Source organism: Hemicordylus capensis, chromosome 13 (assembly GCF_027244095.1).
Source record: "Hemicordylus capensis ecotype Gifberg chromosome 13, rHemCap1.1.pri, whole genome shotgun sequence".
NCBI lineage: Eukaryota > Metazoa > Chordata > Lepidosauria > Squamata > Cordylidae > Hemicordylus > Hemicordylus capensis.
This window is the reverse complement of record NC_069669.1, coordinates 10137034-10419217: the sequence shown is the minus strand read 5'-3', so window position 1 is coordinate 10419217 and position 282184 is coordinate 10137034. Positions and strand designations below refer to the sequence as shown.

Sequence of the window (282184 nt, the reverse complement as noted above, 5' to 3'; positions counted from 1 at the left end):
TTACAGTGGGGCTTGGGGTGGCAGGGGGGAAGATGGAGACAGCAGCAATAGCCACTGAAGACATGCTATACTGGGCTGAAAAGGGACAAATACTTCCCCCTGCTTAATATCAGACTAGAGCACCACAACTTTAAAAACATGCCCCTTTGCCTGGTTTGTAGGCAGAACAGTTCCCCTTTTGCTCTCTGGGCTTTTCAAAAGATCTAACCAGACACAAAATGTGCAGTTTAAAACAAGCAAATGGAGTAGTTCTAAAAGAACATTTATATTATGTTAGATGGCGTAAAGAAGTGGCTGGCAAGAACGAGAAAAGTCAGGTTTTTGCCAGGCACCTCTCAAGCCCAGAACGAAATACAAGCTATATTTTATGTTGAAGGAAGGAAGAATGCTCAGAAGAATAATGCCAAAGAAATCCAAAACTGGAAATCAAGGAAGAAGACCACCTTCTGACTGCAAAAATGCCTTTGGCTGCCCCAGGATATGTTGCTCTATATTTCACAAAATTGCAGGGATGTGCCCTGTGCATCCCTCAGGACCATCACTGGCACTCAGCGAGGCCTGTGTTTATGAACTTTGCTCTGCAGTGAAAAGAGGGAAAGAAGCGGGGAAAGTGTGTGTGCATTTTGCAGCCACTGTTCAGGTGGATTGTGGCTGCATTTGGGGAGTGGGGGAGAGAAAGCCAGAAGAAGGATACCTTTGGGTTCAGGAATGCCCATCTTTGTTTTTCTTCTTCATCGTGGAGCTGGCCTGAGGCATCAGATGACCATGGCGATTTACTGCGTTTACCTGAATAGAAGGAGACTCTGATTGCAAGATGATGCCTTAAAAGATAGAGGCTAAATACAAATAGAGGCTAAATACAACTGTAATAAATATACAGGATTATGGATATTATATCTGTATTTACCCAAAAGGAGGAGAAATCTGAATCTAAGATATCTTTCCCCCCCTCCCCCCCCCCACACACACAACAGGAAAAAACTGGGGAAAGCACCTCATCTTAGATTTGGGTAAATACAATATGAGGCAGCTAATATTGTGTTCTGTGCTGTACAAGTTAAAAGGCAAAAGAATGCAATGGGACTCCTACAGCCAGGGCAGTTCTTAGGGCAGGGCAAGCTGGGTGACCTCCCCGCCCTTTGAACCCCCATCAAAATTAACTTGAAGGGGCTTCTGCACTGGCTGATTTACCCCAGCCCCTGCACTCTGCCAGGGCTCTCTGCAGCCCACCATTCTGTCCCTAGTGTGGTCTGGTCCCCACAGGTGGGAGAATAAAGGAATTAGAATCCTGCAGTGCTCAAGTGGAATGTACCACTTCAGGCTGCAGGTGGAAGGCCTTTTCTTGCAACATTGAAACAGTAGAAAGGAGGACCCTTCCTGCTCCTGAGGAGCACATAACTAATAAGCTCACACTGGCTGATTTACCCCAGCCCCTGCACTCTGCCAGGGCTCTCTACAGCCCACCATTCTGTCCCTAGTGTGGTCTGGTCCCCACAGGTGGGAGAATAAAGGAATTAGAATCCTGCAGTGCTCAAGTGGAATGTACCACTTCAGGCTGCAGGTGGAAGGCCTTTTCTTGCAACATTGAAACAGTAGAAAGGAGGACCCTTCCTGCTCCTGAGGAGCACATAACTAATAAGCTCACACTTACGTATGGAAGAGGGAGGCACCACAAGTATGTTCGCCCTCGATTCCATGAGCTGCGACCTTGATCAGTCAAGGCTGCAGCTCATGGAAATGCTGGTGAACACATTTACAGCACCTCCCACTTCAGACAAACAGAGCCGTAAGTGTGTGCACCCCACAGGAAGAGGTGAGTGACAGCAGCAGGGCGGGACTTCCTCTCTTCTTTCTCAACTGTAAGCATGAGTGCTGCTTGTGCTGATAACATCTGAAGAGGACTTTGAGTGTCTACAAAATAGTCTTTTGTATTGGGGTTACATAGGAAGTTGCCTTATCCTGAGTCAGACCATGGGTCCATCTAGCTCAGTGTTGTCTACACAGACTGGCAGCAGCTTCTCCAAGGCTGCAGGCAAGAATCTCTCTCAGCCCTATCATGGAGATGCTGCCAGGGAGGGAACTTGGAACCTTCTGCCTGCAAGCATTCAGATGTTCTTAACCAGAGCAGCCCCATCCCCTAAGGGGTATATCTTACAGCGTAGTCTCCCATTCAAATGCAAACCAAGGCAGGCCCTGCTTAGCCAAGGGGGCAGTTCATGCTCGCTCCCACAAGACCGGCTCTAAGCAATAAAAAGTTGAGTTATTAGGAGAGATTTGCTGTGCACTGTGCCCACATATTCAATAAAATTGACTCTGTTATTCAACGTAGCCATAAAGCTATGTCTTCCAGTCCTGAAGCGTGTGCTGCAGTTTCACTCGAGTGAAGCCAATTTGCCTGAACAGATCCTGAGAGCCCGCCGAGGGTAAACTTAAGGAGCACAGGCCAGGGCTTGATAGAGGCAGACGTCACGCTCGAATTACGTTCAAGGGAATGAAGGAAATGCAAAGCAATTGAGAGCCGACATGGAACAGAGCAGCGAAGGGACACCTTATTACTTCAGTGGCTGGCCGGAAGCCAGGCGGGCATTGAGACCAGCAACTGATGTCCCATTGTGGAATAATAAATAAATGTACACTACTAAAGCGATTGATTGAATGACAGCTTGCCTTCTTTTAGTGCAGGCCTGGGAGCATCAAGGGCTGGTGGCTGGTCTATGGCTGATGATAGGCTGGATCAGCAGGATCAGGTCTGGGAGCCCAGCAATCTCAGCAATTTCACAAATGCGTCCCGGTTGCAAAGGGGCAGGTCTGGGTCTCCGGAACGAGGAGATACTTAGAAAAACATATTCTCCATTTGAATCCCCACCTCCACCCACAATTCTCTTTCACCTAGAAGGGATGATAATTTAACTAACTAACTAACTAACTAACTAACTAACTAACTAAAATAAATAAATAAATAAATAAATAAATAAATAAAATCAATAAAATAGAATGTCAATATATAATACATTTATTATATTGATTATTTATTAATTAATATACTGCCTGACTCTGAAGGCTCCAGGCAGTTCACAACCATAAATACAATGAGAACACAATGAAACAAACTATTGAAATGAGTTAAAATAATTTAAAACATTCATTATATGTATATGTATGTATATATGTACATACACACACACACACACACACACGATTGATTAAGTGCCATCAAGCTGGTGTTGACTCTTGGCAACCACATACATAGGTTCTCTCCAGGATGATCCATCTTCAACCTGGCCTTTAAGGTCTCTCAGTGGCACATTAATTGCTGTTGTAATCGAGTCTATCCACTTTGCTGCTGGTCATCGTCTTCTTCTCTTTCCTTCCACTTTCCGCAGCATGATGGACTTCTCAAGGGAGCTGGGTCTTTGCAGAATGTGTCTGAAATATGATAGTTTGAGCCTGGCCATTTGTGCCTCGAGTGAAAATTCTGGATCGATCTGTTCTATGATCCATTTGTTGGTTTTCCTGGCTGTCCGTGGTCTCCTCAAAAGTCTCCTCCGGCACCAAATTTCAAAAATGTCAATGCTTTTTCTATCTTGCTTCTTTAAACAATACTGGGGAGAAATCACTTGTTAACTATCATGGATAGCTTCCTTACTGAATAGGAATAGATTTCTTTTGTAGGGAGGAGATCTAGTCTTTGACTACATGTGAGCGCTGTAAGTTCTTCCCCTGAGAGGATTGGGCCGTAGCTTAGGGGAAGAGCATCTGCTTTGCATGCAGAAGGTCCCAGGTTTGATTCCTGGCAGCATCTCCAGGTAGGTCTGGGAAAGACTCCTGCCTAAAACCTTGGAGATTGCTGCCAGTCTGTGTAGATAATACTGAGCTAGATGGACCAAGGGTCTGACTCAGTAGGACAGTTCCCAGGGCCATAAATTAAGAACATCAGAACAGACAATATTCTCCAATATCCAGGCTTCCCAGAGGCATCTGGTGGGCCACTGTGTGAAACAGGATGCTGAACTAGATGGGCCTTCTTGGGCCTGATCCAGCAGGGATGTTCTTATGTTCTTACTGGGGACCCGTACCCCATGAGCCATCCCCCAATGACACCCCTGGGCAACTTCCTATGTTCCTACGCTCAGAACCTGAGTGCCTTTGAGCAAAGTTATGTGGGGAACAGGCAGCCATCTGGTTGATGTTCATTGCTAGCTGTTCATTCATTCATTCATTCATCCATTCATTTTTGAAATTAACAATTAAGATTTTTTTGTTCACTCGGGCCTTTTAAATCTCTAGTTTTGATCTGCTTTTAACCGATTTTTTTTATTTTAATAAAAAGGCTTTTAAATTGTTTTGTGTTGTGTTTTGTATTTTCGTTCCCGCCCCCTCCTCACTTCTTTGGTCTGTTATGATTTAATCTGTTGTGTGTGTTTTTATCTCATGCTTTAATGTTGTGTTGTAAAGCTGCCCAGATTGTTATGGGGCAGATAATAACAACTTCTTCTTCTCCTTCTTTGGTTTTGAAAACCAAATATTTGGGGAAGTGGCAGCCGGCAGGCTGTAGGCAGGCTCCTCGGATAACACCACTATTGATTGCTGAGGACTTAATTGGAAAAACTCAGTGCATAAAAGTTAGAGTGATGGCAGTGGGTGGGTGGAATACACAAGCACAATGATCTGTGGGTGGAAGGCCTGAGAAGCCGTCTTTGCTTGACAGACATGGACCTGCTGTGTCCTTGACAGAAAGAAATCCCTTCCCATGCCTTTTCCTAAGGTCTCCTTTGGGTCTCCTCCTTCCTCATGAGGCAAGGCTACAGCATCTGGGGCTCTATGGAGGAGACATGATCTCCCCATAGAGGTGACTACGGGGAAACATGATTGAGGTGTATAAAGTTATGCATGGAGTGGAGAGGGTGGAATGAAATAGGTTTTTCTCCCTCTCTCCCAACACTAGAACCAGGGGTCATCCCACGAAACTGAAGGTCGGGAAATTTAGGACTGACAAGAGGAAATACTTTTCCACACAGCTCATAATTCATCTATGGAATTCCTTGCCATGGGATGTGGTGATGGCTACCAGCTTGGATGGCTTTAAAAGGGGCTGAGACTAATTGATGGAGGACAGGTCTATCACAGGCTGTGGCTACTAGTCTGGTGGCTGTGGGCCATCTCCAGCCTCTGAGGCAGGATGCCTCTGAATATCAGTTGCGGGAGAGTAACAGTAGGAGAGAGGACATGTCCTCAGCTCTTACCTGAGAGCTTCCCAGAGGCATCTGGTGGGCCACTGTGTGAAACAGGATGCTGGACTAGATAGGCCTTGGGCCTGATCCAGCAGGGCTGTTCTTATGTTCTTATTTTTTAAATTGCAAGCCCTTTCAGGACAGGAGACCATTTACTCCTGCCTTTTGCTATGTAAACTCTTTTGAGGACTTTGTTGTTGTTGTTGAAAAGTGGTATATAGACATTTTTAATAATAAAAGCTAGGATTCCCACTTTTCCTGACAGAGGTTCTGTTCTTTTAACAGCTGCATGGCACTCTGGAAATTCAACCAGTGGGATCTTTTCCAAGGCTGCCTTCCCCATCGCTGCTGAAGAGCCTACTGCACCTGTTGAATTTCTGCCTTTCTACAGCAGGCAAAAGTGCTCAAAGTAGAAGAGGTCCATTTTGCACATCACCCATGTTGGGGCGTGGACCTAAAACAGTACAAACTGAGCCAAGAGATGCTTGTAAATATGTACAAAATGCAAGTAAGTTTGTCTGTGGATCCTTTTTGAGTGTAGACTTCAGAGGAAGCCGGGCCAGGTTTCTCACCATATAATGTATGAAGCAGCCTTTCATTAAATGCAATCAAGAGGGCGGAGGGGGGGAAGCAAATTTACTGATCTACTTTTTTCTAGGTCGGTAAAATGAGTTGGACTTAATTGCCTGAGCAAATGTATTAGCCGTGTCTCTGGGGTTTGGGTAATTATTGTGACAAACTGCGTTCTGGATACAATGATTTGATTTATTAGAGCTTAACCAAGCATAGAAAGGAGACGGCTTCTTCGTTGTCAGTCCCGGCCTGCACAGATGTCATTTCGCTTTCACAATTGCAGCTTCTCCTATCTCTGACAGAAGCTGTGAGTGTCTCTAATATCTTTGTGATTAGCAGGAATACAAGTCCCTCCTTTCCCCTCTATGCCAGAAAGGGCATCTCCTATTGAACTTCTGCCTGTTGCACCAAGCTGGTGCATTCATATTACCCAGGACGGTGATTTTCAAACTTTCTGTCTTCAGGGAGCTTTTGCCCCATTGACTTGTCTGCTGAGGAATCTGTGTGAATCGTGGAGGATCCTGGGTAATCTTCTGGTGCATATGCTCTTACCCTTTTGATTTTTGGAAAAAAAAAATTGACATTTGAAAATAGGGAGACTCCCGTCTGTTCCTAACTCTCTTTCTCTCTCCCCACATCTTTCACAAGACGTACAAGAAGACTTTTAGGCACATAGTTTACCTCTTGTGACAAACCTGAGCACTTGACTGTGTTTGCTTGATCATTGTCACTATACTTTTTTTAAAAAATTGCTTATTCCTTTTATTTGAAACATATCTGTATGTCTTGGGCAGGATCCCTAGTATGGCACTGGTGAGGTGCGAGAAAATACATGCCTCGAAGTGGTTCATGTGATTCCATGATGCACAGCTGCTGCTAGTGCATAGTGTGATGGGAGTTGTAGCCCAACAACATCTGGGGGCCCAAAGTTAAGAAATCCTGCCCTAAGGGGAATGTGCTCATGTGTAGATGCCCATTCAAATGCAAGCCAGGGTGGACCCTGCTTAGCAAAGAGATTCACTTGCTTTCAAATTCATACTTGCTACCACAATACCAACTTTCCTTCCCTCTGTGTGTGTGTGTGTGTGTGTGTTTGTGTGTGTGGATATCTGCTACCACAATACCAACTTTCCTTCCCTGTGTGTGTGTGTGTGTGTGTGTGTGTGTGTGTTTGTGTGTGTTGATATCTGAGCTAAATGTATTTAGTTTTCTACTTGTAAACCACTTTGGGCTCCATTATTGCCTCAGGGAGCTGGGTCCTCCAAGGCTCAAGGGAGTTATCCCAGAATGCTTTGTGCTCCCAGTAGAGAGACAGCCCTCAATACATCAGCAACTCTTCTCTGACTGGCCCCTCTAGCTGCAGAACTCTTTGACAAACATGGCTGCTGGCTGCCATAAATTCCTGCTTATAACAGTAATTTCAACACACAATTGGCAGATTGATGTAGGGCAGCTGCTATTTTCACCCTACCACAGTAAAAATCAAGGTTAGAAAAAATGGGGCTACCTGCATTTGAACAGGGATGCCATTTGTTCTCATGAGAAAAATAACTGCGTTTACTGTCTCCAACATTCTGGTTCTTGGTCATGTGAAAGATCTTATTTTGTCTGTACACATGTTTGTGTGAATCAATGACACACACACATACCCACTCAAATCCAGGGTACAGATAAGAAGTGTACTACTGTATGTGCACTGAACATGTGTTAGTATCCATATGTGTGTACAGAGCTGTGTGTACAGATCTGTATGTGCAGTCACTGTACACAGATTGTACATGAATTGAAAATAATCTGTGAATAGGCCTGTAGGAAGTGTACATGGGTTTGAATGTTGTGTGTGAATAACTACATGAGTACAGATCTGTATACTTGTCATAGATCTTATGTGCAGTGAACAGTGAACATAACATGTGAATAAAGCTATATACATGCATCATTTAAAAACAAAGGGTAGCATCTCTAGTTATGACTAAGCACTATTGAACTCAATGAGACCAGTTAGGCATGACTTGTTTCATTGATTTCAACGGGATTTAGTCATTATGAACTTAGTCTTGGGTGTGATCCAAAATACTTTTGTCTTCAAAACCATTAGTCCTAGGCAGGATTCATTGATTAAAACTGATTTGTTTAATTGACGACAATTTCTTTAATTGGATGGCAGTCCATTTATAGGTAAGGAATGATGAAAGGGTTGATGTGTGAAGGCAAAGCTGTCCTGTCTATCTACCTCACAGGATTTGTCTCATACCAGATCTTCACCGACATTTCCTAACACTTCCTTATTATCAAACCAGTAGAGCAATATAGGCTTGGTGAGCAGTGTGATACCACTTGTAACTCAAGGACTCTTAAAAGCATGCACAGATAAACGTTTTCAAACAGGGAATTCAAGAAAAATTGCTGAGGATTGCGGACAGAAACACTTGGTTGACAATGCTTGGACAGATATGCTATTTTACCCTTTGTCCAAAACCCCATGACCAACCCCCCCCCTGAAAAATAACAGAGCAGAACATAGGGAGATTTTAGACTAAAGAAAATCTCCCACTTGAAGAGAAAAGTGGAGAAGGTACACTCCCCTTCAGTGCACAGCACATTGTGTGTGGAGAGTACAGAAGAAAGAAATCACCCCCTGAATGGTCTTGATAGAAGTCCCTCACACCATCCGCCTATGTTCATCTTGAACTCTACTTAAGAAATGTGGAGAGGCCGAGTGGAACCTGATGGGACCATGAAGGACCTCAGATCCCGCCCACATTCATTCAGCTGCCCGTGGTTGTCCTCGTTCATCTGGGATACTTCTGTAGAACCTGCTTCAAAGCCAGGCACTGTATGGGCAGCGTGGATGACATGGACCTTGTTCCGGGCCTTCTTTCTCAGCAGGCAGCTAAAGACCTTCTTGAACCCCTTGCGGAAGTGCTTGGAGACCAAAGCATAGACAATGGGGTTGAGGCATGAGTTGGCATAGGCCATACAGTGGGAAAGCAGTCGGAAAGCATAGGTGGTCTGGTTGAAAGGGAAGTCTCCTCCGTAGAGGTAGCGAAGGACCACCACATGGTAGGGGAGCCAACACAGGCAGAAGAGGATGGTCACGATGATGATCATCTTGGTGACCTTGCGTTTGGCCTTCTTGGACTCCGACATGTCCTCCAGGGGGTCCACAGCTGTCCACAGGTATTTAATTGTCCTGGTGTAGGAGAGGCTGACTATCAGCACCGGGATCGCATAGCCAAAGATGAAGGTACTGGTGTCCATGATCTTGCGCCTCCATTCTTCCCAGCCTGGAACGCAGATGTAGCTGGCCTCCCATTCAATCAGGTCATAGTAGCTCAGGTAGGGCCCCGAAAAGATCACGGAGAGAGCCCAGATAACCGCCATGGCCACGACCGCATTGCACGGTGTCCGTAACTCCCGGGAGCGCAGCGGGTAGCGGATAGCCAAATACCTGCCAAAAGAGGTCAACAGACTTAGGAACTGGTGAGGAACATCTGAGAAATCTGGAAAATGGGGACAGTCTTATGAACTCGTCACACTTGGGGACTTGTTTCAAGAATGTCAGCTTGAACCTCATCCCCTGCCCCATCACTGTTTGATGGCTTCAATTAGGACATTAGCTGGCAAACCAAAATTGGAAATGTTTGGCAGCATAAAAATAAGTTGGGGTGCTTCCAGATGGAGACAAACTCTGTTTCAAGTTCTTGTTGCCTGTGGATGTGGGGTCCAAATGACGTACTTCCCCATAATGCAATTTTGCAGCACTGCCTGCTGGCCATTTGCTGCCAATACATGATGAAAATCGACTCTTTTCAGATTATCCCAGTCCTGCAGGAAGTCTAAAAGAGTTGATCCTCACCATGGATTGGCAGCAAATGGCCAGCAGATGGAACTGTGAAATTGTGAGATGGGGAAATACATTGTGTGGATTGAAAGTGGGTAAGCTAAAAGAGTTTCCATTTTCAAATGAGGTTTTTCTCTATTGAAAGCACCTTTTATCATGACTAATTCCCATTAGTCATGACTAACTTCTTGTTGATTTCTCTGGTGCTTAGTCATAACTAAGTAGTCTGAATGTAGCCCCCTATTCTAAAGATGTCTGCCAGCTGCAGTTTTTCTGCCATTTGATCCGATGTCTGAATTGACAAATTCAAGCTACAGTGATCCCCTTTTCCTCTTGGGGAAAATATCACTGAAATGGGAACGGACCACTGAAATGGGAACCAACTACTGAAATGGGAACGAACTATAACACTGAAACTCACAGCCCGAGGATTCAAACTGGAATTTGGAGAGCAAAACCTTAGTTTGCTCTCCGCACGGAACTGGACTTTCCTGCATTCAGACCTGCAGGTTTGGCAACCTCTGGCCCTCTATACTCCGGTTTCACGTTATGTGCAAATGTGGCCATTGGGAAGTTCAAACCATGATTAGTGCAAACCATGGTTTGATGTGATATCTGGATTGAGCATTTTACTTAGCACTGAAGGCTTCTCTTCATCCATTGGATTCTATGGCCATTTATTCTCGAATGGTAATATCACAAATGATGCCCTTTGCTAAGCAGGGTCTACCCTGGTTTGCATCTGAATGGGAGACTACATGTGAGCACTGTACGGCATTGCCCCTTAGGGGACAGGGCTGCTCTGGGAAGCGCCCCTGCATGCTTCCAAGTTCCCTCCCCTGCAGCATCTCCAAGATAGGACTGATTCCTGCCTGCAACCTTAGAGTAGCTGCTGCCAGTCTGTGTTGACAATACTGAGCTAGATGGACCAATGGTCAGACTCAGTAGGAGGCAGCTTCTTATGCTCCTTGCCCTGCCTTTAGGAACAGCAGAGAACAAGTCCTCCTCCTACATAAGAATCCAGGTATTTGAAGACAGCTATCAGGTCTCCCCTTCCTCTTCTCCGGGCTAAGCTCCCTCACCCATCCCTCACCAGACTTCCTAAATAGGGACCACTGGAGCCCGTGGATGCCATTTGTAAGATGTTTGGCTTTGATTTCTTGGGGGGCGGTGGCTTCTTGAACGTCACAACAATGCTCTGAGCAGCCATCCCCTTCCCAGCGCTGTGTCCTGTGGCAGGAAATGCTCCAGGGAGCAGAGATTACAAGTGTTTGATGGAGACCATCTGCCTGCTTGTCTCTTTCTCCTCCCACCCACCCCCCTCCACACTCCAGAAGAAAAGGGGACCTGATGTTTGTTTTGACAGCAAGGGGCTGGCAAGGCAGCTAAGGGAAGGGTTTGCAGCTGCCTTGTGGGCCTGTGGGGATGGAGCTGGCAGGCAGATGGGAGAAGAGACAGGCGGGCATAAGCCAGGGATATTCCTGGGGAGGGAAGATATTCTTCTGGGGAGGCACTGGAGGCCAATGCAAGATGGTAAAAACCTAAATAGACACTAGACGCATTCACATGAGTCCCCTGAATACCAGGTACTAGGGATCATCAAGAGGAGGCGGGGTGGCCCTCTTTCCCCCACTGGCAGTCTCCCCAGATGAAGGAGGATGCAGAGGGATTAGGAGAGAGAGAGGGAGGAGAGCTGGTCCTGTGGTAGCAAGCATGACTTGTCCCCTTAGCTAAGCAGGGTCCACCCTGGTTGCATATGAAAGGGAGACTTGATGTGTGAGCACTGGAAGATCTTCCCCTCAGGGGATGGAGGGAAGAGTAGAGTGGCTTTTTTTAAAAAAATTGGCCGGGTTTTTTTAAAAAAGTAGTATCCAGAGATTCTTTTTTTAAAAGAATCTGAAATGTGTCTCCTTGATGAGACAGCGTCAGATGTGTTAACTTGACAGACTCAGCTGTCTGAATAGGGCTTTATCTGTTTGGCTTTGACTTTCACTGGATTGGATATATTATTGAGTCTGGCAAGTTAATGATGATGACTCTGATGACTCTGTTTGATGACTCTGTCTCATCGAAGAGACACTAAGATTTCAGATTCTTTTTTTTTTAAAGTATCTCTGGATACTACTTTTTTAAAAAAAGGAATTGGAAATCTGAGAGTGTTCCTGACTTCTGGAGTGGTGCTAAACCATTTTTTCTGCTCCACCATGACACCACCCAGCACTTCTGGAGACTATTTTGGAAGGATCTGGGCTCTTCTTTGCTGCCGTTACCTGTCCACGGAGACAGCGGCCAAAGTGAAGCTGCTGGCATACATGGTAAGGTAAATGAAGAAGTGGACGGTCTTGCACATGAACGAACCGAAGACCCAGCCCTCCAAGGAGTAGATCGTAGCCTGAAAGGGCACGCAGAAGATGATGAAGAAGAAGTCGGCCAGGCTGAGGTTGAGAATGAAGAGGTTGGTGCTGTTGTGACCCATCTGCCCGTTCCGCAGGAGCACAGCCAGGACCAGGCTGTTGCCGACTGTGCCCAGGAGGAAGATGAGCGAGAAGATGACCGGGACGAGGATGCTGGCCGGGCTGAACTGGTAGGTGTCTGAGGCATTCCAGTGTCCAGCCAAGCTGGCAAAATCTTCGTGATCGGTCATTTTGGCTCTGTGGGCAAACAGAGGGAGGGAAAGGATCTGGTAAGTAAGGATTTTGCGGTCAGGACATCATGATGTCATCTGACATCATCTGAATGGCACCAAAAGGGTGGGCCCGTAGCTGAGTTGAAAAGCATCTGCTTTTCAGGCCCAGGATCACTCCCTGGAAGCATCTCCAGGTAGGGCTGGGAGAGATCCCTGCCTAAAACCTTTGAGAGACACTACCAGTCGGTGTAGACAACACTGAGCGAGAAGGACCACGGGTCCGATTCGGTATAAGGTATTGAAAACATCAATAAAAGGACCAGCTGTTTGTTGCACAAAGCCACCAGCAGGGGGAGCAGTCTTTTCTAACTTGCGCAAACCTCCCCCAGTGGGAAAATACAGCTATTTTTTTGCAAAGCACATGCAACGTTGCTGCACTACGACGCAAAGATAAAATCCGAAAGAAGTCATCAGAAATGTGAATGAACGGCACCTTGTTGTCAGCACAGGGACGGTGGTGGCACAAGACAGGAAGTACAGGAAGCACACGTCTTCTTCTTCTTCTTCTTCTTCTTCTTCTTCTTCTTCTTCTTCTTCTTCTTCTTCTTATTATTATTATTATTATTACTACTACTACTAATTATTATTATTATTATTATTATTATTAACTTTCTATACTGCCCTTCCAAAAATGGCTCAGGGTGGTTTATACAGAGAAAAAATAAATAAATAAGATGGACCCCTGTCCCCAAAGGGCTCACAAGCTAAAAAGAAACATAAGATAGACACCAGCAACAATCACTGGAGGTCCTATGCTGGGGGTGGATAGGGCCAGTTACTCTCCCCTTGCTAAATAAAGAGAATCACCACATTAAAAGGTGCCTCTCTGCCAGGTTAGCAGGGGTGATAGCAGGGACTTAGCAGATCTGTAGTGCCACTGTGTGGTAGGGTGTAACCTGGAAAGCACCCAGATGAAGGAGGCCCTCCAAATGTTATTGAACTACAACTCCCAGCATCCTCAGCTGTGGTGGGGGATGCTGGGAGTTGTAGTTCAACAACATCTGGAGGGCTAGGTTTGCCCAACCCAGTCCTAGAGCACATAAGAGAGGGCTCTGACCCTTTTAAAGGGCCCTCCCAGCACTGAGAAAAGTATAGTCTTGTGCAGAAATCAGCACAGGGAGAAATGGCTCTCATAATGGAAGTTCTTTAGCCCAAGTAGCCCCTGCTAGGAAAGCAGCCAAGATCACTGGGCTAGGACATGCCCAGCTGGACTTTTAACTCTCACCCGTGAATAGCAGAGGGCCGCATGCCATATTGCAAAGTGCTTTTCCTCCACGATGACAGTCTGTCTGCACAGCTCCCGGGGCCCTGGCCAGAGTTGCTGACTTAATAATGATGCTGGAACTCAGAGGGTGCTGCCTTACACAAATTCCTGCCTTGCAAATGAACAGCATAAGAATTGCAGGTTTCAGCCAGAGCCCCATTAGTCAGTGCCAGTCAAAATGGCTTGAAATTCTCCTGGGACGCTCGTTTTAATCTGGAGATTTGGCAAACAGGAAACAAATTCTCAGTGCCGATTTATGCTTGGGGGCAGGGCGGAGGAGTCTGATATTTGTGGCTGCCACTCCAGCCACTGTGAATTGAAGGCCAGTTTCTCTGAACCTCCGTTTCCCGGCCTGATGATGGATTGCGGCGAGGCAGAGCTGTTTCCCACTCCAGCAAGAAGATCCGAAGGGTAAATCAACACACTTGCCAAGAAAAGCGGTTTTATTACACTCGGGAAATTCATGGCTCCAGTGTCTGTCCATCCCACACAACTGATTTCGGATTCTGTTCTGCTATATCGATGGCTATGCTGTGTGCACAGAGGAAGGAGAGTTATAGTACCCCATCTCCCTTGGCGCACGTACCTAAAATAACAGTTAAGACAACTATTCACATTTCCAAAGAGTTGTGGATGGACAGGTCCTAACCCTAACCCTGAGCCATTTTGGAAGGGTGGTCTAGAAATTGAATAAATAAATAATAAATACTATTTTGTTCTAATTACCAATTTGCAACCCCTACCTCTTCCCCTGATATATCCATTCCGGGAGGCCGGGGATCTTTGCTGGCTCCTGTGCATTGTATTTCATTTACTGGTGACGAGAGCTGGTCTTGTGGTAGCCAGCATGACTTGTCCCCTTAGCTAAGCAGGGTCTGCCCTGGTTGCATGTGAATGGGAGACTAGAAGTGTGAGCACTGGAAGAGATTCTGCCTGTCAAGGCTTGGAGTGAATGCATTTCTTTGCCGCTGAGCAATCATAACTACCTGAACACTTTTGAGGTTGGGGGGAAGAGTTTTAAAGTCAGAGGAGATGATGCCCAGAAAGAGAAACTTCTCATTTGAGAAATTACCCCTGGCGGTAGGTCTGGTACCTACTCAGGGGAGGAAGAGAGTGGCCACATTTTTAATTTGCGCTCTTCCTGTGACTTGAACAACCGCTCACACCCACTTACTCAGAGGGACATAGGAAGCTGCCATATACTGAGTCAGAACATTGGTCCATTTTTTAACGTGGCAATTCTCTTTATTTAGCAGGGAGAGAGTAACTGGCCCTCTCCACCCCAAGCACAGCATCCCTCCAGTGACTGTTGCTGGTGTCTATCTTACATTTCTTTTTAGATTGTGAGCCTTTTGGGGACAGGGATCCATCTTATGTATTTATTATTTCTCTGTGTAAACCTCCCTGAGACATTTTTGGAAGGGCAGTATAGAAATCAAATCAATAAATAAAAATAAATACAAAAATAAATAATACTGTCTCTACACTGACTGGCAGCGGCTTCTCCAAGGTTCCAGGAAAAGAATAATTTAATTTGAAAAACATTATCATTATCCTTCACCTAAAAGGGGATGAGAATAATTTCATTGTAAATAAATTCTATAATTTATAATTCATAATAGAATTTCTAATTCTATATTATTTGTAATATATTATAATTGTAACATCATTTCATATTATTTATAATATATAACATATCTATTATATACGTACATATTTTGAATGCTTTAAATTGTTTTAACTTATTGTGCCTTTCCCAGCCCTACATAGGAACATAAGAAGCTGCCGTAAACTGAGTCAGACCTTTGGTCCATCTAGCTCAGTATCGTCTACCCAGACTGGCAGCGGCTTCTCCAAGGTTGCAGTCAGGAGTCTCTCTCAGCCTTATCTTGGAGATGCTGCCAGGGAGGGAACTTGGAACCTAGATGCTCTTCCCAGAGCGGCTCCATCCCCAAAAGGGGGAATATCTTCCAGTGCTCAAACTTCTAGTCTCATATGCAACCAGGGCAGACCCTGCTTAGATAAGGGGACAAGTCATGCTTGCTACCACAAGACCAGCCCTACCTGGAGATGCTGCCGTGGATTGAACCTGGAGTCTTCTGCATGCAAAGCAGATTGTCTCCTACTGACTACAGCCCCATCCCCAAAGGCGACAAACATGGGTCTCCCATCCAAGCACTGACCACACCAAGACCAGCTTAGCTTCAGCAAGGCGGCTGTATCCCTTGCCCTTGGACCATGCACTGGCACCCAAGCAGTTGCTATAATACTTAGGAAGCTGCCTTCTACTGCCTTCCATCGAGCTCAGTATTTCCTACACTGACTGGCAGCAGCTTTCCACGGTTTCAGGCAGGGGTCTTTGCCACCCCTACCTGGAGTTGCTGCCAGCCAGGGATGGAACCTGGGGCCTTCTGCACACAAAGCAGATACAACAACAACAACTCTATAACACAGATACAGATACAACTCTATAACACAGAGAGAGAGAGAGCAGAACAAGTCTCTCCCTCCATCCCAAAGTTCACCTGGAGCTTTTTCACACCCGGCTTTTAGTTCGCATCTCCTCCAGCATGGAGAGTGTGCATCCAGATATCGGCCAGATGATAGTCCCCGCGAGCGATCGGGGAGCACTTCACACCCACAATTCGGGTTCTTCGTCACGCATTAAGAGTGTAACCCAATTTATATCCAGGGTTTTAAAAAATCCACTTTTTGCAAAGGTTTTTTTTTGGGGGGGGGGGGGGCAACTTTGAATGCACAGGCAAGCCTCACAGTAAACCCATGGTCAAGCTTGCTGTCTGGGAAAACTCCAGAGCATTTTCTTGGTGTATTGGGGTCCGGGTTGCCAACTGTCCCTCATTATGTGGGACATCCCTCATTGCAGGGATGAAATGTTGGTCCCATTAGGGGCAGCATTTGTCCCTCATTTATTCAATAGCATATAATTCAATCACATACCTATACATCAGTGATACTCAGGCTCTTGATCACCACGGCATACACCTCCTGGTCCTCGCAGCCAGCCAGCCCAAGCCAACCCCCCCCTCCAAAATTTGTGTCCCTCATTCTGGCAATGAAATGTTGGCAACCCTATTTGGGGTTCCCACTTAAAGGATTGGGGTTCATACACATGTGGCCACCCTTCTCTAACCACTCCCCTTTACTATCTCTCCTAGCAACTAAAGAAAAAGACATCCCTTTATTTACAAGCCAGGCTAAATGTGCTGGGAGAAGGCGCTTACCTTCCTGGGGGCACCCAACAGCTCCCTTCTGCCAGCAAACAGCTCCCAAGGCCCCCAGCTTCACCCCTTGGCTCTGCACAGGCAGGCAAGATGCTTCTTGGGACCGGCACATCACAGCTCCATGATCTGTCCCTCTCCGATGCCAGCTCTCTCTCTCTCTCTCTCTCTCTCTCTCTCTCTCTGTGCTGCACTCCGCGGTTGCTCCTCCTCTCTCTGTTTCTTCTCCAGCACTACCCTGGCATTTCCCTGGCTTGCTTTCCACACAGGCTGCGGATCAGTGCTTACTGCCCCCTGCCAATGACGCCAAGTTCTCAAAGCTGGCAATCCATCTTCATCAATAACCCCCATAAACCACCGTCTCCCTGGTCCCACAAACTCTGATCAGGAATGCAGATCGTTGATTCAATTCCCTCCCTCTGGAAGCAGCGCTGGTCTCGTGGCAGAGAGCATGAATGGTCCCCTTTTGCTAAGCAGGGTCCACCCCGGTTTGTATTTGGATGGGAGACTGCATGTATGAGCACTGTAAGATATTCCCTTGAGGGGATGGGGCCTCTCTGGGAAGAGCATCTGTCTGCTTGCATGCAGAAGGTCTCAAGTTCCCTCCCTGGCAGCATCTCCAAGATAGGGCTGAGAGAGACTCCTGCCTGCAGCCTTGGAGAAGCTGCTGCCAGTCTGGGTAGACAATACTGAGCTAGATGGCCCAAGGGTCTGACTCAGTATAAGGCAGCTTCCCATGTTTCCATACGTTCCTACACACACCCAGTGTGCCCTGTTGCTCAATATTAAACACACCCTCCATACATAGGGGAACATAGGATTGCAGCCGGGATTGGAACCTGGGACCTTCTGCGTGCAAAGTAGATGCTCTCCCACCGAGCGACAACCCCATCCCCTGATACACTGGGACATACTGTAGGTGAGCTGTCACAACTTTCTCTACTCACAAGGGAGCAGCATAGCGTAGTGGTTAGAGTGTTGGACTAGGACCAGGAAGACCTGAGTTCAAATCCCCATTCAACCATGAAACTCACTGGGTGACTCTGGGCCAGTCATGTATCTCTCAGCCTAACCTACCTCACAGGGTAACCATGGCTCCATTTTCACCTATGAAATGTCAGAGGGTCTAAAATGCCAAAGCCTGACCCTAGTGGGGGATGAAAAGTGTCTGGAAGCAGAAATCCATCGCAATGCATCTTAAACACTGCCTCGCTCTCCAGCACCAATCCTTTCCCACTGATGCAACAGAATCTTTGGAGGCCCTCAGTATGTATCACAAATGTGTTTGTTCTAACCATGCAGCAAGCCTCTTCAGTAATACATATGCAAACAATACATGGGTTGTTTGTTTGGTTAACAAATCTGTCTTGTGTGTTTATTTGTGCAGCTATTTTCTTGATTTTCTGAGTTGTAAACTGTTGTTCTGAGATCCTTTTCTTACAGGGAAAAGAAGCATTCTTCCGCATCTGCCACCCAACTCACCAAACTTCCGTGCAAGGGAGGGGTGCAATTACATTTGCTAGCTCTAAGGAGTTTAAGACTGAGATGGCTTGCCAAATGACTTTTCTATTGGACGTAGGCACCGCATTGTAAGTGAAGGTCTTGAAGTGACATCAAACAAACAAACAAACAAACAAATAAATGACTTGTCATCCCAACAAAAGTTTGTACTGCCTATTTGGCACAGCGGGTACCAACTGACGAAGAAAAGCTGGTGTCAGTCTCTCTGGTGTTTTTAAGCACCCTGTGATTCTCAGAAATCAGTTTGTGGAGCTTTTTGTGGTGTTGCTGGAGGTAAGCAAAATGTTATGTTACCTCCCTTTGTCGGCAAGTTCTCGGCTGCTGTTAAAGACGCAGCTGCAAAAGGTTAGCCGCCCTAGAGACCAGGACTTGGCAAATCCCATAGCTCCTAGAAATTTAACTTTGGTTTGAGACAAAGCACTTTTACTCCTGGGCTTCTGGGCAGAGGTCCAGGGCCTCTGTGTGTGTGTGTGCACGCGCACACGTCTGTGTGTGTGTGTGTGTAGGGGGATGATGCTTAACTTGCAGCCTGGGGTGGTGGGCTCCAAAGGCTTTTAGGTCCAGGCTCCAAAATTACCTAGGCGCACCTCTGACTTAGACCAGGATATTCAGGGGAAGAATTATTTAATAAAATCTTTATTTGTTTCAAGCAAATTCTGTTTCTGTGCAAAATCTGTTCCTTGTCAGCCCATTTCTCCTCTCTCTTGGCTTGACAACGGCTGCATTCACACGTCACCGGAAAGAGGTGATGAAGGAGCCCTGGGGTTGAATTCCTTGTACGTTTGAATGCGTGCAACCACGATTCCATCAGAAAAGCGGCCCGCACTTTCCTTTCCCCAACTCCAATTTGAATCCTCAGGTTGTAGCTTTGTAGTCAGTTTGGCTGCTCCTAGCTGAGGTTTGCGCTGGGCAGTGTCATGTCCAAAGGCAGAATTGGAGTTACCGTGAGCTGTAACCACAATTGAGGGAGGAAGCTCCCCCCGCCCTCCAGCCGTGATTGGCTGGGCAGGCTGTCCTTCATGCCAGAAAGAAGCCCGCACAGCCAGTTCCCCCTCCTCTCTGCAATCTCCAAGACTGCAATTGTGAAGCATGCCAGGTGTGTGTGTGTGTGTGTGACAGTGGGTCCAACTCCTGCTGCAGTTCTGTTTTACATGGGAACCAGCCCATAGTTAGCCCGAGTCAGGGTCTACAGACTCACTTCAAGTGGTGGTTTCTGATTCCGCTTTGCTAGTCAATAGGAAGCATTGGTTGTAAATTTCACACCAAATTGTAAATTTCCTTAACCATGGTCCGGCAAGCTGAATTGCACCAGTCATGGCCCAGCCACATGGAGGCCCATTGAGCACGCGTGGCGGGCTCCAAAATGGCTGCTACGACAGAGGTCGGGCCCAGGAGAGGCCGAAGACTGCTCGAACCGGGCGATTTCTGGCAATAATGGAGGCCAGAGAGCAGGGGGAACTTCCAGAGACACACAACCCCTCCCTCTATGGAAGTGCTCTCCGGAGTGTATATCTCTGTCTCATCTCTCTATCTTTAAAATATTCTTTTTTTTGCTTTGAACCCCCACCCCCTAAAAAAAAACACAGGTTGATGCTGAACCAAACCGGTGGGGGCGGGGAGTTCAGTTCGACACTGAGCCGTCCAAATGAACCGGTTTGATCTCAAACCGGTTTGATTCCGAACTGGTCTGAAAATCCCTAGGACTGGCCAAAAGCAGAGGTGCTTTGAAGAATCACATAAGGCTTGAAATAGCAGGGCGAGGGAAAGAACCAGAGAGGAAGATGCCTCCCATCCCCCTCCCAAAATGGGACCCCTGCTTTTCTGGTAATGAAAACCATCAGTTTGCCAAGAGTCCCAATTTTCTCCTCTTTGTCCAGCCTTTCATTTTTTGTGTGTGAGTGAGTCATTGGATCAGGTTCTGGAGGCAGCAGTGGTCATTTTGCAGAACAGGCTCTCTTCTATTCTTCACGCCACAGTCAAGGTGACTGTATCCTTGTGTGTGGAAATGGCGGAGTGGATTGCCATTGGCAAGTGACAGCCTTGTGAAATGAGCCCTGCAGTCATTGACATCAATGGCCAGCCACGTAACTGGTGGGAGAGGGGAGGCCTGCTCTTAGCATTTTATCAGACTCTGAGGGCCTCAGTCTGCAGCCCCACTGTTGATATTAATTAACTGATTACTTATTATTGATTTATTATTTCTCTGTGTGAACCGCCCTGAGCCATTTTTGGAAGGGCGGTATAGAAATCGAATTATTATTATTATTATTATTATTATTATTATTATTATTATTATTATTATTATTTTGTATAGCACCCCAAACTCTCTGGGCAGTTTACAGCAACATGAAACAAATTAAATCAGAAGTTGAAACCTTAACACAATTAAAGACCACAAATCTAGTTTAAAAAGCTTGGGTGAATAAATGGTTCTTTAGAGACTTTTTAAAAGTTGCCAGAGATGAGGAGGCTCTTATTTCAGCAGGAAGCACCTTCCAGAGTCTCAGGACAGCAACGGAGAAGGCCCAGATTCGCTGGTGGCATCCACAGATGGACCTCTCCCGATGATCTCAAAGGGCGAAGGGGCTCACAGTGAAGACGATGTCATAAGAATATAAGAACAGCCCTGCTGGATCAGGCCCAAGGAGGCCCATCTAGTCCAACATCCTGTTTCCCGGTGGCCCACCAGATGCCTCTGAGAAGCCCACAGGCAAGAGGGGAGGGCATGCCCTCTCTCCTGCTGTTGCTCCCCTGCATCTGGTATCCAGAGGAACCCCACCTTTGAGCCTGGACATACAGTAGCCATCAGGACCTAGCCATTGATGGACCTGTCCATAAACACCTAAGAGAACGTCATTACACACCCAGCTTCGATCCCAGCAAGAATAATTATGTCTGACTCCTTCCCAAAGGAACTTAAGAAGAGAAAAGTTCTATATTGGGAGGTAACACATCTTTTCTCCCCCCCCCCCACCTTGCTTACGCAGCACCTCTTAGGGAGGAGACAGAGATGAGAAGCAATCATTGCTGCTGGAGCGGCAGTAGAGATGATTGCTCATCTCCCACCCACACCCACCCCGTTCAAGAAGGAGGTGGCTTGTGAGATTTGGGGCTCCGAACCATTCATTGGGGGCCTGAGCCCCCGGGGCTATCCTGTAACGATGCCTCTGGTAGGCACAATGCCACTTTCCACTGCACAGGGCTACAGTGATTGGCCCAAACTCACCCTGCCAAGCTTCATCTCTAAGCAAGGATTTGAACACAGGACTCCGGCACCATAGCCCAGGGCTCCAGCCCACACTCAATGTCCCTCCTTCCTCTCCTGCCCCAGGACGTATTGATGCTGTGGTGTCTGGGGTTAATCCATTCCTTGATCCAGACCAGCTTTTGAATGGGGCTTTGGTTACTTGTATTCCAGTCCTGAAGTAGAGGTGGGGCTAACAAACAGCCAGCAGCAAGAGCCCGGAAAAGCAGCCTGCACTTGACTCTCTGTACATCTATATATATCTATATATATAATTCTCTAAGGTGGCTAATCCCGTGCTCGGCAGCTCTCATGAGAGTTCGCAAGCAGCTGCTGGGAGAGGAATGCTGGGAGAGGAATGCTGGAAAGCAGCGGCTGGCCGGCCCAGAAAAAGCAGTGGCGGTGGCAGAACTGGCTGAAGGGATGTGTGTGTGTGGTGGTGGGGGGGGGGGGACCAAGTGGCCAAAGGGATGGAGACAAAATGAAGAGCTGGATTGGTTGCTGTTGGGGGCAGGGGAGATAGGGAGAACTAAGGGCACAGATTCTCTGCGCTGGGTCAGCTAAAGGTAAAGTGTACCATTGAATCAATGTCGACTCCTGGCAACCACAGAGCCCTGTGGTTGTCTCTGGAAGAACACAAGAGGGGTTTTATTTATTTATTTATTTATTTATTCATTCATTCATTCATTCAATCAATCAATTTTTATACCGCCCTTCAATCCAGAATGGCTCAGGGCAGTTTACAATTAAAACAAAACCATTAAAATCAGTTAACAATTACAACAGAAATGATAAAACAGCATAAAACAACAACTAACAATTAAAACATCATAAAACAACCATTGTATTGTTTTACCATTGCCATCTCCCGCGCAGTATGAGATGATGCCTTTCAGCATCTTCCTATATTACTGCCGCCCAATATAGGTGTTTCCCATAGTCTGGGAAACACACCAGCGGGGATTCGAACCGGCAACCTCTTGCTCTCTAGGCAAGTCGTTTCCCCTCTGTGCCACTTGTGGTCCTGGATCAGCTAGTAATATCTATTTCATCCAACCATTAATATTCCGGATTCCCCTGCTCTGCCTAGTCCCTGCACACCACAACTCTTTCCCTTGGAGTCCACAGAGGCGGCAGCTACGACGTCAGCGCCTGCCTTTCCATTCACGCTGCTGTTGTCGCACTTCTTGGAGACACGCTGTGGCCTATTTGGCCGTAATTGCTGACTCGGCAGGATGCGGAGGGAGCACCCCGAGGGCGACTGAGTGGAAACGCTTTTTCAGGACACGACCTTTGGCCCAAGTGACACCTTACGACAAACGGGGTGTTAAGAGGTGCACTGGAGGCTGACACCTTGAACACAAAGCCATCAGAGGTGGCTAGCCAGAGCCCTGGGCTGTGATAGACTCCAGCTCCCCCTCTGTGCAGCACTTGACTGCAGAGGGAAGCTGTGAACATGGGGGACAGGGGTGGATCTGCAAGGGAGCGACCGTGTCCTCTGAACACGGGCCGCAAAAGGGGGAGGCCGCGACATGTATCCATCATTTGCCTCCTCAGCCTCCCCGCCCACCTGTCACTGGCCTTGGAAGCCTCTCTCCTGGCCTCTCCAGCACAGCTGCATAACGCAATGAGAGCTGGTCTTGTAGTAGCAAGCATGACTTGTCCCCTTAGCTAAGCAGGGTCTGCCCTGGTTTGCATTTGAATGGGAGACTAGAAGTGTGAGCATTGTAAAATATTCCCCTCAGGGGATGGATCTGCTCCGGGAAGAGCAGAAGGTCCCGATAGGGTGGCCCTATCCACCCCAGCACAGTACCTCCAGTCATTGTTATGGGAGTCGATCTTATATTTCTGTTTAGATTTCAGGGACAGGGAGTCATCTTATTTATAAATCTGTTGCACTCCCCGGGGCTGTTTCGCTGTGAGAAGGGCTGGCTGTTGCGGGAAAGTTGCATCAGTTCAAAGTGGCAGATGCAGGCAACTGATGCCCCCTTGTTAGGGCCTATTTGTATCGATGACTTGTTCTGATGCTAAGGCACATGTCCGCAGACACAGCGGGCATATTGGTCTCACGATTACAGTACTGGAGCAGGAGGAAGCGGGGAGAGACGGCTGTTTGAAGCAATGGGTTTGAAGCATGGGCTAGCCCAGGGATGCTCAACATCAGCCCTGCTGCAAATGTTGGCCTACAATTCCCACAATCCCTCGCTATTGGCCACTGTAGCTGAGGGTGATGGGAGTTGTAGTCCCCAAACAACTGGTGGGCCTAAGTTGTGTGGCCCTGGGCTAGCCCTATAGTTTGATCGCCCAGGGGTTCCTAACCAGTGGTACTCCAGCTGTTGCTGAACTACAACTCCCATCATCCCCAGACACAATGTGGCTGGGGATGATGGGAGTTGTAGTTCAGCAACAGCTGGAGGGCAGGTTTGCCCAACCCTGCTGTAGTAGTCTATCACATCTCCCCCACACACACACACTGAAAAAGATGTATGTGCAGTCATTGTGTGTGGCAAGCAATGTGCAATGTTCATCCTTCTTCTTCAGAAGTGCCTTATGCCTAAAGTTGCTATTAAGTTTGCAACACACCTGCATCCAAGCAAGTACCGTACTGATCTTGTGAGTAGCGATCCCACACTGCCACCACCTGGCTGCCCTAGGAACTGCAGGGCAACCCCAAAAGGAATTAATGCAGCGGGGAATCTCCTGGGGTGAATAAAGTTGCATCTTTTGTGCGTGAGCAATCCTCTTGCGGAGTGAATGACAAAGAAACATGCTGCTACTACCACGTAAGACTGAAAGGATTTATCTTGTGAATGTGGCAGGGAGGGAGGTCATGGCAGTAACATCAATGCAAATATTATTTACTGTGATTTATTAAGCAGTGCATTGAAAGCGGATTCAAATGCACAGAAAGAGCATGTGGTACAGTCCTTACAGGAGTGTTCCATTTCAGGATGCAAGAGGGGGAATTGCACACTCAAATGCTAGCTCAGTGGTAGAGCATCTGCTTGTGGGCTGAAAGAGGCTCCTGCCTGCAACCTTAGAGAAGCCTCTGCCAGTCAGTGTAGACAATACTGAGCAAGATCGCTCAAGGGTCTGACTCAGTATATGGCAGCTTCCTATGTTCCTATGAAACCAAAACACTCCCCTTGTGAGAAATCTGCCATGACAAGGTGAGAGATTTCATTCTCACCTCTTTCCTCCTGTGCTAACTTGCCATGCACAGAGAGTTTTTCACACAAAGGAGCATTCAGACATGCTGGCCTTTGCCCCTTGCAGTCTGAGATACCACAATCCAGGAAGGACAATATGACGCTTTGTTCCTGCATGCTTAAATTAGCCCCTAGGAGCACATATTAAATAAATATAAATTAACCCCAGGAGCGAATGAATGAATGAATACAAGCAAGACAAAATTGATTGGAGTGGATTCTAAGCCACTACCACCCCATCACAGATAACCATAGTCTTCCAAGATGCTTGAATTAGGGCTATTTATTCTCAAATAACATCCATGACTGCCTATTTGCGTTGTGAACTATATGTAGAGTAAGAACAGGCATTAGATCAAGTGTTCACTATTTACTAACACCATATTTATTCATCCCGCCTGCTCCTTTTTCAAAGTAACATCCACCTTAAAGAAGAATTCTGTGACACTTGAAAACTTGCACACTTCTTTGTGGATTTTTAGTCGAGAATAATGGCCCAGCGGGAAGCAACTTGCCTAGGCAACAAGATGCTGTCAGTTCGAATCCCTGCTGGTATGTTTCTCAGACTGTGGGAAATGCCTATATTGGGCAGTAGCGATATAGGAAGGTGCTGAAAGGCAACATCTCACACTGCGCAGGAAGAGGCAATGGCAACCCCCTCCTGTATTCTACCAAAGACAACCACAGGGCTCTGTGGGCACCAGGAGTCGACACCAACTCGACACACAATCTTTCCTTTCTTTAATAAAAGTATTGCACTAGTTCTGAAATAGCTGTTTTCTCTTCATCCACCAGAGGGTGATATGAACTAAGGAGACTTTTTAAGGAGCTTTAAAAGTCATCTAAAGGAGACAGGGTGATTCCACAGGTGGTAATGTAGTCCCATAACTGTCACCTGGCCAGGAGACAGGATTTGTCAGTGGAATTAAACCCACCCCCCCTGCAATAGTCTGTGTGTGGCTTTAACAACTGGATGATTTGGAGAAATCCAAGGGGTGCTGCTTCTCCCATTATGAGATGGGTTAATAGTGGGTGGCATTCGTTGCCAACATCCTTCTTGCAAGCTTTTCAAGGCACAAGAGGAGAGGCACCTTTTGAAAGTGGGGATTCTCTTAAATTTAGCAGGGGAGAGCAACTGGCCCTATCCAACCCCAGCACAGCATCCCTCCAGTGGCTGTTGCTGGAGTCCCATCTAGTCCAGCATCCTGTTTCGCACAGTGGCCCACCAAATGCCACTGGAAGCCACAGACCGGAGTTGAGGGCATGCCCTCTCTCCTGCTGTTACTCCCCTGCAACTGGTAGTCAGAGGCATCCTGCCTTTGAGGTGGGAGGTGGCCTGTAGCCCTCCGACTAGTAGCCGTTGATTGGCCTCTCCTCCATGAATTTATCCAAACCCCACTTAAAGCCATCCAGGTTGTTGGCTGTCACCACATCTTGTGGCAGAGAATTCCACAAGTTGATTATGCGGTGTGTGAAAAAGTACTTCCTTCCTTCTGTTGGTCCTAGATTTCCTGGCAATCAATTTCATGGGATGACTCCTGGTTCTAGTGTTACGTGAGAGGGAGAAGAACTTCCTCCACCCCATGCATGTTTTTATAGACCTCTATCATGTCTCCCCGCAGTCATCTTTTTTCTAAACTAAATAGCCCCAGGTGTTTTTGCCTTGCCTCATAAGGAAGGTGCTCTAGGCTCCTGATCATCTTGGTTGCCCTCTTCTGCACCTTCTCCAGTTCTACAATCAATGTCCTTTTTTAAGGTGTGGTGACCAGAATTGTACGCAGTACTCCAAGTGTGGCTGCACCAAAGTGGGGTATATAATGGTATATGTGGTATATAAATGCAACAATAAATACAATAAATAAAGAAGCGTAGTAGTAAATCGCTCCCAAAGAGCTGCTCTGACACTGATAACAGAGAGCATCTGACGATGAATACGGCGGATATTTATATCCCGCTTCTCAACAAAAGTCCCCAAAGAGGTTTTACATAGATCGAAATAAATAAATAGAAATTAATAAAATGGCTCCCTGTCCCCAAAGGGTTCCCAATTAAAAAAAACTAATGTAAGACAGACACCAGCAACAGCCACTGGAGGGACGCTGTCCTGGGGATGGATAGGGCCAGTTGCTCTCCCCCCTGCTAAGGGCCAGTTGCTCTCTTCGTGCATCCCTGCTACCAACTCAACAATCTGCCACCCGAGGCAATGCCTCACCTGCCCCATGAAAGGTTCGCCCTTTCCAACAGCTGGAAGGCCAACCTTGTCCGTCCCTGCTTTACAAGATAACCCTGGCCTACATCCTTCTGAAGAGCTGCTTCGGAGACACCCTGGAGTTTCCCCATCCCACTTCCATTCATCTGGATTTCCCTGTCCCCCCCCCCATCCTGCCCCTAAGCATGCACATCTGTTGGCAATCTGCAGATGTCAGCTGCAGTACTTTGCTCCCAGCTGTGGGGCTGTTTCTGCTGACGTTTCACAAGCTCTCTCTGGGCACGTATTTTTCGTCCCCTTTACCCAGAGTTCCTGCCTTCACAGGGAGCAAACCCACACGGCACTCATGTAAAGGTGAAAACCAGGCAGGAACTAACCCCACGGAATCCCAAGACAGGTATGTTGCCCACCTCCATTCTTCACTAGGTTTGCCAGATGCTTTTATTGGCCGTGCTTCTGTGCCTTTAGCAGCTCTCTGGGGTGCAGGAATTAAGCAGAAGCACCCCTTTCCCATCCCAGCAAACATTACCTGCCCTTTGGGTCTGGCTGCTCTTAAAGGCACAGCAGGAAGAAGGGGTCCAGGAAAGAAAGGTGGCAACCTTATTTCAGAAGTTCAGTGGAGGTACTTCCCCTCTGAATGTTCAGCTTGTGTTCTCTCCTTCAGGAGGGCAGATGGTCTTGTGGCAGCAAGTATGGAGTCTTCCCTTTGCTAAGTAGGGTCTGCCTTGATTTGCATTTGGATGGGAAGCTACCTGTTTGCACTGTAAGATATCCTCTTTAGGTCAGGGCTGCTCAGCTTTGCCCCTCCTGCAGATGCTGGCCTACAATTCCCATCATCCCTAGCTATTGGCCACTGTGGCTGGGGAGAGTGGGCGTTGTAGTTCAGCAAGGGACCCAGGTTGGAAACCACTGGGTTAGGGGAAGGAGAGCTGGTCTTGGGGCCACGAGCATGAATTGCCCCCTTTGCTAAGCAGGGCCTGCCCTGGTTTGAATTTGGATGGGTGATTATATGTGAGTGCTGTCTGCTATAAGATATTCCCCTTAGGGGATGGGGCTGTCGCTCAGTGGTTCATGCAAGTTCTGCTTGCATGCAGAAGTGATGCCTTCACTTCCTGGCATGACTCTTGCCTGGAACCTTGGGGTGGCTGCCAGCCAGGGACTGCAATACTGAGCTAGCTGGACCAAGGATCTGACTCAGTATAAGGCAGCACCCTAAATAATTATGAAAAGATGGGCCGTGGCTCACAGGAAGAGCACCTGCTTTGCATGCCGAAGGTCCCAGATTCAGTCCCTGACTGGCGGCAGCATCTCCGGGTCGGGCTGGGAGAGACTCCTGCCTGAAATCTTGGAGAAACCGCTGCCAGTCAGGGAATGCAATGCTGTGCAAGATGGGCAGAGGAAATGACTCCGTATAAGGCAGCTTCCTAAATTGACACGACTAGGGAACCCTGCACCTGGTGTTCCAAAGAGAGTATGTGGCAAAATGCAAGTTATGGGGAATTCTTGTTTTGTACACATTTGCAGTGCTTGCGGGGAGGGGAGGGCCAGAGGGGGCTCAGCCCAATGACCGCAGTGATGGGCTTAATAACTGTTCTTGGAATGCTACTACAGAAGACCTGATTGGGCTGGAGCTGGGATGAGTCCAGGGTGGGACTTGGGGATTGAATTCAAGTCTTTTGCCTCCAGTTGTGAACAGAGCTTAATTCACCCCCACCCCTGATGTGTTCCTCCATTGCATTGGCTCCGTTTTCTCTTTGACCTCTTGCAGCGCTGGGAAGCTGTTTTGCAAAACCAACCTGGGGGCGATAAGAAGGGAGGAAGCGTTTTCGCATGCACTTTTTTTTTGCCGTAACAAAACAGGGAAGTCTCCTGCTGTGGTCTGCTACCCTTTTCGTTTTCCATGAGCAAAGGTGCTTTTCTGTCGTTATGACTGCTGAGAAGCCTGGGTGACTGACCTCTTCCCCAGACCCCACATTCTGCCCTCTTCTGCATTCAGCAACCTGGCCTGGAAGTTAGCAACCTGAAAGGTTCACCTCTTCAAAGAGCAGGGCAGGGGGGAATTCATTTCACGAATTTATATATAAGGTTGGCAGGAATGTTGCATTTGTAGTCTAAGACTTCACATACATTTTCTCAGAGTTCCAGACAACAACCCTGCAAAGCAGGCCAGTACACATGTTTCTGGTTCCTGTGTGGCTAGGGTTGCCACGTCCCCTGGAATTTAGGGTAGTCCCTAGATTTTGACTCCTCCACCTAGCTGCTAAGTTCCACCCGGATTTACATGGATTTCAAATGTGTGGCCTGGATTGCCCGGATTTTATTCTGGATCCAATCACACGGGAGGGTAGAGAAGGAGGGGAAAGTATACAAATCTGTCAAATAAATAAAATGCAAACTAGCTGCCACATAATTTGCATAATATGCAAATTAGGCCTCTCAGATTTGGGAAGCTTGAATATGGCATCTCTATGTGGGGCGCATACACCAAGGAAACCCGAGCAACAGGGGACTATAACATGTGGGGTTTCGAACCTCTTTCTGCCACATGGACTATGTTGCTTGTGGGAATGGCCATCATTTGCTGGTTGCACACATGCTTTGTGTGGTCTTGTGGTAGCAAGCATGAATGGCCCAGTTTGCTAAGCAGGGTCCACCCTGGTTTGCATTTGGATGGGAGACTATATGTGTGAGCCTTGTAAGATCTTCCCCTTAGGGGATGGGTCTGCTCTGGGAAGAGAACCTGCCTGCTTGCATGCAGAAGGTTCCAAGTTCCCTCCCTGGCAACATCTCCAAGATAGGGCTGAGAGAGACTCCTGCCGGCAACCTTGGAGAAGCTGCTGCCAGTCTGTGTAGACAATGTTGAGCTAGACGGACCAATGGTCTGACTCAGTATATGGCAGCTTCCTATGTCCATGTGTGTGTGTATAAATATCCCAACTTTGGTTCCTGGCATTTCCAGTTATGAAAGATCTCTGATAGCTTTCAAAGATGCTGCCAGTAACCTTGGCGGACCATACCAGTAGGACAGTCTTGTCAACCTTGGGTCCCCAGATTTTGTTGGACTACAACTCCCATCATCCCCATACCAATAGGACAGGGGGGCCTCAGGCATGGACTCCCAGATGTTGGGCTACAACTCCCATCACCCCCACACTGGTGGGCCAGGAGGTCTCAAAGCCAAGCCCCCAGATGCTGTGGGACTACAACTTCCATCATTCTCCGCCATGGGGGGATGATGGGAGTTGTAGTCCAGCAATATCTGGAGACCTGATTTTGGAGATGGACTGGTTGGACCAAGAGGCATAAAGCAGCTGCAGATGTTTTCCCGCAACAGCACTTTGACCTCCCACCCCACCCTGGTCCGTTATACTGAAAGTTGGGTGATTTGCTCAGCTTAGGGTTCAAGGAGCTGCCGTGCGGTGTTTGGGAGTCAATCAAGAGGTGCAGAATTCGCACGTCTGAGGCCTGGGAGGAGGAAGGGTTCTCTCAGCTCACTTGCAGCTGCCACGCGGTCTTTTTAACTTAGAAGAATGCTGAGGTTTGATCTCCTGGCCAAATGGCCTCCTGTTTAGATTACGAGTTCTGGGAGTATCGGATCGGTGTCTCCGCAGAAACCGCTAAAAGAGGGCATCGCACAGGTCACCTTGAGAGCCAAATGTGTAATTAGGTTAAAATATACCACTGGTGCGAGTACAGACTACTCTTTGGTACGGACAGGAGAGAAGTCGTGTTCAGATGCCACATAAGCAGCACCAAACCCTTGCCCTCTGTCTGTTCCCTTGGATGAGATGCAGGAAGCTGCCTTTGACTGAGTCAGGCCGGTGGTCCATCTCACTCAGCGTTGTCTACACTGACTGGCAGCAGCTTCTTCTCCAAGGTTTCAGGCAGGCGTCTTTCCCAGCCCTACCTGGAGATGCTGCCAGGGATTGAAGCTGTGAAGCAGATACTGTGCCACTGAGCGATGGCCCCATCCAGTTCTGGGATCATAACCCCTTAGGGCTCCATAGAAATGGGGCGAAGAGCCAGCCCTGTGGTAGCTAGCATGGGCTGTCCCTTTTGATAAGCAGTATTCTCCTTGGTTTTCATTTGAATGGGTGACTACATGTGAAGAATTCCCCTGAGGAGAGCAGGCCACAGCCCAGTGGTAGAGCATCTGCTTGCAGGCAGAAGGCCCCCAGGTTCAGTCCCTGGCAGCATCTTCAGGTAGGGCTGGGAAAGACCCTTGCCTGAAACCTTGGAGAGCCGCTGCCAGTCAGTGTAGACAATACTGGGATAGATGGACCAAGGGTCTGACTCAGTCTGGCAGCTTCCGGTGTTCCTAAATCAGGACAGTCTGAGTACGTGTGAATGAAAAACACATAGTTGTTTATGCTTGCTGTATGCTACGGGAAAATAAAAAGTGGAAGTATTCAATGTAATGGCCTCCTTGAGCTCCTCAAATGTCTCTCACTTCCTTTGAAAGGCAAAATGTGTGTTAGTAGTGGTGGTGAGGGTGAGCTGGGAAGCAGAACAGAGTTCTCGATTCCTCATCCAGCAGCGAGAGAGTTAACCCTCCTCCTCGTCTGGTCTGGTCGTGGCACCCACCCATCAGGGCTGGGGTTAGCTGCAGAGGCAGGAGAGGAAAAAGAAATCCCTTCTCCAAACAAATGCTCCCCCCCCTTCCTCAAATTGACCCCCTGCCTGACGCCTTTGAACCTATCAGAGCAACTGGAGGTAAACAGCAGAGTGGGCTTTGCAGTGGGCATTCCTGGGTCCCTTTTGGCAAGGAGGATTATTAACACAGGGAAGGAGGAGCACCAGACCCCGATCCCAGATGATCACTGCAAAAGAGACAGACCATTTGCATCAAGTGGTTGGTCTTATACAGTTGCCAGACTCTGACTGAAGATATTCCTGCATGTCTCTCTCCGTGTGTAATATCTGTATCTGTATCTATATATCTATATCATCTCTCCACATTCCAGTATTTTTCTCAATACCAAGCCATTAAAATCTCCGGAATTGCTTGTAAGAGTCACTTGGAGATTGATGTGGATTCCTCAGGCCTCCAGGTCTGCTTTTCAGGAGTTGAGCAGGGCTAATTTAAAAAGGTGGCAACCACAACTACACACACACACACACACACACACACACCAGTATGGGCTAGTCCACACATGCATGGTCTTTGTTTCCCCACTTGATGGATTGAATTTCGAGCCTGCTCTTCCCACAAGGAGCTCAGAGCAGTGTACAAAATTGTGCTTATCCTCACAACAGCCCTGCAAGGTAGGTCAGGCTGAGAGAGAAATGACTGGCCGAGAGTCACCCAGTGAGTTTCATGGAAGGACAGGGATTTATTCAATGCGTACCTTAGGGTGTGTATTCTTAAGGGGTGATAATGGGTGTACGCCAGGCACAAACCCTTAACTGGGCAAGATATATCTTCTCAAATAGCAGCATAGCGTAGTGGCTAGAGTGTTGAACTAGGACCAGGAAGACCCAAATTCGAATCCCCATTCAACCAGCCAAAGGCACAGGAGCAGGAGCAGGAGGCACAGGAGCAGGCTGATTAGAAAGATTTGGCAACCTTAGTTGGAGACGAACCAGCCAGAGGCACAGGAGCAGGCTGATTAGAAAGATTTGGCAACCTTAGTTGGAGACGAACCAGCCGGAGGCACAGGAGCAGGAACAGGAGGCACAGGAGCAGGCTGATTAGAAAGATTTGGCAACCTTAGTAGGAGACGAACCAGCCGGAGGCACAGGAACAGGAGGCACAGGAGCAGGCTGATTAGAAAGATTTGGCAACTTATTCGAGGAGGTGACTGGGGATGGGGAACCAAAGGAAATTCAGCCCGAGTTCATCATTCCCGGATCATGATCACAGCTGCCTCTGGCAGCCTGTTGCTGCTTTTCTCAACTGGTAGTCGGCCCTCTCCCCCGTGACCCTCCTCCCCTTCTGCCTTCCCTGCCTGCCAAGAGACTAACTATAGGCTGAAGCCCCCCCACCCCCCCCACCCGTCCCCTCCCTCTAGTCTCCGCTTTCTTTCTCTCCTCCCCTCGTCTCCTCTTTCCTCGCAAGGAAGGGACAGGCAAGTCAGCTCAGCCAATGTGATCCCAGGAAAGGCTTGCCTCTGCTGGGGTGTGGGCTGGGGGCTTGCTTGGTGGGGGGGTGGGGGAGAGGGAAGCGGATCTCTTTCCTCTTCCACTCTCTCTCTCTCTGAGCCAGAAGCTCAGGGGCTGGAGGTGAGCCTGGGTGCCACCACCACCACCACCACCGCTGCTGACGAAAGGGAAGGTCTTCAACCTTGCTTCCCCTCTCTGGTGGTCAGAGCCCCAGCAAGCGCTCTCCTGCGGCAGAGACTCGGAAGCTGAGCAGGAGGCAACTCTGGCTGGCCAGGGCCCAGCACTCCACAAGCCACCCACCCTGGTCCCAGCAGGACCCGGCCGCCCAACCCCGAGATGTCCCAGCTGTCTGTCAAGGAACACCTGGACGGGATCCTCAATGACTTTGAAGGTAGGTGTTCCAAGGAGGGACCCCGGCATCCGGGGCGAAGGCTTGGGTTGGCTCGACCTCCGAGTCGGAGTTCTCCTCCCTCCCATGACTTAGGTCAAGGTTCAGGTGTGTGCAGTGCCTGGCCAAGCCATTGGGATGGCCCCAAGGCGGGATCTGGCCCAGGTTCAGAGAGCCGGAGGAGTAGGATGGAGATGCAGCAACGTCTTCCCAGAGCAGGAGGCGATTCGGATCCGGTTCGGCGTATCGGGGTCTGGTGATGTCAAGAGATCACCAGGCCTGGAGTCTGTGTCGCTCCGCGGTGACTCTGGTGGCTTCCCCCAGGGGTGTAGCGCCAGCGACGTCTGCTAGGCATTGGGGGCGGGGGTTGATTTTTAAACATAGACGTAGGTTTCAGGCGGTATAAAAATATGTTAAATAAATAAAATGAAGAAGCTAGATATTGGGTGTGTGGGCGGGTGGGGGGGGGAACATATGTGGCCGCAAAGTAGCACAGCCAGGGCTGTGTGCACACACAGGCATTCACTGGGTGCAGAACCAAGTTTATAGCCATGGTGGCTACAAAGATATGCTTGGAAGTGTGTGTGTGTGTGTGTGTGTGTGTGTGTGTGTGTACAAATCTCAGCAGCCAGTCAGCAGCTAGGATGAACGAGGGAGGGGCTCTTCTTCAGGGGTCAAACGCATGCTTTGCGTAGAGAAGGTTTGGTGCTCAGATTACAGGGAGAAGGGGGGGAGATAAGGGGCCCTTAATAAAACCCACAAGCCCGGTCCCTTGATTTCCCCCCCAGTTTGAGCCAAATCATGCCCCCACCACCACCTTCAGGAAAAAAAGGAGTGGGAGCAGAGTTTCCCAGTCCACCCCACCCCACTCCCACCCCATAACCTGAGCACTGAGAAGATCCTGGGTGGATGTGGCCCCAACTGCTGGGAAAGACCCCTGTCTGCAACCCTGGAGATCTGCTGGTTGACCACACTGGCCGCCTACGCCAGGGGGTTCCGAGCTTTGCACCCACATATGTAGCTGGACTACAACTCCCATCATCCCCTGCCACATTGGTTTTGGCATTGTCTCCACCATCACCACCACTTCCCTATGGTGAACACTGAGACTAGGTTCTGGAGTTTAGAGTTCCCGGGAACTGAATTTCCTAGTTGGTATTCCTCGTCACCGTTTAGGGTGGGTGTGTTAAATCTGCCGTGCCTCTGTGTCGGTTGATGTGTTTGTATAAGGAGTTTGGATATGCGAAGGGTCTTCTGAGTGTGTACTTTTAAAAGATGGAATTTGAGGTGGCGGCTGAGGTGTGAAATGCCCTGGAGGATATAGTCAAAGTTGGCTGTTGCAGGCAGGCAGCCAATACTTGTGATGAGACACTGGGTCTAAGGGTAGGCCTGCTCAACTTAGGCGCCCCTCCCAGCTGTTTTTGGACTACAGTTCCCATAATCCCCAGCTGCAGTAGCCAATAGCCAGGGATTATGGGAATTGTAGGCCAACATCTGCAGGAGGGCCAAAGTTGAGCAGCCCTGGGTCAAAAGATCGATTGGCCAGCTATGAGTGTGGTTCACACAGGATCACTTCCCAGCCTCTGGACGGAATTTTCACCCTGCAGATAATGATGCATCGGGAGTGCCTGTGCCAAATTCAATCCCTGGCAGCATCTCCAGATAGGGCTGGGAGAGACTCCTGCCTGAAACCTTGAAGAGCTGCTGCCAGCCAGTGTAGGCAATATTGAGCTAGATGGACCAAGGGTCTGCGTAGAAGGTTCCCCATGTTGGCTGACTCGCAACCCCAAAGCGGCGGGTTTTTATAAGATGATGTGGTATATGGGCAAGAGGGTCAGAATATTACTGGAGAGAGCTGGGTTCAAATTCCAATCACCCCACAGCTCGGATGCTCACTGGGTGCTGTGGGGCCAGTTGCTGTCTCTCGGCCTCATTTTACCCCACAGGGTTGTTGTGAGAGGAAAGAACCTGCATGCCATTCTGAATTCCCAGGAGAAGAAAAAGATCCGGAGGGTAGTGCACTGAACCAAGGTGCACGAACCGAGGTTCATGTACTGGGTCGGCACCGAACCGATTTGGACGAGGTCCGCACTGGTTCAGTGCCACGGGGAGGGAAACAGCGAGCGGGATTTTTTTTTTTTTTTTTTAAAAGAGGAGAGCAGGTCCTTACCAGCTCTCTGCCGACGCATGCAGCTTCCTGCTGAGAAAGCACAGCCCCCAAGAACCCGTGCATGGCACCGACACGCACATGGCATCCACCCATGCACAGGTGCCATTTGTGTGATCAGCAACACCACTGAGCACCTTGGTTCGTGCACATCCCTAGCAGAGGATGGAGCTTTAGCTCAGCACCGGACCATCTGCTTTGCGCACAGATTGTCCCAGCATCCATCTCCAGGAAGGGCTGGGAAAGACTCTTGTCTGAAACACTGGAGAGATGCTGCCAGCCAGTGTCTTCCCAAGCGCTTCCCAACCTTGGGTCCCCAGATGTCATTGGACTACAACTCCCTTCTGGGGGATGATAGGTATTGTAGTCCAGCAACACTGGGCAGGGATCCAAGTTGGGGAACTCCAGATGTAGGCAGTACTGAGCTAGATGGACCACTGGTCCGACTCGGGGAAAAGGTAACTTCCAGTATCCCTAGATGCTCGGGTGTTCTCTGGCGAGCAGACCAATGTGGAAGGGAGCAATGTGCATAGGAGGAGAGCTGGTCTTGATGGGAAGAGAGCTGGTCTGCTGGTAGCAAGCATGAATTGTTCCCTTTGCTAAGCAGGGTCCACCCTGGTTTGCATTTGAATGAGAGACTACATGTGTGAGCACTGTAAGATATTCCACTTAGGGGATAGGGCCACTCTGGGAAGAGCAGAAGGTTCCAAGTTCCCTCCCTGACAGCATCTCCAAGGCAGGGCCGAGAGAGACTCCTGCCTGCAACCTTGGGGAAGCCACTGCCAGTCTGGGTAGATCATATGAGCTAGATGGACCAATGGTCTGACTCAGTATATGGCAGCTTCCTATGTTTCTCAGGGGTTCCCTGAAGTTAGGAAGCTTGAAAGCATTGGGCTTTGGGGCAGTGTTCTTCATTGGAATGCCCAGTAACCAGTGGTGGCTGCCCACCAACCCTAACTCTTGACTTCCCTGACTTATTGTTTCTTGATTATTTGCTTTGGCCAAAGCTGAATAAATTGCACAATCCCCCTGGCACTATGCGAAGACCTCTGTTCCTATCATGCAGTGCTGTACTGCCGGGGGGCGGGGTTTTCCTTTAAGGGAAACAGAGCTTTCTTGAGCCCCTGAGCCGTCTCGGAAGGTGTGCACAGAGTGCTGGGAAATGTTGCCCGTCCCAGTGCTTGCTGGCTTATTTGCTTATTTATTTAAGAAGTGTTTACCTTGCTCTTCCTCCTGTATTGTTCAGGGTGGCATACCACATTGATAAAACAGATACAATACAGAATCATCAAATTAATAGAATTTTTAAAAACACCCAAACTAAAAGACCAGGCTAAAACCACAACTAAAATGGATTTTTTTAAAAATTGCAAAATTAAAAGTTATCAATAGAAGCCAAAGACCAAGAAGCCTACCAGATGTAAGCAGCCGATGATATGTTTTAAAAGCCTCTTTTTAAAAAATGCGCCTTCAGTTGTTCCTTAAAAACACTGAGGGAGGGAGCATGGCAAGGTTCTTCTGGAAGGGTGTGGCAAAGCCGAGGGGCCACCACCGAAAAGGCCCTGTCTCTATAGTCCCCTTCCAGATGCTTTCTTCCTAGTGGACTCCATCTCTCAGTGCTGGGCCCTCCCAGCACTGAGAAAAGCACAGTACTCTGCGTGGGTCAGCCGAGTGAGAAACGGCTCTCACATGGTCGTCGTCTTCTTTCTCTTTTGCCCAAGTGGCCCCTGCTTGAAACAGAATGGAGATCACCACTCCGACCCACACTGGGGTGAGCGGAAGATTCCAACCAACCATGGTCTGGGAGCTCTTTGCAGCAGGCCAGTTTGGCAGGGGGCAGGGAGAGCTTTAGAAAACAGCTGTTTGCACACACTGGGCTGAAATGCAGGTAATTAAGCCAACCTCACCATAGCATTAAGTTGCAATTTTATCCTGAAGATTCTGCAGGTGGGCGGGGGGAGCCTAGGAGGAGACAGCAAGGACTGGGGTGTGGTGAGGAGGCCACAATACCCAACTTGTTTCTGTTAAGACAGGGAAGGGAGAGGGGGTGGGGGAGGGAGAGGGGGAAACCGGGTGGGGCAGGGGGGCGTCCAGTTACCAGCTGTTTCTGCCGCCATGTCTCCGCATCGACGTTTCACAGATTGTAATTAAGGAAAGTTTTGGAGCAGGGCTGCAGCGCAGAGGGAGAGAGAGAAGGGGCAGAGAGTGGGGGTGCTTCCAGGCAGAGCCTCCATGGCTCTGAGTTTGCAAAGGGACATGCAGTCCCCAGCGAGGTGTGCAGTAAGGTCTCTTGAAGAGGTGACCCCCGAGGTTATGACTGGGTGGGTGGGGGGCTGGGGCTAAAGCCACCCCGAGCATTGAGAGTGGAAAGGGTTGTGAGGGGATTTCTGACCTCTCCACAGAGCTCTGAATAGCAAGGGCAGGAGGAATTGGAGCATGTTAAGATTTGGACTCGGTCACGACAATGAAGGCCCCACTGAGAGACCTTCAAGGCCAAGTTGAAGACAGATCATCTGATCTATGTGGTCGCTAAGAGTTGACACCAACTTGATGGCACCCAATCAATCAATCAATCAATCAAGAGTTGAGAAGCATCTTCTGGTCCAAGCCCCTACATCTGGTTCAGGGCCGGTTGTCTACTTGCTAGGTGAATCCTACTAACAGGGCAAAGAGGCACTCACCTTTTTAAAGTGGGGGTTCTCTTTATTGAGCAGGGCAGGGAGCAACTGGCCCTCTCCATCCCCAGCACAGCATCCCTCCAATGGCTGTTGCTGGTGTCTAGCTTATGTTCTTTTTAGATTGTGAACCCTTTGAGGACAGGGATCCATCTTCCTTCTCTCTCTCTCTCTCTCTCTCAACCGCTTTGGAAACTTTTGTTGAAAAGCGGTATGTAAATATTAGTTGTAGTTGTTGTAGAACTAGGCAGCTGCATAGGGCACCAAGCAGTGAGGGGTGCCGATGGCCTGGGTCACGTGTGCCAGCCAGCTAGGTAACAGGGATCATGAGAACATAAGGTCAGGCCCAAGGCCCATCTAGTCGAGCATCCTGTTTCCCACAGTGGCCCACCAGATGCCTCTGAGAAGCCCACAGGCAAGAGATGAAGGCATGACCTCTCTCTTGCGGTTGCTCCCCTGCAACTGGGATTCAGAGGCATCTTGGCTCTGAGGTTGGAAGTAGCCTGTAGCCCTCAGACTAGTAGCCATTGATAGACCTGTCCTCCATGAATTCATCTAAGCCCTTTCCGTCCAGTTTCTCCATCTCCACTCCCTCTGCACCATGCCTGATTTTATAGACCTCTATCTTGTCTACCCTTAGTCAGCTTTTTCCTAAGCTTTTTATGATTGCCCCCAACACCACCGCCCAGCAGTCAGCCCACTGGGTAACTCTAACAGATTCCACCACCAGCTTCGGCACTTCTTCTGTGCCCCTGAAGAACTTTAGCTGGACCACATTCCAGAACTTGTCCTAAATGTCCATGCTTGTAATGGAATGCCATGGAATGCCATGCAACTTCCATGGCAATCTGGTTGTGGCATTGGAACGGCCTTCTTTCCTACCTCTTTCCCAGCCTCTGTGGATCCCAGGGGCCATAGAAAGGAGGTGTGTAAAAGTCTGATAGGTAGGGGGAGCACCCTCAGCCAGATTTCCTTGGGCCAAGGATGAGCAAGTGAGTGGGGGAGTGTGATTATTGCCGAGCAGGAATGCGCACACACCTATAATTACCACCATTAACCTTCTGACTAGCAGTCATCTTCACGGCTAGGGAAGCACATTCCTGTGACTGGATTGCATTCATAAGACTGGCCAGGATCTGTCAAAGATCAGACTCCAGTTCTGGGTTGGGGGCAAATAGTTTTAGCGAAATCATCAGGGCCTGTCCTGACCCAATTTCTGTCATTATGGCAGCCCCTGCAAATGCAGACCTGGATTGCAAGGCGAGTCCCTAGAGCCATGGGTCATTTATTAGCTGTTCTCCATGCAATTCTCTCCCTGGGTGTGGTCAGGACTCTGCAGAGAACAATGTGGCCAGTTGGCATGTATGAATCCTCCTCCACTCTTAGGAGAAACTGCTTTGAGCTCTCTAGAAAATCGCCATAAATGAGATATTGCACTCTTTCTAGCCCAATTCAGACATTATGTTGTATGAGTGTACAGGTGTCTGTAAATGTGTCTGTGTGAATGACTGTAAAGCAATGTAAAGTGTGCCATCGAGTCGGTGTTGACTCCTGGCGACCACAGAGCCCTGTGGTAGGGGTTTACCATTGCCATGTCCTGCACAGTGTGAGATGATGCCTTTCAGCATCTTCCTGTATCACTGCTGCCCGGTATAGGTGTTTCCCATAGTCTGGGAAACATACCAGCGGAGATTCGAACTGGCAACCTCTGGCTTGCTAGTCAGGCCATTTCCCTGCTGTGCCATTAGGTGGCTTTACCTGTGTTCATTTTAAAAGTGAATGTGGATACAGGCCCTCTTCAAATGCATGGTACAGCTAGGAAGTGTACTTCTATACCTGCGTTCAGCTTAACATGTGAATGACTGTACCTGTGTCCAGATCTGCACCTGTGTACATTGCACACTCATTGTTCGGGTGTTGAACAGAATGTGTGAATGGGCCTTCTGTGTGTATACTTTGTTTTTAGTTATAAAAAATGGGAATGGGTCAGACTGAACATGATTTTCTAACATCCAAACCATTAGAATATAACGCGCACTGTTCCACGATTTTGCAAGATGTCAAGAAATGAAGTTTTGTTGATTGCGATGTGTCTCCTGCACTTCCTCCAAGGAGTTCAGGGTGAATCCACTGGAGTGGTGGCAGAGGAAGTGGGAGTGACCCTACTTCCTTTCCACACACCCTCCCGGGTCTCACGCAGGGGGAGGAGAACAGTTTCACTCCCTTTTAGCTTAAAAGTTGTTTTCCTGCTGATATGAGAGTTTGCCGTCTCAGCAGCAGAAAACATCTAGGATTGGGGCGGCCCTTTCATGAGGCGAGGGGAGGCCATCCCCTCAGAGGGCAGATTACTTGAGATTCCAGCCGGCTCGAATGATGTCTCCCACTGCAGCCATTGGAGCCCCTTAAGGGAACCAAATCTGAACTCTGCAAGCTCTGCAAGGAACATCTCTCATCACACGCCTCGAAAAAAGGGCGAGAAGCACAAGGTCAGAAGAGAAGGCTGCTGGCAACCATCCTTCCTCCTTGCCTACCGTGCCACTACCGGAGCTTGCAAGGGTCAGTTCTGAAAGGGGGATGGCCCCCTGCCAGGGTTGTGGGACAGGGCTGCAGCTGGTGCCTCACCTCAGGCACTGCAGGACTTTGGGCCAGCCCTATCTCAGATAGTATATATATTGTCCTGGCTCACACAACCTAGATTCGAATCTAGGTTTAACGTGGGTTACCGACATTAGTGTGATTGTGTGAACCCACACTAAGGTGATTAATGGCTGAAGATGAATCTGAGATCCCCACCTTGGTGCACGTTCGCACAATCACCCTAATGTCAGTAGCCCGTGTTAAACCTAGATTAAACTTTGTGGAGAGGCAGAAGTGAGTTGATCTTATTTGAGGCAAGCCACATCCCTCTTAAGAACATAAGAACAGCCCTGCTGGATCGGGCCCTAGAAGGCCCATCTAGTCCAGCATCCTGTTTCACACAGTGGCCCACCAGATGCCGCTGGAAGCCTACAGGCAGGAGTTGAGGGCATGCCCTCTCTCCTGCTGTGACTCCCCTGCAACTGGGACTCAGAGGCATCTTGCCTTGGAGGCTGGAGGTGGCCTATAGCCCTCTGACTAGTAGCCATTGAGAACCTTCCGACTCTCAAATTCTGTGACCCTATGATGTGGGGAGCTCCAATCACAGAATCACGTCCAATTACATCAGTCCGGCTGCCATACTCACAAAACGTCGAGGAGGAATGCCCAGAGAGAAGGATGGGGCAAAAATAAGGCTAACAATAATAATACAAATACTATGAAAACAATAAATATTTATATACAGCTTTTCAACAAAAGTCCCCAAAGACTTTCTCTTACACAGAGAAGTAAAAATAAATAAAGATGGCTTCCTGTCCCCAAAGAGCTCACAATCTAAAAAGATATATAAGAAAGACACAAGCAACAGCCACTGGAGGGATGCTGTGCTGGGGGTGGATAGGGCCAGCTGCTCTCCCCCTGCTCAATAAAGAGAATCGCCATGTTGAAAAGGTGCCTCTTTGCTTGGTTTGCAGGGACTATCATCATCATCATCATCATCATCATCATCATCATCATTTATTAATAGGACCTGTTGCTGATCCATAGAGAGATTTGCTTGAAGAGAAACTCAATATTTCATTCAGGATGGTCAAAATACACCTTAGTTGAGGCAGGTCATGTGCAGATAGGTTTCTAATTTAATGCGTTGCTTAGTTAAGAGCCAGACAGTTATTGGATTTTTGAAATATTCATTTGGTTAACAGCTGCCTCAAGTTGGACGCCGGACGAACGTCTGGCAGAGGGGCTGTCCAGCTGCAAGGATTCTCTCTGCCCCTTGGGCCAAGTCCTTTGATGCCAGGCTGACAGTGATGGAGTGTTTAGTATCACCCCCTCCTCTGCCTCATGGAGGGGTCAGCGCCCCGTGGCTGCTGGGGGTCAGATCTCTGAGGGCAACGAGGGGCAAAGGGCAGAAATGAATTCCTCTTTACACCCCGAGGGAGGGGGCAAGCAGGTGGCCATGAAGGCAGCCGGACGGGAGACGGATGGAAAGGTGAATTTGCTGGGTGCTCGTTATTACTTAATAGGGGTGGTGTGATACTGGCCCCATAGAGTCAGTACCTAGTGAGCAGCACACAAAGCGGCCGTCTGCTGAGTCAGACCCTTCGTCCATCTAGCTCAGTATTGTCTGCACATCAGGGGTTCCCAGGTGGTGGTACTCAAGACATTGGACTACAACTCCCATCATCCCCAGCCACAATCAGTTGTAGCAGTGGGTGATGGGAGTTGGAGTTCAGCACCAGCATTCCCTCTGACAGGGATTCCCAGATGCTGTGGACTACAACTCCCATAACCCTCAAGCAAAGGCGATTTCAGCAGGGGATGCTGGGAGTTGTAGTCACAGCATCCCTCCAGTGGCTGTTGCTGGTGTCTATCATTTTTTTTTTAGATTGTGAGCCCTTTTGGGAACAGGGAGCCATCTTTATTTATTTATAGGCATGCAAACCCCTTTGGGAACGTTTGTTGAAAAGCGGTATATAAATATTTGTTGTATTCGTATCTAGAGGGCCACAGGTAGACCTCTGGTCTACACTGACTGGCAGCAGCTCTCCTAGGTTTCAGGCAAGGGTCTTTCCCAGCCCTGCCAGGAGATGCTGCCAGGGACTGTCTGCATGCAAAGCAGATGCTCGAACCCTGAGCTACAGCCCCACCCCCTGAAGCGGATATCTTACAGCAGACAACACTCATGGGCAGTGACCCATCCAAATACACACCAAGGGGAATCCTGCTTAGCAAAGGGGACAATCGGCTTGCAACCCTAACACTTACTTTGACTGCAAAAGAAAAGAAAACCTCTCTGACGCTGGAACTGCCGGGGAAAGATGGGATAAGAACCTAGTTTTGAATAAATCACAAAAGCTGTTTGCAACACACTCTCTAGAGCAGACCTGCTCAACTTAGGCCCCCCAGCTGTTTTTGAACTACAACTCCCATAATCCCCAGTGACAGTGACCAATAGCCAGGGATTATGGGAATTGTAGGCCAACAGCTGCAGGAGGGCCGAAGTTGAGCAGCCCTGCTCTAGAGCATGTGCAGAGTGCTTTCCCTTGCCACCGAATAACAACAACCTCCACAACCTCCCAGCACCCATCGGAGCTGCTCTTGGCTTCCAGGAAAGGTGAGCCCCCCCCGCCAGCCTTTCGGTTTAGAAATTAGTCACTGCTTGAAGGTCTGAGGCTTTCAAACAACACAGTTAGATAACAGAAAGAATGCGCTAGCCGACTCTTCACCTGAGTGAATTGAGATTTACGGGAGTTTGCATTCAGGAGCAAATCCCCCAGCAAGATTTAAAGGCAAGGGAAATTTCAAGCTTATTAGGGCCATTGACTAGTAAGATAGCATAGTAACACAATAACTTCCATTTGAACAGTCAGAGATTGGGACCAACTTAAATAAATCCTTGGCGTCTCTTGTATGCAGCTACACCTTGCAACATTTGAAGTTACTCCTGGGGGTTTATCTGACAGCTAACATAGTAAATAAAAGCAATCCATGTGTCCCACAAAATGAGATAAAGCTGCCATATACTGAGTCAGACCATTGGTCTAGCTAGCTCAGTATTGTCTACACAGACTGGTAACAGCTTCTCCAAGGTTGCAGGCAAGAATCTCTCTCAGCCAACGTACTGTATGCTTTGGTAGTTTGTTGGTTCAATAAAAAAAATCTTGTCCTATCTTGGAGATGCTGCCAGAGAGGGAACTGGGAAACTAGATGCTCTTCCCAGAGCGGCCCCATCCCCTCAGGGGAATATCTTACAGTGGACACATATGAAGTCTCTCATTCAAATGTAAACCAGGGTGGGTCCTGCTTAGCAAAGGGGACACTTTGTGCTTGCTACCACAAGACCAGCTCTCCTGGTCTTGGTTATGCCAAAAGCAAGCAGGGCGTGGTCCTGCCCCCAAAAGCATATTACCAAAGAACAATAAAAATGCCCCATTTATTAGCAATATAATAGCTGCATGTACATGAATACACCAATACTATCTCCAGCTGAGCAGAGCAGCACAACTTTAGCCCTCCTGCGGTTGTTGGACTACAGTCCCCATCATCCTAGAACATTGGCCTCTGTAACTGAGGATGATGGGAGTTGTAGTCCAACAGCAACTGGTGGGTCAAAGTTGTGCCATCCTGCCGCAGGGCGTGCATTACCGTTTACAACATTATGCACAAATGTATATTTGGCCCAAATCAAATCAAAGTTTATTACGGTCATTGGCCAATGAGAAAAACACAATAGCTTCCTGTCATAGCTTGGAAACTATTTGGTCTAAAGTTAGGGCAGGCCCTTAGGAAGGGTGCTGACATAGCCTGTGGGGAGCATTTGAAAGGAAAACTATATGTGCGTAGCATTTTGCTTTGGGCTGTGCAGAATCTTAGAATCCTGGAATGTAAAGGATTGGAAGGGACCCTTGAGGTCTTCAAGACCAACCCCTACTCAGTGCCAGAATCTGGACAGCTGTGTCCGGGACAGATGGCCGCCCAGCCTCTCTTTGAAAACCTCCAGCGGAGAGGAGAGTGGTTTGTGTTTCTGTTTGAGCCGGAGAGATTCCTTTCGCCTCCTCCTTCCCTTCCGTTCCCACTTCTAGTTGTGTTTGGGACAATGCACTGTGGCCACTTGAGGTCAAAAGAGCAGTAACCGGAGCCCTCTGGAGATAACATCAGGATCATTGGCACCTAGCAGTTTGCTCAGGATGCCCTTGGGCTGGGGGGGGTGGTGGTGTGAAGATCTGCTTCTTTTGGCCTGCCCACTTCCTCCCCCCACAGCATGCCAGGGCGTAAACAGGAGGTCCCCTCGACCTGTAAGGAAGCATCTTTGAGCACCTCTGACCAGCCTCTGAAAACATCGGAGAGCCTCTTGAGATGATTAGAGACTCATTCTACACCTGCAGCACGGTGGTATCACACCAGTGATCCCTGACCATATGACGCCATTCCTGGGTTGTGCAGTATATAATCTAAGCAGAGAAACAGCTACCACAGTACCAAGTACAAATCGCCTCCAGGCCACCAGTCACAGACGTCCTCCGGGAGTCTGATTTCATCTCCCTAGACCACAGTTCGTTAAAACAAATATTACACGTTGCATTGTCCGCATTGGGGGTTGGTTTGGTTTTTGGTTGGGTTTTTTTGTTTTTGGTTTTTTTTGCAAAATCACATATCTAATTTCTTGGTAAACGTGCAGAAAACGACACAAGAAATACAGAGGAAAGGACAAGAAATGCTGGGAGAGCGAAAGGCTCTTGCCAAGAAGGCTGCTTATCCTCTGATGAAGCACTTTATCCTTATTAGGGGCTGCTTTCTAGCTGGGGTGGTGGCCCTCATTTGAGTCCGACTGAGCAGTAATTTGCCTGGGGCGGGCTTGCTGGAACAGGTTCTCCTCCCTGCGTGGTTTGGGTAGGAAGTACCTCTTGAGTTCCCCCTTCCGGGTGTAATCTCATCTCGTTTTCTAGCAACTTGGAAGATCCACTTTCACCTTCAAGAGCTACAGGCAGGCAAGGACGAATCGGGAAGGAAACCTCTGATGCCCTCTGTGACCCATGTAAACCCACCAGCCCCACAAATCCCTCCAGCATTTAACCCAGCTGGTTGTAGAAACTGGGTGTGGGGTGGGGGAAGATTCTCTGGGGCAGGTACATGGCGCGCTCCAGATGCTGGAGCATACTGTGAATGATGGGGCAGCAGATGGGTTACGAAGGAGGGTTATAGGCCACCTCCAGCCTCAGAAGCAAGATGCTTCTCAATACCAGTTGCAGGGGAGCAACCGCAGGAGAGAGGGCATGCGCATACCTCTTGCCTGTGGGCTCCCCAGAGGCGTCTGGTGGGCCACTGTGTGAATCAGCACGCTGGACTAGATGGGCCTCCTTGGGTCTGATCCAGCAACAGGGCTGTTCTTATGAGTGCTGCTTATACAGTGTAGAGAAAACGCTGGTGAACCCCCTAGGATGGTCTGTATGTCAACACAATTCTTATCCGAGACATGGTTAGGTCCTAAGCTGAACCCTGGTAAGAGAGAAAGGCAACCCCAATGAATAAGTAACTTGGGCAAAAAAGGAGATATTTTGAATATTCACTCAACAGACAGAGTCAACAACAAAGATCCTTGCGTGGAAAACTATGTGAACCCTTTGTTCAGGGACTGGGAACACCGCCTTGAGCAGCGATAACGGCAATGAAACGTTTCCTGTAATGGGTTCTCAGTGCTGCACATTGGCTTGGAGGAATCTTGGCCCATCCATTTGTTTACTAGGCCTGTTCAACTTAGCCCCCCCACAAGCTGTTTTTGGACTACAACTCCCATCATCCTCAGCCACAGTGGCCAACAGCCAGGGATTGTGGGAGCTGTAGGCCAACATCTGCAGGAGGGTCGAAGTTGAGCAGCCCTGGTTTAGGCCAATGTTTGTTGTCCGGATCCAAAAAGATAGTAAGGCAGTCCCCACAATTGAAATTAGGGAAGGAGAAGCTTCCTGCCATAATTTCGGAGCTCTGTGCACTGTAGTTCAGCAACATCTGGAGGACCATAGGTGGGGAACCCCTGGGATAAATAATGGTGTAGCTAGCCATCTAAGTATATTCTTGTCTTCTCAGAATAATAATGTCTGTTTTAGAACCTTTCCCCCTTTCTCCTTCCCTGGAGGGAAGAGAGCTGGTCTTGTGGTAGCAAGCATGACTTGTCCCCTTAGCTAAGCAGAGTCTGCCCTGGTTGCATATGAATTGCATATGACCTGATGTGTGAGCCCTGGAAGAGATTCCCCTCAGGGGATGGAGCCGCTCTGGGAAGAGCATCTAGGTTCCAAATTCCCTCCCTGGCAGCATCTCCAAGACAGGGCCGAGAGAGATTCCAGCCTGCAAGCTTGGAGAAGCCGCTGCCAGTCTGGGTAGACAATACTGAGTGAGATGGACCTACGGTCTGACTCAGTATATGGCAGCTTCCTATGTTCCTCCTTTGGTTTTCCACCAATTATGTAATACTTGAAATTTAGTCCTCTTTTTAAAAAACATGCAGTGGCCCCTCGTAATGGGAGACCCTAAGCTGCAGCGTACTTAACCTGTGCCTAAATCCCACGCGGCGGCAAAATGTTCTGGAGGGCAGCAGATGACAACAACCAGGCCCCAAATGGTGGCTATGTCGGCCCAGCAGGCTGGAGACCCGGAGCAGAATCTGCTTAGAAGAAGCAGGGAGGGGAGTTCTCCACAAATTGGCTCCATGTGGTGGAAGGCGGCTTCTTAAGCATCAAAATGTCTCCTGGCCAGATGTGTGTGAGAAGAGACGCCAGCTGTGCTGAGACAGGGAAGGGAACTCCTCCTCCTCCTCCTCCCTCCTCCTCCTCCTCCTCCTCCTCGCTGTTTATTGTTGGGAGGGGGCTCTGCCTTCAGGCTCCACCGAGAGCTGCCGTATTAAAAACTCAGTGGCTTCTTTTTCACGAGGCCCAAAGTAATCCCCCAAAGCTTCTGCAGATCCCCACAGCTAGGTCTTTGGGATTTGATTTTCTGGTTTTGATTTTTAGCATCTGTGCTAATGCTGCCTTGCTAACTGAGCAAAGAGGCTTTTTAAAATGGTGATTCTCTTTATTGAGCAGGGGGAGAGTGCCTGGCCTTCTCCATCCCCAGCACAGCATCCCTCCAGTGGCTGTTGCTGGTGACTATCTTGTGTTCCTTTTTTAGATTGTGAGCCCTTTGGGGACAGGGAGCCATCTTTAATTTTATTTCCCTATGTAAACCGCTTTGTGAACTTGTGTTGAACAGCGATATATATGTATCTGTCATATTTGTCATATTCATCTATGCAAGCAATTCTATTGTATCCCTCAAGACAGGCAGGAAATAAAGCATCATCTTCTTAAGATAAATTGTTGCTTTGACAGCACTAAAATGGTCAAAGGAATTGAGATATGCCAGGCAGATTAAAAGTGCACCGTTCTACATTGCTGCCTCTATGGTTTGGAAGACCATACAACTTTATGGTCTACATCAGGGTTTCTTAACCTTGGGCCCCCAGATGTTGTTGGACTACAACTCCCAGAATCCCAGACATGGCCTTTGTGGCTGGGGATTCTGGGAGTTGTGGTCCAAGAACATCTGGGGGCCCAAGGTTAAGAAACTCTGGTTTACATAAAACAACTTTATGGTCTACAACTTTAGGGTAGTACACATGGTCATTAGGGTAGGTGAAGCCTTCTGCCCTAATTTGGCCCTAATTTCCTGATTGTGGGTTACATAAAAGCATAGTGGGAAGCTGGGAGCCTGATCGTCTGTCAACCCTGACTACGGGGAGACATGATCGAGATCTATAAAATTATGCAAAGAGTAGAGAGAGTGGATATAGAGAAATTTTTCCTCCCTCTCTCACAACACTAAAAGCAGGGGTCATCCCATGAAACTGAAGGCCAGGAAATTTAGGACCCACAAAAGGAAGTACTTTGTCGTACGATGCATAATTAACCTATGGAACTCCCTGCCACGGGATGAGGTGATGGCCACCAGCCTGGGTGGCTTTAAAAAGGGCTTAGACAAATTCATGGAGGATAATTGTCATTGGTTAGACAATTGTAACCAATGGCTGTAGGCCACTTCTCCAGCCTCAGAGGCAAGATGCCTCCAAATACCAGTTGCAGGGGAGCAACAGCAGGTCATCCCCTCACTTCTTGCCTGTGGGCTTCTCAGAGGCATTTGGTGGGCCACTGTGGGGAACAGGATGCTGGACTAGATAGGTCTTGGGCCTGATCCAGCAGGGCTGTTCTTCTGTAGGTAGGTGGGGATGGGAAATAGGCCTACCCACTTGGTGGGTACCTACTTGATGACCAAGCTCCCTTCTTCCAACCTTGTTTCTATCTAATTGAAAATTGAGAGCGTGCCCAGCTCCCAGATTAAAGTAGGCTGCTTCGCCTGCCCTCATGACAATCATCTGAACTGCCCTTACGTATACTAGTTGTGTGAACATGACGAAGGTATTGACATTCCACTGTAACTGTCTTAAAGCTAAGAAATTGGATTCGGGATCTAGAATGTCTCTTTCCTGGGAGACTCAAAACGTAGCTGCACTTTCTCTAAACCAATGTCCAAACGGTGCGGTCACATCTCTGCAGCCCCAAATGAAACAGGCAGTCGCATTCCCGTCCCCTCCCCACAGCCAGAACTTCAAACGAGCGAGGGTCATGTTTCAGAAACGGTTGGCGCATTGCTGAATGATGGCTGGAACAGCTTTGAGCGCTCTGCAGGAGGCTGGCGATATCTTGCCTGTTGGGGCACTTCAGTGTAGAGTCGCGGTCAGAGTGTTGGACTGGGATGGGGGAGACCTGAGTTCGAATCCCCGTTACGCCATGAATCTCTCCTCCTAACTTAACTCGCAGGGTTGTTGTGGGGATAAACATAACCATGCACACCGCTCTGGGCTCCTTGGAAGAAGAGTGGGATATCAGTGCAGTAACTAAATAAATTATTATTAATAATAATAATTTGATTTCTATACCGCCCTTCCAAAAATAGCTCAGGGCAGTTTACACAGAGAAACAACAAATAAATAAGATGGATCCCTGTCCCCCGAAGGGCTCACAATCTAAAAGAAACATAATACAGACACCAGCAACAGCCACTGGAGGTACCGTGCTGGGGGTGGATAGGGCCAGTTACTCTCCCCCTGCTAAATAAAGAGAATCACCACGTTAAAAGGAGCCTCTTTGCCAAGAATGAACTCAGGGTGAGATATGATCTAAAAGTGCGTACCAAATTGCCAGTAAAATCAGACAAAAGTATACGGTATGCTAAAATCTTCAACTTTTTAAAAGCACTGCTGAAGCCAATTGCCATTTGAACGTTTATTTAATTATCACATCTGTGTGCCTCCCTTTCACTGAGGAACTGTGGCAACATAGAGATGTATCGCATTTAATCTTCATAGCAACTCTGTGACACAGGACAGGCTGACCTTCTAAGAAGCATCGTGATTGCAATGATCGTAGGAACCAAAATGTTTCAGGAGGGGGTCCGTGGAGGGAAGCAATTCTGGGGAACACCCGCAGAAAATTGAAACCTCGGGCAGTTGCCATTTGGGATGCAGTTCTTGCCAGAGTTGCCCAACCTTCTCTCAGTGTTGCCCAACCTTCACAATTCAGTCTCTCGTCTGTGGCATCGTTTTCCAAAATTTGCTGCAATGAAATGGCAAAGTCTGAGCTGAGTTTCCAATCCAGGTTTTCCTGGATTGTGCCCAGAACTATCCTACACTATGGTAGCTTGTTTGGAACACATTTGGAAGGATGCATGCAAAAACAAAAAGAAGAAGAAAAGAAATGCATTTTATTTCAGGGCCAAAGACATTTAAAGCACTAAACCCTAATAGGCTTCATTTTTCTTTAGTGAAGAGTGGCCCTATAAATTGGAACTGAAAATTTTGGCCCTATACCACCTCTGGGAATTTTTCACACCTGGCTTTTAGTTCGGATCTCCTCCAGAATGGGTGTGTGTTCACATATCCTCCAAATTTACCCCAAAGTCCCTGCAAGTGATCAGGGAGCACTTCGGGTTTTTCATCACACGTTAGAGAGTAGCCTGATTTATAAAATCCACTTTTTGTGTCATTTTTCTTGGCTAACTTTGAACTCGCAGTAAAGCCTCGCAGAAAACCCACAGTAAAGCCTGTTGTCTGGGAAAGCTCCTAGTCTTGTGCTAGTGAGCATGATTTGTCCCCTTTGCTAAGCAGGGTCTGCCCTGGTTTGCATTTGAATGGGAGACTACATGTGAGCACTGTAAAATAATCCCCTTAGGGGATGGGACCTCTCTGGGAAGAGCAACTGCATGCAGAAGGTTCCAAGTCCCCTCCCTGGCAGCATCTCCAGATAGGGCTGAGAGAGACTCCTGCCTGCAAACGTAGAGAAGCCACGGCCAGTCTGGGTAGGCGATACTGAGCTAGATGGACCGATGGTCTGACTCAGTAAACGGCAGCTTCCTATGTTCCTCAAGCAGCACAGAATAAGCGATGGGGGTTGGATGGATGACCTTCAGGCTCCTCCTTTCCCACCCACATTCCTGGCCTCTCCTCTCCCACGAACTTTCGCTTGCCCTGGATGCCCCAGTTAAACTGTAGCAGCAGCCAAAGGCTGAGGAAAGCAGTCTGAGATCTGATTACTCAGGGATGCCTCAGGCAGGATCCTTTACATGCGGTGGTCGGAGGTGAATAAAGCGGTTACTGTGCGCTGCCCCCGAGGGGAGCCATTTGAAGCAGATGACATGGATACGGTATCTCCCGGAGATAAAACACGCCAAACAATTAGATGTGAGAGATTAGAGGCCTCAGGAGCTGTTCCAAGAGCTGGCTCCGGTTTCCCCTTTGGGGACGAGCAACAAAAACCTCCGTTCTAAGGAGACAGCAAGCAGGGAGCCGGGCTGTCTCTTCCCCCCCATCTCCCCCCCCCCATATTTTTGCTTCCAGGGCCAAATGGTGGTGGCGGGGGAGGGGGGAGAGCTTCTCGCTCTTAACCCATGAGATTTTCCAAAATGAACCCCACATAGATGCACATTCCAGAAAGGTCGGCGGGTGTGTTAGTGACAAGGAAAACCCAGGCCAAGAATCTTGTGGCACTTCGAAGCCTGCCAAATGGCCTGTGGCACGTCTGCTCCTTGCAATTCTCGGTGTCAGAATTAACCAGTTAGGCTTCGTGGTGCCACAAAACTCTTTGCTGATCTTGTTTTTTAATCCCACTCACCCGTCCCCTAAGGAGTTTGTGGTCCCACGCCTCCCAACAACCTAGGTTACGCTAGGACAGGAGTCCTCAATCTTCAGACCCCAAATGTTGTTAGATTCCCATCAGCCTTTTGACCTGTCCTGCCCCCTAATCCCAGAAATACGGGGAATGGCTCTGCTTGCTTGGTGATACGGGAAAGACACTTTGCACATGCCCAGAGGCATCATTTCACAAGTATTATTAGGCCAGTAAGGCATGATTTTTCTTTAGCTCAGGGGTTCTCAACTTCGGGTCACTAGATGTTGTTGGATTACGTCCCATCATCCCCTGCCACAATGGCTTGGCATAATGGGGGTTGTAGTCTGACAATATCTGGGGACTGATGGTTGAGAATGTAGAAGTGAGAATTCTAAAACATTGCCTCATCTCAAATTGGCCCAGTTCTTCAGCTGCTAAACCTGAAAAGTTCAGTTCTGAAGTTGGTATATGGTCAGTATCCTCTGTTGTGAAGACAGACGCAAAGAACTCATTCAGCTTCTCTGCAATCTCCTTATCCTCCTTCATAACCCTTTTCACACCCTCATCATCTAAGGGTCCAACTGCCTCCCTGGCAGGCTTTCTGCTTATGATGTATTTAAATGATGATTAGAAGATGAAGGTGTGAAAGGGGTTATGAAGGAGGATAAGGAGATTGCAGAGAAGCCAAATGAGTTCTTCACATCTGTCTTCACAACAGAGGATACTGACCATATTCCCCTTGACACTTCTAACTACATGCTCCTCAAACTCTCTTTTTTGCATCCCTTATTGTCTCCTTGCATTTCTTTTGCCAGAGTTTATGTTCCTTCCTGTTCTCTTCATTTCAGCAGGACTTCCATTTTCTGAATGAAGTCTTCTTCCATTTTTCTATCTTCACTGACTCTACTTGTTAGTCCTACTGGTGTCCAACTGAGCTTCTATTATTGTGGTTTTGGAGAAGTGATTTGTCCCTCCTGACTTTCCCTTTTAGCTTCCTTTTTACCCGTCCCCGCACGTTTGAGAAATTTCCTCTTCTGAAGTCCAACGCCTCTGTGTTGGACTTCCTTGGCAATGCTGCACTTGAATATAAGCTGAAGTCAATGAATCTCATGATAGTCACTGTTCCCCAATCTCACACCAGGTCCTGGGCACCACTCAGGATGAAGTCCAAGGTCGCCTTCTCTCTGGTTGCTTCCTCCACCAGCTGTTCTAAGGCACAGTCTTTTAACATGTCTAGAAATTTGGCCTCTCTGTCAATACCCGCGTGTGAATTTGCTCAGTCTATGTGAAGGTAATAGAAGACACCCATTATTATCTCTCTTTGACACCTCTCTGATTTGCTTCTCCAACTCCAGGGTGCTTTCCAGACTGCAGGAGGAAGTGGTATAAAATCCCACGGCTTTGGCCCTCAAGTTTTGAAGCCGCTGTCAGATTTAACACCAGAGCAAGGCGATTTTAAGTTGCCGTCTGGAAAACACCCAGGTCACTCTCAGCATTTTGATCCGGAGGACGACAGCACGTCCCTAGTCACACATTTACTTTCAGTCCTTGTATGGTCACCCATTTATTTATTTATTTATTTGTTGGTTTGCTTGTTGGTTTGTTTGTTTATCAGATTTGTACACCGCCCCAAACTTTCATCTCTGGGCGGTTAACAATAGCATAAAACAAGTTAAGAACATATACAAAAAACTTTAAACAATGTAACAATTTAAAAATAAACCAGAGATTAAAAAATAAACTCTGGTCCTCCTGGATTTTCTAGTTTGTTGGATTCTCTCCCTTTAATATACAGTGCTACTCCACCCCCAATCTGCCCCTCCCTGTCCTTTTTGTAGAGTTTGTACCCAGGAATAACAGTCATAGGAACATAGGAAGCTGCCATATACTGAGCCAGACCATTGGTCTATCTAGCTCATTATTGCCTTCACAGACTGGCAGCGGCTTATCCAAGGTTGCAGGAATCTCTCTCAGCCCTCCCTGCTGCCCAGGAGGGAACTTGGAACCTTCTGCTCTTCCCAGCATGGCTCCATCCCCATAAGGGGGAATCTCTTCCAGTGCTCAAACTTCTAGTCTCCCTTTCATATGCAACCAGGGCAGACCCTGCTTAGCTAAGGGGACCAGTCATGCTGGCTACCACAAGTCCAGCTCTCCTTTCTCCTATTGGTTCTCCTCTCTCCCACTGGTTCTCACCGTTCCACCAGGTTTCCGTTATGCCCTCTATACCTATGTTTTCATTAGTAACCAAACACTCCAACTCGCCCACCTTAGGTCGGAGGCCTTTGGCATTGGCATATAAGCACCTATTTGCCGAGTCTCTTACCTGGCGTTGGCATCTGCTATCCCCCTTACCATCATTTGACCTATTTGGCAAAGCTGTCCTATGTTTCCTTCTGCTCAACTCCCGGCTCTACTCTGTCCCCTTCTGGTTTATCCGAAACATGTTCACTGTCACACCTTAGGGGATTTCGCTGGCCGAACCAGATAGCACAAGATAGCACCTAGTTCCTGTCGGCAACCCCCCAAGCGTCACTTTAAAAGCTGCTCTGCGACTTGGTTGGTTTTAAGTGCCAGCAGTTTACGCAGTTTAAGTTAAGTGCCAGACACTGATAATACCAGGAAGTTTTTCACACTGCATCTCCTCCTGGAATGGTGGTGTGTATTCACATTTTGGCCAAATTTACCCCGAAGTCCCTCAAGCTATTGGGGAGCACTTCACACACAATTTGGGTTTTTCATTGCATGTTAGAGTGTAGCCCGATTTATATCCAGGGTTAAAAATCCTCTTTTTGCGTCGTTTTGTGTGTGTGTGTGGGGGGGGCAACTTTGCAGTAAACCCACAGTAAAGCCTGCTGCTATCTGGGGAAACTCCAGGAAAGGCCTGCTGAACTTTGGCCCTCCTGCAGTTGTTGGCCTACAACTCCCATAATCCCTGGCTATTGGCCACTGTGGCTGGGGATGATGGGAGTTGTAGTCCAAAAACAGCTGGGGGGGGGCCTAAGTTGAGCAGGCCTGGCAGATGGTCAGTTTTTCACACTGGTGTGTCTGTTGCTGCTTAAACCAAAGCCAAAACAATCCCAATACAACAAAGACTACGGATATTTATATACTGGTTTTTCAACAAAAGTTCCCAAAGCGGTGTACAGAGATATAAATAAATAAATACAATGGCTACCTGGTCCCACGTTACCCAAATATTGCGCTTTGTTTGACACCCTTTCTAAACAATGCAGAGTAAGCCTTGTTTGTTTCACCACACTTGCTCTGCTTTGACTGGTCTTGGGGAGAAGCAAGGAGCCATGCAGACTGCAGAAGCAACACCCTGGGAAATCCCTGGGTGGAGAGACACTGTAACCCAGTGGCAGAACGTCTGCTTTGTAGGCAGAAGGTCCCCAGTTCAATCCTGGCCCTGGCATCATGCATCTCCAGCCCTGGCATGTTGTCACTTCTGCTCCTGGGATCTCAGCCGGGACAGAGGGATTTTGTCAGGGTCAGGGAGGAGAGTTGGTCTTGCGGTAAGGTCAAGTGTGCCATCAAGTCGATTTCGACTCCTGGTGCCCAAAGGGCCCTGTGATTGCCTCCTCCCGCGCAGTATGAGCTGATGCCTTTCAGCATCTCCCTATATTGCTGCTGCTCGATATAGTACCTGGAGGGATTCGAACCGGCAACCTTCTGCTTGATCGTCAAGCATTTCCCCACTGCGCCCACTTGTGGTCATGAGCCTGAATTGTCCCCTTGGCTAAGCAGGTCTGCTGGAGTTTGCATTTGGATGGGTGGCCACATGTAAGTGATGTCTGCTGTAAGATATTCCCCCTTAGAGGATGGGGCCTTAGATATTCCCCCTTAAAGGATTTGCCTCAGTGGTAGAGCATCTGCTTTGCATGCAGAAGGTTCCAAGTTCCCTCCCTGGCAGCATCTCCAAGACAGGGCTGAGAGAGACTCCTGCCGGCAACCTTGGAGAAGCCGCTGCCAGTCAGAGCAGACAATACTGAGCTAGGCGGACCAAGGGTATGACTCTGTATATGGCAGCTTCCTAGGTTCCTGTGCATAAATGCAGGAGGGGGGATGGGCGCTGGCAGCTCAAGATCAGCTAGATCAACGGCCAGGGGGTTCCTAACCTTTGGTACTCCAGATGTTGCTGAAATACAACTCCCACCACCCCCAGCCACAATAAATTGCAGCTGGGGATGATGGGAGTTGTAGTTTAGGAACATTTGGAATATCACTGGCTGGCAACCCCTGAGTTAGATCTATGGGGCTTTCTTCGGGGACGGGGATCTCTGCTGGGTCTGTGTAGCATCTGATTGATCTAGGGGGCATTCAGTGGAGCCTCACAGTAGAGTCTCAGCTGGGGTGGGCTTCTCCTCCTCCTCCTCCTCCTCCACTTCCTTGGAGAGGGTTTCCTCTGGCTGAGCCTGGGTGGGCCCCGACAGCCCCGCAGCGGGCGCTTTCCCCACCTGATGCATTCTCTTCCTTTCTCCTCCCGCCCTCTTCCACAGCCCTGAAGAGGTCCTTTGATATGGAAGATGCCGAAGAGGTGCCAGCTTTCCCCACTTCCTCTCCCCCCAGATCTCCCCTCACTCCCAGCCCGCCGGCAGCCGTCCTCACCGCTGGACATGCAGAGGGCAGAAGAGCTGGTGGCCCCATCCTGCCCACTTACCAGGCCCGCATCAGCCTGGGCTCCAACCCCACTCCGGCCCACAGCCCTGTCCTCAAGACCAGGATCGGTAGCAGCCTCTCCTTCAACCGGGGCACCGTCCACCCACCCCGGGCCAACGGGACCAACCTCACCAGGGTCTCCTCCTTCCAAACCCGGCTGAAGCCCAACGGCTTCTCTTCATCCCTGGGGCTGGGGGGCAGTGACAACGAGAGTCTCCACAGCTCCTCCTCCAGCTTGGAGTGCCCTACCCCCGCCCAGGGCCTTCCGAATGCAGCCCGGCAGTCCGAGTCAACCCGGGTCGGGGCCTCCCAGCTCGCCAGCCCCGCGCTGAAGAAGTTCTCCTCCCACGGCAACGTCTTCCACGCCGAGGCAGACCGGCCTGTCCGGCAAGCGGCCAAGGCCGCCTTGAATCACGGCTCCTTGCCCTCGTTGGACCTGCACATCGCCGAAGATGGCCCTCCCCCCGGCGCCGACCCCACAGCTGTGCGGCGCTCCGACCAGAACTGCCTCTTGCTGCCACTGAAGAGTCGTATCTTCGTGGGGAAGGAGGCCCCCGCTCCACCCTTGGAGATCAGCCAGTTGGTCAACCTGACCCCTCCCGCCCCGGCCTCCAGGCAGACGATGAAGCTGCAGAAATTTCCCATCAGCCTCGACGGCTTGGTGGAGAAGCCTCCAGAGGGCGCCATTTTGGCACCAGGGCCCAACTCTGGGCCCACAGCTGCCAAGCTCAACCTCAGCCCGAACCAGAAGCCCTCAGAAATAGCCAGGGAGGAGAGACCTGTCGTGGTGGGTGATGTTTCCGTACTTCCTTCTTCAGGGAGGCTTCTGGGGCTGGCGAACCGTGAGGGGTCTGCGTCTCCCCCCGAGGCTGTTGCTTTCCACCTCGTATCGCAGCCTCAGCTCACACCAGCCCCTTCCCAGCCATCCTTTCTAGGGTGCCCAGAGATGGCGCCTTCGCAGGGGACTCCAGCCGCGCCCAGCCTGAACAAACATAGCAGTGCCACAGCAGAGAAGATCAGCTCCGTTTCCAGCCCAGAGGCCTCCAAGATTCAGACTCCAGCACCTGCGTCTTGCCCACGGGAAGACCCCCTCCCGAAAGCAAGCCAGACTCCAAGGGCGTCCTGCGAGAAGATGGACCAAGTTCAAGGCAAGGGCATGATGAAGGAAGGTAGGTGGGATTCCTCTCAAGATCTCATGGACAGCAACATTTGAAGTGGGTTTGAGTGGGCTCATCCTGAGAAGAACGTTTCTGAGGGATGTTGTGGGAAGCAGAACGGGTCTTATAAGAACTGGCAGATTTTCTCAGTAGGTTTCCCAGGAGGGCTGCAGTGCTTTGAGAATTAGTCAGTTGGATGAATCTTCTAGGGACGGGGGAGAGTGGGTCTTGTGGTAGCGAGCATGAATTGTCCCCTTTGCTAAGCAGGGTCCACCCTGGTTATCATTTGAATGGGAGACTACGTGTGTGAGCCCTGTAAGATCTTCCCCTCAGAGGATGAGGTCGCTCTGGGAGGAACTCCTGTCTGCTTGCCTGCAGAAGTTTCCAAGTTCCCTCCCTGGCAGCATCTCCAAGACAGGGCTGAGAGAAAGACTCCTGGCTGCAACCTTGGAGAAGCCGCTGCCAGTCTGGGTAGACAATACTGTGCTAGTTGGACCAAGGGTCTGACTCAGTATATGGCAACTTCCTACGTTCCTATATTTTGCTCAACCAAGTTGCAAGACCTCACACTAGAAAGCCTACTCTCTGCCTCAAGCGGTTGAGTGGAAAGCACTTGGCACATGCTCAACAAGGGCATAGGGAGGTTGGCAGCAGCCCCAGGACAGCCTGTGAGGATGGGCGCCATGCTACACCACTGCGCCGGCCACACCCCTTCTGTCTGTGTCACCGCCCTGACGCCAGTGCTGGCCCTGCCCAGGGGGTGAGCTTTGGCAACGGGGGGGGGTGCACTGGGGCAGGGTGAAGGCGTGCACTGGGATCAGCATTCCCTCTAATAGGGATTCCCAGAAGTTGTTGACTAAATTTCCCATCATCCCCAGGCAACGGTCATTGCAGCGGGGGATGATGGGAGTTGTAGTCATCAGCATCCGGGGATCCCTTTTGCCGAGAACACTGCCTGGGGTCGTGGCCTCTCTGGGGTGGTGGTGGGGCGCCTGAGTCGCCTCCCTGGCAGGCCCATACCCCCATCCCTGTGGCCCAAGGTCACGTTGTCTATGCCACTGATACTCAAGAGTCTCTCTTCTTCCTGTGCTGTGTTGCCCAACCCAGAATTCGGGAAGCCCTCCCTCCTTCACGAAAAGGCCTCGTGCAGACGAGGAGAGGGAGCCCTGTTCTCCTTTGCTTCCTAACACCCACCTTTGCCCCAGGCTATACATTATCTTAATCTCACTGGCACATCCAGTGGTGTTTTCCTAAGAGGGAAAGAGGTTTGCAAAACCTCTGAAAGCTCTACCAGGAATGAGCCCCGCCCAAGCAAGGAAACGGAGCCGCACATTCGAGATCTGAATCCCGGCATCCATTTATCACCATCTGTTCTGGGCCCTGTGGCATCTGTGGCGTGCTAGCGGCACAAACCGCCCCCTCCAGAGATGGCGTCAGTCCCACGCGGTTCTGGCAGGAGCCCAGCAGAAGAACGAGGGAGCCCAGGTCTTCTCGGCTCAGACAGCAAGAAGTTTGATTTCCAGACTCCAAATCCCTAATAGAGAATGGACCTTTGATTATTATTGTTGTTGTTGTCGTCGTCTATGAGCCAGGCCCATTCTCAGGGGACGAATGTTCATAATGATTTTTCTATCACCTAGAGATAGGAAATAGGTGATAGGTTTATTGCACTTACAGCTTTCTCTCTCCCTCTCCCCCTCCCTCCCTCCCTCTCTCACTTTCTCTTTCTCTCTCTACACACACACACACACACACACCATTTGGGGTCCTCTAGGACCCCCTCCCATGAGCTGTGAATTTGGGTTGCATCAGACTGTAAACACAAAAGTTATTAGAGGAGGACACAGAGAGAGAGACATGGTGATCTCATACCTCTTCTTCCCTTCAGGAAGTAGTCTTGAAAAAAAACCCAGATTCAGGCATTGCTATTTAACTCATGAATACGAACTTGCCATCTTCTGCAGTGCAGGGAAGGATCTACAATTGAGGAACCACGGCCGGGGGTGGGGGGAACCTCAACCCCCCTCAGCCCCTGCCCCTCCCGTTAACCCCAGGAGCTCTCCACCCCACCTGCGAGTGGCCCCCTCTTAATGTCACAGCTGGCTGGCTTCTCTTTGCTGGCCTGGCGCACGATGATGATGTCACCGCCCTGGTGTGAGCCCTCTCTGGGGCAGTGACATCACTGCAGTGACATCATTGCAACGGTGATGTGTTGTGGAGGTCAGCGGGGGCCTATGGCGGCAGACCACCAAAAAACTTCACCACAGACCATAGCCAGCAAAGAGTTTAGCTTCTCTGCAATCTCCTTGTCTATCCTCCTCTGGCAATCGTTTTAGTCCTTTGTCGTCTAATGATCAAATACCCTCACTGGCTGGTTTCCTGCTTCTGATGTATTGCATGACATCTTGTTTGTTTTTTCATGTTTTTAGCCATCTGCTTTTTGCTTGCTTTAGTATCAACTTACATTTCTTTTGCCAGAATTTGGCTCCTTTTTATTTCCCACATTTGGGAAAGATTCACAGTCTTTAAAAGGGAGTCTCCTTCCCTTTTATAACTTCTTTGACTTTCCTTGTTAACCACATAGTATCATCACAGACTCTTCTATTCCAGGGTGTACATTTAATCCGAGTTTTTCTATCACAGTGGCTTTTAATAACCTCCTAGCAGCACCCTGAAAATATTCCATACATTTCAACCTCCTTTTCGTTCATTTTTTTAGGGGCTTCCTTTCTGGAAATAGACAGTGTGGCCTATTTCTGGGAACTTTCCAGCAATATATCAGCTGAATTTGATAGTAGATGGTAGAGAAGTGCACAAATAGATTCTTTTTATTCGATTTATACCCGAATCACCCCTGATTTGTTTTGGGTCCAAATCTGGCCAGCTAGCACGGGGGCAATTTGTTTTGTCCACAAATCACCCAAAACAGGTCGATTCGGTTACGAATCATTGTGTACCCGAATCGATTTGCACTGTCGCACATCCCTAGTTGATGGTCTCTGCTCCAAAGCAGTTTAACAAGGCATAGGCACAGAAGTCCTAGCTGGGGGAAAAAGTGGCAGCACTAGCTTATGTGGGTTGTATTTAATTATCTATATATTTAAGCTGCTTGGGCTTCACTTATTCACTCACTCACTCACGGATATGAAACTCTCAGACCAAACTATGAAAGATAGAAACATGCTGTTTTACCGGTATGTTCCAGATGTCACCCAGACTACCAGCATTTTTTTTTTTAAAAAACCAGAAAAATTCATTTATTCCCCCCCAAATATGGGAAAACTTCCCCATTGGAAAGGAACGGGAAAGGAACGGGGAATGTCACCTTCTAACAAATCTGGGCAATTTCGCAGATACTTTTCAAGACATGTGGGAGAAGCCTCATGTGGGGGCAAGCATAGTAGTGTGCTGTAGTGGTTAGAGTGTTGGAGCAGAACACAGGAAGATGAGCTGCCATACACTAAATCAGAGCATAGGTCCATCTAGCTCAGTATTGCTAACTCAGACTGGCAGCGGCTTCTCCAAAGTTTCAGGCAGGAGTCACTCTCAGCCCTATCTGGAGATGCTGCCAGGGAGAGACCTTGGAACCTTCTGCACGCAGGTGCTCATCTCAGACCTTCCCCGTCTCCTAAGGGGAATCTCTTACAATGCAGGTGCTCTTCCCAGAGCGGCCCCATCCCCTTTGGGGAAGATCTTCCAGCGCTCACACATGTAGTCTCCCATTCAGATGCAAACCAGGGCAGAGCTTGCTTAGCATTCATGCTTGCTACCACCAGACCAGCTCTCCTCTCACCAGACCAGAACAGGAGATCTGTCTTTGAATCCTCATTCAGCCACGAAGCCTGTGACAGTTCCCATATCTACAGCCACCAGATTATTTTATTTACTCATTGGGGCAGTGGAGCCCGGATCGGGCTCGGGTCGTCTGGGAAAGGGGTTGTCTGAGGCTCCTGCCTCTCCTCACCCCAGCCCTTCCCCAAGCCCACCCCGCTTGTGGCCAGACCATACGGTTTTATAAGTCAAGGAGAGCTGGGTGGTTATAAGTCAAGGAGAGCTGGGTGGGTGAATAGAAACCCCTGAGCCAGACACCCCGATGGACAATGGGCGTCCGCTTCAGAGGACACCAGTCCGGTTCTCAGTCCTGCAGTCACAGGTCCTCCCTGCGCTCACTTGCTGAAGGCGGTCCTCGGTTATCCGTTTCCCTCGGGGTCAGCCCCAGTTTCTCCTCATAGCTTTTGGATGAGATAGATGCTTGGTTGTCGTCTGGAAACCCAAGGAAGTTTACTTTGCAGAACTTCCTCATAGCTGAGGCATCGGGGAAGACAAAGCCATTCTCTGTTTCGGGCTCGTCCTCGTCTCGTCGTCCGCCCCGTCTCTCCGCTCGGGGGTTTGGACTGGAATGTGCTTTACCCTGTTAGAGGAGGATTCGTGCAACTGGTTTGTGGTGCTGGCAGCTGCATGATGCATCCTCAAGATAACTTAAGAACAACCGAGGGGCGGTCTGGTGTAGTGGTTAGAGGGTTGGAGTGGAACATAGGAGCGTAGGCAGCTCCCTTCTGCCAAGTCAGACCATTGGTTCAGCTAGCTCAGAATTGTCTCCACAGACTGGCAGTGGCTTCTCCAAGGTTGCAGGCAGGAGTCTCTCTCAGCCATATCTTGGAGATGCTGCCAGGGAGGGAACGTGGAACCTTTTGCATGCAAGCAGGCAGCTGCTCTTCCCAGAGCAGAAAGATCTTACAGTGCCCAAACATGTAGTCTCCCATTCGTATGCAAACCAGGGTGAACCCTGCTTAGCAAAGGGGAAAATTCATGGCTGCTACCACAAGACCAGCTCTTCTCTCAAAAGAACAGAACTTGGGAGATCTGTGTTTGAATCCTCATTCAGCCACGACGCTTGTGACGGTTCCTGTATGTGCAGCCACCATTTTTTTTATTATTTTTAATTTATTTTTACATTTTTATCCTGCTCTTCCTCCAAGGAGCCCAGAGCAGTGTAAAGGTAAAGTGTGCCGTCAAGTCGATTTCGACTCCTGGCGCCCACAGAGTCGTGTGGTTGTCTTTGGTAGAATACAGGAGGGGTTGACCATTGCCTCCTCCCACGCAGTATGAGATGATGCCTTTCAGCATCTTCCTATATCGCTGCTGCCCGATATAGTAGCAGCGAGGATTCGAACCGGCAACCTTCTGCTTGTTAGTCAAGCATTTCTCCGCTGTGCCACTTAAGGTGGTAGTGTACAAGGTTATATCTTCACAACAACCCTGTGAGGTGGGTCAGGCTGAGAAATCAGTGACTGGCCCAGAGTCACTGAGTGAGTTTCATGGCTGAAGGGGAATTTATCTTCAAGAGACCTCTCTTATAATATCTACTGCTCTTGTTAGCGAGGGTATGTCATAGGGTGTGTTACTTCAATAGCGAAAGTCCAAATATTTAAGAAAATAAAGAGGATTTATTGTTTCACAAAGTAAAACAAAAACAAACATAGCAAACGTTGATCCTTTCCAAGAAATACACAGTTCAAAAGCACAACCGGTTCGCGTTTACTATTCTTCATTCCGAGTTCCTTTTTTCTTCCTTGGCAGCTAACTTTCAGTAACTACAGCACACATTCTGATATCTATACAACAACTCCCATCAATCTAAGACCTAGGCAAGGATTCCCATGCTTAACCCACAAATTCGCGCCCCGCCCCCCACCAACCAAGCAATATCTAGAAATATAAACCTTTTTTAACTAAACCTTTTATTTCTGGGAATCAGTTCTTCATAAAGCTCACTGCGTAACCCTGAACCGAGACTTCTTTCTCAGCCTAGCCTACCTTGCAGGGGTGTTGTGAGGCTACAAAGAGGTAACCCATGTGTCCTTCTCGGAGCTCCTTAGAGGAAGGACAGGATATAAATGTGAATTGAACAACTCCTCTTGACACAGATTAATTACCTCTGTCACACTCACAGTCAGAGGATCTATTCAGGAATGGAGAAAGGACCATTTTCCTCCTCTCCCCCCACCAGAGATGTGGTGGTAGAATCCAGAAACAGGTTTACCACATCAGCCACTGTTTGTTTGCAGGCTGCCTGTGTGTCGTATAAGTGTGTGCATAAGGACTGGCCGTACTTTTCCATATGTACATTGCCATCACTGACAGATATGTGTGGTTCATCGATTTACAATATTTCTGTACCACTTTCCCCATTATGATGGTTATACCAAGCAGTTTGCAGAAATAACATCTGATTTGTAGGCAGCTATTACCCTCACAAGGGGTGTTTCTGGATGGAGACATACGCCATTCGAAAACAGAAGTTGTTCTTGCCTATCCGCGTTCATTCCAGATTACATGCTTCGTGGTCGCGCCATTTTTCAGCGCCATCTGCTGGACATTGGTTGCGAATCCATAATGAAAATTGCCTCTTTTGAGAGCACCTTATTTACTTGAATCGAAGACAACTCTGAATTTAAGACCACCCCATCCACCAAGAAGAAGGGAGAGAGGTGTTCTTGTTGCAGCAAGCATGAATTGCCCCCTTTGCTAAGCAGGGTCTGCCCTGGTTTGCATTTGAATGGGAGACTACATATGTGAGCACTGTAAGACTTGTGTTTTGGGCAGTATACAAATGTGTTAAATAAAAAAACAAACAAATAAATAAATAATAAAAAGGGACTCCCAGCTGTTGCTGACTACAATTCCCATAATCCCAAGTTGCAATGGCCTTTGGTGGGGGGTTATGGGAGTTGTAGTCAACATGTTCCCTGTAACAGGAATTCCCAGATGTTGCTGACTACAACTCCCATAATCCCCAGGTGCAAAGGCCTTTGGTTAGGGATTATGGGCATTGTAGTCAACAAGTTCCCTGTAACAGGGATTCCCAGATGTTGTTGACCACAAATCCCATCTGGGAATTCCTGTTACAGGGGACCCTGACAGAGAGTCTGCTTCCTTCAGCAGTCCCGGAGGCAGCTCTGCCATTTTCTTTGGTGTAATGCAAGGGTTGTGTCCCCTAGCCAGTTACGGTGTCTGCTTTTCCTCTGCCGTTCCTCGTCTCCTTGGCGGAGGGACAAGTTCTGAAGCTCTTTGGCACGCTTGGCCACTTTGCTTTCCACCTCCTCTGCCCCACCCAACAGCATGGGTGTGTGTGTTGGTGGCAGGGGTCCAAGTCGTGCTGAAGACATTGAACACCTACCTAAACGAGGGAAGGAACACTGTGAAATCACTCAAGGTGAGAAGGGTTGGGGCTCTGCTCCCTGAGCAATGGCCTCATCCGGCCAGTCAATGTTGACTCCTGGCGACCCCAGAGCCCTGTGCTTGTCTTTGGTAGAATCCAGGAGGGGTTGACCATTGCCTCCTCCCGCGCAGTCTGAGATGATGCCTTTCAGCACCTTCCTATATCGCTGCTGCCCGATAGAGGTGTTTCCCATGGGAAACATACCAGCGGGGATTCGAACCGGCAACCTTTGGCTTTCTAGTCAAGTCATTTCCCACTGCACCATTAGGTGGCTTCCTCTGATAATTTACAGATTATGCAAGGGAATTTCTCATGTCCTGGAATAAAGGCTTAAGTGTGTGCAGCTGAACTGAACACAGATCCTCCTCCCGACTTCTCCAGTCCCCATATTCCTCCTCTCCCTTCAGGGTGAATGTTTGATTGGAAGCGGCTCGAGGCAGGGACTTGTCTTCTGGTTACCTCTGGGGCCATAGCTTAGTGGCAGAACATTTGCTGGTCAGTGTAGACACGTCTGAGGTTGGTGGACAGCTTCCAATGTGCCTCTTTCACTTCAGAGTCTATTGATCTCAGTCTTCTCAATGAGTGCATATGAATATTTTACATCGGGGTTCCCAACAACGGGGTACTCTAGGGGTACCTCTAGGGGTACTTGAAGGGCTCAGAGCCCTCCTGCCTCCCCACTCTGCAGCCGCCGCGCTATTGGTTCCCCATCTGAGGGATCGCAGGCTTATAACCGATGCATCCTTGGCAATGTGTCGGCTTCAGAAAGGGAGGGGAGGTGGGTGAAGACTCTCCTCCACTGCTCCTGATTGGCTGGATAAGTGCTGAAGCTCAGCCTGCCCCTCCCCTCAGCCTGACTGACAGGCTTCGGGAATTTAGCACTGAGCACTCCCACTGAAATTCATGGGGCATGTTCCTTATAACTGAGTGTGGCTGTGAGCCAGTGATGGAAGTAGCCAAGACTGGCCCACCCATTGAAGGCAGCTAAGCACCCACTTCGGGTGCAAAGCAGCAAGGGCAGTGACAGCCTGGGTCATGCGGGAACCAGGGACAGGGTCGCCGCCCTCCGCCCCCTCCCGTGGCCACCAGTGGGCGGGCAGGCAATGGGGAATGCCCGTCTGCTGTGCACGTGCGCATGCATGACCGCTACTTCCGGCCACTTCCGGCTGATGAGGGCAATGGGGCAGCAGGGAGGAACACTGCGGCCCCTGGGGGCTTGAAAATAACGGAGCGCCGGTGGGGGGGAATGTGGTGGGAGGGGTGAGTACACCCTCCCCCACCCTTAAAGTAGCACCCCCGCCAGCACCGAAACACTGACACACACACACACCCCGAGCCGAAACTTTTCAGAGGCCTTTATAATGGCCTCCGAAATGTTTTGGGCTCAAGCCTAGATTTTAACTCTTACACTGATTTTAATTGTTTTTATTTGTTGTAAACCACCCTGAGCCATTTTGGAGGGGAGGCATAGAAATCAAATCAATCAGTCAATCAATCAATCATGAAGAACATAGGGAGGGGTGGTGATGGGGGCCCCCTCAGGAGCTGGGGGCCCCGGGTTCTTTGAACCCTTTCGCTCAATCATAACTACACCCCTGCCCCTGAGCGGGTTGTAGAAGCAGCTTGACTCATAACTGTAACATATAAATTTGTGCGCGCTCACACAATCTCTATGGAGTGGAGGTTTGCGAGAAAAGGGGGGGCACATTGTTAAAAGAGGTTGGGAACCCCATTCCCCATGAATGAGTCGCGTTCCGCTGGCGTGGGGCCGGGACCCCGTCTTTCCAGGAAGACATAGGAATCCCTCCTGACGTGTCAGCACTTGCATGGAGGGTGAAGCCCGATCAACGGACCGGTTATTAAGAGCCTGTCTGCGACGATGCAGAGACAGCTGCAGCGTGCCAGCGAGTGACTCCATTAAAAGACAACTCATTACGAGATAATATGGCAGGGTAATGTTCCCCTGCAGACCCAGCCAACCGGGGATTAATTGGAGGCACTTTATTTTATTTCCCAAGCAGGCGTCGAGTGATTCTGGGACTGCGTCCTTGTAACGGAGATTTAATTACTGATGCAGGTTTAATCAGAGTGTTACCTACAGAAGGCCCTAATAGGCTTACGGGGATGCTGAGAGGAGAGATCCTTATTGCTGTCTCTTCCCTCTGGGCCAGCGAGATGCAACGTTGACCCCAGGATAAATAGCGCCCAGGATGAACACTGCCTTCAGCGCCCACCTGGGTAATAGACGGAAGTTCATTTTTGTATCAGGGCGGCATATAAATGAGTTAAACAAGCAAACAAAAGGTTTCTCTTCTCTTTGGAGTGGAGCAATCGGTTTCCTTGACCATGGCTGAAAGTCAGAAATTCAGACTATAATGTGGCAAGGGGGCTATAAGGCCAGTGGTGAGGTCCAGGAAAGCAGCAAGGCATTAGCAGGCACCCATGGGCACCCGCGGCCTGGGTGCATTGCGTGCCCTCATGCAACGGTAGCTACGCCACTGCATAAAGCTTTCCCTCATCATATTTGGGTTACAGCTCTGCCTGTTGGATTCCTGCCTGCGATGCAACTGTTATAGCTGCAGGCAAGGTCTTAGCTGTAGTTTTGTCTAATGTGATCATGTGACATGGGGTGAGGAGTTTGCTGATAAACAAGTTGAGGTCGTGTTTGTTTATTTCTTTGACATTTTTGTTTACTGCCTAAAACTCATGTCTCTGGGCAGTTTACAATATAACAGTACAAACAAAACAAAAATAAAAAGGTTAAAAAACATTACAATAGTTTAATTTTCAAAACAATGTTAACCACTATTAAAACAATATCTAATTGAAAGCCTGGGTGAACAGATGTGTCTTAACTGCCTTTTAAAAAGTTGTCAGAGATGGGGAGGCTCTATTTTGGCAAAGAGTGCATTCCAAAGCAGCAACAGAGAAGGCCCATCCCCAAGCAGCCACCAGATGAGCTGGTGGCTCATCTGTCGGTAGATGAATCCCTGCGCATCTGTTGCACACCTGTTGGTAGAAGCATCACTGTGCATCTGTTGCGCATCTGTTGGTAGATGCATCCCTGCGCATCTGTTGCACATCTGTCAGTAGATGCATCCCTGCGCATCTGTTGCACACCTGTTAGTAGAAGCATCGCTGTGCATCTGTTGTGCATCTATTGGTAGATGCATCCCTGCGTATCTGTTGCGTGCCTGTTGGTAGATGGATTCCTGAGCATCTGCTGCGCCCCTGTCGGTAGATGCATCCCTGCGCAAGTTAAACCCCCGGTTCTCCCACTAGGCAAGTCTGACAGATGTCTCCCTTTCCATGCGCATGATGCTTTCACTCAACCACAGCTTGGAAAGCACCTGAAGTTTTGATGCACCTCATCAGCATGTTCACTTCGAGCCAAGCAGTGGATCAGGTGTTTGATAGATTAGGAAATTATGCCCACCATCATGTTCTCCGCATGCACAGCAGGATTTCACAGGCTGTCAGTTAATCATCACTCCACAGAACAAGAGGCCATAAATAAACTTCCATGATGTTTGGAATAATCACATGAAGGGATGTGAATCATGAATTCATATGAATCTTTATGTTCTTGAAAGGGTGATCATTTGCCCTAGGGTTGAGGAAACTTCTAGGCAGTGCTTTTTAATGTGACAGAGATTGATGCTTTCACCTAAGAGCACTGAGTGTGAGTCAGTCTGGAAATTGCAACCGTTCTGTTAACTCACCTGGTCAGGAAAGAGGGTGCTCCTGAGCAGTGTTCCCTCTAACAGGGGATCCCAGATGTTGTTGACTACAACTCCCATAATTCCCAGCCAAAGGCCATCGCAGCTGCGGATGCTGGGAGTTGGAGTCAGCAACATCTGGGATTCCCTGTTAGAGGGAATGTTGCTCCTGAGCATCTGCAGAGTACCTTTATGCCCCAACTTTTGAGGCAGTGAGACGACAGCATGAGCTAGATGAACCAGTGGTCCGCCTCAGTGTAAGGCAGCTTTGTACATCAGCTCCAATTGTCCGTACTTACCAGAACAGCCCCTATTTTCTGGAAGCTGTTCCTAGTAAGTCATTGTCCCTATAGTATGCAACTATAGCATGAATAAGTTATTTTAAAAGGCCTCCACTGTTTAAAAGAGCCTCAATCAATCACTCCTCGACTCCAGAACAAGCAGCAGCAGCCAGTACAGTAAGGTAAGTAAGAGACTCCTCCAGCCTCCCAGGAGCTGGGTCAACCCCTACACTTCCTTCCTGGACAGGAAGTGGGCTGGGTGAGACCATGTGTGGGCAGGGTCATCTCCCATGCAGACTGCAGCTGGCCCAGATCTGACCCCTCTCTTCACCACAGTTTTCCCTGCCACATGATCTTGGACAGAAAGAGAAAACTAGCTAGGAGAGTGAACTGGAAATTGAGGCCTAATCCCCCCATATAGTATTTTCTACAGGAAATTGGATCCATTTTCTAAATCCTGCATATGGAAAGTTCTGAGTTAGGTATTAACTAATTAAGTTATACAAGTTATAATTTGCTTCACTTACTATTAACACAATATTTACAAATTCTGCAGGCTGCTACGCACAGAATTTAGCAACAGGACACAAAATATCCAAATACTGGTTGGTTACGAAGGAGGAGCATTATTAGATCTACCTGGATAGTTACTTTAGATAGGGTAAAAGTAGCAAATAAAGTAAACTTGCCCTATTAATTTCTACACGATATGAGTAATTTACTGTGGATATAAGCCAGTGACTCAGTAGCCTATCTCATAACTGTAACCTTTAAAATTGTCTGTGTGTATGTATATACAAATCACACATATAGACATAAAAACACAAACTTAAATGTTGCAGTTAGGGAGACAAGCTACTCTAGTCACTGCCTCACGTGCATTCTAAGTTACTCATAAGCAGTCTTACTGTAATCAATGGGACATGTTTACTTGTCCCGTGAATTTCAGTGGGAGTACTCCATGCTAGTTTTCTGAAGCTTGTCAGTCAGACTGACGGGAGGGGAGCAGAGGGGTGTGCTGAGCTCCAGCACATTGCCAGCCAATCAGGAGCAGAGGAGGCGTGTCTTCACCCTCCCCCTCTGCTGCGGACACATCTCTCAGGATGTGTCAGTTTTAAACTGGCAATCCTGAGATAGGGAACAAATTTAACAAATGTTTAACAAAGATAGATAGATAGATAGATAGATAGATAGACAGACAGACTAGCATATCTGCAATCCAGGATCAACATACAGGATCGTGACCATACTGTGGCATGACCAGAAAGTAGAAGCACCATGGAAAGATACCATATGCACTCTAGCAAAAGAACCAACCCACATCAGTCTAGCAAGCTGATGGGCACCCTCTCGGAAATCATCCAAGCATTCAACCTTCAGGAAGCCTTTCCCCCTATGATATCTTCAAGCATTGCAGAGCTCCTGATGGTGCATTTCTGGGACGCACACTTTGTTCTGTTTGGATTGAGCTAGAGGCAGAATCCCCCCCCCCCCCCCGTCTCCGGAGATATCAAAGAAATTAACCAGGGAACAAAAGGGCGAATAGATCCTCCCCAGGATTGCTCAAGAAGGATGTTCCTAGGCCTCCGGGGCTGGGCTGTCTGTCTCCCTTTAAGAGGAACTCACCATGACATCAGAGCTTCTTAGCAACCGGGGCACCACCTGGCTTCTGATTCTATCTCAACAGCCTTCTTTGCCAGTTGCTTTCCCCTCTGGAGTTTCTTGAGCACACGGATGGGAAAGCGATTCCTATGACAGTTGGGGACAAGGACACGGTCCTTATGAAGCCCTCTGGGGAAGATGGCATAAGATAAAGAAGGTAAGAGAGACTGTGGATGGGAGAAAGTGGGGGTCAGGATAAGGCCAGACCAGCATCTGGAGGGGGGAGCCTAGAACAGATCTGCCCCTCCTTTTCTCCCCCCACCCCTGCTGCACGATGTTTTACGAACAAATCGTATTTAAGTAACAAGGCTGCTTGTGTTTAGGACACATTTGGGCCAGATAAGCTGTCTCTCCCCTACGTTTTTTTGGCATTCCCTAAAACCTTTAGGCTGGCTATGGGTTGGTAAGGGCTGGCAGGGTGAATATCTTGGGACAACTACTCAAAATGCATTAATGTGCTGGATGCTTTCGCCCTTATGGGTGTAGGTATCCATGGGACTGTCTCTGTGACGAGGGAAGGGGGAGACGTATCGACATCTCAATATATAAATGAATGAATTTGTCCCTGCCTATTAATGCAGCAGTTAGAATGAATTCCCGTGGGGCATAACAGCCCCCTTTGCACCCTGTCCCGTGGACAGACATGCTTACAGACCCTACGGAGATGGGGTACAGTTCTGTATGGTTCTTAGTGGGGTCCCTTCATGTCTGTGTGAGAGTTTAAAAAAATAAAATTGGAGTGGAGAAAATTCAAGAGTAGTGAAGGGGGCTTGGAACTCGTTCAGGCTCTGATCTGCCTGTGCGCACATGTTCAGCCGCACAGGAGTGCTAAATCTGCAAGTGGTGTTTCCCTTTATTTAGCAGGGGGAGAGCAACTGGCCCTCTCCATCCCCAGCACAGCATCCCTCCAGTGGCTGTTGCTGGTGGCCGTCTTATGTTTCTTTTTTGATTGTGAACCCTTTGGGGACAGGGAACCATCTTATTGATTTATTATTTATCTCTGTATACCACTTTGGAGACTTCTGTTGAAAAGCAGTTTATAAGTATTTGTAGTATTTGTAGTAGTTAGTAGTTCAGTGTCTGTCCATCCATTTTGCTGCAGGGATCTGCTGGGTCTCGGGGTTTGAGATGGTTGCAGGACTGAGCCACATTTCTGGGCACCAGGCTGTAACTCGATGGTAAAGGACCTGTCTTGTCCTGGGAATGATCCCAGATAGGACTAGAAAATAAATCTAATCTCAGATCAAAATGTTATTACTATAGCAGTAACATAACATACCAGACATACTGTAGATAGCTTGGAATAAGTATAAGAATTTATCTCAGACAGACAGAAACTGTGACAGAAGCTACCGAAATAAGAAAGATGGTTAACTTTATGCTATCCACTACCAGGGAAATCCCCTACAATCTGATGGTGTTTTACACACCTCCACACAGAATTAAGCTACTTTATAGGTAATAACAGGATCGCTGGTCTTGTGGTAAAGTTGTGCTGTCGAGTCGGTGTTGACTCCTCCTGGCGACCACAGAGCCCTGTGGTTTTCTTTGGTAGAATATAGGAGGGTTCACTATTGTCACCTCCCACGCAGTATGAGATGATACTTTTCAGCATCTTCCTATATCGCTGCTGCAGGATATCGGTGTTTCCCATAATCTGAGAAACATACCAGCAGGGATTCGAACCAGCGACCTCTTGCTCCCTAGGCAAGTTACTTCCCCGCTGTGCCATTAGGTGGCTAGCTGGTCTTGTGGTAGCAAGCATGAATTGTCCCCTGTGCTAAGCAGGGTGTGCCCTGGTTTGCATTTGGATGGGAGACTAAAGGTGTAAACAAGGTAAGATGTTCCCCTTAAGGGATGGGGTCCATAACTCAATGGAAGAGCATCTTCATGTTTGCATGTGAAGGTTCCAAGTTCCCTCCCTGGCATCTCCAAGATAGAGCTGAGAAAGACTCCTGCCTGTAATCTTGGAGAAGCCGCTGCCAATCTGTGTAGACGATACTGAGCTAGATGGACCGGTGGTCTGACTCCATATACAGCAGCTTCCTATGTTCCTATGTTTTTCTGATAAAAGAAGGGAGATTTAAAATTCCTCTCATTGACTCAGAAAATGTGTTAATTTTCTAACACATTTCTAACACAGGTCTAATTAACATGCTACATGGATCTCTATTAAAAAGTCGAATAAAGTAAAGCATGCCTTGTGGTTTCAGCCACTAATGCTCCACATGGACAGAAATGTTCTTTGTAGGGAATATTCCTAAACCTACCCTCTAGAGGACATTAAATCAAGCCCTAGTAAGTGCTTTCTGATGTTTTGAAACTATCAAGGTAACAGGCTGGCTGACTGGTTAAATTTCATTTCATTTTTGCCTGCATCTCACTTGTTAGCACAATTGTCAACGCGGCTTCTGAAATGCAGGTACGATTCTCAAAACCGACGTTAGCAAAGGGATCCCATTATAAATAATATTATTAAAATTGTGGAGACCCGGCCACGCTATCTAAAGCTACCTAAAGCTGCTCTTCCATGGAAGTGTGAGTCACAGTAAATATGCATTTCTTGCTGAGATGCCACAGGATGCTAAGTCAGTTCTGTCACAACAAATCCAGCACAAGTATTCCTCCGGGACCTGATGTTTGTTGCAATACTGTGAAAGAGCCAGGAAAATTCTGACGGAGAAACACAGGAAGCTGTGGTGCCTTAGCTGCTGAGTCAGACCTTTTGTCCATCTAGCTCAGTATTATCTACACTGACTGGAAGCAGCTCCTCAAAAGCTGCACTTTCCAGTGTGTGGAGGTATCAGGGGGTCAAACCAGTATCAAACTATTTACGTTCGTTATAAAAGAGTTGAGGTTTGTTTGGGGTTTTTCTTTTTCTTTTTGTGGGATCCAGCTCTACTAGGGTTACTTTGAGAAAATGCATGCCTCCCCCCCACCCATAAGCCAGGGTTCTTAAATTCGGGTCTCCTGACATTGTTGGACTACAACTCCCATCATCCCCTGCCACTGTGGCAGAAGCAGGGGGTGATGGGAGTTGCAGTCCACCACTATTTGAGGGCTCCCGCAAGGGCGTTTTCCAGATTACATGCTGCCACATGCCCCATCAATGCCCCTTCGTATCGCCAGTGTTTTGACATCGTGCTCGCTGCGCTGTCAGCCGGGTGCCGTCCATATTTCCGATGCCGCCTTTCAAATTTTAATGATGCGTCATTAGCCCTATAACATGGTAATAGCATTTCAGGAAAGTAGCTGTATTTTTCCATGGCAAGGAGGCTTGCAACAAAGTTTATGCGTTGCAGTGTGTTGCCATATGGACAGTTCTTTGCTCTGCCCCCCCCCGCCTGTTCTTGCTTCCTCTGCCCCCTCACCACGGCAGGGAGCAGGGAGAAATCTTGGCTTTCCTCTCCTTTCCTCCCCACAGATCTCCAGCCCCACACCTCCCTCCTCCTCCGCTTGCTTCCAACGTAACTTGAGCTTATCAACACAGAAGGGGAGGGGACACGGAGGGGGAGGGAGGAGATCAGAGATCAGAGGGGTCTTTGTCTTTGTTTTAATTTTTCTACTGGGGTTCTTTTGTGCATTCCCCTTTTAATTTGGCCATGCTTATTGCTTGCCCAAAACTGGAATGATGCAAGACAAAGTTAGGTTTTTGTTTTGGAACAGCGCTCCCCCCTGCTGGCAGATTTGAGCAAGGCAGCTGAGAAGTTACAAAAACAATTTTTTACGTCCCCCCACCCCTGCAACTCCATTGGCCCAAATGGAACAGGAGGAGCGGCAGATAAACGTGTTTCAAGGAGAACACAGACAGTCCTGCATTGAGAACACGTTGCCATGGACGGAAAATATGAATGGCCACCAGCCTACAACGAAGCCTTGAACAACGCTTTGCTCTCGGTTTTAAACCGTTGCACTATTCCGTCACACTTTGCAATGCGTTACCCATTGCAAATTTCGTAGTCTGGAAAATGCCCATAAGGAATTCTTTCAAGGTGCAATCTGCGTGGCATCGTAGAAATCAGAGCCCGGGGTCTCCCGACACGATAAAGCTTCCCGAGTCATCCTTGGCTGGTGGATCTGGTGCGGTCCCTGCCGTAAAGATGGCGACGATAAGTGGTTAAGAGTTGGATCTGAAGGGAGGAAATGTAGAAGGCAGGTGGTGGGTGAGGGAGTGGGTCCTTCAGATTCTGCCCAGCTGTGCCAACCCGTTCACAAGAAGCAGGTGACCTCTGGTTAGGCTTTCACTGGAGCCATTATGCCAGATGGCGGCAGCGGCTGGGGGCGGTGATGGCGTTCTCTCTGCAAGAGGCTGGAGAATGTGGCACGAAGCAGCCGAAAGTCTGTGCCACAGATCTGCAGGAACAGAACGGCATGCCACTCTGCCGGCTTTTGATCTCTGAGCCTGGAGAGCCCCTTTGATTGGACAGGGTTTCTGTCGCCTCTCTTTTGATAGAGAACCAGCATGATAGACCCAGATTCAAGCCCTGCACAGAGTCCTTTCAGTGTAGACAATCCCGAGCTAGATGGACTAATACTCTGACTCGGTATAAGAGAGCTCTTCCTTTTAGTTGGGTGTTGGATTTCTGGCATGCTGATCCAAGTAGAAGGGATGTGGCTGGCATAGGCTACCGTGCTCGGTGGTGGTGATGGTGGGGGATATGGCACATGGAACTTAGGAACATAGGAAGCTGCCTTCTACTGAGTCAGACCTTAGTCTGTCTAGCTGAGGATTGTCTACACAGACTGGCAGCTGCTTTTCCAATGTTGCAGGGAAGAGGAGAGGTGGTCTTGTGGTAGCAAGCAAGCATGACTTGTCCCCTTAGCTAAGCAGGGTCTGCCCTGGTTGCATATGAAAGGGAGACAAAGTGTGAGCCGTGTAAGATATTACACTTAGGGGATGGAGCCGCTTTGGGAAGAGGAGAAGGTTCCAAGTTCCCTCTCTGGCAGCATCTCCAAGATAGGGCTGAGAGAGACTCCTGCCTGCAACCTTGGAGAAGCCGCTGCCAGTCTGTGAAGGCAATCCTGAGCTAGATAGACCAATGGTCTGACTCAGTATAGGGCAGCTTCCTATGTTCTTATGCAGGCAAGAGTCTCTCTCAGACCTATCTTGGAGATGCTGCCAGAGAGGGAACCTTGCAGATGCTTTTCCCAGAGAGCCCCCATCCCCTAAGGGGAATATCTTTTAGTACTCACCCAGGTTGCCACATGCAAACTACAGCCAGTTCCTGACACTCTTTTGGCTCCAGAGCAAATCCACAGATAATCTCAAGATGGGGGTGGGGGTGGGGCAGATGGTTGAATGCTACTCTCCCCACATGCCCATCTGTCTCCTGTTCCTGCTGCTTCCACATTTCCCCACCACCACTTTTGAAACCGTTTCCTGCAACCCTATGGTGATGTCAGAAGCTAGTAGCATTTCCCGGGACATGGTTTCCGTCAAGACCATGGCCTTCGGCTGAAAGGGTTAAATAGTGCCACCTGCAATGGCATCTCCGTTCTGATCTCCTCTCCCTCCCACCTGCAGGAGCCACTATTTAACTTGCTAAAAATAACAACACAGAGCCATACCATGCATTTAACGTCATGTGTAAATGGACATCTTATTGCCATGTACAACTGTGTGTTTGTGCAAAGAGAGAAGTTCTGTCAAGAATGCAAGGAGTGAGGGTAGGTATGCCCATTTATGGATAAAGTCGATCTGGCCGTGGTTACATAGGTGGACTCAGGGAGCTTTAAGAACAGCCATGCTGGATCAGGCCCAAGGAAGCCTATCTAGTCCAGCAACCTGTTTCACACAGTGGCCCACCAGATGCCTCTGGGGAGCCCACAGGCAAGAGGTATGAGCATGCCCTCTCTCCTGCTGTTGCTCCCCTGAAACTGGGATTAAGAGGCATCTTACTTCTGTGTCTGGAGGTTATAGGAACATAGGAAGCTGCCATGTACTGAGTCATATCATTTGCAACCAGGGTGGACTCTGCTTAGCTAAGGGAACAAGTCATGCTTGCTACCACAAGACCAGCTCTTCTCACCTATAGTCCTGTCCTCCATGAGCCTGACAGCTCATGGCTGTCAAAACACCCCGTGGCAGAGCATTCCACAGATCAATTATTTATTTATTTATTTTTACACTTGAATCCCACTCTTCCTCCAAGGAGCAAAGAGTGGTGTACATGGTTATTTTTATCCTCACAACAACCCTGTGAGGTAGGTTAGGCTGAGAGAGACATGATTGGCCCAGAGTCACCCAGTAAGTTTCATGGTTGAATGGGGATTCGATCTTGGGCTTTCCCGGTCCTAGTCCAACACTCTAACCATTATGCTATGCTGGCTCCCTGTTGTGCACTGTGTGGAAAAGTATTTCCTTTTGTTGGTCCTAAATTTCATGGCAATCAGTATCTATCTATCTATCTATCTATCTATCTATCTATCTATCTATCTATCTATCTATCAAACAGGCCTTCTCTGTTGCTGCCCCGAGGTTTTGGAATGCGCTCCCTGTTGAAATAAGAGCCTCCCCATCTCTGACAGCTTTTAAAAAGTCTTTAAAGACGCATCTGTTCACCCAGGCTTTTAACTGAAACTGTTTTGATTGTTTTAATGTTGTTTTAGAATATTGTTTTAAAAAATTTAAATTGTTGTGTTTTAAGTTTCTTGTTTGTGTTTTTAACTAATGTTTTATTTTCTGTTTTTGTTTTGTTGTAAACTGCCCAGAGATGTGAGTTTTGGGTGGTATAAAAATATGTCAAATAAATAAATAAATAAATTAAATAAATTAAATAAATGTATACCCTGCCCCTCCTGTACACTACTGCTTGGGGCAGCTCACAACATTAAGGAAAAGATACAATGTAAAATAAGACTAATAAAGTTAATGAAATTTCAGTTAAACAATTTAAAGGACCAAGCTAAAACCACATTTAAAAATTACATTTTTTTAAAAAAAGTTCCAAGTTAAAAGTTATTTTAAAAGCTAAAAACTAAGAACTATAAAAACTAAAGAACCTACCAGATATAAACAGAAATGAAATGTTTAAAAGCCTCTATAAAAAGATGTGTTTTCAATTGTGGTTTTTTTTTTTTAAACAACACTGAGAGAGGGAGCATGGCAGAGCTCTTCAGGGAGGGCGTTCCAAAGTTGAGGGGCCACCACCAATAAGGTCCTGTCTCTAGTCTCCGCCAGCTGGATCTCTGTTAGTGGTGGGGCCATGAGCAGGGCCTGAGATGATGCATGGAGGGCCCTGGTAGGTTCGTTTGGGCAAATGCGGTCCAACAGGTACCCCGGGCTGGTCATGGGATGACCACATAGGATTGCACTGCTTCAGAATGCAACTGGTGTGGGACACCAATTCAGATGCTACCCTATGTCAAAAAATTCCTTGCCAGCAGAAATGTCAGGGAGAAAGGCTCCAGCTCAGCGAAATGCCTTTTCCTGCTGGCTTTCTGCTTGCAGGGAATTTTGGACATAGGGAGCATTGGAACAGAGGCATCCCTTTCCTGCTGATGGAGTGGGAACCATCCACTCGGTCGCCTCCTTCTGCTGCACGCAAGTGCCCGAACTCCACCCCAGTGTCGTTCCGGTCTCGTGGTTCCCTATCAACGTTCTCCATACAGCTCAGCACTCTCAGTGGGAAGAAGAAACCACAAGACAGGAAGTGTTGAGTTTCTTGGCCAAGCCCCACTGGGCGGCCTCAGGAGGCAGCGGGGCATGGAAGTGAGCTAGTTTCCTGTTCCTCTCTCCCACCCTTCTCTGGACATCTTCAGGCTCATTTGGTGGCTGGGCAGGCTGCTGTTTGTGGTACGACACGAGGTAAATACCTAGCTGTTGCAGCTTCTGCAGAGCGTCTGTTGCGGCTTCTGGCGCCGGTGGGAACAGGTTCTGCTAGCTTGGGCCCGCTCCGTGACCTGACTCGCCTGCAAGGGATGGGTGGAGAGCTGTCCTTGTAGTAGCAAACATGACTTGTCTCTTTTGCTAAGCAGAGCCCACCCTGGTTTGCATTTGGATGGGAGACTGTGTGTGTGAGCACTGCAAGATAATCCCTTTTAGGGGATGGAGCCGCTCTGGGAAGAGCACCTGCCTGCTTGCGTGCAGAAGGTTCCACATTCCCTCCCTGGCAGCATCTACAAGATAGGGCTGAAAGGGCTTCCTGCCGGCTGCCTTGGAGAAGCTGCTGCCAGCCTGTGTAGACAGTACTGAGCTAGATGGACCAAGGGTCTGACTCAGTATATGGCAGCTTCCTATGTTCCTATGATTTGGACAATGCTTTCATGCATTGCTAATATGAAATCTCTGCAAATGGCGGGTCACCAGCTAGAGGCAACTGGACCGAATTTGACTCTGGGTGAGGTTCTGGCTTATCCCACCCCCCCCCCCCAGCTGACAACACTGAGACAAAACGGTGTTTCAGGGATTCCCAACTTTGAGTCCCCAGATGCTGTTGGACTACAGCTACCATCACTCCCCGGCTTTTGTCACGGTGGCTGCGGATGATGGGCATTGTATAGAAATCGAATTAATAACCCTAACCCTAACCCTAATTTTATTAATTCGATTTCTATACCGCCCTTCCAAAAATGGCTCAGAGCTGTTTACACAGAGAAAAATAAATAAATAAGATGGATCCCTGTCCCCAAAGGGCTCACAGTCTAAAAAGCAACCTAAGATAGACACCAGCAACAGTCAGTGGAGGTCCTGTGCTGGGGGTGGAGAGGGCCAGTTACTCTCCCCCTGTTAAATAAAGAGAATCACCACATTAAAAGGTGCCTCTTTGCCGAGTTAGCAGGAGTTCCCTTTCAGCGATTCCACTAACCACTGACAGGGGGGATGAGGAAATGAAACTCTGCCAGGGCTGTGACAGCCCCGTTCTCTGTACGGGCCCCACCCCTTTGCATCTGACATCATCCATAGGGGAGGGGCCAATGCCGAGGAAATGCTAGCTGGAGAGGAGAGGGGTGTGCCTCGTGCTCCCAGCCAGTGAGCAATTTGCATTTTGTGCTCCCAGCCGGCGAGCATGAGGGAGCAAGGGGGCTCCCTGGCCAAGAGGGAGCCTTGGGGGGGGTGCACAGACTCTTGTGGCCTGGGGACAATGGTCCTCCCTTGCTCAATGATCGCTAGGTCCCGACCAGGATCGAATAAAAGCTTTGAGGCTCCGAGAGAGTAACATAAGAACATAAGAAGTTGCCTTCTACCGAGTCAGACCCTTGGTCCATCTAGCTCAGCATTGTCTACACAGACTGGCAGCGGCTTTTCCAAGGTTGCAGGCAGGAATCTCTCTCAGCCCCGTCTTGGAGATGCTGCCAGGGAGGGAACTTGGAACCTAGATGCTTTTCTCAGAGTGGAAGGGAATATCTTATAGTACTCACATGTAGTCCCCCATTCAAATGCAACCAGGGTGGACCCAGCTTAGCTAAGGGGAGAAGTCATGCTTGCTACCACCAGACCAGCTCTCCTCTCCACCAGCATCTGGTGCCCACAGAGCCCTGTGCTTGTCTTTGGTAGAATACAGAAGGGGTTGACCATTGCCTCCTCCTGCGCAGTATGATGCCTTTCAGAATCTTCCTATATCGCTGCTGCCCGATATAGTCCCAGCGGGAATTCAAAACTTTGGAGACCCGCTGCCAGTCAGTGCAAGCAATGCTGACACAAGCAGACCAAGGGCCTGACTCAGTACCAGGCAGCTTCCTATGTTCCGGAATAATTTTGGCTAGCTTTGATTGAAAAGGCAGGAGGCTAGGCGGCTTGGGGTACCCCAGCCTCTCCTATGCAATGGGGGAAACTCCTTGAATGGGCTTGTTCCAAGAGAGGGGATCCCAGGGAAGGGGAGGGGGGCTGGGGAGGGCGATTAGCATTCTGGTCATGTGCTGGAGGCAGCCGGGCTTTCTCTCTTGTTTGATCCCAATAGGGGAGCTGGCAGAGGGGAGGGGACTCTTTCTCTAGCACCGAAAGAGATGAGCTGAAGGCGGAGGCGGGGAGCAGCGGGTGCTGGCCGGGGGCCGCTCATGGCATCGGGGAGCAGAGGGCACCCCTCGCTGGCATCGTGGTGGTAGCCTCCTCCTGGGGGCAGAGAAGAGGTAGGACCTGGACAATGGGTGGGTTTGGAGGAGGAGGAGGAGGAGGGCTGGGCACCAGCAGACAAAGCGCGCAAGGAAGAGAGGACAGATCCTCACTCGGCTGCTGAATCCGGCTGGCTCGCTCTTTGTTTCCCGGCTCATGCTCTCCAGGGCAGTCCTGCAATCTGGGTCTCCGGCTGGGGCCAATGGTGTGGCCGTCAAGGGAAGGGCACAGTCTGTGGGGTTCTCGGCAGCATCTTGGGGGCCAGCAATGGGGACCCGCCCCGCCCTGTGAGGCTGAGGCCCACAACGCAGACTCCTTGGGGCAGATGGTTCCCGTGTGCAAAGAGCTGCCCTTTCCCCCGGCATCTTTGTTCCATCCGCATTTTCCGTTCACTGTAAGGCAAGCCACGCTGTCTGTGAGTGTGGGTGGGCAGGGCAGATCTGGGAGCATCGGGACATTGGGGGATTGGTGCATTTTCCTCCCATGGCTCTGCAAGTATCTGGTTGCTTCTTGTCAGGTCGATAATTAACATTAAAGTTTTTTGTAGTCTGGGAAACACACCAGCGGGGATTCAAACCGGCAACCTCTTGCTCGCTAGGCAAGTTACTTCCCCGTTGCACCATTCAGTACACCTGAATATCTGGATGGGATTCTACCTTAGAATCACAGGTGCCTTCCATTCCTTAGGGCGGCTCACACAGTCCAGGCGGGAGATACATCCTGTCCATGCTTGGGATCTGTGCGCCTGCCTGTGTTCCAGTTGCCTGTGAGTAAAAAGCAAGTTAGGGAGGAGAGGAATTAAGTGACGGTCTGCTAAGCAGCAGCTGGGAGGGGGAGGGCTTTTCGTCCAACCTCATTAAAAAGCTGGGAATGGATGCTGAGTAGGGCGGAGACTGAGGAACATAGGAAGCTGCCTTCTACTGAGTCAGACCCTTGGTCCATCGAGCTCAGTATGGTCTAGCCAGACTGGCAGCGGCTTCTCCAAGGTTGCAGGCAGGCAGGAGTCTCTCTCAGCCCTGTCTTGGAGATGCTGCCCGGGAGGGAACTTGGAACCTAGATGCTCTTCCCAGAGCGTCTCCATCCCCTGAGGAGGAGAAGATCTTCCAGCACTCACACTTCTAGTTTCCCATTCATATGCAACCAGGGTGGACCCTGCTTAGCTAAGGGGACAGGTCATGCTTGCTACCACAAGACCAGCTCTCCTCTCCTTGTTGTGGACTACAACTCCCAGCCAAAGGCATCTTGGAGATGCTGCCAGGGAGGGAACTTGGGAACTTCTGCCTGCAAGCATGCAAATACTCTTCCCAGAGCAGCCCCATCCCCTCGGGGGAATATCTTACAGGGCTCACGTATGTAGTCTCCCATTCAAATGCAAACCAGGACAGACCCTGCTTAGCAAAGGGGACAATTCAGGCTCACAACCGCAAGACCAGCTCTCCTCCAACGTCTGACCCACTTGCTGCTTAGTGGACGATCACTTCCTCCCCCTCCTATCGTGCTTTACACACACACACACACACACACACACACACACACTCACAAAACAGGACCATGCCAAGCTGCCAGACTGTAACCAGATGCATCTCTAATTAAACCTGTGTGGACCAGTCTCCCATCTTCTGAAGCTGTTCCTGACCTCTGGAAGCCAGGCGGCATCCTTTAAGGGCTAGATCTGACCCGCAGGCTGCGGGTTGCCGACCTCCTACTGTAGATCTGCACAACTTTGGCCCTTGGTTGGACTACCACTGCCATCATCCCCCGCCACTGAGGCCACTGGCCAGGGCTGATGAGTGGTTGTTGCCATAACAGCAGTTGGAAGGCCAAATGTTCTCAAGTGACGGGTTGGGCTTTTGCAGGTGACTGGCATGCCAGCAGCCAGGATGCCTGCGAGCCAGATGTAGAAACATAGGAAGCTGCCGTATACTGAGCCAGACCACTGGCCCATCATGCTCAGTATTGCCTACACAGACTGGCAGCAGCTTCTCCCAAGTTGCAGGCAGGAATCTCTCTCAGCCCTATCTTGAAGGTGCTGTGGAAGGAACTTGGAACCTAGATGCTCTTCCCAGAGTGGCTGCATCCCCTGCGAGGAATCTCTTCCAGGGCTCACTCATGTAGTCTCCCATTCATACACAACCAGGGCAGACCCTGCTTAGCTAAGGGGACAAGGCATGCTTGCTACCACCGGACCAGCTCTCCTCGCTGCTCCTCGCTTGTGGAAATGCAAGAGCAGGAGTGCTGTGCAAACACATCCGTTGCCTCTCCCGAGCCGTGTGGCCACAGGTGGCTTTCTTGTGAAAGGACTTCCCTTTTTCGCTTCTGAGCTTGCGGCTTCTGTTCCTGGGGAAGCTGGTCTCTGCATTTTGGGACCATCGCTACAACCAGGCCCCGAGGGAGCTGGCCCACCAGCTGGCTGATAGCTTAGTCCTTTCTCTCTCTCTCTCTCTCTCTCTCTCTCTCTCTCTCCCCAGCACAGCCGGTGATTTATTGTGCCTTCAGGGGAGATGAGTCCTCTCCTGGGGCAGGGTGGGAGTGTCAGGCAGCTTCCCTCCCTCCTCCTTGCCACCTGATTGGTTGGCTAGTGCTCAGGTGCCGCCCAGCCCTCCCTCAGTCTGACTGACAGGAGGGGGGGGGTTGGGGGGCCCATCTCAGCTTTGAGGGTGGGGGCCCATCTCAACTTCTTGTCCCAGGGCCCGCAGTGCTGTGCATTTCCCTAAGAAAGTGGTGGAGTCTGCTAAGCTAGTTAGAGAGCCAGCGTGGTGTAGTGGGTTAGAGTGCTGGACTAGGACCACGGAGACCCGAGTTCAAATCCCCCTTCAGCCATGAAACTAGCTGGGTGACTCTGGGCCAGTCACTTCTCTCTCAGCCTAACCTACCTCACAGGGTTGTTGTGAGGAGAAACTTAAGTATGTAGTACACCGCTCTGGGCTCCTTGGAGAAAGAGCGGGATATAAATGTAATAATAATAATAGTAGTAGTGGTAGTAGTAGTAGTTAGCCCCCAGGGCGACCCTTCCATGAGGCAAGGTGAAGGCAGTTGCCTCAGCTGGCAGGTTTTGGGGGGGCACCCATGAGGTGGCAGGATCCCCTTCCCCCAGCAAGATGTGACTGGGAATTATGGGAATTGCACCTTTCAACCCGTTTAGAGCCTCTCTCCTTTTCTGCTGGGTAACCCTAAGCAGCCACCCCACATCTCTGGATTACAGGGGTAAGAGCTTCCGCCACAGAGCATCAAGGAAGACTGAACGACACCGTCCCTTGTGCCTGATGACGTTTGGGAAAGCTCCCAGACTTCCTCCCCCCTGCCATCAGCGTTGGGGGGTGTGTGTCTTCGCCCCCGAACTTGCCTTGCCTACGGAGACGCTTCAAGGGGCTGACAGTTGAGAGGCTCCCTGCCAGGGCTGCTTGGCTACAGATTTGCACAGGGGGACACACACGATGCCCTTTGTAGAAGAGTTTTCCCTCTGGCTGCACGGAGCAGACGGGCCGGCTGGGGTTGGGGCCGTCTGCTGCTGTGGAAACCGGCCGCGAGGGCCAGAGGGACGAGTGTGTGTGTGTGTGTGTGTGTGTGTGTGTGTGTGCGTGCTGGACTTGTGCCGGAACAAGCGAAAGTTGGCAAGCTTACATTGTTGGTCCAGACTGTTTGCTTCTCCCGAGGGAGTGGACGAGGGAACTGTAAACTTTCGAGGAACTTTGTAGCCTTCGCTCCAAATTTCCCTACTGAGCAGGGACAGATCTGATTATTTTCTGAGAAATCGTTTGTCCCCGTTCTTCCTTTCTGGGGCGATCTGGGAGACGTCTTCTAAATATTGCTTGTGGGGGGGGGGGCACACGTCCAGGTCTGTCCCATCCACGCGGGCCCCAGTTTATATATTATTTATTTATTATATTTGTGCACGGCCACACCCGTTCAGCTCTGGGCTGCTAAAATAAAATCACGCAGCGGCCATCTGCGGAGTCAGACCGCTGCTCCGTCTAGCCCAATATTGCCTGCACGGTCTGGCAGCGACTCTCCGACGTCACAGGAACAGGCTGTTTTCCAGCCCTGCAAGCTGAAATCCATTTAAGCGAAGGTACCAGAGACCGAACTTGAGGACTTCTGCTCGCAAAGGGGAAGATCTCCCTCCAGCCCCTGCCCCTCCAATATGATGTTGCTACCACCCTGGGCGGTTTAGAAATTGGATTGATTGATTGATTGATTAATACCTAGGAAGCTGCCTTCTACTGAGTCAGATCATTTGTCTATCTAGCTCAGTATTGTCAACACTGACTGGCAGCAGCTCACCAAGGTTTCAGGCTCAGGGGTCTTTCCCAGCCCTACCTGTTGATGATGCCAGGGACTGAACCTTGGACCTTGGGCATGCAAGACCTGTGCTTTACCACAGAGCTATGGGTGCTCCTGGTGAATACAGGAAGCTGTCAGAGACGCTTGGTCCATCTAGCTCAGTACTGTCTACACTGATTGGCAGCAACTCTTCCAGGTTTCAGGCAGGAATCGTCCTTAGTCCTGCCCTGGGTCTGCTGCCAGGGATTGAACCTGGGACCTTCTATACGCAAAGCAGATGATCTGCCGCTGAGCCACAGTCCTTCCTGGATGATAGAATAGTTCCAACTAGGTGTGTTGCAAAATTAAACATTTTAAAAACATTTGCTAAGGGAACATAACATGCCCTCTCTCCTGCTGTTACTCCCCTGCAACTGGTATTGAGAGGCATCATGCCTCTGAGGCTGGAGGTGGTCCATAGCCACCAGACTACTAGCCTTTGATCAACCATGAATTTGCCCATGTCCCTTTTTAAAGCCATCCAAGCTAGTGGCCATCACCACATCCCGTGGCAGGGAGTTCCACAGATTAATTATACACGGTGTGAAGAATTGCTTCCTTGAGTTGGTCCTAAATTATGGGTGTTCATTTCATGGGAACAGGCTTCAGTTTCATGGGATGGCCCCCGTCATCCCTTGAAACTGCGGTAGTGGGTTTTACTTCGGACACTCTCTTCTTCACTGCAGAGAAGCCTTTTGCAGAGCAGGAGGAAAGTCTTAGCACATTGCATAATGGGGAAGGAAAAGGGGCTGAGGAAGCATATCTTGCTGTGAGCCTGGCGATTTTGCAAGCGCTCCTGCATTTGTGCAGCTGGACCCTCCCATCATCCCGTAAATAGGATGCTGCATGCCACACGCCTCCTTCAGCCAAGACCGAAAGCGGGGTTAAGCCGGCCCCTTCCTTGCAAAGCAGCTCTCGAGCTAATGCCAACCAAGCAAGGAGCATCTTCTGCCCTACCCCAATCCATCCATCTTTTAGGAACATAGGAAGCTGCCATATACTGAGTCAGACCATTGCTCCATCTAGCTCAGGATTGTCTACACAGACTGGCAGCGGCTTCTCCAAGGTTGCAGGCAGAAATCTCTCTCAGCCCTATCTTGGACATGCTGCCAGGGAGGGAACTTGGAACCTTCTGCTCTTCCCAGGGTGGCTCCATCCTCTAAGGGGAATATCTTACAGTGCTGCTCACACATCATGTCTCCCATCCATATGCAACCAGGGTGGACCCTGCTTAGCTAAGGGGACAAGTCATGCTTGCTACCACAAGACCACCTCTCCGCTCCTTGTTTTGGACTACAACTCCCATAATCCCCAGCCCAAGGCCATTGCAGCTGGGGATGCTGGGAGTTGTAGTCAGCAACATCTGGGAATCCCTGTTAGAGGGAACACTGCACCCCCGCAGCCTGCATCGTAGAAGTTCGACAGGAAAGTGGAGGCAGACTACGTCCTGTGGAGGAACTACCCTCCCACCAAGGTGGAGTATCTGTTTCATGTTTCTTCTCTGTCTCTTCCCATTTCAGAGCAGAGCCCGGAGGCTCAGAGGATCAGCATGGAGGAGCAGCCGACCCGAGGGCAGGTCCCCCAGGACGCCCCGTCTCTCAGCACTGGGGACCGAGAGCTCTTTGGCTATGTGGGGATCGAAGCGGTTCTGGACCAGATGAGGATCAAGACCATGAAAATGGGCTTTGAGTTCAACATCATGGTTGTAGGTAAGTAGGACTGTCAGTTCCGTCCGCTCAGGAAAGAGAGCTGGTCTGGTGGGAGCAAGCATGACTTGTCCCCTTAAGCTAAGCAGGATCCACCCTGGTTGCATATGAAAGGGAGACTTGATGTGTGAGCACTGGAAGATCTTCCCCTCCAGGGATGGAGCCACTCTGGGAAGAGCAGAAGGTTCCAAGTTCCCTCCCTGGTTGCATCTCCAAGACAGGGCTGAGAAAGACTCCTGCCTGCAGCCTTGGAGAAGCCACTGCCAGTCTGGGTAGACAATATTGAGCGAGATGGACCAAGGGTCTGACTCAGTATATGGCAGCTTCCTATGTTCCTATGTCCCTGGAAATATCTCCATGTAGAGCTGGGAAATACTCCTGCCTGGAACTCTGGAGAAGTGCTTCCATTCATAGTAGATGGTACCAATTTAGATGGACCAAGGGTCTGACTCTGTAGAAGGCAGCTTCCAGGGTAACTTCCTACAGGGATAAGATGGGAGGGGCAGCAAGCTGTTTAGGGCAAAATTCCTGGGGCAAACTTGACACCGGAATGGAAGGCTTGCCTATAGTTCCTTCATCGCCTCTCAGAGCCCTGCCTGCCGGGACGGTGGGTTTGGAAGACTTCGCTCCAGGAGCTGACCGCTTCTGCTGCAAAGGAAACCGTGGGCAAGGAAACGAGGCCGTGCTTCCTCTGCCCACCTCCCTGGAGTTCCAGCCAGCTTTCCCAGCAAAGTTGTTGACTCTGCAAAATCCGGCACCCTAGGAGAAGGGGCTGAGCAAAGGGCAGGTCCTGGGGGCCCACAGCTGTGGAGCTGAGCTCAGATTTTAATGTGTGGATAGAGAGGGAGGTGGTGCTCGGGGGGGGGGAAGCCCGTGGGGGGAGTCCAAGCGGGTGTGCTCTGCTGCCTAGGAGTGGAGTCTCACACTGTAACGAAGTGCAGATCTCCATCTCAGCTCAAGAACTGGCGGAGATTGCGTTGCAAACTTCAAGAATGTTGAAGTTAAAAGAAAAAAGGTGAGGGCAAATACCACTTAAAGCAGTGAAGCATTTGACGATAGGAAGCTGCCTTCTATTGAGTCAGACCCTTGGTCCGTCTAGCTCAGTATTGTCTGCACGGATTGGCAGCGGCTTCTCCAAGGCTGCAGGCAGGAAATGCTCTCAGCCCTGTCTTGGAGATGCTGCCAGGGAGGGAACTTGGGACCTTCTGTTCTTCCCAGAGCGGCCCCATTCCCTAAGGGGAATATCTTTTTCGTGCTCACCCATGCAGTCTCCCATTCTAATGCAAACCAGGGTATACCCTGCTTAACAAAGGAGACAAGTCATGCTTGCTACCACAAGACCGAAGCTCCAGATTTTTGGTTTCCCCCCTCCTCAATAGCTGGGGGGGGGAGCCTGTGAAATTCAATAGATGTGATCAGTTGAATCCCACTCGCCCGCCCCCAGTAAAAAAAAAAAAAAATCAAACAAACCAAAAAGCACCAGGGACATCCTTTTGGGGGGAAGTCTGCAAAGGTGAAGAAATGGTGTCGCACTGGAGTAGACTATAGCAGTGGTGCACTAAAGTGGGAAAAGAGAAGTTTTCTGGTCGATTTCACATCAGCTGAAATCCCCAAGCGGACCTGTCAGTTTGAACGGAGCTGGTCAATTGCACCTACAGAATCCCGCAGGCCAGAAAACGGAAAGCACAAATGTGGTCTCTGTGTCCATATCTCGGGATGTTGCTGCTTCTTAACGAATCACTGCCCCATTTGTGTCCCACCGCATTTGACGCTGGGTATCGAATGTCACCCCCTCCACCCCCTCTCCCCCCACTTTAGAAGAGGGGGCAGGAGTTGCCTTGATGGCACCCCAGGAATCTGGGTCTGAGGCCACCACTTTCTGCATGCCTTTTGCCGGCCCTCAGCCTGATCCGGCCGACCCCTGTGCCTTACTCGTGAATCAATTTTTTAAATTATTATTTTGATTGATTGATTGATTGATTGATTGATTTGTATGCCGCCTTGTCTCCAAAGGCTCTAGTGTAGGAGGCATGGCATGCTTTGTGCAATGTCACAGGCCTGTTGGATTTGCCCCTGGTCGTTTCTCTGCTGCTCTTTGGACATATAAGGCAATATATTCTCTTTAAAATGAAACCCCCTCGCAACCCAGGGTGATATGATGAGGGATAATGAAACTGAAATCCTCTCGGATGAAAGGGATCTGGTTTCCTTTGTGGCTGAAAAGGTCTTGTGTGTGCTGGCCAGCACTGCTGCAACCGGTACATAGGGAAGCTATGAAGCTGCCTTAGGTGGACTCAGAACATTGGGCCTTCTAGCTCAGTGTCTACACAGACTGGCAGCGGCACTCTGAGGATTCCGGCAGGAGGCTTTCCCCAGCCCTAGCTGGAGATATCAAGGATTGAAGCTGGGACCTTCTGCATGCAAAGCAGATATTCTTCCACTGAGCTATGATCCTTCCCCATATGTAGGAGGCTGCCTTTTACAGAGTCAGACCCTTGGTCCATCTAGCTCAGTATTGTCTACACTGACTGGCAGAGGCTTCACCCAGGTATCAGGCAGAAGTTTCTCCCAGCCCTACCTGGAGAGACTGCCAGGGATTGAACCTGGGACCTTCTGCATGCCAAGCAGATGCTCGAACACTGAGCTATGGGCCACTCCCCACAATGTGTACATAGGATGCTGCTTTCTACTGAGTCAGACCCTTGGTCCATCTAACTCAGTATTGTCTACACACTGACTGGCAGTGGCTCTCCAAGGTTTCAAGTCAGAGTCTTTCCCAGCCCTACCTAAAGATGCCACCAGGGACTGAAACTGGGTCCTTCTGCATGCAAGCAGATGCTCTACCACAAATGGGGAAATATCTTACAGCACTCACACACGGTGACAAGGAGAGCTGGTCTTGTGGTAGCAAGCATGACTTGTCCCCTTTCCTAAGCAGGGTCCACACTGGTTTGCATTTGGATGGGAGACTCTATGTATGAGCATTGTAAGAAGTTCCCCTAGGGGGATGGGGCCCCTCTGGGAAGAGAACCTGCCTACTTGCATGCTGAAGGTTCCAAATTCCCTCCCTGGCAGCATCTATCTCCAAGATAGGGCTGAAAGAGACTCCTGCCTGCAACCTTGGAGAAGCTGCTGCCAGTCTGGGAAGACAATCCTGAGCTAGATGAACCAAGGGTCTGACTCGGTATATGGCAGCTTCCTAGGCTCCTATGACCCATCCAAAGGCAAAGCACGGAGAAGGACAATTGATGCTTGATACTGCAAGACCAGCTCTCCATTCCAGCCGTCTCCCTGGAAATAGGTGTTGGATCTCCCTGAATCAGGCTAAGTTCCATGCCCACTGCCTGACCCTTCTTCGATGCCACCCCAAAGGGCATGATTTGCCGTCTTCAAATGTGAGAATTGGAGGCCAGTTTCAGCATTCTGTCTTGTAGCAACCTTGTGCCTTTTTCCCACCATCGGCCCCGCTTGAATCCCTCCTCCTCAGGCCTGAATGCCGCCAAATCCCTGCACGGAGCTCTCTGCTGAAGTCTCAGCCCTTTGACATGTTCGGCAATAAATATTCGAGTCCCTCTTCAGGAGCCAGAGGCCGATGAGGAGATGCCAGGAAGTAATCCAGAAATGAAGAAGGATGATTCTGCTTGGGGTTTAAAACATCCACAGGAGAGGAGGGTAGGGGGGGTTATGGGATAACATTTCTAAGCACTCGGCAAAGACAGGAGCACACAAGAAGTCAGATAAATCTCCATCGTATCGTGGATTTCCCAGGCCACGAGGAAGTCATGGAACAGGTGTGAGGGGACTATCTTTGGAGATCTCTCTGGGAGGACTTGAGTTACAAGATAAATGTAACTCTGAGGAGGAGAGCTGGCCTTGTGGTCACAAGCATGAATGGTCCACTTTGCTAAGCAGGGTCCACCCTGGTTTGCATTTGAATGGGAGACCTCAAGTGTGAGCACTGTAAGATCTCCCCCTGAGGGGATGGGGACGCTCTGGGAAGAGAACCTGCCTGCTTGCATGCAGAAGGTTTTGAGTTCCCTCCCTGGCAGCATCTCCAAGATAGGGCTCAGAGAGACTCCTGCCTGCAACCTGGGAGAAGCCGCTGCCAGCCTGTGCAGACAATGCTGAGCTAGATGGACCAAGGGTCTGACTCAGTAGAAGGCAGCTTCCTGTGTTCCTGGGTGAAAACATGCTCTTTGCATTCCCTTTCTCTGAAGAAGAAGGCAGAGCAGGGCACCCTTGGCGAAGTTTGACCCCTGCCCCATAGCCGAGAAGGACGGAGTCCCAGCTATAACTGCACGGGCTGCTCATTCACAGGTCGAGTGGCCAGCCTGCGTGGGTGACCAGCGAATGTCTAGCCCACACTGTTTTGAGGATATCGTGGGAGAGAATTCAAGTCTAGTATGGGGTCAGAATTCTAACCCAGGGCTGTTCCACTTTGGCCCTCCTGCAGATCTTGGCCTACAACTCCCAGAATCCTTGGCTATTGGCCACTGTGGCTGGGGATTATGGGAGTTGTAGTCCAAAAACAGCGGGGGGGGGGGCCTAAGTTGAGAAGGCCTGCTCTAACCCTTCGGAGATGAAGCGACACGGCAGTGAATCTGGAACTCCAGCCTGAGAGTTGGGGGGCTCATCTTCACTCTTTGTCCTAGGGGTCCCCTACCGCCTTGTTACACCCCTGTTGGATAAAAAGAATTGATGCTTTGCCTTTGGATGCACACCATCACTTACAATCCCATGGAGGCAGAGGAGAAGACAGAGGACATCCCCCATTTCAGTAACCACTCAGCTGTGTGTCTGGGCCATGATTCTAGTAGAGTGCAGAAAAGTTGCAGAATGCAGTGCTTCCCGCAGAATCTGCTTTCCTCAGAATCTCAGCTTTCAAAAAACAAAACAAAAACACAACCCACAAAACCACACACGCATCTCAGTCCTGGTTTTGCCCGACCGTGTCGGGTGCCTGACAGGCACATACGTAGCCAGAGTGACCCCCTTACAGCCCCCCAAGGGATCAGGCCATGATGTACTGCTGCAGACGAGGAACAGGAAAGCAAAAGGCCGTTCCAGCTGTGACTCCTCCGATCCCTTTCTGGGAGCTGCACATCTGGTTTCAATCAATCCCAGGGATTTTTTTTTCCCATGTGCAGAAGGTTGACAGTTTTGAACTTAAAAGGGGTGTGTGTGGAGGGGGCGCGGAGGGGAGGAGAGCAGAGCTGCCTGTGACAGGGAGAGGAAAGCCCTTTCAAGCCAGATAAGCCCTCTCTGGGGAAAGTTTGAGGTAAGCAAGCCAAAGGCGACTGGAGGCCCAGTCAGCCCTCGTTTCAAAAAAGAAACCGACTGTTATGTTTTATGCATGTTTGATGAAAACATATCTAAACTAAAGAGGAGATAGACCAATTTAGGTTGGTGTTGCAAGCTTCTGGGCTGCACAGCACTCTTCATCAGGCACGCTAATGAAGATTCTCCTCCCTTATGTTCTGCTAAAGAGGAGATAGAACAATTTAGGTTGGTGTTGCAAGCTTCTGGGCTGCACAGCACTCTTCATCAGGCATGCTAATGAAGATTCTCCTCCCCTTATGTTCTGGGACCATTCCAAAGCTTGCTTACTCACTTCTACACATACCTAAACTGGCCCAACATCATCATCATAAATATTAAAAGCACAGATGGTGCTAATGTGAAACATTTCTATAGCCACAATACATTGTTGCTGGGGATGATGGGAGTTGTAGTTCAGCAGCATCTGGAGTGCCACAGGTTGAGAACCCCTGCTGTCGTATATTTCAAGGGCTAGAAGCCATGCTTTTCCTTTGCCTCTTGTGTGACAACTGGGGGAAAGGGCAGGTTTTTCTCAGAATGCAAAAGCTGACCAGCAGGTGGCACTGTGAAAATCGTACAAGGTCTCTGCTTGGTGTGTGTGTACAGAGGGCAGGAGCAAGCTAGGAATGTTTGTACCAGCATGTCTATGAGGAGGAAGATTGCTCTTGGAACCTGCAAAAACACTTCGGATATACTTTATTGGCCTGTGGAAAGGCCCTCGGACTGGTTCACACATGTCAGCCCTGCACTAGATTACTGAAATGTCATGAGATGCCTTACATGTATAAATGGACCAATGCAGATAGATATAGGACCGCAGGGATTTTTCTTATACCGGGCCAGATGGTTGGTCCGTTGAGCTCAGTATGGTCTACACCAATGGTTCCCAACTTGGAGGCCTCCAGATGTTGCTGAACTACAACTCCCATCATCCCCAGTCACAATTAATGGTCTACACTAACTCACTGGGAGAGTGAAGAGCTTGTCTTGTGGTAGCAAGCGTGAATGGTTCCTTTTGCTAATTAGGGTCTGGTTTGTGCTTGGATGACCTGTGAGCATGGTCTACTGTAAGGTATTTTGAAGGGGCTGTAATTCAGTAAGATAGGAACATAGAAAACTGCCATATACCAAGTCAGATCATTGGTTCATCTAGCTCAGTATTGTCTACACAGACTGGCAACGGCCTCTCCAAGGTTGCAGGCAGGAATCTCTCTCAGCCCTATCTTGGAGATGCTGCCAGGGAGGGGACTTGGAACCTAGATGCTCTTCCCAGAGCGGCTCCAAAGGTGGCATACATGGGCCTCCCATCCAGGCACTGACCACACCCTGACCTGCTTAGCTTCAGCACATTTGAAGAGAGTCAGCATGGTGTAGTGGTTCGATTGTTCACCTAGGACCGGGAAGACTTGAGTTCAAATCCCTGTTCAATTGTGAAACTAACTGGGTGACTCTGGGCCAATCACTTCTCTCCCGGGTTAACCTATCTCACAGGGTTGTTGTTAGGGTAAACATAATGATGTACACTGCTCTGGGCTGCTTGGAGGAAATGCGGGATATCAACCGCCCTGAGCCATTTTTGGAGGGCCGGTATATAAATCTAATCAATCAATTAATTAATTAATTAAAGTAACAAATAAATAAATAAGGTTGCTGTGTCATGCACCCTAAGACCACACTTTGGGACCTTCCATTTGCCTCTGATCCTAACGTTTGTAGCAGAATTGGTCCAACTATCAGCTATCACACATAGAGTGATGAGAAATCCAGCTATCACATATGCATGCTGTTGGTTAGGGTTAGGGACACTGGATTCCTCTGAAGAAGGAAGGTTTCCGAAATGGGCTTAGTAAAATCCCGAGTCAACCTATTAGGATCTTGTCTGCAGCTCCAAGACATACGTTCCAGTTTAAGAATAGTTTTCAATACAACTTGCAATTGGTTTCTGGAACTGTTACTAGTATGCTACTGTGCATCTGAGGACTGGAATTGGTATACATTTTGGTCTAAAGGACTTGTTTTCTGCAATTCAAAGGTTTACTTTTGTTAATCTGTGCACATTGTAAATATCGTTTTAGTATATGACAGGTTGTTTGCAGAATTTGTTATTGTTCCTTGGTTTTTTGTTTTTTTCATGATGCTATATATACGTAGCTATTCATCATTTTTGTTGATTAAGTTTTGCAAAAAGCTGATTTACTCAGGCTGTTATATATTATTTTGGTTGTCACGTTTATATGGGTTTCAATATGGCAACTCTGTTAAGTAGATAGATGGTATGTGTATTTTGTCAATGGGAACAACCTCAATTTTGTTCCTATATACTGATACAGGTTTTTCAGGTTGCAGTTCTATCCATGGCATTCTAGCTTTACATCAATTTTCTTTCTTTCTTCATCAGTAGTGTGCACGTTATTTCCGGCTTTTCTGCTATTGGTTTCTTAGCATACCTTGGGGTTGATAAAGCTCCTTCTTTTCGGACATCAGCATTCTCAAGTTCTGCTTCTCCCTCTTCTGCCCACCCCAGGGCAGAGCGGCCTCGGGAAATCCACCATGGTGAACACGCTCTTCAAATCCAAGGTGAGCCGGAAGTCCGCCTGCCCAGGTTACGAGGAGTGCATCCCCAAGACGCTCCACCTGCTCTCTGTCTCCCACGGTAAGGACCCAACTGCTGTGTTCTGGGGGCCGAAAACCTCTCGCCCCATGTCTTACTCGTGAATCGCAGCTTTGGATGTGTGTTCCCAATCAGCTTTTGAAACGGGTTTTGTTTCTTTCGGCAGAAAGGTGAAGAAGGGGAATTTTCGGCAAGTCGGTCCAATTTTAATGACTTGACGTTTTGGAGAAACATTTCCTCAGAAGAAGGCATTTGTTCCCTTCCTGCCCCCTTTCCCTCTTGACTTTTGGCAAATTATGTTTTCCAAATTATGTTTTTGGCAAATTATATTATGCTTAGGGGATTTTTAATTATCGTTTTCTCCCCCCCCCCGCTCAGTTGCACACAGACATAATTACTATCTTTGATTATAAGAACAGCCCTGCTGGATCATCATCATCATCAGGGCCCATCTAGTCCAGCATCCTGTTTCGCACAGTGGCCCACCAGATGCCACTGGAAGCCACAGGCAGGAGTTGAGGGCATGCCCTCTCTCCTGCTGTTACTCCCCTGCAACTGGTACTCAGAGGCATCCTGCCTTTGAGGCTGGAAGTGGCCTATAGCCCTCCGACTAGTGGCCGTTGATAGACCTCTCCTCTATCCGAACACCTCTTAAAGACACCCAGGTTGTTGGCTGTCACCACATCTTGTGGCAGAGAATTCCACAAGTGGATTATGCGTTGTGTGAAAAAGTACTTCAGTGTGTTGGTCCTAGATTTCCCGGCAATCAATTTCATGGGATGACACATGGTTCTTGTGTTATGGGAGAGGGACACGAATTTCTCTCTATCCACTTTCTCCACACCATGCATGATTTTATAGATATCTATCATGTCTCTGCGAAGTTGTCTTTTTTCTAAACTAAATAGCCCCAGGTGTTGTAGCATTGCCTCATAAGAAAGGTGCTCTAGGCCCCTGATCATCTTGGTTGCCCTCTTCTGCACCTTTTCCAGTTCTACAATGTCCTTCTTTAGATGTGGTGACCAGAATTGTACACAGTACTCCAAGTGTGGTCGCACCATAGTTTTGTACAAGGGCATTATAGTATTAGCAGTTTTATTTTCAGTCCCCTTCCTAATGATCCCTAGCATGGAATTGGCCTTTTTCACAGCTCCCACACATTGACTTGACACTTTCAACGAGCTGTCCACCATGATCCCAAGATCCCTCTCCTGGTCAGTCACCGACAGCTCAGATCCCACCAGCATATACTTGAAGTTGGGGTTTTTCGTCCCAGTGTTATCTTATATGTAACGCTGTAAAACTTTTTTTTTTAATTTAAAAATAAAAAAACACTTGTCCTGCGTCATCCTAGCTTTGCCGTCACCTCCGCCCTCCCCAGAGTTTGACAAGAACTGAGTCTGACGGCTTGAACTCTTGAAGACAAAGACCCCCCTTATGAGCCTCTTGCTAGGCCATGGGGCATCACCATGGCGACCCACCAAGGAAGCTCAGGCCTGCTTGAGGAGGGGATGCTGTTGCTCTGGAAAGCAGAGGCTAGATTCTGCTCTGGTTCCAAGCATGGAAATCCCAAAGGCCTCCCCATCGGTGATTCCATTCACAGGGATTTCCAGATGTGTTCAACCACAACTCTCGTCATCCCCAGCCAACGGCCTTGGCAGTGGGGGATGATGGGAGTTGTAGAATACTCCAGGTCCAGGATTATCCTGGCTAACCTGAGACTGTTGGAGCATAAGCTCAAAAGCAAGAAGTGAGTGGGTGAATTGCACTTTGGATTGGGACACTTTTTCAGAGGTTGTGCACTAACTGTGTGCCCGCTCTGCCTGGCAGTTGTCGAAGAGAAAGGCGTGAAGATGAAGCTGACGGTGACGGACACGCCGGGATTTGGGGATCAGATTAACAATCAAAACTGGTAAGGAAAGGGGTTCAAAGACATCACCCAAAGGGAAGCTGGGATGAGATAGAGCATTTAAATAAACTAGTTTTGCATGGGAACTTCCTTTAAAAAGGGGGGAAATTCTTCTCTGCACCTATCAGCAGCTTCAGAGGGAGGGTGATTTCAATCAGGTCTCCAGCATGGGGGGGAGAAAAGATTTAACTCCCCTCCCCTGAGCCAGAGCCCTAATTGCTCTCTTCCCATGATTGTTTTTTGAAAAGAAAAAGACATCAGCAGTTCGTCTAGGGTGGTCCTTCACTGCAATTGATGTGATTGCTCCGGGGGGCAATCACATTTCCCCAGCAACAAAATCACTGTGAGTTAAGTTTGGGAGGAAAGGCCATTGAATTGCTCCCTTGGGGAAGGCCATCTGTTCCACCATAAAAAAACCCCAAGAGTAATTAGCTGAACAACTGCAAGGCCCAGAGTTTCCGCTCAGTCACGCCCTCTCTCTCCCCCTTTCCCGTAGCTGGGAGCCAATCATTACATATATCAATGACCAGTACGAGCGCTACCTGAGAGAGGAAATCTTAATCAACCGCAAACGGAAAATCCCTGACACCCGAGTCCACGCCTGCGTATATTTTGTGCCGCCCACAGGTCACTGGTAAGTCATGCTCTGTTGCCTTGCTGCAGAAATCAGCCCCGCTGCCTGCGATGTCCCGTCAAGGGCCTTGTCTCTCTGCGGGTCCCTAACCGGAGCATCCTGATACAACAGAACAGCTGCTGGTCCCGGTGGCAAGCCGGCAGCTCTGCAAAGCACTGTAACCCCGCCTCGCCTGACCTCTGGAAGCAATGCTGGGGCTTCTCTTTGGCTCTGGGGATTTCATCCAGCAGCATTGCTCACACCTGTCGTGGTTGCGGGTTTTGAAGGAGGCGGGAGAATACGCAGGGCAAGATATTCGGGAGTTGCAAGGCTGATCCTAACGTGAAGCTGGATGCCCCTTGTGCGAGGCGGACACCGTTGTGAAGTGGAAACTAAGTGTTTTCAAAGTGAGCTTTAATAAGGAAGCGGGTTGTTCTTTACAGAGAAATAGAGGAGAAAAAGAAATGAGGGGCCGTAACGGAAAATTTCACCCGTAGAGATGAATACTGTTTCCATTCAGTCTTCATAGCTGTATACAAAAAGTTTATCAGAGCCTCCCCTTACACCAAGGTTGCACATCTTTGGCCCTCTGTCTGTTGTTGGAATACAACTTCTATGTAAGCAGGGGCTTGACCACTGAGCTGTGGTCTCATCCTAATTCTACATAGGACGCTGCTTATACAGAGTCAGACTGTGGTCTGTCTAGCTCAGTGATATCTACACTGACTGGCAGCGGTTCTCCAAGGTTTCAGGCAGGAGTCTCTCCCAGTCCTACCTCGAGATGCTGCCAGGGATCGAACCTGGGACCTTCTGCATGCAAAGCAGGTCCTCGACCACTGAGCTACAGCCCCTTTCACTAAGGGTAGGGGTTTGCAAGCCAGCTCGGTTTGACAGGTTCAAACCAGCTTGGTTTGACAGGTTCTGGGTCGAACCGGACTGGCCCTGTCCATCTGAGTTTGAATCGAACTTGGGCCTGGTTCGAATGGTTCGGAACTCTACTGGTAAAGGGGCAGGGAGGCTTCCTGAAACCTAGGGCAGGAAGGGAGTCATTTATTACTTACAAGTAGTAATATCAGTGGTGGCAGCAGCTGCAGGGGGGCAGTGTGGATGGTGGCAGCTCCCCACCATCCCCACTGTTTCCCCCCAGAGTATCCTGGTCTGGCAGAGGCCCAGTTCGGACCTCCCTGCATGCACAGAGCCCGCTTGCATGACCAAATGGTCAGGCCACAAGTCAGAAGCAGTGGAGGAGAGCCGGCAGTAGCGAGCATGAATTGTCCCCTTTGCTAAGCAGGGTCTGCCCTGGTTTGCATTTGAATGGGAGACTACATGTGTGAGCACTGTAAGGGATTCCCCTTATCTTGGGGATGGGGCCGCTCTGGGAAGATCAACTGCAGGTAGAAGGTCCCAAGTTCCCTGCCTGGCAGCATCTCCAAGATAGGTCTGAGAGAGACTGCTGCCGGCAAACTTGGAGAAGCTGCTGCCCGTCTGGGTAGACAAGCCTGAGCTAGAAGGTCTAGGGGTCTGACTCAGTAGGTGGCAGCTTCATATGTTCCTCCTTTCCTATTCCCTCTGACTTCTTGGCCACCAACACTCTCATTCCCTTCCCTTGAGGGTCAACAGTCTTGAGGACTCTGTCCCTGGAATGGACCCCCTATTCCCACCAGGTACCGCCCTGCACCTTTTCACCCATCTGGGCCTGCAGGTACCATGGAAGGCAGCGTCGGAGCGTTCCAAGACGATTCATGCCAGGCATTCCTCCGTACCTGCCAGGAATGTCTGTCATTTTCCATTAAAACAAACTCTTCCCCTCCATCTATTTTTTTTTTTTAAAAAAATCCCCAACCAACTGCGGGGCTCCTTGTTTCCCTGCTCCCCCTCCTCGCCTCCCCCCGATACGTGTGGGTGCTGCCTGGCCCTATTTCTCCTTTTTTAACATCTGCCCTGCAGCTGCTGCCTGGCCCCACCCCGTTCTGCCTCTCAGAAGTGGGAGGCGAATGGTGCATTGAAGCCAGGAATTCCGGCTGGATGGGAGAAGCAAGGCCACTAAATCCTCAAAAGAGAGAGGTGGGCTTTCCTTCAGGGTGCAAACAGCCAGGGGAGGAGAGAGCTTTCTCCTGAGCCCTCATGGTGTGTGGGGCTAGGAGGCAGAGTGACTGTTCATCCCACCCCACTCCTTCCCATTTAATGTGGGTCCCACCTAGAGTTTATCGTCCTAATATGGGGAAACAGGGTTCACATTTGCTAGGGATTTGTGCCCTCTGGACCCATAGCCAGTCTAAATGTTTAGGGGGGCAAAACATGTGAGTGGGGCGCTTATCTGGTTCCCATCAGTCCTTAGTGCAAGCAGCATTCAGTTACTTAAAAAGTATTTGTTTATTTAAAAAGTGGGGGCAGAGAGAAAAAGGGGGGGCAGGCCTACCATAGCCCCCCATGGCCACCTGTCTGGTGCCCTCTGCCTTGGAAATCTTTCTGTCTAATCCCAGATGTGCACAGCCCAGCTGCGAGCTCCTCAGTGACCTGAAACAGGCTCTCTGTATGAACTCAGAGGCACTCTCCTGTCTGATAATGTCGATCACTTATCAAAGCACTCCTCCGGCTTTTTGCATTCTAAGACGTGCAAAGTGGTGGACAGGATTTTTATTTTATTTCTGGTGCTGCTCCTTTGTTTTATCTTGCTGTTCGGTTTAAGCCTCCCTTGAGACCGCTAGCTTCATTTTTAAATAACAGTGAGATCAAGATTGCAATATAAAAATGCAGAACATGTCAAAACCGACACCATCAGCATGAGGGATGTACACGAATCGATTCGGCACGTCTAGTAGGGAAGCACCGAATCACATATTTGCAACCCACCGAATCGTTTTGGCAGGGCAGGGAGCAGTACCTTTACGCACGAGTAAAGCTGCTCCTGTACTACCCCACCACATTTCCTGGTGTGGTACTGAGGCGCTCAGAAATCTGCGCCAGGAATTGAACCTGGGACCTTCTGCATGCAAAACAGATGCTCTTCCACTGAGCTACAACCCAGTCCCCCAAAACAGGAAGTTATCTTCTGCCCAATCAGACCCTGTAACTTGTGCCTCTACCCATCTGTGTTTACAGCAGGCCAGACATAAATGCAGGTCTTTGCTGAGCCTGGCCTTATATATAGCAAAGGCAAATTAACAGAGAGGATCAAGCATTTCTGTTGCTAGTCTTATATGACACCCACTTCTCCCTTGCTTCCAGGAGCAAAAAAGAAAGAAAGCCCCATCTGATAAGTACAGAGGCCAGAGAGCGGCCAGCTACTACTACTACTAAAGTAAAGTTGTGCTGTCGAGTCGATGTCAACTCCTGGCAACCACAGAGCCCTGGGGTTGTCTTTGGTAGAATACAGGAGGGGTTGGCCATTGCCTCCTCACGCGCCGTATGAGATGATGCTTTTCAGCATCTTCCGATATCGCTGCTGCCCGATATAGGTGTTTCCTAGACTATGGGAAACATACCACTGGGGATTCGAACCAGCCACCTCTTGCTCACTAGGCAAGTTACCTCCCCACTGCCTCATTAGGTGGCTACTACTACTTATATACGGCTTTTCAATAGAAGTTGAGCGGTTTATATAGAAAAATAAGGTAAATAAATAAGATGGCTCCCTGTCCCCAAAGGGTTCTCAGTCTAAAAAGGAACATAAGGTAGTCACCAGCAACAGGCACCGGTAGGATGCTGTGCTGGGGGTGAATTGGGCCCATTACTCTCCCCCTACTAAACATAAGGGAATCACCGCTTTAAAAGGTGCTTCTTTGCCCTGTTAGCAGGGTATTCGCCACCATTCAAATGTTCTTTATTATTTATTTATTGAGCATATGTATATATTGCCCCAAACTCTGGGTGGTTTACAATAAAACTGCACGGAATAAAACAAACATTAAAGCCTTCCCCTGCTAACTTGGCAAAGAGGCACCTTTTAACATGGTCATGCTCTTTATTTAGCAGGGGGAGAGTAACTGGCCCTATCCACCCCCAGCACAGTACCTCCAGTGACTGTTACTGGTGTCTAGCTTATGTTTCTTTTTAGATTGAGATCCCTTTGGGAACAGCGATCCATCTTATTTATTTATTTATTTATTTATTTATGTAAACCGCTTTGGAAACTGTTGTTGGAAAGCGGTATATAAATGTTGTTGTTGTTGTTGTTGTTGTTGTTGGTGGTGGTGGTGGTGGTGGTGGTGTTAAAACAATTTCAAAACAATGGTGAATTCTAGAAGTCTAATTAGAAGCCTGGATGATATCCAGTCTTTAGAAAATTTTTTAAAGCTGCCAGAGATGGGGAGGCTCTTATTTCAGTAGGGAGTGCATTCCAAGGCCTCCGGCTGGCAACTGCAGATGGACCTCCCTGGGTGATCTCAATAGGCGGCGGGGCTCATAACAGAATTGGGCTAAATTGAATTGTCTTGGCTACCCAAAACACCAGTTTTAACTGGAGCTGCCTCTGGAGCACTGAGGCGGCCTCCAGGTTAAATACAGACTGTGTTGTACAGCCTTATAAACCCACAGGAAATAGCGGCACCTAGTGGCAGAAGAGGGCATTAACACTTCAAAGCTTGAGAGCAGAGAGAGCAAAACAGACTGTTTCAAACACCCTGTTAGCTCGGGTGGGACCAGCTTTGCCAGTGTCCTGGGGACAGACCACTAGAATAACATAATGACAATAATTATAAGAGTGGCCATGCTTATAGGGCATTGTTGGGGGAAAGGACAGCTTTAAATGAGAAGTTGGTGCAAAGTAAGTCTACTCAAGTTTCTAGTCCATCTGCTCACATGCACCTGTGTTAGTTGAAGGGGTGTGTGGTGGGGGTGGAGGGTCGGGGGTGGTACAGCCTGAAAGCAGATTAAAGAAACAAATTCTTCCCTGGCGTATGAAAGGTTCCCTGCCTCGTCACTTGAGGAGGATTCTTCCTCCCCATGGGCAATTGCTATCACTTTAGGATGCTGAAAACTTATGTCATGCGGACAAGTTCTATTCTTTGTTATAATTAAGGCTGGGCTGAAAGTTCTCAACTTTCCAAGGTGAAGTTCTCAAAGAGGACTTTGCGGGAAGTTGAGGAGGGTTTCGTAGGCAAGGGGGGACAAAATTGCCCCCCTTTCACAAAATGGAAAATAGGGACAAATTTCAGGAATAGGGAAATGAAACTCACCAGTCCTCCATTTGAATGATGGCCGCCATTTTGATTTCCCCAAAATGTCCCTCAGAATGATGCAACATCTTGACACAGCCGTGTTCCGAGGGACGTTCCGAGGAAGCTAAAAAGATGGCTGTCAACCCAGAGAAGTGCTAGTGAGTTGCCCCTTGCTGAAAATTGCCAAAATAGCCCCCATTTTCTTTGTTTCCTAAAGTCATAGTAGCCAAGTAAAGTTTCCTTTATTATGACCAACTAAAATCCCTCTAGAGGACTCAGCAAGCTTTCCAACATCCCATAAGGCTTTCAGCAGGCAAGGTTAGAATCTTCTGACTTTAGGGCAAACATGGGACAGCCAGCTCAGGAGATCATGGGCCTTCTTGTATCCATTTAATATAAAGATCCAGCCATATGCTATAAAACCAGATCGGCATGCCTGTAGCTCTCGTAAGTGGAATAAGTTACATTTCACTCTTGTTGCTTTAAATACAAAGGATCAGAGCCTCCCACAAACCATGTACAAGGTTAGGAACCCACTGGGTTTGGAAGACAGGAACACAGAAAGCTGCCTTGTACCATATGTCTATCTAGTGCAGTATTGTCTACACAGACTGGCAGCGGCTTCTCCAAGGTTACAGGCAAGAGTCTTTCTCAGCCCTATCTCGGAGATGCTGCCAGGGAGGGAATTTAGAACCTTCGGCATGCAAACAGGCAGGTACTCTTCCCGGAGCGGCCCCATCCCCTAAGGAGAATATCGTACAGTGCTCACATGTAGTACCATTCGGCACCTTTTAAAACCCATTCAGGCCCCCTGATTGGTTTTTAAAAGGTGCCAAAACAGAGTTGAATCGATTCAAATTTGAATCAAATTTTTGACCAGATTCGAATTTGATTCAACTTCGAAACAAATTTTCAGAATTCGGTTCAAATTCAAAATTAATAGAAAAATTTGTTTCCTGCACATCTCTACCCGTAAGTATGCAGAGGCCCAGGCTTTGCTGCCATCCAGTGCCTTCACATCACTACTGTGAGTGAGTCTCTCTATGTTTCCTCCCACAGGCTGCGTCCCTTGGACCTGGAGTTCATGAGGAGGCTCAGCAAGATCACCAACGTAGTGCCAGTAATTGCCAAGGCGGACACCCTGACCCTAGAGGAGCGAGCCGAATTCAAACAGAGGGTAAGAGTGCTGAGGGAGCCACACAGTTCCCGTAGTGGGAGAGTGGCACGCTCTCCTATTCCAGGCCCAGGCAGGGTCACCATCAAGCCAGGGATCCATGAGTATGCCAGACCTTGGACACTTCTGAGGGCAAGAGTCAGAAGCTCAGTCAGAGCAAGGAAACAAGAGCTGGGCATAGCGACATAGAAGGAACGTTGCTCCAGCATCTTAGCAGACAACCAGATTTTATAACTGCTGCCCAGGCAGGGTGAATTGGCCCCATCCCTTTCCCAGAAAGGCGCTGTTCCTTAAAGGGGCCTTGGGACTCTTCTGAGTCAGAGGATGAAGGCAGGGTTGTATCCTCGGGTCATGATTGGAGTACTAGCTCGGGTTCCTCTGGTGTGGGGGATCCCAGTAGCACAAGGTCACTTGGGGTCTAGATTCTAGACAAAGTCAAAAGGCATTGGTGGGGAGAACCTTGTTGAATCTGCTTTGAACATAAGCCTATCTAGTCAGGTGGGTATTTGCCTACCTCATCCTACCAGTGAAGGGGCTGCACTCCCAATCCAGAAGTGGGACAGCTACTTCTTTGGTCTCTAAGCCAATCATTTTATCCCTGCAGATCCAGAAAGATTTGAAGGCCCATGGAATCCACGTTTATCCCCAGGAGGCCTTTGATGACGACCCAGATGACAGGCTCCTCAATAACAAAATCCGGGTGAGTGGTGCAAATTTGGCAGGCAAGAAATTAGGAACATAGAAAGCTGCCACTTACTGAGTCAGACCCTTGGTCCATCTCGCTCAGTATTGGCTACACAGACTGGCAATGTCTTCTCCAAGGTTACGGGCAAGAGTCTCTCTGAGCCCTATCTTGAAGATGCTGCCAGGGAGGGAACCTTCTGCATGCAAGCGGGCAGGTGCTCTTCCCAGAGCGGCCCCATCCCCTAAGGGGAATATCTTCCAGTGCTCACACATGTGGTCTCCCATTCAAATGCAAGCCAGGGCAGACCCTGCCACAGACCCTACCACAAGACCAGCTCTATCTGAGAGGGGCTGGATGGAACCATGTGTAGCATTGAACTGAACTGCCTTGGGATGTCTTATGAAAGGCAGTATAAAAAACTGAACAATAAAAATGAAGTGTGCACTCTTTTTTAGTAACATTTTTGGCAGTGTTTCACACACACATACACGTGTTATTAGTGATTACTTCGGAAGCATTTGCTTATTCATAACCTCTGCTAACTTGGCAAAGAGGCACCTTTTAATGTGACAATTCTCTTTATTTAGCAGGGGGAGAGTAGCTGGCCTTCTCCACCCCCAGCACAGTACCTCCAGTGACTGTTGCTGGCGTCTCTCTTATGGGGCTTTTTTAGATTGTGAGCCGTTTGGGAACAGGAAGCCATCTTATTTATTCATTATTTCTCTGTGTCAACTGCCCTGAGCCATTTTTGGAAGGGCGGTATAGAAATCAAATTATTATTATTATTATTATTATTATTATTATTAATGAATATTCATAAAGCATTGCCCTCACACTCAGCTGTCTACTCCTATTGCCTTCCCTGATGTCATCACACTGCCAGATCTGATGGGCTATGTAGCATTGTGACATCACACCCTCTTTCACTACGTGATCCCTGATTGGTTGAGATTCTCCGTGTGAACTAATCCAAGAAGGAGATAGTGGAGTAATTAGAATGGGGGAGCGGAGGGGAAAATGTTCCTGTAGGAGCAGCAGCAGATAGGAATAGCCCCCCAGGAGGGCCATGACCTGCTTGACCTACTCTGGATCAGCCTCTCCCCTTCCCTTAATGCAGGAGAAAATCCCTTTTGCGGTGGTGGGAGCAGACAAGGAGCACCAGGCGAACGGGAAGAAGGTCCTGGGACGCAAGACCAAGTGGGGGATCATTGAAGGTAACTTCATCTGAGACGCCAGGGGGTGCCCCGAAGGAGCCTCCCCAGCGCGGCTGTGCACCCCACAAGAGCAGCGGGTGCATAAATCAAAGGCCCCAGTGGGCCAGAACCAAATGCCAGGTGCCGGGTGCAAACCGGGAGAGCTGTTGTCCGGGTTATGGGCTTCCCGAGAACATTAGTCTGGCTGCTGATGGGAACAGAAAACTGGATCAGATGGACCTCGGGTCAGATCCAGCCAGGGGTCCTTTTCTGTTCTCACGTGTTGCTGCGGGATTTCCCGTTCTGGTTTGAAGGTTTGAAAAAGCTGCTGGTACCCCTGCCACACTCAGCCTGGCTCAGTATGTCTTTTTTGCTCCTCTGGACATTTCCCCACTTGTCCCCCCCCCCAGCTGACAGTTGCCCTAGAAGATGCTCAGCCAGTTTCCCCCTGCCAGGAGCTCAGCCGTCCCTTTTGTTCTTCTCTTCCAGTGGAGAACCCGGCCCACTGCGAGTTTCCTTTGCTGCGGGACCTCTTGATCCGGTGAGCTGCGACCTGGCCCTCCAAGCGGGGCGGGGACAGACTCCATGCCAAACCCCATGGGGCATTCTACACACAGTCTGCTTAGGGTTGCCCAACTCCTTTTCTAAACCAAATGGAGCCATGAGGAGGCGAGGGGCTCAATTTGGGTTGGGGCCTCGGGGAAGGCGGAGGGGGATCCTTTCCCTTTGTGCTGTTTTCCTGCCAATCCCCTGCCGAGCCTAATTTGGGAGCGGGGCGCCCTCCCAATCTGGTCATGTGCTAGATAAAAACGAGGTCAGAGGTGGGGAGCCTCCTCGTCAGTCAAGCCCCAACTGGGTAGGGCAATTTCCCCGCTACCCTGTTCAGAAGCTGGGGACAGACTCTGGGTCGGGCATGCTCGTCTTACCCAGGTGGGGCTTGTCTGATGCTCCAGATCCCCGCCTCCGATCTTGTTTTTATCCAGCACACAATCCGAAATCGACAGCACACCCAGCTCCCGAATCGGTCGGAAGCTTCTCCTACTGTAATGTCTATAACATCCACTGCTCTTTTCTGGGGCAGGTGGGAAGGATTGGGGCCAGGACGATGGAGAACAGGAAGGAAGCAGCCAGATATTGGGGGTGGGGGGGGTCTGTCCGAAACCTTTGCTTGCAAAGCTGATCCAACCGCTGATGTCCCTTTGCCAGGTCCCATCTCCAAGATCTCAAAGACATCACCCACAGCATCCATTATGAGCAATACCGCATGCGACGCCTCAGCGAGAGCAACCTGGGGGCGAAGGGCGGCGAGCGGCTGGCGCTGAACTCCATCAACGGAGAGCCGGAGAGTCACCTTTGAGCTGCAGGCACAGCCTGGCCTCTCCTGCCTGCCTCTCCCCAGCTTCCCCCAGCCCCCACGTAAATTTGATGGACTAATTTTTGTGTGTGCGTCTTCTGAGATCAACCGGAGCAGAGTTCCTAAGAGAGACCCCACCCCGTTGCCCTGATCTCCTCTCTCCTAAGTTGCACCTCTCACTTTGCAATCTCAGCCTCATTGCTGGACACGGTCCTTCCATTTGTCTTCCTAGCAGCATCAACCTCCCAGCATCTGAGAGGAGAGGACACCCCAGCCACCTTCGCCCCACCTGACCCTGGCCATCTTACCTGAGCAGCTACAGTACCTTGGCCTACACCTGGATTTCTGATTCTCAGCCAGGTATCAAGGTGACCTCCTTGCTGTCCAGGGGCTGGGCACCCTTCCCAGACTTAGGACATCCACTCACGACTTTATCTGACCCCCTGACTCATCCGGGCACGCCCTAGGAAGTGTCGGAGTCCTTCCCTAGATCTTACCCTTACACGTTTCATCTTTTGTTACTCACTGGACAGGTTTGGCTAGTGCTAAGACAGCCCCCGTCGTGCTTCCTTGGGGGATTGGGGGGTGGGTGATACAAAAAAGGGGTCTCCTTTGCACGAAGGGTTATGCCCAACCACTCCCAAGAGCAGAGAGGAAGCTCTGTTCCTAACTCTCTGAGGTTAGGACTGTAGCAGCTGTAACAGTCAACACCACCGTTCCAGGGACGCCTCTAGCATTCCCATGGGAGCCACTTTTAGGACTCATCTTCATTTGTTATGGGGGGAGAGAGGTACTGGCAAGAGCTTCTGGGAGAGACACAGCCGGGCAGAAGAGCCCACTTCTGCCTGTACTCCTGTCTGACTGCTGCAAAGCTCCCTCTTGCTGGCTCCCACCCCCAAAGGACTGGGATTTGAGAGAAGAAACCCAGAGGCCAACATTTCCCAGCCGGCCCATTCGTGATGGAAGAGGACGATGGGGAACTGATTAGTCCCCAGGATGAGGACCACGCTTTGAGATTTGACAGTCCCGGGCAGAGATCTGTGTGGTGGGTTCTGCATCTCCAGTTTAACACATTAAAGAGCAACTTAGAGATTTTATGGCCTGGTGTGTTCTTAATCCTGTTTTAAAGTAGAGTGCGGGGTGGGGGAAAGGACGGTGGGGTTGTGTTACTGTGGGGAAAGAGGCCAAACTTGAGTATGCATTGCAAATATCAAACCTTCACCCAGAGGCCACTGGAAACTCCTTCTCCTGCAAGATTTCAGTAATGAAATACTCCTAAATTTGATACCAAAGATTCCTGATGGAACTCTCATCCCACCCACACTGCCACACACACATACCCTGGTCTGGTTCACACAACCATTCAAGTCTAGGATTAATGTGAGTTGCCAACATCCGTGTGATTGTGTGAACCCACACCAAGGTGTCTTATGGCCTGAGAAGAACCAGAGATTCTCGCCTTGGTGTGGGGTCACACAGTCACACTAATGTCAGTAACCAACATTAAACCTAGGTTTGAATGATTGTGTGAACAGACCACAGTGTTATGCATGACTGAAGGCTCCACTCTGCCGACTGCATGATGGGCTGATTCTCACAATCTGGAGTTAGGTTTGGTTGGCTGAGCAGTTTGGCCAGGATTGCGCTGAAATTTGCCATTCACATAATCAGCTCTGCTAGGCTCACTAATCCTGATTAACATTTCATCAGGATCCGTGTGACTGTGTGAACCCAGCCACAGTACAATATGAGGTTATTCTCACGATCTACAGAAATCTGGGTAAGGGGAGCCCGGGTGGCTCCCGGTAGCAAGCTTGCTTAATTGCCCCCCCAAATGAGGTTACATGCTCCACTAACCCCGTTTACGTGATTGTATGTCGCTGTGCTGTGGCTCCGCACATGGCAACACACAAGGAGACCCCCCAATGGGGAGGCAACAACAAACCTCCCAGCAGCCTCCCGTGCATTTGCGTAGGGCATTCTGGGACATCCGGGGGCCGGGAGGGCCCCAATCCCCACCGCCCCAACCAGCTCAGTGACGGAGCGGGTAATCGTGTGGGCGGCTGATCTGGCCACCCAGGACTAGCTGCCTGATCGTCTGCGGGGAGAGCAAGTCAAGCCCACTCTATCTTTCATAGCTATGCAACCTGTTGCAGAGAAGACACAAGAACCGCATTCCATAACCTGCTTAGAACTCCCTTAAAAAAAAAAATTCCAGGTGTTTTAATCAGCCACACCAATCCCTGAAATAAACGGATTTCTTTGTTCTGCCATATCTGGGCTTGGTAGTTGCAAACACCCTTATGTGCTCTGAGAACAAAGGAGGCTTTGGGGAAACTGGGTCTGCCCAGATGCCCTGTTGTTGAAAGAATGTAAGGCAGGCTGGGCGTGGAGGTTTTCCTACCTCTCATCATACACCCTTCCAAAGTACAAATGGCCACATTCATTGCTACAAATTTGATCTATGTAGCAGAGTCTCCCCCCACCCACCGTGTGCACACACACGCACATTAAGCATTGCATGGTTGGTATTTTGGTGTTTTAAAAAATTATGATCTGTTTATTAGCACATCCTTCATCAGAAGTCAGAGCAGGACAAGCTACAGAATGAATTTTTCAATTCGTTTCACATTTGAACCGAATTCCGAAAATTCATTTTGAATCCGAATCAAATTCGAATCTGGTTTGAACATTCGATTCGATTTTGAGTTGGATTTGAATAAATTTGACCCTGTTTTGGTGCTTTTAAAAACCAATCAGTAGGCCTGAATGGGTTTTTTTTTTTTTTACGGTGCCTAATGACTCTCAAATAACTTCGAATCCAAATTCAAAAATTCCATCGGAGTTGGAACCAAATTGCCCTTTTAAGAGTGATCTGATTCAAATTTGAATCACTCAAATCATTCAGATTTGAGTCAAGTCTGTTCGAATTCAAATTGATTTGCACATACCCTACAAGCTATTACAGAGTAAGTAGATATAGGCTGCTATTCTATGTATACTTTCGGGAGAATTTTACTGGGGTGGGGGGGCATATCTCAGTGGCAGAGCACCCACTTTGCATACAGAAGGTCTCAGATTCAATCCCTGGCATCTCTAGAAACCCCAGTTTAAAATCCCGGAGAGCTACTGCCAGACAGTGTAGACCATAGGTTGCCAGCAGGTGGTACTTGTACCCCTATGGGTATTTGAAGAATACTCAGGGGGTGCTCAGTCAGAGCCCTCCTGATTCCTCAAACTGCAACCACGCTGTTTGTTTCCCATCTGAGGACTGCTGGCTTGAAGCCAATGCATCCTCAGCGATGTGTCCACTGCAGAAGGCGAGGGAGGAGGGTGAAGACCCTCCTCCTCTGCTCCGGATTGGCTGGCTATGTGCTGAAGCTCAGTATACCCCTCCTCACAGCCTGATTGACAGGCTTCAGTACGCCCATTGAAATTAATGGGGCAAATATACTTGTCCCGTTAATTTCAATAAGCCTGCTTATGTAACTTAAACTGGTTGTAAACCAGTCACTGACTGGGATAGCCGCCCATCTCACAACTATAACATATCTCTCTCTCTCTCTCTCTCTCTCTCTCTGACATATACAAAGCACCGCCCAGAGCTCTTGGATGGGGTGGTATAGAAATGTCATACATACATACATACATACTAATTAAAGAAATTCCAATTTAATTTTTGCAGTTAGGGAGATAGGCTATTCCAATCACCGGCTCACATCCACGCTTAGTTACTCATAAGCCTGATTGAGATTAATGGGACAAGTTTGCTTCTCCTATGAATTTCAGTGGGAGTACTCCTGAGTAACAGAGTCTGGATGTAAGCCAGTGCCTGGAGTAGCCTCTCATAACTGTAGCATTTACATTCATGTGTGCGTACTCACACACACATTTACAATCAAACACACTCAAAATCTCTATGAGGTCCCTGAGCTGAATGTTTGAGGCAGAAAGTATAAAGTATACTCTGGTGGGGTTTTTTAAAAGGTTGAGAAACTCTGAGCTACAAGAACCCCAACATTGTTTGTTACCTGTAGCTATGGAGATGCCACTCAGCCAGGGCAAGGTTACTTTTTAATCGCCTCTCTCATTAATCATCTACCAGCTGCCCTGCACAGGTTTCCTGAGCTGGGCGAAGAGAAGCATGAAACCCAAGGTTTCGACATCCAAACCCAGTTTCTCCCCACCCCTCCATCACACACACACACACACACACAGCTTCCTGGTGCAGTGGCAGAACACAGCCTAAAGTATTGTCTTCCAGAAACAACACACCTGTCTTAAGAGAGTTTGAACAGCAAGCACCCAGGAGGGAGGGGCCGTGTAGAACGATTCTGGTGGCTGTTGAGCTCTATAGGGTGTGTTCTCTCCTCATATTTCCTCTGAGTTCCACAAAGGCAGAAAACGTCCCGTCACCACCTGCCCCTCTGATTGGCGACTCGTGGCCCAATGTCCTCCCCTAGCCAAGGAGGGAGAGCCAATTGTATCCACCCCAGCTGGGCGTGCGTCTCAGACTGTGCCACACACACTCGGTTGCCAGCTCATTGGTCTCACTCCAGCTCCTCGCCCTGTACCAAGCGACGCTCCATCCCGGTGCCAGCACGTTGGGAGGCCGCAGCTCCTCTGCGGCAGGGGCACCATGCCAACGCTCGAGCCCAACCCCCGCTCCCTGATCTCGCCAGTGGGGATCGTGCGGTTCTTTGAGATCTTCCTTTCCTGCACCGCCTTCAGCCTGGTGGCCGTCCACCACAGCTACCAGGGCTCCAATGGCGTGTGGTGCATGTTTACATGGTGCTTCTGCTTCTCCGTCTCCGTCTTCATCATCCTTCTGGAACTCATCGGCCTGGCCCAGGCACTGCCCATCTCCTGGGCCGACTTCACCTCCGCCTTCTCCATGCTGGCTGCTCTCATGATCTTCTCCACGTCCATCATCTATCCTTCGGTCTACATACCCAATGCTTGCCGAAGCCGCGACTGCAGCTACGAGGGGGCTGCCACCGCCATGTCTTGCCTCTGCTTCATCGCCTACGCTGTCGAAGTGGGCTTGACCCGAGCCAAGTGGGGAGAGATCAGCAGCTTTCTGTCCACCATCCCAGGCCTCCTGAAGGTGTTCGAAGCCTACGTGGCTTGTCTCATCTTCTCCCTGGCGGACTATGGAAGAATCTATAGGAACTATGCTGGACTTCAGTGGTGCCTGGCGGTCTACTGCATCTGCTTCATTGTCACACTGCTGATTATCATCCTCAGCATTGGACGTTGCCTGGGGTCCCTGCCCTTCCCGCTGGAGAAGGCCATGGTGGGGTACAGCTTATTGGCAGCACTTATGTACATAACCGCCGTCGTGGTATGGCCAGTGTATTGCTTCAAGAAGTTCCCCCACATCTGTAGCACATGCCCTCAGGCGAACAATTGCTTAGGGGTGACCTTCCTCACGATCTTCAACTTCATCGCTTACCTCGTGGACCTGGTGTACTCTTCCAAGATGGTTTTCGTGACCACGTCCACTTAGGCTGCTTGGCTGGAGAGAAGTGAACTCACTTGGGATACAGGCCTTGTCCGGAATGTAAGGATAAAGGTTGCCCCAAGAGTTTGCCTGAGGGCTGGTTCTGAGGTGTGGATTGATTTGTTGGGAATTTTGTTCTTTGTATGGCTTTCCCCCCACCCTTGCCTTGAGATTGGGCTATATTACTAGAGATGGCTCTTGATTCTTGACGGACCTGCTCCCAAGTCCCCATCAATCATTAGGAGTCATTAGGAATGTCACTATGGGCCCTGGTTATGGTTGTTCCGGGTGGGGTGGGGGGAAAGATTAGGGCAAAATCCACTTTTCAGTGCCTGTATCAGGTGTTTAGAGAAATGGCAACTGTCCAGAGATAAGGAAGGGGAAAGACTGCGAGAAAGGGGAGTAGAGTGCAGGGGTGAAGCAGTGTGGTGTAGTGGTTAGAGTGTTGAACTAGGTCCAAGAAGCCCCCGAGTCCCTGTTCAGCCATGAAACCAATTGTATGACTCTGGGCCAGTCGCTTCTCTCTCAGCCTAACCTACCTTGTGAGGATAAGTATAACCATGTTCACCATTCTGGGCTCCTTGGAGGAAGAATAGGATATGAATGTAGTAATGCATACATAGAGAATGAGGGAATAGAACACCAGAAGCCTATCATGGCTAAACATGCCACCACGAAATCTTAGACCTTTTGACTTGCGTGGAGACCTAAACACATTTCCCCACTCCTCGACACTTGTTGGGTGATAAAAGTCTTACTAGCGCTTGGCAGAAATATATAGAAAGTCCAGAGAGAGAGGTCCAAAGTACTCTGAGGTAAGCACCCTCACCTCAAGATAGATTGAGGGGAAATATCTTTATTGCTCTGCCAAGGGTTCATTCCACATAGTGCCTTGAAGACCAAGCGTGGAGAAGCGGAGTGGAAATATTTTTTTCATCAATCAGTATACATTGGGTGTGGATCTGTGGTAAATGTGTGGCAAAACATGAGGCAAAATGACTTTCCCAATGGATTCAGAGGACCGTTTTACCTCACGATCGCACTGAATGTGTAGAGCGGTTTGCTTCGACGCTGGGCTGCTGCTTACTTACAAGAGCGCCAACTCTGTCATGAATTCCGCCGCCCATTGAGATCATCTGGGGAAGCCCGGGTGTGGTTGCCACTGGCTTGTTTGGTGGCTACTCAGACCCAGGCCTTCTGCGGCTGCCCCTGGGCTCTAGGATGCGTCCCCTGTCAAAACAAGAGCTCCACCATCTCGGCTCCCTTCGAAAAGACCCTTAAGGCCTGTTTTTTCTCAAGCTTTTAGTTAAAAACATTTTAACGGTTGTAACTGTTTTTACCGTTGTATTTTTAAACAATGGAAGCCAGCTAACGGTGCAGCAGGGAAATGACTTGCCTAGCGAGCAAGAGGCTGCTGGTTCGAATCCCCGCTGGTGTGTTTCCCGGAATATGAGAAACTCCTATATCGGACAGCAGTGATATAGGAAGATGCTGAAAGGTATCTCATACTGTGTGGGAGATGACAATGGTAAACCCCTCCTGTATTCTAAGACAACCACAGGGCTCTGTGGGCACCAGGAGTCGACACCGACTCGACGGCACAACTTTACTTTACTTTACACCGCATATCTCTCTCTCTCTCTCTCTCTCTCTCTCTCTCTCTCTCTCTCCAAATATGATTGATAAATAAATGAATGAACAAACTAGGCTATCCCCAGCAAGAGAGGGAGCACCATAGGATAGTTTGGTTTTATGCCTTATTATCCATAGAGGTCTTGCCATCGGTCTCTGTTTCTGCTGCCTTCAGAAACTATCAGTCATTGCCAAATGCCTTCAGCAGGAAGGGAAGAGAGAGAAGGGTCGGAATGTTCAGAGCAGCCATTCTGCTGAGAGGGAGCAATGGCAGAATTTCTACGGTTATCAGATTTCAGATGTCTGGGCAGCCGGTCTGCAGGGCCCCTCTGAAGGGCCAACGGAAGAAGAGGCAACAAGTTCTGGCTTGGATCAGGGCCTGAGGCTCTTGGACCTCCAAGAACGCCTCCTCTGCATCGGACTGGGTGAGTCCCGACAGCAGCCGAATAAGCTGGTGGTAGAGTGCGGCTGAACTAGTAGAAAGGACTGTACCACTGTGGACTGCACGTGGGTGATCACTTTTTGAATTTTGCCCTGTGTGGAAAACACCCTGCAAGTAGAAAGCCAGCAGAATGGGCACAGGTCTCAGCTTAGGTTGCCATTTGCAGGGCATTTATTGCAGGGAGCAACATTCAAAAGTGGTATTCCCCCATTGCCTCCCCCCACCATTTGAAATGGTACAGTCTGTTCTGCCATCTCAGCTTCCCACTTACCATCTCATTCTCCTGCATGCATACAGTAGGCCTTATCATGCCAGAGAAGCCACTCGGGTACTCAAGGAAGCCTATGTTCCTTGAGCACTTGCTGCTTCCCAAGTCTTTTGTGGAAAGGAGAGCAAAGCTGCCTTATCAGGAGAGCTTTCTCCCATTAATAAGTCAGCAGAGCTGCATTGTATGTGAACATCTTTGGCATCTTGGGACGACCTTAGACTGCTCTCCCCCCTAGATTAACTTTTGCACACCTATTTGCCTCTTTTTTGCTGCTCCTTTTCAGCAACTGCTTCAGTGCAAAACTATTTTAAAAAATAAAATAAAATTTCACTTTGTGTTCTAAAAACAAAATGCCACCATGTTATTATTTTGTGCTGGTTATATGCTCTCCAATTGGCTGAGCACTTGATCACAGCCAGTCAGGGGTCCTGAACCCAACATGATGGCATTGTGAGATTGCCAATCACAACCAGTCAGGGATCCTGGACTCAACAGAATCAGCATGAGATTGCTGATCACAGCCAATCAGGGATCCTAGAGTCCCAATCTGGTAGCATTATGAGATTGCCAGTCACAGCCAATCAGGGATCCTGGACCCATTGTGACGGCATAGTGAGACTGCTAAAGTGAGAGTTAAAGAATTTAGAGAGAGCAGTCCCCTCATGTCAAAGCCACATTTCCTTGTTTTGGGGCATGATTTTGATTCTGGTGAGTTGCTGCAAGAGGAACTGAAAAAGCTCATTGTGGAGATGGACTTCCCTTCCTGCAGTAAGTGGCAACTTGTGTTTATTAAATACTAACTTTCTCTTCCACTTTCTCCTGTATCTCTGATTGGCGCTTCTACCGATATGCTGCTCAGAGGCAAATCTATCTCAGCTTAATGAGTTACAATGCAGATGACTAGTCTGAAATAACCACTCTTGAATCGACAGCCAGTCCTTGTTGAATTAAAAAGGCTTTTCCAGTGCGAGCAGTGTTGCATTTAAAAGGTGCTCCTAAGTGCCTCTGCCAGCCATGTGCGTGCTGCGTTGTTAAAATGGAAGCCGCGCATCCTCCTGGGCCACAAATTGGTGGCGTTTTACCGCTGCATGCTTGGGACTGGCAAACACACTTAGAGCCTTTTAAACATGACACCAGCTGCTCGGAATATTTCTCTGGGTAAGTGCTTTCCTCTGGCCATGTCACATTAAATGGGGCCCATAACGACAATGGGGTCTACCTTTTGAGGTGCATTAGAACAAGACAGGGGCCTAGGGAGGGTGGGTAATAAACAACCCAAGATGCATTTGATTGCATACCGGTTGAATGCAAGTGGAAAGAGATCATTATCACACCTGGGTGGTGAGCCTCGATGTTCTTGTGCTGGGATGAAGAAACATCTCCATGGTTACCACTTGTCTCCCCCAAGGCTCTCCTTTTGACTCACCCGGTGATCCCAAACGGCAGATGGAAAAAGTCCAGTTCTCCGTCTTGCTCTGAACACATCCATCACTTTTTTTTTTTTTTTTGGTTTGGTACGTGGCTATTTCCTCCTCCTGTTCTTTTGGACTGAGAACAAGATTAAATGAATGTTCGACACAATCGTGTGTGCCTAATCATTTCTTCCCGGGAGACGGCTTAGAGCGTGTTTGGCAAACGGGCCCGCCGAGGGCTGATTGCCATGCATTCCTTTGCTGCTGCTTACCCGGGAGTGCGGCCATGTGGGTGAGTTTCCAGAGGGCCCAGTTGGGCAGACAGAAAGCCCCTTCTGTGATAGCAAGGTACCTGACAGATAAGATGGGTCTTCCCTGGGGCAGGCCAAGGGGTCGTCGTGCCAGGTGCCAAAATCAGCCTTGCCCCACATCCCTGGTGGGGGGGGCGGCCCTCTTTCAAAACCAACCCTTGCAAGCTTCGAAAGTGGGGGAGGGGGCGAGGAGGTTGTCAGTAGCCTGGGCCGGTTCATCCACTAACCAGATCTGGGTTGGCGCCTAAGGCACCGATTCCTGGGAGGAGCATAAACAGTGCCAAAATATAGCACTGCGAGTTATTCTTTCTCTCCCTCTCCTATTGCATAAGGACGTAAGAACAGCCCTGCTGGATCAGGCCCAAGGCCCATCTAGTCCAGCATCCTGTTTCCCACAGTGGCCCACCAGATGCCTCTGGGAAACCCCACTTCTTATCTCATTGCACCTCAGCCCCCAAGAAATGGCTGTTCTCATCAGCTGCACTCCCTCGCTTGGATATGATTTGCCTGCTTCAGCATTCATCCCCCCCTCAAAAAAAAAAATTGGTCTCAGGCCAGATTTCCAGATCAACAGCAGCGTCTTTTCACCTCTGAAGGGTTTTGACCTCATCATAGACTGGGAACTCTCTCCCACTAGTGGATTCCCAAACCATCAGGAGAGGAGAGCTGGTCTTATGGTAGCAAGCATGACTTGTCCCCTTAACTAAGCAGGGTCTGCCCTAGTTGCATTGATGTGTGAGCACTGCAAGATATTCCCCTCAGGGGATGGAGCCGCTCCGGGAAAAGCAGAAGGTTTCAAGTTCCCTCCCTGGCTTCTCTAAGGGCTGAGCGAGATTCCTGCCTGCAACCTTGGAGAAGCCGCTGCCAGTCTGTGAAGACAATCCTGAGCTAGATAGACCAATGGTCTGACTCAGTATATGGTGGCTTCCTATGTTCCTATGCATCAGGGGCTAGTCATTCCCTGGTCACCCACATGGGCTGGTCATTTGACCTTGAGCCTGGGTGGCTCAAGTTAAAGCTCCACACTTCTCAGCTGGGACAGGGGCAAAATCAAACTTGGCCTATGGTGCCAAAGCCACTAGGGCCAGCCCTGCCAGTACCCTCTCCTCATACTTCTTTCAAGCTTTGCAAGGAGTGCAAAGAGAGACTCCTGCCTGCAGCCTTGGAGAAGCCGCTGCCAATCTGGGTAGACAATGCTGAGTTAGATGGACCAAGGGTCTGACTCAGTTTTTGGCAGCTTCCTATGTTCTATGTTCCTATATTGCCTAGCAGTCTGAAAGGAAAGTTGTCTTTCCTCTCAGGCAATGGACACAGCTCCCACGGCTGCCCCTTTCACAGGCGGGAAGTGGACCTCAGGGTGGCCGGTTCTCCTAGGGCGTTTACTGTTTGCGCCTAACAACCGTTTGTTTAATTTTGCAGTGCACATTTCAGTCTTGGAATCTTGAGCTGGAGAACCAGCCGGTGTTATCTGATCAAGGGACCTGGGCAAACATATGCAAGGATTGTAAATAGTAATAAACTTCTGATGAGGCCAACAGTGCAGCCTTTGTGAATTCTGCTCTCCTGGGCCAACGTAGACCTCGGCTTGGCTGGGTCTGTTGACACAAGACTTCCGTTCTAGGGAAACTCCGCCAGACCAGAGTTTGTTATGTGAACAGAGCAAAGCGTGGCATTTCAAAGCTTGCATCTTGGTCCCTGTGGATCAAGCCCCTCGACCTGTTGGTCAGGGCCCTCCCCGCGGATACTGGGGCCTCCTCGGAAGACAAACCCTCAGATGACGAGCTTGCGGAACTGGCCACACTTGATGCAGAACCTGGCCCTGAAACACTTTATGGGTCTGACAAGGGACTCCTTGATGGGGAGCAAGAGACCCCTTTCTGATCAAGAAGCCCCTGCATCTCTAAGACTTAGATAGGTCCTTAAGTGCTTCTTAAAGACCCTGAGGGAGGGAGCACCTGGGGAGAATTCCAAAGCCGGGGGCCACAACTGAAAAGGCCCTGTCTCTAAACCCTGCCAGTGGGGTCTCAGTCCTATTTGCTTATGGACTACGCTGCACCATGGAGACTAAAATATCTTGGCCCTTAAGGATGCCAACTCTTCCGCTGATCTCTGCTCCTCCATCTACCACAGACATCTGCCAGGGGGCCTGCAGAGGTGCTCTCACCCCTGGACTTCTGGGCCAAAGACCAGGGCCTCCACAGCCCCTGCCCCCCCCCATCCTCTTTCATCTGTCCCAGGTGGTGTGGTTGCCCGGCCGAGCATGATGATGCTTAATTTGCAGCGGGTGGGGGGCGGCTCCAAAGGCCTTTAGGTCCAGGCTCCAAAATGACCTCGGTGCATCCAAGCTGTGCAGAGCTTCACGACTGACTTTGGCATATCGAGAGCAGGACAGGCCAGCTTTTGCAGGGGGCTCAGTGGACCTCAAGTGCCTCTTCCTCTTGAGGTCGCTGGAGCCCTGCGGTGAACTCAAGTCGGTCTGCAGGGAGCCCCGTTTGGCGAAAGCGACTGCTCTCTGGATTGATGCACAGCTATAAAAAGCATCTGCGTTCCTCGGGAGCCTCTATTTTGGGCTCTGTTTAGCAAGTCAAATGCTCTCCGGCAACTGCACTGCAGTGGGTGGGGATGCATGCTGCCAATCAACCGCCGGTGTGTCTCACCGCAATCATAAGATCTGTTCCAGGTGCCGTCGGTGGGCGAGCATCGACTCTGGGCAAGGCTCTGTTGTGCTTCGCCCTAGAGCTGGCCACCTGCACAACATCAGGCCTGATGGCCAGGCCGGGCCCACGGGGACCTTTTTGCTGCCCGCCATATTCTGCAGCAAAAGCACGAGCCCTGAAAAGCTCGTGGCCTGTCCCGGGGATAAGCAGAGGAGGCTCGGTGCAGATGGTTGCACAGGAGAGCTGGTCTTAAGGTAGTAAGCATGCAGTGCCCCCTTTGCTAAGCAGGGTCTGCCCTGGTTTGCTTTTGAATGGGAGACTGCGCTGTAAGATAGGGGATGGGGCCGCTCTGGGAAGAGCACCTGCCTGCTTGCATGCAGAAGGTCCCAGGTTCTCTCCCTGGCAGCATCTCCAAGATGGTGCTGAGAGAGACTCCTGCTTGAAACCTTGGAGAAGCCGCTGCCAGTCTGGGTAGACAATACTGAGCTAGATAGACCAAGGGTCTGACTCGGTATATGGCAGCTTCCTATATTACCAACTGCCCCTAGACTACTGGGCTACTGACATGATTGCTCCTCCCTCTGACCTTTTCCCCAGACTCCAACCCTCTGCTCCTCACTTTTATTAATATTTTAAATAACTTTCATGTTATAATTAATGTGCTAAAAATTGACCTAGTGCCTGTGCCAGCAAGTCATGGTTGGTTCTGGCCCATCAGGGCATTTGAGTTGTGCACCGCTGCCCTAGATCAAATGGTTACGCTTGCTAATGGGACAAAGAGAAACTCCCTTTCAAGGGGCTGCCTTATATTTAGCAGAGGGAGAGCAACTGTCCCTATTCAGCCCAACACAGCACCCTCTAGTGGCTGTTGCTGGTTTCTTTTTAGACCTGGAGCCCCTTTGGGTCAGGGAATCATCATTTTATTCTCATTTATGGAAGGAGAGCTGGTCTTGGGGTAGCAAACATGAATTGTCCCCTTTGCTAAGCAGGGTCTGCCCTGATATGCATTTGAATGGGAGACGACATGGGTGAACACTGTAAGATCTTCCCCTTAGGGGATGGGGCCACTCTGGAAAGAGCATCTGCATGCAGAAGGTTCCAAGTTCCCTCCCTGGCAGCATCTCCAAGATAGGGTTGAGTGAAACTCCTGCCTATAACCTTGGAGAAGCCGCTGCCAGTCTGGGTAGACAGTGATTTGACTTGGTATAGTCAAGACAGCTTCCTGTGGTCCTTTTGCTCTGCAAACAGAGCAAAAAAACAGAAAGGGCAGATGCTAAATCAAGAATAAATGAGCAGCCCCTTGGGGAAAAGTCAGCCTTGTTAAGCGACCCCTCCTTACTGGGCTAACATGTAGTCTCCCATCCAAATGCACACCAGGATGGACCCTGCTTAGCAAAGGGGACAATTCATGCTTGCTACCACAAGCCCAGTTTTCCTCCCATTGAGCAGGAAGAATCAATGGCCCGATTCTGTAGATAGCAGCTTCCTATGCCCGATGCGATATGTCTGGGATAGAACTGTTGCTAACTATGTTATTCAAATGAGACATTACCGAAGACAGCAGGGAGTCCATAGATTGCTTGCAGAATTCCCTGGCAAAGCCATCAAGGCCTGGGGCTTTATGGCTTTTTAAGCATCATGATGATGCGTCTGTCTTCATCTGCTGCCATTATCTCCTGGTTTAGGCATTGCTGATGTTCTCTCTGCAGAGTCTGTACCCTGAGCCCAGCCAAATTAAGTATGAACATCTCATTCCTTGGGCTTGCCTGTAGCGTGCAAATCCTGTGGTCTGAAAGGTGTAGCTCATAGGAACATGCATAGGTTCAGTCACTAATCAAACGTTCTCCAGTAGCTGGTGATGGCAAAGATCTAGGAACATAGGAACATAGGAAGCTGCCATATACGGAGTCAGACTATTGGTCCATCTGGCTCAGGATTGTCTACACAGACTGGCAGCGGCTCCTCCAAGGTTGCAGGCAGGAATCTCTCTTGGAGATGCTGGCAGAGAGAGAACAATAGCCTCTGTGCATGTGCAACCGCCAGGTGAGTGTCGGGTTAGGACCTGCAGTGGGGATAGAGATGGGCAAAGCAGTGCCCCCCAGCCCCCTTGGAACTGGCACTCTAGCAGAGCCACAATAAGCCTGTGCAGTTTCCATCCTCACCCCTCCATAAACAAAAAACCAAAAAAATAGGGACAAGAGAGACTGTCATTTTTTCTGGATGTCTTTTCTTTCTCTTTTTCTCCCCCCTGCCCCCTTTCTGTTTCAATAAGATTGCAAGAGTGCATATCTTTTTCTCGGGGTGGCCCTGGTGGCGCAGTGGTAAAACTGCCGCCCTGTAACCAGAAGGTTACAAGTTCGATCCTGACCAGGGGCTCAAGGTTGACACAGCCTTCCATCCTTCCGAGGTCGGTAAAATGAGTACCCAGAATGTTGGGGGGCAATATGCTAAATCATTGTAAACCGCTTAGAGAGCTTCCAGCTATAGAGCGGTATATAAATGTAAGTGCTATAACATGATCAAGGATAGGATATTATATATGTGAGTATAACTGAAAAAGAAAAAAAAAGAAAAGAAAAGAAAGGGGGGAGGTGATCCCTTAAGCATAACTTTAATACAAATACAACCTACCTAGGAAAAAACATAGGGGGGGGGAACAAAACAAAACTCCTTCTTCTAAAGATATATATTTTTATTTTCAAAGCATAAACAGTGTGTTACAATTCAACCAAATAGCTGAAAATTCCTCTTCTTTTACCTTTCTGTCGAAAATGGAAACCAGCTCAAACCAGTTAAAACTTAAATTTGCAGTTTTCTGCAAAAAACTGGAGACGTTGTTTTGTAGCTGAGAGGTGTAAGGTGAAACAGGGGTTCCCAACCTCCAGCACTCCAGATGTAAATTTAGCTGGGGATGATGAGAGATTTAGCTCAGCCATCTCTGGAGTACCTCAGGTTGGGAACTCCCGAAGGAGAACACTAAAATGGAAAGTAAAGCATTTGCCGGTCAATTTCACCTTGGCTGCAAAATTCCCAAGCATGCCTATCAGTTTGAACTGAGCTGGTCAATTTCAACTCAAAAGTCCCCCCAGCTTGCAAACAAAAGCATCAGGTATGATTTTGTTTTCTGTTTCTCTGGACACGGTTGCTTCTTAATTATTTGTTTCCTAAAGCCATTTCCTCTCCCAGAACCTTTCCCTTTAATGACCTGCCTGCAATCTTATGCACACCTTCCTAGAAGTAAGTCCCTGATAACTGAAATCAGAGTTCAATCATAGACATCTTGCTTTTAATCTCAAAGCAACTCAAACACACACAACACCATATATGAAAACAAATGCAACAATCAGCCAATTGAATTTTTGTTGCTGTCAGGTCTGTGGGAGGAGAAGCTGGTGTTGTGGTAAGGTAAAGTTGTGTTGTCGAGTTGGTGTCGACTCATGGAGAGCACAGAGCCATGTGGTTTTCTTCAGTAGAATGGAGGAAGGGTTTACCATTGCCATCTGCCATGCAGTACGAGATTATGCCTTTCAGCATCTTCCTATATCACTGCTGCCCGATACTGGTATTTCCCATAGTCTGGGAAAGATACTAGTGGACCCAAATTGCCTCTTGGATACAGTAGTACATAGGAACATAGGGAGCTGCCACATACTGAGTCAGACCATTGGTCTCTCTAGCTCAGTATTGTCTACACAGACTGGCAGCGGCTTCTCCAAGGTTACAGGCAGGAATCTCTCTCAGCCTTATCTTTGAAAAGCCAAGGAGGGAATTTGAAACCTTCTGCTCTTCCCAGAATGGTGGCTCCATCCCCTGAGGGGAATATCTTGCAGTGCTCACACACCAAGTCTCCCATCCATATGCAACCAGGGCAGACCCTGCTTAGCTAAGAGGACAAGTCATGCTTGCTACCACCAGACCAGCTCTCCTCTCACTGAGTGATCATGTCACTCAGTGATGCAGCATCTGCTTCGCAGGCACAAGGTCCCAGGTTCAATCCCTGGTAGCTCCACGCAGGGGTCAGGAAGACCTTTGTCTGAAACTTTAGAGAGCTGCTGCCAGTCAGTGCAGACAATACTGAGCCCAATTAACCAACGGTGAGGTCCTTCCTCGGTACTCAGTAGGCAGCTTCCTATGTACCTAAAGAGTTGAGATTGCGTTGAAAATCGGGAGTTTTGCAAGGGTTTAACTGCCACCTGCCATCACCATCTTTCCCCCACCTCTTTCCACACTGCTATAAAAATCTCAGAGGCATGAGGGTGAAGGTTTTATGTTCAAGGGTTCCACTCGCCACCAGGGGGTGCTGGTCTGCTTCTGACGTTCTCCCGAAGCGAAATGACAAATGCAACATTTTTTTTTCCTGGTCTCAGTAATGATGAGGGGGGGAAATGATGCAAGATCTTTTCTGGCTCCCATCTTTCATTCCTCCTTGCCTTTGGAAAGGAGAGCTGGTCTTGTGGCAGCAAGCATGACTTGTCCCCTTAGCTAAGCAGGGTCGGCCCTGGTTGCGTATGAATGGGAGACTCGATGTGTGAGCAGCACTGTAAGATACTCCCCTCCAGGGATGGAGCTGCTCTGGGAAGAGCAGAAGGTTCCAAGTTCCCTCTCTGGCTTCTCCAAGATAGGGCTGAGAGAGATTGCTGCCTGCAACCTTGGAGAAGCTGCTGCCAGTCAGTGTAGACAATCATGAGCTAGATAGACCAATGGTCTGACTCAGTATATGGCAGCTTCCTATGTTCTTATGTTCACAGCTTTCCATCTGGCTCTCCCTGTGTCAAAACTGACCTCTTCTACATCAGGGGTTGCAAAGCTTGGGTCACCAGATGTTGTGGGCTACAGCGCCCATAATTCCAAGCCACCATGGCCATGGATGATGGGAGCTGTAGTCCACAAAGGCAGTGGATGATGGGAGTTGTAGTCCAATGGCGTCTGGAGTCCCACGCTTGGGAACCCCTGAACTAGGCTATAGATGAACTAGCCTCCAGAGGCCCTGAAGAAAACTGAGAAACCCAAACCAACTGCTGTGGTTAACTGGAAAAGAGGTCGGCAAAGAGCATACGTTTAAAAGGCCTTGAAGTGTGCCATTAAATTGTACATGATCTTGTTTTATGGTTTTGTTGTCTCCATGTTCTTGTGAGCCGCACACACACACACACACACACACACACACACACACACACACACACTCTGCCTTTGAACTGGCCCGAGAGGTTCGGTCTGACCTCGGACCGAAACGGTTCCGGTTCGGTTTGAGGTCAAACCACTCAAACCAAGCTGGTTCAAGTGATAACTGGCTCTAATTAATCACACATCCCTAAAGCATTAAGGGTCTGTCCAAAAGGTGGTTTCTTCTAACAAGACCATTGATTCCTAGGGACAATATTGCGGGCTGTCCAGATGACGTTCTGCCCCTTGCATAAGCTGCCTGCCAGTCCAACAAATCCCCTCCATTCACTGTTTTCTCCAGCAGCACCAGCCAAAGCCTTGGACATATGTCCTTAGCTAGCCCATCTGTACATGTCCTGGATCTTTTCCTCCCCCATCCCATTCATTCTCAGAGGGGCAGGATCACCGGCCATCTGGGCCCTGTTATCCGGAGGCCAGCTGCTTCTGAACTTAACTGCAGCTCTCCTTGGGATCTGCTGGAGTGCTGACCCCCTCTAGTAAATCCCCAGGGCCTGTTCCTTGGCTCTTTCTCTTGGTGACTTCCAGATCTGGCCAGCACTCCCCTAAATTAAATAACACTTGCCCGGTCTGCCAGCACTTTTGCAGATCCTCTCTCCCTCCCTTCTCCGGGCCCCCCTCCCCTTCCCCAAGGTGACAGACTTTAACTAAACAGCCCTGCTGTGCTTCTAAATAGATGTCTACTGGTGTGTTTTTTCCACGAAAGCATGGCTTGGAACTGCCGCTTGGAAATATGTCCTGCAGGCCCATCTCCTTGGGAGCTAACCAAACAAAAACAGATGACAAAGTGTCTGACGCTGCCCAAAGCCGGCCAGTTTCCAAACTATCTCTAGCTGGAAATGCTGCCAATTAAGAAAACTGTGCAGTGGCTGAGCGTCTTGCTTTGCTATCAAGAGGATTGCTGGTCTTGTGGTAGCAAGCATGACTGGTCCCCTTAGCTAAGCAGGGTCCACCCTGGATGCATATGAATGGGAGACTAGAAGTGTGAGCACTGGAAGAGATTCCCCTTAGGGGATGGAGCCACTCTAGGAAGTTCCCTCCCTGGCTGCATCTCCAAGATAGGGCTGGGAGAGACTCCTGCTTGCAACTTTGGAGAAGCCACTGCCAGTCTGTGTAGACAATACTGAGCTAGATAGACCAAGGGTCTGACTCAGTATATGGCAGCTTCCTATGTTCCTATCTGCTTTGCATGCAGAAGGCCCTTGGTTCAGTGGGCACCTGTAGGCAGAGCTAGGAAAGACCCTTGTTTGAAACCGTAGAGAGCTGCTGCCAGTCAGTGTAGACAATACTGAGCGAGCTGCTCCAAGGGTCTGATTCAGTAGACAGCAGCTTTTTGTATGCAGTTCATTCCCCACCGGGCATCTCCAGGTAGATCTGGGGAAAGTCTCCTTTTGGTAACCTTGGAGAAGCTGCTGCCAGTGAGTGTAGACATCTATCTATCTGATATCCCAACCTTCCCAAAGTGGCTCGGGGAGGCTGACCTTAAAATCAAAAACACATAAAAATTAAAATGAAAAACCCTTCAAAGGTGATTAACATTAAAACTAAAACTAGCTATCGTTATCATTAAAAGCCAGGCTAAAAAGATGGCTCTTTAAGGCTCTCCTGAAGGCCTTCAAGAGATCTAATCCTCTCTTCCTTGGATTATCAAGGAAGGAGCTAGAATAGCACATTTGCTAGTCAAATTACTTGACTAGCAAGGCAGAGGTTGCTGGTTCATATGGGAACTGCTTATGTCAGGCAGCAGCGATATAGGAAGATGATGAAAGGCATCATCTCATACTGCATGGGAGGAGGCAATGGTCAGCCCCTCCTGGATTCTACCAAAGACAACCCCAGGGCTCTGTGGGTGCCAGGAATTGACACCGATTCGACGGCACACTTTACCTTCACCTAGAATGGACCAAGGATCTGACTCGGCAGAAGGTAACTTACTATTTGGGGGGACAGGGCTGTAGCTTGGGGCTCAGAACATCTGCTTTGCATGCAGAAGGTTCCCAGTTCCCTCCCTGGCAGCATCTCCAAGATAGGGCTGAGAGAGACTCCTGCCTGCAACCTTCGAGAAGCCGCTGCCAGTCTGTGTGGACAATGCTGAGCTAGATGGACCAAGGGTCTGACTCAGTAGGAGGCAGCTCCCTATGTCCCTATATCCCACCCCAGTTGCACTCAGCACTCAGCTTCTGAATACCAGACAGAAGTTTATACTTTATTCAACAAGCACCAACATTTCCCCAGCAGGAGGTAGAAAGGGTGGTACTAGTGGGGGGATGTACTGACTGCAGAGCTTCACCGGTTGGATTTCTGCCCTCCATCCAACTGCTATGTCCCCCAACGGCGAGAGCCGTCCCCTGGGGGCCGCAGTGGCAGAGCATCTGCTTGGCATGCAGAAAGGTCCCTCCCAGGTTCCTTCCCTGGCAGCATCTCCAGGTTGGGCTGGGAGAGGCTCCGTCCTGCCTGAAGCCTCGGAGAGCCGCTGCCAGTCCGGGTAGACAAGAGTGCGTGAGCGGGACCGGGAGCTTCCGATCTTCTCCGGGGGCGGCGATGGGCTCCTCCTGGCTGGCCAAGTTTCCGCTCCGCGTCCCTCTCCAGGCAACGGGAAGGCATTTCCGTCCCCGGGCGGCTCTCGGCTCTCCCCAGCCGCCCACCCGCTCCAGGAAGGGGGCGGCTCAGGCAGGCTGCCGCGGTTCGGCTTCTCTCCCCTAGGGGTCGTGAGCAGCCAGCCAGCAGCCACAGGCGAAGCCGCGGACCGGGCGGGCTGGACGCCGCTGCTGCTGCCGAGGGGGACGGAGGTGAAGCGGAGCGGGAGCCGCTCCGGAGCCGAGCCGCCCCTCCTCCGGCCAGGCTGTTGCAGACAGACGCGGGGGGCCGTCTGGGCCGGCCGCGGGTGCTCCATGCAGCGGGAGGCCGGCTGTTGCGCCGCCGCCCGGGAGGGTGGCGTCTGAAGAAGCCGGCTGGGAGACGCGCGCCCGGGTGAGCCGGGGAAGGCGGGCGGCGACCGGGCTGGGGGTGAGTCGGGGCGGGGGGGGTGCGGTCAAGAGCAGACGGAGAGGAGCCGGGGGAGGCGAGGGGGAGTTGCCCCCAGGGAGGCGCGATTTGGGAGAGGGCGCAATTTTGGAGAGGCGCAGCGCCGAAGAAACCGGGACGTGGGACCCCCTAGACGGGGAGGTGGGGGGCGCCATCTCGGCTGGGGCGGGGGTGAAGAGTTGGGAGGAAGGGCTGCTGTATCGGGACGCCCCCCCCCCCCCAATTGACAGCGCCAGAAAAAAAATTGAGGGGGCGCCCAGAAGGGGCAGAGTGCATCTATGGGTAGGCGAGTTGTCCCCCACAGGTTAGATTTCTGAAACAGAAATGGGGCTGGGAGCGAGCCAGTGGGGGGGGGGGGGGCACTCGCCCACCCATGCCCCCGCAAGCCGCCCATAGGGGCAAAGAGGGTTTATGGCGAGTGAACTGTGTCCCACAGGTTGGATGTACTAGCCTGCTGTGCAGCTTGCTTGTCGGAGGGGGCGCCCTTGCTTGCCCCCCTCTGGAGATGCCCCTCTCCCCCACCCCACCTACCCCACCCCTGAGGGAGCAGCAGCAGCTGGGGGATCCTAGGTGACAAAAGTCCGCCAGGCTGTCGGATGGAAAGGGGAGAAGTGGGGCGGGGTGTGCGTGGACGGGGTTCGCCGTAGGGGTCCCCTCCTCCAGGAGCCAGAAGGATGGCCGTGGACACTTGCGCGGGGGCCCGATCCCGAAGCGTGCTGTGTGGAGGATCCTGGAGGGCACGATCCTGGCCTGGAAGCCCCCTCGGGGCAGAAGATCGCTGGCGAGGAGGGAGCTGGAGGAGTCCGCGCGTCCCCTTCCCTGGGGGCGCCTATCTAAGGAGCCCCACAGGAAAGGTGGCCGAGCACGTGGCGGTGCCAGGCTAGTCCGGGGAGCCCGGCGGCTCGCGCCTCCCTGGCTCGGGATCAGAAACCTAATATGTGGGGCCCCCAGCTGGCCCCTCCATGAATGCCCTGGGCAGCCCCTGCTGTGCAGCGTGCCCCCTAGATTTTTTCCGCCACGGCCCCCTCCGTCCCCCAGCATCCCTCCCTCCCTCCCGCCCAGCCAGCCTGCCCGCCCGGATCTCCAGGCCCCATGGAAAATTTGCAGCCCGAAAGCGGCTTCTGCCTCGAAGGCGGGCAGGCGGGGCCCGCTGCTGGCTGCCTGCCTCTCTCTTCTTCCACGCCCCGTTGGAGCCTTTGTTCGCTTGCAGAGGCTGGGCAGGTGTGAACCGGCCGGCCGGAGGGGGAGGGAGAGGCGAGGCAGGCACACTGGAACACAGGAAGCTGCTGTCTACTGAGTCAGACCCTTCTTCCATCTAGTTCAGTATTGTCTGCACTGACTGGCAGCGGCTTCTCCAAGGTTGCAGGCAAGAGTCTCTCTCAGCCCTGTCTTGGAGATGCTGCCAGGGAGGGAACTTGGAACCTTCTGCATGCAAGCAGGCAGGTGCTCTTCCCAGAGTGGCCCCATCCCCTCAGGGGAATCTCTTAAAGTGCTCACACATGTAGTCTCCCATTCAAATGCAAACCAGGGCAGACCCTGTTTAGCAAAAGGGACAGTTTGTGCTCTCCTCCCTTAAATTCCTGATGGGGGACATGCAGGGGCTCAGGTCCCTGTGACCTGGAAGACTCCCTTAATTTCCAAAAAGTTCCAAGGGACTCTCTGCTTGACTCGGCACCCTCTGCCCATGCACAAAGGCACTCCTTCTCCTGCCCCTGCCAAACTAGTGTTACTTTAAGGCCACAAAACCTTGCTTTGCTTCTATGGCCCCATCATTTGCAGCGTCAGTCTCTGACCTGGGAGATCTGGGTTCAAATGCTCCTTTTGCCAGCGCTTCCATGGCATGAATTGTCCCCTTTGCTAAGCTGGGTCTGGCCTGGTTTGCCTTTGGATGGGCCAGCACATGTGAGTGCTGTAAGCGATTCCCCTTTAGGGGATGGGGCTCAGTGGAAGATCATCTGGGTCCCAAGTTCAGTCCCTGGCAGCATCTCCAGGTAGTGCTGGGAAAGACTCCTGCCTGAAACCTTGGAGAGCCGCTGCCAGTCAGTGTAGACAATACTGAGCTAGATGGACCAATGGCCTGACTCAGTAGACGGCAGCTTCCTCTATCCCTAGCTAAGTGAGCTTCTCAGGACTGGTTCACATAGTCATGCCGGGTGATCGGCATCAAGAGGTGACTTGTGCATCTGGATGAGTCACAGCAGACCTGTCAGTGTCACTACAGAAACAGCCCCTTTGTTGCCTGATGCCCTCTCAAATGTCGGACTTCTCAGTGGTGCTGATTAGCCTAGTATTGGAGTCTTTCCTAGCCCTCCCTGGAGAAGCCAGGGATTGAACCCGGGACCTTCTGCAGGCAGAGCAGTGCTCACACCCTGGAGTCACCCATCCAAATGCAAGCCAGGGTGAACCCCACTTAGCAAAGGAAACCAGTCTTGCTTTCTACTGCCAGACCAGGGATCGAACCTGGGACCTTCCACATGCAGAGCGGACGCTGTGCCACTGAACTACGGCCCCGTCCCATTTTTGGCCCTGCCAGTATACCTCACGATACCAAGGTACACTGCCTTTGAACATGGAGGCTCTACCTAGCGGTCACAGCTAAGTAGATCTCCGTGAATTTGTCTGGCCTTTCTGGTGAGGGGAGCCATCTCTCCCAATGGCCCCGTTTGACGAGTCCCGAATTCCACATCAGTGCTCCATGTTTCCCCGTCTTTTAATGTTTCCCGAACAGCGTCGTTGGGGGAGGGAGGCCCAGCTGGCTTCTGAGACTCCGCCAAATCCCTGTTTGCCTTAGACTTCCCGAGGGCAGCTGGTCCTTAAACACTGAGAACAGATGTATTATCACAACCATATTGACCGTGGATTAGCGGCCATGTTGTAAATGCGCTGCCCTTTGGGCCGAAGACCGAGCTTTGCTGTCTGCTCATTAGCCTCAAGGGATGGCTCAAGGGATGGCGGGGCGATATCTTTCCTCCCCCGGGGAGGGAAAGGGCTTGGATTATTTGCATGCCAAGGGAAGCTGGTGGCTCACAAATTGGACCGGAGTCGCCGATGCCACAAGCTCGCCGCTGAGCCCATCTGGGAGAGCTTTGCAATATTGCTAGCAAAGGAAGTGGGTGGAGATCTCCGAGCTGAGCCTGGCTAATTTGGGGGTCCAGATTTCCATTGTAGCATTCCCCAAGGGGAGGCCTTCAATCTCTTCAAGTCCTGCCCTGCTCAACCTTGTCTGATCCGTGGGATCTGGGATGCTGCTGCAGCAGGCGGACGCCCTGCTCTGTCAGCTCAGCAGGCTGCTCCTGAGAAGGGAACTCTGTGCATGGTCAGAGACACTTTCGCCTTTATAGGCACATTGCACAAATAATCTGAGCCCCAGAGCCCTCCATCTTATTTGTTTGTTAGTTCTCTGTGTAAACTGCCCAGAGCCATTTTTGGAAGGGCGGTATAGAAATCGAAATTGAAATAATAGTGTTAAGGTGAGAGAATGGGGTATGAATTCTCCCTGGCATGAACCAGGCTGAGTCAGAGTAACATCTAGGACCTCAAGCTGCTCCTGAGAAAGGAACTCTGCACATGATCAGAGACACTCTCACCTTTATCGGTGCATTGCACAAATAATCTGAGCCCTAGTGTTAAAGTGAGAGAATGGGGTGTGAATTCTCCAGAGTTACTGCGAGAACCTTGGGTGTTTTTCACTGGTTGCAATCAAACAATCTCGGGGATTCTTGTTTAAATGTTTATCAAGATGTGCAGGGCTTATTGTTTTGATTGGAGGGGTTAATAATCCAGTGTTTGTTTTGCCATTGATCTTTGTAATTGATGGGATTTAGCTGGATTTTCTGTGTGTGTGTTTTTAAGGAAAGGAACACAAATTCTTTTCTAAAACGTTTATCAAGATCAGCGAGTCCCATGGAGCTGATTGTGTGGATGCAGAATTTCAGGGCCCTCCTAGTCAAACCGCCCTGGTTAACCAGGACAGATCACCAGGGTTGAATCCTGGTGAAAGAGAGCATCCTGGTTAACCAGAACGGTTTTGACCAGGGTTGCCTTGATTTTCGGCTCACCGGACTCTCTAACCCTGACGAACATTTTAACAAGGAGCCTTGTGATTGTGTGAACGACGCAGCCACAGTTGGGTCCCTGCTTCCTCCCCCCCCCGCCTCCGCCCGCCCTCTCCCAAGCATTACTCCTCGACTAACTCAGGTCACTTTTGTTCGTTGGATGAGTCGACCATGATTCCGAGATGACATCGGAAGCAGCTGAAGGGGGGTGTGTGTGTGTGTGTGTGTGTGTGTGTGTGTGTGTGTGTTACGGAGGGGGGGTGTACCAGACAGGCACACTCGCTCACCCACTTCTCCCGTCGTGTGGCCTTTCCCAGCAACTTGGGCCGACACGTGAGCCGATGGGTGACCTCACAACGGCTGCCATGGCAACCGGTGATGAAGTCACCGGCAGAGCCGTGCCAGCAGCGAGGCAGCGAGAACGAGGCGAGCCCACGAGGCGAGCTCTCTGATGGCCTCGCCAGCATGCTGCTCCCGGAGTTTGCCGCGGCTGCACCCTAACGCCTCTCTTCCCCCGGCAGGATGTATTCTCCCTTGAAGAGACCTCGGGGGCCGCTGGGCTGGTGAAAGGCTCCTCTTGCTGTCGGGCAGCGCCGTTCCAGGAGGGGCCCGCGGGGCGCCCACATCCCAGGGAGCGCCATGCTGGTGAAGGAATACCGCATCTGCATGCCCCTCACCACCGAAGAGGTAAACGCCGCGCAGTTCCTGGCCTGGTCCGGTCCATGAGTGTCTCCTCTTTCGGGAAGTCGTCTCCAGACCTCGGCCAGGGCAAGAGACTCTCTCTGTCCTGGGGAAGCAACAGGCTCGCCCGCCGTTGCCGGACTACAACTCCCATCACCCCCAGCGAGTGCTCGCTGCAGCAGGGGGTGATGGAGTTCGTAGTCCGGCCGCATCTGGGGAGCCCCCCCCCGCTCTTTGCAGTCTTGTCACGGGCCTGCAGCAGATGTGCTTGAACCCGGTAATGAGGCCTGCCAGCTGTTCTCGACTCCAGCTCCCATGAACCCCCCCTCTGCTGCACTGGCCTTTGGCTTGGGATGATGGGCGTTGGAGTCCACACCATCTGGGAAGCCCTGCTGCAGGGGAAACGGGCTGGTTTTTGGAGATCTGCGGCTGTGGTTGGAGGGGGAGATAGCAAGTGACGATGATATTACTGCCGGGTTATGGGTATTACCCAGCTATGGGGCTAGGGGCGGATAGGAGAGGCAGCTGGCCTGATGGGTAACTCCAACCCCCTCCTTTCTGTGGCATTGTGGGGGGAAATGCAGGAGGGAGTGAAGTGGCCGGGAGGCGGCCCCCTCCGCTTGAGGGTCAGGAGACAGCTTCAAGAGAGCTGCTTCTCTGAAGATTCGGGGCACTGAAAGCCGTCAAGGAAAGATGCCCATTAAGGCAGCTCCACAGGCTGATTAATGTCAAGTCCTCCGACCAATTTAAACCAAACCCAGAAACGACGGCTTTCAAGGGGGTTTCTGGGGGGGACGGACCGTCAGCCCCTCCAAGAGGAATGACACCCCCTCCCTAATGGCACTGCCATGCCAGTTGCCCCTCCCTGCAAAAAACTTCCACTCCTGAGAAATCATCTATCTATCTATCTATCTATCTATCTATCTATCTATCTATCTATCTATCTATCTCACCTGATATAGAAATCTCCAGGCGGTGTACAAGTTAAAACATAACAGCAAAACAATCTAAAGCAGTTAAAAATTAATCAAACAGTTAAAAACAGTCTCAACCAATAAGAACAGCTGGAAGGGGCTAAAAATGAGAAAAAATAGTTTAAGCTTTTAAAGTCCAGCCCTCCTTGGCGAGAGACTTTTTAAAAAGCCTGGACAGCTGTCCACCATGGATGCGGTAGCCATTTCTTGCTCTGAACGGGGTGTGTGTGTGTGTGGACTAGATGACCTCCAAAGGACCCCAAAGGAAGGAGTCTCTCTCTCAGCCCTACCTTGGAGATGCTGCCAGGGAGGGAACTGGGAACCTTCTGCTCTTCCCAGAGCGGCTCCATCCCCGGAGGGGGAATCTCTTCCAGGGCTCACACTTCTAGTCTCCCTTTCGTATGCAACCAGGGTGGACCCTGCTTAGCTAAGGGGACAAGTCATGTGTCCCTGGGAGGGGCTTTCCTAGCCTCGTGGTAGTTTGGAGATTTTAAAGTGGAGATGTTTGGCTGCTTCTGAATGTTTGAATCTGGGCTCCACTGGAATCTGGATGTTGTGGAAGAAGTGATCCGAAAGGGTGATGTTCACACTGTGGCACGGCGCGAGAGCTTTCCCAGAGCTGTGCTAATTATCCCGCTCTGGAGGGAGGGGTGGGGTTGCCGGGATTCCCCCTGCTTGCCGGATCGGGTCCAGCCCAGTCGCACAGTGGTCATAATTTTCCCGGATGCACCATGCTGGAGGGTTCTCCTCCTCCCCAGCTTCAAGCAGAACTGCATGGGGAAAGGCAGCAAGCTGCAAATTCGGTCCTCTTTTCCACGTTCTCTCTCCCTATCGTGATGGCCAGAGGCTGGGTTAGACTAGGAGGTGGTAGAGCGCCATGGTGACGCTGCCAACAGGTTTGTGCTAACTGGGATTAAGCAGCCGCTGGTGAGCTTTGGGTCTGATTCGGAGGCGTGCTCAGAGTGCCAATTTAATCGGCTCGGGCACCCTTACTTAGCAAATCTTACTTAGCAGCTCTTCCGCTTTTTAGATTTTTGCCAGGCGTTACCCACGCACCGTCCAGCGGTATCTTCAGAACGATGAGGACTAGAACCCTGCATCTTGGGGTTGTCTATTTTTTGTTTAAAAATATATGACAAGTATAAGGCCGTTTTCTCTGTTCCTCAGTTAATTGGGGAGAGGGCCATCGTGATAGAGCATCTGCTTTGCCTGCAGAAGGCCCCAGGTTCAATCCCTGGCAGCACCTCCAGGAAGCGCGGGGAAAGACTCTGGCCTGAGACCTTGGAGAGCTGCTGCCAGTCAGTGTCGACAATCATGAGCTGAATGGACCAATAGTCAGTAAACTGCAGCTTCCTATATTCCAATGGTGAGGGGGAGAGAGAGCTGCTGAGCTCCTTGAAGCAAGGCTGAAATAAACATGAGAATGCCTGCATTTGCCGGCGCATGGAACTGCTCGGGTGCAGTTGGAAGCCTGGCGCCAGACCCACCGCAGGGGAGGCCACAGACCCGGCTCCCCCTGCTCAGGCCTTCTGCAGCCGGGGAGCCCAGAGGGTCCGCTTCGCTTCTGGCCTCCCCGGCGGTGAGGCACGAGGCGGTGTGTTGGCCAGGCCGCTTCCTGTCTCCTCACGTGAAAGGCCTCCTCCGTTGCTGTGGCAGCGTGCGTCATGGAAACTTCCTCGCAGACAGGTCTGTGGAGGAGCGGAAACTAAAGGTATGTGCTGGCGGCTCTGGCTCCTCCGGCGGCCGCCCCACGAGACGGGCTGGGGCTCGGGATGGATTCCGGCTCGCCGGTCCCCTTTGTGTTCAGCGTCTGGGTGACAGAGAGGAAGAGCAGCCCTGCGGCTCGGCAGAGAGAGCTGGATGAAGAACTGGGCCGGCCCGCCAACATCTCTCTTCCTTTCCTCCAAAGGTAGAGCAGGACGGGAGCGTTCGGAGGCCTGAAAATGCTGGACCCTTCGAAGCGGTGCCCGGAGGCACATCCGGTCCAACTATGGGGTGTGCTGGCTGCCACCCCAAAGTGCCAAACTTCTGCCCGGCGGTGTGCAGATGAGTGCTCTGTCCATCCAGGGAGGGTTTTTGCAGCAGGAACATGCACGGGAAGCTGCCTTCTACCGAGTCAGGCCATTGGTCCATCTAGCTCAGTATTGTCTACCCGGGCTGGCAGCAGCTTCTCCAACGTTGCAGGCAGGAGTCTCTCTCCACCGATCTTGGCGATGCCAGGGAAGGAACGGTGGAACCTTCTTCAGGCAAGCGTGCAGATGCTCTTCCCATCCCCTAAGGGGAATCTCTTGCAGTGCTCACATGTAGTCTCCCATCCAAATGCAAACCAGAGTGGATCCTGCTTAGCAAATGGGATAACTCACGCTTGCTACCACAAGACCAGCTTTCCTCCAATACATCAGCTCTCCTAACGTAGCTCAAGGGTGCACATGATTCTCATTATATCATGGGTGGTATAAAGTTCAAGTATGAAATAGGAACATAGGAAGCTGCCATATACTGAGTCAGACCCTTGGCCCATCCAGCTCAATATTGTCTACTCAGACTGGCAGCAGCTTCTCCAATGTTGCAGGCAGGAGTCTCTCTCTCCACCCTATCTTGAGATGCCAGGGAGGGGACTCGGAATCTTCTGCCTGCAAGCATGCAGGTGCTCTTCCCAGAACGGCCCCATCCCCTAAGGGGAATATCTTCCAGCGCTCACACTTGCGGTCTCCCATTCCAATGCAAACCAGGGCAGACGCTGCTTTGCAAAGGGGACAGCTCATGCTTGCTACCAGCAGACCGGCTCTCCTCCCTTATCTGAACTTGATTTGGCTCTCTCGCTCAACCACTACACCTGGGGAGACTAGGAGATTTGGCAGTTTTCTAGCTCCTGGGGTTGGGTGAAATGTACCATTAAAGCCCCAATGAGTCTGCATCTGACCTGGACAGAACTCCAGATAAGGATTTATGGTCTCCCGCCACCCAGAGAAGGAGAACGGGAGCTCTGTGTCTCCCCTGTGTCAGAAGGCATTCCAGGCAGGCATATTCAGGGTGGCTGGAATGCAGATCTCCTGGGTGCCCTGGAGGGACGGAGTCCTGGCAACCGTGTAGATCATTATCCAAACTTCAGTGGCATTCCCAGCAGATGGAAAATGCAGAGAGTGGAGGCAGAGCTTTGCAAGTTTAGGCAGCAATACCTGTGCCAAAGGAGCCAAAATAAGCAGCAGGAGTGAAATCTGCAAATTAAGCATGTTTGCAGAGCTTGTGCATAATTCTGCTGTTACTATTGAAGAAAGCAGCTTTGCAGAGTATTGAAGCGACTCACTTTTAGCCCCTGGAAGTTTCCCTCTGACTTCTGGGATTTCCATCAGCCATTACGTACATGTGTTAAAGTTTTTTTGGGTAGGAATTGGGGTTTTTGTGTGTGTGTGTGTGTCACTCTTAAGGGCTAGAAACTTGACTTATTTTAAAATGAAAGTTGTTATCTGCACAATGCTGAATCGAACCTTATTGGGGGTGCAGTGAGGATTTTAAAAATGGGTTAGTCCCTTGGGTGCCAATCCATAGGAAGAAAGGCAGTATACAAATGGAACAAAATAATAAAGTCTGTACTTGAAGCTCAACCCCCTTAAGATGCGCAGCAGGGAAATGCTTGACTAACAAGCAGAAAGTTGCCGGTTCGAATCCCCACTGCTACTATGTCGGGCAGCCGCGATATAGGAAGATGCTGAAAGGCATCATCTCAAACTGTGCGGGAGGAGGCCATGGTCAACCCCTCCTGTATTCTACCAAAGACAGCCACAGGGCTCTGTGGTCGCCAGGAGTCGAAATCAACTTGATGGCACAACTTTACTTTACCTTACTTGAAGCTCAGCAGAAGGGCCAAGGTTCCCTTCTTGTCCAGCAGAGGTCAGTGTTACAAGCATCCCACTCCTCCAATGGGAGCAATGCAGAAGAGACAAAATATTGTCCTGAGTCACTGAAAGGAAATTCAGTTGAAGGCGCATTTCAAGCTGTTGATGGATTAGTTTATTTTACAGTGAGTCCTGCCTTTTAAAATAAATGTTTCACAAGGTGGATAACAAAAGTGCAAGCACAAGGGAGACATCAGAAAATATAAGCTTGCAATGAAATAAGAAAAGGAAAGCAGTCATGATCTTTAAAAAAAAAAAAAAAAAAGAGTGAGTCAGCCCTGATCAAATTGGCCAACTCTTGCTTTGCAGGGCGAAAAATGACTTCAGATACTTTTTTCCCCAGAAGACAAGCAGTGGGCTAGACAGCTGATTCCAGGGTAGCAAGGCGAAGCATGATGCCTTAGGTGGCAAATTTGGGGCAGTGGCAAATCTGGAACTCCTGTCCTGCCTGCTTATCTCTACTGAGACTGACAGCACTACATAACAAAGAAAGCCAGCGTGGTGTAGTGGCTAGAGTGCTGGACTAGGACCGGGGAGACCCGAGTTCAAATCCCCATTCAGCCATAAAAAAACTAGCTGGGTGACTCTGGGCCAGTCACTCTGGGCCAGTCACTTCTCTCTCAGCCTAACCTACTTCACAGGGTTGTTGTGAGGAGAAACCTAAGTATGTAGTGCACCGCTCTGGGCTCCTTGGAGGAAGAGCTGGATATAAATGTAAAAAAAATAACCTCTGACGCCACTCTAGCCAGTCCAACTCTATTGGCAATGCCACTCTAGAACACCACCCTGGAACCCAAATAGCTTGGGCTGCTATCGGCACCGAGGAGAGAATTCTGCAAATGTGACCTCCCCGCTGAGAAGACTGGTCCTCTCTAACCAAGTTTGCTTTAGTGGTGGGTCACAGGCACGATGCATTTTCCCTCACTGGGTCTGCCTGCAAGACAGTTTGACCCCAAAGGCAGCTGTGAAAACAAACCGGTCTTTATGACGGAGGATGTCTCTATCCTTGCAACAGTGTGCTGAGGGACGGGACCAGACAGATGTGGCAAAGCCTGTGCTCAGTGGCAGCCACAGGTTCAGAAGAAATTGAAGTCGGGGCCAGTCCTTGGCTCAGCACAGACCTTCCTCACAGCCTCTGTTCCCCTGTCAGGTCTTTTCCTGTATTGACCCCCAAGTGACGTATGAGTAGCAGCCTCCCTTCCCTGCAAGGTGGCCTCCCTTTCCCCTGTTATAAACAGCGGCCCTGAGATTTTCCCCGTGTCTGACTCAGTAGTACCCCTCGCCTGATGCAGGATCTAAACGGCTGTATGTGGGAAGGGGGCTTGCGTTTGGGAAGGAAGAAACAGCAACATGACCAAGGCTTCAGAGGAAGTCTGTGGCGGAGACACGACGTGACCTGAATATTCCAAGGGGCCAAGCCTGGTGTCTTTACCCAAGTGGGCTTATAAAATGGCTCCCCCGTCTCCTCTCATGTTCCCAGTTTTCTCTTTACCACCACGAGGGCCAGGAAACTTGGGGGGGGGGGATTAAAAAAGCAAATTGTACGCCGTGAGTTGTCCAGCCTGTAGCAGAAAGCGGGATGGGTGGATTTACCATTGCGTAACTTTTCTGCAGTGTTACTAGCAGAAACGGGCATTCCATCACATCCGTGCTGCAGAGACGGGCCCTATGCATTTCGGTGCAAGAGAGAGAATATCCCATTTCCTGCTCCTGCCGCCCCTCAAGCACTGCGGGTAGCTTATTAATGAATCGCCCTTTATAATTTGAACTTCATATTGATTTTTGTACACTTTTATAGCTTGCCGTTCCATTATCGTTCCCAAGGGGGCTTTTACAGTTTAAAGCCATACACACAGTACAGATTCATTAGAAACCCTTTTAGGAAAAAAAAAAATCAATAAAATAGCAGGACGAAACGGCACTGTGAAAACCAAAGAGAAGCCACAAGAGAGAACTGCTTGAAATGCTACCGGTTTCTGTTTAACATCCGGTTAAAGAGGAAAGGCTTCATCTGGCACCTGAACCCCAATACGCAAGGCTCTTGGTGCACAGCTTGGGGGCCAACACTGAAAAGTCCCATCTCTGTCCTCTGGTGTGAGGGGGCACATCTTAGGGCCTCGAATGGATCATCTCAGATAATTGACAGCTTTCTGGATGGGGTGTGTGTGTAGATATAGCAGCTTCTTCAGAAGAGGGCAACCAAGATGATCAAGGGCCTAGAGCACCTTTCTTATGAGGCAAGGCTACAATACCTGGGGCTATTTAGTTTAGAAAAAAGACAACTGTGGGGAGACATGATGGAGGTCTATAAAATCATGCATGGTGTGGAGAAAGTGGATAGAGATAAACTCTTCTCTCTCACACATCACACTAGAAACAGAGGTCATCCCATGAAATTGATTGCCAGGAAATTTAGGACCAACAAACGGAAGTACTTTTTCACTCAACGCAAAATCAACTTGTGGAATTCTCTGCCACAAGATGTGGTGACGGCCAACAACCTGGATGGCTTTAAGAGAAGCTTGGATAACTTCATGGTGGAGAGGTCTATCAACGGCTACTAGTTAGAGGGCTATAGGCCACTTACAGAGGCAGGATGTCTCTGAGTACCAGTTGCAGGGGAGTAACAGCAGGAGAGAGGGCATGCCCTCAACTCCTGCCTGTGGCTTCCGGTGGCATCTGGTGGGCCACTGCGCGAAACAGGATGCTGGACTAGATGGACCATGGGCCTGATCCCGCCTGATCCGATCCCGTTCTTATGATTGTAGCTGACTGCATATTTCAGGTTTCAGGCTGGCCTCAGGCAGTGAACATTATTTTTCAAGTGGAGGCGAAAAATGGGGGGGGAGGTGTTTGAAAAATGGGGGCTGCTTTTCTTGTGGCACAGCCCTCCTCCCAGCATGCTCTGGGGGGAGTGTGGAGGATGCTGATTAGTCATGTGCAGTGCGAGGAAAGATTCCAGGTGAACATGTCAGGAGCATTTCACATTTCAGTGAAGTGAAGATAATATCCCACCGGCAATTAGCGTGATGACAAGAGACTCCTCTAGAACAATATAGTAATGGCAATGCCAAAGCTTTGTCAAGTCATTCTCTTTCCCTGTCTCCACTCCCACGTTATTTGTTGAGTGAAATACATTTACTCATCTCAGGCAAGGGGAGAGAGAGCATCATGTCAAAACCTCAGTTTCTCCATGCATAACCTGGAGCTGATGCAAATACTGTTTTTTTAATGAGTTTTCTACAGAATGCATCTATGTCCTCAGAAAAATTGTATTGTATGAGGCAGTCATATGTCAGAGTTAGAGCTCTGCTTCCATTTTCCTTTGCCAGGTTGAAATCGACAATTTTGGTCCAGTAGGAATATTTCCCAAAGTCCTCTGGGCATCATTGTTTATCCTGGCTGCTTCTGCTTTGATTCGTCCCCCAACAATTTCATTTCCCTTTTTCTCCTTAGATTTGTCAGATGGGTGATCCAAGCCTATCAGGGATCACATTAATGGAATATCATCAGTATGTTAGATAAGCAATCCGTGTTCAGTAGAGAATCTAGTAGCTGGTGATGGGGGAGGGAGGATGGAATTGGGCTGGTCTCGATTTATTTGCAGTACTTCATATGATGCTAGTCCCTGTGATCACCTTGGGTACTTTGAACTGCCGCCTTCGTATTTCTAATGCCGCTCAAATTTACTCTGAATGGGTGGACGTCGTCGGAGACAGTATTAATTGTGCTACTGTATTATGCGTAATCACTTTGTCTTTTATGGCTTGTATTGAGTATATGCTGGTCTGTGACCATGTCAATAAAGATTGATTGATTGATTGATTGATTGATTACTTCTAATGCCAGAGCTGAGAGCATCAAGGGCCTAGATGGGGCACCATTTTCTGTCCTGCCCTGTCTCTCTAAGGACAGTCCTGCTGGATCAGGTCCAAGGTCTATCTAGTCCAGTGTCCTGTTTCCCACAGTGGCCCACCAGATGCCTCTGGGGAGCCCACAGGGCAAGAGGGCATGCCTTCTCTCCTCTCCTCTAGGAGAGGAGAGCTGGTCTGGTGGTAGCAAGCATGACTTGTCCCATTAGCTAAGCAGGGTCTGCCCTGGTTGCATTTGAATGGGAGACAGTAATCGTATGCTTTATTACAGTCATTGACCCAACAACACAAAAACAATATAGAACACAGTAAAAAGAACACAATCGTGCAAAAGGCCTAATGTCAAGGTCTTCATAATCCCAATAACACAAACCATCTCACAGACCTGATCTTGCAATCTGCCGCACAAAATTTGGCCGCACAGCCATCAGCTAGTAAAAAGGAGGTGTGTATCCATCATCCATTCTAACAGGGAGGTTTGATAAGAGAGGGGAGATAAGAGAAATATGAATATCTCTATCAAATGAACAGTATAAAAGAACATGAGTCACCGAGTCTCAACACCCTGGCCGCAGGGACAGATCCGGCCAATATTAGGTATTTTATAGTACCTGCCCTTCAGAACGGCAGATGGAAGTGCATTAAATCAAGGGAGGGCGAAGGCTTTTCTCTGGGACAGACTAGTAAAACCCATTAAATAGTAGGCTGGTTTAGGGTAATTTGTAAAACTACCGAGAAAGTTTCTTACAGAGATTTGTGCCAGATCGCTCAGCTTTTCAATGTCTGCTATACATCTGAATAACTAGTATTCAGAAGCACCCTGCCTCTGAGCCTGGAGGTATTCTGTAGCCATAGCTATATGCTAGTAGCCATTGGTAGCCCTATCCTCCATGAATTTGTCTCACCCCTTTTAAAGCCATCCAATCTGGTGACTATCACCACATCCCATGAGAGAATCCATAGGAACAGAGGAAGCTGCCATATACTGAGTCAGACCATTGGTCTATCTAGCTCAGTATTGTCTACACAGACTGGCAGCGGCTTCTCCAAGGCTGCAGGCAGGAGTCCCTCTCAGCCCTATCTTGGAGATGCTGCCAGGGAGCGAACTTGGAACCTTCTGCCTGCAAGCGGGCAGGTGATCTTCCCAGAGCGGCCCCATCCCCTTTGGGGAAGATCTCACATGTAGTCTCCCATCATGCTTAGCAGAGGGGACAATTCATGCTTGCTACCACAAGATTCTTGTGATTCAGTGGCTACTGGATACAATGGATACCCCTGCTCACGTGGCAAAGAGGCCCCTTTTAACGTGGCGATTCTCTTTATTTAGCAGGGGGAGAGCAAACGGCCCTATCCACCCCCAGCACAGCATCCCTCCAGTGACTGTTGCTGGTGTCTATCTTGTGTTTCTTTTTAGATTGTGAGCCCTTTGGGGACACAAATAAGGGATCCAGCTTATTTGTTTATTATTTCTCTGTGTAAACCTCCCTGAGCCATTTTTGGAAGGGTGGTATAGAAATCAAACAAACAAACAAATACATATTCTGTGTTCTAGCCCCAGGTATGTTGGTGCAGGCTGAGTTCAGAAAGGAAGGCACTCTGTACATGCTCAGAGGCGTCCTCCTTCTTTCAGATCCATCCAGGTTTGAGCCCTTGGCATGCACACGGGTTCTGGGGCCGGTCCTTGGCTCCGATGGAGCCTCACCTAACGGTTGGGAAACGCACATGGGTTTGTCAGCTGTGCGGCAGCGTGTCGGTGATTCAGCCCCTCTCTGCTGTGTGCCAGGCTAAAAGTAGCTCCTTTCAACACCGCTGATGTTTTGCGGCAGGGCTGAGCAAACAGTCCTGGCCAGAGTATTCAGGATTTGCAGGAAACCATCTCCCTGCCTGTAAGCATTTTTGGGCAGTCAGTTCCAGGGGTGTAGCTATAACTGAGTGTAGGGGTTCAAAGAACCCAGGCCCCCGAGCTCCTGAGGCCCCCCCCCCCCAGCTCCACCACCTCCCTATTTTCTTCATCATCTCCCTCACTCCAAGGGTCCGCAGGAGAGAGGGATGAACACAAGCCCCTTCTCCCCTAGCGATGTCCCTGGTCACTTCCTTCCCACAATAGCCCAAATGCCCCCCCTTTCTGTTATGGCAGGGTTTCCTGTTCCCAGATGCTGTTGGACCACAACTCCCACCATCCACAGCAGATTGGGATGATGGGAGTTGTAGTCCAACACCATTCTTTGAAAAGAAACAAGCAACTAGCTCCAAGTAGATACCAAATGGCTTAAACTTGCACGGCATTTTCTAGTATACACAGTCATGACTTGGCCCGGTGGACCTGGTTCAAGCACAGCCTTTCTTAATTTGCGTACTTGAGACAGAAATTAACTTTCCCCCCCCTTCTCCTCCCAATGCACTGATTGTTACTTTTTATCCGAGCGATGCAAGGGGGAAAGCGAAAATAACCCCCACTAAAAATAATTCTAAAATGCAGATGGCCATGTGTCTCTCATACACAAGTGAATCACAACGTGAGGAACATGAGGAGAAGGCAGGATGTCAAAAGAACCAACTCTTTTAAGCGGAGAAATTAAAACGTGCCTTTCATGGGAGGCTTGCATAATGAGGGATTCGTCGTCGTGATTCGTGCAGAGCTCCAAGTAGCAGCAGTCCCTTGGCGAGCTAAATTTGATGGGTGCATTTCCCCCCCCCCATAGTTACCAGTTCTCGCACACGCCAGTACCAGCTACGGCTGGGTGCCTTTCCCTTTTCCAGGGTTGCACTAGGAACGGAACGTGCTCCACTCGCTGGAGGCAAAACGAAATCTTTATGCAATTGTCGGAGCTGTCGGCAACTGCTGTGAGGAAACCAGCCATCAATCGAGGGGGCCCACAGTTCCGCACACGGCTGCCCTATATACACAAAGCTCTATAGGGTGTATTGTTGCCCAGAGCAAATCTCAGCCTGAACATGAAGCCGTTGTTATACAGGCATAGTAGTGACTGCATCGCTCAGGTGAGGAGTAAAAACAGCTTTCTACCATTATAAGACATATTCTATTGCTCATACAATTACTAGTATCCATCCAATCCCCCTGATATTTTGCACATATCAGCCGGGTGGCAGGTGCCACCAGCCCTACAAATTTGGTGCCGATCTGTTGAAAAATCGCTGAGGCACAGCCCTTTAAAATTAACTAAAAAGTGGGGGACTGAGTGTTGGTGACTTTCTGTAACCACAGATAACGTGCCTTTTCAAAATGGCAATGCCTCTTTAATTTTATCCCAGCATTCTGATCCATGCTGGGTTTGTGCCTCTTCCTTTCTTTGAAAAACTTCGTTGCATCGTTCCAGTTTTAGTATATGTGCTCCCGAAGTCCACATAAAGCGGGGGAAAGGAAAGACTGTGCTGTCGAGTCGGTGTCGACCCCTGTCGACCACAGCGCCATGTGGTTTTCTTAGCAAAATACAGGAGTGGTTTACCATTGCCTTTCCCCCACGCAGTATGAGATGGTGCCTTTGCCGTTGTCACTGAAGTGAGCCTTCCTATATCGCTGCTGCCCAGTCTAAAGACTGTGCCATCGGGTGGGTGTCGGCTCCGAGTGATCACATTCCATGTGATTTTCTCGGTAGAATACAGGAGAAGTTTGCCCGTGCCTCCTCCCGCACAGTATGAGATGATGCCTTTCAGCATCCTCCTATATCGCTGCTGCCCGATATAGGTGACTACCGATGTATTTACTAGGCACAGTCTGGGGAAAATAACAGCAGGGATTCGAACTAACAGCCTCTTGCTTCCTAGGCAAGCTGCCTCCCCACTGTACCACTACGTCCACATACTTAGAGTAAAATAAGCTAAGGGTGTAGATCAACAGTTTTGCACATTGCCGGGAGCAAGACCTAAAGAGTGACTTCCTTGTTCTGAACATGGCTGCCTGATAGCCCCTCCTGGTCAGGACAGCCAATGGCCAGCATAGGTGGGACGAGCCACTCCAGTACCTGGGAACCCTTCTCTACCCAAGGAGATCCCCCCACTGTGACCTTGGTGAACCGGATCCCTGTGAACCGGATTCCCGGTTCGAGTCCCAACAGCTCTGACAGTCATCAGGGCTATATTTCTGTGTTGCTTTTAGTTTCATTTCTTGTGTATTAGTCAAACGTGTTTTATTGACTGGATTTTAAGTTGATGTCTGGTTGTTAACTGTCTCAAGCTGAGTCATTTCAGGATGTCAATTGATCAGTCAATAAGAAAGATACTCAGAAGAAGTGCTATCTAGGGTCAAGTAGACTTACTGGTGATTATTTCCTGTCTTCTGGGAAATAACCAAAGTCCTCAGATACTGAAGCCACAGTAAACTTCGCTTTTCTAGAGAAGACAGAATACGGAACTGTTTATTTAAAAAAAAAAACTGGAGCAAAGGACGGAAGCATGCATTCCACGTTTGAAAATTTCAAATTATTCCTTTGCTCAAGTATTGATTTCATTTAAATTGCTATCCCATTGCATCGACAATAGTTCTGTGTAAACTAACATCTTGTCCTGATGGATAATAGCTTGCAGTCCTCATTTCTGAGTTGTATTTTGCTTTCCTACATCAGGATTTCCTCAAACTCAAGGTTCCCAGATCTTGTTGGACTACAACTCCTATCTTCCCCATCCACAATGGCCTTTGGGATGATGGACGTTGTAATCCGACAACATCTGAGGATCCAAATTTGAGAAACCCTGACCTAAATGATTATGAGAAATTGCTGTGATTTCACTCATTAAGATATACTAATGAACACATCTTCAGAGTTCAGTCTCGTAGCAAAGATCTTTTCTGGACTTTCTTTTTTAATTGCAGGGTGACCCAGGTTCAAATCTCCATTCAGCCATGAAGGTCCCTTAGGTAACCTTGGGCCAGTAACTATCCCGCAGCTAAACCTACCTCACAGGGTGGTTGTGTGGTTACATGGGGGGGGAACCTTTGTGTACTACCCTGAACTCTTTAGAGCAGGGATACTCAACTGTGAGCCCCAAATGATGTTGGACTATGAATCCCATCATCCCCAGCCACAATGGCTGTGGATTATGGGAGATGTGGTCCAACATCATCTAGAAACTTAAATTTGGAAACCCCTGTCTTAGAGGCAGGCCAGGAAAAGCAATGTAATCAATAATAATTTATTAAAAACAACTCACATTTTAATCATTGTACAAGTATACTACTATTATTGCAACAATTAAAGATCCATTCGAGCCAACTTTGCACATATTTCTCTAAGAAGTCCTTGATAGATTTTAGCAGGGTTTATCCCCACCCCCGTACTTACATAACCTATTGGGTAATATGTAGGGATGCGCTGAACGGTTTGTGGTTGGAACGATCCGACCACGAATCAGGCCATTCTGAGTGTTCTGAGTTTAGAAATAATCTCAAGTAAATCAAGCGGTAAAGGCCTGCCTGGACTGAACCATTTCAGGGAGTGGGGAGGATGGTTCAATGCTCCTGTGCATGTGCATTATGCATACACACCCCCTAGCATGTAGAAAACTAAGTGTCTGGGAGAAGAACTCGGTCTGACGTCCCATGATGCTCTATTTCTTTGCGCAGGGTGGGTTAAATAACAATTCTGTCTCTCCCCACCCTGTTCTCGTATTCTCTGTGTATGCTTTGGGGCGAAGAGAGGCCCTCCGAGAAGCAGTACTGGCAGATGAGTGAGGGGGTGGGTGTGAACTACTTAGTCGCATTTCTTCCTGCATGTTTTGTTCTTGTGGTAAAACTCCAGATTTTTCTTTTCAGTTGGCTGGAAGGCGCGGGTGGTGGTGGAGTGCAGAACTGCCTCCATGAGTTGTAAAAATAGAACAGAGTGTTTTTCTTGGGTTTTTTTTGGGGGGGTGTCTTCTCTAGATTTAATGGAATTTTGGAGCGTTGGAACATCATGTAATTTTAGGGAACAGAGCAAATGTGTTGTGTTTTGTTTTGTATTTTTGCAAAAAGGCTACTGAAGTGTAGCCAGACGTGCTTTTTGCACAGTGCTTCTGAATAGGGGTTCTCGGCCTTAGGTCCCCAACAACTCCCATTATCCATTGTGACTGAGGATGATGGGAGTTGTAGTCCAACACCATCTGGGGACCCAAGGTTGAGATCCTCCGGCCACTGGAATTCAGCATCAGAAGATGTGGCATCAGGTCACTAGCTTAAGTCCTGTCCAGACATTATGTTAGGAACATAGGAAGCTGCCATATATTGAGTCAGACCATTGGTCCATCTAGGGGTGTGCACGAATTGATTTTTTCATTTTGATTTGTACCCAAATCGAAACACCTCCAATTTGTTTTGGGTCCGAATCTGACCCACCCACCCCCGAATCACCATAGATTTGATTTGTACCTGAATTTTCTGAATCTGAATCAATTCAGATTTTTTTAAAAGGGTCCTGGGGCCAAAAGAATGGGGTGGTGGTAGTGCCCAAGGGGTGGAAGCTACCACCCAAATTTCAAAGGAATTGGGCAAAGGGGTGATTATTAAAGAATTTTTGAAGTTGGCATGTCTTTGGGGCAGATTCAGGGCAGAAAAGGGGTTTCGCGGGCAGAAGAGTGGGTCAAGTGGTAGTGCCCCAATGGGTGTCTGCTACCATCCAGATTTCAAAGAAATTGGTGAAAGGGGTGATTTTTAAAGAATTTCTTAAGTTTGCACATCTTTGAGCTTTTCCCCCATAGGGAATAATGGGGATTTCAGCAGCCCCAAAACTTTACTTGGGGGGCGCCAGGGTGGCCGAGAGCGAGTGGTGGTGTAGTGCACATAGAGTACCAACCACCTCCAAACCCGCAAGCCCATGGAGCACTGGGTTTTGTTGTTTCTGAAGTGTTCTGAGAGTAGATTCTCTGGTAGCAAATGAGAGTGGATTCACGTTTCCCTTTCATATGCATCCAGGGCAGACCCTGCTTAGCCACAAGACCAGCTCTCCTCTCCTGCTTACATAGAGGTGTCTGTGAACATATTATTGTGCGAATGACGGCTTGTGTGTTCATGTTAAAAGCAAATCTGGGTACAGGCCCCATCAAATGCTGGATGCAGACAGGAAATCTGCAGAGAGAGCTGGTCTTCTGGCAGCAAGCATGAACTGTCCCCTTTGCTAAGCAGGGTCTGCCCTGGTTTGCATTTGAATGGGAGACTACATGTGTGAGCACTGTAAGAGATTCCAATTAGGAGATGGGGCCACTCTGGGAAGAGCAGAAGGTTCCAAGTTCCCTCCCTGGCATCTCCAGACAGGCTGAGAGAGACTCCTGCCTGCAACCTTGGAGAAGCCACTGCTGCCAGTCTGGGTAGACAATACTGAGGTAGATGGAGCAATGGTCTGACTCGGTAGAAGGTAGCTTCCTAGAAGGTAGCTTCCTATGTTCCTGTGTTCCTGAATCTACTGCTGTATGTGTGTTGAAGACAATGTGTGTCTGGAACTATCTATAGCTTTAAAATGGGATTAGGCAAATTTGGTGGACTATTGGTGAAAGCTGAATAGACCCTCCATGTTTAGAGGCACTGTACCTCTGAATACTAGATGTTGGGGACAAACCATAGGGGGGCTGTTGCCCTGTTTGTGGGTTTCCCAGAGGCATGTGGCTTGCCATTTTGGAGAATGGGATGCTGGGCTAGATAGACGTTTTGGTCTGATCCAACAGGATCAGATTCATAGCTCAGTGGTGGAATGCACATTTTGTGTTCAAAAGATCCCATATTTGATCCCGGCATCTCCAGTTTGGGGGTGGGGGTGGGTAGCTTGAGGGAACAAAAGTCGGACTCTGCATTAGGCAGCTTCATGTCTTCTTTTGGATGGTGGTCTTTTGGAAAGAATGAAGGTGGAGTTCAGTGGTGTGTTTGCTGCACATGGTGTGGGACATCACAGAGAATTTTGGACCACAGTGGACAAGGCTATATGGACTGCCCAGTTGGACAGAATCTGCGTGGCAGAGAAATGATCCGGTGGGTAGACCCACACACATCCTCCCCTTGCTCAGCTTTGGGTTCCGGGCGTTTCCAGCTGTGCAGATTTATCATAGAGTTGGAAGGGACCTTGGAGGTCTTCTAATCTGACCCACTCCTCAGTGGAGTAATCTGCTCCAGCATCCTTGACAGATGGTCATACAGCCGGTGCTTGAAAACCCCCAGCGAAGGAGAGCTTACAACATCATGAGGCAGACTGTTCTGCTGTCAAACAGCTCTTACAGGTCAGAAACTCTTCTTAATGGCTGTCCTAAATGGAGGCAATGTTTTCATGTTTCCTTACAGTACCGGGTTGGGCAGCTATACACCATCAGCAAGCACAGCCACCAGGAGAGCGACAAAGGTGAAGGAGTGGAAGTCGTGAAAAATGAACCGCACGAGGACCCTGTCCATGGCTGTGGCCAGTTCACAGAGAAACGGGTGCACCTGTCCAGGTGAGAGGTGGGAAGGTGGGCTGTAAGCTTTGCCAACACCCAGGTAAAATGCTGGGTGGAGAGGAATTAAGACTTGGATTCTTCTGCCTTTGGCAATCGTGTGTGTGTGTGTGTGTGTGTGTGTGTGTGTGTGTGTGTGTGTGTGTGTGTGTTTGAAGATATTGTGGGGGGCGCCTGATAGGATAGGGACCAAAAATAGGACAAATACAAATACAGCAAAAATTTATATACCACTTTTCAACAGAAGTTTCCGAATGAATGAATGAATGAATAGGTTTTGTGTAGTCAAGACTGAGCTAGATGGACCAAGGGTCTGACTCGATATGGCAGAAGAGACAAAGAAAGGCAGAGACAAGAGAAAGGATCTTGTTCTTCAAGATCAGGTTTCCTACTACTACGAATACTTATATATACCACCTTTCAACAAAAGTTTCCCAAAGCGGTTTACACAGTGACATAAAGATAAATACATAAAAATGGCTCCCTGTCCCCAAAAGATTCACAATCTTAAAAAGAATCCAAATCTGAATGTTGATCTATACTTTTCAACAAAAGTTGCCAAAGCAGTTTACATAGATATAAATACATACATACAACTCCCTGTCCCCAAAGGGCTCACAGTCTAAAAAGGAAACACAAGGTAGACGTCACCAACCGCCAGTGGATGGATGCTTCTCCAAGGCTGCAGGCAGGAGTCTCTCTCAGCCCGATCTTGGAGATGCTGCCAGGGAGGGAACTTGGAACCTTCTGCATGCAAGCCAAATGCTCTTTCCAGAGTGGTTACATCCCCTAAGAGGAATCTCTTACAGTGCTCACATGTAGTCTCCCATTCAAATGCAAACCAGGTTAGACCCTGCTTAGCAAAGGTGGAAATTCATGCTTGCCACCAGAAGACCAACTCACCGCATGCTTTCATAGGAAACTATCCTGTTCTAGGCCAAGCTAGGATCTCTGCCAAGTCAGGGGATTTGAGAGGGATACATACCTTGGACAGCTCCGAGGAGAAAAGAGGCAGGACTCTGGACAGCTCTGAGCAGGAGTAATCAAGCGTTGGCTCCAGCAACGTAGGAGAGACGTTGCTCCAGCAGCTACTTGGAGGGGCTGCCAGTCTTTGTGTCTCCTGTCCAGGCAAAGTGAACGGGCCCTGCCCCTTCCCTAGAGGAAGGCTCCGTTGCCCCATTTCCTAGCTGCTTGCTTTGGTGATGCTGAAGAACCTGTACACTATAGTCCAGGGACAGGCAACAGGCAGCTTTCCGGTTGTTGCTGAACTACAATACCCATCACCCCTAGCTACAACTTATTACTTCTGGGGGTGATGGAAGTTGTAGTTCCGCAACATCTGGAGAACCACCAGTTACCACTACTAAAGTTTACCACTGCTAAAGCCCAGGAGCCAGGCCCTCACATTTTGGCCATCACATCCCTCTCAGTATGAATGCTCATGGTGATGTTTGACATCTGCCCTACCAGAGATGGAAAATAGGGGATATAGTTAGGGCTGTGCACGAATCAAAAACCACGGTTCGGCTCGAATCCGAATAAAATTTGAGCCGAACTGCATGCTGCTGAACCAGTTTGATCAAACCGACCCACCGGTCTGTTCCATTTCAAACTTTCTAAACTTTTAAAAGCTTTCAAAACACCAATGTGCCTCTGGCTGCCACAAGCCGGATGGTCGGGACAATCAAAGTGGGAGAACACACTGAGAGTTTGAAGTCTTGCCATGCTATCACCTCTTTCCCATTTGTGAGGGTGTAAAGCTAAAAGTAAAGTGTGCCGTTGAGTCGGTGTCAATTGCTCCTGGTGACAGCAGAGCCGTGTGGTTTTCTTTGGTAGAATACAGGAGGTGTTTACCAATGCCATCACCCGCACAGTATGAGATAATGCCTTTCATCATCTTCCTATATTGCTGCTGCCCAATATAGATGTTTCCAGTGGGGATTCAAACCAGCAGCCAAGATTATCAGGGGCCTGGAGCACCTCACTTATGAGGCAAGACTACAACATCTGGGGTTTTTTAGTTTAGAAAAAAGACGACTGCGTGGAGACATGATAGAGGTCTATAAAATCATGCATGGTGTGGAGAAAGTGGATAGAGAGAAATTCTTGTCCCTCTCCCATAACACAAGAACCATGTGTCATCCCATGAAATTGATTGCCGGGAAATCTAGGACCAACAAACTGAAGTACTTTTTCACACAACGCATAATCCACTTGTGGAATTCTCTGCCACAAGATGTGGTGACAGCCAACAACCTGGATGGCTTGAAGAGGGGTTTGGATGACCTCATGGAGGAGAGGTCTATCAATGGCTACTAGTCGGAGGGCTATAGGCCACCTCCAGCCTCAGAGGCACAATGCCTCTGAGTACCAGTTGCAGGGGAGGAACAGCAAGAGAGAGGGCATGCCCTCAACTCCTGCCTGTGGGCTTCCAGCAGCATCTGGTGGGCCACTGTGTGAAACAGGATGCTGGACTAGATGGGCCTCCTTGGGCCTGATCCAGAAGGGCTGTTCTTATGTTCTTAACCTCTGGCTTGCTAATCAAGTCATTTCCCTGCTGCGCCACTAGGTGGCCCTTGTCAAAAATTACCATGGGCATTTGTCCCCCCAAATGGTACCAAACCCCCCCTCCCCAGCTCATGGACTGCTAGGGCTTCAGGGATTCATCCAAGTCAGAGGATGAAGACAGGGCTGTTCCCTCCAGCCGTGGCAGAGGTGCGGGCTCAAAACCTGGGTCCTTCTGCATGCCAGGCAGGTGCTCTACCCCTGAGCCAAGGCGCCTTCCCCCCTCCTTGTCCCTTGCTGACTCAGTGTTTTGCAGCTTTACCTCACCCCTTTGTTCTCTGCTTTCCAATTAACTTGTCACCCATTCTGACAGTTGCTCAGCAGAAGACAAAGAGGTGAGCCCCCTTCACTGCAGCCACCTACAGAAATGTCATCGCTCAACTCAGCCCCCTTTCCGTTGGCCCTGCTTCACATGTGAAGCATTCCCAACACAGACATCATTCTCTGTAGCCGGGAAAGCATGTCTGCCGTATGTATGTGTTGCAAAACCGTTTGCCAGTGGGTTCCAGCTATGTGTGATGGAAGAGAAGGGTGTGGGTTCATCCTTTGTGATGGTGGACATGTAAGAAGCTAAATACCAAGTCAAATTCTTGGTTCATCTAGCTCAGTATTGTCTACACTGACTGGCAGCAGCTCTTCAAGGCTGCAGACAGGAGTCTTTCCCAGGCCTAGCTGCAGATGCTGCCTGGGCCTGAAACTGGGACCTTCTGCACGCAAAGCAGATGCTCTAATTTTTCAATTTGTTTCAAATTCAAATCAAATTCCAAAAATTCATTTTGAATTCAAATGAAATGCAAATCTTGTCCGAAAATTCAATTCGAATTCGAATTGAACTTGAATCAATGCGACCCTGTCTTGGCACCTTTTTTAACCAATCAGAGGGCCTGAATGTTATTGTTAAAAGGATGGATTGGTGATTAACCTGCAGAAAACCAAAATTATGGCCTTCGCTAGGAGGCCTAAGACTCATGTTTGGAGAATTGAGGGACACCCAATTGAACAAGTGACATTCTTTAAGTATTTGGGAGTAATCTTTCAGGCTAGTGGCACCAGAAAAGCGCACGGGAACTACATTCCCTCTAATGCTCAGAAAAGTTCGTTGGCCATCTTACAATATCTTAGGACAAAAGGAGGCCACTACTTACCTGCGGCCCTTAAACCGTTTAAAGCTAAGCCGTTAGGCCAACTTCTCTATGGATTACAGCTGGGCCTTTTTACAAACATGGAAACTTTAGAACGAGTGCAGTCTAAATTTTTAAGAACTGCACTTGGCCTTCCAAGATTTTCATCTAATGCTGCTATCCTCCTGGAGACAGGTATGATTAAGGTTGAGGCCAATGTTTGGTTGACTATTTTCGGTTATTGGCTTAGACTAGTTTATCATCCAGCTGGATTAGCCCCTTTAGTTTTACAAGACAACCATCGATTTAGATGGATTCAGACTATTGAGGCTAAAATAGCTACATTGGGCCTTTCCTCCTTATTCCTATGTAATGTGGGATATGATCAAGCAAAATCATTAATTAAACAGCGAATTTTAGATTGTGAGAGACAAACTGATCTTGGTAAGGTCTCAAGATTCTATATCACAGAAGAACGTAGATATTTAGTTTCCCCAATGAATTATTTGACACGGCTCGAAATCCCTAAGTACAGAGCAGCTTTTACCTTAGCTCGTTGTCATAGTCTACCCTCAGCGGTTCTTGATTGAAACCATCGAACATGTTTTATTATTTTGTTTATTTTATAAGGATATCCGGGAAGCATTTATTACACCATTATTAGGTACATTTCCAGGTCATCAGAGCCATTTTTATTGTTCTTTGTTACTGTTGGACTCTGAGCTTACAGTTACAAATATTGTTGCTAGAAACTGTGCTATTAGTACTCGTCGGCGATTGGTTAATAAGGAATTACTGTTGTCTTAACTTTTTCAATTTTAGATATAAATGTATTTGAAGCTCCTTTAATCTTTTACTTAATGTACTGTTTATATTGTACTGGTCTGTGACTGTAACAGTAGAATGAGATGAGATGAGGTGAGGTGCCAAACAGATCTCAAATCAAATTTGAACCGAATTTCTAAAACCTAATTCATATTTGATTCCAGTTGCCCTTTTCAGGGGTGATTCAATTCTAATTTGGATCACTCGAATCGATTCAAATTCGAATCGACTTGCACATCCCTAGTCCTCAGTGACAGCCCCTTTACCAGATCACTCGTCCATCTAGCTCACTGTTGTCTGGACTTCCTGGTAGTACCAGGAAGGTAGTACCAGGACCAGTGAACTGGTAAAGGGGCTGTCACTCCAGGGTTTCAGTTTGAGATCTTTCACAGTCCTACCTGGAGAGGTCAAAATTTGCATATGGCCCTTCTGTATGCAAAGCTATCCCTCTGAGTTATGGATGCTCCTGATGAAGCTGTCTTCCACTGAATCAGAGCCCGGATCCTTTTCGCTCAGGATTGCCTTTCAGGCAGGAGTCTTTCCTAGTGCTATCTGGGGATCCTGCCAGAGACTGAACGAAGGACTCTGGCCTATCCATATAGGCTAAGGCTGCACAGCCCCTCCAGCTGTTTGGGGGCAACAGTTCCCATCATGCTATAATGGTCTCTGGCTGGGGATTATGGGAGCTGTAGTCAGCAACATCTTGGAATGCCTGTCACAGGGACTACTGCCCTGCCTTTGACCCAGAGTAACGGTGACTTGTCACACCCACCAGGAAGAGCTTTAGAAAATGAAGGGCTTTCGAAAACGAAAGGACTCTACAAAAGCAAACAAGTACCTATTTATGAAGAGTTACGAATCTGCTGTTTGTATTAGTATTCTTCTTTGAGGACACTTTGGCTACCCTAGATGATTTTATTTTATTTTATTTTAGCACATTTATATACCACACACACACAGGAGTCCCTGAGCGGTTCACAATATAAAACCAATTAAAATATGAACATAATTAAAACAATTTAAAACCGCCCTGAGCCATTTTTGGAAGGGCGGTATATAAATCAAATAAATCAAATAAATAAAGTACAATAAGGACTCTAAAACCGAGGCTTTAAAACTATACACTAAAAGCCGGACTTAACAGGTATGTCTATAGGTCCTTCTTAAAAACATCCAGACACGAGGAAACTGTAACTCTCGATATGCATATAAAGATATTATATTGGCGCATACGGATATAGAAGCCATCCTTCACGCTTCCTCCACCTTTGATGCCCACCTTTGAATAGGCCTCCTTTGAAGGAGCAGAGCATGACAGAGGCGTGCAGCCCCTTGGCGTAAGTTCCAGGGATTTATTCGTAGCGGGCGTTCATCCAGTTTCCTGCTCAACTGGTTCTCTGTTCCCATCAGCCCTGGCCTCCTGGTCTCACCAAATGCCAAGAATGAGCTATTTTTATGTCCTGGCACAACTTTCCGCTGGCCTATCCTGTTCTTGTAGATGAGCCACCTGCCAAAATATAAATAAGGGGAAACAAACGCCAGCTATGTCTGATCGGCCAAAAGCTTAGCCATTGGCTCTAGCTAGCTTGATATGAAGAAGCAGGCTATTCTGAATAGTCGTCTTGATTAGGGAGATGGGATTATGAAAACTTCTTGATTAAGACGGCCAGAGTTCCAAAATTAATATGGGGATGGAGCCGTAGCTCAGCAGTAGATTCTGTCCCTAGCAATATCTCCAGGTAAGGCAGGAAAAGACTCCTGCCTGAAACCTTTGAGAGCTGCTGCCAGTCAGGGTAGACAGAACTGGGCTAGATGGACCAAGGGTCTGACTCAGTATATGGCAGCTTCCTATGTTCCTATGAGTCGGTGTTGACTCCTAGCAACCACAGAGCCCCTTGGCTTTCTTGGGTAGAATACAGGAAGGGTTGACCATTGCCATCTCCCGCGCAGTGTGAGATGATGCCTTTCAGCATCTTCCTATATCGCTGCTGCCTGATATAGGTGATTCCCATAGTCTGGGGAACATACCAGCGGGGATTCGAACCAGCAACCTCTTGCTCACTGGGCAAGTTACTTCCCCACTGCGCCATTAGGTGGCTTCTCCTTGTTCTGCTCTGGACCAAATCCCTTAATCCATCGAAAGTTTGTGATCATTACCTTCTGTGGTGCTGTTTGGTTCATTATTATCTTGTCACAGCTCAACCTGTCTTGAGAAGGCAGAAAACCGTCTCCTGCAGCACAAAGCTTTCCCTGCGGAAGGAGAACCATCTCCCTCTCGCCTCAACATGGTCACCACTCATCCTTCATTCTTCTTTCAACCCCTGGAGCCACCGAGGGGACCAGAGCAATGCCCTTTCACATCCGAGGAAAAGGCCACTTTATTTAACGGACTCAATGAGGCCACGGTCTCCAGCCAGGCTGAGATCTGCTTTGCTGATCTGTCCGGAGGCCTCTGGGTCTTCCATTTGACAACTTGCCTTTCAGTCAAGGAGCCAGCCTCAGAATTGAGCAGGCTGGCAGTGGACCCTTGACAGAATGAATGAGCTTATCGCAGATGAGCCATAGGGACTCATATACGTTGTTAGCTGCCTCCTAACAAGTCAGAATATTGGCCCATCAATCTCAGTATTGTTCGTAGATACTGCAAAATATTCCCCTTAGGGGATGGGGCCGCTCAGGGAAATGCACCTGCTTGCTTGCATGCAGAAGGCTCCAAGTTTCCTCCCCGGCATCTCCGAGATAGAGCTGAGGGAGACTCCTGCCTGCAACCTGGGAGAAGCCGCTACCAGTCTGTGAAGACAATACTGAGCAAGATGGACCAGTGGTCTGACTCGGTAGAAGGCAGCTTCCTATGTTCCTGCCCAGCATCCTTTGGAATTCTTTCTAGGATCTGGCTACTTGGCATTCAGTCTGACGATGCATCTGGCTTTAGCCCTGATTTTGACTTTGCAGATCACTTCAAGCTCTCCCCACCCACCCTGCCTCAGCTCAGAATTTTCTGGGGCTATAAGCTTCAGTGGGGTTAAATGGATTCAAATCCAAGCTGAATAGAACTGTCAGTCAGTCTGTCAGGCTCTCCAGTGCTTTGGATAACAGGAATTCCATTCCCTCCACCCACCGGCCTCTCAGCATTAGGGGAAGATTGCTGGTTCTTGTCGTTGCAAGCCTGAATTGCCCACTCTGCTAAGCAGGGTCCACCGTGGTTTGCCTTTGGATGGGAGACCACACGCCAGGGCTGTACGCTATTCCTTTTAGGGGATGGGCCATCATTCAGCAGACAGGCACCTTTTTTGCACGCCGAAGGTGCCGAGTCCAATCCCCGGCAGCATCTCCAGGTAGTCCTGGGAAAGACTCCTGCCTCAAACCTCGGAGAGACTCTGCCAGTCAGTGTAGACGTAGGAACCTAGGAAGCTGCCTTCTACCGAGTCAGCCCCTGCTGCCAGTCAGTGTAGACAATACTGAGCTAGATGGACCAAGGGCCTGACTCAGTAGGAAGCTGCTTCCTCTGTTCCTTTCCGCTCTGCAGCTGCTGGCTTAGAGCTGTAGTGGCAAGCATCTCTCCTAGCCTGATGACCTGGTCCCCTTCTCTTTGAGCCTTTGCTGGAACGCCTGGCAGCCCGGGGCAGGGAAGGCCTCGTTGGTCTCTCTGACAGCTCTGTCTGTGCGGATCCAACGCCTTGCAGGGCATCAGCAAACCGCTGGGAGATCCAGCTAGGCCGTATTTTTAGCTGCAGTTCTCACGACTCTGCTCTCGGAGGATGCTATTTATAGAGGGCGCCATTGAATCGGAACGATACGGGGAGGGCCTCGCCTCGCTCACCCCGCAGCCCTCCGTTCAGGTGAAGAGGCGTCTTTCAGTTGCATGAAAGCCTGGGGGGTTCCTGGAGGTGGTCTAAAGTGGGGGAAGAGAGAGGGAGCAGTTCATCAAGGGTGGTAGTCAAGTGAAAGAGGCAAACATCCCTCAATTTCTTTTCTTCCGCATGCAAAGCGATGCTGATTCCTGCTTGTTTATCCTCTGAGGGTGGGAGTTCATGACCAGGCAGGGAACTAGGAAGCAGCCTTTTACCAAGTCAGACCATCAGTCCATTGAGCTCAGTATTGCCTACACTGACTGGCAGCAATTCTCCAAGGTTACAGGCAGGGGATTTTCTCAGTCCTACCTGGAGATGCTGCGAGGGATTAAATTTGGGACCTTCTGCGTGCAGAGCTGGTGCTCTCTCACTGAACTACGGCCCCATCCCTGCGGAAGCTGTTGTCTACTGAGTCAGACCCTTGGTCCATCTAGCTCAGGATTGTCTACCCTGACTGGCAGCGGCTCTCCAAGGTTTTAGGTAGGAGACTTTCCCAGCTCTATCTGGAAATGCTGCCAGGGAGTGAAACTGGGACCTTCTGCATGCAAAGCAGATGCTCTTCCACTGAGCTATGCCCCCCTACCCTAAAGAGTTCTGCACTTACAATTAGGAACACAGGAAGCTGCCCGATACTGAGTCAGCTCAATTTCGGTCCGTCTAGCTCAATTTTGTCTACACTGACTGGCAGCAGCACTCCAAACTCTCAGGTAGGAATCTCTCCCAGCCCGACCTGGAGATGCTGCCAGGGACTAAACCATCGACCTTCTACATGCAAAGCAGATGCTCTACCACTGAGCTATGCCCCCCTCCCCTAAGGGAATATCTCCTAAAGGGAATATCTTACAGCAGACAGCGCTCGCATGCAGTCGCCCATCTAAATGCAAACCAAGGTGGGCCCTGCTTAGCAAAGGAGGCCATTCATGCTCACTACCACCGAACCAGTTCTTCTCCCTCTCCGAATCTGGTAGATCCGGAAGGGGAGAGAGAAAATTGCTAGGTAGTGGGTCAGTTCAGACATCACACACAAGAGCATGGATTGACCCCACAGACAATAGCCAGATTTTGGCTCGTTTTGCCATATTGCAATTTGTTTGGATTCTGCTCCTGCTCTTTGCTTTTCATGATCTGGACTTGCCTCTCGCTATAGACCATGAGTGCAGGTTCAGGCACCACGAGAGACCATGGTTAGGACATGGTTGGGTCTCTTGCTTGGAGCTGTCCAAGGTCCTGACCTCCTTTCCCTTGGAGCGGCCTGAATTCCAGGACCCTCCCGGATCTCTGCCTGGGCGATTCCCTGACTCAGCCTGGTACAGGGTAGCTGTTTGTCAAGATATTGTCGCTGCTGGGGGTGACAATTTGAAGCTAGTTTGAAAAGAGGGAGGGACAGCCTATAGTCTGAGAGTGCGGTCTGTGTCATGCTGTTCAGACTTGGAGGACAAGGCCAAAGACAGGACCAAGTGGAATGCTATTAAGCCTTTAGGTTTCCTTACCCCTGCTGAAGTGTAGCCACAAAACTGGTATTGAGGTGCAGGGAATAAGGATTCTTGAAGTGGCCCAGCGGGGAAATGCTTGACTAACAAGCAGAAGGTTGCCGGTTAGAATCCCCGCTGGCACTATATTGGACAGCAGCGATAGAGGAAGATGCTGAAAGGCATCATCTCATACTGTGCGGGAGGAGGCAATGGTCAACCCCTCCTGTATTCTACCGAAGACAACCACAGGGCTCAAAGAAAGGAATTTTAAAGGATTCACAACTGGTTGGAAAACCAGACTCAGAAATGGTAATCAGTGACCATTCATCAAACATGGAGGGAGGATTTGAGCGGGAGGAGATCTGGTCTTGTTTTAGCGAGCATGAATTGTCCCCTTTGCTAAGTAGGGTATGCCCTGGTTTACACTTGAATGGGAGACTGCATGTGAGCACTGTAGGACATGGGGCCACTTTTCATGTTTGTGGGCAGAAGTGCACTTATTCCCTGCACTTCCAAGTTCCCTCCCTGGCAGCATCTCCAAGATAGGGCTGAGAGAGATTCCTGCCTGCAACCTTGGAGAAGCCGCTGCCAGTCTGTGCAGACAATACTGAGCTAGATGGGCCAATGGTCTGACTCAGCATATGGCAGCTTCCTTTCTTCCTATGTTGTTATGGGGTGCTGTAGGCCTGGTGCTCTTCAACATTTTGACTAACAACCAAGATGTAGGCAAGGAGGGAACTTGGAATATTCAAATCTGCAGATGATCCAAAACTAGGTGGAAGAGTAATAAAATTCCAAATGCCCTTGACAGAATGGAAAACCTGGTTGGCACCAACAAAATGAAATTCAACCAAGACAAAGCAATTATGAAAAAAAGCCCAAAAAACTGCAGAAGGTTGCCTTGATGGAACCATCATTTCCAAGTCAGGAGAAATCATACTTTCAGTTCTGTGATTCTCTGAATACCATTGTGTCAGCTAAAAGAGGGATACCTGGCTGGGGCAGTATCCCATGTGAAAAGGATCTCAGGACTGCAGTTGATCACAAATGGAACATGAGACAGCGGTATGATGCAGCTGCAAAAAAGGCCAATGTGATTTTGGGTTGCATTGATGGAAGCATCGCTCCAACATTATGAGAAGCAATCGTTCCAGTTTTTTCATTCTATGAATATAAGGTGTCAGTGAAGCATTAATGAATGAATTCATGTTTTAAAATACAGTGGTTACCTTGAATTTACAGAATTATGTTCTGTTCTCCCACTGCAGCAAACTGCCTAGCTGGGCTCGAGCAGTCACACCACGGATCTTTTACATCACAGAGAAGGCTTGGAACTATTACCCCTACACGATCACAGGTAAGCTTCTGTGCCCGTGACCTAGCCCACCTCAGCCCTGCCCTTGGCTACTGGGAGAGATGAAGAAGAAAGTAGAACCCACCTGGCAAAATTAGACCAAATCTCACCCTCTTTGCAGCAGTGTCCTGCCTGATTTGTAATTGCCCTCTCCTTGGTGAAGTTTTAGTTTGTTCTAATAAAGGTCATAATATGATCTTCTGCCCCTTTGGGGCTGTTCCCCCCACGTCTGATGGGCTACCACAGCTATCTGCAGTTTTTGTCTGCTTTGGGGAAGACCAGAACTCAGAGACAGAAAACTGAGCTCAACCTTGCCCTGGCTGCTTTTGGTCTGAAACCCCTGCCGAATCCAATGATTAAAGATCAGATAAAACAAAAGATTAGATTAAAGGTGAGCCTTCTCTCACAGCTGGGCTTCCCAAATTTTTTAAAGTATGCCTCTTCTGGCATAAGGCATACTTACCTGTCCCGGCTTTGCCTCTGCTCTATGACCCCTGTCTTGACTCCTCAGGTATTTCCTGTAGTGAGTTAGTTCTACTTCCTTTCTCCTTGGGGAGCAGATGGAAGCATCTCTCTCTCTCCCCCCTCCTATTCACTATGTAGGCCAACCAAGGCTTCACGGCGCTGCAGCATCGTTACATTTAGGGGGGATTCTGGCTTAAAGGCATTCAGTGAGGAGAGCTGGTCTTGTGGTAGCAAGCATGCCTTGTCCCCTTAGCTAAGCAGGGTCCACCCTGGTTGCATATGAACGGGAGACTAGAAGTGTGAGCACTGTAAGAGATTCCCCTCGGGGATGGAGAGCATCTAGGGTCTGGGGAGAGCATCTAGGCTCCAAGTTCCCTCCCTGGCAGCATCTCCAAGAGAGGGCTGAGAGAGACTCCTGCCTGCAACCTTGGAGAAGCTGCTGCCAGTCTGTGTAGACAATACTGAGCTAGATGGAACAAGGGTCTGACTCGGTGGAAGGCAGCTTCCTATGTTCCTAGACTGGCTACTTCAGTCACTGGCTTACATCCAGACTAAGTTACTCATGAGAACTCCCACTGAAATTAATAGAACAAGTAAACTTGTCCCATTAATATCAATGCCAATTTTCTGTAGCTTGTCAGCCAAGCTGAGGAGAGGGGTACGCTGAGCTTCAGCACATAGCCAGCCAATCAGCAGCAGAGGAGGAGTGTCTTTTTCCTCCTCCCTCCCCTTCTGCATCGGACACATCGCTGAGGATGCATCTTTTATAAGCCTCACGATCCCTCCGATGGGGAACAAATAGCGCAGCTGCAGAGTGGGGAGGCAGAAGGGCTCTGAGCACCCCCTGGAAACCCTTCAAGTCCCCCTATGGATCCTATAACCCCCCTCCTGTTGTGAACCCCTGCCTTACAGAGCAACGTATCCAGTTTGTTTCTGTACCCCTCAATTTTGTGCTAACGCTCCCACCATCGCAGCTTAAAGCCTGCCTGTAGCTCCTTCCCTTTCAGAACATTCAAATCATGCACGCCAAGCCTGTGATTGGTGTGGTTTAGGGACTTTTGCAAATGTTTTTCTTTCTGGTTGCAAACGTTCTCCTTCCAAGCCTGTGGGATCCCAAGGCGTTGCCCAAGGCAGTGTGCACTGAGATGCCAATTAGCTGCTATGCTGGACTGCACAGAGGGTCCCCGAGTTTCACTTTGCACTCCGCAAGTCAGAATGTCGTTAACTCCAGGGACCAACCGCCCATGTGTCCTGCACCTGATCTTTCCTCCCCGCTTTCTGCCTGGGTTGCTGGAGCAGATCTGAGCGGGTTGGATGGTCAGGAGACATTCAGTTCCGCCAGCAGGGTTGATTGTTCTCCCATCTCATCGCTGGCTCTCTCTCTCTCTCTCTCTCTCTCTCTCTCCCTCCCCCTCTCCTCTGATGTCCTGTGGATTCCTGGAATCACCTGGCTGCCGGCTCAGAATACACAGTAAGTAACAAGATGTGCTGGTTTGTTCAGCGTGCCTCTTTTCTCTCCAGCGGATCACAGCAAGTACACCCAGAGGGGCCTTGGGGCTATACCTCCACGCAGCAGCCTTCCGTGTGAACCAGAGGACAGAAGGGGGAGCAGGAAAGTCCCTCTTGGGGGATGCTGCAGCTGTGTTCCAGGAGAGAGCTATGGAAAGCTTGGGGAGGGGGGGGGTGAAATGCCAAGGGTAAAACCCTGCCTACTTATATGCAGTCTTGTTAGGATTTCGCTAACCCTGGTTGGGAGAACCGAGGTTTGCTGCAGGCTCGTGCTGTTCCTCCTTCTTTCCACAGTTAGTGGGGAGATTCTCATGACTGCCCTGGGTAGGCGGGGAAGGCGGAGGGCTCTGGGGCCAGAACTTGGGAAAATCCGGTTCAAGTGTGTCGTGCCGACATGCTCGTATCGGATCGCCTGCTGCTGCCGGAGCCAGTCTCCAGCCCCATCTTGGGCACAGGTCTGGAAGGAGAGGCATTGAATCCAAAGGGAGGGGTTGGCATGGCAGAAAAGGGGTAGGGGGTGCTGTACTTGGCTTCAGGGGAGAATACAGGAGCAGGAAAACAGCAAAACAGGAAAGAAACACCAAAAAACGGAACCATACATACAAAAAGCGGGAGTCCAGGGTGGGGCTGGCCAGGTGGGGAAGAGCTAGGGTTCCTGGCTGCTGAAGTTTGTGTTGGTGGCCACGTGCATCTCAGAGGGGAGGGGAGGGATCTGTGAGGATCCTGCCGCTGCTCACGACCAGCCTAACCCTTTCTGGGCTGCCTCAAGCAGGGTTAAGCTGGCCGTGGGGAAAGCCTCAGTCAGGCTATCCTCCCGGCCAGCCGAAACTGGGTGGAAGGAGCCCAGCCCCGGTTTCGGCTGGTCGCGAGACCCAACAGGAGTTGTACGGCTCCTGGCAGCAGCATGGCGCTGAGTCCTCTTAAGTGGCCCGCTGCTTAATCTGGGTTTGGGGCTCAGGAGCGCCTGAAAAGCGGGTTAAATGACCGCGTGTTGGTGCTGTGCCGTACTGACTCACGAGTAGCCTCCCAAGCCTCCCGGCATCGGGAGGCTCCGCAAAAGGCACTGTGCACTCACGGTGTGCCTGCTGATGCCACACGGGGCTTCTTGGGATGTGCTCCGCCCCAGCCGGAAGTTGCATGGGGCAGCAGAGAGGAGGCAAGGCCCTGCTCTCCTCGTTCGTAAAGCTCCCGGGCCCTGCTCCCGAAATGTGCTCATTGGAACCGTGGTCCGTGCACATCCCTAACCAGGTGTGCATGTACAGATGTGTGCGCACGTGCCGTGACTCATTCTGTGCAAGGCACACGTACAGTCCGTTGCACACGTCCTATCTGCATGCTGCATTTGAGGGGGCCTGTGACCCCGGTGCACTTTTCAAATGAACCGTGGTCCACCCCAAAACATGGGGCGGGGTGCCTATCCCTGTGTGTGCGTGCACGCAACATAATATCATCACAGGGCCAGAGCTGCCTCCTTTCCCAGCAGCATTTCTCGACTTACTCATCTTCTGTGTCTCTCTTTCGTGTTCCCCGCAGTGTTCCTTCCTGCCCAAGTTTTCCATCTACATAGAGACCAAGTACGAGGATAACTGTGGAGATAGTGCAAACGTAAGTGGTCCCAGCCCAGTAATGATGGGGCAATGCTCCTGTCCCCAGAGCCAGCCTAAGGGTCCCACTGCTGGACCAAACCGGTGGGCCTTCTAATCCATCCTCCTGCTTCTCAGAGTGGCCCACCAGATGCCTCTGGGAAGTCCACACATGGGACAGGAAGCCAATACCCCGCTCCCATGGTTGTTGCCCAGCAACTGGCATTCAGTGGCATTCAGTGCTCCTGAATGTGGAGGCTCCATTTAACTATCAGGACTGAACGGCCCTGGATATTAGGCTTCACCTCCTCCAAAACTTTGTCTGGTACCTTATATCGTCATCCAAGCTTACCTCCCTGCAGACAATCACAACCAGGGCTCTGGGTGGGCAGATCAGTGGCACAGACAAACGGCAGTTCTCCTGCTGTCCACCCATGCCTCGCCCAGCAGCTCTGGGGGTTGGGTGAAGGGAAGCGCCCCCTCTGATCCTGATCCTGATGGCCGTCTGGTAGCCATTTAGAGCTCTCACCTCCATGAATCTGCCTGATCTCCTTCTAAAGCCGTCTAGGCTGGTGGCCATCGCCACATCGGGTGACAGCAATTTCCATCATGTAACTGCATGTAGTGTAAAGAATATTACACTATATTACACATCCCCTCAGAGGATGGAGCCACTCTGGGAAGAGCAGAAGGTTCCAAGTTCCCTCCCTGGCAGCATCTCCAAGATAAGGCTGAGAGAGATTCCTGTCTGCAACCTTGAAGAAAGCTGCTGCCAGTCTGTGCAGACAGTACTGAGCTAGATGGACCAATGGTCTGACTCGGTATATGGCAGCTTCCTATGTTCCTGTGTTCTATGTTCCTAAGCATTTAGTTTCAACAGATGACCCCAGGTTCTCATATGATGAGAGAGGGAGAAAAATTATCTCTCCCAACTTTATCGCAAACACTGTGCATAATTTTATACTCCTCTATCATTTTATACTCACTCTATCGTTTTCCTCCCAGATCTTCCACAGTGAAAAAATCTTGGGGGACCATGACGTGACATTCCTGGACATTGCCTTTGATGAAATCCCAGAGCGCTATTACCGGAGCCTGGAGGTAAACAGCCTAATGCAGGCAGGCAGTGTGCCTCCTCCTCCTCCTCCTCCTCCTCCTCCTCCTCCTCCTCCTCCTCCTCCTCCTCCTCCTCCTCCTCCTATTATTATAGTAGTAGTAGTATAATGTGCATTTTTGCACAGAAGAAAGGGTCAGGGTAACAATGAACAAACATTTGTGCTCTTTCCATGGAGAAATCTTTGGAGGACCTCCCTGCCCATTTTCATCTCCATCCCTCTGACAACATCGATCGAATTTTATAGGCATTTTTGTGTTTTTAAAACTTTTTAAAAGACCATCAAAGCCTGAGAACAACCTGGAAGGTGAAAGTCTTGCTCTGCTCTCATCTGTTTTCCATCTCTAGGGGTGTAGGCCTTGTCAAAAATCACCCTGAGCATTCGTCTCCCCCGCCCCCAACCCCACCCCCAAGATGGTACCAGCCACCCCAGACAGCTCATGGGCTAAAATTAGAAGAATGAGATATTTAAAAGAAGGCTCTGTGGCACCCGTGAGCCCAAAGCGTCCACCACCCAAGGAGGAGGCTGTTGCCCCTCTGAATGATTGGCTCTGACTAGGGGTGTGCACAAAACCGGCTGGTCCAGTCCGGTTCGGGTCCGGCACTCCCTCAACCCCCCCACCCTGGTATGGTTCGGTCCAGGAGAGGTTCACAAACATTTGTCTTTTACTTACCCCCTCCGGGGGAGTTGTTGTTGGAGGGAGCAGGGAGGTCCGCAGAGCCAAACAGTCTGGTTGCCAAAGAGAGGCCAATTGCACAGTTGCAGCAGCCTCCAAAATGGCCTCAGCGCCGGAGGGTGAAAGCCCAAACGGGCCGAAGAGCTGGCCGGCTGGTATGGACATCAAGGGAGGCCAGGGGGAAAACTCCATGGACCCCCCATGCCGCCTCCAACAACTGCCCTGGAAGGGATAAGTTAAAAAAAAAATATTAAGTCAGCGAACCCCCGAACAGTTGGCAGGTGTTCAGTCTGGGGTCGGACCGAACAGGGGATGGTTCGGTTCGACCCCGAACAGTCGAACCGAACCAGTCCGACATCGAACCTCTTTGCACATTCCTAGCCCTGACCTGGCCTTTTTGCAGTCAGCCCTTGCTGCAGGCAGGGAATAGTCTCTGTTTTCAGTCTCCATACAGAGAGACTTACTCTCGGAGGCTGACTGTTGATCTCTCCATGAGTCACCCCTCTGGCCTTACCTCCTTCCCACCAACCCTGCAAGGTAGATTCGGCTGAGAGACAGCTGACTGGCCTACTCAAGGAGTATAGGCCTCCTTGGTCCTAGGCTAACACTCACTACGCCAGCTAGGAGGAGTATCTTTGGGGAATGTGTGTTGGCTTGTTTGTGCCTGGGTCTATTTGTGGGTTATCAGTGGTCTATACTTCACGTCCTCCTTGTGTCCGATGGCAGGATCTCCGGTACTTCAGCTCAGCGAAGACTGGCCGCGGCCCCCTCCGGGAGGGATGGCGGGAACATACCACGCCGATCATGTGCTCCTACAAGCTGGTGACAGTCAAGTTTGAAGTGTGGGGGCTGCAGACGCGGGTGGAACAGTTTGTCCACAAGGTGAGCTGCAGGGAGGTTCCATTCCCGCCCCCTGGGCACTGATATTTAAGGCCTGGGGTGTCTGGGCAGCAGCAAGGAAGATCCCACTGTTGGAGGGGGAGATGACTGAAAGCTATAGGCAGCCTTCAGGCTCAGAAAGATGGATGCCCCTGAATCCTGGTTGCAGGGGAGCAACAGCAGGAGAACGGGTACGCAGGGGCCGAGCCACCATTGGGCGAGGGGGTTCAGAGAACCCAGGCCGCCGTGTTCAGGGGCCGCACCTGGTGCCCAAGCCACACCCCCTGTGTTTGACATCAGATGCAGGGGGCGTGGCCACGATAGCAAAGGTTAGCCATGCGGCTCTGTTCTTCTTATTGTTATTTTATTTTATTTAGTGCACTTATGTAAGCCACCTAATGGCACAGCGGGGAAGTAACCTGCCTAGGGAGCAAGAGGTTGCCGGTTCGAATCCCCCGCTGGTGTGTTTCCCAGACTATGGGAAACACCTATATCTATAGGTGATAAACACCTATATGGGAAACACCTATAGTGTTTCCCAGACTATGGGAAACACCTATATCGGGCAGCAGTGATGCCAGCCCCTGATGCCAGCCTTGCAGGGGTAAGTCAGGCTGATCGGAAGGCACTAGACCACGAGTAAACAGTCCATGCCTCACCGCTGCCTCCTGCTGGCTGGGATCAGAATGGCACTGTCGAAGTTTCAGCCTTTGGTGATTCTGGAGGGCGGTGTGTGTGTGTGTGTGTGTGTGTGTGTGTGTGTGTGTGTGTTTGGGGGGGGGGGGTTCCTCTACACTAAGTTTGCTCAGTTCAGTGCTTTGAAACGACCCCCTTAAATAATGGAGTTCTTGGTTGCAGGTCATCCGGGACATCCTGCTGATAGGCCACCGACAAGCCTTTGCCTGGGTGGACGAGTGGTGTGGTAAGTGAGTCTCGGGGCATGATCCTGGCTGCGGTGGGTGGGAGAGGGCGAGGGAACCCACCAGGCCCCCGGGAGGGCAGTGGGAGAGTGTCCACCAGCTCCGCTTTCCCAAAACAGCCCTCTTTAATCCCTCCCTTTGTTTTGTGTTATGTGTCTCCCACCTATAAAATATTTCACAAATATAATTTGCCTTGGGTCCCTGCCGCTCTCCAGTTCCTTCCCCGTAAGCTTGTTTGATTTGGATCCAGACATTGCGAAACATTTGCACTGTGTACCGAAGATGCACTTCTGCATTCCTTTACTGATATCATCTACCCCCCTCTGGTTTGGGACTCAGTTTCCAAGGGCTCTCAAACTTGGCTCCCTAGACGTTGTTGGACTACAACTCCCGTCGCCCCCTGCTGCAGCATCTGGGGATTATGGGAATTGTAGTCTAACAACATCTGAGGACTAGTGTCGCCTTGTCGTTCCCCTAGAGGAAAAATGAGTGCCTAGAGCAGGCCTGCTCAACTTACATAGGAACCTAGGAAGCTGCCATATACTGAGTCAGACCATTGGTGCATCTAGCACAGTACTGTCTTCACAGACTGGCAGCGGCTCCTCCAAGGTTGCAGGCAGGAGCCTCTCTCAGCCCTATCTTGGAGATGTTGCCAGGGAGGGAACTGGGAACCTTCTGCTCTTCCCAGAGCAGCTCCATCCCCTTAGCCCGCCCCCCCAGCTGTTTTTGGACTACAACTCCCATCCCATAATCCCTAGCCACAGTGGCCAGTAGCCAGGGATTATGGGAGTTGTAGGTCAACATCTGCAGGAGGGCCAAAGCTGAGCAGCCCTGCCCTAGAGGTGTGTGTAGAGCGGGAAAGAGATGTCTAGCTGTGTCCCACCCAGGAACAAAACTCATAAAATTCCTTATCTAGTATTTTGAGAAGTCAGTTTCTTATTCTTTTAAAAGAGTTGATCCAACCACCAAGGTAAGTGGTAGGAACGACGGAAAGTTCCTCTCCTTTATTTTGGGAGAAAGTTGTTTTTAATTCTCAGTTTGCTAAAAACCACTAACCTCCACGCTCAAATTTCGCCTGCTGCACCGGCTAACTCTGGCTCTTTCCATGTTCTCTGCTCCTTTTGATTTTGCTCCGTTTAAAAAACGAAACAAAACTGTGAGCCCTTTGGGGCAGAGACCTGCTTTCTCCTTCTTTGTCAAGCAAGTGCCATGTATTCAGAGGGTATCACATAAATTAAACTAAGGAATTGGCTGCCACCGGACATGGCAATGGCCACCAATCCAGACGGTTTTAAAACGGGGATTAGTCACATTCATGGAGGAGAGGGCTATCAACAGCTACCAGGGAGCTGCTGTAGGAGAGAGGGCGTGCCCTCAGCTCTTGCCTGTGGGCTTCCCAGAGGCATCTGGTGGGCCACTGTGGGAAACAGGAGGCTGGACTAGATGGGCTTCCTTGGGCCTGATCCAGCAGCAAGACTGTTCTTATGTTCTTCTGACTTGGTAGCTGTGCATTTCCATCAGGCGTCCCAGATGCACCTTCAATAAATAAATGTTTGCTTGTTTCTGTATGTAAGCAAGTGGATCTCCCCCTTTCCACAGACATTCGAGGCTGTTAACAAAAACAAACCGAAAGCCATTGTTAGATTTTTTAAAACAAAAACATATACTCAGGAAGATGACAGAAAGGACTAAAGATAGATAGCAAGACTCCTAAAAAGCAGAGAGAGCAAAACAGCCACCGGCTGAGATCTGTTTGCAGGAGATATAAAAAAAAAATGATAGAGATTAGACGCTAAGTGGATTTCCCAGGGCAGGGAGTTAGAGATCCTAGGCTGCTACCACCGAGAAGGCAAGCATTAGGACCACTCGTAAGAGAGGGAAGTGACTGCTTAGGTATTCTAATCTAGGCCAACACCTAGAGAATAATAGAATGTTTGAGCTGGAGGGCACCTCAGAGGTCTTCTAGTCCACCCTCTTGCTCAGTGGAGGAATCTGCTGCAGCATCCCTGACAAATGGCCACCCAGCCTCTTGAAAGAGAGCTCACCCCCTCACGAGGCAGGCTGTTCCACTGTCTAAGTGCTCTTACACTTCAGAAATCTAATGTCTTGTCTGGCCTGAATTTGCTTCCTTGTCATTCGATCTTTGAAAGCTACTTTCATATCCCTCCCTAGTCGTCTTTTCTCCGGGGTAAGCACACCCAACTCAGCTGTTTCTCGTAGGCCGTGGTTTCCAGATCTGAACCTCTTCCGCTTTATCAGTCTTCTTCCCAGAACTGGACACCGTATTCCAAGTGAGGTCTAACAAGCACAGAATAGATTGGGACTATCACTTTTCATGATCGGGACATTCGGCCCCTGTTAATGCCGTCTAAGATTGCATTCGCCGTTTTAGCAACTGCGTCACACCGCTGGCTCACGTTCAACGTGTGGTTCACTCAGGCACTTGGGTCCTTTTCACACGTTCTGCTGCCAAGCCAGGTCTCCCTAGTCTCGTACTTGTGCGTGGCATTTTTCATATCTAAATACAGGACTTTACAACATGCTTGTATGCAGAAGGTACCAGGTTCAGGTTTCAGCACCTCTGTTAACACAATCCTGGGTAGCAGTTGGGAATGATCCATTCCTGAGACTTTGGAGAGCCTGCATTTGTTGCAGTAGACCAGGGCTGCACAACTTGGACCCTCCAGCTAATGTTGGACTGCAGCTGCCATCATCCTCAGCCCCAGCAGCCAATAGCCAGGGATGATGGGAGTTGTAGTCCAGCATCTGCAGGAGTGCTGAAGTTGAGCAGCCCTGCAGTAGAGGGTACTGAGCTCAACGGGTCAAAGACCTGACTGTATTTGATGACCAGAAGAACATAGGGAGCTGCCATCTACTGAGTCAGATCCTTGGGCCATCTAGCTCAGTACTGTCTACTCTGGCTGGCAGCAGCTCTTCAAGGTTTCAGGCAGGAGTCTTTCCCAGCGTTACCTGGAGCTATGGCCAGTGAGTGAACCTGGAACCTCCTGCAGGAAAAGCAGATGTTTGTAGGATGGCTTCTCGGTCCGTTCCAGCTTAGATTCTGTGCAGCTTCTGGTAACTGTAAAGCGGCCCTTGAAGTAAGCCTCACTCACTCAGATGTGTCCACTCTGCTGCCTATTGTGCAAGCCGAGCCTTGGGAGAGGCTGCCGGTCAGAGCGGACAAGGGCCAAGGGTCTGACTTGCTTTAAGGCCGCATTGTGCGTTCACCGGTTTGGCTGGTTTTCTCTTTCCCTCCCAGGTATCTTCCCACCTTGAGGATGGGATTCCCCCTTCCCCGCCACCAAAGGAGCTACCCTTCAAAGCCGAATATATTAAATTCTGACAAGTGTTTTTATACCAGCGAATGGAATCTAATGTTCTTGGAAGCTGGGGCCTGTTAGCTCTTAACGGACCTTGGGGCCCGATTGTGCCAGGGGCCGGGCCAACCGGGGGTAGCTTATCCTCCTTCATCCACATACTTTCCGCACAAAGGTGCCAGTCCACAAGGCCAGTAATCTGCTTGCTTTTGCTGCCCCCTGGTGGCAGCAGATAGGAGAAAAAGAGTCAGCAGAGCATCCAATTTTTAGCTCAAGGTTGCCTCCGAAGAAGCTTTTTTACAAGAGGACCTTAGTGTTGAGGATGGGCCTGTGGAAGCCACCGTGAGCGAGGGGTGTGCAAACAGGCTCAGAACCGAACCAATTTGATGTCGAACCAGTTCGGTTCAAAGGTTCTGAACCTCCCCAATTCGGGGGTTCGACAAGCCTTAAAAAAAATTTAAAGGCTCGTCGAACAACACCCACCCCACTGGACTGGACCAGACCGGTGGTACAAGAAGGGGCCGAAGCCAAACTGGCCTGGTGCGATTCGAGTTCGGTTTGAACCAAACTGAACTCAAACTGAACTGGGCCAGGTGGTTTTGTGCACATCCCTACCGTGAGCTGCTTCTAACCCAAAGTCGGCAGGACATCACATCTGGCCTTTGCCCTGTTTGCTGTTGGTCACATCTTCTCTCCAGGGCTGGGGTCCTTTGCCCGCTGACCCAAGTGATGACCTGTAACAAGAGAGGCTACAGGGTCTCAGGCAGGTGTCCGTCCTTTGCGGGGAAGCCCTCCCCCCAAGGGAAAAAGAGAAAAGGGCATTTCTGCAGGACCTGAATCCCCCTTTGTGGGGTTCCTGTTGGCTGACGGGAGAGCGCTAGGATCGGAACGTTGCATGCTGGTGGCAATCAAACGGTCATTCTAAAGTTCAGAGAAGGTTCTCTTTCTCAGTGGTTTCCCACCACATTAGCTTTTTCCTCCCCATGCCTGTCTCCTGCGTTACTAACCATTTCCGCCCTCGACTGCCGCTCTCGGCTTTCTCTGATCCTTTATATGGGGCCAACTGTAATACCAGGGTTCCTTTCTGCGGGTAGGAACCTTTAGGCCCATGGCAGGTTGCCAAGCTGCCGTCGGACTACAAATCCCATTGTCCCCTGCCGCAAGGAATGGCTAGGCGGGCCGATGGTCTGGCTTGGTCTGAGGCAGCTTCCTTTGTTCCTAAGTGAGTTGGAGATGGGGGCCAGAGCTCATTCTTAGAGCATCTGCTTGGCATGCAGAAGGTCCCACGTTCAAATCCCTGGCGGCATCTCCAGGTAGGCCTAGGAAAGTCTCCTGCCTGAAATCTTGGGAGAGCTGCTGCCAGTCAGTGTAGAACAGGGGTCTACCTTGGGTCCCCAGATGTTGCTGGACTACAACTCCCATCATCCCTAGCTGCAGTGGCAGGGGGTGATGGGAGTTGTAGTCCAGCATCTGTGGACCCAAGGCTGGGGAAACCTCTGAGGGCAGGCCTAACTGAGCTAGCTGAAGCCGGGCTCAGTATAAAGGCCACGTCCTATGTTCCTTGTTGCCCTCCGTCCCTTTTGCACGTCAAGGGGTGCAAAAGGAATCCAGCCCGCTCTATGATCAAGTGGCCCAGATTCCACGCGAGGATCGTGTGGCGTGAGGACAGCCGCCGGTGGACAACCGCGACAACTGGACAACCGCGAGCTCGGCCCTCTCTGCTTGCTGCATTGCCCTTTTGCCCTGTTCCCCTGGTGTGACCGGGCATTGAGAGGTTCTCTGCATGTTACAGGCATGTCCCTGGAGGAGGTTCGTGCCTTCGAAACTCAGATGCACGTGGCCACCAACAAAAACTTCAGCAGCCAGGAACCCTAGCTCTTCCCCACCTGGCCAGCCCCGCCCTGGACTCCCGCTTTTTGTATGTATGGTTCCGTTTTTTTGTGTTTCTTTTCTGTTTTGCTGTTTTCCTGCACCTGTATTCTCCCCTGAAGCCAAGTACAGTGCCCCCTACCCCTTTTCTGCCATGCCAACCCCTCCCTTTGGATTCAATACATCTCCTTCCAGACCTGGGATCCTGGGAATGATTGAGGGGAAACTTGAGAACCGCCATGTTTGTGCCAAGAATTCTCTCCATGTTTGCTTATTCATTTTTAATTTATTTATTCAAAATATTTATATCCCGCCTCTCCAGTACAATGCTGTTCCATAGTAACCCTCAGCTTCTTCCCGGGGCTTTTTAGAGTTACTTGAAGCATTTATTTGCTATTTGTTATTTATTTATCATGTTGATATACCTCCTGGTATGTGTATCACTAGGCAGTCTACACAATTTAAAACACAACAAATATAAGACAGAGGAAAAACAGAAGAAAATTCACAGAATAGAAACTTAAAATAATCTCATGAGATTAAAAACAATTAAACCGTTAAAATTAATTTCATTTAAAAGACTGAGCAAACAGGTGCATCTTGAGGGACTTCCTAAAAGCAAACAGAGAAGGAGATGCTCTTATTTCAGAAGGGAGCATATTCCAAAGCCCTGGGGCAGGCTGGTCCGATTCGCCACCAAACGAGCCGGCGACAACCATAACCAAATCTCTCCAGATAATTTTAATCTGGCAAAATGAGATGATAAGGAGAGCCAGTCTTGTGGTAGCGAGCATAAATTATCCCCTTTGCTAAGCAGGGTCCATCTTGGTTTGCCTTCGGATGGGAGACTACATCTGAGCACTGTAAGATCCCTTAGGGGATGGGGATGTAGCTCAGTGGAAGAGCATCTTTAGATTTGCATGCAGAAGGCCCCAGATCGAATCTCTAGCATCTCCAAGATAGGGCTGAGAGAGATTCCTGCCTGCAAGCTTGGAGAAGCCGCTGCCAGTCAGTGTAAACAATACTGAGCTAGGTGGACCAAGGGTCTGACTCAGTAGAGAGCTGCGTCCTATGTTCCTAAACTGAGGTGTTCATAGATTTTTTAGAAAAATTCACAGATGAGTAGGAAGTCTGGATTTGCCAGCCAGGCTGGATGGAAGGGAAAGACCTTTCCCTGATCATTTTTCAGCTCAGCGGTTTCCAGACCTGAGGGAACCTTCTCCATCATCAGCCGGGGCACTCCAGCATACCTGCCGCAATGCACTGGCACGCTGAGAGGATTCTGGGTGATATTTTAGAGTGCACACTTGGTTCTGAGGCCTGCTCAGCCTTGCTGTCTCCCTAAGCCAGCGTGGTGTAGTGGTTAGAGTGTTGGACTAGGACCGGGGAGACCCGAGTTCAAATCCCCATTCAGCCATGAGACTTGCTGGGTGACTCCGGGCCAGTCACTTCTCTCTCAGCCTAACCTACTTCACAGGGTTGTTGTGAAAGAGAAACTTAAAAGTATGTCGTACACCGCTCTGGGCTCCTTGGGGGAAGAACGGGATATGAAATGTAAAAATAAATAAATAAAATAAATGGAGAGGGCACCACCGAATGCCTACAACACTCCCCCGTGGCTGTGTACTGCATGACAAGATGGGTAGTGATGGATACGCGAGGATGCTTGGCCGCCATTTTGGATGATCCTTAGGGTTCCCCTAAGCAGCTTTTGAAAAGCACTGCCTCAGTCAGTCAGCCAGTCAACTTTATTAAGCGGTCACAGACCCATTATAAAAGAGAGCCAGTGTGGTGTAGTGGTTAGAGTGCTGGACTAGGACCGGGGAGACCCGAGTTCAAATCCCCATTCAGCCATGAGACTCTCTGGGTGGCTCTGGGCCAGCCACTCCTCTCTCAGCCTAACCTACTTCACAGGGTTGTTGTGAAGATAAACTTAAGTATGTAGTACACCGCTCTGGGCTCCTTGGAAGAAGAGCGGGATATAAAATGTAAAATAATAAGAATAAAACACAACTAAGCAGCAAAAGTGCCAAAGCACAGATGACAGGGAGCATACCGGAAGCTTTAATATGTATATATAAATGCATATATTTATATGTGTAACTATGTATGTGGTATATTTATTTATATATGTATATAAATATAAAATAGCCATACATAAATAAAACAAAAAAACACAAATTTTCGGCCATTAAAATATTGGTTGGAGTAATCGTATCGTGCTGAATGAGTCACCGATCTGCTCGGCTTATAATTGCCGGAACAAAGAAGCCCTCAGGAGGATAGAGTCCAATAACACAAAGTCACAGCTAAGCCATTCAAAGTGAAAATGGGATTCTTGTTCCGGAGGAAAAGGTTCTCCTGGACACTTTTTCAGGGCTCCCTGTAAGGGTTCCAGATGAAATAATAGACGGGCCGATGTTTCTGAGGGAAACTTTATTGCATTCTCAGCTAAGGAGTGGCCCAGAATTGGTGGCACACCAGGCCTTCAATGCACTCAGGAGAAAAGAGGGAAGGTGCCTAGAGCACCTTCCTTATGAGGCAAGGCTACAACACCTGGGGCTTTTTCGTTTAGAAAAAAGAAGACTGCGGGGAGACATGATAGAAGTGGATAGAGGGAAATTCTTCTCCCTCTCACATCACACTAGAACCAGGGATCATCCCATGAAATTGATTGCTGGGAAATTTAGGACCAGCAGAAGGAAGTACTTTTTCACACAATGCACGTGTGAAAACTTGGAATCAACTTGTGGAATTCTCTGCCACAAGATGTGGTGACAGCCAACAACCTGGATGGCTTTAAGAGGGGTTTGGATAACTTCATGGGGGAGAGGTCTATCAACGGCTACTAGTCGGAGGGCTATAGGCCACCTTCAGCCTCAGGGGCAGGATGCCTCTGAGTACCAGTTGCAGGGGAGTAACGGCAGGAGAGAGGGCATGCCCTCAATTCCTGCCTGTAGGCTTCCAGCGACATCTGGTGGGCCACTGTGTGAAACAGGATGCTGGACTAGATGGGCCTTCTTGGGCCTGATCCAGCAGGGCTGTTCTTATGTTCTTATGAGAACAGAAACTTGATGCAAATGGGACAGAGGGATATTGGCATCATGGGAAACGGGATCCTTGGGCACTGAATAGTGCTGATTAGCCACTCAGATTTTCCTCCGGCCATGGGTATTGTTCACCGTTCAGTAAAATCCTTTGCCACTCTTCCCCGATTTGTCCTTGGAGCAAGGCTCGTGAGGTAACTGAAGCAGAGAGAAAGCAATCTGCCCAGCATAATGAGCCATGCAGCTGAGTGGGGCAGGATTAGAACCCGGGTCCCTCACTTCTGAGCCCAGGTTGTGTCTCCACCGTACCACACCGGCTCCAGTCTTGAGACTGACACAACTTATGAGAGCGGCTTGAGGGGCCCACACTGTGCGCTCCCCACGTTGTTAATGCTTGAGAGAGAGGAAAAGTTGCCTCACGAGGGAAGGCAGAAGTTTGGGCCTGCCCCCAAGAGAGCAGGAAAGCATAAGCCAAAAGCCTGCAGAAATGGCTCTCCTCCTCCTCCTCCTTCTCCTCACGGTCTCTCTCTCTCTCTCTCTGTGCTTGCTTTCCACAGGGATGACGATGGACGAGGTGCGTCGGTACGAGAAGGAAACTCAGGAGGCAACCAACGAGATTGTTGGCACGGTGGCATCTGCCATCTCCATCAGCAAAGTGTGCCTGCCCCCCAATACCCAGAGCGCCCCCTCCAGCGCCCCCTCCACGCCTCTCAGTAGCGAAGCGCCCGACTTCCTCAGCGTGCCCAAGGACAGGCCCCGCAAGAAATCGGCGCCGGAAATGCTGTCGCTGCCTGTGCTGAGGGAGCGAGCCAATTTGGAGTGACAGCTGGCACTCCGTCAGTTGGGAGTGACGGCTGGCCCAGAGGCCTGAATCGCGGGTCCCTTCCCTCGTGAAAGGGGCTCCCCCCAGTTAATTCCACAAAAGCCCTTTGCTGAACGAAAACGAGGGTGTGTATATATCTTGAGGTTCTCTCCACCTTTTATGTAGATTTTTTTAAAAAACATGTACCTTTGACTTCTATCTAGTCCCGCGTCAGGCCGCGAGCATCTGCTACCGTCCACGGCACCAAGGAAAGGCCGGCTGCGGAAATGCCACTTCCTTTCCCAGGGTTTTGGGGAGTGTAAACCTTTCCGGGCAAGCCTGGAAACTGAGACTTTTGTTTCCCGGTTTAGATCTCTGCTGGGGAACGCTGGGGGATTTGTGACTGTGACGTCTCCGATCCCCACCCAGCTGAATGTTGAGCTCATTTCTTTCTCCATCTTGGCGGCCTTGGGTGACACCTGGGGGCCGGGTCTGGATTCCCTTCCAACCACTAGCTAAGAAATTTCGGGCCGGGATAGAAGTCTCGTGCCCTTGTCTGCGAAAGAGAACCTGGACAGAGCCACACGACAGACTGAAAAGTTTCGGGAGCCATACCCTTTCCCCCGAAGAATCCTGGGAACTGTAATGCTGTGAGGAGGGTGGGCTAAGGCAGGGGGTTCCCAAGCTCGGGTCCTAAGGGCTGTTAGACTACAACTCCCATCATCCCCATGCCACCGTGGCAGGGGATGATAGGTGTTGTAGTCCAACCTGGGGACTCAAAAGCGTGGCAACTCCTGGGCTAAGACTTTAAACGCCCCACCAGGTGAGAACTGTCAAGAGGTTTCGGGCGAAGCCAAGACAGGGGTTGTGGGATGAAACCAATATAGCGTAGTAAAAGCTGAGGTCTTCTCCTGGGCTACCTGCTTGGCAAGCCTCGTTTTGGTTGGGAAGGCCAGTTAGGGCCTCTAGATGGAACTGGGGTAGGATCTGGGAGGTCCCGTGCACAGATGAAGAGGTAAGGGAAGAGCTAGCAACATGTTGGGTTTCCTTGCTTCTTTCTCATTGATGCCTCTGCCGGGACAACAGAAGCGAGTGAATACAGCGGATTGACACAGGTGCGAACGTGGAGTTACAAGAATGCCGTCTGTGCTATACGGGTATCATGAAACCCACATACACCTGCAGCGCTGTATATTCCATGTTTCTGTGATTACACTGAGTGTGTGTGTGTGTGTGTGTGTGTGTGTTTGTGTGTGATTTGGTAGCAAGGCACAGCATTCAGCATTGTCAGAATGGCAGTTCTTGCTCACATTCAGCACTGTCAGAATGGCAGTTTTTGCTTTGAGCAAGCTTCTAGCCCTCATGGCTGCAAAGAGAGCAACTGAAAAGTAGAGGCAATGTCTGGCGAGACTTCAGAATCCAGGATTCAGGAGGATATCAGGTCCAGCTCTGATGCTTCGGGGCACTGACGGGCCCCTCCCCTCTCTCCCCCACGTCTAGCAAAAGCAGGAGGAGGTATGCAGAAACCTCACTCTGTGCTTTCTTAGCAGAATCTAGTCGCGGAATTGGATGCTGAATGCGAGGCAAGTTGAATTTCACACATCCCTTCCTTACTGGTCATCCAACGACAGCAGGCTAGGCCAGCGGTTCCCACTCTTGGGTCCCCAGGTGGTGTTGGACTACAACTCCCATCACCCCCTGCCACAATGGCTTTGCGGCAGGGGATGATAGGAGTTGTAGTCCGGGAACATCTGGTGGGGGGGCCCCCAAGGTTAGGATCTTATAGTTGCTTTGTTGGTTGGAGTCAGCATTGAGGCAGACCTGAAGCCATTGTGGGGCTAGGGTGCCCCCCTAAATATCCCCCCCCTTTTTACAAATAGTTTTTAAATAATGGAAAGTTGCTTGAATGTTGTCTTTAGAAGGCCAGATAAGCTGCCCCCACCACCACTTTTTTGGCACCCCCCTCAAATTTTTAGTATGGCTACAGGCCAAAGGTCTGTCCTTTACCCCCATTCCCCCTCTCCGTCCGACATCCAACCTTTCAGCTGCCCCCCATGTGGAAGCCAGCAGACGTCCTTCTCCTCGGTGCCTTTGGGGCCATCTCACTGCTGCAGCGCTGGCCCATGGAGGCATCTCCTTGCAGGGGAGGGCTGGAAAACACCAGTGCCCTCTGGGTCCATCGCCAGGGGGCCGGCACACAGGCCTGCCTAGGGGCCCACTCCTGCCATCACCAGCGTCCAATTTGCCTTGCGGAAAAGCTGAAACGCAGCCCCAGCGGGGTGCTGCAGATTCCTCTGATGGACACCTCCTTCGTCTTAAGGCGGCCTCTGGCCCTCTTTGTACAAGCACAGCTCTGATTTGCACTGCTCCTGCCCTCTCTGTCGGGCTTGGCACCTCGCTTGCTGTGGTCCCCCCCTGGCTGTTCCAATATGTGTCTTCATGTTTAGAAGATGCCTGACTCCCTTCGAGGGAGGCCGGAGAGGCGGAAAGACTTTGCCGGGACTTTGAGGAGAAGAGACTTGGAAAATAGACCACAAACTGCTGCTAGGAGCCGACTGAATGTTCCGGTCCCGGGGCTGTCCCGGGCTTTTGTAGGGCCTAGATATACTTTGTGGGTTTCCCTGCGATGAATCAATAACATCTCTGCCCCCTTCGGTGTGGGGCCCTGGGCGACTGCTCTCCGAGCCTCCCCTTTCAGACAACCCTATCAGGGTCAAAGCACTCTTCAGTGGAGGGCTTCCCAAGATACATCGATGCCCTGAAGTGGAGGGAAGAGAGAGAAAGAGAAAGAGAGAAAGACAGTCTCCAGCAATATGTGTGTCCACTGGCCATCTCTCGATTATCCAGATCCTTCGAGGATGGAGAAACTACAGGGAGATTCTAAGCCTACAATCTCCATCTCCCAGGGGCGGGGGCAGAGGACATGTTGCAGAAACGGATTGGAGCCCGTTTTCACCTGGGAGCTTTCCAGATTGCATGCTACAACAGGGGTAAAATGCTTTGGCTTGATCGGATCGTAGTGAAACCGATCCCCAGAATGTAGAACACCTACAGCGGGAAAATACAGCTACTTTTTTGCAACGCACATGCAATGTTGTAGCACTATCATGCAAAGATACAACCCGAAAGCAGGCATCGAAAATGTTAATGCCCCCTTGTCAGCGCAGGGACTGCGGTGTCACAACACAGGAAGTACAGAAGGACACTTAGCAGATCCGTAGTGACACTGTTGTCGGGTTTAATCTGGAAAGCGACCTAGAGTGCAAGCATTTTGCCTGCACACAGGCTCAGCAGAGGGCAAAATGGAGGGTGCGTGAGGGAAATCGCCTGTAGATAATTTGTGATTTGTGTAGCAGCAGTGCTGTATGGTTGTTGTTTTCTTTTTTAACATGGAGCGATAAAGGCAAGATGACCTGGAAAGAGTGTCTGTGCTTGTGGGCATGGCTTCATGCGGGCGGAGTAGCCATGTGGGCCAGGCAACCATCTTTGACTTGTTCGTTCCTTCTGCCAGGGTAGCCTCTGCCAGAGAAAGGGGTTCACAAACATGGGTCCCCAGATGTTGTTAGACTACAACTCCCATCATCCCCAGCCACGATGGTCAATAGAGACGATGGGAGTTGTTGTTGTTGTTGTTGTTATTATTATTATTATTATTATTATTATTAATTCAATTTCTATACCGCCCTTCCAAAAATGGCTCAGGGCGGTTTACATAGAGAAATAATACATAAATAAATGAGATGGTCCCCTGTCCCTGAAGAGCTCACAATCTAAAAAGAAACATAAGTCAGACACCAGCAACAGTCACTGGAGGTCCTGTGCTGGGGATGGATAGGGCCAGTTACTCTCCCCCTGCTAAATAAAGAGAATCGCCACGTTAAAAGGGGCCTCTTTGCCCTGTCCAGCATCTGCAGGAGATCCAAAGCTGGGCGTCTCTGCAGTAGTTATAGGCCAGTCGTTTCATGGTTAAACGTCAAAACTAATTGTAATAAAAATGAAATTGGTTTGGGATTTTAAAAAAAACAACAGGAAGGTATCCCAAGAAACATATCCAAAGTCTACCAAAATCTGAGAGAAATTTTTCTCCCTCTCTCACAGCACTAGAACCAGGGGTCATCCCATGAAACTGGTGACCAGGAGGTTTAGGGCCCAGACCAGGAAGCACTTTTTCACACATTGCATCATTGATCTATGGAACTCGCTACCACAGGCTGAATAAGGACCAGGTCAGCGATGACAAACAGAACGGGTGAAAATAAGAAGTCTATACAGAGGCGTAACTATAGGGGGGGCAGGGGGGGCACGTGCCCTGGGCGCCATCTTTTCTGGTCACGTGGGGGGTGCCACCATGACCAAATTTTTTTAAATTTTTTTTACATTTTTTGTTAATACAAATGTTTCCTGCTCAGTGCAGCAGCGCTGCAGCAGTCAAGGGAGCGCGTCGGTGCCCCCTTCCCCACGAGCGGTCCCTTCCGCGCCGCCTGTGCCCCCCCCCCATTGCTTTGCTGGCGCCTGGTGGCCAGTCAGTGGCCTGGCTTGGCGGCGGGCGCTTGTGAGGAAAAACCTAAGTATAATGTAGTATGTTGGGGGGGCGGCGGGGGGGGCGCCATTTCAGTGCTTGCCCCGGGCGCCGTTTTCCCTAGTTACGCCTCTGAGTCTATACATACGTTCTGCCCTTCTAACAGATGGGTTGTGGTCATCTTTGGACCCCTTGCTGGTTAATGCATTGAATGTTTTATCAGGTTTTAATTCCCCCCCCCCCAAAAAAAAGACATTGTGCATGAACAAGGGGAAACATTTTCCCACCCTGGAACGGGATCCCAGAAGCCACCAGGTTTGAGAGATGACAGGCACGTACTAATTGCAGTGAGATGTTCAACTGATCTGGACCATCACCCTGCCCCCTGGAAATATGGTCCTGAGAGTTGGAAGACCTTCAAGGACATATTTGGAGAGGGGGCATTCGAGGCAGTAGAAGGACGGGGAGGGGATTGGTGAACACCATCCTTCCTCTCCATACACAAGTGAACCAACCTTCTGCGTGTGTCTGTCAGCAGGCGACCCACTCTACCCCATGAACTCAAGTACCATAAGGGCATGGATTGCAACCTATAGCTTCTCCCACAGCATAACGTCCCATTGGGCTGTATAGCAGTCAACTGGGCTGGTGTCTGCCAGATTCCAGGATTGGCCAGTTGGGCTGGCTCTGGGCTGGCACGCCCGCCACTCGGCCACAGGAAGGACAGAGGCCGCTTTTAGAAAGAGCACACACAGGACTTTAGAGGCTTTCAGACAAAGGCTGGACAGACATCTGTCAGGCGAGCTGCAGCAGATTCCTGCACTGAGCAGGGGGGGTGGACTAGATGGCCTCTGATGTTCCTTCGAATGCTAACATTTTATGGGCCACTAGACATAACTGGAAACAGTCATTGAATGTGAGACGACAAAGCCTGTGCCTCGGGTGCCGAAGGCACAACTCTCTGCTAGGCTCCCCTACTAAGGATCCCTTTCCTCTTCTTCTTCCAGCTCTCCTATGCCCGGCTCCTCTGGTGGGCCGGACAACCCGCAGAACATCAGGTAGTGGGAGTTGCAGTAGACGGGGGGCTTGTTGGGGTTGGAATAGGCCTGCTCCGGCTTGAGGGAGGCAAAGGGGTTGGCCCCACAGCCAGTGATCTGCGTCTCCAACTCCATCAAGATCTTCAGGGAGTGCTTCATTTCCTGTTCGCTGGGAAGAGGAAACGAGGATCCTGGTTATTAGGGTCCTGATAGACAGAAGGGATGTTAGTCTGTACCCGCGAGCAGTGGGGTGAGAGGGGAAGAAGTCCTGCCCCACGGCAACACAGATCCCCACGCCCAGTCGCTCACAGTGCAGTGGGGCGCTGGTCTGAAGAGAGAAAAGCCCCCTCCGTGGTGGGAAGCAGACCTGTGAGGGCGGGAAATCCTCTCTCCTGCTATAACTGCCCAGCCATTAAAACTCCAAAAGTTCTGTTTGCTGCAACTTTTTTTGTTGAGCCATAGATTATAATTTTAAAAAGAAAAAAACTACATCAATAACTTATCACAGCTTTGCACCTATAATTCAGGAGCCCACCTATAAAGATTTGATCGAAAGATTTGAAATATATAAGCCAACAGCCATGCTGAATGTATTATTTATTTATGTATTATTATTATTATTTATTTAGGTCAAATATTTATATCCCTCTCCCTCCAGCGCAATACTGCACACACACAAAAATGGAAGAATAAAATGGAAGAGCGGCAGGTTTATTAATTATTATTATTACTTTATTTTATTATTATTATTTATTATTATTATTAACATTTACCTGTACATAGTGAAAAGTGAGGGGATCTTATAGTCTCGGAGGAGTAGCAGGGTGGGCAGCCAGCTTTCCATCAGGTCGTGACAGGCGTGGAACCCTACAACAGGTAGAGACAAGGAAGGGCTGATCTAGACACCATGCTTGGGTGCCCCAACCACCCAGCCGTCTTCCCCTGGGTTGACACAGCCAACGGCTTTTGGTTGTGCTCAGGGTGATTGCCGGCAGCCCTATTTGAAGCCAAGAAGGTGTCCGTTCAGGCTAGACATTCGGAGGAATGGTTTTGGCCAGGGCAACTGTCAGACAGAGGAACTGCCTGCCTCATGTAGTGGCAGGCTCTTCTTCACTGGAGGTTTGGAAACTGAGGCAGGCATGGGCGTGCGCAGGACTTCTTCTGGGGGAGTGGCAAAGTCTGCAACCCTAAACCCACTTACCTGGGAGCAAGCCCAGCTAGATGGACCCAGGGTTGAATCAGTAAGGAACATAGGAAGCTGTCATATACTGAGTCAGACAAGGTTGGTCTATCTCGCTCAGTATTGTCTACACAGACTGGCAGCGGCTTCTCCAAGGCTGCAGGCAGGAATCTCTCTCAGCCCTATTTTGAAGATGCCAGGGAGGGAACTTGGAACCTTCTGCTCTTCACAGAGTAGAAGCAAGCTTCACTAGCAACATCCATAACTCACTGGCAAAGTATCTGCTTTGTATGCAGAAGGTCCCAGGTTCACTCCCTGGCAGCATCTCCAGGTAGGGCTGGGAAAGACCCCTGCCCGAAACCTTGGAGAAGCTGCTGCCAGTCAGTGTAGAGACAATCCTGAGCTAGACGGAGCAAAGGCCTGACTCAGTCGAAGGCAGTTTCCTATGTACTTTACTCCTGCAGCCACAACATATTGAGACCTTTGGCTGATTCCAGTCACCATCAATCACGCTTCCGCCAGGGAAAGAATGGAGTTTGGAAGACACCCAGGAGAGAGACGGAGAATAGTTGAGGGGCTTTTTGTTTGTGCAGCTGTCGGAAGGAGGGTGCCAAAATCCCTCGGATGTCATCGCAGGGAAAACATGGCTGGCATGGGACTGTCCTGAGCTCCAAGCATCTTGAGGCTGGGGAGTCGGACACCGGGGAAATGTCAAGCCTCGTCTGCAAAGACCTTTGGCATCCAGCAGGCCTGTTAGGCCAAGGGGGCTATAAGTTTACAAGGGCGCTTTGCTGTCCTGGTCTTCATAACTTCATGGCGGCAGAATGCTTCGGCGAGGGCCAGCGGATCGAGGCCTTGTTCCTGGACAGAAGCAGCACTTTCCATCGCCATCGAATGCAATCAGATTCCCGCACAGCAGGAGGCTATTTAAAAAGTTTCCTCCTGGCCAGGCTTACCCTTCTCGAAGCATGCACACTCTGTCCCATCATAAAGAGCAGGAGGGGTGTGTGTGTGTGTGTGTTTTGGGGAGGAGAGCTGGCCTTGCAGAAGTGAGCATGAATTGTCACCTTTGCTAAGTAGGGTGCATCTTGGTTTGCTTCTGAATGGGTGACCACACATCAGCATTGCCTGCTGTCAGGTATTCCCCTGAGGGGATGGGGACATAGCTCAGTGGGAGAACATCTGCTTTGTGTGCAGAAGGTCCCAGGTTCAATCCCTGGCTGGCAGCATCTCCAGGAGGCTTTACAGACAGGGTTGTTACCCCGAATCTCCTCTAGGACAGAGTGTGTGTGTTCGCACCCCAGCCAAACTTACCCCGAAGTCCACTCGAGATCCTTGGACCCACTTCACACACAAGTCAGGTTTTGTCTTGCGAATTCTAGCTTATCGCGAGGTATTTTCTGAGTTTTTAAAATGCTGGTTTGAAGCATTTTACGCTGGAGCAAATAGGGAGAGGCACTGACTAGAATCATTAGCATGATCAGAAGGATACTCTCTTTAGAAATGCAGATAGAGCTCTTTAGAAAGCTCCCCCCTCCCCCCAATTGGCTAGAAGGAAAACACGGAGGCATGCCACGTGAACTTGCATCAAAACAAAACCCGAGAGCAGAGGGGAGGGGCTGCTTCCCTCAGTGTAAACATTTACCCCTCGGCATGAAGCCATGTGCGAATAACTGCCAGGTAGAGCTGGGAAAGAGTCCTGCCTGAAACCTTGGAGAGCTGCTGCCAGTCAGTGTAGACAATATTAAGCTCAATGTGCCAATGGACTGACACGGTATAAAGCTGCTTTCTGTGTTTCTGATGAGACTGGCTGCTGAGAAGTGGGGCTTTAAGCAATTCGGTGAGGGCCCGTGTGCCATAGGTCGCCCCCTCATGATGGCCAGGGTGCCTTGTTCCCAAAGCAAAAGGGGTGAGTGGGTGAACGGAGGTACCCACTGCTAACTTCTCTGTAGCCTGTCCTCTGACTTCAATGGATTTGGCATTTCCCCTGCAACCTAGGTAAAGTCAAGTTGTGCCCTCGAGTCGGTGTCGACTTGTCATCCCTGTGACATATGAATTGTCACACACTGTCACACATTGCCATATACATGCAGGTTTCCAAGAAGTTTTTCACCAAGGATGTTGAAAGTCCTTTAACTCACATCTCCTCCAAAATGGAGGGGGGTGCATTCACATCTCAGCCAGATTTACCCCGAAGTCCCTGTGAGTTATTGGGGAGCAGTTCACACACAATTCGGGTTTTTCACTGCGTTTTTAGACTGTAGCCTGATTTCTATCCAGAGTTAAAAATAAATAAACCCACTATTTGCAGCGTTTTGGGGGGACAACTTCGAGTTTGCAGTAAAGCCTTCCTGTAAAACCTGCTGTGCATACAAGTCCCAGCACATTTTTATAATGTGGAGAGAGAGAGAGAGAGAGAGAGAGAGAGAGAGAGAGAGAAGAAAGAAAGAAAGAAAGAAAGAAAGAAAGAAAGAAAGAAAGAAAGAAAGAAAGAAAGAGAACGAACGAACCATGGGAAACGCATGAACTCTGGCTGAGTGTTTAATGGTTCTTCACAGCTCGTCCCCAGTTAAACAGCTAGTTAGCAACATGTATGCCGAAAAGCTGATTAGTCCTGCTGTCAGTCTATCCCCTCGTCCATGTTCTGCCTAATTGCTGCCGTGATCCATGCTGTCAGCACTGGACAGCTGTTAAGGAGACAGCAGAGCCTCCACTGAGGCCACTGGGCAAAATCTGGGACACGATGGCAAACTCAGGATCTGTAGGGTGTGACTCTGACTGCAGAGTCTGAAAATCCACCCTGCTGGTGTTGGGCTGCGTTGTACAATGGCTGACCAAAAGAGGGGCAGTATCCATTTAGGCTGAAACTATGTATAATCCGAAACAGTCCTCCGCGCTCACCTCTGTGCAGCTGCTCCGAACAGCATTCAGGTGTGGCGAGAGCAGAGGTAAGCTCTGATTGATTGACTCTTAAAGGTGCCTCTTGCTGCCCCCCGCCCAGCAATGCCCGCACTGGATGCTATTGCCAGCTAGGGACCTAGGAAGCTGCCATATACTGAGTCAGACCCTTGGTCCATCTAGTTCAGTATTGCCTACCCAGACTGGCAGCAGCTTCTCCAAAACTACAGGCAGGAATCTCTTGCATCCCTGTCTTGGAGATGCTGCCAGGGATGGAACTTGGGGCCTTCTGCCTGCAAATGCTCTTCCCAGAGCAGCCCCATCCCCTAAGGGGAAATATCTTGTGGTGCTCACACATTCAAATGCAAACCAGTAGTCTCCCATCCAAATGCAAACCAGGGCAGAGCCTGCTTAGCAAAGGGGGGAATTGCAGCCACAAGATGGCACAGCGGGGAAGTAACTTGTCTAGGGAGCAAGAGGTTGCCAGTTCGAATCCCCGCTGGTATGTTTCCCAGACTAGCTTAATTATTAGTTTAAAGAAGCCTCATTGATTCACTCCTCCACCCCAGAAGCAGCAGCAAAAGCCAATAGACTCCTCCTCCAGCCTCCCAGCAGTCAGGCCAATCCCTTCGCTTCCTTCCTGGCCAAGAAGTGGGCCAGAGGGGTATAGGATCATCTCCCCGCAGATTTCAGCTGGCTGGGTCCTCGCCTCTCTCCCCATCCCAGCATTTCCTGCCACATCGTCTTGGACAGGAAGACAAAACGAACCTAGAAAGTAGGGACATGCAGAACGTCTCGAGCTTGAAACACGTTGACTCGATACGGGTGATTTCGAGTGTTCCAAGCCAAAACGGAATGCCCTTCAAATGAAGGGCTCCGGCCATCAGACCAACCGGCTTGACCCGTTGTCCCAGTGGAATGTTCCAGGCATTTGTGTTCCGTTCTGCGCCTCGGAACGGAATGCAAATCCTGTTCTGTGCACATCCCTACTGGAAAGCGGACTGGAAGCGAAATGGCCCTAATCCCCAAAGGCAGCATTTTCTAAGAGGAATCTGGCCTGTTTTCTGAATCAGTTTGAAAAAGTCAAGCAAGCTTCATTAATAAAGTAAATAAACAAGCAGCTTTAATTAGCTTGCCTCCAGTTTCCCCTGTAACAGGGATTCCAGATGTTGTTGAGTGCGACTCCCATAATCCCCAGCCAAAGGGCACTGCAGCTAGGGATGGTGGGAGTTGTAGTCAACAACATCTGGGAATTCCTGTTACAGGGCTGACCTCTAAGTATTTACGGTACAACATAATGCTCGCTCCTGTAATAACGTTCTTTGCTTTTCCTTTGCTCCACCAAAAAACTAGTTATTCTAAAGTCACCCATTTTAGAAATGTCACCTCACCCAGATGAATAACTCCTGCAAACAGGAAGAAACCCACTAATCTATAAAGAGAGGGGGAAAGTTCCATACTAGCTGGGCTGGAGACAGACCATCATTTTTGGAAGAGTAAACACCACGAGTTTAAATCCTGCAATTTCTTGGCATCGTTCTGCTACAGATAAAATACCATAGCTTGCTCTCTCTGTAGTTATTTACTGCATTCCATTTCTAGTAGCTCAGAGAGAGAATTAGGGATGAGCGCAAGAGAACATTTCCATAATCAGAATTTCTCCCACTCTTACCCGGGCCCACAAGAATCTGGAAAAGGCTAAGGTGAGAGAGTGCCAGAGGACTCCAATCATTTTTTATACTAGTGGTCAGACCAAATTTCATCCCACAGGTAAACCAGGGGAATTTCTCCTTGCTTTTGGCAAATTTCTACTGTGCACTCTGTTTATGCTTTGGAGCTAGGTTACTCCAAACGCTCAGATTTACCTTGGTGACAGCATTTCAGCCAGAAACAGAATTCAGGGACACCCACAGACACCTAAATCGCTCCAGTGGCCACTGTGAACAATCCCAGCTTTGGGGGAAAGGAACTAATGTAAGGAACCATCACAAACTAAATAAGAAGCAGACCTGTAAATGGCCCCAGCTTTACTGGAAATTATGGTTTAAAAATGCTTATTTGCGTTTTGAGCTGCTCTGTCTGCTCTGTCGTCATAAGTTATGATACTTCCTTCCACACTAAAGCTCGCAGTCTGGAAGGGATCCTCAAAGCAGGGGGAAATATTAGGCTTTCAGGATGGATAAGAGAGGTGGAAAGAAAATTAAACAGAAGGATGAACATTGTTAAGAACATAGGAAGATAGGAAGCTACCATATACTGAGTCAGACCATTGCTCTATCTAGCTCAGCATTGTCTTCACAGACTGGCAGTGGCTTCTCCAAGGTTGAAGGCAGGAATCTCTCTCAGCCCTATCTTGGAGATGCTGCCAGGGAGGGAACTTGGAACCTTCTGCTCTCCCCAGAGTGGCTCCATCCCCCTAAGGGGAATATCTTGCAATGCTCACACATCAAGTCTCCTGTTGTGTATTGTTGGGGAACATACACCCTCTGGGCCAAAATGACACACGATGCTGAAAGTATTACTAGCACAAACTGAGCCTCCCATCCCGCAAGAGAAAGAGCTGATTCCCACCCACTCCCCAGAATTGGCACCATGTCAGGGGTGAGAGTTAAAGCAATGCCCATGCCTTGCAGGTGCACTTAAACCTCGGAACCTCTTTGAGGAAATTTAGCATGGAGGAGTTCTACAAACTGGGCACATTTCCACCTTTGTCAAGAAAAGGAGAGAAGTGGGCCCGGATCGAGCCTTGAGCCAGAAGACAGTTCTCCCTGAAGGTAAGTTCATGCCAGTGCTTTCCTGGCTATCGCTGCTCTGATCCTCCAGGATTGAGTTACACGGGCCAAGGATTTCTTGCAGGAAAGGTCAGGTTGCTGCCGGAATGCTGCTCCCTCCTGTCGGCTTCTCTGTCTAAAGCCCCCAAAGCCTTGGCAGCTCCTCCTGTAACAAGCTGCAAAAAGTCAGAGTCTAAGCAAGTTTCTTCTACCCGAACCAGCCTCGCCCTCAGGGAAGGAGGACACTTTGCTGGTCCCAATGCAGGTGATGGAGCTTCATGGTCATCAAATCTGTTGCAAAGCAGAAGGAAATGGGAATACAGGAAGCTGTCTTCTACTGAGTCAAACTTTGGTCCAGACATTGGTCTATCTAGCTCAGTATTGTCTTCACAGACTGGCAGCGGTTTCTCTAAGGTTGCAGGCAGGAGTCTCTCTCCGCCCTATCTTGAAGATGCCAGGGAGGGAACTTGAAACCTTCTGCTCTTCCCAAAGCGGCTCCATCCCCTGAGGGGAAGATCTTCCAGTGCTCATGCATCAAGTCAGGGGAAGATCTTACAGGTCTCACACATCAAGTCTCCCTTTCATATGCAACTAGGACAGACCCTGCTTAGCTAAGGGGACAAGTCATGCTTGCTCCCACCAGGCCAGCTATCCTCTCCATCACAGTTTTTAGAAAGCGTTTGAAACCTTGGCTTTTCACCCAGGCTTTTAGATGACTGTTTCTACTGCTGCTTCCTTGTATTTTGTGTGGTTATTTTGTGCTTGTATTCTACATCTTTTTAATCAGGTCTATGTTTTTATATTTTAGCTTCTATTCTAATTGTGTGTTTTTCAATAGCCGCCTTTTAATTTTTTGTGTGAACCGCCTTGGGATTGTTTTCATGGAAGGCGGTATATACATTTAACGATAAATAAATAAAAATAAATCAACAATCGGGGATTCAGAGGCCTCTTGCCTCTGAGGCGGGAGGTGGGCTGCAGCCACCAGACTAGCAGCCACGGATAGGCCTTTCCCCCGTCAATTTGTCTAAGTCCCTCTGAGTTTGTCGAAGCCGCTGACTGCAGGCTGCGGCCAGCCGAAGAGGGCAGGGGAGACGGGGACCGAGCCACGTACCTGGATGGAATCCCACCACGAGGTCCGGCCGGGCAGCCTCCAGCGTCTCCACTTGCGACTCCCAGAAGTCATGATAGAGGCCCTTGTAGCTGCTGAGGTAGACCCTTTCCCGGGGCCCAAAGGCTGCCAGCGGAGGCCTCATGATGGGCCCACCAACCACATCGACCCCCACCATCACCACCTCAATGCCCTGGTGCTTGGGGGTCATGCGGTTCAGCTCGTCATAATCCGTCACCCGAGCGTTGAGGGTCTCCACGTGGGACGCCCCAACCACGTGGACGGTGATGGGCTTGGCGTAGGGGTCGACCCCAAAGGCATGCAGCCCCAGGCCGATCGTGGCTGGCCGGGAGAGGAAGTCCGTGGCCACCCGCCTGACGGACTCCAGCAGCTCCGGCTCCTCCGGTTTGGGCTTCCCTGCATTGGCCCAGAGGATAGTCATGTAGCGGCCCGTCATGATGGAGCTCAGCTTGGCATCCAGGTCCTCTTGCATCGAGAACCACTCTTCCCAGCCTCGCACCTCCGGGATGCGTTTCGTCCAGGGCCCTGTGGGGAAAGGGATGTCCCCTACGGGAGGAACCGCAGCAGTCAGAAAGGTGCAGGATCTGTTCCCTTTAGAACAGGGCTGGTGCGCAACTTTGCCCCTCCAGGGGTACGTTGGACTACAACTCCCATCATCCCCATCTGCAATAGGCAATAGTCAGGGGCGATGGGATTTGTAGTCCAACAACAGCTGGAGGGCCAATGTTGTGCAGCTTTACGAGTAGTAGTAAGGTAGTACTACTAGTAGTACACTGTTGTTTTCCCAAAAGTCTGCAAAAATCAGAGAAAGACAGGTGTTTCTAGCATTAAAGAAATATAATGCTAGAACCCTGAAATGACTTTTTTTAAAAAAGTCTGCTGTCAATTTCATCTTGGCTGCAAAGTCCCCCAAGCAAGCCTGTCTGAACTGAGCAGGTCAATTTCACCTCTGCTAGCAAATGTTCCAGCAAAAACTAGTAAACAAAAACAACAAATGTTTGGAAATTGTATGCATTTCTCTGGCCATTGCTCCTTCTTAGTTAATCACTTCCTGAATCCATTTCCTCTAAGGGACCATTCCCTTTCATGACTTGGCTGCAAGCTTATGCATGCTTTTGTGGGAGTAGGTCCCTTTAGAAGATAAGAACATAAGACAACTGCCCTGCTGCTGGATCAGGCCCAAGGCCCATCTAGTCCAGCATGGTGTTTCACACAGTGGCTCACCAGATGCCTCTCAAAAGCCCACAGGCAAGAGGTATGTGCATGCCCTTTCTCCTGCTGTTGCTCCCCTGCAACTGGTATTGAGAGGCATCATGCCTCTGAGGCTGGAGGTGGCCTATAGCCACCAGACTAGTAGCCATTGATAGACCTGTCCTGCATGAATTTGTCCAAGCCCTTTGTAAAGCCATCCAAGCTACTGCCCATCACCACATCCCGTGGCAGAGAATTCCATAGATTAATTATGTGCTGTGTGAAAATGTACGTCCTTTTGCTGGTCCTAAATTTCCTGATCATCAGTTTCATGGGATGACCCTTAGTCCTAGTGCTGTGAGAGAGGGAGAAAAATTGATCTCTGTCCATTCTTCTAAAGTAAAGGTCAAGTGTGCCTTCGAGTTGGTGTCGACTCCTGGCGCCCACAGAGCCCTGTGATTGTCTTTGATAGAATACAGGAGGGGTTGACCATTGCCTCCTCCCTCACAGTATGAGACGGTGCCTTTCAGCATCTTCCTATATCCCTTCTGCCTGATACAGGGGATTCGAACCGGCAACCTCTGGCTTGCTAGTCAAGTCATTTCCCCACTGCGCCATTAGGTGGCTCCAGCCCATTTTCCTACTCCATGCATAATTTTATATACTTCTAGTATGTCTCAGTCGCCTTTTTTCTAAACACTAAAAAGCCCCAGATGCTGTAACCCCAGATGCTGTAAAAATAAGGAGCAGCTCCAGGCCCTTCCGGTTCGAATCCCTGCTGGTGTGTTTCCCAGACCATGGGAAACACCTATATCGGGCAGCAGTGAGATAGGAAGATGCTGGAAGGCATCATCTCATACTGCGTGGGAGGAGGCAATGGTCAGCCCCTCCTGTATTCTACCCAAGACAACCACAGGGCTCTGTGGGCGCCAGGAGTCAACACCGACTTGAGGGCACACTTTACCTTTACTGGGCCCCTGATCCTCTAGGTTGCCCTCTTCTGCACCTTTCCCACTTCTACAAATGTCCTGCTTAAGAGACAGTGACCGAACTGTACTCAGTACTCCAAATGTGGCTGCACCATTGAACTTAGTGGGAGTTTCTTCTGGGTAAATGTGCACCTCTTCTCCTGTTGAGCCCACAATGTCCTCCTTTTAAATTTTCCTTTTGCACACGTTTCAGCCGTTGCCTATCACGGATCATCGCTAAATGCCTAAAACTGGGCAGTTCCTGGTCAAAACGGGTGAAATACCAGATGCGTGGTGGGCTTTTGTGAGGCCATTACACCATCCAGATTTCCACTAGTAGCTCCGAGAGTTTCTTTGGGGCCACACTCCGCAGTTTCCAGGCACCTCTGCAGCCTGCGCTCAGGCCTACCTGTGAAGACAAGCCATTCCACCAGTCGGTCAAGGGCCGCCAACTTCAGCTTCTTGCAGAACTTTTTGTGGTTGGGCCAGTTGGCCCGCTGGCACTCAGAGCCGCAGTAGTAGATGTTCTGGCACCTGGGGGTGTGAGGACGGATGAAAGGACCGTGTTACCTTCCTCTTGTCAGTCCTAAATTTCCCGAGCTTCAGTTTCATGGGATGACCCCTGGTCCTAGTGTTGTGATGGGAGCGGGGGGGATTTCTCTCTCTCCACTCCATGCATAATTTCATACACCTCGATCATGTCTCCTCGTAGCAGAGGAGTCGCTTTCTTCCCTTAGAAAGCGAGCCAGGTCGGTTTTGAGCAGGGAGAAGCAGTTGCTTAGCAACGGGTTGATGCACCCAGGAGTCGGCCATGGCCGGCTTTTAGGCCGTGGTCACAGCCAGGTAGAGAGCGAGGGGAGAGAGCAGGGAGAGGCAGAAGCTGGCAGGACATTTCGGAGAGGGAAACTGAGGCAGCTGTGGCAGTGAGGGGAGAGAAAAGTGTTGGGGTTGGATGAAGGTGCTTCATCACGCTGCTGCTAGCTGAGTGACACCCTCACTAGGGTTGCCATATTCTGGCTTTCCAAATCAGAGGTGCCGAATTTGCACATTATGTAAATGGGCTTGCGAATAATTTCTGAGCAGAACAGTGGCGGCATGTTTTGTTCCGTAACACCGCTTCTACAAGGGCTAGAGCGTAGCTTTTTTGCTTTCCCCCTTTTTTCTTCTTAATTAAAGCTGAAATCCGGGTGAATCCAGGTGAGCTAAGCAATCTGGGAAGATGCTTAAATTCAGAATTCAGAACCCAGAATTCCAGGGGGCATGGCAACCAATCATGCACCCAGGTATCAAACCAGTTTACATCATGGCTTTCCCCAAAGAATGGTGGGAAGTGCCGTTTCGTGCCACTGAGGTGGGCAGAAGGCTTGTCTCCTCTGACTGAAGCTATTCCTGAAGGGTTAGGGTTAGGACAACTCCATGAACCCCAGCCAAAGGCCATTGCAGCCGGGGATGCTGAGAGTTGCAGTGAACAACATCTGGGAATCCTTGTTAGAGGGAACAGGGGCGTGCTCCCAATTTTCAGTTGTGTGGAAGCAAGGGAGGAGGAAAACCTGGGTAGCTTTTCCTCGCTTCCACACAACCACTTCTACCCAGGTTTTCCTCTTACCTTGCTTCCGCGCAACCAAAAACTGTGAGCACAAGCAGCTCCCAAACCTGGGGAGAACCCAGTTTGTGATTGTGTAAATGACCTCACTAAATCAGACCAATGGCCCACGTAGCCCAGCCTTTATACTGAATCAGACCCTTGGTCCATCCAGCTCAGTATTGTCTACACTGACTGGCATGGCTCTCCAAGGTTGCAGGGCTCTCCCAGCCCAACCTGGGACCTTCTTCAGGAAAGTAGACCTTCTGCCATCAAGCTATGGCTGCTTTAGATTGGCAACGTGGACCCACCCTCAAAGGACCCCTAGTTGCACCGGGCGATACTTCCTTATGGGTCCGTTTCAGGGCCCGCCCAATGACGACAGTTTGCATGGGCTTCCCTTGACCACAAGAATCATGTGTTGATTTACTGGGTTTTTACCTTTTGCACCGCCGTAGGCTCTTAGGATCAGGCAGGGATTCCGGAAGTTTCTTACATTCCACACAGAATTTGAATGTGTCCTCCATTTTCTGAAACATCTCGAAGTATGACCGGATGCCGAAATCTGCACCCACTTTGGTGCCCTCCATGGCAGACCTGTAAGGAAGCAACCCAAACAAAATCGGAATAGCATGATTTAGGATCTGCGTAGCACTCTTGAGCATCCAACGTAGTTCATGCATTCATTTATTTATTTTCTACATGTATATCCCGCTCTTCGTCCCGGGAGCCCAGAGCGGTGTACAGGGTTATGTTTCTCCTCACAATCCTGTGAGGTAGGTTAGGCTGAGAGATCAATGACTGGCCCAGACTCACTCAGTGAGTTTCATGGCTGAACGGAGATTTGAACTCAGGTCTTCCCAGTCCTAGTCCAACCACTACACCACAGTGGAAGCTCTTGCTTTTTGGCCTGGATCCAACAGTATAGGAACATAGGAAGCTGCTATATACTGAGTCAGACCATTGGTCCATCTAGCTCAGTATTGTCTTCACAGACTGACAGCAGCTTCTCCAAGGTTGCAGGCAGGAGTTTCTCCCAGCCCTATCTTGGAGATGCCAGGAAGGGAACATGGAACCTTCTGCTCTTCCCAGAGTGGCTCCATCCCCTGAGGGGAATCTCTTCCAGTGCTCACACTTCTAGTCTCCCATTCATATGCAGCCAGGGCGGACCCTGCTTAGCTAAGGGGACAAGTCATGCTGGCTACCACCAGACCAGCTCTCATCTCCTTTATGGGGCTTATTATGAGCAAATGTGACGTCAGGAATTTCAGCACCCCCTAAACAGTGTGTCCCTTTGCATTTCCCGGCATGCCTCACCTGTATTCATCATAGCTTGTCATGTTGAGTTTTTGAAGGATAACCTGTGACAGGCCTGGGACGTTGCTGTCCATAGCCAGGAAACCCAGAGAGTCCATATTGGGTCCTGTAACAATGGGCTTCTCCTTGGGATCCCTTCTGGAGCGGTTGGCTTTAGCAGCTGTAGCTTTGTTCCTGTGAGCCATCTCTTGGTGGAATGATCTAGAATCAGAAATAAGCAGATCCCCGTAAACAGAGCGTGTGCCATCACTTTTGATAAGAGCTATTTGCAAAAAATGAAGAATGGATTCTATATGTCATTGTGTCTGTAGCAGTCCAGCTTCAGATACTGATTCAGCTGGTGTGATGTTATGGAATGTCCACAAACACCCCAACTGCCCATCTTGCTTCTTTTTCTGTGCAAACCTCTTGAATAACTTCTTGTTCACATTTGTATAAAAATATCTGTAGTTGTTTCTCAGGGACAAAAGGTTTACATTTCAGCTTCAGAGAGAAGCAAAAACAATCTGGGATTAAAATCTCAAACGGGACCCTGTGGTAGAAGAATCTGTGCAATGCAGATGGAACATAGGAAGCTGCCTTATACCAAGTCAGACTATTGGTCCATCTAGCTCAGGAGTGTCTTGCAGGGGAAGAATGGCAGTTCAGTCCCCAAATAGCAGAGCAAAACCACTTTGGTGAGAAAGCAGCAAAGCAAGAGGTCTTGAGAGACAGTTCATGAGTATTGAAGAACTACAAGGATTTGTTTAAAGAAAAGGTTACAAACAAATACGAAAAAGCCTGCAGCTTAATTTCAGCTGCAGCTCATGGCTGAAGAGAGAGACCAAAACAAACAGCCATCTCTGGAGAGACAAAATGGAGAATGACACTGTAAGAACAAAGAGGGGAGGGGCCCAGCACTTTCATCCATGACCCTAACAACCACCACCACCACCGCCCCGCCAGTGGTCACCATGAGACATTACAGCTGAGAGCTGATGCTGCCAGGGTCCTAGCTCCAACATGTCTACCCAGCTGGTCTCGTGGTAGCAGGCATGAACAGTCCCCTGCTAAGCAGGATCTGTCCTGGTTGCATTTGAACGGGAAACTACATGTGTGAGCATTGTAAGAAATTCATCTTAAGGGATGGAGCCGCTCTGGGAAGAACAACTGCAGGCTTCATGCAGAAGGTTCCAAGTTCCCTCCCTGGCAGCGTCTCCAAGATAGGGCTGAGAGAGACTCCTGCCTGCAACCTTGGAGGAGAAGCCGCTGCCAGTCTGTGTAGACAATACTGAGCTAGATGGACCAAGGGTCTGACTCAGTATATGGCAGCTTCCTAGGTTCCTATGTAATGCAGCCCCCCCCGCCCGCAACATTTCTTTATTACTCTCACCCAGCACAGAATGTTCATGAGGCAAGATGAGCCTCCCCAAGGATAGCTGAGAAGACATTCCCCACCGGCTAATAGGTTTGCCCGCTCCCTCCTGACGCTGCAGCTGCTGCAGTAAACCATCCCATCATACGATACCCTGGGACAGAAATTGGGCGGAGGGCCAGCTAAGCCCGTCCCCAGTCACAGCTGACATCCATTTGATCGCCTGCTTTTCATCTGATGCTTTGTCAGTTCTTTTTACGAGAGGCTCATTGCTGACACGCACACCTCGAATGGACACCCTTGCGGGGCTAATCTGCATCAAGGCTGAGGCCTGGAGTGTGTTCTCAGACGCAGGGTTCCATGCCACTGGACATAGGAACATAGGAAGCTGCTATATACTGAGTCAGAGGTCCATCTAGCTCAAGATTGTCTACACAGACTGGCAGCGGCTTCTCCAAGGTTTCAGGCAGGAGTCTCTCTCTCAGCCCTGTCTTGGAGATGCTGCCAGGGAGGGGCACTTGGAGCCTTCTGCATGCAAGCCTGCAGGTGCTCTTCCCCGATCGGCCCCATCCCCTATGGGGAATATCTTACAGTGCCCACACACATAGTCTCCCATTCAAATGCACACTAAGTTGGATCCTGCTTAGCAAAGGAGACAAATCATGCTTGCTACATGCGCAGGTGCTTGTGCTCATGCACACAGGGGCGTAGCAACATGGGTGGAGTCTCATGTTCGCTCAGCTCTGCTTTCCTTCTCCTTTGTGGTTGCCCCACTAAGCATAAGTGGGGAATATGAAACAGTGTGTGTGTGAGTGAGTGAAGAATGAATTAATGTTTTATTTCGGTCTATGACCAGTAATCACCATACACTACAAGAGGGTCTGGTGGGCCACTGTGTGCAACAGGATGCTGGACTAGATGGGCCTTGGGCCTGATCCAGCAGGGCTGTTCTTGTGTTCTTAAGTTTCGCACAGGCCCAATAAACAATCAGGGAAATTGCAGGAGGAAAGCTGGTCTTGAAGTAAAGTAAAAGTAAAGTTGTGCCATCGAGTCGGTGTCAACTCTGGCAACCACAGAACCCTGTGGTTGTCTTGGGTAGAATACAGGAGGGGTTGACCATTGCCATCTCCTGCTCAGTATGAGATGATGCCTTTCAGCCTCTTTCTATATTGCTGCTGCCCAATATAGGTGTTTCCCATAGTCTGGGGAACAGACCAGCGGGGATTCGAACCGGCAACCTCTGGCTTGATAATCAAGTCATTTCCCCGCTGCGCCATAGTGGGCATGAATTGTCCCCTTTATTAAGCAAGGTCTGCCTTGGTTTGCTTTTGAGGAGGAGACTACTTGTGAGTGTTTTAAGACATTCCTCTTAGGGGGTTTGGGCCACCGCTCTGTTTAGAGTACCAACCTGCTTGCATGCAGAAAATCCCAAGTTCCCTCCCTGGCAGCATCTCCAAGATAGGGCTGAGAGAGGCTCCTGCCTGCAACCTTGGAGAAGCTGCTGCCAGTCTGTGTAGACAATCTTGAGCTAGGTGGACCAATGGTCTGCATCTATACGTCCGTGCAGTGTACACAGATTTCACATGCATTGAACGCAAAAACTCCCATTTTTATTTTTATTTTTATTTTTTTTGCTGGCTACATACAAAATAGCCACACTGGTTCCCTTGAGCCTCCTCTCAAATCAGAAGCGGAGGGTGTGCAACAAAGCCGAGAAAAGGCCGTCTTCACGCTAGGCAGGCCCGTGACGACCCGCCGCAGTGTGCATTATAAACAGGCAGTGATGACAGGAGCTTTATCCAAGTTTTTCGAGGGGAAGCCCTTTGCTTAATTAAAGCGTTGACGGGATTTCGACGGGAATGTAATGAGCTGGGTCAGCGTTCTGAGCACTAACTCTGTGATACCCTCCAAGAGTATCCAGTGTGGAGAATACCGCTTTCTGCCAGCTAAGAGATGGACAATGTCTATGGTTGCCTAATAGGCAGGTGCGTGAGGGTTTGTCAGCGGGGAGCAATGCCACACCAGCTGTCTGAAATTAAATGGATCTGTTCATTGCAAGGAGAAAGTGAAATCTCTCTATTAATGTCTGCTTAGAGCTGGCAGAGAGACGGGCGGGGAAAATCATCCCGGAGAGTAAAGCCACCCGGATGGTTTTGCCAGCATCCTTCAAACTGTAACCATGCAGGCACCCATAATAACTGACTCAGAAATGTCTCTGAGCAGATATATTTTTGGCATCAAGAGGATGACCGCTGAAATGGATCAGGGGAGGGAGGGAGGATTTAGCAGGCCCCCTGTTAATTGAGCAAAGTGACACTTTTTAAGGAGGTGATTCTCAAGCCGTATATTCCGGTAAAATATACGGAACTCTCTTTATATATAACGGCGGCAAGAATCCTTTATGCTTGCTGCTGGAAAACAAATCTGATTCCGACTTTAGATGACTGGCAACTCAAACTTGGAATATGCATCAACGGCGAAAATTACGCATATAAGAAGAATAAATCTGAAGGCACTTTCTTTCAGAGATAGGATCGATTTATTCAATATAATATGTTGCAGGGTTTGGTGCCTCATCCGAGATTTGGTTTTTCCTTATAGAAGAATTTTATGTAGACTGCATTTTATAGTATAGTAGGAATGTCAATTTTGTTACTTCTTAGTTTTGCTGCTACCTGTTTCCAGCGATTAGAGGAGAGGAGGGGAGGTATGTTGGTTGGAAGAATCCAAGTCGATGGATACTTATTGAAATGAGAATCAATGCATGTGCTGTGCTTGATTACTGTTTTTCTTTCTTTATATCTTTGTTAAAACAAGAAAAATAATAATTAAAAACATTAAGATGGGAGAGGTCATCCGGGGATTTGGACTGAGTTGTCAGCAAGATGACACTCAGCTCTATCTCTCCTTGTCATCTGATCCTAGGGAGGCGGTGGATGTCCTGAATCAGGGGCTGGAGGCTGTGATGGGTTGGATGTGGGCTAACAAACTGAAATTGAATCTGGATAAGACGGAGGTACTGTTGGTCAGTAGGAGAGCCAATCGGGATGAGGAGATTTTACCGGTTCTAGATGGGGTTGCACTCCCCTTGAAGGAGCAAGTACGCAGCTTGGGGGTACTACTGGACCCGGCTCTGCTTTTGGAAGCTCAGGTGGAGGCGGTGGCCAGGGGTGCCTTTGCACGGCTTTGGCTAGTGCGCCAGCTGCGTCCCTTTCTCGAGAAGGCAGATCTGGCCACGGTTACCCACGCCTTAGTCACGTCACGGCTGGATTACTGTAACGCGCTCTACGTGGGGCTGCCCTTGAAGAATATCCGGAAACTGCAGCTAGTGCAAAACGTGGCAGCAAGGGTTTTATCTGGAGCTGTCCGTCGGGAACATATCACCCCCATTTTGAAAGAGTTGCACTGGCTGCCGGTTCGTTTCCAGGTCCAATTCAAGGTGCTGGTTTTGACCTTTAAAGCCCTTAACTGTTTGGGCCCTGGGGTATTTGAGGGACCGCCTGCTCCCAAGGGTTGCTGCCCGCTTGACAAGGACATCTGAGGGGGCCCTGCTCCGGGTGCTGACAATGAGAGAGGCCCGGCTGTCGTGCACTCGGGACAGGGCCTTCTCTGTCCCGAAGCTGGTTAGGAACATAGCAACATAGGAAGCTGCCATATACTGAGTCAGACCCTTGGTCCATCTAGCTCAATATTGTCTTCACAGACTGGCAGCGGCTTCTCCAAGGTTGCAGGCAGGAATCTCTCTCAGCCCTCTCTTGGTGATGCTGCCAGGGAGGGAACTTGGAACCTTCTGCATTGCTTTTCCCAGAGCAGCCCCATCCCCTGAGGGGAAATATCTTACAGTCCTCACACATGTAGTCTCCCATTCAAATGTAAGCAGGACGGACCCTGCTTAGCAAAAGGGGAAATTCATGCTTACTACTGCAAGACCAGCTCTTGGATATGAGGGATGGGGGGCACACACTCTCAAATGTCAGGAACCAAGAAGATCCATCAGCCTTTGCCAACAGGGATGAGATAGCAATGCTATTCTAGTCCTGTATCTCTCATGGAGGCAAGCCGTTCGTTGACTGGGACAACTCAGCAGAACCTGGGGGACAGAGCCAGAGGGAAAGAGGCTGATCCGAGGGAGATCCCATTTACTCTGGCTGCACTGTGAACACAGAGACCTACACGGCTATTCTTTTAACACCATCGCCCACCCTCAGATCATCCTCCCAACCACAGAGAACAATTCACAGCATAGGTAAAGGTCAAGTGTGCCGTCAAGTCGATTTTCGACTCCTGGCGCCCACAGAGCCCTGTGGTTTTCTCTGGTAGGATACAGGAGGGGCTTACTGTTCCCTCCTCCCGCGCAGTATGAAATGATGCTTTTCAGCATCTTCCTATATTGCTGCAGCTGTCCGATATGAGTGGGGATTCGAACCGGCAACCTTCTGCTTGTTAGTCAAGCCTTTCCCCGCTGCTCCACTTACAGCGACCACCGCATAGGTACATCTGACTTCTACTGAGTCAGATCTTTGGTCCATCCAGCTCACAATGGGTGGTTGGGGGTTACAACTGCTGTCAATCCCAGTTTGAGATCATTTGGTATCTAGTAATGTATCCCGAAAGCTGGTTATTTTGTTGTTGTGTGATCAGCATGTATCAGGATTAGCTCTGACAGAGAGACGGTTTATCTTCCAGGGGTCCCAGTACTTTGGAAGGGCAGTATAGAAATTGAATGAAATTGAAATTGAATGAACGAATAACGCAGGCTCTGGGGCACAGTCGCTGCTACCAGCAATAATTGTCTTTGCTAACCAAACAAATGCCCTGAGTCAAAACAAAGCGAGACAAAACGAAAGTCTAAAAGAAAAAGCCTTGTTTGGAAATGTATAATTATTCAGTATAAAAAGAGGCAGCAAGTTCAGCCATTGCGATTAAACCGTGTAAGCGAAGGACACCAATTTATGAGAATGGGAACAATTCATATTTGGATTTATTTTTACCCTGTCATGAGTTCACATCTGAAAGAGCCTTATATGGAGTCAGTCCTTTAGTGCCCCCCCCCACCAGTTTCAATTCAGGTGCATGCATTTATATACATCTGATCTGCATTTATATGCATCTGTTCTTGGATCAAGATCTCTCCCTCAGATAAAATTATTTTGGGAATGCATATGGCAATGCATAAATACCATCCTTGCATGCAGAAAGTTCCAAGTTCCCTCCCTGGCAGCATCTCCAAGATAGAGCTGAGAGACTCTCTTCTGCCTACAACCTTGGAGAAGCCGCTGCCAGTCTGTGTAGACAATTCTGAGCTAAATGGACCAATGGTCTGTCTGACTTGGGATATGGCAGCTTCCTATGTTCCTAGGCTGAGGGATAGTCACTGCCCAGGGCCTTCAGGCAGAAAGGCAGTATAAAAATGCTACAAACAAATGCTAACTTGGTTACCCCTGCTAACTTGGCAAAGAGGCACCTTTTAACATGGTAATTCTCTTTATTTAGCAGGGGGAGAGCAACTGGCCCTATCCACCCCCAGCACAGGACCTCCAGTGACTGTTGCTAGTGTCTGTCTTATGTTTCTTTTAGATTGTGAACCCCTTGGGGACAGGGATCCATCTTATTTATTTATGATTTCTCTGTGTAAACTGTCCTGAGCCATTATAGCAGTATAGACATTGAATCAATCAATCATCATCATCATCATCATCGGTCTTTTTCCCATACCATTAGATCCAATTGTTTGTATACTTGGGGGCCCCATCATATATTTCTTTTTCAACAAATTGCAATGAATTCACAGCAGTCTTTCTGGTTGCAGCTAAATTTGTAGTCACCAAAGGATGGGAAAAGGGAAGGGATACTCCATTGATCCAAATTTTATCCAAGGACTGGTTGGATAAAATTTGAGATGAGCTAAATACGGATAAAATCTCTTCGCAAATCAAAACACATATCAATCCCCAATCTAAAGATAACTTGTTACCATGTTGTTGGATGCCATTCTTGAAGTGTATTGACAAGTCTAAAATAACACACAAATAAACCAGAATGCTTGAAATCCATCCTCCTTTATTAAAAAGCCAAAGAAAAAGGCTCACTGATATACAAAGATAGCACACATCTCTTGACATAATGAATCATGACGACTGTTCTTGTTCTTTTGTATTGTGAAAATACCAAAATTAAGTGTGTTTTTAAAAACCCCAAACCTCTCTTTCCTCTGCTCAGAGCCCAAAGCTGTAGAGGTTTGGAAGAAGAGACGTAACTTGCATACATTTTAAAAAGCAGTCTCCCAATCTCTCCAAACAGCAAAACGGGGGGCTGTTATTGACCAGGGGCAGGTACTGGATAACAGGGGATTGTCCTTAATAAGTTGGGACGGCCGGAGCAGATGTAATAGATTGCTAAAAGTAGACTGGGGTCAACTATTGGGCTATGGAAGTTGCCGTTTGGATAGGGTTACCATATTTTGGCTTTCCAAATCTGGGCACCTAATTTGCATATTATGTAAATTGGCTTGAAAATAATTTTTGAGCAGAATAGTGACTGCACATTTTGCTCCATAAGTCCACTTCTACAAGGGCTAGAACTTAGCTTTAAAAAATTATTTTAATGAAAGCTGAAATCCAGGTGAATCTGGGAAGGCTAAGCAATCGGAGTGAGATGATTAAAATCTGGGTGAAACCCAGAATTTTTGTGGGGATGGCAAGGCAACTCTAGATTTAGATGGTGCAAAGAGACCAGGGAAAGAAATTCTGGCATTTCTAGTACAACCAGGGTGGGGAAATTCTGGGTGACAGGCTGTTTTTTGAAAAAGCTGGAGTAAGTCAAGACATTTATGTGATGAAATGGTACAGGAATACTTAAAGTTTTATGTGAATTGATTTGAACGCTTGGGAGCTGTCAGTCATAAGAGGCATTCAGAGAGTGGCAATTCAGTGAGAGTGGGGATTTGGATCTGGGTAGGAAGATCTCAAAGAGGAGTTGTTCTGAGACTCAAAGGATAAGGCAGTCTAAAAATAAAATAAAGGCCTGGGTTATGAGCACAGTCTGTAATAAAGGCTGGGTTGCGAAGTACAGTTTTGGGAAGGAAAGGGGTTCAAAGGGAAGAGCAGCATGGTGTAGTGGTTAGAGTGCTGGACTAGGACCAGGGAGACCCGAGTTCAAATCCCCATTCAGCCATGAAACTAGTTGGGTGACTCTGGGCCACTCACTTCTCTCTCAGCCTAACCTACTTCACAGGGTTGTTGTGAAAGAGAAACTCAAGAATGTAGTACACCGCTCTGGGCTCCTTGGAGGAAGAGCGGGATATAAATGTAATAATAATAATAATAGTGTGTGTAAAGTAAGTTAAGTGGCACAGCGGGGAAAGGCTTGACTAACAAGCAGAAGGTTGCCAGTTCGAATCCCTGCTAGTATGGGAAAACACCTATATTGGGCAGCAGCTATATAGGAAGATGCTGAAAGGCATCATCTCATACTGGGCGGAAGATGGCAATGGGAAAGCCCTTTTGTATTCTACCATAAAAACCAAACCCACAGGGCTCTGTGGGCGCCAGGAGTCGAAATCGACTTGACGGCACACTTTACCTTTACCTTTAAAGTAACTCCATGCTGTGAGAAGTTCAAGTCACCAAGCAAGATTTCAGCCCTACTCATCAGCAGCTAAACAAACACTCCGCAGATAACACCTTCACCTAAATATTCTCCCTGTCTTGTTTTAAAGTACATCTGGCTGAATGAATTCTGTAACAAACCCGCCTGTCTGCAAAGCCAAGTTATCTGGATAAAGAAACCCACAGAGTTACGGAGGCTTCATCGTATAGTTGGTGGCTGCGGGAATATAAATACACTTGTACAAGCCAAGCCAAAGTAACATCTAAGGGGGGAAAACTACTGAAAATAAACTTGACACACATCCCTGGCTGTGCTTAGTTCAAATCGCAGGGAGAGAAACTCACCTGCCCGGCACCCTTTCTTCTTCTGCTCCCCTGGACAACAACTGCCTCTTGAATGCTTCTGGGTTGCTCTCTGCTCCCAACTGGACTGTGTGTGAGACCTTGGAACAAGCCTCCCAGGAGTGCCCGGAAAAGTGGCTAGCGGCCCAATTGAAATGGGTCACCTGCCCCCAGCTGGGAAATACAGGACACTGCAAGAGCATCCCAGCTCTTCCCTACATGCTACATTTGGGGTTGTATCTGCAGAAGGGGAATAAGAATTGTGACCTACATTGCAGGGTTGTTGGGAGAAAGAGGAACACTTTGGGAAGGGGAATGGCTGGGTGAGCCTGTAACCATGGGGTAAAGGAGGTTTTGTGGCTATTCAGTAAGGCTCTCCACAGTAGGGGGTTTGCCGGGAGAAAGGGTTTGACCCACTCTCCCCGCACACAAGCACGCAGCTCGCCCTGGGCGGCTGGATCGGCCACCCACATGATTACCGGCTCCGTCATGGAGCTGGTAGGGGTGGCAGGGCTCGGGGGCTTCCTGGCCCCTGGAACTCCCAGCATGCCCCAATCACTCCTCACAGGGTTGTTGTGCGGGGAGAGAATTGGGCATGCTATTCTGAATTCCTTGGAGAAGAAAAGGGTGCAGAGGATGGGCTTGTAGCTCAATGGCATTTATTTATTAATAAATTAATTAAATAATAAACATCTGGGAACCCAAGGTTGGGTTCTACACTGCCTTGTATCAGAGCTCTAGGATTTCAGACCAGAGTCTCGCCTCTCCTGCGTGTCAACGGATGCTCTAATGCAGAGCATCTAGCCCATGCAGAGGATTGGGTTGTAACTCAGTGGTATTATAATTAGACTTAGAGCATCTGTTTGACACACAGGAGGAGAGGAGAGACTCTTGTCTGAAATCCTGGAGATCTGATACAAGGCAGTGCAGAACCCAACCTTGGGTTCCCAGACGTTTATTATTTAATTTATTTAGCTGTCAAATTTGTCCACTGCCCCAAACTTCCATCTCTGGGAGGTTAACAATAACATAAAACAATTTAAAACATAGCACAGAAAATCTTAAAACAATTTAGGCAAACAAGTTAAAACATAGCACAGAAATCTTTTTTTTTTTTTTGCATTTTAAATTTTATTGGCTTTTACAATAGCTTACAATTAAGTAAATATTGACTTCCCGCTTAGCTATCTGCGTGGTTCACATTAACTATACATATAAACCATTGCTATAATAATTCAAAACATACATACTCCACATTGCTACTCGATTTTACCCAACCCAACCTGCTGTTATTACTATATTTCAAACCCTGCTGAAAAGTCCATATTAGAAAATAGTTCTTTAAGTAAAAATGGTTCCCAATCTTCTTTGAAACGTTCCAAATTTTCATCCCTTATAAGTGCTGAAAGCTTTGCCATCTCAGCATATTCCAACATTTTTATCAACCAGTCTTCTTTTGAGGGCATTTTATTGTCCTTCCATTTCTGTGCATACACTATCCTAGCCGCCGTGGCTCCATACATAAAAAATGTTAAATTTCTTCTGCAAAACTCTCCTTGGGTTATTCCCAGCAGGAAGGATTCTGGCCTCTTAGGAAATGTCATTTTAAAATTTGTCTTCAACTCATTCTATATCATCATATCCCAAAAAGCCTTTGCCTTTCCGCATGACCACCACATATGGAAAAAAGTTCCTTCACACTGACCACATTTCCAACATTTGTTTGAAACATTTTTATACATTAATGCTAATTTTTTCAGTGTCAGATACCACCTATAAAAAACATAGCACAGAAATCTTAAAACAATGCAGGCAATTTAAAAATCAAAAACAGATTAGAACTCAAAAGTAGTAGTAGTCGGACTACAACGCCTATCATCCCCTGCCACCGTGATCAAAGGCTGTGGTGACGGCTGGGGGTGATGGGAGTTGCAGTGGTCTAAGTACGCAGGTTTGCGATGAAGCCCGGCCCCTAACTCCGGGGCGGGGCAGGTGGCCACGCCTCCCCCGCGCGGCCTAGTCTCTGCGAGCTCATGAGGCACCAGGGCTAAATTCACAGAAAGGGCACGAGGCCCGTCAGCCGGCATACGCTCTCCGAGCCGGGGAAGTGTGACGAAGCTCTCACCTGGAAGGCCTCGCATGCCGGGGCCGGCAACAACAACGCCTCCATGGTTATCAGAATATAACAGCGGCAATCCCCTTCCTCCTCCCCCGCTTCAAGCGCTGTCTCTGACGCCCAGCAGAGGGCCCCCTTGCCCTCAACTATAATGGCGGTGGGAGATCGACGTCTCGCGAGAATTGCATGGCGTAGAGGCGTCGCTATGGTAACGCGAAGCGCGCTGGCAAAGGCCGCTCAGGCTGCTCGTTCGTCCGCCTCTCGCTCGCGGCCAGGTAGGCGGCGGCTCGCCGTTTAGCTCCGTCACCCATTTCGCCCCATTTTTTTGCGGGGGGTGGAGAGGGGGCTGCCCCCCCTCGCCCCAGGGCCCCTGTGGCCCCGCCACCTCCGCTAGGAAACTTCTCCCTGGCTGCCTTTCTGCTTAGCCTACCTCGCGGGGTTGTTGTTGCAAAGCTGGTTTGGTGGTTTTTCTTTCTTTTCTCTTTTTAAAAGTAAGGCTTAGAGTGTAAACCCTTTGCAGCGCTGGCTTTCTTTATTGCCTTTCTTAACGTTTATATACTGCTTTTCAGCAACAACTAGAATAGACCAATGGGCTGACTTGGCATATGGCAGATTCTCATGATCCCATAGCCTTCTGCGTGTCGGCCATCAAGAGGCGCCTTTTCAAGCGGGGCGGTTCTCTGATGTTTAGCAGGAGGGGAGCAACTGGCCCGGTCCATCCCCAGCACAGCATCCCTCCAGTGGCTGCTACTGGTGTCCTCCTTAGTACTGTGAGCTCTTTGGGGGCAGGGAGCCTTCTCATTTGTTAGTTTTCTATGTAAACCCCTTTGAGAACTTCTGTTGAAAAGTGGTATATACATATCCCTAGCAGTATGTATTTATGTATTTATGTATTATGATTTTCTTATATACGTACCACCTCCTCCAAAGACTCTAGGTGGTGAACAACAACAATACCAATAACAATTAATTTGAAAATAATAAGTATAATTAATTAGAGGGGAAACACTTGGTGGAACAGGTGGATCTTAAGAAGAGCCTTAAAAGCAGCCAGGGAGGGGAGCTGAACGAATCTAGGGGAGAAGAGTGTTCCAAAGAAGAGGGTCAGCCACAGAAAAGGCCCTCCTACAGTCCCAGGCACCAGGCACTACTCCAGGGCCTGGGACACTAGGGAGGGCCAGCTGAGAAGACCTCACAGGCCAGGATATAACTGGCCAAGAGAGGCAAGCCCAGAGATATACAGGTGCTTAGCCTATAAGGGTTTGGTAGGTGAGAACCAGCGCTTTGATTTGGACCTGGAATTAACAGTAGTGATATGCTCCATCTCATCCCTTAAGAAATGCAAGGTTCAGAGGCCACGGACCGCTGAATGCCAGGTACTGGGAGCGAATGACGTGGCAGTGTCGTTGCTTTCCTGCCCTGAAACATCACACTGAACATTGCTAGTAACTTTGGGATGCTGGCTTAGATAGGCCCTTGGTCTGGTCCAACAGGACTCTTTCATCAGCAAAACTCTTAAGTCCTATTTAGACAGTACATTGTACCTGAATTCAGATTCCCATGCACATGTTTTTTGTGTGAAAGACAACCTACATTCATTTTAAAAGTGAACCTAGGCACGAGCCCACTGGAATGTTGGATAGAGATAGGAAGTGTACTGATGTACTTGTGTTCAACTCAAAGTTGCAAATAGCTGGGCCTGTGTACAGATAACATACATGTGTGAATGCAGATGTTCTCTAGAGTTCAGATGAAATTGAATAGCATTTTTTGGTAGCTTAAAGTGGAGCTCACTTTCAGAGGAACCTACACGTCTTCAGGTTCAGCACTGGTGTAGTTGTTTGGAAGTATATTGTCAGACAGGTGTGTGTTTTACTTTAGCCCACTTCCTCTATCTTACAGATCTATCACTGTCTCTGTTCACCAACGGAGTAAAGAAACTTGCTTCTCCATGGCTGCTTCACCTTCCTTTTTCCATTCGGAGCCCCTAGCAACCTTAGCCAAGCCTGTGAGCGTCACAGTGCTGGAAGGACGTGACTTGGTAAATGGTCTATTTATGTAAATGGTAAATGTTGGTAAATGTTGATAGTGGTAAATGTTCTATCTGAGAAAGTCTCCATTCAGCTTGCATTCAGTACATTAGTTTGTAGAATACGGTCATGAGTAGTAATCATTATTATCTGCATATATCTATTTCTGCAAGAGCGGAAAATGTTATGATGGAAACATTAGTGGAACACCTGCAAATGAGAGGGAATTACTGGCAGACTCCGGGTACTCTGCAGATATGTTGGTGTAACATATTTGAAGAACAAAATCTAAGGGGGCAAAAAACAACAACAACCCACCCTCAGATTGCTCAAATGTAACACAATGGAATGGAATGTCCATGGACTTGGGGCAGTTAACAGAAAACCAGATGGGTGGAGCTAATAGAACTCAGTAGCAAGGAGGGGAGGAAGGAGGGCTTGAACAAAAAGATCGGGAAACGTCTCAGCTTGTAGAATATCCCTCAAGACAGTCACAACCCCTTCTGCTTCTGAGAGGGGGAAGTGCCTAAAACATTCACCATGGTCAGGCACAAGCTCCAGTGAATGCACAGCAGGGATATACAGTAAAATGTTGTTGTAGGTCCAATCTTGTCATTCTTTCTAATGCTGAACTTGGTGATCCCTGTACCCATCACCCAGCCAGTGAAATGGGAGCCACCTACCGAAAAGGTAGTGGTTTCTGTGTATTTGGGAGACTCGTCAGATATGCAAAGGAAAAAGAAAAGATCCCCCTCCCCAAAATGACCTGTTGAGGACTGAGCATGCTCAATGGCTTCTAGGAGCTATGTTGAGGGCAGCTGAGCATCAGCCCGGGGCAGGGAGCGGGGGAGGAATTAAAAAAGGGGGAAAGGGGGGTGGAGGCTTCTCTGCTCCATCCCTGAACTGAGTCCCCCGATGATGCTGGAATGAATGAATACAGAGAAAGAGAGTGTGATCTTGTGTGGCTGGCGTAGCATTTGAATCTGCTCTGTCCAGACTAAGCAACTTGAATGCCCATCTTTTTGCCTCTTGGATAGAGAGGGGTCAAAGGAGATGGGCCAGTGACATATGTGCGGGCCGAATACAATGGCGTCGTCCTTGGCGACTCCCCGAAAGTGGATTCTGCTCCAGATGGAATTGCGAAGTACAATTTCACCGCCACCTTTGATTGCCTACCTGACGGGCCACACTATTTGGATGACATTGCACATAAACCATTGCTATGTGAGTCAAAGTGCCTCTCCCTTCCAGATTTCTGTTTGAGGTTTCGAGCTGAGATTCTTAGAACAACCCACGCAATGACAAGTTTAAGTTTCTGATTTCCAGGGAACCTCTGGCTCCTTGTGTGTGCCAGAGAGAGTTAAATACACACAAAGTGATGTAGATAGACTTAGACTCAAGGGCGGCCCTTTCATTAGGCCAGGTGTGGCAGTCACCTCGGGTGGCAGATTCCTGAGGCATCAGCAGGGTGGCAAAATGCCCCTCTGCTCTCACCATTGGTGCAGATCCTTGGGACTGATCTGACCCCTGCAAAGTTTGTAAGGAGCACCTCACACTCCTTGACAAGCTTCCAAGAAGGAAGAGGAGGCTTCTGGCAACCTTCCCTCCTCCCCACCCTCTGTGCCACTTTCAAAGCTTGCAAGGGTTGGTATTTGGAGGGGGCCGGCCCCCGCTAGGGGTGTGGGGCAAGGCAGCATTTTGTGACCTCAGGCACCACAATACCATGGGCTGTGCTCCTACTTGGGCTCTGACGTCCTGAGGAATCCTAGGATTCATGCTTATAGTGATTTTTGGCAGTGTCTACCCCTCGTCCCCCCAGAGATGGAAAAGAGGTGATAGCATTGTTGCACTACAGCTTTTTTTGTGTTATCGCCCTTTCTTTATCCCGAGCCCCAAACAATTCGGGTCAAATCGTAGCCATTTCTGCTCGGAGGAAAGGGTTAGGGTGACTAGGGCAGCAATAAACAAATTGTCTTCCTCTCTACATGGAATCATCTTTGGAGGACATTCCTGCCAATTACCATTTCCAGTCCTCTGACAATGCTGATAAAATATTATAGTAGATTTTGTGTTTTTAAACACTTTTGAAACCTATAAGACCCCCATTGCAAATTTGTCCCCTGCAGGCCTGACGGTCAGGACAATCAAAGCATGAGAACACTCTGAAAGCTGTACGTCTTGCAATGCTTTTACCTGTTTTCCCTCTCTAGGGGTGTAGACCTTGTCAAAAATCATAATACCGACCTCTCCAGCTGGCTCATGCACCATCAGAAGTTTGTCAGAGGTTCCCAGGGAATGGTAGGGCTTGTATGCCTTAGAAAATATCAAATATTCGCACTGTTAAGTGCTTCTAGCATCAGACATTTCATCCACCTTTACCTTTTGTCATTTCTAGTCACTGTGATTGAAGTCTTACCAAAAGAGAAGAAGCAGAAAGACGAGAAAACGGTGACCCTTGGTCAAACCGTGATGGACCTTCTACCTCTACTGGAAGGTGGGCATTCTCTTCGTCTCTTTCCTTGCTCCGGCTCCTCCTGAGGATCCAGAGAAGCTTTCTCCTGGTTTCTTTCGCATTCACTATTGGTGAAATATACTTGCAGCCTGGCCCAGTGCAGCTCTCCTTGGAATGAAGCCCCACTCAGCTCAGTATGATTTACTCTCCAGGAAGGAGACATACACCACTTGTCATAATGGTAGACCTTTCACTGTAGGTTTAGAGAAGATGCATAGCACTTCCTCTGCTTGCAACCAGCGGGTTATTTTTTCCTTGTGAAGTCTTCTGATTATTCCCAATCCTCCCCCCCCCCTTTTTTTTGTTTTTTGCAGGATCGTGTGCATTTAATGCAACGCTTCCAGTGTACCCTGTGCCTGGCTCTCCCCTGGAGAGCCTCCGACCAGACGCCAAGGTATTAAAATATGTCCAGATGCGTCGGCTCAGATGAATGTCCAAACTGGATGTAGCAATGTATCGCAGCCGCCTTGGTTTCCCAAGTATTGCTGGCTGGCACTCCGATCTTAGACACCTTAACTTGGAAATGGGAATTGGTTCATTTGTGCACTCTTGTCACTTGTTGATGACTACAACATCACAGAAAATTCCATGCTGACAGTACTTATCCTCTCTGTAGGGAGGCCTATTTTGCCTTTCTCTCCCTGTTCCAGTGATCTCCACTGTTTTCCAAGCAGGGGCCACTTTGGCAAAAAAACACCCTTCCATTTGAAAGCCATTTCCCACTGTGCAGGTTTACATGGTACTACATGGTACTGTGCTTTTCTCAGTGCTGGGAGGGCCCTTTGGAGAGAGATGTAGCCTTCTCTTAAGAGCTCTTTTGGGAGGGCTACAATTCCCAGCATCCTGTGCATGCCTTCCAAGCTGGTGCAGGAGCTGTTTTCCTTATAGGAGCCTCCTGGTACAGCTCTGTAAGGAGGAATGGTGGCTTCATGGTGCCAGGGGACTGTGTTCAGCTTTGGTTGAAGTTTCGCTCAGGCCCAATAAACAATTGAGGGAGAGGTGCAGGAGGAGAGCTGGTCTTGCAGTAGTAGTGGGCATGAATTGTCCCCTTTGCTAAGCAGGGTCTGTCCTGGTTTGCATTTGGATGGGTGACTACATGTGAGCACTGTAAGCTATTCCCCTTAGGTGATGGGGCCGCTCTGGGAAGAGCATCTGCATGCTTGCTTGCAGACGGTCCCAGGTTTCTTCCCTGACATCTCCAAGCTAGGGCAGAGAGAGACTCCTGCCTGAAACCTTGGAGAGCTGTTGCCAGTCAGTGTAGATGTTACCTAGCTAGATGGACCAATGCTCTCACTTGGTGTAAGGCAGCTTCCTGTGTTCCTCTGTTGAGGCCATGCTTGGGGTTGATGGGGACCACCATTGGCTCCCAGGCCTTACAATGAAGAACACTGCTCTATTCGTTCCTCTCAGCTGGCTGGCTGGGAGGGGAGATGGCAGACAGTTTGGTGGAGTAGAAATGCCCTAAAGCTTGTATCCGTATGGAGTTGCCTTATACCGAGTCAGGCCATTGGTCCTTCTAGCTCAATATTGACTGCTTTTACTTGCCGTGGCTCTCCAGGGTCCCAGGCAAGGTCTTTCCCAGCCCTTCTACCTGAGGTGCCTGAGACTGTACATATCCTAGACCTTCTGAATGCAAAACGTGATCTCCCTCTGACCCCAGAGACCTGCAGCTGCTGGATCATACTGGTCTTAAGGTGCAGCAGTGTGGCTGTTTCTTATGGGCTGTTTTCTAAGGACATCTTTACATAGCCGATTTAGCCTGGTTTTTAAATGACCAGAATTACCTGGTCATTCCCGCCTGGGAATTGTAGTTCTGTGAGTGGCTGCGCTAGAGATCCGTAACTAATTGAAAAGTCCCAGGAATCCTTTGAGGGCCGCCACAGCCATGAAACTGATATAAGACAGATCTGCGCTGGCACCGCAGTCGGGTCTTGAGTCTGCTCTTGTCTTTCAGTGTGGCATCGATGTGCTCGTTTCCGTCCAGGAAAGTCTGCTCTCTCCTTCTCAGCTGTCTGGCGGCAATCTCCTGAGAGTGACGGTGGAAGCTGCTTACTCAGTGCCAGAAGCCTTTCTTCCCACAGGACCCCAGTACAACTACATGGTTGGCTTTCAAGTGCCAGCAGTCGGAGAGGTGGGTCAGCTGCCGAGGCAGATCCTCCTATGACTGTGGCATAGAACTTGTAGGGGTGTGTCCCATTCCTCCCACCCCTCAGACAGGTGGTTAGACTCCGGCTTTGTCCTGGTGAAGCCAGGGAGCTGTCCGGCAGGGCAAGGAGCAACGTCTGCTGATTCAGCAAGGGAGCTGTCCAGCATGGACTTCTCGGCTGGACTTGAGACGCTAGAAGTGGGTGTCACGCCAGTAACAACCAGCCAGCAAGTGAGAGGTTTTTGTAGCTGATCCTGCTTTATGGCCCTTCTAGAAAGAATGCCCCTTCATGTTCAAGAATGGGATCCTGAAGCTTGGTGGTGAGAAAGAGCCAGTGCCCCGTCCGAAAAAGTGGCCGTTTGGCAACATCTTAGCACCTGGGGCACAGAACATTCCAGAGTCCTTTGTCGTTGGTGGTGGATACGAGGAGGAGGATGGAGACCTGAATACACCTGAGGTGATCTTGACAAGGCTGGGGAAGGGTATCGGTGAAGTCATTGCACAGAGCCAGCGTGGAGTAGGACCAGGGGGAGCTAGGACCTGAGTTCAAATCCCACTCAGCCATGAAACTTAGTGGGTTCTGAGCCAGTCACTTATCCCTCAGCCTAACCTACTTCACAGGGTTGTTGGGAGAAAAACATAACCACATACACTTCTCTGGGCTCCTCAGAAGGATATAAATTTAAGTAAATAAATTGTAAGTGAGTCAGAATGGCCTTGCTGAGAAGGCCAATGGCTCATTTCCTCCATAATCCTGTCTCCTGGTATTGGTTAGCCAAGAGAGGAGTATAAAAATTCAAAATGAGCCTGATATCCATTTCCAGCTGTGAGTCTGGTGTGTAAAAGCACATTTGACTGCTTGATTTAGTGATGGATTTGCTACAAAATTAGTCTGTTTTTAAAAATGTATTTTTAGGAAAGAGATGCCAGGATTCAGGGAGAAACTCTCAAGAAAAGGATTGTGTGGGACTTGGAAAGACGCTGTTACCTAGATCCTCAAGCTGTGCTCTGGTGAGAAAAGACAGGCAATTTCCCCGGGATTCATAACCCCGGGTTTAAAAAATGGCCCAATGGAAAGAGATGTGAGCAGCAGGCTGGGAAACTTGATACAGCCACTCATGGGGGCTCTGAAACAAGATCCTCCCCTCAAGATGATAGTGACCTGCCCTACAAGGTTGTTGTAGAGCTGGGCTGCATGACTTTAGTCCTCCAGCTGTTGTAGGACTATAGCTCCCATCATCCCCAGCCACAGTAGCCAATAGGAACAGTGGTGGTGTGCTACAAGAATGCAGTCCCAGTACTTTTCTTCCTCCAGGCTCTCAGCAGGGACACAAAGCCTTGCTCACACGCACGCGCACAGACACACACTTTGCAAGCCCATGAACATCTGTGCGAGGTCTGGAACCTACCTGCAAAAACAGCATGTTTCTATCTTTTATGGTTTGATTTGGGCATTTCATGTCAGTCAGTGAGGGCTTGCAGTTTGCAAACATATTAACTTCTTATCTCTCTGTGACTTTAGGCTTTTCTTTGCTTTATGAGATCTCATTTCCTAGGCTTCCCAAAGGGAGAGTTTTTCTAGATTTTCTGGGGAAGTAAAGGATTTTTCCAGGAATTTGGGATTTCTGCTTTGTTTTATTGTTGGTAGTTGGGGTGAGGTCTGGAACCCACCTGAGAAAATAGCCCTGTTTCTATCTTTTCTGGTTTGATCTAGAAGTGTGTCAGTCTGTCGGTGAGCCCCATGCAGCTTTATATTATAGCGACAAACGGTAATCTGTCCTTAAAAGCAACTTCCTGACTGTTTTCCTCTGTGCCGCAGTTTTCGAAAGCGGATTGCAGATTGCCGGCAGTGGCCCGTGGAATTCACCAGAGTCCCTGTCGCCACTTCTACCAAAGCCAAAGGGAAAGCAGACAAGGTAAAGCCCTAGTTGTGTTCAGGCAAAGGACGTGTATGTGTTTCGTTCTTTATAATTGTTTGGTCTAGGGCCGTAAATAAAATTTGACTTGACTTGACTTGACTTTCGTTCTTTATGCATGGCTGCACAACTTTGGCCCTCCTGCAGATGTGGGGCTACAACTCCCTTTGGGCCACGGAGGCTGGGGATGATGGGAGTTGTAGTGCAAAAAAAAGAAGGGGAAAAAGATGGAGGGCCAAAGTTCTGCAGCCCTAATTTAAAGCACTTTTGCCCCATGTTTCAGTCCACAAGGCTTCCCGAGCAGCTTATGCACAATCAATAAAAATAGCAAAACATGAAAACAATACAAAGTGTGGGAGGGTTCCCCCAAGCGTGGAGGGTTCCCCCTCCTCTTATCCCCGGGACTGTCTCTCCCTGCTCCTCCACCTGGTTCCTTGTGGTCATTCTGCCACTTCTGGGTGCTCCCACGGCTGCCCATTGCCCAGGTGTGATGTCACTTCCGGGTGGCTTGAGCCAATAAAAGCAGGAGCCTTGTCTGCGTGGAAGCTGAGGAAAGCTATGCTGCTTGTGGCGCAGGAACCACAAGCTACTACGGGGAAATGAATCTAAATACATTGGTCCATTTCCAGGGAGGAGGAGGAGGAGGTGCAGGAGGAGACGAAGAGCCGATTTCCTTCCACGGCGTGGCTTTCGTCAACTTAGTGCCTTTGCTGTATCCTGGGGTGAAGCGCGTACGGGGAGCATTCTGGGTTGTACCCTACCATGACAGCGAGGTGTATGAAAAGGTAAGCATCTGCATTTGGAGACAGACGACAGTTTCCTGGTCTTTTTTTGCTGACCTTGCCAAGGATGGCAAGTTGAGAGATGGTCAGGGTTGCGTTTCTCCCCAGATACGTTGACGGGGCTGGGAATGTGGAACTAAGGGCGGATGCAATAGGCCTGGGCTCACATTCAGTTGAAAGGGTCGAAGCGGAATCCTGTGCACATTGGCCGCTGGCCCAGTGTGGAGGTGGCTGCTCCCACCGCTGACCTCTGCACAGAGCAGTCCTGTGTTGGGCAGGGCCCTTAGAAGGAAGCAGAGCCTCAGGGATGTCTTGGAAGGCATGCAGGGGGCACTGGGAAATGTAGTCTTTCCCAGGGATGTCTTGGAAGGCGTGCAGGGGGCACTGGGAAATGTAGTCCTTCCCAGTGCTTTCCCACTAGAGCTCTATGGGGAAAGCTCATACCTTACCCCCTGCTCATTCTCTTGTGCAGCCATACAAGCAGAGCCAATTGCATGGATCTTTTCCATTGGTCAGGGGTCCCCAACCTTTTTTTAACAGGGGTACCCCTTTTGTTGCAAACCTTCAGCTCAGGTACCCCATAGAGAGTGTGTGTGTGTGGCAATAGATGGGTTGCTATGGTATTTGTACCCCCTGTTGGGAACCCCTGCCAGAGATTGAGCACTCCTGCCAATTCCATGGGAAAGACCACTCAGCTCACCCCACCCCCACCCCCCAGCATGGCTGCTGGCCCTTAGTGTAAACATCACACTATCGCCTTGGGATGAACTTGCATAAAGCCCCCCTTACCCAGCTGTAGTGCAGGGCAGCCTTTCAAGAGCACCCGTTTGCTGTGGGTCATTTGGTTACAAATTGCCCCTCCGTCTTGCGGTTGTCCTTGGCCCTCTCTTGTTTCAGACCAAGTGTCTCTTCAGCCTCTTCCGTGACGTCGGCCATCTGGCCATCCTCAATAGGTCTGGGCCAGTTGGCATGTACACCCCGCATACCAAAGGTGTCCTTGGGAAGAACGTGAAGGAGGACAAGCCTTCCAGAGACCCAACACTGAGAAAGGTGAGTGTAGGGTGGGGGCAGGAGGGCCGGGCCCAGTGCAAAAGAGATGGAAGCCTGGTGAGTTTGTAGAAGAAGAGATATTTGGGGAGGGCGGCAAGACCTGGACGAAGTCATCCAGGAGAGGAGAGCTTCATCCAGGGAGGAGAGCCGGTCTCCCAGTAGGAAGCATGAATTTTCCGCTTTGCTAAGCAGGGTCTGCCCTGGTTTGCATTTGGATGGGAGACTACATGTGTGAGCACTGCAAGGTATTCCCCTTAGGGGATGGTGCTGCTCTGGGAAGAGCACCTGCCTGCTTGCTTGCATGCAGAAGGTTCCAAGTTCCCTCCCTGGCAGCACCTCCAAGATAGGGCTGAGAGAGATTCCTGCCTGAAACTTTGGAGAAGCTGCTGCTAGTCAGAGTAGACAACACTGAGCTAGATGAACCAATGCTTTGACAGGGTATAAGGCAGATTCTTATGTTCCACAATCCGGAGTGACAAGTCTTTACCTTCTAAGGACCACCTCTTGTGTTTTCTTTCTACGCTAGGCATCCACTATTGTGAAACCCCAGGTGTCCGAAATTCTAATAGAAGCCGCTGTATCTGTATGCCAGAACCTGGAAGGACAGGTAAATAGATGCCTGAAATGGGTGGCAGGGTAATCGTAGACTCCAGACTGAATCTAAATATGGGACCCGTTTTAAATGCGTTTTAATTGGGTCACGTGAACTTTGCGAATGAATACAAGGGTCTCTGAGTACCTACAGGATCCATTCCTTTCACGGTGGTATTTCCCCATTACATCATAAGAACAGCCCTGCTGGATCAGGCCCAACCATCCAGTCCAGCATCCAGTTTCATATAGTGGCCACCATGAGCCTCTGAGAAGCCCACAAGCAAGAGGTGAGGGCATGCTCTCCAGTGTTCCCTCTAACAGGGATTCCCAGATGATGTTGACTACAACTCCCAGAATCCCCAGCTGCAGTGGCTTTTGCTTGGGGTTTATGGGAGTTGATGTCAACAACATCTAGGAGTAAAGTGGGGGCACACTTATATTTTCACGATGTCGTAATGCAAATGCCTGCTTCCTTTTTTTTTTTAGTAAAGCCTGCCTTGGCCAGAATGCACACTGAGTGCCTTTCCTTGGCTTCCTCTGTTGCAGTGACAACAGGCAGGCGCTCACCCCGATAGTATGATTGAGATCTGCGCCACAATGTTGAAAAGCACCTTCTTGTTTGTCTTTTGTAGCAATATGTGGAGGCTGGGACGTTTCTGGTGATGGAGTTTGTGCTGGACAAAGCTTTAGTGCCCAAGCGTTTGCCGGAAGAACTCGCCAGCCGGTGCGCAGGGGCTGGGGTCGTGGGACTCTTTCCGTAAAAGTTCTCCCCCCACCCCAAGGTGCTTGTCGAGCCCTCCCCATGGATGTAAGCCAGAAGCCAGTGTAACTGGAACAGGCTTGAGATCAGGCCCAGGAAGGGAAGAAAAGCAGCACAGCCTTCGAGTTCCTTCGGCCACGGTGCACACATTCCGAGGCTGCTAAGGCTGAACATCTGTGCTTCTCTGTTAAGACTCTTGGGTGTTATGGAGGTATATGACTGTTTTGCAATCATCCAGAAGCAACATATGCCCTCACCTGTTTGCTCCCCTGTGCAAGTCACCTTTTAAGGAACAACTCAAGGTTCTGTTTAGTTTAGTTTAATTTAAATTAAACAGGAGTGAGCAACTGAAAGGCACCGGGAGATACCCTGTCCATCATCCTCATCTTCATAGGAAGCTGCCTTATATCGAGGCGGACCATTGGTCCATCTCTCTCAGTACTGCCTGCACTGTTCGGCAGCGGCCCTCCAAGGCTTCGGGCAGGAGTCTCTCCCAGCCCTTCCTCAAGACGCAGCCAGAGAGTGAACTTGGGACCTGCGTATGCTCTTCCATTGAGCAATGGCCCCATCAGTCATCTGTTTATTTAGATCTATTTGTTAATCCCTGTCCTAAAAGGGCTCACAATCTAAAAAGAATCCCAAAGTAGACACCGGCAGCAATCTTTGGAGGATGCCGTGTTGGGGCTGGAGAGGGGCAGTTGCTCTCCCCCTGCTAAATCTTCTGTTTGTTTAATGTTGGAGAAGAAGGGGTTAAAGAGCCCTTTGCCCGTGTCTGGGAATGAGCAGCTTGAACTGCATGATAACTGGAGGGCTCTGCCCGATTATCGTGCCCTTTGGAGTTTTTTTGGGGGAAAAGGTGGCTGAATCCCTAATAGCGAGTGAGGCTGTGTGTGTCAGGGGGGCAGTCTTGGGGTCAGGGTCTTTCTTGGGGACCACACATGGCATGGGAAACCTTCCGGAGCTGGCTTGGGCCCTCCATCTGGGCCTCCAGTGGCGTATCCTGCATAACCAGAAATGGCTCGGCGGTGATGCCGTGTTTCGTTTCGCCTCCCACCTCAGAGCGGGTGAGAAACCGAAAACCAGCTGGGAGCCAACATGCAGAAGGTAATGATGGGGCTGCCCCTCGGTAGTCTCATGGTCCATCCTCAAGGCCTGTTGCCAATATCCTAGCCACGCTTTTCAGCAGACGGACAGGCTTAAAGAATTTTGAGGATTGGCAGCATGTATGTCTCCTGCCCCCTGGCTTATTCCCAGCAACTGGGGTCATAGCTTGACTTGTGGTCTTTTCTCCTCCACCCTATCCTCCCTCCTGACAAATTTTCTACATTTTCAAAAATGTAGTCTGCTCTTAAAGAGCAACTTCCTGCCCATTACAACCTCATTTTTTCCCTTCATTCAGGGTGAAGGAGATGATTCCTCCGCGTCCTCAGCTGCCTCGAAGGACTGCAGGAGCAAAGAAGGTGCGGAGTATTCTTGCTTACTTACTACACTGATATCCTGCTCTTTCTCTGTGGAGCCCAGAGCGATGTACATGGTTATGTTAATCCTCACAACACCCCTGCGAGGGAGTTCAGGCTGTGGGGCTGGTATGAGTTTCATGGCTGAACGGGGATTTGAACTCGGGTCTCCCCCAGTCCTAGTCCAGCGCTCTCACCACAACACCACACTGCCACATTCACTCAGAACGGTTCAGACAAGTCGCCCTGTTGGTCACAAGCCCTTTCTCATCCCTTATTTCTCTGCTGTCTCTTTCAGGCAGTGGAAGATTACCACAATCAGATCACCAGCATTGCGGGAGCCATTCTGGAGGAGTACCACGAGCTGTTTGGCAGGCACTTGACCGAAGGTTATACGGTTGACAGCCAGACACTGGAGGACCAGAAATGCCAACTCAACTATGAGCTGAACAATTCAGGGAAATATTTTGCTTTTAAGGAACAACTCAAGGTTCTGATTAGTTTAATTTAATTTAATTGGATCTCCTTAATTGGAGCCAAAACTTGCCATAGCTTTTAACAAGCCATAGAGGGATTTCTTGCATGGTTTAAACCGGGGGTTCCCAACCTTTGGTCTTCTAGATGTTGCTGCACTACAGCTCCCATCATCCCCAGCCACAATAAACTCTAGCTGGAGGTGATGGGAGTGGTAGTTCAGCAACATCTGGAGGACCCCAGGTTGGGAAACTCTGGTTTAAATAATCTGAAGAGTTTATATTTAAATTTGAAAGACTAATCTATGGAAAATTTAGTTAGACATCCAACCGATGCATCTAATTTCTGTTCTCCTCCTTGCCTCTGCCACCTCCCTCCCCTGCAATGGCAATTTCTGGGCACTTGGATTCTTCTTGTTGAGTGGTAGCTGTGTGTTCCCTGCAGCATGCCGTGGTGAAAATTGTGAGGGAGAAGTACCTGAAGACAAATGCGTTTGAAAACCTTGACCAACTCCAGACTTTTCTCAGCGAGCTGTACGTTTACCTGGTGGATCAGATGCATGTTGCTTTGAATCAGGTAGGCAAGGTCAGGAGACCAGCTGTATTGTATCCCTGCAAGAGTCTGCAAGAACATAAAGAAAGCGCTGCTGGATCAGGCCCCAGGCCCATCTAGTCCAGCCTCCTGTTTCACACAGTGGCCCACCAGATGCCTCTGAGAAGCCCACAGGCAAGAGATAAAGGCATGCCCTCTCTCTTGCGCTTGCTCCCTTGCAACTGGGATTCAGAGGCATCTTGCCTCTGAAGCTGGAGGTGGCCTATAGCCACCAAGACTAGGAGCCATTGATAAGAACATTCCTGGCCCTACCTATGCCGATGGCATTATTCAGCTTTGCTCCTGATGATTCGTGGTTAACTGCACGTACTATGTGTCCTAAAAAAGTAGCATTTTGATGCAGTGCTTAAAGTGGCTTAACTGTGTAGGCACTTCCTGCTGCAGTCGAGCCGCCTGTCCTGGTGATGCCAGGGATTACACCTGGGACCTTCTGCCTGCAAAACTGGTTCTGTGCTGTTTTTCAAGCTTCTTGGGAGATGCAGGATATATACGTGTGTGTCTACATACTGGAAATCAGATGCATAGGGATAATGGAGCAGGGAGGGGGAAATGTCCCTGAGCTGGAGGGCTTGGGGTGAGGGGCAACAAGATTCCCCATTGCCTCACCCCAGGGCACCCCCTAATCGCCCCTGCTCCACTCCCTCTCCCCTCTGCCCTGCTTCCCACCCACCTCCACTGCTGAGGCGGTAGTATGACGACCCCACATTGGCCACGCCCTCTGTGTCAGCATGCCGATGCAGGGGGCGTGGCCAGAACTGGGAACCAACACATGGTGGCCCTTTGCTCTCTCCAGCCAGCACTTCCTTCGCTGGCTGGATGCTCCCTTTTTCTCCCTCATGAGCATGATGACTGAGTCCTTCTACTGAGTCCTTCTACTGAGTCCCTTGGTCCATCTAGCTCAGTATTGTCTACACTGGCCTTTAACTCGCATCTCCTCCAGAAACAAGGGGGTGAGTTCACATATCGGCCAGATTTACCCGGAAGTCCCTGCGAGCGATCGGGGAGCACTTCGCACACCATTCAGGTTTTTCATCCCGTGTTGCCGTGTAGCCTGATCTATATCCAGAGTAAAAAAAAAAAAAAAATCAACTGTTTGCGTCTCATTTTGGAGCAACTTCGAACTGGCAGTAAAGCCTGCTGTCTGGCAAAGCCGCTGCACGTCCCTTCCAAACGAGGCTCTCTCTGCCTAGTTCGAGTGGTTTGGGGAGGAAACGTCAGGCTGAGGGGGAACTGGGAAAGATGTCTATAAAATATATCATGTGCAAAAAATCATTATATATATATATATATATTTAAAAACCCGCTCCTTTTCTTCTTGCCCTGGGGCAGGTGGTGAGCCACCAGAGCCGCAGCCCTCCTCCGCCCACCTTCACCACCAGCGAGCAGCTTCTGCTCTTTGCCCACGAAGCCGAAACGATTGGAGACTACACCTTGGCGTCGACTTACTACCAGGAGGTGACAAAACTCCCTTCCTCTCCTCAAGCTGAGGGAGCAAAGAGTCCTCTGCAGGTTTTGAGGCACAGTTGGAGACACGTAGAAGGGTTTTTTTTTGTTTAGCCTGCTTCCCGTGGCAAGTACCCCGCCTCCCACCCCAGCCAACATGGCAATGCCTGCACCGGTTGGCACCAGATTTGGTACAGATATTGTGCCCCGGAGGGACCCCTGAGCAGCATGATCTGCGATGACATCATGCCCCCCTCCGATCCAAGATGGCGGCCGCACAGAACGTAGGCGGATTTGTTCTCACCTGAACTGCTTGGGGGTTTTGCACCTTGGTGCTTCCGTCGCAGCCGAAATGGGGAAGAGGGGCATTTTTGCGGGGGCATCGGAAACTTCCACAGCTAGAGAGGTGAGGGCTGTTCACACGGCCATGAGCAAGGTCAGAGGAGCGCCCAGCCAAGGTAGGAGAGCTGGGCGTGCTCCCGATTGGCGGTCATGGGTTTGCAAAGATCAAGGAGGAAGGGAGAGGGATTGGGTGGGAGCCAGGAGCTGAGTGGGATGGCTTTTCACCCAGCCTCGATAAAATGCTGGGCACAGACTGTGGCTTGGACGTGCCTGTCCTACCCAGCTCCCACACGACCACTCTCCCTCCAGCTTTGATCTTTGCAAACACCCGGCCGCCAATTGGGAGTGTGCACAGCTCCGATTGGGCACGGTCCCCAATGGCGTGCCATGCCTACTGTGGAGTAGCGCCGACCGTGTCTGGGCTAAATTCACGGAGAGATCTCTCACTTGCAATGGTGCTTCTGTCCCCAGAGACTGTCTCGCGACCGCCAGGATATCCAATCCTGGCTGGATTACGGGGCCTTCTGCCTGCTGATTGAGGACAACCTCAAAGCCCAGGAGTGCTTCCGTGAGGCTGTTGCTCTGAGTTCCAAGCACCTGCACAGGTACGACTTGATCCGGGAAGTCAGCTGGGATGGAAAGATCCCTGGCCAGTTCCAGATGTTTGCAGTGCCATGCCGGGGTTCACATGACAGAAGAGTGGTGTGGGCACCAGAGGCATCATTAGTGGGTGACCCATGGGGCAGAGACCCCAGTGAATGGCTCAGAGCCCTGGATTTAATCTACCCCCTCCCTCCTCCATGACGTCTCCCAGAAAGGAAGTGCAGCAGTGGAGGCGCCTGTTCAGATAGATAGTGGATAGCAGTGGAGAGATAGCAGTGGAGAGAGCTCTGTGTTCTTTGCCGCTTCCACCTTCATAGGTGCTTGATTCTTATCTATCTATCTATCTATCTATCTATCTATAATGTGCTAAGGATGTATGTGGCAAGCCCCGCCCAAACAGTGGGAGGTAACAGAAGTTACCAATCTAGTAAACTTGCTGGTAGCCTCCGTTGGTAACAGAGGTTATCAATCAGAGGTAACAGAGCAGAAGCAACGTGTTGATTGGGCAGTGGGGATTCCATATGCAGATAGGGAAGAGGAGAGGCAGGAAGGGGGCGTGCGAGTGGCAGGGAGGGGCGAATGAGCGAGCGGTGGGGAGGGGGCGAGCGGGGGGCTACCGTGTGAGTGAGCAGGGAGGGGGCGAGCGAGTGGTGGGGACGGGTGAGGGCGTGAGCGGGCAGCGGGCGGCAGGGATGGGGCGAGTGAGTGGGCAGCAGCGGGGAGGGGAGAGCTGAGAGTGGGTGGTTGACACTGAGCAATTAATCAGGGGCTGGGGCGGGGGGCAAGGAGAGCAACAAAGTCCTAGCGCACAGATGCTCTGTGCAGGTTCAGCTAGGATTCTAATATTTCTAATGTTGGAGACTTTAAATTAGAGACTTAATTCTAATATTAGAGACTTTAAAAAACCATATGTAATCATGCTTGGGGGGGTGAGGTGTATGATTAATAATGATCAAAAGAGGAACGTTTTTTACATGATTGGGGCAGATCCAGGTTTAAATGGTTTGCTACCATCCTCTCTCGGCCCATAACGTGGGCCAAACCCATTTTGGACATGGTAAGAACATAACCTAAGAACAGCCCTGCTGGATCAGGCCCAGGGCTCATCTAGTCCCGCTTTCCCACAGTGGCCCACCAGATGCCTCTGAGAAGCCCACAGGCAAAGGCGTGCCCTCTCTCCTGCAGCTGGTTTTGAGAGGCACCTTTCCCCCACCACCCCCGTTCATAGCTGCTGGACTGTATTAGAGACTTTTAAGAACAGATGGTGACTATTCTTGGGAGGGAATGACTGAGTTTCATTATCAAAAGGGGGGCTGTGGGTCTGGGCCCCGGGATCTTTTCAGTTGCGACCGACTCATCCAGATGTTGCCCCATTAAGAACGTCCTTGTGACGGGAGCTTTTGTCGGCTACGTCATCGTCGGGGTTGGGTTGGCCAAGCGGTCCTAGCTCAAAGCTTGGCTTGTGTCTGCGCAGCCTCCTGCTCTGCGGGATCATGGCGGTGATGCTGGAGCACTACGAAGAGGCCGAGGTCTTCTTTGAGGATGCCACCTGCGTGGAGCCATCCAGCGTCCTGGCCTGGACGATCTTGGGTATGATGGGGCCAGCTGGACCCAGCTTGGGTGGCTTTGCTCACACTTCTGTCCCCGCGACGTGGCCTCTGCTGGTGCTGAAGGTAGACTGGCAATCAGGACACAGCAGGCTTTCTAGCGTTGGCACTTTGAAGCCAGAACAGCCCTCAAACACCAACACCACCACTGGGATCTAGCTATTGGATCAGGGTAAGGCGGGGGTGCTCCAACCTGGGTCCCCAGATGTTGTTGGACTACAGCTCCCATTATCCATTGGGGCTGGTTGCGGCAGTCCAATGCCCTGTGTCAAGCTGGAGTCCAACTTGGGTCCCCAGTGGTGTTCATTCTAAAAGGGATTCCCAGATGATGCTGAATACAACTCCCACAATCCCCAGCCAAAGGCCATGGCAGCTGGCGATTCTGGGAGTTGAAGTCAACAACATCTGGGAATCCCTCTTACAGGGAGCACTGGTCCCCAGATGACTTAACTTGGGTCCCTTGTCATCCAGTAGGGTGGGTTGCTGGAGTCCGAATCCCCTACCTCAGAGGTTCTCCAACTTGAGTCCCCAGATGATGTTGGATTACAATTCCTATCATCCCCCGTTTCCTTGAAACCTCACTTTCCTGACCACGCTGCCACACTGATGCATCCCATCTGCTCTACCGAATGCCCAGCAGTTTATTCCATCCCTTTGCCTTTTCCCTCAGGCCTGTTCTATGATATCCAGGAGGATGACATCAGGGTGGAGATGGCTTTCCACGAGGCCACCAAACTCCAGAAGGCTCGTCTCGCCAAGGAGAAACCACCACTGGACAGCACAGAAGGGCGGAAGCGCTTATCCTCCTCTGCTTCGGGGATGCCAACTGTAACTGTTGGTGGGGAAGAGCAAAGTAAGCAGGGGCCCCGCCTTAAGGAAGCTGGCAATTAGTGAACTCTGAAAAAACATTCTCATTTGTCCATCTCTAGAATTGGGGGGCATTGTTGTGGATGCTCCAATAGCTTACTCCCAGGCACGTGAGAAATGGGTTTAGGATTGCATCCTTTGCCCGCACCCCGGGAAAAACAGTCCTGCAGATGCCCATGCCACAGGCGCATGGGAGAGCTGGTCTTGTGTAGCCAGCATGAATTGTCCCCTTTGCTAAGCAGGGCCCACCCTGGTTTTCATTTGGATGGGAGACTACATGTGTGAGGACTGGATGGTTCCAAGTTCTCTCCCTGGCAGCATCTCCAGATAGGGCTGGGAGAGATTCCTGCCTGTAACTTTGAAGAATCCGCTTCCGGTCTGTGTAAACGATACCTAACTAAACGGACCAATGGTTAGACTCGGTACCAGGCAGCTTCCTATGTTCCTGTGTTCACATGACATTCTTTCACTGTGTTTCATAACCCCTCTCCTCCTTTCTTGTTCCTTTGTGGTCCCTGGGTTGTTCTCTCTCCGGCCGTTTTGTTGCCCAAACCCCTGGTTTCAGGCTCCCCACCCAGTGCCTTACCCATAACCTACTCTTACACATCGGAGGTGATCGAACAGCATTTCCAGTATAGCGTTGAGGTTAACCTGAGACCCTGAAGCCTCAGAAATGCTCCCCGGGTGAAACAGTTGCACATGAACAGGAAGCTGGGGATCGGTTGCCAGGAAAGGAAGCGGTGGCAGAAGGAAGCAAAGCAGTGAGATGCAGGGCCCCACAGGCACCTGTTCCCTACCAGCTGAAAGAGCATCCCTGTCCCCTCTGGGAAAAACTGATCAGCTAGGGGCCCTCTGAATAGCCAATGGAATGGACATTACCAATGGCTATGCATTGAGAGAGCCGTGCTATTGGCTATTCACAGAGGGCTCCTAGCCAATCTGCTTTTTCAGAGGAGTTCTCTTTTGGTCAGCTAACTTCTGCTGAACAAAGGTCTACAACCCAAGACATTGATGAAGGCTCCCCCCGCATCTACCCACCCACCCATTTGCTAATTTCCCTTCAGTTTCCGAGGAAGCTCCAGACACCTCCCTGAAACCCCAGGTGGACGCTCCGGAGCCAATCGCAAGCAGCCATCCTCCAGAAGAAGAATCGGTGCCCAAGATGCTCAAGCGGCCATCAATGGCTTCCAGTAAATACAGGATGAGCCGCAAAGGTGAGAGAGTGGGGTGGCAAAGCCGGGAAGTGGGCTGTCAACTTCTACCAGAGCTGACAGGTTTCCGTGTCGCTGACATTATAAGTGACCACCATGGAACGCCAGTGATCTGGGGGGGGCAGAGCTGTTCTCCATTCAAAATATTGTCATCAGCCGGGCAATGCATGGTCTGGATTGCATAGGCAAATGGGTCAGATGAGTGGACAGGCCTACCCCCCCGGGCGCGCTTTTGTCCACGCTTGAGGACAGCCCTCTCCTCAGTGGATGCCGTAGCAGATTCCTGCCCTGACTAGTGTGGGCCAGACTAGAAGACCTCCAAGATCCCTTTTGACGGCACCATTTATTTATTTATTTATTTGGGACATTTCCATGCCACTCTACATATAAATCCCTGGGCAGTTTGCAATCTAAAACCAAATAACAATTAAAAAAATTAACCCAGCTAAAACAATTTACAATAGAGAGAAAGGCTAACTTTAAAACTATAAAATAAAAACCCGATTAAACAGGTGTGTTTTCAGATTTTTCCCTAAAAACATCCAGCGAAGGAGAGGCTCTGGTTTTGTTAGGGAGCATGTCCCAACGTGTCCCAGGGCAACCCCAGAACAGGCCTAGTTATGAGTTGCCAGCAACCCAGCCGGAGGCAACCCCAACCGGACCTCCCCTGGTGATAGGTGGGGGGGTTATGAAGAAGGCAGCACTCTCTCTGTTATGTGAAGCAGGCACAGAGGTTGGGGCAAGTTAGAGTAGGCCAGGTGGACCATGCCGTCTTCCAACATCCTTGGTGGATATGCAGCTTGAGCAAGATGCAGTTCTAGCATATTTCTCTGTAGCAAGGCTGGTAGGTGAGGCCAGGAAGAAGGGCTTCTCCTCCTCTCCTTTCTTTCCTCTCCCCTGTGGAGGTAAAGGCAACTGCTTAGGGACCTGGTTACAGCAGGCCATCAACCCCATCAGACAGTGAGTAGCTTTTGAGCGGAGGATTGAACCTCTGCCAGGAGGGTCCCTGCTTTGTATGTAGAGACCCCAGTTTCTGTCTCCTGAAAAGGGAAAACTTCTGCCTGAGACCTCGGAGAGCTCCCTCATGATCCTGCAGGATTCCTGTTACAGCTACGTGTCATAAGGGGTTGTCTACCCGCTGGGGATTATCGTGATGGTGGCTGACATGCAGACTAAATTACTCCTGAGTAATCCTATTGAAGCCACCTTAATGGTGCAGGGGGGAAATGATTTGACTTGCAAGCCAGAGGTTGCTGGTTCGAATCCCCACTGGAAACACCTCTATTGGGCAGCAGCGATATTGGAAGGTGCTGAAAGGCATCATCTCATACTGCGTGGGAGATGGCAATGGTAAACCCCTCCTGTATTCTACCAAAGACAACCACATGGCTCTGTGGTTGCCAGGAGTCAACACCAACTCAATGACACAGTTTACCTAATCCTATTGAAATTAAGTACTACTACTATGAATATTTCTATACTGGTCTTCAACCAAAGTTCTCAAAGCAGTTATCGTAGGGAAATGCATAAGTAAGGAGGTTGCCTGTCCCCAAAGGGCTCAAAATCTACAAAGAAACATAAGGTTAACACCAGCAACAGCCACTGGAGGGACACTGTGCTGGGGATGGATAGGACTAGTTGCTCTCCCCCTGCTAAATAGAGAGAATCGCCACATTAAAAGGGGCCTCTTTGCTCAGTTAGAAGGGGAGTCGATGATCCAGCTGGGATGTCAGTACCAGCTTGAGGGATGGATTAAGTAATCCTTTAGAGTAACTCCTGAGTAGTACTATTGAGTAACTTAGTCTGGATGTCAGCCACTGATGACCATTAAGAACATCAGTGTACTGCTTTTCAACCAAAATGTTCTCCATACAGTTTGCATGGCAACAGGAATGAGAAGAGGGTTCCCAATCTCAAAAGGGCGAACAGTCTCTAAAACGGTACACAAAGGAGACACCAATAAGAGCCCCTGGAAGGGGTGCTGGGCTGGGCTGAATGGGGCCACTTGCTCTCCCCTCAAGAGAGCCCTCACTTGAGCAGATTCTTCTTTGCCTAACTTAGGGCAAAGATAGGGGTGATCCCCTAACCGTGTCAGGGTGGGGATGCTCTCGTCGTCTTAAAGAATAAGAATTGCCTAAAAGAAAAACAAATGTTTCCATAGATGTAATGAGCGGAAGCACTGAGGATCCAGGAAACTGAACAGCTGAAAAGGGCCCTCAAATGCCTTGATGTGTCTCCACTTTTTTTCAGACGTCTCAAAAGTTGGTGGGGTCACCTTTGATCTAGACGCCAGCTCATCTGCCTCACAGCCCACCATCACTATCTTCATGGAGACGATAAGCTTCCTGATGGGGGTCAATGCCTTCCAGGTGAGTGCAGATGCCGCTGAGAAATACAAGTGCTTGCAGAATGGTACATAGGAACATAGAGAACTGCCATCTACCGAGTCAGGCCCTTGGTCTGTCTAGCTCAGTGTTGTCTACACGGACCGGAAGCAGCTCTCCAAGGTTTCCGGGAGGTATTTCCCAGCCCTGCTTGATTCTGCCAGGGATTGAACCTGGGTCCTCCTGCTTGCCAAGCAGATGCTCTGTCACTGGGCTACATCCCTCTGGTGTTGCAAATTTATCGGGATTGGAGACAGCTTCAAAATCAAAAGTCAAAAGGAGATAGCTTTAAAATAAATACCAAGCTTGAGGTATTTATTGAGCTGGTCTTGTGGTAGCAAGCCTCAGTGGTCCTCTTTGCTAAGCAGGGTCTGCCTTGGTTGGCATTGGAATGGGAGACGACATGTGTGAGCACTGGGAGATATTCCCCAAAGGGGATGGGGCCACTCTGGGAAGAGCAGAAGGTTCCAAGTTCCCTCCCTGGCAGCGTCTCCACAATAGGGCTGAGAGAGAGACTCCTGCCTGCAACCTTGCAGAAGCTGCTGCCAGTCTGTGTAGACAACACTGAGCTAGATGGACCAAGGGTCTGACTCTCTATACGGCAGCTTCCTTTGTTCCTAAAAGGGGATTGATCTGTGCATTTTATTAAGCACTCCCGATAATTCTAGCCTGTTTGAACCTTTGGCTCCGACTGAGCCTTTGAGGAGCTACAGATTGACCCTCCTGTTAGTCCATGGAAGCAGCTCCGAAGCTGCTGTCCACCCTGAGGCAGAGGCAGCGACAGAAGGAGACCTTAGCTAAGATTCCGTGTGGGTTTAGTAGCCAGGGGGCCACTCTGCAGGCTCCAAAGGCCAGAGGGTTGGATAGGCGCCGATTGAAGCTGCGCTTGATTCAGTAGCCAGGAACTCTTTATTGAGCAAGCTGGAGGCTGGGAAGTGGGTCTACAGCAGACTAGTAGTGGGGAGGGCAGATTGCTTGAACTCAACTGAGTCACATCCAGCAAAGTCTCCTGATTGTATTATTAACTGTTGTAGTTCAACAGCAGCTAGAGAGCAAAGGTGGCCCACCCCTGTCCTAGAGTGACACCAGCCGACAGGCAGAGGGGCACAATTACGGCGTGGCTTTCCTCCCCTCGTGCATTCTCTGCCTGCGATGCTCCCCTCGCAAGACAGACCAAGCTGGCTGGAGGAGGAGGAGGAGGAGGTGGAATGACGTGACCCCCAGCAGCGGCCTTCCCCTCTCAGTTTGTTCACAGGGCACTAGCGCACGAACTGCTCTGCCCTCAAGGGGGGCCCAGCTGCGACTACTACTTGGCGCTGGCAAAGACACACTTGCTGAAGAAGGAATACTCCAGGGCCAAAGACTGCCTCGAAATCGCCGTCCAGATTGACTTCTTGGCAAGTATCTGTCTGGGCTGCCACGCGGGCATTGTGGATTTGGAATGCTGGCAAGGAAAGACATACCGTATTTTACGGACTATAAGACGCTACGGACTATAAGACGCACCTTAATTTTAATCCAGTTTTTCAGAGTTTTAGCATATTAAACTGTTAAAACATATAAGACGCACCTGAATTTTGGCGGATATTTTTCGAGGAAAAAAGTGAGTCTTATAGTCCATAAAATACGGTAACATGTTGCTATGGTGTGGTCTAGTCTGTATAGATGTATTAGCCAGTCTCCTGAACGGTGTAACTCAGATTTGTGTGCTTTATGGATATAAGGATACGCATACAGATTGTAAGTGTTGTAATCATGAGACGGGCTACTCCAGTCAGTGGCTTGCCTGTGAACTAAATTACACATGAACAGTCTTACTGAAATGAACAGGACAGGGGGAACTGAGTCTGCATGTTAAGCCAGGGACTGAAATAAGCCTGTCTCATAACTGTAACATTTAAGCATGTGTGTGTGTGTGTGCACGCACATTGTGTATCTATAATATACGAATACGATTAATATTTATATAATGCTTTTCAACAAAAGTTCCCAAGGCGGTTTGCATAGATATAAATAAAACAGCTCCCTGTCCCCAAAGGGCTCACAATCTAAAAAAGAAACATAAGAGAGACACCAGCAACAGCCACTGGAGGGATGCTGTGCTGGGGATGGATAGGGCCAGTTGCTCTCCCCCTGCCCAATAAAGAGAAACACCACTTTTAAAAGCTACCTCTTTGCTCAGCAGAGGATAGATGTATGTGTGTGCGTTCTCTCTCTCTCTCTCACACACACACACACACACGGCATTCCTGCATTCCACATAAAAATCCATCAATGCCCAGCCCACAGCTCCTACTATACTCAAAAGTTAATCCTATTTTGGGGGCATCCCTTTTGCTCCCCTTCTCTTGGTACAGAATCCAAACGTTTGGGCCCTGAAAGGGCATCTCTGCTTCCTGACTGAGAACTTCAGCGAAGCCAAGGACTGCTATGAGCGGACCGTCAGTTTTGTGACAGACGCCAAAGACATTCATTTCGTGTACCTGCGGCTGGGATCCATCTACCTGGAAGGGAAGGAGGTGAGGAGGCAGAAAGAGTGTCCCCCCCCCCCCGCCGCCAAAAAAAATAGTGTTGAGATTTCCCCCACACATTTAGCACAGGGAGGGGGCAATGAGGGGCCCAAGGTATGGGCAACCTGTTTCCCCCTTAATCTGGCACTGAATTCCATGTACCCTCACAAGGCTTTAAAGTACCCCCAGAGGCTTATGCACCCCTGGTTGAAAATCCTGGCTATAAAGCACAAATGTGCAGATTATGCTGTATAAGGCAGGGGTTCTCAAACGTGGGCCCAGATATTGAACTACAATGGCCAAAAGCCATTATGGTGGGAGATGCTGGGAGTTACAGTCAAATGACATCTGGAGGCCCATTTCGAAGAACCCCGGCTAGAAAGAACAACTAGTAATAATAAACCTCTGGATGGTTCAAGGAATGGCTGAATTCCACACCATCCTAGCCCAGAGTATTGATTCCCAATGGCTGTTCGACACCCCCAAGAAAGCCGCCTCCAGCTCCCTTCCTCTAGCAAGTCCTATTAAAAACAGCCATCCTCAAGGTTGTCAGTGAATAGTTCTGTCCAGAAGGGTGGCCAGTGAAAGTGTGTCTGGAGAACCTGAACAGCCAGAGGTTGGCACGAAGAGCCGCTGTACAGAGCGTAACGCACCCATCTCTTCTCTTGGTAGTATGACAAGGCAAAGTGCACGTACCTGCAAGCCTGTCGGGAAGCACCTACCTGTCTCACCTGGCTGGGAGTGGGTATTGCCTGCTACAGGGTAAGTGCTAAGCAACTCTGGACACAAAACATCCCTGATGGGTCCTTTCCCAGCTGGTGGAAGATGTATGTTTGGCAGGGTGGGTGGTTAGGGCCTGGCTTGCTCAGCACAGAGGCCACAGCTGGTACAGAGAGTTGGAATCTTTTTGTCTGGATAGATAACCATGACCATAAAACAAGGTAACTGGCTTTAGTGGCCCCGTTGGGGCCGTTTGCACTAGGGGTTCCCCCTAGCCCTCCATCAAACACCCTGTGAGGCTTTTTAGAAAAGAAAAGAAACTGATTTGTTGAATTGCTACAAAAATAGACTGCCTTAGGTTTCAGCTTTTTGGTTACAGTGTATTTCAAAACACTCAGATCTTTCTTAGGCGGTCCACCTTGAAATCTTAGTTACTCAGTTACAAGCAGGGGGATACAGATCTTGAGGTATGCACAGCAGCAACATACACAAAGAAACAGAAATTCTAACACCAGTTCTTACTAAAACACTTTCTCCTGCCCTAAACTTCCAAAACCTCTAGCCTTGGCTTCCAGTGTTCTCTCTAATTTTTTTCATCTGTGTGCGGAATGAGTTTTGTTCTGGGTGGCAGTATCAAGGTAGTGTGTGCGCACACATATTCAGAGTGGGACTTTCCCGATTCAATCTGAGAGGGATCTAAAATTAACTGAGCGGACATCAGAAAGTGTGTGATGTGCATGCCTTAGAGGGAACAGTGTTGGCTTCCCTTCCCTTGAAAACTCACCAAAATTCCTGGCAAGCTCAAGTCCCCTGCAATCCTCTTTCAAGAATCTGCAGTCACCATCTTGGAGCAGACATCTTGCTGCTCGCTCAGCATTTTTCTTCTCCAGACTTCCTCCTCCTTATTCCCAGAAACCCCAGCAATAGCCCTCTAGTCCCACCCACCTGACAGACTGATTGGTCAAGACTTGGGGGTCGCCAGCCTGTCAGTCAAGCCAGAGGTTCACTTCCTATTAACTCTTCAGAGGGTGGGGAGGCTGGGTCATCACAATGACAGTGCCTCTGAACATGTGCAGAATGTCCCTCCCTCATCGCTGAGCAGCCATAACTATTCTAGGTATGCACATGGCAGGCTAAAGCATGGCTAGAGGGAAAACCTGATGTTCCGGTTTTTGGTCCTTTCTCCTTCTCCAAAGCTCAACGAGATGATGGAGGCCGAAGATGCCCTCTCTGAGGCCAACGCCCTCAACAACAACAACGCTGAAGTGTGGGCATATTTAGCTCTGGTCTGCATGCAGGTGAGTTCCCGATGGGCTTTTGTTATCCAGGAAAGATCAGGACTCTTTACTTCTCTCTGAGCCAGCATAGAAGATATAGGTGACTGGGTTCATGGATGCTCTCCAAGGAAATGAGAGCTTCAGTGCTCTGAAGCCAACATTGTGCATAGTTTTCCTTGTGTTTTGAAGGAGCATTTTTCAAATACTGTACTGGTCAGTGAGGTTCAAGGATGCTCCCTATGAAAAATGCAGAAACAGTTTGAGGTAAACAAACAAACACACTCTGGTTTTCCTTTCCTTTGTCATTATCCACTTCTTAAGCTCCCAGAGCTGACAACCGTCTCTTCCTCGGGGGACGTGTTCTTCTGCCGTCCGCTCTTGTTAAAAACATAATTGAATCCTTTCCATATCTTACAACTGCAGCCTTGTCAAGTTGCCCAGCTTATCGTGGCTTGCTGTTTTTCAGGGTGGAAGGCAGCTGGAGGCAGAACAGTCATATAAGTACGCTGTCAAGGTTTGTAACGTTTTCTCTCTCTCTCGTTTGATTTGCGGAGGAGTGTACAATCTTGGCTCAGAGGTCACTAGTGAGTGTTTTTAAGCTGGTGTGGCATCATAGCTGAGAGGCTGAGCTACGAATGTGGAGCAGTCTGGTTTGAATCGCACCTCTAACTGGGTGGCCTTGAGGAAGCCCCTCCCTCTCAGCCCGCAGCTGCAAAATAGGGATAATAATACCCAGCTTACAGCAGGGGGTTCTCAAATGTGGGTGCCCAGTTGTTTGGACTACAATGCCTATCATCCATTGCAGCTGTGGATGATGGGAGTTGTAGTCCAACAACATCGGGGGACCCACGTTTGAGAACCCCTGCCTTTGCAAGGTTGTTTAAGGGTTACAGTAAACTATAAGAGAAGTGCTTTGAACCCCTGAGTATTATCATTGTTGTTGTTAAACAGGTCACGCTTGCTTCCTGCCAGGTTTAGTTCTCACCAGCCCGCAAACCACCTTCTCCAGTCTTCTGGGTACAAACAAGTCACTACCTTCCGCAAAAAATTTTTTAAATTTTTTTAAATGCTTGCTACCAATAGTCCTGCCTGATGCGAGCTAAGCAGCCAGAAAACACAGAAATCTCGGAAGCATCCATCAAAGTGCCAGCAAGAAGAGACCACATCTCAGGATACTTTTGAATATTTTATTGAAAGGCCAACACCGTTTCAGCCAAAAAAATGCCTTCCTCTGGGGCAGCTATTAATTGAGAACCTTACACAAGATCTCTGATAACAGTTAGCTCTTCACTAACTTGAATCCAACTGCATCCAGGAGGAGAGGTGATCTTGTGGTAGCAAGCATGAATTGTCCCCTGTGCTTAGCAGGGTCCATCATGGTTTGCATTTGGATGGGTGACCACATATGAGCACTGTAAGATATTCCTCTGAGGGGATTGGACCAGTGTTCCCTCTAAGGCATGCACATGTGTGCACGATCACAGGTTTTTTGATGTCCACTTAGTTTTAAATCCCGCTTGGGCTGAATCAGGAAGGCCCCATTTTGAATGCATGTGCTCACTGCCTTGATACTGCCACCCAGAACAAAACAGATTCTGTGCACAGATGAAAAAAATTAAGAGGGAACACTGGATGGGGCCACTCTGGGAAGAGCATCTGCATGAGAGGGGCTGTGTGCTCTCTACAGCCACCCAGTTGATTCCTAGTTGGCTCCCTGGCATCTCCAATAAGAAAGTTCTCAAAGCGGTTTGCACAGGAAAATAAATAATACATAACTAAGATGGCTCCCTGCCCGCAAAGGGCTCCCAATCTAAAAAGAAGCACAAGGGGAGGGGGGCACAGCCATTGGAGGGATGCTGTGCTGGGGCTGGAGAGGGCTAAATATGAGGGAATCGGCACTTTAAAAGGCGTCTCTTTGCTCAGCTAGCAGGGGTTACCCAGACAGACCTATGCAACGGCGACAAATATTTATATACTGCTTTTCAACCAAAGTTCCCAAAGCGGTTTACATAGAGAAATAAGATGGCTCCCTTCCTGTCCCCAAAGGGCTCACAGTCTAAAAAGAAACCGTAAGATAGACACCAGCAACAGCCCCTGGAGGTCCTGTGCTGGGGGTGGATAGGGCCAGTTACTCTCCCACTGCTAAATAAAGAGAATCACCACGTTAAAAAAGTGCCTCTTTGCCCAGTTAGCAGGGGTTGCAACAGACAGGAATATACAATAAACCACCCCGTGAGTCAATAGTAGACTAAATAGCCAAATCCAATTATCAAGGAAACACCTAGATCTTATGAGCTTAAGCGGTTGCAAATATATCAGAAGCCTGATAGACCTATTCGATCAGGGACTTGGCCATCCAGCTGTGAAATCGCAGTGTGCTCTACTTGCTGCTGCATGGGATGTGGCCACGCTGTCGGTGATTGCTGCATCCTTGCCCGAGAGTCAAAAAATGTAACGTGAAATTCACCAGAGGCAGTGATTAGCCCAGGCCCCCAGCCCAGTGATGAGTCCAGCAGCAGGGGGCATGGCCAGTGATGGGGCAGCATCAGAGCCTGGATGCAGGGCTGGCGAGGTGGGGGGGGGGGTCCCCCGAAGACTTGGCATACCTCTTCTGGAAGGTCGCCAGCCCCTGCTCCACACACCCTTCCTCTCCTGGCTTGTCCTGTGGCTCTTTGAAGGGCCCACCTACTGCACAGCCACCTCCTTCTGCCAATGAGTGTCTTTTCCACGCTCTGATTGTGATTGGAAACCGACATGGAAAGGGCAGCTGAGTGTCCAGATGCAGATTTTAAAACAAACCAACAAGGGCAATAGTATATTTGGCTCATCCCGGGGTCCCAAATTTGCCCCTGGAGGAAAGTGGACCATGCTCTGCATTGAACATGACACTGAATGTGTTTCCTCTTTTGCTTTATGTTTCAATAAAATTGGAAAAAATGTTTTTTAAAAATAAATAAATAAACCTGACGTTTCCAAGGCTGCTGCTGCTGCTTGCTGACTTCTGTCTTATCATCCTGACGTGAGATCTTGTATCTGAGACCAGCCTTTGGCAGGTTGACAGCGACACTCTATTTCCTTGGCTTGTGTGGCCTTGAAGTAGGATTAGCTGGTCCAGCGGTCCTCCTTGAACCAAAGCGAGCGTGACAGATCTTTAAATAGCGGGCCGAGTGAGTGGTGCCTCTGTCTCATTCCCATCTCCTTCCTTTGCAGCTGGAATTGGACAACAAAGATCTGCTACAGGAGATCAAAGAGGTGCAGTTAGCCGTTGGCTTTGGCGACCCCTCTTTCTGAACGCCTCTGATTTATGACATCGCTGCCGCTTGAAGCTGCCCTGTGAAACAATTCAGCATGACCCAATGGGAAGATGTCCCAGGCTGCCATTCAATCTGTATTGTAATGCCCAGATGTTGACACTGGTCAAATCCTGAGTTCATTGTATAAGCGTCCTATGTGTCAGAGCAAGGAGGGTACCCTTTTCCTTGGCCCAACCCACCACTCATGGCAACTAGCTATGTGAAATGCACAACTTGTGCCTTCCGTAGTTCTCATCAGCCATGTGGTCCAAAAAGGACCTACACTGGCTTCCTGGACTGTAGCTGAAAGCAGCAGCTTGGGAGTAAGCAATGAAACATTGTCTGTGGTGTCCTCTGCAGGCTTACATGGGAGTAAGCACCATTGAACCCCATGGCACTTGCTTCCACGTAAATGCATAGAAGATTGGGCCACAAACATCACTGTTTCTGACCTATGTATATTCCTACATTAGATTTTGGTTCTAATTTTTTGCTTTTGTTTTATAAGTTGCCTTATGTATAAAGTAAGAATGTGGAATATAAATGTTTATGGTAAATGCATTTTTTTTTAAAAAAGCGTGCACCTTGTTTGTACACCTAAAGTAGAATGTGTGAGCGGCCACACAAGGACCTTTTCTACTTCGCAAAACAGCTTTTGGTGCATATACCAGAACAGACCACTTTTGAGGCTTTTCCTATATTTTCCTATATTTTGCTTTGGATTCTGTGAGTGTGCAACCAATGTTGTAATGCCTGGGTGCAAAAGCATCATGTGATGAAGCGACTTTGAGTTCCCCTGTTGGATTTGTTATGGAATTTTAGATGCCATGGGGTTAGTTTAGAATGGGTGTATTGGAAACAGAATAGGATTGCAATTCTGCTGTAGATGTATCAGCCAGAATATCTTTTCCCCTGATTTTGGAACTTTCCCATACAATGGTGAGAAGACCACCAGATAGTTAAGAACTCTCTGACCTGTGATTTGAAAATTACTATTGGAGCTGGATTATTTATAAATAAATGGTCAAAAAGCTATAAAATTTATGAGCTGTGTGTCTGTTAAAAATGCACTTGTTAAAAACACACAGATCTAAAATGTAGAATTAAATAAAGTTGTGTAGCTGTTAAAAGTGTTGGACTGGGCTGTAGCCTACAAATTTTATGGGGTGATTTTGGGTCAGTTACTCTGCCACATAATGGTGCAGTGGGGAAGTAACTTGCCTAGCGAGCAAGAGGTTGCCAGTTTGAATCCCCACTGGTATGCTTCCCAGACTATGGGAAACTCCTATATTGGGCAGCAGCGATATAGGAAGGTGCTGAAAGGCATCATCTCATATTGCGTTGGGAGGAGGCAATGGTAAACCACTCCTGTATTCTACCAAAAGAAAACCACATAGCTCTGTGGGTGCCAGGAGTTAACACTGACTCGATGGCACTACTTTATTTTACTTTACTTTACTGCCCTTCCCATCCTAAGCTACCTCACAGGGTGGTTGTGAGGATAAAAACAGAGAAGGAAGTGAACTTTTCAGTAGTCTGTCTTCCATGGTTTCTGAAGAAAGGTGTGTTGATAAATGTATTGCCAAAGAAAAACTGACCTTGGGTAGCAAGCATGAATTTCCCCCTTTGCTAAGCAGGGTCTGCCTTGGTTTGTGTTTGGATGGGAGACTTCATGTGTAAGCAGCACTGGAAGACATTCCCCTTAGAGAGTGGGGCTGTAGCTCAGTGAAGGAACATCTGCACTCTTGCCCGTCCCAGGTTTACTTGGCAAAGGTGCAACCAAACATTCATCACCCCCTAACAACAGTTGTCACAAATAATCAAAATTGCAGTACAGTAACTTTCAACGAAATAACATGGTGCGAAACTGAAAGCTTGTCATTTTTTGGTACCCAGAGGCCCCTCGTGGTTTATTTTATTATTTATTTTTATACTCATTTCCCGCTCTTCCTCCAAGGAGCCCGGAGCGCGGTGTACTGTCCATAGCTATGTAAAATCGGGACTGTACGGCCCCGCGGTGCGGCGTGCAGCCTGCCTGCCTCCTTGGCCTCTAGAGGGCGCCGCTCTTCCGCACACCCGCAGGCCCCGCTCGCCTGCCGAGAACCGAGGAGCTGCACTTCAGCCTCCTGCCGCCAGGGGACGCGACGCTGCCTGCGCAGAGGGCCCGACGGCGCGGCTAGAGAGGCCGGAAGCGGAAGTGGGCGGCGAGAGCTGCAGGCGGGGAAGCCGCTGTGCGGTGGTGCCGTTCGGGGGGAGTTCTCAGGCGCGAAGGTGGGGTGGCGGAGGGGGCGGCTCCGAAGTGGCGGCGATGAGGCGAGACGTGCGCATCCTCCTGCTGGGGGAGGGTAAGCGCTGGGGGAGGAGGGGAGGGGGAAACAGGGCGTGGGAGGAGTGGAAGAAGAGCCCCCCCTCGGGGGTGGAGCTGGGCGGAGGGGTCAGCAGTCCTGGGGGGAGGATAGGGGCGTCAGAGACCACGAGGGAGGGGGGGTCAAGGGGAATGAGGGGGCTGAGGGGGAAGGTCGGAGGTCTTTGGGGGATGATGATGGGGACGGGGTCAGAGGTCGGATGAAGGTGAGGGGCTAGAAGTCCGGGTGGGGTGGGGAGAGGTCAGAAGGCTTTTCGGAAGGAAGCGAGGTCGGAGGGGAGGGGAGGGGAGGGGGATCCTGGGGGGGAGGGGGGAGGTCCTCCATCAAGTGGGGTTTGGGTGCAGGTGGAGATCAGTGGGAAATGGGGTTGGGGGAATTGGACGGGTGACGGGGCTGCTGCCATTGGCAGGGTCGGCGTCCTGGGCAGGTATGTGCTGGAGCCGCAGAGCCTTTGGAGATGGCTTGAGAGGAGGGGGTGGCTGATCACCACTGGCAGAAATGGTTCGGGAAGCATCATCTTAGCTGCCCCCAGTGCAGACCCTTTGCTGCTTTTGCGCTCGCTCTCTCTTTCACACACACACACACACACTCTCTCTATCCCTTTGGAGAAACCCTTGCGGATGGACTAGGGATAGGAGAGGGATCTGCCATTCTGCCGACACGCTCCAGGCAACTGACAAAATGTGCATGGAAAAGAGAGCAATAACGTATGCAGTGCTTCTCTGTGTTCCTGACAGTAATTTCTGGCCCGTGACATCCCGGGTGGGGTTTGGGGAGACATACAAGGCAACAGAAATGCAACAGTGGCAACGTGTAGAAAGCAGCCACCCATCCGGAACATGTTTCTCTCTGAAAGAATGGTAAAACTCAGCAGCAAAATAAGTTGCAATGGAGGTACAGGCTCTACTATTAACGAAAAGCCTGCTGGAAAGGAGAATTTGGGGGCAGTGCTGTGAGGAGAGCTGGTCTTGTGGTAGCAAGCATGCATTGCCCCCTTTGCTAAGCAGGATCTGCCCTGGTCTGCATTTGAATGGGAGACTACATGTGTGAGTACTGTAAGATATTTGCCTTAGGAGATGGGTCCCCTCTGGGAAGAGCATCTGTCTGCTTGCATGCAGAAGTCCAGGCTAGGGCTAGGAACTGTTGCAGGCTTAGATGCAGCTTTTCTTGGATCGGACGGTTTCAGGCAGGGAGCAGATGCTGCCAGGATGCCTCTAGCGGGGCAGACATTGCCAAAAATCACTATGAGCATTTGCCCCCCTGAGATGGTACCAACAGCCAGAATTTGCGGGCCTCGTGGACTCATAGTATTGCTGTTAGGACTTCAGTTGCTCCCCTGTAGCCTAGAAGTGGTGGAGTCCAACAAAAGCTGCGCCCTTTTAGTTTTTGCAAAGCTTTTTTCCCTACAGGGTCTTGAAGCACATTTGAATCCATTTGGAGGTTCAGTGGGACTGAGAAGCTTTACATGCAGAAACTGTTGGCAGTAGGGCTGGACTAGATGATCTGGAGGAGGACCCCCCCCTCCAGCTTGCAGATTTGGTTGCCATTATGGCCTCTGCATGCAGAAGCGTTGCCCAGAGGAAAGTGACCTACTCCCCGGCATGCAGACTAGCTTATGGAGGATTTGTCTGTCGCAGAGAGAATTAGGTCTAAAATTAGGCACGTCTCACTGAAGGTGAAGACCCTGTGACCAAAAGGGTTTCCCTCTGGCCTGCTGCTTCATGGGTAATGGCAATGGGAGGAGAGCTGTTCTTGTGGTAGCAAGCATGATGTGTCCCCTCAGCTAAGCAGGGTCTGCCCTGGTTTGCATTTGAATGGGAGACTACATGTGTGAGCATTGTAAGATATTCCCCTTTGGGGCTGCTCTGGGAAGGGCAGCTTGCATTCTGCTTGCATGCAGAAGGTTCCAAGTTCCTCCCTGGCAGCATCTCCAAGATAGGGCTGAGGTTCCAGACTCCTGCCTGGAACCATGGAGAAGCTGCTGCCAGTCCATGCAGATGATACTGAGCTAGATGAACCTATGGTCTGACTCAGTATATGGCAGCTTCCTATGTTCCTATGGCATGGAGGGAAACTGGGTAGCTCTTCGTGGAGGACAAGGAGAGAAACGGAAGTAAAGCGTTAGTAGGCTGAAGGCATGGCCCGAAGGCCGATGACATCGCAGCCTGGACGAAACTGAGCAGGTCTGTCCAGTCTGACCATTGGTCTGTTTCTCTCAGTATCATCTATGCCAAGGATTCTCAAGATTGGGTCCCCAGTTGTTATTGGACTTCAACTCCCATAATCCCCAGCCCTAGTGGCCTTTGGTTGGGGATTCTGGGAGTTGAAGTCCAATAACATCTGGGGACCCAATGTTGAGAATCCCTGGTCTATGCTGCTGACTAGCAGGATTTCAGGCAAGGGTCTTGCCTTATCTTGCTGCTGCTAAACCCACTTGGAATGACAGGCACTGGACGATCTGCATGGAAAGCAGGCCAATCGCCCATCGAGTTACAACCTTGCCCGTTGAAGCTGCTTCGTGCTGAGTCAGCCCACTAGTCCCTCTAACCCAGCAATGCCTGCTCTGACTGGCAGCCATTCTTTAGGGCACCTGCTCTGACTGGCAGCCATTCTTTAGGGAGTTGTAGCTTGACAACAACTGGAGGGCCAGGTTTGCCCAGCCCTGCTCTCGGGCTTCAGGGAGGCTTTTTGGTGACAGCCTGTTCACACAGAGAAATCATCCACTTGGTGAGCACGTGTGTCTGAGCCGAGCGTGTAAACCCGTTCTGAGGTGGTTGACTGCTGCGCCTTCCCCTTAAAGGTCCTGTGTTGCCTTCCTTGCGAGCCGATCAGTGAATAGGAGAGGCAGGCTTGGCCCCGGAAGACCAGATTTCTCTTCTCAGGGCTGTCATATGAAAACAACACACATGTTAACTTCAGCATTCGTGTCAAAGTCCACCCAGGTCAAGAGTCTGTAGAGCCTGCATGCAAATGTCCTTGTCCAATGTGCCATCCTTGAGATTTCCACGCAGAATGTTTTTGCAATTGGCTTGATTTTTCGAGAGGAGCAGAGGGGCCCTCAGGCATTGGGACAGAGCCATTGCTTGCTCTCTCTCTCTCTCTCTCTCTGTGTTTTCACTGTCTTGGTTGCATTACAGTCTTTTCCAAATGTTTCCTCCTGAGAGCCGGTGAGGGAACATTCTTGTCTCCAGGAAATCTCCCGGCATTTATATAACCAGAAGGGGAACAGAAGGACAGATTTCTCCATACTCTTTTAGCAGGGGAGACCATCTCCTCCGCTCCCCCCTCTCTAATTTTGGGAATGTGCCTAAAACCTGCCCTTTGCTAGCAAACGCTGCCCAAGAAAAACCCTGCTTGATCAGAGATCTGTCGACAGGAGCCCGGCAGGTGCTTTTAGGAACCCCGGATGCTAAAAGAGAGGACTGGTGGTTACTACAGAGAGCAGTGAGAGACTGAAGAAGAGTGCCTTGGAGTAGTGGGCATGAATTGGCCCCTTTGCTAAGCAGGATCTGCCTTGGTTTGCATTTGGATGGGTGACTGCATGTGAGCGCTGTAAGATATAAGAGGCCGTAGGTCAATGGAAGAGCATCTGCTTACATGCAGACGGCCCCAGGTTCACTGGGAAAGACTCCTGCCTGGAATCTTGGAGATTTGCTGCCAGTCAGTGTAGGTAGTCTTCAGCGCAGTGGGCCTATGGTCTGACTCTGTATAAGGCAGGTTCCTATGTTATTATGTGGTATCCAGAACAGAGTAAAAATTTCAGCATTCGCTTTTGGTTGCGTATCTTTAGATGTACTGGGTTCTGGCTGCGAAGATAAACTTCAGGATATGGGCAACGTCTGGTGGCTCTCGGGTGTCAAAGGAAGATTTGGAGGGCTTCTTTGTCTTCTTTTGGGTCTGAAAATTCCCGGGCTCTGCCGTGCCCCATAGCCGGTCTTGCAGTAGTGAGTGTGAATTCTCCCCTCTGCTAAGCAGGGTCCTCCTTGGTTCACCTTTGGATGGGTGACTCCATATGAGTGCTGCCTCTGTAACGTTCCCGTAGCGAATGGGGCGGTAGCTTAGTGGTAGAGCATCAGCGAAAATGCAGGCGGCCTACCCAGGTTCACTCCCTGGCAGCATCTCCAGGTAGGCCTAGGAAAGGCTCCTGCCTGAAACCTTGGAAAGCTGCTGCCAGGCAGTGCAGGCAATACTGAGCTAGATGGACTCGTGGTATAAGGCAGCTTCCTGTGTTCCTAAAGCCCGTTTTCTTCCTTCCTTTTATTTTATTGATTTTCACAAAAAATGCATATTGAAACCTGAGTATTACATGAAAACATAAGGGGTCTGTGTCCTTTTTTGTGTGGCTCTGCAGAGGTACAGTCTATAGAGCAGGGGTTTCCAGCGTCGGGTCCCCAGCTGTTGTTGGACTACACCTCCCATCATCCCCAGCCTCAGTGGCTTGGCCATTGTGGCAGGGGATGGTGGGAGCTGCAGTCCAACCGCTGGGAAGCCAAGATTGGCAACCCCTGATTTAGTACAATCAAACCAATACTAAAACTGATAACACAAGCAGTGTCTCCTCTAACAGGGATTCTTAGACGTTGTTGACTACAACTCCCAGAATCCCCAGCTGCAATGGCTGTTGCTTGGGGAGTCTGGGAGTTGTAGTCAACAACATCTGGGATCAAGCATTTACTCCATTAAAACCGCAGTCCTGGATCAGTATTAAAGGGAGCATCAAATACGCTTGTAGCCGACGGGTTCCCAAGCTTGCTCGCCTTTAAAAGTCTATTATCCACCTTCTGCTTCTGAAATAGAGCAAAGTTTTTACCAGTTTTCTGAAGGTGAAAAAGAGCTGGCATCTAGGGCTTCTCTGGGGTTAGTTCCGGCATGAGGCAGCCGCCACGGGGAAGGCCTGTTCCTAGATACAGATCGTGATGGGTTTTTTCCCCCCTCTGCTAAGCAGGGTCCCCCTATGAGCTCTTTGTTCCCACCAGCTCATAGTCAGATATACTGCCTCTGGCGATGGAAGTTCCATTCCTAGCTATTTCATAGGCGGCTGATGCACCTGTCCTTGGTCAATTCATTCACTTTGGTAACACTAAGCTGGCCACACATTTTCAGGCTGTTCTCTGTCGCCATGAGAACCGGAAACCTGCCCTCTTTCAGGCTCCTTCAAGCATGAGAACTTTTTAAAAAAGTTTTTTTTTTTAATCACTTGCTTGTGAATAATAGACTGTCCTGGAAGTGCAAGGCAAGGTTAGAGGTGGTCTTTCTTTTTCATTTCAGCAGAGCCAGATGTGTGGCACCCCAGGGTTCTGTATCCTTTTTGGGATGGCGGGAGGGATGTGGGATATGAAACGAAGAAGCCCCCCTCCATGTCAGCCAGCATTGTGATGTGAAGAAGGAAACCCGGCTGAGTCTCGGGGGTCTTTACCTCCCTTCCTTCTCAAGTTAACTGAGTTCGGGAAGCCGCGTCTGGAATTGCCGGCTTCTCTCTGAGAGTGTGCAGCTTAAAGAAAGGAAAAGGTGGTGTGCTTAAAACAAACTGAAGTTTCCCTGCCGCGCGGGCTGCAGACAACCTTTTCAAATATTAATCGCTCTCTTAAAACCTCACACAGTTGAGTGCCTTCTCTGTGCTGAGAACAGTTGCTTTTCCACATTTTGGCCCCAGGCAGCCTCTATAATTAATTATATGAGTTTTTCTAAAGAGGCGTGTGTAGATAATGTGCCGTGTTTGGGGGGCTTTGTGGGTTTAGGCTCCAGATAGGAAGCGTCAGCCACAAGGGTGTTCTTGGCGGCTGCTTTGCATGGGGATGGCCAGCTGGACCTTTTGGGTTGGAGTGGCTGGGCAGTGATATTTTCATTGTCGCACTGGGCTCTTCTGACTGAAGCAGGGGTTAGTGGAGGGCTGGTCTTGCAGTAGCAGGCAGGGATAGTCCCTGTTGCGAAGCATGGACCTCTGTGGTTTGCATTTGGATGGGCGAGCACATCACTTAGGGCAGGCCTGCTCAACTTTGCCCCCCCCAGCTGTTTTTGGATTACAAATCCCATAATCCCCAGCCACAGGGGCCACAGTAGGAGAGGAGAGCTGGCCTTGTGGTAGCAAGCATGACTTGTCTGCTTAGCTAAGCAGGGTCCACCCTGGTTGCATATGAATGGGAGACTAGAAGTGTGAGCCCTGCAAGATCTTCCCCTCAGGGGACGGAGCTGCTCTGGGAAGAGCAGAAGGTCCCAAGTTCCCTCCCTGGCAGCATCTCCAAGACCGGGCTGAGAGAGACCCCTGCCTGCAACCTTGGAGGAGCCGCTGCCAGTCTGGGTAGACAATGCTGAGTTAGATGGACCAATGCTCTGACTCGGCATAAGGCAGCCGCCTACGTTCCTAGACAGTGTGGCATAGCAGCTGGATGAATTTGGGGCAGAGATTCTCGGTCCAAAGCCCAGCTCAGTCGTGAAGCTCACTCAGTGGCTTTGGGCACAGCCTACCCCAGCACACAAGGCTGTTGTAAGAATCAAATGGAATGCCTCCAGCTACATAACATTTGCTGTCCCTGTAATGATCCCTTTGTTTCTTCCCTCTTTTGTAGCCCAGGTGGGGAAGACCTCGTTGATCATGGCCCTGGTGGGCGAGGAGTTCCCCGAAGAGGTGAGTGGGGAAAGAGATGCTTTCCTAGAGGGCGGTTAAAATCATAGCATTGCTGGACACCCGGATCACAGAAGCAGGGCGGTTCTGAAGTGACTTCTTGGAGCCAAGGGAGTTGAGAGCAGGGGCCAGCCACCTTTCAGAAGCAGCGTCCCAAGTCTCCCTATATGGATACCTCAAATATTTATATACTGCTTTTCAGCAAAAGTTCCCAAAGTGGTTTACATAGAAATGAATAAATCAAATGGCTCCCTGTCCCCAGAGGGTTCAACGTCTAAAAAAGAACCCTAAGATAGACACGACACCAGCAACAGCCACTGGAGGGATGCTGTGCTGGGGCTGGATAGGGCCAGTTGCTCTCCCCCTGCTAAATAAAGAGAACCCCCACTTTTAAAAAAGTGCCTCTCTGCTCAGTTAGCAGTTATTCACTCTTGTTTAAGGCTTCGTGTGCCAGTAACTCATTTTAATGCAGATGTTCTCCCTCCCTCCCTCTCCTCCATCAAGTTTTTAAAATGCTTAGTAAGCTTAATTCAAAATAAATTAAAATACAGATCTTACTAGTATCCTTGTCCTGGACAATCCGAATTTTCCGCTAATAATGTCCATCCCTGGATATAGACCTGGAGAAATTCCAGTGTGTCTGAACTCAGGAGAAAAGCTGGTTTAGCACAGACGCATGGGCTCCTGCTAAGTTCAGTGGTGCAAGCCTCCTCTCAGGAGTCAGTGTGAGTGCCACTCAAGATCTGCCTAGTGCGATATCCATAGACTCACTAGAGCCCTAAGTTCAAATCAAGATGAGATTGCAAGCCTTATCCTGCCTCCAGCATAACCTACTTGGCCCAAAGTCCAGCAAACTAGCATTTCTTTCTTTCTTTCTCTCTCCCAAATAGCACACAGCCCATGCTGACCATAAGGGTTTCCCCCATACCCCTTCTCTCCTTGGCCTTCCATCTTCCAACACCTTTTCCTCTCTCAGCTTTCCTCCTCCTTTAGGATTCTGCTTCCATGTCCCCAGCCCTCACTAACATTTATTTTCCTTCTTATTTTGCAATATGTTACTGATATGCATCTGCATACCTTGGGAGTCCCCCAAGTTTGTGGAAACAACTATCGTAGTTTGGGGTAGCCCCATATTATTTCCAAACTGAGAGCCACTCAACCGTCTGAGTTTGCTATTAGAAGGAACGATGCTGGTATTCAGTACCGCCAACTGTGGCAATAGTAACTAACTTGGGTGGCTTAAGAGAAAATACTCCTCCCCTGTGAAGCTTAGCAACAGCTGTTAACCGCGATAGCTAAATAGAACTTCCACGTAGAGAGAGAGAGAGTCTACCACACAATATCAAATACTGGAGACAATGAAGGGGTGGCCATCACCTTCTGCAGCTTGCTGCTGAGTGAATACTGGACTGTTGATCTGATCTAGTGAAGCAGTTCTGATGTCCGAATGCAGGGATTAACATAAGAACAGCCCAGCTGGATCAGGCCCCAGGCCCATCTAGTCCAGCATCCTGTTTCACACAGTGGCCCACCAGATGCCTCTGGGAACCCCACAGGCAGGAGTTGAGGGCATGCCCTCTCTCCTGCTGTTGCTCCCCTGCAACTGGGATTCAGAGGCATCCTGCCTCTGAGGCTGGAGGTGGCCCACAGCCACCAGACTAGTAGCCATTGATAGACCTGTCGTCCTGTCGCCACAGCCTGTGGCAGAGAATGCTCAACCATGGGTCCCCAGATTTTGTTGGACTACAGCTCCCATCATCCCTAGCTACGCTGGGAGACTAAGCTGTGGATGATAGGAATTGTAGTCCAACAACATCTGAAGTCCCAAGGTTTGGGAACCTTGTTCCGATGGATGTGGACTTCAGCGTCCTTTCCGGCACGGTGGTTCCAGCCAGGAGGGTTGGCGCTTTCAGCGACTGTGTCTGTGTGTATCTCTATGCGTCGGCCATCTGTTCAAAAGCTCTCAGCGGCCAAGCCTCCTTGCCTCCGAGCCCCACTGGTTTGCCAAAGGCGCCCCTTGCCATGACGCTGGCTACCTTAATTAACTCGCTTGGCCCCATTTCCCTCTGCCTGCCCCTCGTTCAGAGTTGGCGTCTCTGATGTCTCTGATCTGTGGCGAGCAGATGGTGCCGGTGCCTGTCCCCACTTTCACCCCCGTGACCCTTGTGCTTCTGGTGCCGTAAGTCTCCTAATCAGACACTGGGATCCCTCTAAATACCTCCCCACCTTCCCACCCCAGGCAAGCCGCTTAAATGTTTGTCACCTGGGTCAGTGGATCAGGTCAGTGTTTGCTGACCTCTCAGGGCTGCAGAGGTGCTTCGGGGGGAGGATCTGCAAGCCGGGAGGGGTGCTGTTTTGTGCCGTCTCCTGCAGGGATGTGCATATTCCGTGCTTCTGCCACCACACAGTGCAAGTGTGAAATTGGCTATTCCACCCTAAACATCCCTGCTTTAGTTTCACACACACACACACACACACACACACACACACACACACACACACACACACACAATCTAACTCCAGTGTTTTGCAAACTTTGGGTTCCTGAAGCACCGGGAACCTTTTCTCTCCCTTCGAAAGAAACTTTCCCCCAATGTATACAAATATTGTTCTTTCCTCTTTTAAAAGGTCAGTGAAATATAAGGATAACAACTAATTTTATTTATCTATCCATCAAACTTGTATACCACCCCAAACTAACAATAACATAAAACAAGTGTTGAACATACACAAAACTTAAAACAATCTAAACAATTTAAAAGTCAAAAACAGATTAAAACCTAAACATTTAAAAAGCTGCGAACGCTTAAGTGGAGAGTTGGGTTTTCAAATGCTTTTTAAAAATTGCCAGAGATATAGTATTTCACAGTCTTGGAGCGCATTTCACAGTCTTGGGGGCAGCAACTGAGAAGGCCCGTCCCCATGTGGCCCCCAGCCGAGCTGGCAGCAATTAGAGACAGACGTCTCCCGATGACCTCAGTAGGCAGTGGGGGTCATAGTGAAGAAGACGATTACAAGGCTGTTAATTAAAACCCAGCATAACAAAATGGGATGAAGATCACAGTTTCAGAAGTTCAGGAAAGAACGTCAGAACAGTCCAGCTGGATTAGGCCCAAGAAGGCCCACCTAGTCCAGCATCCCGTTTCCCACAGTGGTTCACCAGATGCTCCTGGGCAGCCCACAAGCAGGAGATGAAGGCACCTCCTCTCTCCTACTGTTGCTCCTTTGCAATTGGCATTTAGAGACGTCTTGCCTCTGAGCCTGGAGGTGGCCTATAGTCACCAAGACTAGTAGCCATTGAGAGACCTGTCCTCTGTGAATTGGTCCAAGTCCCTTTTAAAACATTCAAGCCACGCCCCCCCCCCCCGGCAGAGATTTCCTCACCATCAGTTACATGGGATGACTCCTGGTTCTAATGTTGTGAGAGAGGGAGAAGAACCCCTCTCTATCCACTCACTTCACACCATGCATAGTGTTACAAACTTCTACCGCATTTTGATATCAGGTCACACAGGTTCTCACCTGGGGTGGAAAAGGTGACCAAGTTGGAGTCAGACAAGCTTTTCAGAGGAAAGCAATCCACAGAGCGGGGTGCCACCACCATTAAGTCCGCCCCCCCACACACACATACCCCTTTGCCACCTGCCTAGCATCATATGCAGAGATACAAGGATGTTGAGCTGAGCAGGCTGGTTAGAAGGGGAGACGTGTTTCCGTCCTCTTTGCAGCTGCATGACAGCCTAGTTCATATTCTCTCCTTGAGTCCTACCTTCCCCTTTCGCCCATCAGGCAGGGCTGAGGGATGCTTCTGAGCTCTCTGAGCAGCCGTGATGCAGCTAAGACTCCCCATGTCTCCCTGCATTTCTAAGGGGCTTAGACCAAGTCATGGAGGACAGGTCTATCAAGGGCTACTAGTCTGGTGGCTACAGGCCACCTCCAGCCTCAGAGGCAGGATACTTCTGAATCCCAGTTGCAGGGGAGCAACAGCAGGAGAGAGGGCATATCCTCTGTTCTTGCCTGTGGGCTTCCCAGAGGCATCTGGTGGGCCGCTGCGGGAAACAGGATGCTGCACTAGAGAGGCCTGTGGCCTGATCCAGCAGGGCTGTTCTTATGTTCTCCTCTGTGTTGCATTCTGCTGAAAGTAGACATCTGCCCTGCATCTTCGCCACCTGAGGCTTTCTTTTACCTGCATCTTCACCACTTGAGGCTGGCTTTTACCCCCCTCCCCCCCCCACACACACAACACGCACCTATCACAGCATTGTGCTAATGCCACACTTCCATTTCGCAGGTGCCCTCGCGTGCAGAAGAGATCACAATTCCAGCGGATGTCACTCCCGAGAAAGTCCCCACCCACATTGTGGACTACTCAGGTAGGTGGCCGCATTTTCCACCGGGAAGGAAACCATTGTTTCATCCAAACCAGCAGACTATAGGAACATAGGAAGCTGCCATATACAGAGTCAGACCCTTGGTCCGTCTCACTCAGTATTGTCTACTACACTGACTGGCAGCGGCTTCTCCAAGGTTTCAGGCAGGAGCCTCTCCCAGGCCTACCTGCAGATGCCAGGAGTTGAATCTGGGACCTCCTGCATGCAAAGCAGATGCTCTTCCACTGAGCTACGGCCCTATCCCCTAAAGGCAGGGCTGCTCAACTTCGGCCCTCCTGCAGATGTTGGTCTACAGCTCTCATAATCCCTAGCTATTGGCCACTGTGGCTGGAGATTATGGGAGTTGTAGTCCAAAAACAGCTGGGGGCGGGGGCTAAGTTGAGCAGGCCTGTCTAAGAGGAATATCTTACAGCAGTGCTCACATGTAGTTGCCCATCCAGATGCAAAGCAGGGTGGACCCAGCTTAGCAAAGGGGACAATTCATGTTCGCTGGCACAAGGCCAGCTCTCTTCCCCATAGTCTGCACTTTCTTTTCAAACCAAGATCACAAACGAGGGTTTGATCCATGGTTCGCGCAAGCAGCAAACTATAGTTTGCCTGAAATTGGAGAATGGGATTTGTGACATTTGTGGGGAGGAAGGAAAGTGTGGGCCTCGGGGGTTTTGCTGCATGCTCCTGTAACGCCATAGGTCTGAACCGCCTGTTCCGTAGCTTCACAACATCTGTAAGGCAGATCAGCACTGTTCTGATGATTTTTTTAAAAAAATAACATTAAAATAAAGATGCACTTTGTATCTTCTGAACAAACCGCATATACCTGCATCCATCCTGCCCTGCATGATCCTGATCCTGACCCTGACCATGCTTATTTTTTTAAAATAGAACAATTCCACCCACCCACCAAGTTTACCAGGGAATCTGTAGACGAGACTAAATTTGAGGCCAGGTTTCCTCTGCCCAGCACTGGAGCATGTGACTTCCTGTTTAGCTGCTCTGTCTTTTCATCTCAAACAACCTTCTTGCAGTGCCCCGAATGGTCCCTGGGGGTGTAGTAGGGGGCACCCATCCTCAGCCTTATTTATTTATTTATTTATTTATTTGCCTTTGCCTTTCAGAATCAGAGCAGTCAGATGAAGAGCTCCAAGAAGAGATTTCCAAGGTGAGCAAAGAGCGTGTCGGGCGGGGCTTTCTCCCCCCCCGCCCCCACCGCAATAGCCTTCTCTCCGTTCTGCTCTCAAAGCTCCGCCACAGCTCACCACTCTCTTCATTAACTCTGCCGAAATCCCAGATAGGCCACCGCGGGGATTACAGTTATCAGTTTTGTTAACTGCCAGCTTAATCTGCTTGCTTGCTTGCTTGTAAGCAGCTGCGCGTGGTTTAACCCAGTGGGTTAAATCAGACCTGAGCAGGGGGGAGAGAGAGAGAGAGATGGATGGGTCGGGGAAGAGGCTGTTTCTCTAGCGGACAGAGCAAGAGCTGCTCCCCCCACCCCAAACGGCGGGAGACCCCCAGAGTCAAGGTGTGCACTCCACATGGGTCTCCTCTGCATCAAGAAAAGCCCAGTACCTGGGAATGTGCTTTTAGGAGCCAAGTCATCGTATTTACCTGAATCCTAGTTTTTTTTATCTAAGAAACTGTCTTAAATTCAGAGTCCTGTCCCTTTTGGATGAATACAGGATCTTTAATATTTAACCTCTGTTTTTAAGGGTCGACTTAAATTCAAAGGCGTCTTCTATTTGGGTAAATATGGTAAGTGTTCCCCAGCAGTGCCCAGGGGGCAGGGGTTCCCAAATCCAGGTCCCTAGATGTGGTTGGACTACAATTCCTATCATCCCTTCAGCCAGTGTGGCTGGGGATGGTGGGTTTTGTAATCTATCACCATCAAGGGACCCAGGGTACGAGACCCCAACTCTAGGGCAGTGTTTGGCAAACTTGTGATAATCCAGATTTCTGGATTAAAGCTGGAGGCACTGTTCAGCCAAAAAGAAGGTGTCCTCATTCGGCTCCCCAAAGAATGAGCAGGCATCACTTTGGGAAGAAAAGGGTTGCCCAGTTAATTTTTTAATTATTCTGTTTATTTTTACATTTATATCCCGCTCTTCCTCGAAAGGAGCCTAAAATGGTGCGCCTGGTTGTGTTTATCCTCACAATGACCCTGCGAGGTAGGTTAGGTGGGGAGAGAATGGCCATTCGGGTGCGCACACCGCTCCCAAACTAGGGCCGGAGGCTTCTCCTTCGCCAGTGATCATCCTTCAAACAGACCGTGGCAAGCAGGTGGGAGAAGCAGCCTCCCTTTCTCCCAAGGGGGGGCTCTTCAGGCCGTCTGGCCCAACTGCTTAGCAGCAGCTCTGTAAGAGCCCCGGCCCTGCTACCTGAGGTCATCTTAAGTTGAGATGCAGGGGATTGAATCCAGGACCTCCTGTGCGAGAGGCTTGTGCCCTACGCCTAAGCTACGGACCCAAGGATTGTGTGTAGCTACAGAGGGCTTAGCGCAGCTGTGCCAAATCCAATCTAAAAACCTTGTGCATTTGGGAGATTAAGCAATAAACTCGCTTCCCAAAGGGCCATTGATCCCGCCATCTGCTTCCCCCTAAAAGCATTTGCCTCGGCCCCATCTGAGCAAAGGCGGTGGCCAGAAGGGGCCCCCCATGGTCAGATGTCTCCCTTGAGCCGTAAGGGTGAGACTCCGGAACTTTTGCCGTTAACGACCAAGGCGCTCTCGGCCTTCAGATGGTTTGTGAGGCCACTTCTGAGCTGCTGTGTGGCGGCGGCGGGAGAGGAATTGGTGAGCCGCATGTATCCACCCAGGCTTTTAATTAGATTAAAAGGCCCCTTGCTAACTGAGCAAAGAGGCACCGTTTTAAAGTGGTGATTCTCTTTAGTGAGCCAGGGGAGAGCAACTGGCCCTCTCCGTCCCCATCACAGCGTCCCTCCAGTGGCTGTTGCTGGTGTCAATCTTATTATGTTTCTTTTTTTAGACTGTGAGCCCTTTGGGGACTCGGAGCCTAATTTTTTTAATATCGTATCTATCTAAACCGCTTTGGGAAACATTTTGTTGGAAAGCGGTATATCAGTCGTCTTCTTTGTTGTCGTAGATTTCTAGAATTTAGCATTGTTTTAATATCCAGACACCCATCATTGAGGGGAGGGGCCTGTCGCTGAGTGGCAGATTCCTTGCTTTGCAGAAGGCCCCTGGTTCAATCCTGGCAGCATCCCCAGAGAGGGGATCTGCTGTCAGCCTACATGGACAGCGCTGAGCTAGACAGAGACCAGCTCCCTCAATCTGTGCTTCCTATAACCGAGATGCGGCGACTCTCCACCTGCAGTGGGAAATCTAGTCCCTCAGGGAGAAAGAGTTTCATGCTCGCTTTCTACGTGCAAGGGTTCTCACAATAAGGGAGTATCGGGATGTGGGCCCCGGGACAAAAAGTGAAGCTCCGTCCCTCCCCATCCCTCCCGCCTCTTGCTTCAGGGAGGCAGGTGCAAGGAGCAAGCTGCCGCTCAGCTGTGAGCCTCTGGGTACCCAGGGACATCTGGGTATGTGTCCCCCAGTCACCTTGTTCAGTTACAGTTATGCCCCTGCGTACAATTCCCACTTCCTCCCCACCTACCCCAGTGATCTGCCGCTGTACAAGCCAGAAAAAGCATTACAGCTTAGTTCTGCCGAATCCAGAAATGGGGGCGGTGGAGAGATCAAATTCTTGCTGAATAAAATGGTGGGGTTTTTTTAGTGCACAACTGTTTGCTTGCTTGCTTTGATTTTTATACCACCCTTCCAAAAGTGGCTCAAGGTGATTTACATTAAGCTTCTCCCACCAGCAGCACATACGGCCAGAAGTGGCCGAATCCATGATCCCCAGACAGCTGGAGAGGGAGCCCTAGATCTCAGCAGGGTGGCCTGCCCCTAACATCCCTGTGCCTCTCTGTTCCTCTGTAGGCAAACGTGGTCTGTATGGTGTATGACGTCACGAAGGAGGCCACCATTGACAAGGTAGGGGGTGGGGGGGCCTTCATCTACTCTGCCTCTCTTTCCCCACAATATGATGTACTGTACTGCTCCCCGATGCTCTCATGTGAATGACACCCCCCCTCCCCCTACCACAGACAGCTGTTGGGGGTTGCATGGTCGGGTCGGGGGGCAAACTGTGCCCTGGGCTTCTCCCTTTGCTCTCCGGGCCTCTGTTTTGAGCTGCAGTGCCCTCTCTACGCCCGGGGTTCTCAAACATGCCCCCCTCCTCTGCCGGGGTTGGTTGAACGAAAAAACAAGCAAACAGATATTTATATGCTGCTTTTCGACAAAAGTTCCCCATGAAGTTTACACAGAGAAAACCACAACAAATAAATAAGATGGCTCACAGTCTAAAAAGGCGGTCTATAGCCCTCCAGACTAGTAGCCATTGATAGCCATTTGGGGACGCAAGTTTGAGAACCCCTGGCCTCAAGAGTGTGGGTTTTTCTTGGGAGGGCGGAGGGGAGCAAATTCCTGGGCCCAGGATGTGTTGGCTCATCTTCTTTGATCTTTTTTTTTTTTTGGCTCTGGGTTCCCTAGTCTGCTGATGAAAACCAGTTCTTTCTTTCCCCCCTTTCTCCCCCCAGATCCGGACGAAATGGATTCCAATGGTGAACGGCAGTGCCGAGAAGTGCTCCAGGTAGCGTCTCGCCGGCTGTGACCCAGAACGTCTCCCGCTAAGCCCCTGGCGCTCCCTGGCTGGTAGCGCGTGTGGGTGCAGGGGTCGGGGTGTGGCATTCTAGGGCTAAGGCCTGGTCCCCACAAAGAGCAGGTGTGGGGGGCGAACCTGTCCTTGCCCTGTCGAAGTGGGGCTTCCTGGATGGCTGCCTGAATGCACGCGTTCATCTCGGAGGCGAAGCAGTGTATCCCCGGGTGCTAAGTAGAAAGTGATCTCCCCCTGCTAAATAGAAGAGAGCCAGCACTTGAAAAGGGGCTCAGTGGAGTTTAGCCTAACCTCCCCCCACCCCCGGCTCAGTTCCCCCACCTCCAGTTAAACCAGAGGTTCTCAAATGGCTTTTGGGCTGGCGGGGTGCTGGGGCATGTAGGCCAGCAACATCTGGGCACTCGAGTTTGAGAACCCCCCCCCGGTTCACCCATTTCATGGGAGAGAAAGAAGGTATGGGGCGAGAGGCCAGGCTGGCATCTGCTTTTTGTGCCATCTGCTTTCCTTCTGAGCAAAGAGGCATCTTTTTAGTGGGGGATTCTCTGTATTGAGTAGCAGGGGCGGCGGGGGAACTGGCCCTATCCAACCCCAGCACACCATCCTTCCAGTGTCTGTCTTATGTTTCTTTTCTTTTTTTTTAGATTGTGAGCCCTTTGGGGACAGGGAGCCACTTTATTTTTTTATGTAAGCCACTTTGAGAACTTTGGATGAAAAGCAGTACAGTGGTCCCTCGACTTACGAAGTTAATCCGTTCCGAACGCACGTTCGTAGGTGGAAATTTTCGTAAGTCGAAAAGCGCACCCACAGAGGTCTGGAAACATTCGTAAGTCGAGGAAACCGTATCTAAAAATTCGTACGTCGAGGAAGCCGCATCTAAACCAGCAACGACTTCCTGTCATTTTTGTCGTTCGTAAGTCGAAAACTTCGGATGTCGAGTAGTTCGTAAGTCGAGGGACCACTGTATATGAATATTTGTCATATTCATATTTTTTGTGTCGGGTGTTTTCAAATGGAGGAACAGCCGCGCTCTCTCACAGGCTGAAGTGAGAGTCCAGGAACAGTTTTGCAACCTCACTTGCTCTTGGTGGGAGCCGCCAGGCAGATTTGCAGTTTGCCCGTCATCCTGGCTGCAGCATTTGGGTAGCATTGGCACAGATGGTGCAGATCTCTGCAGACGCCAATATCTGTCTGCATATGGCTCCTCTTTTTCCTCTTCCTGACCTTTAAGATTCTGTTCCTGTTCCTAGGATCCCCATCATCCTTGTGGGAAACAAGTCCGACTTGCAGACCGGCAGTTCTATGGAGACCATCTTGCCAATCATGAACCAGTTCTCTGAGATTGAGACATGTGTGGAGGTAGGCAGTTAGTTCTACCCAATTAATCAATCAATGATCTTTGTTACGGTCCAAGCCCAGCATCATTTATACCTAAGATTCCCCGGGTGCTTGGAGTACTGAGCGGAGGAGAGAGGCTTCTATGATCTAGGCGCTGTCCCAAGCGGTTGGGTTTCTGTCCCAAGCGGTTCTCAAGCTTGGTACGCAAGATGTTTTTGGACTACAACTCCCATCATCCCTTCAGCCATTGAGGCTGGGGGTGATGGGAGTTGTAGACCTTCAATACCTGGGAACCCATCTTAACGGATTCACAGATGTTTCTGACTACAGCTCCCATCATCCCCAACTGCAGTGGCCTTTGGCTGAGGGTTATGGAACTGGTAGTCAACATCTGGGAATTTCTGTTACTGGAAACACTGCTGTAACCCACGTTTGAGGATCGAGTCGTTGACAGATTAAGGATGAGCATAGAACAGTATCTGTGTTCCAATCCAAGCTTAAGCCTGGCTTTTAATGATACCTAGTTCTAACTGGAATTTTAATGAGATTTAACCTGGTTTGAATGTTTCTTGATTTCGGTGGTTTTATTCTGTGTTTTTTAATTTAACGTAAACTGCCCTGAGCCACTTCAGGAAGTGCAGTATATAAACTGAATGAATTTTTAAATGTTCGGATCATTCTGTTGGAACAACCGGTCAAGCTGGTGGTTCCGACAGAATGAGCTCGGAACACTCAAAACGTTCCGAGTGCCATTTTGGAGCCCAAAATGGTGCTTTTTTGGCCTCTGTGCATGCGCGGTAGCCATTTGCGTGGTGTTGCTGAGTATGCGAATGGCTGCCGCGTGTGTGCAGAGGCCAGAAGAGCATTTGGGGCTCCAAAATGGCACTTGGAACGTTCCAAGCGTTCCGACTCTGAACAGGATCCTTCCGTTCCAAGCTTGGAACAGGCCCTTCATTTGTAGGGTGCTCTATTCTGAGCTCGGAACACTCGAAACGGCCCGACTGCGAACCGTTCTGCACATCCTTCGTAGGGATCATAAAGTTACAAACCAGGAGTGGTTTTTCCAGATGCTGCTGTCATCTGGCTTATCTGTGATAATTTAGTTCACATGTTCACTTGGTCCATGCCAAGGCTTACGTGAGAATAATCGGGATTGTTTCCGTGGACAGAAAATGTATTCTGTTATGTGACTCGGCCCTTAGAATGGATTTGTATGGGGAAAGGCCAGGTAGCTTGCATAATATTCGCCTGCATAATATCCCAGCTTCAGTCCTTGAGTTTTGATCCCTGTCAAAAGGATCTCAGGAAACAGGGTTGGGAAGGAACTGTGTCAGCCTGAGACCTCAATAGGTCTCTGCCAATCAGAGTAGACAGTGCTAAGCTAGATGGACCATTAGCCTAATTGAGTGTAGCGCAGATTCATATGTTTGCATTTCTGCCAAGCCCACTTTCAGAAGCTAATTCCTCTTCTCTTCCCCACTGAGAGGAAACTCTTCCTTTGGGAGATGGAAAATAGGTCTGCCATGTTCTCTGCTCACGCATCCGAAACATACAAAGTCTGTCCCAGGGGTGCTCAACCTTGGATCACCAGATGTTGGACTACAACTCCCATCATCCCCAACCATGATGGCCTTTCTGCGGGGTGGGGTGTTGCTTTAAAACAAAGCAGTCTTGGTCCATGCCTCCCTCCATGGCCTACTTGGAAATGAGATCTTGGAGCACTTCCTCTGGAGAGGTCCAGTTACGGATGCCACCGGCTCATTTGGTGGCAACCCATGACCGGGCTTTCTCTGCGGCCGCCCCAGGGTTTTGGAATATGCTCCCTGCTGAAATAAGAGCATCTCCATCTCTGTTTGTTTTCAGGAAGAAACTCGACTCTCCTGTTTCTGCAGGCTTTGAATTAGAATTAATTTTGAATCATTTTAAAAACTTGTTTTGATGATTATTTTATTGTCATCTTATTGTCACGTGTATTTTAATTTGTGACTTTTAAGTTTTGTACACCGCCTAGAGATGTACATATCAGGTGGTATAGAAACATAAGTACATAAATATGCATGTGCTTATTGGCCTATTGCCCCAAATTCCTCATGCCAGCCTCTGTCTTCCTCTCTTCTTCTGCACCAGTGTTCAGCAAAGAACCTAAAGAACATCTCGGAGCTGTTCTACTACGCCCAGAAGGCTGTTCTGCACCCAACAGCCCCTCTCTATGACCCGGAGGAGAAACAGGTAGAATGGTCCCCCTCAAGCTGTACCTAGGAGGCTTTGCACCTGGGAGAGACCCCAGCTTCAACCCCCAAGGAGCTGTCTTCTGGGGTTCTTTCTGTTGTGGGATTCACCAGTTCCAGCCTGCCCACACACAGACCCGTGCTGCCCTTCCGTTGCTGTAGCAGCCAGTTGGGCTCCTCTTGAGCAAACCTCTTTCCTTTCTCTGCTCACCCTGTGCTTTGACTACACAGGAGAATCTCAGTATTCATGGAGATCCTGTTCTCCGCTACTGCCACAGATATGGAAATCCGCAGATACTGGCTCATTGGGGCTATGGAAATCCAGGGGTTAGGTTCCCAAAGGTCAGAAAAATGTACCCAAAGGGGGTTAAATGGCCCTATAAACGCAGGGGGGAGTGGCCTTCCATACTCTGTGGATCTCCAGCAGTGCAGCTGTGCCTCCCAAGAGTGGAAAATCAGCTGGAAATCACTTTTGGGGGGACTTTTTGTTAAAACTGAGACATAAAATAGCTCCTGGTCTCTGCCGAACCCAGAATAGTGGCCGGAAATGACCCCTCAAGGTCATTTCTGACCTCCACCAACCCACAGATACGCTGATTTTTAACACTTTTTTTGCTTCCCGCTCTAACATGTTCCCTCTTACAGGGATTCCCAGATGTTGTTGACGACAACTCCCAGAATCCCCAAGCAGAAGCCCTGATAGCTGGGGATTCTGGGAGTTGTAGTCCACATCTAGGAATCCCTGTTAGAGGGAACACTGCTCTCCCCCACCCCCTGCCGGCCTATATTGAGGTCTGGTGTCCACCATCCGGCCGCAGATATGCGTAGCCATGAGTGCTGGACCAGCGCTTAACAAGGTCCTCCTTTACTGACCACGGGCAACTTAGTCCGTGAGCCAGGCCCACACATTTTGGCATCAGTACCATCTCAGGGGACAAATGCTCATCGTGCTTTTTGATCTGCCCCCTCTAGAGATGGAAAGTGGGTGACAGCGCTGGAGCACTGGCCGCTTTCTGTGTGTGACTCACCCGTCCTTCATCCCGACCTCCAAACGATTAGGGTGAAATTGCTGTCCTTTTTTGCACACAAGGTCAGAGGGAGGGTGACACCGCACAAACCGTTGTCCTCTCTCCATGGAGGACATTCCTGCCCAGTTTCATTTCCATTCCTCTGGCAACATCGATTTTTTTTTAAAAAAAATTAGTTTTTGTGTGTGTGTTTTTTAAAGCTTTTAAAACACCATGGCAAATTTGGCTGCAGCAGGGGTTAAGACAGTGGAAGCATGAGAATACCTTGAAAGCTGCAAGTCTGACAGTGGTATTGCCTCTTTTCCATCTCGAGGGGCGTAGACTATGTCAGAAATCACAGCGAGCATCCAACCCCTCCAGATGGTACCAGCCACCCCTGCTGGCTCGTGTTCTAACTGAGGAACGGCCAGACTTCCTAGGGAAGGGTGTGTGTGTGCAGGCATGCAAAGGAATCGGCACCATTGGGCCTGAAATAGACCTGGCCTGCTTTTATAGGCCATGCCTGTCTTTTTTGTTTTGTTGGATGTGTAGCCAGACATTCATGTTAGCTTAATTACATATCACGTATTACTTCCTCTTCCCTCACAGCTGAGGCCAGCGTGCGCACGGGCGCTGACTCGGATTTTCAACATGTCTGACCAGGATAACAACCAGATCTTGAGTGATGAGGAACTGAACTATTTCCAGGTATGTTTCTACACAGCAAACTCCAAGAGTCGAGAGAACGATCCCCTTAATATCCTCAGATACTGTCTTTGTAATGCTGAATCTAGTGACTCATTTCAGCATTTTGAGATTCCCAGCTCTGGTGTGGTTTTTTAAAAGGAAGTTTCTAGTCCTCATGCTTGGAGTGAAGCTACAAGTCCCATAGTCCCCAGTCCAAGGCCATTGCAGCTGGGGATGATGGGAGTTGTAGTCAACAACATCTGGGAATCCTTGGTATAATGAAGAGGTGGACACACGCTTAGCATGCAGAGTGTCCCAGGCCCAATCGCTGGCAGCAGGGGTGGAAAAAGATACCTTCCTGCTACCTTGGAGAGCAGCTGCCAGTCTGTGAGGACAACACTGAGTTGAGCAGACCATTTGTCCAGCTCAGTAGGAGACAAGTTCATATGTCTCCTTGATTCTCCAGTTCACTCTGGGATGGAATCTTGCTTAATTTTTATTTTTAAGGCCATGACCTTAACTCATGGAATGTGTTGGATAGATATCAGGTTTGCACAGGATACATACCCGCCCCCTTGTACTGGAGTGTCAGCAGGAGGTGGGGCATGGCAAAGGAGAGGAGAGCTGGTCTGGTGGTCGCAAGCCTGACTTGTCCCCTTAGCTAAGCAGGGTCCACCCTGGTTGTATTTGAATGGGAGACTAGAAGTGTGAGCACTGCAAGATATTCACCTCAGGGGATGGAGCTGCTGCTTTGAGAAGAGCAGAAGCTTCCAAGTTCCTTTCTCGGCATCTCCAAGATACGGCTGAGAGAGACACTTGCTGCCTGCAACCTTAGAGAAGCCGCTGCCAGTCTGTGCAGACAATACTGAGCTAGATAGACCAAGGGTCTGACTCAGTATATGGCAGTTTCCTATGTTCCTATGTAAAGTTTCGGTTGGAGCAGGGGGGCCAGGAACTTCAAGAAAAAGGAGAGCAGGTCCTTACCTGCTCCCCGCTGCCCCATGCAGCGTCCTGCCGGGGTGGGCTGCGTCCCGAGAAGCTCCGCGTGGCGTCATCACACACATGGCATCCACGCATGGCATTGCTGGCCTTGCAAAAGGCCCCTGCTCAGGGCTTCCAGGGGTGTGCGCTGCCCCAGCAGGCAGCTGCACAGTGGGGCAGAGAGCAGGTGAGAATCTGCTCTCCTTTTTCTAAAAATTCCTGGTCCCCCTGCTCCAACCGAAACTTTACATAGGAACATAGGAAACTGCCATATACTGAGTCAGACCCTTGGTCTATCTAGCTCAGTATTGTCTGCACAGACTGGCAGCGGCTCAAAGTGCTCACACTCCATGCACATCCCTAGCACCGTGCCAACACACAGAAGCTCCGGGAGCCCGGGAAGGTGGCCGTTCCCCACCGCCTACTGACACTCCAGTGTCTGCACAGTTGTCTGGTGTTTTTCCCCCCCTGATGGCCCCCTTGTCTCTCTCGGGAGGTAGAAGTCCTGCTTTGGGAACCCACTGGCCCCCCAGGCCCTGGAAGACGTGAAGATGGTGGTCTGGAAGAACACGACAGACGGAGTCCAAGACAACGGCCTGACGCTGAACGGTAACGATGCCGGAGAGCTGTGCATCTGCCCTGCTGTGTCTCTCGCCCTGGGGGTCCTCTCGGAACCCTTCTCAGCGGACGAGAGAGAAAGAAAGAGAGCACAGCGGAGCAAATCAGCCCAGGTAGCCCAGGCCCGGGCTTTGAAGCCCCATCTCTGCAGCCATTTGGGACCCTCGACAGGCCCCCGTGCTCCAGGGGCAAAATCCCTCTTTCTTTGAAAGAGCTTGCATGCCATCGTTTGAAGACATGGTCCTCCTCGACCAGGCTTTTGTTCTGATCGAACAAAACGTCTGGTCGAGACGTTCCTCGTCTCCTGTTGGAACGGAGGCTTGGATTTTGTTTTCATGAGCGAAGCATTGCGTCAGGAGAACGGACCTGAGGGGGCCCTTCTGCAGATGCACGGAAGAATAAGTGGAAGCAACGGGATGCAGGAGGGACTTCTGGAGCTTTGTGATTTACCACTGGAGGTTGCCTTTGGTTAGAACTGGCTAGAGAGCCAGTGTGGGGTAGTGGTTAGAGCAGAGAGGAGAGAGGAGAGCTGGTCTTGTGGTCGCAAGCCTGACTTGTCCCCTTAGCTAAGCAGGGTCCTCCCTGACTGCATATGAATGGGAGACTAGAAGTATGAGCATTGGAAGAGATTCCCCTCAGGGGATGAAGCCGCTCTGGGAAGAGCATCTAGGTTCCCAGTTCCCTCCCTGGCAGCATCTCCAAGAGAGGGCTGAGAGAGACTCCTGCCTGCAACCTTGGAGAAACTGCTGCCAGTCTGGGTAGACAAGACTGAGCGAGATGGACCAAGGGTCTGACTTGGTAAATGGCCACTTCCTATGTTCCTAGGTTTGGTGTCTCCCAGCCTTGCTCCTGGATTATGTGCGCCCAGCATCCCCTGCAGCTTTTTATATACACCAGCAGGTGGCAGTGTGGCACTTCCTGACGCATGCCGCAAGGTTCATCCTGCAGGGGGCGACATGCAGGCCACCTACTCGCCACGGGCTGAGAGGCCACCACAGATTGGGTTGGCCACCATGCTTGCTGTGGGGTACCCCCTTGGTGTGGCTGGCCCCTGTGCTTGGATCCTGAGGTCCTTCCCTCCCTCTCCAGGCTTCCTCTTCCTCAACACCCTCTTCATCCAGAGGGGGCGCCACGAGACCACGTGGACCATCCTGCGCCGCTTTGGCTACGACGACGCCTTGGAGCTGACGGAAGACTATCTCTGCCCACTGTGCGTAGATCTTTCACCCCTCGGATTTGGAGTTGGGGGGAGGAGGCGGATTGGGGCATGGGGCCGTGAGAGGGCGTGAGTCTGTGGGTCCTGATTAACTGGAGACCTCCTCTGCGGCCCCCTTCCCACTCTCCTCGCTGCTTCCTTGGCTTCTGTGAGTTCCCTTGAGTTATTCATTGGCAGCATTCCTAGGTGCTACCCCAGTGAACCTCACGGTCTTCCAAGTGGGGTCCCTTTGGGAAAACCCGTCCACCTGAGAACCACTGACCTCTACACGGCGCTGCCCTTTTCCCGGTGCTGGGAGGGCCCTTCAAGGGAGACGGAGCCCTCTCTCAAGAGCTCTAGTGGGGAAGCGCTGCGGAGGGCGACGCTTCCCAGCACTCCGGGCAGGCCTTCCAAGATGGCGCCGGGGCTCGAGAGCAGTGTTCCCTGGAGCAGGGACTCCCAGATGTTGTTGACTACAACTCCCAGCATTCCTGGCTGGGGATTGCGGCTTGATGACCACAAACAAGGTCTGGGCCTCTGTCTCAGGGAACGCTGCTCAAGAGGGCTCCCTTAGAGGAGAGGAAGGCTCAGCGCTATGTCGTGCGAACGGAAGCCTCCCCATGATGCCAAGGGGCCTGTGCAGAGTATTCAGCCTTGGCCAAAGCTTCACACAGGCCCCATAAACCATCAGGGAGCTACGCTAAGGGTTGACGGGGGCTGCCACTGGCCCCCCCAGCCTGACAGTGAAGATCGATTGATCGATTAAGTGCCGTCAAGTCGGTGTCGACTCTTAGCGACCACATTGACAGATTCTCTCCAGGATGATCTGTCTTCCACTTGGCCTTGAAGGTTTCTCAGTGGTGCCTTCATTGCTGTCATCAACGAGTCCATCCACCTTGCTGCTGGTCGTCCTCTTCTTCTCTTTCCTTCCACTTTCCCCAGCATGATGGACTTCTCAAGGGAGCTGGGTCTTTGCATAATGTGTCCCAAGTATGATAGTTTGAGCCTGGGCATTTGCAGTGTTCCCTCCAACAGGGATTCCCAGCTCTTGTTGACTACAGCTCCCATCATCCGCAAGCAAAGGCTGTTGCAGCTGGGGATGCTGGGAGTTGTAGTCAACAGCTTCTGGGAATCCCTGTTAGAAGGAACGCTGGTCATTTGCGCCTCGAGCGAAAATTCTGGATTGATTTGTTCTGACATCCATTTGTTTGTTTTCCTGGCTGTCCATGGTCTCCTCAAACAGTGAAGAACACTGGCTTATAGCTCAGCTTTCATGAATTGGGGGCCGGGTCCTTCTGTGCATTACACAGAATGGGGTTTGTGTGTTTCCCCTTTTGGCCTGTTTATATAATCAGTGCTTTCAAATGCCAAGAGGGTTGCGGGGATGCTGGACCTCTCTGCCCTGACTTGCACCCTCCCCTTTCTCTCAGGATCCGGGTGCCCCACGACTGCTCCACGGAGCTCAACCACTTCGGCTTCCAGTTCCTGCAGAGGATGTTTGAGAAGCACGACAAGGTGAGCCCCGGAGGTGCCTACGTCGGCTGGGGCGCTTGGCATCCCAGGCCCCATCGGTTCAGACTGCCGGTCCGGGAGCCGTGTGTGGGCCGGGCTATTTCTGCCTCAGCCTCTACAGTCTCCAATCTGTCGAGGGCCAGGAGGTGCTGGTGGCGGAGGCTTATTTTTAGAGCATTGGCAGATACTAGGCACTGGGCGTAAATCAAAATGAAAGATGCTGGCTCTGCCCTTGGAGTGAGTCTGTCGAGCTAGATACAGAACAGTGCGGGGAGGCAGAGAACAAAGGCGCAGAGGGAGCTGCCTTCTGCTGAGTCAGGCCCTTGGTCCATCTAGCTCAGAATTGTCTACACAGACTGGCAGCAGCATCTCCAAGGTTGTAGGCAGGAGCCAGCCCTATCTAATGAGATGCTGCCAGGGAAGGAACGAACCTTCTGCATGCAAGCCGGCAGGTGCTCCTCCCTTGAGTTATGGCCCCGTATCTTGAAGTGTTCACATGTACTATCCCATGCAGATACAAACCAAGACAGAACCTGCTTAGCAAAGGGGACAATTCATGCTCACTACCGCACGTCCAGCTCCCCTCCCCACCCCACCTGTTGCCACACAAAATCTCTCCCAGCTCTCAGCTACTGGATCACCAGTTTGGATCACCAGTAACTTGGTTCAGCAGTTAGTTGCCCTGGAGCTGCAGGGGTAGGAGGCCACTGGCCAGGAGACCAAGGGCCGCTGGGATGTGACAGAAAGCATCGGGGTCCTAGCTTCCCTCTCTGGCATCTCCAGCTAGGGCTGAACTAGATGGACCAATGGTCCGATACGGTATAAGCTAGCTTCCTGTGATACGGCGCACCGTATCACAGGTCCGGCGCACCGTATCACAGGCACGGCGCACCGATACGGTATAAAGCAGCTTCCTGTGATCCTGTGTCACATGGGACCCCCGGAGGAACCCCGCTGAAGTGGCTGTTCCTTCTGCCCCCTTTGCAGGACCGCGACGGAGCCCTCTCGCCCCTAGAGCTGCGCAGTTTCTTCAGCGTCTTCCCCTACGTCCCCTGGGGGCCCGAGCTCTACCACACGGTATGCACCACTGATAAAGGCCTGCTTTCCCTGCATGGATTCCTCTGCCAGTGGACGTAAGCGCAGCCCTCCCCGCCTCCCCTTTCAATACCGGTCCCCGGGCGGCCTCCTGCAGCCATCCCCGTAACGGGCAGCGGCCTTCTCTGTGCTTGGCTCCTCTCAGGTTACTGGCCTACCTGGATGTCCACCGCTGCCTGGAGCACCTCGGCTTCCTCGGCTACCCCATCTTCTCGGAGCAGGACTCTCAGATCCAGGCCATCACAGGTGGGCGAGCCCTTGGCCCTCTCCCCAAGTACCCCGGGGGCCGTGGACTGCCCTGTTCCGGCACACGTGCCGTTTTCGGTCATCTTGCTGCCGGGAAGCTGACACACACGTCTGCTTCCACACCAAAGACAGAATGAGAATTCTGGGGTGTGTGGGAACTCTCTGCTAACTGAGCAAGAGGCACCTTTGAAAGTGGTGGTTCTCTTGATTGAGCAGGGGGAGAGCAACTGGCCCCGTCCATCCCCAGCACTGCATCCCTCCTGTGGCTGTTGCCGATTTTATGTTTCTTTTTTTAGATGGTGAGCCCTTTGGGGACAGGGAGCTTTCTTTCTTTCTTTCTTTCTTTCTTTCTTTCTTTCTTTCTTTCTTTCTTTCTTTCTTTCTTTCTTTCTTTCTTTCCTCTCTTTCTCCCTCGCCCTCTTTCTTTCTTTTCCGCTTTGAGAGCTTTAGTTGGAAAATGGTATATCAATATTTGTCATATTCTGCTAAGATCATCTGGAGAGGTTCGCCTGCGGCTGCCACCAACTCATCTGGCAACTAATCGAGGACGGGCCTTCTCCGTTGCTGCCCCTGGACTTGGGAATGCACTCCCTGTTGAAATAAAAGCCTCCCCATCTCTGGCAACTTTTAAAAAGGCACTGAAGACACATTTATTCACCCAGGCTTTGAATTAGATTTATAGTTTTAAATCATTTTAATACTGGGTCTTAAATGTGTTTATTCTTTTCAGTGATTTTAATGGTTAATTGATTTCATGTTTTAAATTATTTTAATTGTAAACCGCCCAGCGATGCAAGTTTTGAGCGGTATAGAAATGTTTTAAATAAATAAATAAAATATCCATAGCCTCTTCTTTGGGGATACTGAAGGGCCCCCCAGCAGATTGTGTCTCCCCCCGCCACACACACTCTTTACATAAGAGTATAATAAAGGCTTCTCCAGTTCAACATCCTGTTTCCCACAGTGGCCCATCAGATGCCTCTGGGAAGACCTCAGGCCATTGCTGAGGGCCTGCCCTCTCTCCTGCTGTTGCTCCCCTGCAACTGGTATTCAGAGGTGGCTTGCCTGAGGCTGGAGGTGGCCTATAGCCACCAGACCAGTAGCCTTTGCTAGGCCAGTCCTACATGAATTTTTCTAAGCCCCTCCTAAAGCCATCTAGGCTGGCGGCTGTCACCACGTCCTGTGGCAGAGAATTCCAAAGGTTAATTATGCATCGTATGTAAAAGTACTTCCTTTCGTACTTTCCATCTTATTTGTTTATTATTTCTCTATGTAAAAACATTTTGGAAACTTTCATTGAAAAGCAGTATCTAAATATTTTTTGTTGTTGTTTGCTTAGTCGGTCCTAAGTTTCCAGACTGTCAGTTTCATGGGATGACCCTTGGTTCTAGTGACGCGAGAGAGGGAGGAAAGCTCACTCTCACCCTCCATGCCATGCATGGTTTTATAGCCCTCTGCCTTGCCTTTCCGTAGTCGCCTCTTTTCCAACTTAAAATGTGCTGTTTCTCCTGTTCCAGTTACAAGGGAAAAACGGGTCGACCTCGAGAAGGGCCAGACGCATCGGAATGTCTTTCTGTGCAAGGTGGTCGGATCTCGGGGTGTCGGCAAGTCTGCCTTCCTGCAGGCCTTCCTTGGGAAGAACCTGGCGGTGAGTTTGCCGTCTTGCCTTCTCTCAGTGATGATTACAGACGAAATGGGGATTAAAAGGAAAACACTTGGGCCCAGCAAATTCATAGAGATGCCACACTGCTATGAACATGGGAAGCTGCCTTACACCGAGTCAGACCCTTGCTGCATCTAGTTCAGTATTGCCAACACTGACTGGCAGCGGTTCATCCAAATGCAAACCAAGATGAAGCCTGCATGGCAAATGTGAGTCTTTCCCAGCCCTACCTAGAGAAGCTGCCAGGGATTGAACCAGGGACCTTCTGAGTGCAAAAAAAATGCTCTACCCATCCCATTTCCAGGTGCAGTTCAGTCCATCTTTTCCCGGAGTTGTAGCTCTGTGTACAGAATTCCTTTGTGCACTAAACCATTTCTATCCCTGCTCTCCCTTCTCTGTGTCCAGGCCCAAAGTGAATCCCAGGGGAAAGAGTCCTTCTATACGATTAACACCGTGCAAGTCAACGGGCAGGAGAAGCATTTAATAGTAAGTTTTTATTTCAATCCTTCTGTTGCATCTGCAGAGCTGCAGTGACAATATTTCCGTTGCAAAGTGAAAAATAGAGGCCCTTATCCCTTTTTCAGAAAATGTAGGTTGGATCTGGGAGCACTGTTCCCTCTAACAGGGATTCCCAGATGTTGTTGACTACAACTCCCAGCATCCCCAGCTGCAGTGGCCTTTGGCTGGGGATTATGGGAGTTGTAGTCAACATCTGGGAATCCATGTTAGAGGGATAACTGTCTGGGAGTAGGTTGGCTCAGAAACAATGTGCTCTAATCTCCCCCTTCTGTTTTGCGCCAGCTACAGGAGATCGATGCGGATTCAGAGTTTGTATCGGCGTCCGATGCATCTTGTGATGTTGTCTGCTTGCTGTATGACGTGACAGACCACAAATCTTTTAACTATTGCGCTAGTATTTATAAGGTATTGTTAAGAATATTGATATGTCGCCTTTCAGCAACGAAAAAGGTCTTTGCTAACTGGGCAAAGAGGCACCTTTTTAACATGTCGATTCTCTTTATAGAGCCAGGGGAGAGCAACTGGCCCTATCCATCCCCAGCACAGCATCCCTCCAGTGGCTGTTCCTTGTGTCTATCTTATGTTTCTTTTTAGATTGTGAGCCCTTTGAGGACAGGGGGCCATCTTATTTATTATTTCTCTACGTGGACTGCTTTGGAAGCTTTTGTTGAAAAGCGGTATATAAATATTTGTTGTGGTTTAAATGGTTTGCATAGGAAGACAATCAGATAGTTCCCTGTCCCCAAATGGCTCACAGTCTAAAATGAAACTCAAAGCAGACCCCAAGTGGCGGCAGCAGCCACAGGAGTGTCCTTGTGCTGCATGGAATAAAGACCGTTCCTCTCCCCCTGCGAAATCGAAGGGAGCCACCACTTTGAAAATTGCCCCTCGGAGGTGGGTAGAAGCCTTTATTCCTGTCCGGGTATGTGGCTTTCTTTCCTTGACTCCCTCCTAGGTTTGGTGGAGGGAGTCCATAAGAACAGCCCTGCTGGATCCAGGCCCAAGGTCTGTCTAGTCCAGCATCCTGTTTCCCAGAGTGACTCACCAGGTGCCTCTGCGAAGCCCACAGGCAAGAGGGCCTGCCCTCTCTCTTGTGATGTTGCTCCCTTCTAGCTGGTATTCGGAGGCAACTTGCCTCTGAGGCTGGAGCGGGCCTATAGCCAGGGGTGAAGAAATGTGGGCTCAGTTTCCCAGCCAGACAACATATTTTACTCGACAAGCTATGTTGGTACATTGCTCATCAGAACTTCTTTCACTCTTCCGGCATCATTTTTCACTCGTCACAGGCGAGTAGACTAGTGGATTTCTGCAGCCCTGTCTATAGCCACCAGGCCAGTAGCCCCTGATAGACCTGTCCTCCATGTCCCGCCTGTGTTTATGCAAAAAGGTTGGACCAGAGGGGTGGTTTTTGGGAGCGGGGAGAGCCAGCTGAGAGGTTGGTGCCTTCCGTGCACAAGCGTGCATGCACCGCCCTGCCCCACCACAAAATGAAGCTTGTGAATTGTTCATTGCTAATTAACCACGCTGATCGTTGCCTTTGCAGCAGCACTACATAGACAAGCAGATCCCTTGCTTGCAAGTCAGACCTGCTGGCAACGACCCCCCAGAACAGCCTTCCCCACACAAGCATGCATACCAGCCCCGCAGCCCCCACAAAATTAAACATGCTAATTGTCAATTGAGACTGTCTTCTTCGCCATGAACCCCATCGCCCGTTGAGATCATCTGGAGAGGTTCGTCTACGGTTGCCACCGGCTCGTCTGGTGGCTACTCAGGGACAGGCCTTCTCCGTTGCGGCCCTTGGACTTTGGAATATGCTCCCTGTTGAAATAAGAGCCTCCCCCCATCTCTGGCAACTTTTAAAAAGGCACTGAAGACACATTTATTCACCCAGACTTTTAATTAGATGTATCGTTTGATTGATTTCATTTCTATACTGCCCTTCCAAAAATGGCTCAGGGCAGTTTACACAGAGAAATAACAAATCAATAAGATGGCTCCCTGTCCCCAAAGGGCTCAAATTCTAAAAAGAAACACAAGAGAGACACCAGCAACAGTCACTGGAGGTCCTGTGCTGGGGATGGATAGGGCCAGTTGCTCTCCCCCTGCTCAAGAAAGAGAATCACCACGTTAAAAGGTGCCTCTGTGCCTCGTTAATGTTGGGTTTTAACTGATTTTAACGTTTAAATGATTTTAATGGCAAACCGCCCAGAGAGGCACGTGTTGGGTGGTATAGAAATGCGTTCAAGAAATAACATGCCTAATTAATCGCGCCAATCCTTGCCTTTGCAGCAGCACTACATGGACAGGCAGATCCCCTGCCTCTTTGTGGCCGGCAAGGCGGACCTGCCGGAGACGACACCCCAGCACGGCCTCTCGCCAGCCGAGTTCTGCTACAAGCACCGCCTGCCGCCGCCGTTGCACTTCACCTGCAGCAGCCAGGGCCCCCCCAGCCCCGCTGTCTACGCCAGGCTGGCTACGGCTGCCACCTTCCCGTTAGTATCTTTTGCTTCGTGATTCCCGTAGGCAGGGGGCTCCGGGTGGACCACTCCAGGGTCAGTGAGTGATTTTGTTGGAAAGATGCATGAAAGAGGGTATTCTCCGAGCCAGACCAAAATGGCAGGTAGCCATGTGGGTCCGTTAGGAAAATAATCCAGCAGCAGTTGCATCGCACAGTGCATAATTAACCTTTGGAATTCTCTGCCACAGGATGTGGTGACAGTCCCCAGCCTGGGTGGCTTTAAAAGGGGCTCAGACAAATTCATGGAGGACGGGGCTTATCAGTGGCTGAGGACTACAGGCCACCCCCAGCCTCAGAGGAAAGATGCCGCCGAATACCAGTTGCACGGGTGACATGATAGAAGTCTATAAAATCATGCATGGTGCGGAGAAAGTGCAGAGAGAGAAATTCTTTTCCCTCTCACACAACACTAGAACCAGGGGTCACTCCATGAAATTGATTGCCAGGAGGTTTAGGAGCAACAAACGGAAGTACTTTTCCACTTGTGGAACTCTCTGCCACAGGATGTGGTGACAGCCAACAACCTGGATGGCTTTAAGAGGGGTTTGGATAACTTCATGGAGGAGAGGTCTATCAATGGCTACCAGTCGGAAAGGCTGTGGGCCACCTCCAGCCTCAAAGGCAGGATGGCTCTGAGAACCAGTTGCAGGGGAGTAATGGCAGGAGAGAGGGCACGCCCACCCGCAACTCCTGCCTGTGGCTTCCAGAGGCATCTGGTGGGCCACTGTGGGAAACAGGATGCTGGACTAGATGAGACTTGAGCCTGATCCAGCGAGTCTGTTCCTATGTTCTTATACCTTTCTCAGGACCAAGTATGGCAAAGAAAGTAAGCAAGCTTTCGAGTCCTCCTGAACTCTTCATCAGGAGGAGTCGTGTTGAGCTCGAACACTTGTTCTCTCCTTTATCACATTTCAGTCAGTCCCAAGGGAGATCTTGGAACTGTCCTCATGATCAGAATATAGGCAGGAGAAGCCTTCTGCCCTATTCAGGAGCTGTGATGGCTCCAAGTATTTGATATATGTGCTAGATAAAAGCAAGGTCAGAAGTGGGGAGCTTGACCGCTAAGCCCCAGCTTGGGAGGACGAGTGGGCCTTACCCAGATTCCGTCCCTAATTTTGGAACGAGGTGGGTAGGAAAACTGCCCTGTCCAACTTGAGCTTAGCACACAAGCAATCTCATTGCCTGCAGCATTGCTTTTATCCCCTTTCCCCTGCTAACTGGGCAAAGAGGCACCTTTTCAAAGTGGTGATTCTCTTTGTTTAGCAGGGAGAGAGCAACCGGTCCTATCCAGCCCCAGCACAGCATCCCTTCAGTGGCTATTGATGGTGTCTATCTTAGGTTTCATTTTTAGATTGTGAGCCCTTTAGGACCTACTTATTTATTTATTTATTTATTTATTTATATCGATGTAAACTGCTTCGGGAACTTTTGTTGAAAAGTGGTATATAAATATTCATCGTATCCGTGTCGTATTCGTATCTAATACACGAATCACCCAATTGAGTATTGGGAGCACAGGCAGTTCCCGATCTAGAGTAGGAGGTGTCTCCTACCCTAATAATATTCTCAAAAACAACCCTCTTATGTAACTGCTGCCAGTAGAGAGACCCAGTTCTGACCTTATGTAGCACCATAGATTCATAGTTGGGAACACAGGAAGCTGCCATATACTGAGTCAGACCATTGGTCTATCTAGCTCAGTATTGTCTTCACAGACTGGCAGCGGCTTCTCCAAGGTTGCAGGCAGGAGTCTCTCTCAGCCCTATCTAGAGATGCCAGGGATGGAACTTGGAACCTTCTGCATGCAAGTCGGCAGCTGCTCTTCCCAGAGCAGCCCCATCCCCTAAAGGGAAGATCTTACAATGCTCACATATGTAGTCTCCCCTCCAAATGCAAACCAGGGCAGACCCTGCTTAGCAAAGGAGGCCATTCCTGCTTGCTGCCACAAGACCAGCTTCTCCTCCCAATAGTCCCATGCAGTGTGTTCACATGCCCCGGGGCTCATGCACTCTCTTCTTCACTTTGGGTGATGGGGAGGATGTTTTAATGAAATGAAAAGTGGGTTGGGCTAGAAGACCCCCAAGGGTCCCTTCCAGCTCTGATGTCCGAAGAAATCCCAGCTTGTTCGAACCAGAGATGACAAGAGAGAGCTGTGAAACCGGGATTCAGTGGTTTATTAGTCCAGTGAATGTTCACAATGCCGGAAGCGTGAGTTTTCAAGCAAGCATGAATTGTCCCCTCTGCTCATTCATTACTTGAACAAGCCAAGAGCTTGCAAAGAGAGCTCCCTGAATTTCCCTGGCTGGTATAGATGCAAGGTTCTCCCAGAGGAGTACGGGAAATCCATTATTTATTCTCCCGTCTAAGCCAAAGTGGGTAGAGCAAAGCAAGCCCGTCTCCATCCCTGCATTAAGAGCTTTATTTATTTATACCGCAATTCTTAAATCTTCCTAATATACCTCACACTATGAAGGAGGGAGCAGAAAAGGGAGGCTGGCGCTAAAAGACAAGCATAGGAGTGTGGCTGATAAAGCCTTTTTCATTTCCAAGCACATAATTTTATCCAGTTTTCTTAATCTTCAACTTCACCAATCACAGATACAGGTCTAGGTTGGGCAATGAACCCAAGTGCAGAGAAAATTGTGAGAAAATGTGACCATCGGGATAGGGCTGCAGCTTAATGCAAGGATTCCCAGTCTGGGTTCCCCGGGTGTTGGAATACAACTCCCAACATCCCCAGCCACTCTGACTTGCAAGTGTGTTGTTGCTCACGTCTGTATTGCCTTGTATTCATTCCTGAGCCTTTGCCCATTTCCTGAGTGGGAGGCATGTTGGTTGCTAGGCATGCAAATAGGTCTGAGATGAAGGTGGGGATTGGTGTGATGGCTGCTGGGATCACAAAGGCAATGGCGTTGTCCTTAAGCATAAATAGCGCTGCTATTTCCTATGCAGTTCCTTGAGGGAGTGGAATTTTTTCCTAAGGGAAATGTTGCCGGTTTCTTAGAACAGTCTACTGCCTTCATGTCAGCTTTTAAATAATATCTCTCACACCTGCACGGGCAGAGTGTCTCAAGAGAAATAGTGGCTCAGTAGAGAGAGACACAGAAGTGTGGGATATTACTTTATAAAACTGGGCCATCTTGTAGGAATGCAAAAGCTTTTGGCTTAAGCAGTAGGGGTGTGCACGAACCGTTCAACATCGAATCGGTCCACAGTGGGCCAGGATGGTTCAACGGCTCAATCACGAACCGAACCAGCCTCCAAGAGAGGCTGTCCAGTCCGCAATCGAACCAAACTGGTTCGATGGTCCAAGGGGCTATGTTGGTGAGGATTCCCCCTTTACAAGCAAAAGGGACTCCTGCCTCAAAAAGGCTTCTAACGGTGGCCGGAGGGGCAGTGAGAGAGAGCACCTTTAAAAGTGGGTGCTTACTGAATCTGCCGGCCACAGCTGCTCCTCAAAACCCTGGTGCTCCTGCCAGCAGCCTGGTGGTGTGGTTCTGGCCGGAAACACACTAGGCTGGTCGGTTCGACCAAACTGATTCGCAGGCCGGTAGTTTGGTTCGAATTCCGCACACCCCTATTATGCAGAGTTTTTTATCATCCCCGGCGCCATCCACAGGGCACAACCTGAGCTACACTTTGGTGCTTGAGGCACTCAGTTTTCAGAGGAGCTTGGACATTAAAAGGAAGGTGGGGCTACATATAGTCAGGGGCCAGGGTGGATCTTGGCTTGCATGCATTGGATTGCTTTTTTTAAAAAAAAAATGTTGGTCTCCTTAATCGGAAGAAGTGCCAGAGCAGCCTGACCTAGAAAGGTGCAACTACAGCTGCCTGCTACTACAAATTATTTAGAAGTTGCCACGCTATTTATACCCATTCCTAAGTGAAAGTGTTAGCGTAATGCCCTACCTGGTGTATAAATACAGGGACTGAATGAAGATGTGTCTCTTGTGACTGGGAGAAGTGTTGCAAATCCAGTTGACTTGCACATTTGGCTGTGAGAGGCGAGCCAGTCTGGCAGTAGCGAGCATGAACTGTTCCTTTTGCTAAGCAGGGTCTGCCCTGGCTTGCATTTGGATGGGTTACACATGAGATGGTGTCATAACTCACTGGTAAGTATCTGCTTTGCATGCAGAAGGTCCCAGGTTCAGTCCTTGAGAGTCTCTAGGCAGGGCCGGGAAAGACTCCAGCCTGAAACCTTGGAGAGACGCTGCCAGTCAGTGTAGACAATCCTGAGCTAGGTGGACCAAGGGCCTGACTCAGTATAAGGCATCTTCCTAAGTACATAATTTGCTTTGCTTCTACTAGTTCAACCGCCCAGAGACATAAGTTTTGGGCAGTATAAAAATATGTTAGATAGATAGATTAGATAGATAGATTAGATAGATAGATAGATAGACAGAAAGATAAGATAAGATAAGATAAAATAGTTAGATGTGGTGTGGGCAATCTCTCCAGGACCTGGATGGTTTTCCACTGAGCTACTGCCCCATCCCCTAAGGGGTATATCTTACACAGCTCACATGTGTTGCCCATCCAAATGCAAACCAGGCCTGACCCTGCTTAGCAAAGGGACCACTCATACTCGCTACCACAAGACCGGCTCTCCTTGCACAAGCAAATGTGTAAGTCAACTATCCCACCCTGTCCCCCTTATTTAAAAAAAAAACCTTTTCTCTTCCACCTTGATCCCATGGCTGGAATGCCGCTTCTCCTGTCTTGCAGGCACCTGAACGACATCGACCTGGGCGCCGCCTCCTTCTGGATCCGGATCGCCCTGGGAGCCACACTGGCCGCCGTCGTGGGAGTCACCCTCTACAAGGCGATGGCGAAGAACAAGTAAAGAAGTGAGGGGGACCTCGACCCTGATTTCTTCCGCTCGGCGGCAGAAAACCCGCTTCATTCTCCCCAGGCAAGCCGAACGCCCGCAAGAAAGGGGGAAGCGGGGGGAACCAGACGGACCCCGCAAGGACTGACTCCTGCTTGCCCTCCCTCCCTCCCTCTCGCCGCGAGAGGAAATCGACGACCCGCCGTAGCACCAGCAAGACGCAGGAATAGCCCCAGAGTCATCCAGCAGGCATGGTCAAGGCTCACCTTCTCATCTCCATCTCCCCCAAGTAGGAATCCCCACACTCAGGGAGCTCCCCCCGCCGTCATCGCGGCAGGCAACTCGCAGGCCGCTCTGCCTCGAGGGGTCTTTCGAGGCTCTGCTTTGGCTCTTCGCCGCACCTGGAGGTCTCCAGACTCTTGCAGACTCCTTGCAGCTGAGCGACAAGATGGCGGCCACTTCGTTTCGTTTTTCAGGAAGGCTTTCTTCCCAAGGGCGGCTGCAACTCCAGACGATAGTCTGGGGGAAACATGCCTGAGCGTTGGGTTGGAGGGGCTGCAGCAACAGGCTTCCCTTCCCGCCTGCCCCCCACCCCCCACTTTAGCGCCCTCCTCTGGAGTGAAGAGATGGCTCTACGTTTCCACTTGGCAACACCGCAGCCCAAAGGCTTCTGGGAAGCCGTGGGGCTGTGTGTGTGGCAGGTTTGTTGGGCTGGCCCTTGTAGGTCGGCTTCTGTTTGGGCATCGCTGAGAGAGGTTAGGGCAGGGCTGCTCCTGCAGATGGTTGGACGACAACTCCCGTCATCCCTGACTATTGGCCGCTGTGGCGGGGGGGATGATGGGAGTTGTAGTCCCGGGGTGGCTGCGGGAGGGGGCGGATTCTGCCGCTCTGGGCGAAGGAAACCTTTCAGGGCGCGTGGTAGATTAAAAGATGGGAGTGTTAACGCCTGGCCTCTGGGGTGCTCCCTCCCCTCGTGGTACCAGTATTATCGTAGAATCCAGGGCTCCTCACTTGGTCCCCAGATGTGGTTGGACTACAACTCCCGTCATCCCCGGTCACGATGGGGATGATGGGAGCTGTAGTCCAGCAGCACCTCGCGACCCAAGCCCAAGAGCCCAAGCCGCAAGAACCTGTTTGATCTCGTTTACCTCTTTGCGTGGGTATACCTGGCCTTGGCCGCCATGGCAACGTGTAGGCCCCTCTCCTCGCTCTGGTTATCTTGAGCAGGCTCGCTACTCGATATGGGGCGGAGAGTCAGACGCAGCCTCCCGAGGGACCGAAACATGGTGGAGGGAGCGTGAGGCAGTTGCTAAGCAACCGCCCGCTGGCCCCTGTCCGATGGGCTGCTGATGGAGAAGACGCCATTTTTGTGGCAGAAGAGCAAGCTGTGGGGAGAGGGTTACATCTCCACCGCCCCACACACACACCCCAACTTACCAGGATATTCCTGAGCCACTGGTTAGGATTTCAGCCTGCTATTGGAATTCTCCTTCTGCTGGCTTTGCTTCTGCGCCCTTAACAGCAGCCTGACCCGCGGACATTTCAAGGCGAACATTTCCCTCCGCGCCAGGAAACTCTTTCACCGGCTCAGCGTCACCAGTCGAGTAAAAACAGGGAGGTTGGTGCCCCAGGCATCAGCGCGGTTGCCCGGGTATCGTTGGGGGAACAGGGCCTCACCCTTGAGGGCCAAATACAGCCTTTTAAAATTTACCTTTCATTTAATTTTAATTTTTTAAGAGAGTCGTTAAATAGGAACACCGTATGTGGAATGCAGCTCAGATTCAATTGTTTTTTTAAACGCGGCTTTGACACAGACGTAATACATCGGTATTCCTGCACCCTTTGCTTAGTCTCACGGTGGCATGAGGTTTTTCTTCCGGGGGGGTGGGTCCTCACCGCCCCACCCCTTCCACGCCTTTCACATGGGAACTTGCATCCCAGACTTCTCACGTGCATAACGCTAGCATGCAAACCCTTCCTAGAGTTGGTTTGCAATCCAAATCCCCTACATCAGGGAGGATCCCCAACCTTAGGTCCCCGGTGGGTGTTGGACTACAAATCCCATCGCCCCCCCGCCATGGTGGCCACTGTGGCAGGGGGAGATGGGAGTTGTAGTCCGACACCACCTGGGGACCCAGAGTTGTGAGCCCTTGCCCTATGTGTGAGCTAGGTGGGGGCAACCCCGCTTGTGAAGTCCAGAGGCTGCCGTTTCCATAGTCACGGCTTGTCTCCCCTCGGCTTCATCAGTTCCTATGAGCAGGACGACAGGCATTGCTCTGTCCATGCTCAGCAGCCCAGTTGATTCGGATGCTTCCGTATCTGATCCCGGCCATGCATGCAGTGGCAGAGCTTCTCAGGGCCAGGGAGGTACGCATGAAGGCTGTTGGCACGACCCGAAGCAGGGTCAGAGGAGCTCCCAATCAGCAGTCATGTGAACTCAAAAGCCAAGGCAGGAAGAGGGGAGCATGGCCTTGTAGGAGCTGGAGAGGATGGCTTTCCGTCCACCCTCCATACTATGGTTGCTATATGTTTTTATTTTATTTTATTTTAATTTTTTCGCAGTGGCTGCTAGAATCCCAGTTCCCACACTGTGGTTTCATTCTGGTAGTATCATATAGAACCAGGATCATCCGAAGTTGAGCACCTGGGGCAATGGGAGGGGAGAGGAGAGGGCGAGGCAGCGGATTTGGGGTCAGGGAGGAATAGGAAGATGAAGCAACAGGAAGGCCTTGGAATCGCTGTCACCTCCTCATCACTTCCTAAACAGCAGTTTGGCCTTTTACTATTCGCTTAGGCTCTTCTTTTAAAGCAGGGTTTCTCAACGTGGCGTCTCCGGATGGTGTTGGACTACAACTCCCAGGGTCCTTTGGCCATGGTGGCTGAGGTTGATGTGGGTTGTATTCCAATGATATTGGGGGCCCAAGATTGGGAACCCCTCCTTCAAATCCCTTTCCCGCTGACATTCCCAACACTAACGCTCCTGAAGGTGGACGCGTAGCAGGGATATGCCTGCAGCCGTCTTGGGGTATCTGCTAGAAACCGGAATACCTGCTCAGGCTGCCTGGTATTGAACAGAACTGCTTGGCCAGCCCCTCCCAGAGTATTCCTGAACAGTGAGGATTTCAGCCCGCTGTTGTATTTTCTTCTGCTGCTGGCTTTGCTTCGGGGCCCTTAGCGGCAGCCCGACACGCAGACATTTCAAGGCGAAGCTTTTCCCAGGAACACTTCCACCGGCTCAGCTTCACCAGCCTTTCACCAACCTTTCTCCCAGCGTGCCAGGCTTGGGAAGTGCAGGACTGGGATGGGCGTACTCGGCATTCGCGCTTCCACTGGGCTCGGCTGGGCAGCCCCCCCTCCCCCCGGTTTGGCCCTGTGCAGTTCGGAGCGGAGTCGCCTGCTCTGCTTTTCACTCTTTTCAGTCTAGCTCAGCTCCTTCCCTGTCCTGACCTCAGGGCTGGGGGCAGACAGACGCCCCAGTGGCATGAGCGCACGGGGAAGCGGAACCAGCCGTCACAGAGGGGAAAGCTTGGCCCCATGTTCTTCATGAGCATCCTGCCCTCCAGCGTCCTGTTCAAACGGGCAGCCTGCCTTTCCCTCTTACTGGCCAGAGCTCCTGTTTTTATGGTTCTCTGCATCTTCTCTCAAGCTCTTGCTCTTGTACATCGAGTGCTGGCGGAGGTGGGGAAATCCCCGGCTGCCGATCCCAGCGGAGGGATGCCCACACCCCGGCCTTTGGGGCGCACGGGGGCAGACCTGCTGTTCTTCCGGTGGGCACCAGTCTGCAGGCAAACTGGGAAGTGTTAACGTTGATCATTAATTAGCATTCCAGCTAAATGGGAGATCTGTCCGACTCTGCACAGGGCAAGATCTCCTTAGTACGGGATTGCTGGAGGACCTTGCCTTGGCCAGAGCAGCTGCAGGGAGCTGGGACGCTCTCTCTCTCTCTCTCTCTCTCTCTCTCTCTCTCTCTCTCTCTCTCTCTCTCTCTCTCCCCTTTTGATTCATCAGCAGGCTGTCTCTGTACACATTCTGGGATGGGGTCTCTGACTCCTGTTGTTCTGGCCTGCTGCACTTTTAACAGCAGCCCGAACAGGCGGAAACGTAGCCGGTGATGCTTTTCCTAGCATAAGTGATGGGGAGAGATGCTACATTCCTGCCATTGTTTCCTAAAAGTTATAGGAACATGGGTGGGGGTGGGAGGGGGAGACACCTATTTTAAGCTTAGGGGTTGACGGCTGTTGGATGTCACACTTTACCAGTAGTTCAGTCTAGGGCAGACCATGGGGGAAAGAGGCCAAGTCTTTTTCTTTCACCCCGCTCAATGCTGCAAAGGCTGGAAGCTTTCGGCCCGTCTGCTGGTAAAGGAAACTTCAAGACATGAGTGGAAGAGGAGGAGTAGGAGATGGACTGGGACTAAAAGAGGGGTTCAGCTACCTGGTGGGCTAGATGTAGGCCCATGAGCCACTGGGTGGCTACTGTTTTGAGAATGTCCTGTAATGACGTGTAGATTTCCCCCCAAAGAGATTGCCTCTCCAAACCACTGTGACCAGGAGCCCTTTAAATTCAGGAACCACGCTTAACTTTTCCCCCTTGACAAAAGCTTTGTATTTGTCGCTTGGGCAGTCCTGAACTCCTTTGTTCAGACGCTGTGTGTGTGTTCTGCCATCGGACTGAAACGCATTTTAGCAGGCGGTCGGCTTTGTGATTGCCCGAAGTATCTGCAAATGGAAAGGACCAACCCCCTGATGTTTTGGGACCAACGACAGGAAATGTGGCCCATGCGCCCCCCCCCCAAGTTTGCACACCTTCCACCTGTGGGCACACATCCTGTATGCTTGTGCAGAGCAGCCAGTGGCTGGGTCCACCCCCACCCCAAATACCTCTTGTAGCCACTCCGGTTCCTAAGCTTACCATATGCAGACAGATCTTGCCCGAGTCCCCTGTAGCTTCTTGGGCGGCTGCTTGCAGGACCCACTAAACTGCACGTCACTGGAGGCCTCGTGATTCCTGGAAGCCATTTGTTGCTGGTGATAACTTGATTGTGCGGTTCTCTGGTTGCGCCCCAAGACAAGTGTCCATCTGACTCTCTCATGCCTGTGTGAGAGCTGGAACCCATGCATGGCCATTCTCATGTTACGTCATGTGTACTTGCTTAATTTCAGACACCGGTGTCGCTTGTAGGGATGAGCTCACACCAACAGCAGCTGTGGGGAGGAAAGGTGTTCCTGGCCACTGCAAGCATGTTAACTGCATGGGGAGATGTGTCCAGCGTAGCCTGTAAGAGGGTTTCCCAGATGTGGACTACAGCTCCCATCTTCCCCACCCAAGGCCATTGCAGCTGAGAGTGATGGGAGCTGTAGTCAACAACGTCTGAGAATCTCTGTTACAGGGAATGCTGGGTATCCCTCCATAAAAATAAGTTCCCTGTGCACAGCGAGCGGTCGGATCAAGGAGAGAGCTCGCCTAGGCCTCTTTTCCCCTTAGTACCCCTTCTTGGATGGTCAGGATCAGTGTCAGTTTCCCCCTTGCTTGCTGCAAGCTTGGGCAGAGCATAGGGCAAGGGCTCTGAGCCTTGGGTGGCCAGCAGCTGTTGGAGCACAACTCCCATCATGCCTAGCTGCGGTGGCCTTTGGATGGTGGGAGTTGTAGCCCACTTGGGTCATTGTGTGTGGGCAGGATGGGAAGTTGGAATGCAGCACCATTTGGAGGCCTCACGGGGGGAACCCCCCAGCATAGGGCACAGTATCGGGCGAATCGGACTGAGCCGTTGCTGCGAATGGAAACGTGCATCCGTTGCATTACGAAACGAGGACGAAACGAACCCCCACCCTTCTGGATTCATTGGAAATAGCTAGGAGTCCATTTCACTATGCACCGGAGATAGGAACAATGTACCATTTTGTATTTTCCTCCCCCCCCCCCCCACTTCCCTGCTGCGTGTCTGGAGTGTGTTATCTATGTGGCGCTTGAGTCCCAACTGTGAAGTTTGCTGCAGGGGGAACCTTCTCCCCCCAGAGAAGAGGCTGGAATGCTTGCACTCTCCTGGCTGTCTCCCTCTTAGCCGAAATCTCAAATGACCACCCGACTTCATCAGCTGACCGCTGTTGACCAGAATAAATTTTTATGCACCTGCCGGTTGCAGAAGAGAAAAAAAAATCCTTTCGTCTGGCTTCTGTTTTATGGGGAGGGGGGAGTGAGAACTGTTCCAAGGACCTCACCCCCCCACACACTTTTTTTTGCTGCTTTCACAAATGCCCCGCCCCATCCCAGGACAGCAAAGCACCCAGCAATTCTGCCGCTGAACTTTGACATTCTGGAATTGAGATATTCATGCACCCATGTTTACTTACTACACTTACCTGAATAGAAGTAAACTCTGAATTTAAAACCCTCTTTAAAATACAGGTTCTGCCTGTATTTACCTGAAAAGAAGAGGATTCTGAATTTGATGTTCAGAACATCTGGTGTTCTGAAATATCAAAGAACTTGGAAAA

The 282184-nt window shown here is 49.8% G+C and overlaps 7 protein-coding genes and 1 long non-coding RNA gene across 20 annotated transcripts; 5 read left to right on the top strand and 3 right to left on the bottom strand.

The window, feature by feature from the left end:
• Positions 1-7828: 7828 nt before the first annotated feature.
• LOC128336704 (galanin receptor 2b-like) lies at positions 7829-17050 on the bottom strand. Its single transcript, XM_053276746.1, has 3 exons — positions 16841-17050; positions 11919-12299; positions 7829-9255 (listed from the first exon to the last, which is right to left on the bottom strand). Exons 2-3 carry the CDS (start codon positions 12290-12292, stop codon positions 8502-8504), a joined length of 1128 nt encoding a protein of 375 aa, XP_053132721.1. The 5' UTR covers positions 12293-12299; positions 16841-17050; the 3' UTR covers positions 7829-8501.
• Positions 17051-27306: 10256 nt separating this feature from the next.
• Positions 27307-108010, top strand: SEPTIN12 (septin 12). 5 transcript variants are annotated; one of them, XM_053276944.1, is made up of 11 exons: positions 27307-27417; positions 56621-57949; positions 86713-86901; positions 94742-94870; positions 96659-96740; positions 97234-97371; positions 103569-103686; positions 104288-104383; positions 105486-105582; positions 106051-106102; positions 106768-108010. In XM_053276944.1, exons 2-11 carry the CDS (start codon positions 56641-56643, stop codon positions 106916-106918), a joined length of 2361 nt encoding a protein of 786 aa, XP_053132919.1. In that variant the 5' UTR covers positions 27307-27417; positions 56621-56640; the 3' UTR covers positions 106919-108010. The 5 variants fall into 5 exon arrangements, with proteins under 5 accessions (XP_053132919.1, XP_053132918.1, XP_053132920.1 ...); XM_053276943.1 differs by lacking the exon at positions 27307-27417 and adding an exon at positions 33195-33513; XM_053276945.1 differs by lacking the exons at positions 27307-27417; positions 56621-57949 and adding an exon at positions 70698-70978.
• Positions 108011-111554: 3544 nt separating this feature from the next.
• Positions 111555-112424, top strand: LOC128336581 (myeloid-associated differentiation marker homolog). The gene has a single exon (XM_053276463.1). It carries the CDS (start codon positions 111555-111557, stop codon positions 112422-112424), a length of 870 nt encoding a protein of 289 aa, XP_053132438.1.
• A 14303-nt stretch (positions 112425-126727) lies between these two features.
• LOC128336345 (cytoplasmic phosphatidylinositol transfer protein 1-like) lies at positions 126728-180019 on the top strand. Of its 2 annotated transcripts, XM_053275773.1 has the most exons (11): positions 126728-127291; positions 131922-132087; positions 149081-149229; positions 160332-160420; positions 162346-162353; positions 163925-163996; positions 164980-165075; positions 166492-166647; positions 167503-167566; positions 172674-172799; positions 176355-176492. In XM_053275773.1, the coding sequence occupies exons 2-10, from the start codon at positions 132040-132042 to the stop codon at positions 172754-172756; spliced, it is 765 nt and encodes a 254-aa protein (XP_053131748.1). In that variant the 5' UTR covers positions 126728-127291; positions 131922-132039; the 3' UTR covers positions 172757-172799; positions 176355-176492. The 2 variants fall into 2 exon arrangements, with proteins under 2 accessions (XP_053131748.1, XP_053131747.1); XM_053275772.1 differs by lacking the exon at positions 172674-172799 and having other exon boundaries at positions 126744-127291; positions 176355-180019.
• MSS51 (MSS51 mitochondrial translational activator) lies at positions 179821-206689 on the bottom strand. Of its 2 annotated transcripts, none has more exons than XM_053275770.1 (7): positions 206623-206689; positions 195195-195395; positions 194319-194474; positions 192705-192829; positions 190119-190682; positions 182929-183022; positions 179821-182324 (listed from the first exon to the last, which is right to left on the bottom strand). In XM_053275770.1, exons 2-7 carry the CDS (start codon positions 195377-195379, stop codon positions 182096-182098), a joined length of 1353 nt encoding a protein of 450 aa, XP_053131745.1. In that variant the 5' UTR covers positions 195380-195395; positions 206623-206689; the 3' UTR covers positions 179821-182095. The 2 variants fall into 2 exon arrangements, with proteins under 2 accessions (XP_053131745.1, XP_053131746.1); XM_053275771.1 differs by lacking the exon at positions 206623-206689 and adding an exon at positions 204501-204603.
• Positions 206690-206753: 64 nt separating this feature from the next.
• Positions 206754-238243, top strand: CFAP70 (cilia and flagella associated protein 70). Of its 3 annotated transcripts, none has more exons than XM_053275766.1 (28): positions 206754-206888; positions 208516-208654; positions 209681-209867; positions 211039-211137; positions 211470-211549; positions 213110-213286; positions 213576-213758; positions 214218-214312; positions 215121-215217; positions 215847-216002; positions 216897-217049; positions 217576-217656; positions 218276-218367; positions 219803-219863; positions 220159-220350; positions 220779-220910; positions 222276-222401; positions 223203-223336; positions 224809-224924; positions 225612-225794; positions 226873-227022; positions 229270-229388; positions 230648-230800; positions 231761-231922; positions 232586-232675; positions 233830-233931; positions 234377-234424; positions 237121-238243. In XM_053275766.1, exons 2-28 carry the CDS (start codon positions 208565-208567, stop codon positions 237199-237201), a joined length of 3339 nt encoding a protein of 1112 aa, XP_053131741.1. In that variant the 5' UTR covers positions 206754-206888; positions 208516-208564; the 3' UTR covers positions 237202-238243. The 3 variants fall into 3 exon arrangements, with proteins under 3 accessions (XP_053131741.1, XP_053131742.1, XP_053131743.1); XM_053275767.1 differs by lacking the exon at positions 206754-206888 and adding an exon at positions 206908-207104; XM_053275768.1 differs by lacking the exons at positions 206754-206888; positions 209681-209867 and having other exon boundaries at positions 208518-208654.
• LOC128336347 (uncharacterized) lies at positions 227346-233532 on the bottom strand. The gene is made up of 2 exons (XR_008311924.1): positions 233418-233532; positions 227346-227916 (listed from the first exon to the last, which is right to left on the bottom strand). It is a non-coding gene; the product is annotated as an uncharacterized LOC128336347 (long non-coding RNA).
• A 1147-nt stretch (positions 238244-239390) lies between the features above and the next one.
• On the top strand, positions 239391-277528 carry RHOT2 (ras homolog family member T2). 5 transcript variants are annotated; one of them, XM_053276550.1, is made up of 19 exons: positions 239391-239548; positions 246136-246194; positions 250483-250564; positions 251698-251741; positions 254520-254573; positions 255179-255231; positions 256503-256611; positions 258718-258819; positions 260435-260533; positions 261994-262102; positions 263201-263321; positions 264737-264821; positions 265806-265951; positions 266059-266159; positions 267677-267807; positions 268228-268308; positions 268624-268746; positions 270634-270836; positions 275588-277528. In XM_053276550.1, exons 1-19 carry the CDS (start codon positions 239512-239514, stop codon positions 275703-275705), a joined length of 1857 nt encoding a protein of 618 aa, XP_053132525.1. In that variant the 5' UTR covers positions 239391-239511; the 3' UTR covers positions 275706-277528. The 5 variants fall into 5 exon arrangements, with proteins under 5 accessions (XP_053132525.1, XP_053132530.1, XP_053132529.1 ...); XM_053276555.1 differs by lacking the exon at positions 239391-239548 and adding an exon at positions 239755-239774; XM_053276554.1 differs by lacking the exon at positions 239391-239548 and adding an exon at positions 239925-239996.
• The last annotated feature ends 4656 nt before the right edge of the window (positions 277529-282184 follow it).

What these genes read in the sequence shown, in the direction of transcription:
- LOC128336704 (XM_053276746.1), bottom strand. Translation starts at nt 12,292, where the DNA reads ATGACCGATCACGAAGATTTTGCCAGCTTGGCTGGACACTGGAATGCC. An exon ending in GCCGCTGTCTCCGTGGACAG is followed by an intron (nt 9,256 to 11,918) that starts GTAACGGCAGCA and finishes CTCTTTTGGCAG; the next exon opens with GTATTTGGCTATCCGCTACC.
- SEPTIN12 (XM_053276943.1), top strand. Translation starts at nt 33,459, where the DNA reads ATGTCCCAGCTGTCTGTCAAGGAACACCTGGACGGGATCCTCAATGAC. An exon ending in GATCCTCAATGACTTTGAAG is followed by an intron (nt 33,514 to 56,620) that starts GTAGGTGTTCCA and finishes CCTCTTCCACAG; the next exon opens with CCCTGAAGAGGTCCTTTGAT. An exon ending in TCCTCAATAACAAAATCCGG is followed by an intron (nt 104,384 to 105,485) that starts GTGAGTGGTGCA and finishes CCCTTAATGCAG; the next exon opens with GAGAAAATCCCTTTTGCGGT.
- LOC128336581 (XM_053276463.1), top strand. Translation starts at nt 111,555, where the DNA reads ATGCCAACGCTCGAGCCCAACCCCCGCTCCCTGATCTCGCCAGTGGGG.
- LOC128336345 (XM_053275772.1), top strand. Translation starts at nt 132,040, where the DNA reads ATGCTGGTGAAGGAATACCGCATCTGCATGCCCCTCACCACCGAAGAG. An exon ending in TGCCCCTCACCACCGAAGAG is followed by an intron (nt 132,088 to 149,080) that starts GTAAACGCCGCG and finishes GTTTCCTTACAG; the next exon opens with TACCGGGTTGGGCAGCTATA. An exon ending in ACTGTGGAGATAGTGCAAAC is followed by an intron (nt 163,997 to 164,979) that starts GTAAGTGGTCCC and finishes TTTTCCTCCCAG; the next exon opens with ATCTTCCACAGTGAAAAAAT.
- MSS51 (XM_053275770.1), bottom strand. Translation starts at nt 195,379, where the DNA reads ATGGCTCACAGGAACAAAGCTACAGCTGCTAAAGCCAACCGCTCCAGA. An exon ending in CGTGGTGGGATTCCATCCAG is followed by an intron (nt 183,023 to 190,118) that starts GTACGTGGCTCG and finishes TACCTGTTGTAG; the next exon opens with GGTTCCACGCCTGTCACGAC. An exon ending in TCACTTTTCACTATGTACAG is followed by an intron (nt 182,325 to 182,928) that starts GTAAATGTTAAT and finishes TCCTCTTCCCAG; the next exon opens with CGAACAGGAAATGAAGCACT.
- CFAP70 (XM_053275766.1), top strand. Translation starts at nt 208,565, where the DNA reads ATGGCTGCTTCACCTTCCTTTTTCCATTCGGAGCCCCTAGCAACCTTA. An exon ending in GATCCTCAAGCTGTGCTCTG is followed by an intron (nt 214,313 to 215,120) that starts GTGAGAAAAGAC and finishes TCTGTGCCGCAG; the next exon opens with TTTTCGAAAGCGGATTGCAG. An exon ending in CCGTCCAGATTGACTTCTTG is followed by an intron (nt 230,801 to 231,760) that starts GCAAGTATCTGT and finishes CTCTTGGTACAG; the next exon opens with AATCCAAACGTTTGGGCCCT.
- RHOT2 (XM_053276550.1), top strand. Translation starts at nt 239,512, where the DNA reads ATGAGGCGAGACGTGCGCATCCTCCTGCTGGGGGAGG. An exon ending in GCGAGGAGTTCCCCGAAGAG is followed by an intron (nt 246,195 to 250,482) that starts GTGAGTGGGGAA and finishes TCCATTTCGCAG; the next exon opens with GTGCCCTCGCGTGCAGAAGA. An exon ending in CAACGGCCTGACGCTGAACG is followed by an intron (nt 262,103 to 263,200) that starts GTAACGATGCCG and finishes CTCCCTCTCCAG; the next exon opens with GCTTCCTCTTCCTCAACACC.